The sequence below is a fragment of the Suncus etruscus genome, chromosome 3, assembly GCF_024139225.1.
Source record: "Suncus etruscus isolate mSunEtr1 chromosome 3, mSunEtr1.pri.cur, whole genome shotgun sequence".
Lineage (NCBI taxonomy): Eukaryota > Metazoa > Chordata > Mammalia > Eulipotyphla > Soricidae > Suncus > Suncus etruscus.
This window is the reverse complement of record NC_064850.1, coordinates 144692305-144980662: the sequence shown is the minus strand read 5'-3', so window position 1 is coordinate 144980662 and position 288358 is coordinate 144692305. Positions and strand designations below refer to the sequence as shown.

General features: G+C 38.7%; 1 protein-coding gene, 3 non-coding genes and 1 pseudogene across 4 annotated transcripts; 3 read left to right on the top strand and 2 right to left on the bottom strand.

The window, feature by feature from the left end:
• Window positions 1-20133: 20133 nt before the first annotated feature.
• LOC126005580 (U6 spliceosomal RNA) lies at window positions 20134-20240 on the top strand. The gene has a single exon (XR_007494628.1). It is a non-coding gene; the product is annotated as a U6 spliceosomal RNA (small nuclear RNA).
• A 29258-nt stretch (window positions 20241-49498) lies between these two features.
• Window positions 49499-265384, top strand: COLEC12 (collectin subfamily member 12). Its single transcript, XM_049770044.1, has 10 exons — window positions 49499-49532; window positions 71801-71851; window positions 231393-231515; window positions 239489-239587; window positions 240507-241553; window positions 252925-253413; window positions 254367-254503; window positions 256055-256164; window positions 262226-262371; window positions 264898-265384. The coding sequence occupies exons 1-10, from the start codon at window positions 49526-49528 to the stop codon at window positions 264915-264917; spliced, it is 2229 nt and encodes a 742-aa protein (XP_049626001.1). The 5' UTR covers window positions 49499-49525; the 3' UTR covers window positions 264918-265384.
• LOC126003817 (60S ribosomal protein L37-like) lies at window positions 69787-70163 on the bottom strand (annotated as a pseudogene).
• On the bottom strand, window positions 129726-129939 carry LOC126005451 (small nucleolar RNA U3). Its single transcript, XR_007494531.1, has one exon. It is a non-coding gene; the product is annotated as a small nucleolar RNA U3 (small nucleolar RNA).
• LOC126004694 (U6 spliceosomal RNA) lies at window positions 261541-261647 on the top strand. The gene has a single exon (XR_007493958.1). It is a non-coding gene; the product is annotated as a U6 spliceosomal RNA (small nuclear RNA).
• Window positions 265385-288358: the final 22974 nt, after the last annotated feature.

The window sequence follows — 288358 nt, the reverse complement described above, 5'->3', positions numbered from 1 at the left end:
AGGTGTTGTACATATGCATTTTGCATTCAAAAGTGAGTTTAAAGTCCATTGAGACTCAGGGCTGAAGAGATAATTCAGTAGGAAAGGCACTTGTCTTACATGTGGTTGACCCAAGTTCAATCCCCAGCACCCCTAAGCATCCCTGAGCACTGTAATGAATGATCTCTGACTGCAGAACCAGGAGGAAATCCCAAGTGTAGCTCCCCACCCCACGCACACCAAAAATAAAATCCACTGGAACTTTTAAATTGAGAGTTTTGTTATTTTCCTTAAAGCCAGTAATTGTCTTTGCAAGTTTTAAAAAGTTCCTGATATAAGAATTTTTTTGGGATAAAACATACATTTTTTATGACAGAATTATGAAAGACACCCTTGTAATAATAATTTTCAGACACAAAAGAGAAAAGAGCTGGAAGTTCCAGCTCACCTCAGGAAGCTCACCACAAAGTGTGATGAGTTTAGTTAGGGAAATAACTACATTTTGAACTGTCCTAATAATGAGAATGTATGAGGAAAATGGAGAGCCTGTCTAGAGTACAGGCGGGGGTCGGGTGGGGCGAAGGGAGACTTGGTACATTGGTGATGGGAATGTTGCACTGGTGATGGGTGGTGTTCTTTACATGACTGAAACCCAAACACAATCATGTATGTAATTAAGGTGTTTAAATAAATTAAAAAAAAAAGAACAAAAAAAAATAAGAAGCTATTTCTGGACATCCAGTTTCAGAAAGCTTTTTTGTAGCACAATTTCATTAAGAAAATACGCATTTTCTCACTCAGTGTGGACACATCACCTTAGTCGCAAAGTGACAGAATAAGAATGTATTTTTCTTTACTTATTTTCCTATTTTATTTTTATTTTCTATATTCCTATTTCTTTTTCATTGTAGCAAAACTATGTAATATAAAAGTTTATACTTTTATATCAAGTTTATTACTTGATTCATTTTTAAGTATACACTACACTGGAAGAATTTGAACTTTTGTGGAACTATCACCATCATTTCTCTCTAGAATTTTTCATCTTTCAAACCTGAAGTATCTTTTTTTTAAAACACAAACTTGCCATGCCTCTGCTCCCTATCCCTTAAAACCATCATTATTCTTTTTCTCTATACATTTGACTATGCTCTATGTCTTATAAAAGTAACATTATTGAGTTATTTTTCTTTTTTATGTCAGGTTTGTTTCACTTAGTATAAAATCTGTAAGGTTAAATCATGTTCTTTCATGTGTCACAATATTCTTCTATTCAAGGCAAATGATCTATCACTGTACTATCTGGCCCAGAGGTATATTTTTCTTTCATTCAAGAAATAGTTCATGCCCATCATACAATGGGAGCCATATTCCTGCTTTTATAACACATTGACTAGTGGCGAGTCTAGTGCCATGAAACATCAACAGATAATGGCTAGACAATGTGGTAAGAGAAATTAATCACAGTGCCGTGTGCTGTGAGAAGACTGAACCTGAAAGAGTTCTACATGGACTTCCTGAAATAGAGTTTGCTGGAAGGGACAGTATGGGTTCTTCAGGCACCTGGAACTACTTGAGCCAATGATGAGGTACTAATAGGAGCCAAATAAGGAAATAAAATGGTTTTTTTTTTGTTTGTTTTGTTTTGTTTTTTGTTTTTTTGGGCCACACCCGGCGTTGCTCAGGGGTTACTCCTGGCTGTCTGCTCAGAAATAGCTCCTGGCAGGCACGGGGGACCATATGGGACACCGGGATTCGAACCAACCACCTTTGGTCCTGGATCGGCTGCATGCAAGGCAAACGCCGCTGTGCTATCTCTCCGGGCCCGAGATAAAATGTTTAATGCTTGCTTACCTAACCCTTTCTTTGTGGGCCCAATGTGGAACAGGGTGAGTGAGCATACTTGATAATAACCTATGTGGATCTGTATGCTTCAGTAGCTCAGATCTCCAAAACTATATGTTGCTTCTCTTCTAGGGGAGCAGGAAAGAGAAATAATTCATATTTGTTGAGTTTCTATTAACTGTCAAAAGTATACATTTTTCTATTATAATTAGTAATCCTCATTACAAATATGATGCATTCTAAATTCCAATAAATTTTTTCTGAAGTTAAATGATTAACTTGGTTAAATGGTTTTCCTAGGATGACACAGAGTCTTAAGTGATAGGGCATTGATTTGAATGAGTCATTCTTACTTTTGGAACTTCACTCTACCCCTAGTTTAGTTTGCTTATGTAGATTCAGCTTGTAACTTTGGTTTGAATGAAAAACCACTTGGTATTAATTAAAAGAAGGAGAAATTGGCAAATGCTATTTTAAATGCTTTGAAGAATTCTCTGGAGAGCACATTAAATGCCCAAAAGCAAAGCAAAAATGTATATTAATAAGAAAACAGTATTTCTGAAAAGCAATTGTTCACCATTAGTTCCAAAAAGAATAAAAGGAGAGGAGCTCAATTTCCCTGATATTCCATGCCAAGAACTCAGATTCCAAGTTTCCCTCACTGCTCTTTCTTCACCGCTTCTCCTTACACATTACATGTTACAGCTTCATTCCATAAGATGTAAGTGGTATTTATAGGAAATGCTGACCACTGCCAACAAGTGAATAGTTACATTAAAGACAATTTAAAACAACCTTCTTTTAAGTTGTTATAATAACCTCTTGGAAATTTAAAATTAAAATCTGTATCTCATCCAATTTTTTTCCCCGCCTCTTCTATTACACAAAGCCAAAAACTTGCCCTTGAACATACTTCAACTCTCTGGCCTACCACCCTGACATGCTCTGTAGCTAATTATTTTAATCCCAAAATATTAGTCCTTTATATTGTTTTCTCTGGATTCCTGGACACGATTCTCTCTCTCTCTCTCTCTCTCTCTCTCTCTCTCTCTCTCTCTCTCTCTCTCTCTCTCTCTCTCTCCTCTCTCTCTCTCCTCTCTCTCTCTCTCCCTCCCCTTCTCTTTTTCTCCCTCTCCCCTTCTCTCCTCTTTCTCATCATTGTATTGTTATGTCCATGAAAACCCCTGTCTCTTAAACAGACTTTTCTTTTTCATTGCTCTATCTTCCTTCTACACCGTTCCAAATAGATATGTGTAGAACTTCTCTTCTTTCACAGGAATAGATTCAAAGGTTGAGGTAGTTAAACCTCCTCATTTAAGAGACAAGGTCCCCAACTCCTGGTGAGATGACATAATTTACCTAAACTCTCATAGCATAAAAAGGAGACACCATTAAATGAGAAAGTTTAGATCCTTTGTTTCACTGCTCTGTTGATCACCTTGTACTACCCACTGGACATCTGGTTGGCTACTCTCCAATTAGGTGTCAGATTCTGTCCATCCAAAAGAGAGTGACACAGATCATAGGAGGTCCACCCCTAGAGGTCCAGGGATAAGTGTCTTGAGTGGTTTCTCATGCCCCAACTGTGGCTTATGTGTTCAAAGTATGCAACAAGAGCTCCTAAACCAATGTGTTATTCCAAAGCTTTTCTTTAAAACTAGTCACTGGTATGTGTCACTTCCCTTCTGGGGAATTTTTTAGGCGGCAAAGTTACCCTGGAGACAATTGTAGATACAAAGTCTATGAGGGTGGGTGGGCTGGGTGGGAACTCTAAGACAGGGATCAGAATTATAAACAATTTACTATAGAAAATTGGGGAAGTTAGTTTATTCCCATTGAATTGAGATTTTTTTTTTGTAACTTTTGTCTTCAATTGAACGCTGGGAACTGCTCAAAAAAAAAACTCTATAAAGCTAATTTCTCTTCAACATGCATGTGGTACTTCATGGTTGCTGCTTTTATGCTACTTTGGATCATCTATATCCTAACATTTTCCTGGTGCAAATTTAGTCTTTTATGGGGTGTTTTAAACCATGAGACACTGGGCCAGAGAAACTGTGATAACCCAATGGGCTGAGTACATGCTTTGCATGTGGAAACCCAGATCCAATCCCCAGCACCACCAGGTTCCCTAGAACTGCTGGGACTGATCCCCAAGAACTGAGTGAGGAGTATACCCCACGCACCACTAGCATAGCCCCCAAACCATATATATATATATAATATATGTATGCATATATGAAATAACTGTATGTGCAGGAAAGCAGAGGGTGAATTTCACAACATATAAATAAATGGCACAGGTTTAGAAGAATATACCCTACTGCTAGGGACTGGAGTGATAGGACAATGGACAAGGCACTTACCTTGCACGCACCTGACCTGAGTTTTATCCTCAAAACTCCATATAGTCCCTTGAGCACTACCAGGAATAATTCTTCAGTGCAGACCCAGGAGTAACTCCTGAGCATTGATAAATGTAGCCCCCAAACAAATAAAATACCACTGCCTGTATTTGATGGGTCATGATAATGATTACCTCATCATTCAAGGTTGATTTCATGACTGAAGATTATACTTAACTTAATGCTCTGATCTTGAAATTTATGTCATAAACATTTTAAAAATAAGTCTTTTTTTTTTTTTTGAGTCATACCCAGTGATGCTCAGGGGTTACTCCTGGCTGGCTAGGCACTCAAAAATCACTCCTGGCAGGCCCGGAGAGATAGCACAGCGGCGTTTGCCTTGCAAGCAGCCGATCCAGGACCAAAGGTGGTTGGTTTGAATCCCGGTGTCCCATATGGTCCCCCGTGCCTGCCAGGAGCTATTTCTGAGCAGTCAGCCAGGAGTAACCCCTGAGCACCGCTGGGTGTGGCCCAAAACAAAACAAACAAAACAAAAATCACTCCTGGCTTGGGGGATCAAATCCATGACCACCTGGGTCAGTCGTGTGCAAGGCAAATGCCCTACCGCTGCGCTATCGCTCTGGCCCCTTAAAAATAATTCTTAAATTTTCTATTTTTCTATTTTGGGGGCCATACTTGGTAGTGTTTGGGTCTTATTCCTGGCAGTGTGTTCGGGTATCAGTCCTCTGGCTTAGGGGACCGTATGAGGTGCCAGGGATCAAATCCAAGTCAACTGTACTATCTCTCCAGTCCCATTACATTTCAATTTGTGCTGAATATCACGCATAATGAGCTAGTCCTTCCACTTCCTCAGCCTTCCTTATTAGCTCCCATGTATCTTCCCTCTCTACCCTACATGTAGAAAGACTATGCTCTATCTATTCTTTTCTAATACTTTAGGCACAATTTGTGCCTAGAAAATTGTGTACTTATTATTAGGCCACAACCTTTCCCCCTATTGCTACTCTTTTTTCCCCCTTTTTTTTCTTTATTTAAACATCTTGATTACATATATGACTGTGATTAGGTTTCAGTCATGTAAAGAACACCCCCATCACCAGTGCAACATTCCCACCACCAATGTCCCAAATCTCCCTCCATCCCAACCCACACCCACCTGTACTCCAGACAGGCTTTCCAGTTCCCTCATTCATTCACATGATTATGGTAGTTCTCTGTGTTGTTATTTCTATAACTGCACTCACCACTCTTTGTGGTGAGCTTCATGAAGTGAGCTGGAAGTTCCAGCCCTCCTCTCATTGTCTCTGAGGATTGTTGCAAAAATGACTTTTATTTTTCTTAAAACCCATAGATGAGTGAGACTATTCTGCGTCTCTCTCTCTCCCTCTGACTTATTTCACTCAGCATGATAGATTCCATGTACATCCATGTATAGGAAAATTTCATGACTTCATCTCTCCTGATGGCTGCATAATATTCCATTGTGTATATGTACCACAGTTTCTTTAGCCATTCGTCTGTTGAAGGGCATCTTGGTTGTTTCCAGAGCCTGGCTATTGTGAATAGTGCTGCAATAAATATAGTCGTGAGGAAGGGATTTTCGTTTTGTATTTTTGTGTTTCTCATGTATATCCCTAGGAGTGGAATAGCTGGGTCAAATGGGAGCTCAATTTCCAGATTTTGGAGGAATCTCCATATCGCTTTCCATAGAGGTTGGACTAGACGGCATTCCCACCAGCAGTGGATAAAAGTTCCTTTCTCTCCACATCCCCGCCAGCACTGATTGTTCTCATTCTTTGTGATGTGTGCCAATCTCTGTGGTGTGAGGTGGTATCTCATCATTGTTTTGATTTGCATCTCCCTGATGATTAGTGACGAGGAGCATTTTTCATGTGCCTCATGGCCATTTGTATTTCTTTTTTTATCAAAGTGTCTGTTCATTTCTTCTTTCCATTTTTTGATGGGATTAGATGTTTTTTTTTTTCTTGTAAAGTTCTGTCAGTGCCCTGTATATTTTGGATATTAGCCCCTTATCTGATGGGTGTTGGGTGAATAGTTTCTCCCACTCAGTGGGTGACTCTTGTATCCTGGGCACTATTTCTTTTGAGGGGCAGATGTATTTCCAACTGTTGATCTCTGCTTCCACTTGTTTGGAAAGTGCAGTTTCCTCCTTGAAGATGCTTTTAGTCTCAATGTCATGGAGTGTTTTACCGACGTGATGTTCTATATACCTTATGGTATCATGTCTGATATCAAGGTCTTTAATCCATTTGGATTTTACCTTCGTACTTGATGTTAACTGGGGGTCTATGTTTGCTTTTTTGCAAGTGGCTAACCAGTTCAGCCAGCACCACTTGTTGAAGAGGCTTTCTTTGCTCCATTTAAGATTTCTTGCTCCTTTGTCAAAAATTAGGTAATTGTATGTCCAGGGGACAATGTCTGAGAACTCAAGCCTATTCCACTGATCTGAGGGTCTGTCTTTATTCCAACACCATGCTGTTTTGATAACTATTGCTTTGTAGTACAGTTTAAAGTTGGGGAAAGTAATGCCTCCCATTTTCCTTTTCCCTAGGAGTGCTTTAGCTATTCGAGGGTGCTTATTGTTCCAGATGAACTTCATAAGTGTTTGATCCACTTCTTTGAAGAATGTCATGGGTATTTTTAAGGGGATCGTATTAAATCTGTATAATGCTTTGGGGAGTATTGCCATGTTAATTGTGTTAATCCTGCCAATCCATGAGCAGGGTATGTGTTTCCATTTCTGTGTATTCTCTCTTATTTCTTGGAGCAGGGTTTTATAGTTTTTTTTTTTTTTTTTTGTATAGGTCCTTCACATCTTTGGTCAAGTTGACTCCAAGATATTTGAGTTTGTGTGGCACTATTGTGAATGCGATTGCCTTCTTGACTTCCTTCTCTTCCCTATCATTATTGGTGTATAAAAAGGCCATTGATTTCTGTGTGTTAATTTTGTAGCTTGCCACCTTGCTATATGAGTCTATTGTTTTTAGAAGCTTTTTGGTAGAGTCTTTAGGATTTTCTAAGTAGAGTATCATGTCGTCTGCAAACAATGAGAGCTTGACTTCTTCCTTTTCTATCTGGATTCCCTTGATATCTTTTTCTTGCCTGACTGCTATAGCAAGAACTTCCAGTACTATGTTGAAGAGGAGTGGTGAGAGTGGACAGCCTTGTCTTGTATCAGAATTTAGAGGAAAGGCTTTTAGTTTTTCTCCATTGAGGATAATATTTGCCATTGACCTATTGCTACTCTTATTACTGCTCATAATTTTATTACAAATATAAATTTATAAAAGGGGTGCCTTTATTCTTATTTATAAACCTCTCCTAGCTCTAATATTTCTATTTTTATTTTCTTCTTGGGTGTTAATTAATTTTATAATCATTTTATTTACAGCAACTTCTCAAAATTGCTTTTCAAAAACCTTGTTTCCTTTCACTATTAATAAAAATAAAAATGTCTCATAAGATGACTAAGTGATATAGGTTGTTTAAAATTTTTGAAATGATTGGAAAAAAGCAAGTTGTCCTTTTAATTTCAGTGGACCAATAAATAATAATTTTTTTGTTAATTAGTTTTTATTAAGTCTTCAGGGATAAAAGACAATTGTTAGAAATACTGAAACTATTAGGGTGAAGGATAAACACATTATTCTAGTAGTAACTATATTTGGTTAGCATCTAAATTATCAATCATACTTTTCTCCTTCTATTCCCATGGCTACTGCTGTTGTGATCATTGGTGGTGGCACATCCTGTGCTTTATTGCTTGCTGGGCATTGCAGCCTTTTTAGTTACAGCACTTGCATGTGTATTTGCCCAGGTTACTACCATTTAGTTGGTGTGTCTGTACCATTCTAGTTGTAGTGCCCACCTGAGGTGCCATGTTTATAATGTGCTCACGGGGCCTACTCCCCTGGCACAGTACTTACACTTCTTTAATTGTGCTCACATAAGGCTGCACATTTTTTTAATTTTTATTTTTAATTATGAGAACAAAGATGCAAAGAAAGAGGACAAGGTAAAGTTACAGTGGAAGGACAATCATAAACAGAATTCCCAGTAGTCCCAATGCTAATATCTTAACTTTGAACTTTCAGCCAAAGAACATTAAAAAAATTAAAATAGAGCCCATGTACAATTACTTTGTCCCTCAAGTCCCCAGATTGTAATACATAATATTTCTTAGCAGCACACAAAGCAATATAAAGCCGTAAAACTTACGTAACTCCTTAAACATTGAAGGCAAAGTGCTTTTTTACATTTCCATGCACATGCATATTAGTTTAAGTGAACTTCAAAAGTTTAAGTGGGTTGTTTTTCTTAAGGATTAGAGTCATAGGAGCACAGTAAAAACGGTGTTAGAGTGGCAATTATTGTTTGCATAGGCCCACCAAAATATGAGGGACATGGAAAGGAAAAGCCTTGAAGGCTGCACATTTTTAGCTGCACTGCTTGAACACACCTGGTTGTGCACTAGAGCTCATACTCTATTACAGCTCTGGGTTCCCAGCTAGCACAGTCATTGGGACCGAGCTCTACACAGGAGGGTAGCACTAGGAATGAAGCTCCCAGGTGCACAAGTGCATGTATGTTTTAACATTGAACCAATCCCTGGCCTTTTGTTTAATGTCTATTACTATTTTCTTAGTTTTAAGATATATATTAGTGCAAAATACAAATGTGAGAGAGCACAGAAAAATGAGGAAAAAAATAGCTTAACATTCCAGAATTTAAGCTTTGAACCGAGAGTTCAAACTTCGTCTCTGATACTTAGTAGTCAGATGATGCATGGAGAATATTTGATCTCTTAGCCTTTTTATTTTAATAATTAACAACAGGAGTTATAAATATCCATCTGATTGAATGCCTAGACTGAGACCCATATGGGGATGTACTTTATAAAGTATAGAACTTTATAAATGCCAACAGTGTTACTGTAATCAGATGATGCAAAGAACATGTTTAGAGTTAGGAGATTCTGGTTAAACTTCATTGGAATTGTCTAACAGCTGGGAACAATCGTTTAAAGCCGGCCTATTGACTCATATTCAAACACTGAGTTTTTCTAGGTACTTTCTGAAGACACTTCTGCATAAAAGTTCTATTATGTTAAAAAATTATGTTCTGTTCTTTTTTCAGCTTTTCTCATATAATGAAAGACTGAGTCTTGAATTTGTCTTTACAGGATTTTGTGTGTGTGAGAGAGAATGTGTATATTGCTGGGGATGGAGAGGGAGGAGTTGCCGGAGAACCTAAAATAAAGGGAGAAAGAGATGGAGAAAGGAGAAGAGAACATCAGAAAGGTAAAGAGTGATAAGATAATCAATGAGCTTCTTAGACTGAAAAATAAGACACTCCAGAATTGAATACCCAAGACAATAAGTTTAGAGGAGACAGGAACCTCATAACTAGGATAGATTTTATGTCTTAAAAAGCACAGGTTTGGCTGTGAGAGCAAGTATCAAGATCCCTTTCCTCCCTCCTCAAGACTCCCCAAATCTGCCAAGGACTCTTTAGCCCTGGTTTTATTGAGGTCTTCCCTCCACCTCCACTTTGTTTCTCTGAGAAAAATGTCTATTTTAGATACAATGGCTTTGTTGCAGAACCCCCTTAGGAATAATGATAGAAAAATGCACATTGAACAGTGTACAATTTTCTACTGAAAAAGATTTATTCTACTGTTCCAAATTAAGATGTTGTGTTCCAGGCTTCAACTTCAAAGTCTATGTGTATTATCCTGTGAAACCATGAGTTATGATTAATACCTCTACAATGAAAGACCTGGCTATTTCTAGCTGGATCCTCACAGGCCAAGGACAGCGGGAAAATTAGAGACAGCATTGTTTTTAAAGAAGTCAAACAAACCAATGGTCTTGTTGGCACTTTGTTGTGACCTGAATTATTCTGGATAAGTTTTTATATTGGAAACTTATTAATTCAGTACTTTTTTCTAGTCACACACTCGAAGAAAGAAAATGAAATCAAAATCAAATTAATAAAATATGCTCTTTTTTAAGATTTAGGGTGATGTGTAAGCAATCCTATCTTCTGTAATATCTGCCATTCCTTCCCCCTTTTTATACTAATAGCATTAGTTTAATGCTTGCAGTGCTGTTACACTATGTTCACCACTAGAATAATAGGGTCTCTACATCATTGTCCCTTTACCCTACTATATCACTCCTTAGCACCCTCAGATTCCAATTCTGTTGAACCTTTATCAACTCTCAGTACCTTCTTATTTTTCTATCATAAGACCTATTGTCTTGAAAAGAACTTTCAGCTGAAATCAAAACATCTCATAAGTAAAACTATAGACAGACATGAAGTGGTCAATTTGACCAGCATCTAACCAAGTCTTGTGTTATAAAGTCTGAAGTAAAACATACCTGTTTCAAAAGACTTCAGGGAAAGTCTGGTCGTGATTTCCCTGTAAAAGAACATCTGCTGAAAATACCATGAAGCTGAGTGGACAAAGAGCATGAACTCAGACTTGGAATCAGTTTGGATAAATTACCTAATCCCACAAACTTCAATGCCTGCATCTATAAAATAAGAATAATAAAATTTACTTCATTGTGCTGTTGTGAAGATTCAAAGCAATTGAATACATGTAAAGAGCATAGCACTGTGCTTGATACATCTCAAATGCCTCACAGGTGTTCACTAACATTACAATTTGAGTTATTGATTAATAAAGTGATCAAATTTCTTCACCAATTTTTCAAATAATTTTATCATCTCTTTAGTGCAGTGCTTGTCTATAAAAATAAAAACACTTTTTTTTTTTACAAAGCAGCAAAAGGATTAAGAGTCCCAAGGCACAGCACTTGGTATGTTCTGGGTGAGTTTAAGGATTTCTTAACTAAAGAAGGTAAGGACGAATAAGTAGTGGTTAACTAGTTAGCATTGGGAGGGAAGAAGCAGAATGAAAATAAATAAGTTTAAAATGGTGAAATGTTGAACATCCTTGCATTCCTGGAATGAAACCTACTTGATCATGGTGTATGACCTTATTCATGAGGCATTGGATCCTATTTGCAAGAAATTTTGATGAGGATATTTGCATCTGTGTTCATCAGGGATATTGGTCTGCAGGTTTTTTGTTTGTTTGTTTGTTTTTGTTTTTGTTTTTTTGGTTTTGTTTTTGGGCCACACCCGGCAGTGCTCAGGGGTTACTCCTGGCTGTCTGCTCAGAAATAGCTCCTGGCAGGCACGGGGGACCATATGGGACACCAGGATTCGAACCAACCACCTTTGGTCCTGGATCGGCTGCTTGCAAGGCAAACGCCGCTGTGCTATCTCTCCGGGCCCTTTTTGTTTGTTTTGTTTTGTTTTATTTTGCAGCATCTCTGTCTGGTTTGGGAATCAGGGTGATGTTAGCACATAAAAACTATTCTGCACACCTATATTCATTGTAGCACTATTTACAATAGTCATAATCTGGAAACAATCCAGATGCTCGACAACAGATGAGTGGCTAAAGAAATTGTGGTACATATACACAATGGAATACTATGCTGCTGTCAGAAAAAATAAAGTCATAAAATTTTTCTATGCATGAATTGACATGGAAACTATTATGCTGAGTGAAATAAGTCAGAGGGAGAGAGATAGAAACAGAATAGTCTCACTCACCTGTGGAATTTAAGGATAAAAAGACATTATTGTAATAATACCCAGAGAAAATAGAGATGAGGGCTGGAAGAATCAGGCCATGATATGAAGCTTACCTCAAAGAATGATGAGTACAGTTAGAGAAATAAGTACACTAAGAAGTATCATGACAATGGTAATGGTAATGGGTGATATAAGTAGAATGCCTGTCTTGAATATAGGCAGGAGGTGGGGAAGGAGGGAAATGGGGGCATTGGAGATGGGAAGGTTGCATTGGTGAAAGGAGATATTCTTTTTTTTAATTTAATTTTTATTTTGATCATAGTGGCTTACATATTGTTGACAATAATATTTTAGGTACATATTTACATAAAATCAGGGGGGTTTCCATCACCGATTTGTCCTCCCTACACCTCCGTTCTCGTCCTACCTCCCATATCCTCCTCCCTCACCCCCGGGGCTGCTAGAATATGTGGTCCCCTCTGTACCTAGCTTACTTCTTAGTAGTCTTACACCTGTTTGGTCTTGGTGCCTCCCTTATTTCCCCCTCTAACTGGGAGGCAGGACTAGATAGTTCAAGTTATGTGGTTTTGTTTGAAGAGGAGAAAAGTAATAAACTGGGGTAAAAATCAAATACGCCGAAAATGGGCGGAATTCTTCTAGAGGCTCTCATCATCAGTTTAAGAGATGAAGGGGAAAAAGGTGTAATACCCCAACAGTACAAAAAGAAGTGTCAAATAAAATATCCAGCAATAAAGATAAGCAACACAAAAAAGCCATGGTCTTGAGATAAAAAACATGGCAGAGCACATAAAGAAAGAAAAGAAAAGAAGAAAAAATATAAATGGAGACAACAACTTCAATAACCACAGCAAAAAAAAAAAAAAAAAAAAAAAAAAGAAATCGACAAAAAGTAGATAGGTAAATAAATAAATAAATAAAAATAAAAATAAAAAATGTTTTGTGCTTTTTGCCTTTTTTTCCCCTCCTGCACAGGCACAGTAAATATTGGGGTCATTCGAAAAGGAATTCTCTTGGCCTAAGAGACACGGGGTTTCTCCACCCTTGGAGTATATTGTCATGGGATTAACTATAGACTCCATTCAGGTTCATTTACTCTCCCCTTGGTGCTTTCGTTGTGTTTGGAAGACTTCTGCTCCTTCCTGGGTGATAAAATCAGACCTCTGTATCTAGAGATCTCTGTGAGATATTCTTTTTTAAAACTAAAATCTAACTACAAACATATTTGTAATCATTGTGCTTAAATAAAATTGTTTAAAGAAATAAAAATCACAAAATAAATAAATAAAAAATAGTGAAATGGGTCAATTTTGGAGTGAGCAAAGTAAATGTGAAAGATCGTAGGCTGGAGATAAGTCTTGAACCCCTCACTTTAATTATAGTACTTTCAAGCTGTGTTTTTAAAAATTAAGTTTTAAATTATGCTTGATTGCTTGAGCAAATGTGTTAATGAAAGGCAGTTGTCAATTTAAAATGTGTTCCATAAAATGTGCTCAGATATTTGGATTGACAATGAATGTGGTTGAATGGTGAGCCACATAGAAAGAAAAGAAAAGAAAAGAAAGAAAGAAGGAAGGAAAGAAAGATAGAAAGAAGGAAAGAAAGGAAGAAAGAAAGAAGAAAGAAAGAAAGAAAGAAAAGAGAAAGAAGAGAAAGAAAGAAAGAAAAGAAAGAAAGAAAGAAAGAAAGAAAGAAAGAAAGAAAGAAAGAAAGAAAGAAAGAAAGAAAGAAAGAAAGAAAGAAAGAAAGAAAAAGAAAGAAAGAAGGAAGGAAAGAAAGATAGAAAGAAGGAAAGAAAGGAAGGAAGGAAAGAAAGGAAGGAAGGATGGAAGAAAGGAAGGAAGAAAGAAAAGAAGAAAGAAAGAAAAAAGAAAGAACAAAAGGAGGGAGGGAGGGAGGAATGAAAGAAGTGAGAGAGGGAAGGAATGAAAGGAAGGGAGAGAATAGGAGAGAAGGTAAGAGTAGGGAAGTGTAGAGCAAAAGGGAACAAAAGAGTGGAGAAGAGAGATTTGAAAAAGAAAGGTCATTCTTTTTAAATGAGTCATAGAAATTGTTTTCTGCATTATTTGAATTGAGCATATTTCATTGTTTAAGACTGACTTTGAGAACTGGCAAAATAGTACAGTGGATAAGGCACTTACTTTGCACTCAGCCAAATGGGTTCAATCCCTGATACCATATATGGCCCTCCAGTCCTGCTTGGAGTGTTGATCCAGGAATTAGCCCTGAGCATAGTCAGCTATAACCCTCACATTTAAAAACAAATTTACTTCATTTTAATTTTGTAATGAATTTTGCATAGTCAGTATTCAAAATATTATTAGTGCTTTTAGTTGTGGAATGGTGGAATGTGACTGCCATCTTATAAGTATCTGATTCTCTTTAAAAGCTCTGAGGAACAGAAGAAACAAACTCCTGTTTAAGGAGATCTAATCTCTCTCTCTCTCTCTCTCTCTCTCTCTCTCTCTCTCTCTCAGTTCTGAAGTTTTGAATATTTTTCAAGTATCTCCAAATGACTTTAATTTTGGATTCAGTAACCATTACCTGAGATAAACAGATTTTTTTTTTAATTAAAAATGACTTTCTTTCAGAGAGTGTCAAGATTATTTGGAAAGACCCTACAATTTAGTGATGTTAACATTATTTAAGAGTTTATATAATTATCTAAAGGAGAATTTCCAGATGGCAAAGGCGAAAGAATTCTGCATATGAAAGACACAAAATGAACATAATAGAACATTCCCACCTCTTCAGAGACTTCTGGGCTCTCCAGAGTCTGCTTCCCTTCTTCCTTCCTTTATCTAACAGCATTTCTTAGAGTTTTATTCACTGTATTGAGACTACTTGTTCCTGTCTGCCTCTACACTAGACAGTCAAATCCCTGGGGTGCTGTTTGTCATTGCCTTCAGCATTTAAAACATAGTCCATTGCAAAATGGATAGTTCAAGAAAAAAATGTGTTAGTGTGTAGAATAAATGAACTGCTTTTCTCTCATTCTATTATAAAATTTTCTTACCAGCCTTTTTCCTATATCTACCTGATCTAAAACTAATGAATAAAATAATGACATCATTTCAACTCATATTTAGACACACCTGTTACCTGATGGCCAATATTCTATCCTGATGTGAGATTAATACATGTTATTACTTATCTTCTATCTCTTTTTATTAACCTAAAATTCATGGATTGAAACTTTCTCTCTCTTTCTTTTTTTTTTTGTTTTTTTTTTGGGGCACACCATTTGATGCTCAGGGGTTACTCCTGGCTAAGCGCTCAGAAATTGCCCCTGGCTTGGGGGGACCATATGGGACGCCGGGGGATCGAACCGCCGTCCTTCCTTGACTAGCGCTTGCAAGGCAGACACCTTACCTCTAACGCCACCTTGCCAGCCCTGAAACTTTCTCAATTCATAAAGTTGACATTTGTATTTATTGCTGATTTTCAGGTATTTTCACACCGTGATGTTTTTGGGATCTGAAGATTTATACTGCCAAATAAAAACATTGGTGCAACAAAGCAGGAAGTATTCTAGAAAAGTGGCAGAGGACGTTGCTATCAAGTAAGGAACTCACCTGAGTCTGCTAACAATTTGATGAAATTTGACTTGGAGACTCTAAGCAGTTGGTAGAAACAAGTAACAGTTAACTGTTAGTCGAAGCAGCAGATAGTAAAACCAAGGTAGGTCTAGGCTCGAGTACTGAAAAGGATTACAAAGTCCACTGACATGTGTACTGCTCCCTAATATCCCTGTTAGAGTCAGTGATAAAACAGTTGATGGGGCTGTGAGGGGAGCTAGGAATGTGTGGGCTAGTGTGCCTGGACTTAAAGGATAGAAATTAGAACTTATCAGAAATCAGAACTTTCAAACAAAGACCTAGTTTTTTTTTTTTTTTTTTTTTTTTTTGGTTTTTGGGCCACACCCAGTAACGCTCAGGGGTTACTCCTGGCTATGTGCTCAGAAGTTGCTCCTGGCTTGGGGGACCATATGGGACACCGGGGGATCGAACCGCGGTCCGTCCAAGGTTAGCGCAGGCAAGGCAGGCACCTTACCTTTAGCGCCACCGCCCGGCCCCAAGACCTAGTTTTTTAAACAAACTCTAGTCCTAAACTGAAACCTAAACTGAAAGTTTTTTCATTTGAAGAGAAACTAAGGATAGGGCTTGATTTACCCTGAGACTTCAGCAATGAAGAAAGTGGTAGCCCCGAGTTAGACAAGTGTGGGAAGCAAAAACCAGACATGATCATTCTGGATAATCACTGGCTTTTACTCTCTGAGCCAGAGAATGAGGAAAAGCCAATATCATTGCCTAATCACAGACAATACTTATTAGAGTACACTCATTTTTCAAGATAGTTTATTTTATGTTTATAAAATGTTATTAAAAAGCATATTATTGTCCCCCATGTCTTTCTTCTTCTGTGAAAACCTGGCAACTGTAACCACACCTACAACTGCAGTTGCCATGTTCGAACCAGGACATCTTCCAGGAGGGCTCGAGCTGAGTATTTGTAGTAAAATTTGTAGTATCATAGCTTTGAAATTCTTGGCAACTTCATGTGTTTAATGCTGTCATCCCAATTTAACAGACTGGCCAACAGCAAGAGCTTACTAAACTTTCTGCCATTGTATTAATGACTTCATTGGTGATACGGTAATTTTTACAAGTGAACTTGCTATTGTAATTTTTACTTTTTCTCTTCTATTTTATTTTTTCTTTCATTTTTTGTTTATTTTTGGGCCACAGCCGGTGATGCTCAGGGGTTATTCCTTGCTATGTGCTCAGAAGTCAGTTCTGACTAGGGGACCATATGGGACATTGGGGATGGAATCCAGGTTCTTTCTGGGCAGTGCGTGCAAGGCAAATGTCCTACCGCTGTGCTATCATTCCGGCCCCTTTTTCTTTCATTTTTTAAAATAACTTTGCTTTTACTTATCTGGAAACAAATATTTATGGTCAAGTATGTGATGCATTTTCTTTAAATAAATTAATTAAAGGGGCCGAAGAGGTGGCGCTAGAGGGAAGGTGTCTGCCTTGCAAGCACTAGCCAAGGAAGGACCACAGTTCGATCCCATATGGTCCCCCCAAGCCAGGAGCTATTTCTGAGCGCATAGCCAGGAGTAACCCCTGAGCATCAAACGGGTGTGGCCCAAAAACAAAATAAAACAAACAAACAAAAAAACAAACCCAGGACGAAGCAGAAGTTTTCCAAACACCACGAAAGCACCACCGGTAGAGTAAATGAACCTGAACGGAGTCTATAGCTAATCCCGTGACAATATACCCCAAGGGTGGAGAAACCCCATAGCGCTTAGGCCAAGTGAATTCTTTTTCGAATGACCCCAATATTTACTGTGCCAGTGCAGGAGGGAAAAAAAAGACAAAAAGCACAAAACATTTTTTTATCTTTTATATATTATTTTTTCTTCATTTATTATTATTATTATTATTTTTATTTTTATTTGCCTATCTACTTTTTGTCGATTTCTTTGTTTTGGTGTGGTTATTGAAGTTGTTGTCCCCATTTATATTTATATATATTTTTTTCTTCTTTTCTTTTCTTTCTTTAGGTGCTCCGCCATGTTTTTTAACTCAAGACCATGGCTTTTTTTGTGGTGCCTATCGTTATCACTGGAGTGCTCACTGGATATTTGACAATTCTTTTTGTACTGTTGGGATGTTTCACCTTATTTTTCTCCTTCATCTCTCAAACTGACGATGAGAGCCTCTAGAAGGATTCCGCCCATTTTCAGCATATTAGACTTTTACCCCAGTTTACTACTTTTCTCTTCTTCAAATAAAACAACATAACTTGAACTATGTAGTTCTTCCTCCCAGTTAGAGGGGGAAATAAGGGAGGCACCAAGACCAAAACTTCTAAGTAGTAAGCTAGGTACAGAGGGGACCACATATTCTCGCAGCCCTGGGGGTGAGGGAGGAGGATATGGGAGGTAGGACGAACACGGAGGGGTAGGGAAGACAAATCGGTGATGGGAACCCCCCTGATTTTATGTAAATATGTACCCATAATATTATTGTCAACAATATGTAAACTACTATGATCAAAATTAAAATCATATTAAAAATAAATTAAATAAAAAATTAAAAAATGCATACCTTGACCTATGGTTATAATATAAAAATATATATTTATATATATTATAGTGAAGGGACTGTGTCTGAAATAGTGTTGACATTTATGGTCTTAGTGTATACTGTTACCTCACCACCACCAAAGTATACAGAACCCCCACTCCCTGCTATGCCCCTATATCACATTATGTCCATCAACACAACCACCCCCAAATCTGGGGTTCAATAATATACTCTCACACAAGAATTAAAACATTCAGTAAATAGAATACAGTTGAATCAGCCAGATTTGTAGACACAGGTAGTTGAATTGATCACAAAAATGAGGAACATTTTAAACATCAAAAGGACTGAATATTAATAATAGCTATTATTTATTTATTTTATTTGAAGAAGCCTCCCAAGCAGTGTTTAGGTGGAAATTCCAAGGGTTCACTGCAAAGCTCCAAGGATGAAAAGTAGCTTAAGCCTTGCTTTGAGGAAGTAAACACCACACTATCCCTGGTGCTAGAGTTGCTTTTTGAGATCTAATTGTTTTAAGAACTTTACATTTATCATCTTAGTTAATTTTTATGACAGTTCTGAATTATAGCCTAAATTTATGATTGAGGAATGTGGCATTCCAAGAGGTTAAATAATTTGTTTATATCACTCAGCTTCCATATTTAGAATGAAAATACAGGTGTACAATGATCCAAAGTTCATGCTCTGACCCCTGAGCTAGTGATGTTAAGGAATTGGGCTCTGACATAGTAATGACAAAAACTCTGCCCGAGAAGCCATCAAATTTGGATCGAAGTTTACTATTCATTATTTTTTATATCTTAAGATCTATAATGTAATATAAGTAATATGTCACATAAGTACAAAATGCATATTGTGTTATTGATCTAATTCCAAAGAAGGAAATGTTTCTAAATGAAGGATTTGTTTGCTGACTGTGTTGAAAGGCATGATAAAGGCAATGGTTTCATCTAAGAAATAACTGTTTTGAAAGATAGTTACAGCCACATAATTTTTTTTAAATGATTCAAGGTAGTTTTTATTAAATAAAGTTTACTTAGAAAGATGTGAAAGGAGAGCAGAATACATGTTCAAGAGAGAATGCAGGCTTCTCCTAAGGGGAAAAAAACTAAATAAACAAAGCAAGAAACATGTTAAAAAGAGCCTGAACTCTGGCTGGCTCAGGGGACCATTTGGGAAGCCAGGGATGAAACCCAGATCAGCAAGGTGCAAGGCAAACACCACAACTGCTGAAGCATCATTCTGGCTCATATAGACCTCTTTTTTTTTTTTTTTTTTTTTTTTTGGTTTTTGGGCCACACCCGTTTGACGCTCAGGGGTTACTCCTGGCTATGTGCTCAGAAATCGCCCTGGCTTGGGGGGACCATATGGGACGCCGGGGGATCGAACCGCGGTCCTTCCTTGGCTAGCGCTTGCAAGGCAGACACCTTACCTCCAGCGCCACCTACCCGGCCCCTCATATAGACCTCTTTTTAAAAAAATCAAATTCCAAAATAATTTACACAGAGAAATAATACAGGATTAAGATGCTAACTTTGCATACAGCTGACCCCAGTTTGATATGTATTTTATTTTATTTTTGTTTTTTGTTTTTTGGGCCACACCCGGCGGTGCTCAGGGGTTACTCCTGGCTGTCTGCTCAGAAATAGCTCCTTGCACGCACGGGGGACCATATGGGACACCGGGATTCCAACCAACCACCTTTGGTCCTTGGATTGGCTGCTTGCAATAGGCCCATGTATCAATAGGCCCGCTGAGTTTTCTCCTCAGTGTGGATAATTGAATGAGATGTCTGTTAATGGAACTGACACTCTGCATGCTTTATAACAAACATGTAATTTGCCTATACATGATTCTTCCTTCTGCTCCCTGTATAGAGTAAATCATTTACTTCCCAACATAAGGATTTTTTTTTGTGGTTTTTGGGTCACACCCGGCAGTGCTCAGGGGTTATTCCTGGCTTCAGGCTCAGAAATTGCTCCTGGCAGGCACGGGGGACCACATGGGACGTCGGGATTCGAACCGATGACCTCCTGCATGAAAGGCAAATGCCTTACCTCCATGCTATCTCTCTGGCCCCCAACATAAGGATTTTTACAGGCAAATATAGCCTTGATTAATAGTTTCTGTTTACCTAGAAAAACTCAGTACTAAAATAAAGACACTTAGTGCTTGCTTCGGCAGCACATATACTAAAATTGGAACGATACAGAGAAGATTAGCATGGCCCCTGCGCAAGGATGACACGCAAATTCGTGAAGCGTTCTATATTTAAAAAATAAATAAATAAATAAAATAAAGACACTTAGAAACAACTCTTTTCCCTCTTTATTTAAGGTGCCTTTGCAGCTGCTGTTTTTGGGGACATCTCTCAAAAGGACCTTGAATACTTGTTAACTTTTATCTCAGAGTTAACATCAAGAAGGTTTGGCCTGGGATGTTGCTTTGGGCTGTTGAACTTTTACCAGGAAAAGAATAACATCTTTTTTAGATGTAGTTCAAACCCTAGACTAGGGCTTTTTTATTGGTCTCAAGATATATACATTCTGGTCATGGTTCTAGCAGCCCTCAGTGTAGTTATTTTTTTATAACTGCACTCACCACTCTTTGTGGTAAGCTTCATGAAGTGAGCTGGAAGTTCCAGCCTTCCTCTCATTGTCTCTGAGGATTGTTGCAAAAATGACTTTTGTTTTTCTTAAAACCCATAGATGAGTGAGACTATTATGCGTCTCTCTCTCTCTCTCTCCCTCTGACTTATTTCACTCAGCATAATAGACTCCATGTACATCCATGTATAGGAAAATTTCATGACTTCATCTCTCCTGACGGCTGCATAATATTCCATTGTGTATATGTACCACAGTTTCTTTAGCCATTCGTCTGTTGAAGGGCATCTTGGTTGTTTCCAGAGTCTGGCTATTGTGAATATTGCTACAATAAACATTGGTGTGAAGAAGTGTTTTTTTTTTTTATTGTATTCTTGTGTTCCTAGGGTATTTTCCTAGGAGTGGTATAGCTGGATTGTATGGGAGCTCAATTTCTAGTTTTTGGAGGAATCTCCATATCGCTTTCCAAAGAAGTTGGTCTAGACAGCATTTCCACCAGCAGTGGATAAGAGTTCCTTTCTCTCCACATCTCCGCCAGCACTGATTGTTCTCATACTTTGTGATGTGTTCCAGTCTCTGTGGTGTGAGATGGTATCTCATCATTGTTTTGATTTGCATCTCCCTGATGATCAGTGATGAGGAGCATTTTTTATGTGCCTTTTGGCCATTTGTATTTCTTTTTTATCAAAGTGCCTGTTCATTTCTTCTCCCATTTTTGATGGGATTAGATGTTTCTTTCTTGTAAAGTTCTGTCAGTGCCCTGTATATTTTGGATATTAGCCCTTTATCTGATGGGTATTGGGTGAATAGTTTCTCCCACACGGTGGGTGGCTCTTGTACCCTGGGCACTATTTCTTTTCAGGTGCAGAAGCTTCTCAGCTTAATGTATTCCCATCTGTTTATCTCTGCTTTCACTTGTTTGGAAAGTGCAGTTTCCTCCTTGAAGATGCCTTTAGTCTCAATGTCATAAAGTGTTTTACCTACGTGTTGTTCTATATACCTTATGGTATCAGGTCTGATATCAAGGTCTTTAATTCATTTGGATTTTACCTTCATACATGATGTTAACTGGGGGTCTATGTTTGCTTTTTTGCAAGGGGCTAACCAGTTCTGCCAGCACCACTTGTTGAAGAGGTTTTCCCTGCTCCACTTAGGATTTCTTGCTCCCTTGTCAAAAATTAGGTGATTGTATGTCTGGGGAACATTGTCTGAGACTCAAGCCTATTACACTGATCTGAGGGTCTGTTTTTATTCCAATACCATGCTGTTTTGATAACTATTGCTTTGTAGTACAGTTTAAAGTTGGGAAAAGTAATGCCCCCCATTTTCCTTTTCCCTAGGAGTGCTTTAGCTATTCGAGGGTGTTTATTGTTCCAGATAAACTTCATAAGTGTTTGATCCACTTCTTTGAAGAATGTCATGGGTATTTTTAAGGGGATCGCATTAAATCTGTACAATGCTTTGGGGAGTATTGCCATTTTAATGATGTTAATCCTACCAATCCATGAGCAGGGTATGTGTTTCCATTTCCGTGTGTCCTCTCTTATTTTTGGAGCAGGGCTTTATAATTTTCTTTGTATAGGTCCTTCATGTCTTTGGTCAAGTTGACTCCAAGATATTTGAGTTTGTGTGGCACTAATGTGAATGGGATTTCCTTCTTGACATCCATATCTTCCCTATCATTATTGTTGTATAAAAAGGCCATTGATTTTTGTGTGTTAATTTTGTAGCCTGCCACCTTGCTATATGAGTCTATTGTTTCTAGAAGCTTTTTTGTAGAGACTTTAGGGTTTTCTAAGTAGAGTATCATGTCATCTGCAAACAGTGAGAGCTTGACTTCTTCCTTTCCTATCTGGATTCCCTTGATATCTTTTTCTTGCCTGATCACTATAGCAAAAACTTCTAGTACTATGTTGAAGAGGAGTGGTGAGAGCGGACAGCCCTGTCTTATACCAGAATTTAGAGGAAAGGCTTTTAGTTTTTCTCCATTGAGGATGATATTTGCCATTGGCTTGTGGTAGATGGCTTTAACTAGATTGAGAAAAGTTCCTTCCATTCCCATCTTGCTGAGAGTTTTGATCAAGAATGCGTGTTGGATCTTATCAAATGCTTTCTCTGCATCTATTGATATGATCATGAGATTTCTACTTTTCTTGTTGTTTATGTTGTGTATGATATTGATAGATTTATAGATGTTAAACCATCATTGCATTTCTGGGATGAAACCTACTTGGTCGTAGTGTATGATCTTCTTGATGATGCATTGGATTCTATTTGCCAGGATTTTGTTGAAGATCTTTGCATCTGCATTCATCAGGGATATTGGTCTGTAATTTTCTTTTTTGGCAGCATCTTTGTCTGGTTTTGGTATCAAGGTGATGTTGGCTTCATAAAAGCTGTTTGGGAGTGTTCCCGTTTTTTTCAATTTCATGGAAGAGCCTGGCTAGGATTGGTAGTAGCTCCTCTTGGAAGGTTTGAAAGAATTTATTAGTAAATCCATCTGGGCCTGGGCTTTTCTTTTTAGGCAGATGTTTGATTACAGCTTCAATTTCCTCAATAATGATGTGGGTATTTAGATAGGCTATATCTTCCTTACTTAATTGTGTAAGGCTATGTGTCCAAGAATTTATCCATTTCTTCTAGGTTCTCATGTTTAGTAGCATAAAGTTTCTCAAAGTTGTCTCTGATTACTCTTTGAATCTCTGCAGTATCTGTCGTGATCTCCGCCTTCTCATTTCTAATATGGGTTATCAGATCTCTCTCTCTCTCTCTCTCTCTCTCTCTGTGAGTTTTGCCAATGGTCTATCAATCTTGTTTATTTTTTCAAAGAACCAACTTCTGCTTTTGTTGATCTTTTGGATTGTTTTTTGGTTTTCCACTTCATTGAGTTCTGCTTTCAGTTTTGTTATTTCCTTCTGTCTCCCTATTTTTGGTTCCTTTCATTGGTCATTTTCCAATTTTATGAGCTGCGTCATTACGTTATTCAGGTATGCCCTTCTTCCTTCCTGATGTGTGCTTGCAAAGCTATAAATTTTCCTCTCAGGACCGCTTTTGCTGTGTCCCATAGATTCTGGCAGTTTGTGCCTTCATTATCATTTGTTTCCAGGAAAGTTTTGATTTCCTCTTTGATTTCATCTCGGACCCACTGGTTGTTCAGTAGCAGGGTGTTTAAATTCCAATTGTTAAAGTTTTTCTTCTGTGTGGCTTTATAGTTCACAACTAATTTCAGAGCCTTGTGGTCAGCAAAGGTAGCCTGCAAGATTTCTATCCTCTTGATTTTATAAAGGTATGTTTTATGTGTCAGCATGTGGTCTATCCTGGAGAAGAATATGTATCCAGGTTTTTTTGGGTGGAGTGCCCTATATATCTACTAGTCCTCTTTCTCCCATTACTCTTTTCAGGGCTAGTATGTTTTTGTTGGGTTTCAGTCTGGTTGACCTATCAAGTGTTGACATGGCCGTGTTGAGGTCTCCCACAATTATTGTGTTATTATTGATGCCTTTTTTTAGATTTGTCAGTAATTGTATTAGATAATTTGCTGGTCTCTCATTGGGTGCATATATGTTTAATAGTCTGATTTCTTCCTGTTGCACATATCCCTTGATTAGTACATAGTGTCCATCTTTGTCCCTTACAACTTTTCTGAGTATAAAGTTGCTGTCATCAGATATTAATATTGCCACCCCAGCTTTTTTTTCCTGGTTTTTGGGTCACACCCAGCAGTGCTCAGGGATTATTCCTGGCTCCAGGCTCAGAAATTGCTCCTGGCAGGCACGGGGGACCATATGGGATGCCGAGATTTGAACTGATGACCTTCTGCATGAAAGGCAAACACCTGACCTTCATGCTATCTCTCCAGCCCCAAACCACCCCAGCTTTTTTAAGTGTGTTGTTTGATTGGATGATTTTCCTCCAGCCTTTGATTTGAGTCTATGTTTTTTCTGACTATTCAGGTGTGTTTCTTGTAGGCAGCAGAATTTTGGATTCATCTTTTTTACCTATTTTGCTACTCTGTGTCTTTTAATTGGTGAATTTAGTCCATTGACATTGAGGGAGATGATTGTCATAGGATTTAATATCATCTTTATAGATAAGTTTGCTGTGTTTGTTGGTCTCTCTTGTCTTAAAGTAGACCTTTCAGTTTTTCCTTTAAGGCTGGTTTTTCATCTGTGAAGTTTCTGAGCTGTTGTTTAGCCATGAAGCTATGTATGCTTTCTTCAAACCTGAACGTGAGTCAGGCTGAGTGCAGTATTCTCGGTGAGGCATTCATTTCATTCAGTCTTGTCACAATATCCCACCACTGTCTTCTGACCCTGAGAGTTTCTTGTGACATGTCTGCTGTAAGTCTTAGGGATGCTCCTTTGAATGTAATTTCCCTTTTTGATCTTGCTGCTTTCAGTATTCTATCTCTATCTGTGGGATTTGTCATTGTAATGAGGATGTGTCTTGGGGTGTTTTTCTTTGGGTCTCTTTTAGCTGGTACTCTTTGGGCATGCAGGATTTGATTGCATGTAGTCTTTAACTCTGGCAGTATCTCTTTGATGATGTCTTTGACAGTTGATTCTTCCTGGAGATCTCTTACCTGGGCCTCTAGGACTCCGATGATTTTTATGTTGTTTCTGTTGAGTTTATCAAAGACTTCTGTTTTCATCTGTTTGCATTCCTTGAGTACTTTTTCATTGCCTGATCGTTTGTCCTAAGGTTCTTTTCCAGTTTCTTCTGCTGTATTGAGTTTTTCTGCATCTCATCTTCCAGTACTCTGATTCTCTCCTCAGCTGCTGTTACCCTGCTGTCGAGGCCATCCACTGAGGTTTTCAGTTGAGCTACCGTGTTTTTCAGATCTGCTCTTTCAGTTTGGAGTTTTCTGATTTCTGTCTTTGTGTTCTGTTCAGATTGATCTATGCTTTCTTTGAGGTCTACAAACATCTTCCATATTTCTATTTTAAGTTCCTTATCCGAGAGGTTAATCAGATGGTTGGAATTTTTTTAGGTCATCCAAGCTATCGTCTTCATTCTCTGCATGGTGTTTGCCTGCGAGTTTTCCCCATTATCACGCTAGTAGTGTGGTTTCACCTGCGTGTTGTGGTGGGGTTTATTGATTAGAAAGAGTGCGCGACCGGAGGGGCCGCACTCTTCCGGGCCTCTAGGTGACAATTTTTGGGGGTTCGCTTCCCAGGGCTCTGAGGAGAGCTTCAAGAATTCAGAAAAGACAGAGAAGCACAGGACAGGGCTCCCTTCAGGTACTCAGTTTCCTCAGAAGAACACAATATTAAATTTTAATAAAATTTTAGTATTGAAGGAGTCTCCATTTAAATATTTTTTAAAATAATTTTTCAGTTCTTTTGAAAAATAGACTTTACTGTTTAATAATTGGGATTTTTGTTTGATTCTTTAGATCACTTTAAAATATTTATAATTTTACTTATTTTATTATTGTTATTATTATTGTTGTTTTGGAGGCTACACTCAGTGGTGCTTAAGGTTTATCTCAGTTCTGCACTCAGGGTTTACTGCTGGTAGGACTTGGGGGATAATATTGGTGCTGGGGATGGAATCCAGGTCATCCATAAGCAAGGCAAATGCTCTACCCTCTGTACTATCACTCTAGACCCTGACTTGATTTTTCTTTTTTTTAAGAAATTTTAATTATTTTTTTTTGTTTTGTCATCTGACCATACCCAGTGCTGTTCAGGGATCATCTTGATACCTAAGCCAGACAGAGATGCTACCAAAAAAGAAAATTACAGACCAATATCGCTGATGAATACAGATGCAAAAATTCTCAACAAAATCCTGGCATATAGGAGTCAATGCCTCATTAAGAAGATCATCCACTATGATCAAGTAGGTTTCATCCCAGGAATGCAAGGCTGGTTTAACATCCGTAAATCTATCAACATAATTCACAACATCAACAACAAGAAAAATAGAAATCACATGATCATATCAACAGACGCAGAGAAAGCATTTGATAAGGTCCAACACCCATTCTTGATCAAAACTCTCAGCAAGATGGGAATGGAAGGAACCTTTCTCAATATAGTTAAGGCCATCTACCACAAGCAAATATGTTCTCAATGGAGAAAAACTGAAAGCCTTTCCTGTAAATTCTGGCACAAGACAAGGCTGTCCTCTCTCACCACTCTTATTCAACATATCACTGGAAGTACTTGCTATAGCAATTAGGCAGGAAAAAGATATCAAGGGAATCCAGATAGGAAAGGAAGAAGTTAAGCTCTCACTGTTTGCAGATGACATGATACTCTACCTAGAAAACCATAAAGTCTCTACGAAAAAGCTTCTAGAAACAATAGACTCATATAGCAAGGTGGCAGGCTACAAAATTAACACACAAAAATCAATGGCCTTTCTATACACCAATAGTAATAAGGAAGAAATGGACATTAAGTAAAGAACCCCATTCACAATAGTGCCACACAAACTCAAGTATCTTGGAATCAACTTGACTAAAAATGTGAAGGACCTATACAAAGAAAACTATAAAACTCTGCTCCAAGAAATAAGAGAGGACACGAGGAAATGGAAGCACATACCCTTCTCATGGATTGGCAGGATTAACATCATTAAAATGGCAATACTCCCCAAAGCACTGTACAGATTTAATGCAATTCCTCTAAAGATACCCATGACATTCTTCAAAGAAGTGGATCAGGCACTTTTGAAATTCATTTGGAACAATAAACATCCTAGAATAGCTAAAGCAATCATTGGGAAAAAGAATATGGGAGGAATTACTTTCCCCAACTTTAAACTGTACTACAAAGCAATAGTTATTAAAACTGCATGGTGTTGGAATAAAGACAGGCCCTCAGATCAGTGGAATAGGCTTGAATACTCAGAGAATGTTCCCCAGACATACAATCACCTAATTTTTGATTAAAGAGCAAGAAATCCTAAATGGAGCAAAGAAAGCCTCTTCAACAAGTGGTGTTGGCACAACTGGCTAGCCACTTGCAAAAAAATTAAACTTAGACCCCCAGCTAACATCATGTACGAAGGTTAAATTCAAATGGATGAAAAACCTCAATATCAGACCCGATACCATAAGATATATAGAACAACACGTAGGTAAAACACTCCAGGACATTGAGACTAAAGGCATCTTCAAAGAGGAAAAAGCACTCTTCAAGCAAGTGAAAGCAGAAATTAACAGATGGGAATATATTAAACTGAGAAGCTTCTGCACCTCAAAAGAAATAGCACTCAGGATACAAGAGCCCCCCACTGAGTGGGAGAAACTATTCACCCAATATCCATCAGACAAGGGGCTAATATCCAAAATATACAAGGCACTGACAGAAATTTACAAGAAAAATACATCTAATCCCATCAAACAATGGGGAGAAGAAATGGACAGACACTTTGACAAAGAAGAAATAGAAATGGCCAAAAGACACATGAAAAAGTGCTCCACATCACTAATCATCAGGGAGATGCAAATCAAAACAACTATAAGGTACCACCTCACACCCCAGAATTTGGCATACATCACAAAGAATGAGAACAAGCAGTGTTGGCGGGGATGTGGAGAGAAAGGAACTCTTATCCACTGCTGGTGGGAATGCCGTCTAGTTCAGCCTTTATGGAAAGCAATATGGAGATTCCTCCAAAAACTGGAAATCGTGCTCCCATACGACCCAGCTAAATCATTCCTAGGAATATACCCTAGGAACACAAAAATACAATACAAAAATCTCTTCCTTACACCTATATTCATTAAAGCACTATTACCATAGCAAGACTCTGGAAACAGCCAAGATACCTTTCAACAGACGAATGGCTAAAGAAACTGTGGTACATATACACAATGGAATATTATACAGCTGTCAGGAGAGATGAAGTCATGAAATTTTCCTATATATGGATGTACATGGAATTTATTATGCTGAGTGAAATAAGTCAGAGAGAGAGAAAGACGCAGAATGGTCTCACTCATCTATGGGTTTTAAGAAAAATGAAAGACATTTTTGCAATAATAACTTTCAGACACAAAAGAGAAAAGAGCTGGAAGTTCCAGCTCACCTCAGGAAGCTCACCACAAAGAGTGATGAGTTTAGTTAGAGAAATAACTACGTTTCAAACTATCCTAATAATGAGAATGTATGAGGGAAATAGAAAGCCTGTTAGAGTACAGGCGGGGGTTGGTTGGGGAGAAGGGAGATTTGGGACATTGGTGATTGGAATGTTGCACTGGTGATGGGTGGTGTTCTTTACATGACTGAAACACAAACACAATCATGTATGTAATAAATTTGTTTAAATAAAAAATTTTTTAAAAAAGAAATTTAAATCTTTTTTTTTTTTTTTTTTTGTCATCTGACCATACCCAGTGCTGTTCAGGGATTATTCCTGACTCTGCAAGCATAATCACTCCTGGTGGTGCTCAGGCGACCATAAAGTATGTCAGGGATTGAACCCTGGTCAACCAAGTGAAAGGCGAGTGTCCTACCTGTTGTGTTATTGCTCTATCTCCAGACTTGTTTATTTTATTTATTTTTTAATCTTTATTTATTGATCAATTGATTGATTGGTTGTTGGGCCATACACAGCAGTGCTAAGGGGTTACTCCTGGCTCTGCACTCAGAAATCACCCTGGTAGGCTGGGGGACCATATGGGTGCTGGGAATCGAACCAGGTCCCTCCCTTGTCAGCCGCATGCATGCAAGGCAAATGCCCTACAGCTGTGCTACCTCTCTGGCCCAGACTTGTTTATTTTTGAAACTAAAAATTGAACCTATTAACTGGAGTCTAGCCTAGAAATTTGTATTAGAAAGAAAAAAATTATGTACTGTAAAGTAGGAATTATGAAAAGTTATTTTCTAAAGATAATGGTGTAATGCAATATCTTTCAAAATACCTAATTTTGAAATTAGAAGTTATGGTTTTAAGGGTTATGCTTTCTAAGAATTCTATGAAATCAGTACTATTGGCAATGGGTATAAAACTGAATATAAGACAACACTAGTTTGTTTTAAGTAAAAAAATGTATATAGAATAGAGATATTTTTTATTGAGGGAACAAGTGAAATTGTGTTTTAAAGTAAAACTGATAGGAACTAGAATTCTTCCTGAATTTTTCTAATATTTAACTATGATTTTCCAAGTTAACATTTCAAGTTTTTCTTGTTGGCTTGTGTTAAGAACTGAGATTTGTCTTTTTTCTAAAAAAAAAAAAAAAAAAAAGAAATTCAATCTTTTAGAGATGAAGAGTTTCAGAAAATCTAGAGAAAGATTGCCCTAGTGATTGCACCCACCTGGACAAACCCTGTGTGTTTTCCTTTGTATCTGAGGACACTGATAACACTGCAATCCAAGACAACTGTCATTTGAAGATTCTCTGTCCAATATTAGCAATAGTTTTTCACTGGCAATTCTCAGAGCTCTTAACTCTCTTAGCTGAATCTGGTTTGCTTAACTTCCCTATCCCTTTTTTCTCTACAGACACAACTCTTTAATTGGATGATCTAGTCTGGTTCTATAAAATACGTTCTAGTCTGGACCAATCAACTTGTTAACTGTGAAATTTCTGTAGAAGAACAAAGATCTGCCACCGCCTCTTCCTTCAATTTGTCTTGGGTAAAAAGTTAATTTTATGAATGTGGCCCAAAGGCACAATGAAGATTATTTTAGAAGAGGTATTTTCCCCCAACAGTTCAGTTTCTTTACTCCCCTCTCCACTACAATCTGGCTCAGTAGGAAGTAGCCAGATCTGAGTTTATGCCTCACTTTGTACCAGTTTGTGAAAACAGCTAACAGAAGGATTTGAATCAGGTCCAAAAGGAATTAAGAGCTTGATTCAAGAATTAAACCCAGAAAACTCCCCTGAGTTTGGATAGTTGAGAATGCAAAGAATGTTTCTCTTATCTTATCCTCTCCACCCCCAAGACCTGTACAGGATGTTCAAATGCTGAAATCTTTATCATAAATGCCTCAGAGGATCAGCCAATAATAGAATTTATTGATCACACTAGCACTCACCAATTTGCAACTTGCCCTTACTAAAAACATACTTCTTTTTTTCTCACATAAACTGCTTCTTATGAGTATGTAGAAGATACAGTTCTCTAAAATTTGAGCCTGTCATTTTGAATTGAACTTCATGTTGCTAAGGAATCTTCTGTGCCTCACTTACCCTCACTTGCTTAGTCTCCTTTAATAGCAATGGGACTGGATTTACACAATTACTGTGGAAAAAAGTCTTTGCCTTCCTTCAATACTCACATGATAAGAAATAAGTTAAACATAGTACTGGAAAGAATAGAAATATCTATCACCATCCTTAACACCATCATTAAAAAAATTAGAATATAGGGGCCGGTGAGATAGCATGAGGTAAAGCGTTTGCCTTTCATGCAGAAGGATGGTGGTGCCTGCCAGGGGTGATTTCTGAGTGTAGAGCCAGGAGTAACCACTGAGCGCTGCCGGGTGTGACCCAAAAAGCAAAAACAAACAAACAAACAAACAAAAATAAATAAATAAAAAATAAAAAATTAGGGGCCAGAGAGATAGCACAGTGGTGTTTGCCTTGCAAGCAGCTGATCCAGGACCTAAGGTGGTTGGTTCGAATCTCGGCATCCCATATGGTCCCCCGTGCCTGCCAGGAGCTATTTCTGAGCAGATAGCCAGGAGTAACCCCTGAGCATCACCAGGTGTGGTCCAAAAACAAACAAACAAACAAGAAACAAAAACAAAAAAAATAAAAAAAATAAAAATTAGAATATAGGAGCTGGAGTGGTGGTGCAAGAGGTAAGGCATTTGCCTTGCTGGTGCTAGCCTAGGATGGACCGAGGTTTGATCCCCTGGCATCCCATATGGTCTCCCAAGCCAGGAGTGATTTCTGAATGCATAGCTAGGAGTAACCCCTTAGTGTCACCAGGTGTGGCCCAAACCCTCCCCCCCAAATAGAAAATGAAGATGAGTCAGTACTGAATTCAATATAATAGGAAGAGAAAAAAGCTGAGTAAATCTGGAGAAAGAAAATACAAAATAATTAATATGGGACTAGAAAGATAGGACAGTGGGACAAGTGCTTACCTTGCTTGCAGCTGACCAGAATTTGATCCCCAGCACCAGATGTAATTCTCTGAGCATAGAGTCAGGAATAAACCTAAGTATAGCCTGGGTGACCCAAATTAAAACAAAAATTAAGAGCACAAACAAAATATATATAGTAAAACTATACAGAGATAACCATTGCCACAGCTCTTTCTTTGAAATAAATGGACTTCTAGTAGATAGCCACTACAAATATTGAGTTCAGAATACATAATTGGTATTTTTTTTGTTTGTTTTTTTCGGGCCACACCCGTTTGATGCTCAGGGCTTACTCCTGGCTAAGCGCTCAGAAATTGCCCCAGGCTTGGGAGGACCATATGGGACGCTGGGGGATCAAACCGTGGTCGTGGTCGCAGTCTTTCCTTGGCTAGCGCTTGCAAGGCAGACACCTTACCTCTAGCACCACCTCGCCCGCCCCATAATTGGTATTTTTGAAAGTTCATAAGGATCTTCTATGCACTTCCTACTAGGAAATTTGAATATCTACATGAAAGGAAATCTTTTAAGATACCTAGAACCACTACCAATCCTTTTCAGGCTCTTTCATGAAATTGAAGAAACAGGAACACTTCCAAATAGTTTTAGTGAAACCAACATCACCTTGGTACCAAAACCAGATAGAGAAGCAGCCAAAAAAAAAAGAAGAAGAAGAAGAAGAAGAAAAGAAAAGAAAATTACACACCAATATCCCTGATGAACACAGATGCAAAGATCCTCAACAATATTCTGGCAAATAGGATCCGATGCCTCATCATCATTCACCACGACCAAGTAGGTTTCATTCCAGGAATGCAAGGATGGTTTAACACTGGCAAATCAATCAACATAATACACTATATCAACAAAAACAGAAATAAAAATCATATGATTAGATCAATAGATGCAGAGAAAGCATTTGATAAGGTTCAACACCCATTCTTGATAAAAACTCTCATCAAGAAGGAAATGGACGGAACTTTTCTCAATATAGTTAAGACTACCTACCACAAGCCAATGGCAAATATTCTCAATAGAGATAAACATACAAGACAAGGCTGCCCTCTCTCACCACTCTATTCAACATAGTACTGGAAGTACTTGTCAGAGAGATTAGGCAAGAAAAAAATAAAAGGACATATATATAGAAAAGGAAGAAGTTAAGCTCTCACTATTTGCAGATGACATGATACTATATTTAGAAAACCCTAAAGACGCTACCAAAAAGCTTCTAGAAACAATAGATTCATATAGCAAAGTGGCAGGCTACAAAATTAGCACACAAAAATCAATGGCCTTCTTGTAAACCAAAACGATAGAGAAGAAATGGACATTAAAAATAATCCCATTCACATTAGTGTCACACAAACTCAAATACCTTAGAATCAACTTAACTAAAGAGGTAAAGAACCTATATAAAGAAAACTACAAAAGCCTGCTTCAAGAAATAAAAGAGGACACAGGAAATGGAGACTCATACTCTACTCATGGATTGGCAGGATTAACATAATTAAAATGACAATACTCCCCAAAGCATTGTACAGATTTAATGAAATACCTCTAAAGATAACCATGACATTCTTCAAAGAAGATGATCAAACATTTCTGAAATTCATTTGGAACAATAAACACCCATGAATAGCTAGAGTAATCATTAGGAAAAGGAATATGGAAGGCATTACTTTCCCAAATTTAAATTGTATTACAAAGCAATAGTTATTAAAACAACATGGTATTCGAATAAAGACAGATCCTCATATCACTGGAATAGACTTGAGTATTCAGAGAATGTTCCCCAGAGATACAATCAATTAATTTTAAATAAAGGAGCAAGAAATCCAAAATAGAGCAAGGAAAGAATCTTCAACAAGTGGTGTTGGCACAACTGGTTATGCACTTGCAAAAGAGCGAACTCAGACCCCCCTCTAACACCATGCACAAAGGTCAAATACAAATGGATTAAAGACCTTGATATTAGGCCTAAAACCATAAGGTAATAGAACAATACGTAGGTAAAATACTCCATGACATTGAGACTAAAGGCATCTTCAAGGAGAAAATAGCACTGTCCAAACAAGTGCAAGCGAAGATTTACAGATGGGACTATATTAAGCTGAGAAACTTCTGTACCTCAAAGGAAATAGTGAGTAGGATACAAAGGCCACCTACAGAATAGGAGAAACTATTCACCCAGTACCCAATTATATAAGATATACAAGGTACTGACAGAATTTAACAAGAAAAAAAAATCTAACCCCATCAAAAAATGGGGAGAAGAAATGAACAGACACTTCCTCAAGAAGAAATACAGATAGCCAAAAGGCACATAAAAATGCTCCACATCACTAATCATCAGGGAGATGCAAATCAAAACAACTATGAGGTACCATCTCAAGCCACAGAGACTGGCACACATCACAAAGAACAAGAACAATCAGTGCTGGTGGGGATGTGGAGAGAAAGGAACTCTCATTCACTGTTGGTGGGAATGCCATTTCATCTAACCCTTATGGAAAATAATATGGAGATTCCTCCAAACCTATAAATTGAGCTCCCATACGATCCAGCTATACAACTCCTAGGGATATACCCTAGAAGCACAAAAGTACAATTTAAAAATCCCTTCCTCATACCTATATTCATTGCAGTGCTATTTACAATAGCCAGACTCTGGAAACAACCAAGATGCCCTTCAACATATGAATGGCTAAAGAAACTGTGGCACACATCACAATGGAATATTATGCAGCCATCAGGAGAGATGAAGTCATGAAATTTTCCTATACATGGATGGATGTACATGGAAACCATTATGCTGAGTGAAATAAGTCAGAGGGAGAGAGATAGATACAGAATAGTATCACTCATCTATGGGGTTTAAGAAAACTTAAAAACATTATACATATATGTGTATATATATACATATATATATTTATATACACCCAGAGACAATAGAGATGAGGGCCGGAAGGACCGGCTCACAGTATGAAGCTCACCATAAAGAGTGGTAAGTGCAGTTAGGGAAATAACTACACTAACAACTAGCATGACAATGTTAATGAGTGAGAGAAGTAGAATGCCTGTCTCGAATACAGGCAGAGGTGGGGGAGGAGGGTGGGAAGCATTGGTGATGGTAATGTTGCACTGGTAAAGGTGTTCTATTTATGACTGAAACCCAACTACAATCATAATTGTAATCATGGTGCTTAAATAAAGATTTTATATAGTAAAAATGATATCTGAAAATATTGAAATATCTAGAAAATAATTTAAAATATCTAGTAAGGATAATTGTATCTGGAACTCAAAAATGATCAGGCAAGAAAAGAGGTGACCAGAAAGAGGTCATTTTTAAGGGTTTGTAAACAGAATTTATAAGTTTTCTTGAGAGCATCATTATTAAGAAAGATAGATAAAGAGCTATACCCAAGACATATAGTGATACAATAAAGACGGTAGTGCGAGAATCAGGAAGAAATGCAGAAAGACATGTCAAAGGGATGTCTTAGGGGAAAGAGAGAAGTCCAAGGAGCATCAACAGAAGAGACCAAGATGTTTCAAGGATGAAGTGTAATTTCCCATTGGAGTTGAATGGCTTGAAATGACTTTTCTTACAGCTCAGCTAGTGCCACCATGTGGCAACTGACATGTGGCTGATGTTAATGAAGAAACGGGTAGAAGTACAAATTTTAAGTGTAGATGGTTTTGGAGCTTGACCTATGGAAAGAACAGTCTAGTAAGTAAAAGGAGGAAAAAGGAGGATTGAAATAGTTGGAGGCAGGAAGAGAGAAAAGCAAAAGCATCAGAAGAGGGAAAAGTGTAGTTTGAGGACACATGGAAGGAAAGGGAAGCTTGAAAGGCAGATAAGATGCTGCTTCTTGTGATAATATGGGAAATTGATGATACCAGGTGCTGCAGAGAGATAAGCTGTAACAGAGAGAGTGCAGGAGTTGAGGGATTCCTGCTAGAAAATCCGATTTCCTGAAGAGGGATGAGTTAATTCATTGAAAGATGGGCAGCAAGCAGGATCCTAGAATAGAGAGCCTCAAGTAAATAGCTGAGAAAATTAGAAAATAGGATACTTCAAGCACAGGCAAGGAGGTTGAGAAACATTTTTTTTATATAAAATCTTTATTTAAGCACCATGATTGCAAGCATAACATAAACAGAACACTCCCCTTCACCAGTGCAACATTCCCACCACCAATTTACCCCCACCCCCCCGCGCCTGTATTCAAGATAGGCATTCTACTTCTCTCACTCATTAAGATTGTCAGGATAGTTTTTAGTGTAGTTTTTTCCTAACTGCACTCACCACTCTTTGTGGTGAGCTTCATATTGTGAGTTGGACCATATGGGACACCGGGGGATCGAACCGCGGTCTGTCCTACGCTTGCAAGGCAGCTTCTGGCCCTCATGAGAAGCTTGTTTAACTACAGCAGAACTAGCTATGATGTGTTGCCACCAGGACCCTGGGATTTGATTGTGAACATTTTTCTTACTGTACCTTAAAATCTAGCCGTCTAATCTTTTATCATGATCTGTAAAACTTTCTCATAAATGATAACAAATATAATATAAAAGTGATTTTTCAGTTATCCACATTCATAAATTACTTATGACACTCCTATTTTTTCTTTTCAGTCCAACATTTTCATTCAGCTAAACAGTAATTATTAGAAAATATATTCAGTTTAAGATACAATTGTTTCGGGCCAGGAGAGATAGCACAGTGGCGTTTGCCTTGCAAGCAGCTGATCCAGGACCTAAGGTGGTTGGTTGAATCCCCGTGTCCCATATGGTCCCCCATGCCTGGCAGGAACTATTTCTGAGCAGACAGCCAGGAGTAACCCCGGAGCACTGCCGGGTGTGGCCCAAAAACCAAAAAAAAAAAAAAAAAAAAAAAAAAAAAGATACAATTGTTTCTAACACATTCCTATTCAATTTCCCTTCCCCATCCCCTCTGGAAATCTCAGTTTTGTGGTCAAGTTTGTTTTTGTTTGTCTTTGTTAGTTTACATTGTTATTTATATCCTACATATGAAATTTAACTTTTTCTCCTTTGACTTGTTTTTCTTAGCATTACAGCTTACAATTTCACCCATGTTGTTGCAAAAGGTGTTTTTTGTTTATTTTATCTTTGCTTACATCTGAGCCATATTCCATTCTGTAAATTCATAGTCATTATCCACTCATCTTTTAGTGGACATTTGGATAGTTTTTATATATTGACTATTACAAAGAACTTTGCAGTGAATATTGGTGTGCAATTATGAATTTTGAATTATTATTTTAGTGTTTTTTATAGATATATAGAGATAAAATTGTTGGGTTATATGATATACATTTTTAATATTTTGAGAAATCTCCATACTATTTTCCATCAGGGTAGGATCAGTTTATAGTCTCACCAACAGTAAACAAGAATGCCAAGTATCCTTTCTTCCCCAAATCCCTACTAGTGCATATTTCTTCTAGACTTTTGTTTCTGGCACACTTTATTTATTTTATTTATTTTAATTTTAATTTTTTATATCTTTATTTGAACACTTTGATTACAAACATGATTATGGTTGGGTTTCAGTGCAACATTCCCATCACCAATGTCCCGAATCTCCCTCCTCCCCACCCCACTCCTGCCTGTACTGTAGACAGGCTTTCTACTTCCCTCATTCATTCTCATTGTTAGGATAGTTCTCAATGTAGTTATGTTTCTAACTACACTCATCACTGTTTGTGGTGAGCTTCATGAAGTGAGCTGGAACTTCCAGCCCTCCTCTCTTTTGTCTCTGAAAATAATTGCATGAATGTCATTTTTCTTAAAACCCATAGATGGGTGAGACTATTCTGCGTCTTTCTCCCTTGACTTATTTCACTCAGCATAATAGATCCCATGTACATCCATGTATAGGAAAATTTCATGACTTCATCTCTCCTGACAGCTGCATAATATTCCATTAGCCATTCATCTGTTAAGAGCATCTTGGTTGCTTCCAGAGTCTGGCTATGGTAAATAGTGCTGCAATGAATATAGATGTAAGGAAGGGGTTTTGTATTTTGTATTTTTGTGTTCCTAGGGTATATCCCTAGGAGTGGTATAGCTGGATCATATGGGAGCTCAATTTCCAGTTTTTGTAGGAATCTCCATATTGCTTTCCATAAAGGTTGGACTAGTCGGCATTCCCACCAGCAGTGAATAAGAGTTCCTTTCTCTCCACATCCTCACCAGCACTGCTTGTTCTCTTTCTTTGTGATGTGTGCCAATCTCTGTGGTGTAAGGTGGTACCTCATAGTTGTTTTGATTTGCACCTTCCTGATGATTAGTGATGTGGAGCATTTTTTCATGTGCCTTTTACCATTTGTATTTATTTTCTTGTCAAATTGCCTGTCCATTTCTTCTCCCCATTTTTTGATGGGATTAGATGTTTTTTCTTGTAAAGTTCTGTCAGTGGCACACTTTATTTTTTTTATTATTATTTTTTTTTTGGTTTTTGGGTCACACCCGGCAGTGCTCAGGGGTTATTCCTGGCTCCAGGCTCAGAAATTGCTCCTGGCAGGCACGGGGGACCATATGGGACACCGGGATTCGAACCGATGACCTCCTGCATGAAAGGCAAATGCCTTACTTCCATGCTATCTCTCCGGCCCCCGGCACACTTTATTTTTAAGCAAATATTTAGAATACTAGCATTTACTATATGTGCTAAAAAAAAAGTACTTTCTGGGTAAGGAAAAACTTAAGCTAAAAGTATAATGTATTTTTTCAATGAAATATGTAAATAAAATGAGAAAATTTTTGTATCTTAAACTTGAATAAAAAATAGTGCAAGTTATTTATAGGAATCAAAAATCCAGTGAAAATAATTAGTTACTTATAAGAAGTAAGAAGTAAAATAAAACTTTGTTAATCTCAAAATACTATAATATCAACAGATAATACTATATAGATATAAATGAAACTTCACTAAACTTTAGAATTTGTAACAGTTCTGACAAAAGCTTAGCAAAAGCTTACCTTTTCACCATTATTAATCAAATGATAACATAAACAATATTCATAAAGTTCATGTTTAAAGTACTTTAGAGAACAAATTAATTCATCATACCATACTTAGTAACATTTTACATGTGAATTGTAAACATTTTAATCTATTTCTAAAGATAGTTTCCCTTAGAAACTCTACTTTTTCTGTACTTGCTTGATGTTAAATAAAACTCTCTAAATATATTTTACCTTTCAAATTTTAAATTAATTTTACAAACTTTCCTCTATCCAATTTATTATTTTATATAACATAATTAAACATAGTTAGCTTCCTTTGTTAAATTCCTTTGTTAAACTCCTGAGTAACAGGTAATATGTGTATGAGTTAAAAATATCTTTTTTTTTTTGGTTTTTGGGTTACACCCGGCAGTTCTCAGGGGTTACTCCTGGCTCTATGCTCAGAAATCGCTCCTGGCAGGCTCGGGGGACCATATGGGATGCCGGGATTCGAACCACCGACCTTCTGCATGCAAGGCAAAGGCTTTGCCTCCATGCTATCTCTTCAGCCCCAGTTAAAATATCTTTACTCTTTGTGGTAAGCTTCATATCATGGGCTGGTCCTTTCAAACCTCATCTCTATTATTTCTTGGTATTATTACCATACTATCTTACAATTTTCTTAAATTTTTTTCCTTCCCCACCCTCCCCAACCATTTTCCTTAAATCTTATAGATGAGTGAGACTCTTCTATCTCTCTTCCTCTGACTCATTTCATTCAGCATAATAGTTTCTATGTCCATTTATGTATAGGAAAATTTCATGGCTTCATTTTTTCCTAACAGTTGCATAGTATTCCATTGTGTATATTTCTTTAGCCACTCATTTGTTGTTGGGCATCTGGATTATTTCCAGGTGACATGAAGCTTACCATAAAGATTGATGAGTGAAGTTAGAGAAATAACTACATCAACAACTATCATGACAATGGTAGTGAGTGATAGAAATAGAATACCTGTCTCAAAGACAGGCTGGGGGGGATGGTGGGGAAAAAGAGGGGGCATTCATTGGTGGTGGGAAGGTTGCACTGGTGAAGGGGGGTATACTACAACTACAAATATGTTTGTAATCATAGTGCTTAAGTAAATATATTAATAAAAATACCTACTCATATTTTCCCATATATTACAAGAGCTATTATGCTTATTTTTCAGATGAATAAATTGGGGGGTTAGGGATTGTATTTTTTCTTTTTATTATTATATTTTGGTAACCTTGTTGCAATAGTGTTTGAGTTATAAAGTTTCTGCACCTCTTATATTAAAGTGCCTAAAGCCCTCCACCACTTTCCCTATTTCACCTCTAATTCACCTTTTTATCTCTCCTCCTGCTTTCTGTCCTTCTGCATACTGCTAAGTGATCTGAGTTTTGTAATCTGAGGCCAAGAGTTTGTCATTGTTCAAATACTATTTTCTTGCTTATTTCTCTATCATGGTCCTTTTCCTTCTGGCTTACTTTAACATGATACTCTGCAATTTCACTCATACTGCAACAGGACTTGGGAAAGTTTCATACTTTTATTTTTTAATTTTCCTCCTTTACTTTTAAGTTCTAAGATGCAAAATCTATCTGAATTCTAACTTTCATATATTCTATATATTTATTTTTTACTATATCTGTTTATATTTTATATTAAGAGCTTTCTATTCAAAAGAGACATGTTTCAAGAGAAACATTACACGTGCTTGCTTTGCATTAAGCTAAATAAGTATTCGATCCCTGGCATCCCATATGGACCCCTGAACACTGTCAGCAATAACGCTTGAGTGTAAAATAAAGAGTAACCCCTGAACATCAGATGTGGCACAAAAACCAAATAAATAAAATCTTTATTTTACAGCAAGAATAATTAAGCCTAGGGAGGTTAGAAATCACCCTAAATTGTCCATTATGACATCAAAATTATTTTTTAAAAGGAGAACATAATACTTTAGTAAACTTGATCAGTTTAAATGGTTACTCAGGCAAACAAGATTATTCTTCTTCATATGTGGAAGATAATAGGGAGTGATTCAAATGACAGAACTATAAAGTCAAGATCCTTCTCCAAAAGCAAGGTCATGCTCTTGGCATACTCAAAGGCTTGATTTTTAGAATTAGGGACTCTGAGGGATATTTCCATGCATTCCTCTGCTTCATTTGTGTGCCTTTTTATTTATTGATAATGTCCTTTCCTCTAATTTAGTGTTATTAACTGTTAGTTGCTAAGATGTTGTTACAAATATGAAGACAAAGATGGTAAGAAACTCATAGTCAATGAAAATCAAATAGAGATATGAAATGAAGAACTGAAAAAATCTCTCCCTGGAAGATTTTGATTCAAAGTTTTGAGGTGAAGCCCAGTCATCATTATCCTGCAAAAATATCTCAGGTGATTCTGATATAAGAACTCACTATTATTGAAGGGATAGTAGATTTCTCCCATTTATTAAAATTTTTTTTTTTTTGGTTTTTGGGTCACACCCGGCGGTGCTCAGGGGTTACTCCTGGCTATCTGCTCAGAAATAGCTCCTGGCAGGCATGGGGGACCATATGGGACACCGGGATTCGAACCAACCACCTTTGGTCCTGGATCGGCTGCTTGCAAGGCAAACACCGCTGTGCTATCTCTCCAAGCCCCCATTTATTAATTTTTTTTTATTTTTATTTTTTTAATTTTTTTATTTTGAATTATGAGAACAAAAGATGCAAAGAAAGAGGACAAGGTAAAGTTACAGTGGAAGGACAATCACCCATAACATAATTCTCAGAAGAAGTCCCCTTGCTGATATCTTAGCTTTGAACTTTCAGCCAAAGAACGTTAAGATAAAATAAAACAGAATCCATGTGCAATTATTTTGTCCCTCGAGTCCCCATTTTACGCCACTTCATTTGTATCTTTTATTATACTGTTCATGTTAAACATTCTATTTACTGTAGAAATCTCTCTGGGATGCCATGCCTCACTTTTTAGACACCTGGCTAAAGGAGTGTCTAACCTGAGGGTATTTTCTGCAGTATTGACACAGTACTTAATAAAGACTAACCAGGGGCTGGAGCGGTGGCGCAAGCAGAAAAGCGTCTGCCTTACAAGCACTAGCCTTGGACAGACCGTGGTTTGATCCTCAGTGTCCCATATGGTCCCCCAAGCCAGGGGCAATTTCTGAGCGCATAGCCAGGAGTAACCCCTGAGTGTCAGCGGGTGTGACCGAAAAAACCAAAAACAAACAAAAAGAATAATCATGTAAGTCTTGATTATTAGATAAAGAGGTTCATTCCTAAAACAATATGGGTATTCCCCAAAAAGCTAGAAATTGAACTTCCATATGATCCAGCAATATCACTCCTAGGAGCCCAAAAAACACAATGCAGAAAACCCCTCTGCACTCCTATGTTTATTGCAGCGCTATTCACAATTGTCAGAATCTGGAAACAACCCGAATACCAGAGAACAGCTGAGTGGCTAAAGAAACCATGGCACACAATAGAATACTATGAAGCTATTAGAAAGAAAAGTGAAGTCATGAAATTTGTTTTTTACATGCATATATATGGAGAGTATTATGCTGAGTGAAATGAGTCAGAAGGAGAGGAATAGACATAAAATGATTGCACTCATTTTGGAAATGAAAAGTAAGATAGTATGGTAATAATATCCAGAGATAATAAAGATGAGAGCCAGGACCAGTCTATGGTAGGAAATTTGCCACAAGTAGTGGAGGAGTGTATTTAGGACAAAGAAGGGACCACTATAAAATGACCACTATGAAATGGTTATTAGTAACCATGTGGTGCCAGGGATCAAAACTGGGTTAGCTGTATGCAAGGCAAGTGCCGTAACCTCTGTCTCTCCAACTCATTTTCAGAGTTTTTGACCAGAGAAATCCTACTCATCAATGATCTACTTATGACCAAAACCCTTTGCTTCATTTCTTCTCCTTATTTTTTGATGGTATTAGGCAATTTTTTCTTGTAAAGTTCTGTCAGTGCCTTGCATATTTTGGATATTAGCCCCTTATCTGATGGGTATTGGGTGAATAGTTTCTCCCACATGGTGGGTGGCTCTTGTACCCTGGGCACTATTTTTTTTTTTTGAGGTGTAGACGCTTCTCAGTTTAATGTATTCCCATCTGTTTATCTCTGCTTCCACTTGTTTGGAAAGTGCAGTTTCCTCCTTGAAGATGCCTTTAGTCTCAATGTCATGGAGTGTTTTACCTACGTGTTGTTCTATATACCTTATGGTATCAGGTCTGATATCAAGGTCTTTAATCCATTTGGATTTTACCTTCGTACATGATGTTAACTGGGGGTCTATGTTTGCTTTTTTGCAAGTGGCCAACCAGTTGTGCCAACACCACTTGGTGAAGAGGCTTTCCTTGCTCCATTTAGGATTTCTTGCTCCTTTGTCAAAAATTAGGTGATACCCTCTACAATATCCCCAATAATTACTGTGCCTATGCAGGGGGAAAACAGGAAAAAAAGCACAAAATAATCATTTTTCCACATATATATTTATTTATTGATTGTTTTTTTGACGTCTTTATTTTGGTATAGATATTGAAGTTGATGTCTCCTTTTTATTTTATATTATTTTATCTTATCTTTCTCTTTCTTTTTGCTTTCCAGCATGATTTGAATTCAGAACCGAGACTATTGTGTGGTGCTTCTCTTTATTGCTGTAGGGCTCACTAGATATTTAATTTGACATTTATTTTTGTATTGTTATGGTGTTTCAATTACCTTTTTCATGTCCTCTCTCAAACTGAGGCTGATAGCCACTAGAAGGACTCCGCCCATTTTCAGCATATTTTTATTATTTTATTATATTTTTTTGCTTACTCTTTACCCCATTCTATTGCTTTTTTCCCCTCAAACAAAACCACATAACTCGATTTATCTAGCTTAGCCTCTCAAATAGAGGGAGAAACAAGGAAGGGCACCAGGACCAAACAGATGTATGATCACTGATAGTAAGCTAGACAAAGAGGGGACCACCTACTCTAGCAGCCCGGGGTGGTGGTGGGGGATATGGGTTGCAGGAAGGGAATGGGAATGGGGGAGGACAAACTTGATGGTGGGTATTTCCCTGATTCAAAGTCAATATGTACCTAAAATACTAATGTGAAAGATATGTAAGCCACTATGATCAAAATAAAAATTAAAAAAAATTAAGTGATTGTTATGTCTGGGGAACATTCTCTGAGTACTCAAGCCTATTCCACTGATTTGAGGTTCTGTCTTTATTCCAATACCATGCTGTTTTGATAACCATTGCTTTATAATACAGTTTAAAGTTGGGGAAAGTAATGCCTCCCATCTTCCTTTTCCCAAGGATTGCTTTAGCTATTTGGAGGTGTTTATTGTTTCAAATAAATTTCAGAAGTGTTTGATCCTCTTCTTTGAAGAATGTCATGAGTATCTTTAGAGGTATTTCATTAAATTTGGGGAGTATTGGGAGTTTGGGGAGCATTGCCATTTTAATGATGTTAATCCTGCCAATCCATGAGCAGGATATGTGTTTCCATATCCGCATGTCCTCTCTTATTTCTTGGAGCAGAGTTTTGTAGTTTTCTTTGTATAGGTCCTTCATGTCTTTGGTCAAGTTGACTCCAAGATATTTGAATTTATGTAACACTAATGTGAATAAGGTTATTTTCTTTCTTTTTTCTTTTTTTTGGGGGGGGCCACACCCAGCCGTGCTCAGGGGTTACTCCTGGCTGTCTGCTCAGAATAGCTCCTGGCAGGCACGGGGGACCATATGGAACATTGAGATTTGAACCAACCACCTTAGGTCCTGGATAGGCTGCTTGCAAGGCAAATGCCGCTGTGCTATCTCTCCGGGCCCAGACGTTATTTTCTTAATGTTCATTTTTTCCCTATTATTATTGGTGTATAAAAAGGCCATTGAGTTTGTGTGTTAATTTTGTAGCCTGCCACATTGCTAAATGAATCTATTGTTTCTAGATGCTTTCTGGTAAAGTCTTTAGACACTTTGTCAAAGAAGAAACACAAATGGCCAAAAGGCAAATGAAAAAAAAATGCTTCACATCACTAATCACCAGGGAAATGCAAATCAAAACAACTATGGGTACCATCTCACACCACAGAGATTGGTGCACATCACAAAGAATGAGGACAAGCAGTGCTGGCGGGGATGTGGAGAAAAGGAACTCTTATTCACTGCTGGTGGGAATGCCATCTAGTTCAACCTTTATGGAAAGCAATATGGAGATTCCAAAAACTGGAAATTGAGCCCCCATATGATCCAACTATACCACTACTAGGGATATACCCTAGGAACACAAAAATACAATACAAAAATCCCTTCCTCACACCTATATTCATTGCAGAGCTATTTACAATAGCCAGACTCCGGAAACAACCAAGATGCCCTTCAACAGATGAATGGCTAAAGAAACTGTGGTACATATACACAATGGAATATTACACAGCCATCAGGAGAGATGAAGTCATGACATTTTCCTATACATGGATGTACATGGAATCTGTTATGCTAAGTGAAATATGTCAGAGGGAGAGAGATAGATGCAGAATGGTCTCCCTCATCTAAGGGTTTAAGAAAAATAAAAGAAATTTTTGCAATAATTCTCAAAGACAAAGGAGAGGAGGGCTGGCAGGTCCAGCTCATGACATGAAGCTCACCACAGAGAGTGGTGAGTGCAGAGGAGTCTCAAAGTCAATTTACCTGGGGGCTGCAGGAGGCAAAGTCGGGGTGATCCTTGAGTGCAAAGTCAGTAGTAAGCCTTGAACATTGGGGTGTGTGACCCAAACAACTAAAACAAAACTAGAGCAGGGCCACAAAATGTTGTACAGAGGGCCGTGAGTTTGAGACCCCTGATTAGAGAATTAACTACACTGAGAACTATCCTAACAATGTGAATGAATGAGGGAAGTAGAAAGCCTGTCTAGAGTATAGGTGGGGTTGTCGTGGAAAGGAGGGAAATTTAGGACATTGGTGATGGGAATGTTGCACTGGTGGAGGGAGGTGCTCTTTTCATGACTGAAACCCAACTATAATCATATTTGTAATCAAGTTATTTAAATAAAGTATTAATAAAAATAAGTAAGACCAAACAAAATAAACAAGAACAATGAAAAAACTTTTTTGGCCTCAAAAAAATAAAAACAGGGGCCGGTGAGGTGGCGCTAGAGATAAGGTATCTGCCTTGCAAGTGCTAGCCAAGGAAGGACCACGGTTCGATCCCCTGGCGTCCCATATGGTTCCCCCAAGCCAGGTACAATTTCTGAGTGCTTAGCCAGGAGTAACCCCTGAGCATCTAAAGGGTGTGGCCTGAAAAACCAAAAGAATTAAAAAAATCCTTTGCTTTTGTATTCTCACAAATGGGTACTAGAGAAGTTTCCAGAAAGGGACAGGGCCATTTGGTAGAATCCTACAGGGGCTCAGTCTGAGCTGAAGAGGATGGAGCTAGGAGAAGTTGATCCTTCAGGATTTCTCCTTAAAGGTACTCTAAGAAATTACAGACCTAAGTTTCTCACCAGTAAGTCTTTGGCTTTGCTGCATTATAGTTATCATTATAAATTGAGGTTTTGTGGGGCCAGAGCAGTGGCGCAACGGTAGGGTGTTTGCCTTGTACTCGGCTGACCTTGGACAGACTGTGGTTCGATCCCGATGTCCCGTATGGTGCCCCAAGCCAGGAGCAATTTCTGAATGCAGCCCTGGAGTAAACCCTGAATGTCACTGGGTGTGACCCCACTTAAATAATTTTGAGGTTTTGTGATTTTATTTCCACTTCATAATACTGACCGCGATTAGATCCCCCAGCATTCCATATGGTCCCCCCAAGCCAGGAGCAATCTCTGAGCGCATAGCCAGGAGTAACCCCTGAGCGTCAACGGGTGTGGGCCAAAAACAAAAACAAAAATGCTTGAGATGAAATGACATAAAATTTACTATCCTAATCAATTTTAAGTACATAATTTGGTATCACTCAGTAAATGCATATTATTATGCAACCATCAGCTTTACCCATCTCTAGAATGCTTCTCCTGCAGCCATTAGACACTAACTATACATTCTCTTCCAACCAAACCAAGCCAACCCTATTCCGTCAACCCTGGATTCCCCCATTCTGCATTCTTTTCTGTGATTTTGAGTACACTAGGTAACTCATAGAAGTAAATTTATCCTTTGTGATTGGCTTATTTCATTTAGTATAATGCTCTTAGAATTTATTCAGAGTTTAGTATGTGTCACAATTTACTTCCTTTTGAGGGCTATTATATGCTCTGCTTTGTTTATACATTCATCTATTTTTGTTTATGTTTTGAGGTTTATACCCAGTAGTGCTCAAGAATTACTCTTGGCTTTGTACTCAGAAATCACTCCTGGCAAGCTCAAGAGAAGTATGGGATTTCGGGGATTGGCCATGTGCAAGGCAAACTCTATACCTGTACCCCTTATCACTTCAACCTTTATGCATTCATTCATCTATTAATGAATATTTGGGTTAGTTTCATTGTGTATTGTAAATATACTGCTATGAACAAAGGTGTGCAGATATCTATTCAAGCTCCTCCTTTAAATTATTTTGGCTATATATCCAGAAACAGAATTGCTAGGTAACATTGTTTTTTGTTTTTTTTTTTTTTGCTTATTTTTGAGCCACACCTGGTGGTGCTCAGGATTTATTCCTGACTCTGTTCTCAGGAATCACTCCTAATAGGCCTCAGGAGACCATATGAGGTGTTGGGAATTGAATCTAGGTCAGCTATGTATAAGGCAAGTGTCCGCTGTAGTTTCTGGCTTCATTAGTTTCTATTTTTTACTGAAATTTTGTAATAGCCATTCTAATGGGCATAAAGAAGCCTGTGATTGTTGATTTGCATTTCCTTAGTGAGTGACAATGGGGAACGTTTTCCATATTGTTTATTCTATTTTTGAAGTAGATTGTTTATTGTTAGTCTTTATTGTTTTTATAGTTCTTTATATACTCCATTATATATATTAAGAATTTATGTTTTATTAGATACATAGTTTGCAAAATATTCTTTTTCATCCCTGAGCTCCCTGTTTACTCTATTGATAGTGTTCTTTGATGCACAGTTAGCAATTCTTATGAGGGATAGGAAAGAGATTTCACATGGTTTAGCATGTATCTGTGACTTCTTCAAATCCCAAAACTACATGTGGCCCCTGGAGCACTGTAAACCTTGTGTACTATTAGATATGCTCTCTCCCAAACAAAACAAACAAAAAACTATGAGTTGTTTTTTATTTTATTTTATTTTGTGGCCATTTCTGGCATTGCTTAGGACTTACTCTGGGCTCTGCACTCAGGGATCATTTCTGGTGTGGCTCAAAGGATTATATGGAGCACCAGGGACCAAACTGATCTCAGCCATATTCAAAGCAAACACCCTATCATCTGGCCCCCAAACAAGAAACTTTGATATAATCTAATTTATATGTTTTCTTTCATTTACTATATTTTTGATGTTATATTTGCAACTAAAAAGGTATCTTAAATATCAAATACAGGAGCCAAATCTCCTCCCTTTGGGGTGAAGAAACGATTGCACAAAGAAATTGATGGGCTTTACTTCATTCCAATACTGGTTAGTAAGATCTTGCTTGAACTCTTTTCAAGGAGTCTCTTACTTGCAAGACTTTGAGGAATTTTCAGGAAGACTACTGTGTTAGTTTGTTTTTGGAGGCCTCATCCGGTGGTGTTCAGGAATTACTCCTGACTCTGCAATCAAGAATGATGCCTGGAAGGCCAGGGGACCATCATATGGGATGCCGGGGATAGAACCCGGGTCAGCTTCGTGCAAGGCAAACGCCCTCCCTACTGTGCTTTCGCTCAGGTCCTCCGTTTGCATTTTAAAGCGAGAAAACAAGGAGGTTTTTCTAAAAGAAAAGATAAACGCGGTTTGCCCCCCCCCCCCCAAAAAAAAGGCCAGAATAAAAGGAACTTAAACTTCCTCTTAGCTCCTCATTGTCTCCCACTGCTACAGGAACCGGGGTTTGGACTCTCCTGCAAGGGTCCGCGAGTGCTGATTTTGCCCAAACTTTTGCCTGGAGAACGTGACTTCAGATTAAGCGACAGGCAAGAACACTGAGAAAGTTTGTGCATGAGCGCGCTTTTAAATGGACATTTTCTTTTCTTTTTTTCTTTTTCTTTTTTATAATAATTTTATTGTGACCAAAGTGAATCACAAATCTTTCACTGTAATATTTTAGGTACATGGTGACATGGAATCAGGCGGGATTCTCACCACCAGTGTTGTTGCTACATGGACGTTTTCGCCCCCTTTCCACACCCTAACAACCCTACTCCAGGCCTCTTGGGACAGAGAGCATCTCACCCCTTCGCCTGCACCATTGCGCCCAAACCCTCTCCTGCCACGCAAAGCCATCTGAAGTCTAGAATAGCGGTCCCCCGATTCTGCACACCTTCTCGAGGGCAGCCTGGTGAACGCGTGACAGCTCGGATGACACTTTGCTGTGACTCGGTGGTGCGGCGGGGAGAGCAAGAGAAGAGAGGGAGAGAGGGGGCAAGAAGCGGGAGAGCGAGCGCTGCGCGAGAAAGTGGCCGGACAGGGGCCAGCGGGGCGCGAGGGCGGGGCGCGCGGAGGGCGCGAGGGGGCGTGGGCGCGGGGGGCCCGCGCGCCCCGAGGCCCAGGGGGAGGGGCGCTGGCCACGGCGGCGCCTCCAGCCCCGCGGCAGAGGCAGAGGCAGAGGCACAGGCACAGAGCGCCGAGCGCGGGCCGGCGGAGGCGGCGGCGAGGGCTGGAGCGCAGACGGCCGACGCGCGGCGCGGCTGCCATGGGCGCACAGTGACCGGCAGCTGCTGGAGCGCAAACTTCTCCGGCTGGCGCGCGGCGCGTCTCCTCCATCACCATGAAAGGTAGGGCGGTACCGGGCCGGCTGCAGTTAAGCCGGGCCAGAACTTTAGCAGAGTTGAGCGCTGGTCCTCATTGGAACGGGGGGACGCGAGTGCGCGCTTGGGGCGCTCCCGGGCTCCGCAATTGGGAACCGCAGGAGAACTAGTGGTTCGGGGACTTGGATGCGTGCAAGGAGTCTGTCCTCCCAGCGTTTCTCTGAAAAGTAGTCTGAAGGTCTCAGTCGTTGTTTACGGATTCCACTTTCCAACTTTTTAATTGAAAAAAGCTGCGGAGGAGAGTTTGGAGACATCATCACCTCCCCTTTCCCATCACCCAATTTTTTCCCCCTCTTCTGCTGCTCTCCCCCGCACCCCAGGGTCCTGTTTTTAAATTTTATTTTTCTCCCGGTTGGCATGCTTTCCCCGACGGAGATGTTGACGTGCTTTGCCGGTCGGGTGTTTTCTCCCGGAGTCGGGATGTTCTCGGTGCGCTCTCCCCACATCTGGCATTGATTAGGTGCCCGCGGAGTTCAGCTGGCTCGAGGCGCGCGTTTGGCATCTTTCTCCATCAGATCCACCGACTGGAAAATTACCGCTCTGGGTTTCGCGTCCCTTGCTTGTGCTTGCCTGTGGAGTTGCTGTGCCCCTCTCGTGCGCCCCGGGAGTGACACCGACCACCCCATTAAACGTCCCTGGGGCGCTGCCCTCTGTAGGTGGGTTGCCGCAAGTGTGCAAAGTGCTCTGCACTTTGGAGCTCTCCTCCACCAAAAAGTACTTGGCAGGACCGTGCTTCTCTTTAGTAAAAGTCTTAAGGATGGTGGTCATCGGAGTGTTCTGGTGTGTGTGTGTGTGTGTGTGTGTGTGTGTGTGTGTGTGTGTGTGTGTGTGTGTGTGTGTGAGACAGAGAGAGACAGAGAAAGAGACCGAGAGAAAGAAAGAGAGACAAAGAGAGACAGAGAGAGACAGAGAGAGAATTACAACTGAGGCGTCAAAGACTTGGTTCATCGGAGTGTTCGTGTGTGTGTGTGTGTGTGTGTGTGTGTGTGTGCGCGCGGGGGGGGGGGGAGAGAGAGAGAGAGAGAGAGAGAGAGAGAGAGAGAGAGAGAGAGAGAGAGAGAGAGAGAGAGAGAGAGGAGAGAGACTTGAGTGGGCTGGATGCGGGAGTGCCACCCCCATTCTCTGATAGCGGTTTCCTACCGCAGGCCACTGTGCAGATGTGATTGCTTTTACTTGGTAAGAGTTGCTGACCCAAGGAGGTGCGCAGGAAGCTCTGCACACTAGTGACTTTTCCGGAAAGCAAGTTGTCTTAAAGGATCTTGAGAATTGAGTCCTCATGAAGTTTTCCCCCCCCCCCCCCAAGGACACAAAACTGTGTCCACATCAGGAGATCCTGGGAAGAGAGGATATTTGATTACCTGGGAAAAAGCACCCTGCAATCCTGCTCCCCCCGACCCTCAGAAGAGAAACCTAAGACTTAAATACAACTGTGGCTAGAGAATTCCAAATGCTGTGCTGTGTTCCTTCTTGCTGCTTCTCTAGTCCTCTTCTTTCCTTTACATACTAGGACACATGCAGAAATGAAAGAATCCACTCTAGAGAGAGAAGAGTGCACATGCCTAAAAGTGATTTTCAGTGTGTCTCAGTTACCACGATTTTTGCCAGACTTCGTGGTCTTATTGCTGGCCATTGAGGACAGTTGGAAAGCCAAGCCAGCTACTCGCTAAGTTCCCACGTGGGTGCCCCAGCTTTGAAAAATCTTGTTATGCTTTCGACTGGGTAAATGACTGTTGTTGCTGTCTGGGTACTTTTCAGTGCTAATTAGAATTTGTAAAACAGGAAAACACACCTAAACGTTCCCAACATTTTTGTGATATTTGTGCACTGAGTTCTGGACTCACTTGCATGTTTTCTGAAGAAGGTTCCTTGCTTAGCCTTGTGGTCTGGGCCGTGCCTAAAAGATCTTACCAGACTTCTGCCCCAATGGGGAATGGCAGAGTGGGGACTGTGTGGACAAGCATACATTAGTCATATTGAAGGTCTCTTTCTTAATGAAGTATTCTGGGGCCAGAGTGATAGTACATTCCATAGTAATTGCTTCCTTCATGCAGCTGACCTGAATTCAATCCCTGACACCCATATATAGTTTCCCAGCTTTGTCAAGAGTGATCCCTGAGCATAAAAGCACAAAGCCAATAGAAAGCCCTGAGCATGCCAGTATGGCCAGAAATAACAATAACAACAAACAAAAAATAGAAGAAGAAAAGAAATATTCTTTTTCAGTTAGGAGTTTGCCACTTGCCAATAACCATGTGATTTGCAATCATTTGTCTGGTACGTGAGGTAGGTGATAGAGGAAACAATAATAAGTTTGACCTACTAAGGTACTATGCCCTCTCCAGGCACTATCTCAATCTATCTTAACACTATAAAGTACTGTGGAAACTGAGTCTAGAAGATGTTGGGGGGCCAGAGAGATAGCATGGAGGTAAGGCATTTGCTTTGCATGGAGAAGGACGGTGGTTCAAATCCTGGCATTCCATATAGTACCCCGAGCCTGCCAGGAGCGATTTCTGAGCATAGAGCCAGGAGTAACCCCAGAGCGCTGCTGGGTGTGACCCAAAAACAAACAAAAAAAAATAATGTTGGAACTGGGAATAGTTAGGACAGACATCTAAAGACAAGCTTTGCCAGTTGTTATAAGCTTTTCTCCTTGTTACTTGGAGAACCCTAGCATATCAGATATGATAACCTTTGGCACAGCCTAGAAGAAAAGTGAATCTTAGGCAAATACATAGCCAAGTTACCGTGGTTAGTAGTAGCAGCCAGGAAGAAGTGGAAGCCAAGGAATTGAACACAAGTCTTCTGAGACCCAGTGCATGCAGAAAGGAAAGCCTCCTTCACCAAGTGGATTTATTTGACAGTATGCCATAGGTATTCAACTCAATTTTCCTTGAGCTTGTGGTTATAGCCCATAGTTATTTACCCACTGTACTCTAGAAAACAAGTGCATTTCATTTAACAAGTCTCACAAGTGTTCAAAAATGAGTGGTCTCTTAGAATTAAATAAATGGAAAATTAGTGGGCTCCTTGGAAGTTGCAGAGGTTTATTTGGCAAAGCAAAACTTTGATTCCTGTAAGAATCAAATGCCTTTTTAAGGTACTTGTTTGATTTTCTAGTTCTAATTATTTTTGTTTGTTTTTGGGCCACACCAGGCAGCTCTCAGGGGTTACTCCTGGCCTGGCTCTGGCTCAGAAATCGCTGTTGGCTCGGGGATCATATGGGATGTCGGGGATCAAACTCTGGCCCATCCTGGGTCAGCCACGTGCAAGGCAAATGACCTATCGCAGTGTAACCACTCAGGCCTCTAGTTCTGCTGTTTAAGCCTGGAGCTTGGAAAGCAACAATCCCCGTTTTCAGTGTGGTCTGCCCCTGTTGAGAGCCACAGTGCCACCTATTTGTTGTATTTAACAAATCTCTGCCTGTGTTTTATTTCTATCCTTGAAGTCTTGAGAACCAACAAAATGACATCATCATATAAATTTTCCGGAGAAAAACTGCTTGCCCTGTTATTACAAGACTTAAGGACTTCTAAACCTATTCAAACATAAAGTTTTAATTTATATTCCAGTTTTATATTCAGTTAGCTGTACTGTACCATAAATATCAGTATTTTGGATAAATGCTCACTTTTTTTTTTTAATGAAGGAATCTGACTTCTTTAGACTTAGTGTCATTACTAAATCACATTTCTGGTTTTGGAAGTTGGAAAATTGTGTGAGTCTATGTAGAAGCACATGTTGCCTAGGAAACATCTGAAAACCACCAGTGGTGGTGAGTTGGATCACAGAGTCTCAGCCACTCTTCTGGTTTAACACGGGGAGGAGGTTGGTGCCATCAAAACATAGGGTTCAGTAACTTGTTAGTGTGTTTTTTTATATAAGCATTTCTGAAAGGCTATTTGGCAGGAATACTTTTAAACTGTGCTTGTAAGCAGTTCATGTTTACCGCCTAATTTTCTGCACTCATGATCTCTCCGTCTCGCAGTGCTGCCCTAAGATTGTTTGTCCTTCACAAACAAGTTAGAGGAGGCCAACTGCATTTCACATGGAAGGAATCATGTTTTCCATAAGGAAAAGAAAACAAACTAAAATATTTCCCCTTTTCCTGATCTGGAATTGGGCAGCTCTTCTTTTGGGAGGTGATTTCACAATCCAGTTATACTTTGGACTTTTCATTAGTTTGGGGATGCTTGACATTCTTAGTCTAAGGTTCAATTATTGCTAAGTATAGATCTTTTCTGTGGTCTCCAAGAGGTGTAGTTTTCTGTGGTGTAGTTTTCCAAGACTATTCCCCCCCCCCCCTTGCCTGCCTTCACTGTGTGATTCAACCACTACTGGGAGAGAGAGAGTGTGTGTGTGTGTGTGGGGGGGGTGAAGCAGACAGGTGAGAGCTCTCAAGCTTTGTCCTAACTCGATGTTTAATTTCCTAAATGAATGCTTAGACTCATTAAAATATTTCAAAACATTTGATGCAGCCTCTGCCAAAATAAGCTAAAAAGCTCCTGGAAGCATGAGTTTCCAAAGGACAGACTAGATATTTAAATGTTTTGATAGAAAAGTGTGTTTTACCTTGGGTAACCCTCTCCCAGGGCAGGATGGGGCAGTCTGCCACTCACATCTCTCCAGGGCGGTATGAAGGGTGGAGTGGCAGGAGAGGGAGCCTCTAGTGGCAGCAGAACCTACTTCCAGCTAGCCTGGGGAAGTATGGTCCCTGACTGGTGAAGGAGACAGAAAATAAGCAGTCGTGAAGGGGTGAGCAGACAGCATGTTAGTTCTCCCATCCATTAGAGGCCTTTTTTTTTAATCATAAGTCAATCCATCTTTGCTATTCTTGCTCCCTGAAGACACATGTTCTCTCAGTTGTCAGTGACCTTGAGAATGGAACACTGTCATGTAGAAGAGAAATAAATGCCAGGCACAAGGTAGAACTGTACCATGATTTTAGCTCATGACTTCTACCAGATAACTGATGAGGAACTCACTATCTCACTTATTATTTTTCTTTTAATAATAAGAGACACTTACTGAATATCTGACTACATGAAAAGTCATCTTATTTCCTCCATTTTACAGATAAGAAACTTAAGCTCAGAAAGGCTGATCACTTTTCTAAGGGCACCTACCTAGACAAGAGGAAATTTGTGTTCAAACTCTGACCGTCTAACTCTACAACTAACACATGTCACCACCTCCAGGCTATACTACCACTTATCAATACACCAATAATTCACTTAACCAATGCATCAATTTTTGTTTTGTTTTGTTTTGGGGCCACACCCAGCGGCACTCAGGGATTATTTCTGGCTCTCTGCTCAGAAATAGCTCTTGACAGGCACAGGGGACCATATAGGATGCTGGGATTCGAACCACCTTTGGTCCTGAGTTGGCTGCTTGCGAGGCAAACGTTCTATCGCTGTGCTATCTCTCCGGCCCCGAATGCATCTTTTTTTTTTTTTTAAAGTGGCTACTGTGGAGCACAGAGTGAACAAAATAAATGGGTTCCTTATGATCTGGAATTAGAATTAAAATAACCTTGTATCAAAGTTCTAAAGAATTCGATATGCTCTTCCGCTAGTTACTAGAGGAGTTTTCAGATGGGAACTTTTATAAAGAGGAAGCGAATTCCAGGGCTAGTGCTATGTGTAGATTGGAAAATGTTACAATGGGAGATATATTGAATATTGATAACTCATTATTGCTGTCAACTAGAAAACAGCCCGTTACAATCTTGCTGACAATTTTGCCATGATAGAATAAAACTTTGTCAGATGTCCCTTTTTTTTTTTTGGTTTTTGGGCCACACCCGGTGACGCTCAGGGGTTACTCCTGGCTATGCGCTCAGAAGTCGCTCCAGGCTTGGGGGACCATATGGGACACCGGGGGATCGAACCACGGTCCGTCCTAGGCTAGCGCAGGCAAGGCAGGCACCTTACCTCTAGCGCCACCGCCCGGCCCAGATGTCCCATTTTTAAGAACAGACTATAATCAGCAGTAGATGAAATATATTTCACTTTAATTGTGATTATGGTAGGGAGTGGGATCACACCTGGCAATATGTAGGAGCTACTCTTACCTCTTTGTTTAAGAAACACTTCTGGTGGTGCATGGAATTATTTGTAATGTCAAGGATCTAACCAGGGTGGGCGACATGTAAGGCTGCTTCTCTCCATCCCCACATATAAACTTTTTATTCTTTACTGCTAACAGTTTCTAAGCATAGCAAACATATAAAGATTGAGAGAAGTAACTTTTCAATTAAGTAGAAATTTTATTTCAGTTAAGAATTGAAATAGAAGATCCCATACCAATATATATCTTGAAAAGGGTCTGTTGATTTCTTCCGGGACTTTTGGAATACTTGTGTATGCAGAAATTAGAAATAACAAAGTAAGATTTCTAAGAAATCCTAGATGTTCTCTTAACCCCAAATTTATTATGAATCAATCCTATTTTTCATGACTGATCCCTCCAGTGACATCTCTCCATTCCTCAGGATTGGCAGACAGAGAATTCTAAAGTAAATGTGGAAGAATCCTGCTACCTGGGGACTATGTTTTGGGGAGAAACAAATACCTTTGTAGATTTAAAACAAAAACCCTATTATAAAACAAATGTATTTTTAAATATGGGGCACTTATAAATGAAATACATTTATGTAAATAACATGGATATGTTAATTATGATTTTTTATGCTTCTTCAATGACAGTTTATAGTTCAGTATTACATGAGATTGTGTTCACTAACATAAAAGTGAAAAAACATTAAAACATAACATAAAATAAAGGGAAAAACATAACAAATAAAGTCATGCCAATCTCATCTCGGTCTACAGTTTTGTATAAAGGGCATGATGCGCAGTCCCTCAGCCTAAAAGCATTTGTGGTGCACAATGAATGAGCCCGACTCATTTTACTTCTGCTTGCTGATCCACATCTGCTGGAAGGTGGACAGCAAGGCCAGGCTGGAGCCCCTCGATCCACACTGAGTATTCGCGCTCAGGGGGGCGATGATCTTGATCTTTATATTTGCTATTCTGTGTGAAAGATAAAGTTACTATTGGTTCTGTGAAAGAAATAAAACTTTTTGAACCTTTATCACTTTGATATGGAAATGTTAGGAAGCTAATTGATATTTACACAGAAATTTATTTTTCAAAAGTAATTTTGCAGTTGGTAAAATATACTTTTAGATATAACCATTTCATACTATGGGAGCACTTTAATGGGAGCACTGTTGTTCAGGTGCCTATAGATGACATAATATTTTAAAATATTTGTATCTTTTTTTTTTGTTTGTTTTTTGGGCCACACCCGTTTGATGCTCAGGGGCTACTCCTGGCTATGCGCTCAGAAGTCGCTCCTGGCTTGGGGGGACCATATGGGACACCGGGGGATCGAACCGTGGTCCGTCCTACGCTAGCGCTTGCAAGGCAGACACCTTACCTCTAGCACCACATTCCCGGCCCCAAAAATATTTGTATCTTGAATACAGTTTTATCCAATAAGAATATGACATCAAGAAATCAAAATATAAAGCTAATTTGCCTCTAGTTAATTATTAAGACCATTGTATATGCATTTTTTCATATGATGTGTCTGTTTCACTGATGAGGACCATTTCCATTAATCTATCATATTTCTATTTTGTTTATTGTTTATAGTTGGGTTACCAAGCCCTAACTAGATTTCATTAATCTTTGTTTAGCTTATTAATTAAATATATTCAAATACTTAGTTCATATTTAGCTTTTGTCTTCAACAAGCTTACATTTGGCAAGGTGGGTTGTCTGGTAGGCAGGACTAGATGTAGGACACCAGAGCAAAGTGAAGAGGTGTCCTGTTTGAGCTTCTGATAAACTCTGCTAGAAGACCCAAGTGGAGAAGTGAAATCTGAATGATTAATTAACTAAATTGTATTCCAGATTTTAGATTACACCACACAGTCAGCTCTCAGCATCTGTGGCAGATTAGTTCCAGAACCCACATCCATTTCCCAAGTCCCAATACATAATCTGGTATTATTTGCATATTACCTCCACTAAAAACTAAATACCAATTTTGTATTGCTCACAATACTAAATACAATCTGATGCAGATAGTTCTTTTATGATTTACTCAGAGAATTACTGTATGCAAGAAAAATCTATTCACATGACCATCATAGACATCATTACTTAGGCAGAATTCTGTAGGCAGAATTTGTGTAAGGAGGACCAACTCTGCTCTAACAGGAATAAATAATTGAAGAGAAAAGTGGTGCATTAGGGCAATCCTAAAATTTTTAAGCATAAATATTTCAGGTGAGAGAACAATAAATTTAGAGTTTTCTCAAACTTTGTTTCCTTAGCTCAATTTTGTCCATCATCTGTAATGAATTATAGTATATTGCTTTGGCATTAGTTGTTTGAATAACACAAACATGACGATTTCAAAACAAAGCAGATGTATACATTTAATTGATTAATTTTAACTAGCACACAGATTGTTTTATGTGGGGGTATTTTTCTCCAGAGACATAGGAATTAATTTAGATTCATTATAAAATCCGAGACAGATATTCAAATCTTCATCTGGATTTCCTTAGTTTTAACATGACTACATGAATGTCTTTCACAGAGGAAAGGGAAGAGCACCTGTTTTCTGGAGTTAGGCCTGGATGAAAGAATGTTGGGCACAGTGTTTGAGTGTGATATTTGTTTCTTCTATTTCAAGCTAATATTGGTTGCTTGCTGGAGAAAAATTGTTTATCGTTCTCTACCAATCATGGGGTGCAACTAAACAATATTCTCTTTAATTTTCTTGGAATATATTCTTTGTTCTGAAAGCAATTATCTAGTTTATTTTTTGTAAAAAAAAATAATAGCACCAGAAGCACAAGTTGTATCAGGAATGTCTTTATAATTTTTACTTAAAACAAAAAACAACCTCAGAGAGAACTGAACTTTTAGTTGTAAACAATGTATTAGATGTAGCTGTGAAATTGTATGGTGTTCTGCTGAAACAGGGTTAAGTCAAGGTTAAGTAATGTCTTAAATTTTTATAGCTTCAAATACATTGAGATGAATATTAGTAGCAGATAGGTAACTGGTTGCCGATCAAATTGAACTCACCTCATATGACTGAAACAAACCTCCCACCCTTGAATTTTTATTTGGACTATGATTTGTTGTCTTTGGAAACAAGGTGATTACAATAGTCCCAATGCAGACAAAGTGGTTGTATATTTCACAAACATTCACATCTTGGGATATTTATTTTGAACTTCAAAACTTCTATTTCTACTTCTGTCCCCATGCTTACATAAATCTTTCTATTTATTCAGTTCCTGGAATGTGTTGACTGATAACCATTTATCACTCTTGAGAGGGGGCTCCCCAAATGGTGCTCAGGAGGCCTAGAGGTCTCACCTGTGATTCTCAGCCAATGGGACAGGTTCAGTATATGTGCCTGAATGTAGAGACATCAGCCTCTGTTCCTCCAGGGTTTGCCCATCCAATGGTGCTCTTGGGCTTCCAGGGTTGCACTTGGTGAGGTTGGCAAAATGAGAGGAATGCGTTTTAACCCATATCCTATTTCTCCTGCCCTATGCCTGAGTCTTTTCATTCCAAAGTCTAAGCTGACCATTTCTTTGGTTTCTAACTGTGGGGAAAAAATTCTTCAAAATATCACAAAAGTTAAGGGGATTTCCAGGAATTTCACAACCTGAGTGGCACATTGGAGAGGCACAGATCCCATAGATTACCACATGGGAACAACACCTCGGCCCTCTGGCCAGTGATGGGTGGCAGGAGACTTGGACCTAGATATCCTTGAACATTTGGCCATAGGAATACAGGGGCAGCATTTTATCTCTTTTTTCTCTTTTATTTAAGCACTGTGGTTACAAAGTTGTTCATGATTGAATTTCAGTCTTACAATATACACCACTCTTCACCCGTGAATATTTCCTGCTACCAATGTCCCCAGTTTCTCTTCTATCCTCCCCCTGCCTTCCTCTGGGCAGGCATTTTATTCTCTCTTCTTTTCTCTTCTCTCTCTCTCTCTTTCTCCTTTTAGAGATTGTGGTTTGCATTATTGTTAATGAAGGAGTACTGTGTACGTCCCTTTATCTCCATTCAATACCAACTTACTGTCCAGACTTATCTTTTTCAACTATCATCATCACAGTGGGCCCTTCTCTACACTAACTACACTGCTACACTATTTTTCGAAAGCTTCCTACAATGGACTGGTCCTCCTGGCCCTCATCTCTAGATAGATACCATACTCTCTCTTTTTTTCCTTATATCCCATATAATAAGTGAGATTATTCTGTCTGTCTCTCTCCCTCTGGTTCATTTTACTCCGCATACTACTCTCCATATACATCCTTAAGAAAAATCCATGACTTCATTTTTTTTTCTAGCAGCTGCATAGTATTTCATTATGTAGATGCACCACATTTTCTTTATCTACTCATCTATTCTTAGGTCCTTGGGTTGTTTCCAGATTCTGGCTATTGTAAATAGTACTGCAATGAACATAGGAGTGAGTATAGAGGGCATTTTTGTATTGTGCTTTTTTTGTGTTCCTATGGTATATCTCTGGGAGTGATATTGCTGGATCATATGGGAGCTCAGTTTCTAGGTTTTTGAAGAATATCCATATTGTTTTCCGAAAAGGCTTGAACTAGTTAGCATTCCCACCAGCAGTGAATGAGAGTCCCTTTCTTCTCACATCTGTACCAGCACTGGTTGTTCTTTTTTTTCTTTTTTTGGTTTTTGGGCCACACCCGGCGGTGCTCAGGGGTCACTCCTGGTTGTCTGCTCAGAAATAGCTCCTGGCAGGCACGGGGGACCATATGGGACACCGGGATTCGAACCAACCACCTTTGGTCTTGGATCGGCTGCTTGCAAGGCAAACACTGCTGTGCTATCTCTCCGGACCCCAGCACTGGTTGTTCTTGCGCTTTGTGATGTGTATCAGTCTCTGTGGTGTGAGATGATACTTTATTGTTGTTTTTATTTGCATCTCCCTGATGATTTGTGATATGGAGCATTATTTCATGTGCCTTTTGGACATTTGTATTTATTCTTTGAGGAAATGTTTATTCATTTCTTCTCCCCATTTTTGGCTGGAGTTAGATTTTTTTTCTTGCTAAATTCTACTGGTGAAGGGCAACCTTTTCTGATCCTTGCCATTCAGGACAGTGTCAGTAAGGTAGTGGTGATGGGAACAAGTCAGGACAACTTACAGGATTGCTCAGAGCATAAGGTATTTCCCAGCCCTTTTATTAAATATTTAAAGAGCTATTATTTATACAGTTATTGACAGATCATTCTTAGGCATACAATATTTCAACACCAATCTCACTACCAGTGTCATCTTCTTCCATCAGAGTTTCTATGCTTTTTCCCCATCTCCCCACCTCCATGCCCCCTTGCCACCTTGACAAATACATTTCAAAAGTTGGTGATTGTAGTTTAGGTCTCATGATTTCAGTGCTTTGTTGAGTCTGTGCTTAGGAAATATAGTAATACCACTCTCACACCACTGGTATACTTGAGACACCTGGCCTCTGTTTCCCCATTATTTCTCTTTCTCCTCTATTTGCTTCTTGCCTCAATTTCTTTCCCTGGTTCTTTTGGTAGCAGTGATACACTTTGTATTTTGCTTTAACAGTGATAACCATTCAAAAGCAAGTCAGCATCAGGTTAGATGCTGGATGGAGTAGCTTATGGCAGCACTTGGAAGAAAGGTTGAAATTCAGCTTAGTCTCTGTCCACGGTCCTTCAGCCAGACTCTTAAAAGTTCAAATTGCTCTGTTCAATTTGGCATTTTTCAGTGTCAGTGCCAGTATTAAAAGTTCCAAGTCCAAATATCTTTTATTTTCTTGCTTTAGACTGAACTTAAAATGCACCTGGGTCCTTTAGAGAATGGAGCCTTTTTTTTATAGAAGGATCTCTTGTTCTTAAGTGTTAAAATATGCTCAGTTATTTATCCTTCTGCTCTTTTCCCTGAAACACCTGGGAAAATATTTATTTAAATATCAGACTCTCTAAATCTGGTTCCTAATTATTAGGAGTATTGATTTTCTAATTATTCAATTCTCTAATTTTGTCTGTTTATTTTAATTTCCTCCTTGATTTCCTGAATAGTTCAATTTCAACTTCCAATTTCTGCGAAACTAATAATTCTCTAATCATATTTTTAATTTCTAAGAGTTATTTGCATTTTTCCCATATGGTTTCCCATTTTTATAGTAGTCATCTTATTTATTAAATAATAGTATTTTCTTTCAGAGATGGTTTTATCTTGATAAAGCATATTTTCTTCAAATTGCATTTTCTGATTTCTTTTATTTTCATCTTGGTCTTTTCATGGTAGAGGCTGCACCAGATGGGGTTGATGCTAGCACTCTCCATTAGATGTAAGGACTATTGAAGGTTTCACTAGAACCCTCTAGTGTGGGGTGGGGGGATTTTGTGAACTGTGTCACTCTAGTTGGGCAGTTCTTTTGGAAACCTCCCTGCATAATAAATTTTTTTTAACTACTTGGATTTTCTAGAAAGAAACTTTCAATCCTTAGCCTAACAGGTACAGTATTGAGTGGAAGATCAAGTGTCTGAACACTAAGTGCCAAAATTTTCACTTCTTTTCTAGATGACAACTTCTTATATCAGTTCTTTCTGGTATCTGCTAGACAAGAGGCCCTCTGTTTGAATTTCTCTGAATAATAAACATTCCACCTTCTGCTTTGTCAGGAAGGGCAGTCATCCCATTATTATCCAACCTCTTCTGTTTTCCACATGCTACACAAATCAAGTATTTATAATATACAAATTATTTAAGTTTTTGATGGTGAGGGGAGAGGAAGGTCAAGTTTTTCAGCTGTCATTACAGTCAGTTTTAGAACATTTTCATTCATCACCCCGAAAAGAAACCACCATATTCAATAGTTGTCATTTTTCTTTTTCCCTTAGTGTCTCCTGGCACTAATAGCTTTTAATCTTTCTGAATATTACTTGCCTACTGGAGACATTTTATATAATTGGAATCATGTAATATATGATCTTTTGTGACTGAAAATTTTCATTTAGTTTAATGTTTTGGAATACAATATTATAGCATGTACCAGCTCTATTACTGATCTGCATTTTGTTTTCACTTTGTTACAATTATGAATAAAGATTTTACATTTATTCCTTTTATATAAGTTTTTGTATGGACATATGTTTACACCTCTTGGGTATTTTTCTAGAGTGAAATTGCTGGAATATATTGGTAATTATATGTCTAACTATTTGAGGCTCTTCCAAGCTCTTTTCCAAAGTGGAAAAAGTGGCTACATCATTTTGATTTCCTACTAGCAGTATATGAGAGTTCTAATTTTTCAATATTCTCACCAGTACTGACCTGCCTTTTTGACAACTGCCTTCTTGATTTTGGGGAGGCATGCCCAGCAGTGTTTGGATGTCTATTGCCATTTTGGTGCTTGGGGGAAAGGCAGTATTTTCAGAGGTCCTTGGAGTTCCATGCTATGCTGACAGGCAGACCCAGGGAATCAGCAAGCAGAGCATATGCTCCAGCCCTTCTAACTCTCCCTGGCCTCTACAACTGCTTCTTAAATATTTAGTCAACCAATATTCCTCTAGCCTATCTGTGTTCTCTTTCCAAAGAACCTGTTGCAAATTCATGAGCCTTTTCAGGTTGCCTTTTCTTGTGGTAAATCATTGCTTCCCAACTTTCTTGCTGGTACAGGTTTCATTTTCTTGGGTATGTGGGATCAAAGACCATTGTATGATGAAACTTGGACTTCACAGGCCTGGTCTGTGATACTCACCTGGTTACTCACAGGCTGTGAGATCGTGGGTCAAATAATATAACTTTACTGAGCTTCAGTTTTCTCATCTGTGAAACAGGGAAATTCAAGAATGGGAAGCACTTGATATTGAATACATGTTGAGTATTGTGGATATTTAAAAACAGAAAAATTTGGATTGGTGCAATTGTACATTGGGTAGGGAACTTGCCTTGATGCATCCAAACCGGGTTTGATCTTTGGCAACCCAGATGGTATTGTACTCTAAGCCTGCCAAGAATGATCCATGAGTTTTTTTGGCCCCACCCAAAGGTGCTCAGGGCTTATCCTGGTTCGGTGCTCAGGGCTTATCCTAGTTCTGTGCTCAGGGATCACTCCTGGCAATGCTTGGGATGGCTGTGTGCGAGAAAAGTGCCTAATCTGTTGCACTTGCTCTCAGCCTTGACTGAAAAATTTTAATATGTATGACTCTTGACTCTCTAAGTCAAGTAAACTAAACTTCCCTTGAACTCATGGTTCTCTGAAATAACTCAAAGCCTAAATCAGCAGAAAAGTTCTATTCAACCTTCTCTATCACAACAATCTCTGGCCAATGTGGCATTGTGCCAGTTATCAAGGAAAGTAAAATAAAAAATAGAAACCACATTTTAAAAAAAGGAAAAGCAAATGTGCAACTCAGGTATTAGAAGGGGACTGCTAAAGCAGGGCTGTGGAAGCCAAGAAAGTACATGTTGTAGATAGAATTCTCAAATTAAACACATTTTGTTATTTAGTAGATTAAAGTTACTGCTTGCTTGAATATAAAGTGCTGTCTGAGTCAGGATCAAGTATGAGCACCCCAGAATTTAGAGACCTTAAATCTTAATCAAATCTTTGCTCGTGGAAGACTTGTGCAGCTTCCCTTTTCAGAGACAGATTTTTGAAAAGTGGCAAATTGCTAAGGAGACAGGATATTTTCTAGTGACAAAATCCTTATTTGAGTGTTTCATCTTTGCTGGTATCATTTTTGTGCACTATTTTAGGATTAGTTGCTATCTCCACTGTTTGGAGATGGTTAAAGTGTATATGACATGGCACATGTCATCTAGGAATTGTGTTCATCAAACTTGTCTTTAAAGTCTTTGTGGCCTCATCATAGTCTTAGTCTTAGTGTCTCAAGCATTAGGCACATCAAACCTCTCAGCCACTCTTCTGTCTGCAGTATCCTCACAAGGGTTGCCTATATTAGGCATGCTAAAGCTTTTTCTATTTGCATTCCCTTTTTGCCCCAGAAATACAATTTGAATGAGTGTTGCCAGAAACACTTTGGATTTATTATGCAGTTGACCTTGAACTAATTTCTGGTTATCTTGTATTTAGAAACATTTTTCTGTTGTCAATTTTTTGTGCCCCCCACATTCAGTGGTGTGACCCCAGGTTAAGGAAGCTGGGATATGGGGCCAGAGCAATAGTTTAGTGGATAAGGTGTTTGCCTTGTACACTATCAACCCAGGTTCACTCTCTATCAACCCATATAGTCCTCTGAGCCCACCGGAAGTGATCCTTAAGCCCAGAGCCAGAAGTAAGACCAATGTACCATCAGGTGTGACCCAACATCCTCCTTTCCCAAATAAAGAAGATGGGGCCCATACCAATGAGTTTTAAACCTGTTTTTTTTACATCAATAGTCCATCAATTGAGACCTGTGCTCTAAACTGAATGAGAAGGACTAGTGGATTTTTGTATGCTTGCTGACTAACACCAGTTCTTAGACTGGCAGTTGAATCTTTTTAAACATTGAAAATTTATTTTTATTCTTATTTTTAAATAAATATCATTTTAAGCACATGATTACAAACATGTTTGTAGTTAGGTTTCAGTTATAAAAAAAAGAATACCTCCCTTCAACATTCCCACCACCAATGCCCCCCAACTACCTCCTCCTCCACCCCCTACCTGTTTTTGGGACAGGCACTCTATTTCTCTCACTAACTGCCATTGTCATGATAGATGTCACTGTGTTATTTCTTTAATTGGACTCACCACTCTTTGTGTAAGCTTCAAATCATGGGCGGATCCTTCCAGCCCTCATCTCTATTGTATCTGGGTATTATTACAATAATGTCTTATTTTTCTTAAAACCAATAGATGAGTAAGACTGTTCTGTGTCTATCTCTCTACCTCTGACTTATTTCACTCAGCATAATAGATTCAATGTATATCCATATATAGGAAAATTTCATAACTTCATCTCTCTTGATGGCTGCATAATACTTCATTGTGTATATGTACCGCAGTTTCTTTAGCCATTCATCATTCACTTCCTTCTGGCCTTGAGGGTTTCTTATGATAGGTCTGCTGTAAATTTTAAGGACACTCCTTTGAATGTAATTTCCCTTTTATATCTTGTTACTTTCGGTATTCTATCCCTATATATGGGATTCGGAATTGTGACTACATCTGGGGTGCTTTCTGGGGAGTCTCTTTTAGCTGGTACTCTTTGTGTTTGCAGGGTTTGGTTGCATGCACTCTTTAGCTCTGGAAGTTTCTCTTCAATGATGTCCTTGACTATTCTTCCTGGAGATTTTCTTCCTGGCTCTCTGGGGGCTCCAATGATTCTTATGTTGTTCCTGTTGAGTTTATCAAAGACTTCGATTTTTGTCTATTCACATCCTTTGAGTAACTTTTCCATTGTCTGATCATTTCTTTTAAGGTTCTTTTCAATTCTCTTTTGTTTTATTGAGCTGTTATGTATCTTATCTTCCAGCTCATTGATTCTGCTATTACTCTGTTGGAGAGCCCTCCAGTGAGGTTTTCATTTAGCCTACCATGTTTTCTGTCCTGTTATTTCAGTTTGGAGTTTTTGATTTCTATTTTTATATCCTCTTGATTCTTATTTGTGTTCTGTTCAGCTCAATCTATGCTTTCTTTGAATTCTATGAACATTCTCCATATTTTTTCTGTAAACTCCTTATCTTAGAGGCTAAATAGGTTATTGGCACTTTTCGGGTCATCAGAGCTGCCATCTTCATTCTCTGCATGGTGATGGCCCGTGTTGTTCCCCTATTGTCACATCTGTAGTATAATGTTTTATGCATTATTTTATGGGGTTCATTGACTAGGAGATGTGCACAGTCATGGAGCGAAGCAAATCCCCAAAACCTCCCCAAAAAGTCCCCCAAATAAGTTGGCCCCAGAAGCCTTGGCCATGAATTCAGGAGCATCAGCTTGAGAGGCAGTCAGCTGGCTGTTGAATTTTGACAGAAACCTGATCATGACCCTCTTTATCTACAGACTGAGATGGCCATATGTTTTATTGCATAGTAGGGAACTTTGATATTAGACTCTGTGGTACACCAATATTTAAAAGAATTATATATTAAGCATCACCTGCCCTAACTTTACCCAGCTTTTAAAACTATAAAAAAATGATTCTACAGTCAATTTTTAAAAATATTGAGTAAAATAAAGTGAAACAGGTTTTGTTTTTCTTCTCTCAGCCTTTCTCAGATTTTATAATAGTTTAAAAGACAACATTATGAATTTCAGGAATGGGATAGAGTATGCAATGTTTTCCAAATTCTTCTTCCCTCCAAAGAGAAATTATTAAGAAAGACTGGAGCTAGAGAGAGAGAGAGAGAGAGAGAGAGAGAGAGAGAGAGAGAGAGAGAGAGAGAGAGAGAGAGAGAGAGAGCTCAAAAGGCTGAAGTCTCATGCCTGCCATGCAGGAGGCCCTGAGCTCAGTTCCCTGCATTGCATAGTTCTAAGCACCCATGGGTGAGGCTCTGGTGACCCCCAGTAAAAATGGGCCCAAATAGCACTGCACCACTGGGCTCTAGTTTTGACCTATTTGGCCTAAATAACTGGGCCAAGAATTGCTGTGAGTAACCCATATGCTCCTGAGGACTGCTTGGGAGGATGTCACCCCTCAAACAATATCAAAATTCTTTTCGGATATAAGGATTAAGATGAGAAACTGTTCTAGTAGGGAGTCATAAGTAGTGCCTTTGTTTTCCTAAACTTCAGTATTCTAATTTGGAGACAGAGTTGAATTGCTTTAATAACAAAAATATGAGACAGTTGATGTTCCCAGGGAAACTTCAGGAAGGAGAGAGGAGTTAGTTAGACTAAATGTTGCATGGAAAAAAGATCAGAGGAAAGAAAACACAAACAAATAAACAAACAAACTAATAGTAGGCCTGCTGTTAAGAAAAAGCTTAAGGAAGGGGACCAGAAAGTTTAAGGGGGAAATTTTGAGCTGTTTTCTGTCAAAGGTGCTCATTTGTTTCCAGTGTGAAATTTCAATGATGCCTTTTTGACTTTCAAAGTTTGTGTGTGAGCAGATTCTTTTGCAGAGGTGACCCATGATTGGAGGGTCTAAACTTGGCAGAGAAACTGATATCTGATGACTTTGTTACTTTCATTCACAGCTGCTGCTGTATCAATACCACTAAGCTAAAGTAGATTTTTATTTGGCAAGGGGGAGGGTAGGAGTTTGTTGTTGTCCTTTCCTCCTCTCCTCTCCTCTCCTCTCCCCTCCCCTCCCCTCCCCTCCCCTCCCCTCCCCTCCCCTCCCCTCTCCTCTCCTCTCCTCTCCTCTCCTCTCCTCCTCCCCTCCTCTCCTCTCCTCCTCCCCTCCCCTCCCCTTCCCTTCTTTCCTTTTTATTTTATTTTTTTTTAAATTTTTTATTTGTAATTATGAGAACAAGGATGCAAAGAAAGAGGACAAGGTAAAGTTACAGTGGAAGGACAATACATAACATAATTCTCAGAAGTCCCCTTGCTGATATCCCAACTTTGAAATTTCATCCAAAGAACATTAAGATTGTAACACACTATAATATTTCTTAACAGCGCACAAGGCAATCTAAAGCCATAAAACTTACATAACTCCTTAAACATTACAGGCATAGCATTTTTTTTTACATTTCCATATTCATGCATATTAGCTTAAGTTGACCTCAAATCTTAACTGGGTTCTTTTTAAGGATTAGAGTCAAAGGAGCACAGCAAAAATGGTGTTAGAGTGGCAATTGTTGTTTGCATAGGCCCACCAAAATATGAGGGACATGGAAAGAAATAACCTTGGCCTAAATACAAAAAGACCCGACCCCTGAAGGTTCCTGGCACAAGACCAACTCTAGGCTCCAGGCAAGCTAGATCGTCCAATCCAAGACATTGTCTGTAGTGCCAACACACTTATATTTTTCACACAGTCTCTGTTGTTGGTATCAAGCTTCTGTATTTAAGATCCTGGAATCTGTATATCCAACATTGAAGTCAGGATGTGGAGCGTCCTCTGGTTTCACCTTACAATCAAAGGGCAATGCAGGGAGCCCTGTCCTGTAAGCAAATCGTTGTTGTTGTTAAGTCTTCTCAGTGTTAATGGAAGTCTCTTTTGAGCAGGACAATGTCTGAGCAGTGTAGAGTCTTCCTTGGTAGAGGATTGCTTCCAGGTGATGCTATAGACCAGCCTGGATGTTTTGTGGATGGCTTCCCTGGTTCAGGGGAATGCCCTTTCTTCTGAGGTCTGTGCCAGGTCGTTATGTCAATGTTCAGGGTGTAAGGTCCCTTTGCACTATAAGATTAGTCTGTACCAATCTCTATTAGATAGGATCTTATTTATATGTATAGTATTTTCCCATTTTAATGTGCCTATGCAAAAAAGGAGCAATGCCACGTGGTGTTCTTGGCCCATAAGGGGGTGATAAGAACAATTATGGTTCAATCATAAGCATTAATCTGGGGGACTCTTTCTCTAAGATTCCTTGTTAAACAGCTCAAAAAGAGAAGAAGAAAAGCGGTTAGAATCGTCACTATATAAGACAACATTTAGTAAGAATTATAGCTGTCAGAGAAAAAAAACCAAAATATTCTAAAGAAATACGTGTCCATTTTATGTATCTTGAAACAGTTTGGGGTTGTTACACACAATGCACGGCTTTGGTCTGTGATAACGCTTGTACACTACTGATTAAAAAGAGTAATGTAGATTAGAGATGTTTGGGGGGGGATAGAGAGTAAAGGAATAAAAAAGAGCTTTGTAGGGATGTGGGAAAGGGCACGATACATAATAAAGATTCTGGATACGTAAAAAGTAACATAACAGTAGGAATACACTTAATATATGAAGTACAGTTTTGGGATGCAAAGGGCAGGATTTCTCCCCCGCCTCCCCCTAGGGCCCGATTAACCAGGCGTGGCCCTGAAGACCCACCAGGTTTGGGGGGATCTTGGCCCCCTGGACTAGGAGTTCAGCCCAGGGGACCTGTGGCTAGCTGTCCTGCCCAGAGCCCCCCACATACCAGTCAAACACCCAGAAATCCTGGCATGTGGAGTGGTCTGAGCCCAGCCGTGCCTCTGCAGTTTTGGGATGCAAAGGGCGGGATTTCTCCCCCGCCTCCCCCCAGGGCCCGATTAACCAGGCGTGGCCCTGCCTTTTTATTTTTTAAAACCAGGACATTTATTCACAAGACTAGTTGTTGAATTCCTTAAGATGAACTGGATGCTGCAACAGCTGCACTCTTAGGTTTAGGTGTTGTTCCCTCACGGAACATGGAACAGATTCATGTCTGAATCTGCGGTACACAATTTTCAGGTGCCTCATGCGACCGGTCCCGGTGGTGTTCCTCCTCTTGGCCTTGGCGCTCCAGTTGTACTTTCTCTTGCGCTTGGCGGGGTAGCCACACTTGCCGCAGGTGGACTTCTGCAGGTGGTAGGCCTTGGAGCCGCAGCGGCGGCACAGCGTGTGCGTCTTGTTGCGACGCTTCCCGAAGGATGACGTCCCCTTCGTCATCTTGCTTCTATGGCGAGGACCAAAGAGCTTTTTATCCTTTTTTTGAGAGCGGGCTACCCCAGTGATATTCAGGGATTCTGCACTCAGGGTATGGGATGCTGAAATTGAACCTAGGTTGGCCACGTGCAAGGCAAGCATCCTACCTGCAGCTATACTATAGCTCCAACCATAGATATTTGTTGAATGAATGAATGAATATTTAAACAGATGAGGGTTTTTCTTTAACCAGAATTAAACCTAGTCTTTCAGATATTCCAAAGCACTCCCTAACAAACTAAGGTTCACTGATACATATTATAAATTTTATCCACCTCAGATACATTTCAGAAATCAGCTCTTGTTGTTGAAAATTGATCACAATCCCCCCAAATCCCCTGCCTGTATATACTTCTCTTTCACAAAAGCCTATCAACTTTTTTAAAATTAAATCACCATGAGTGACAATTAAAAGTTTGTTGATAGTTGAGTTTTGATCATATAATGTTACAACACCCATCTTGCACCAGTGTTCATTTGCCACCACCAGTTTCCTCAGCTGCCCTCCCATGGTCCTAGTCAACCCCAACCCCCCATACTTTCTTCTTCTTCTTCTTCTTCTTCTTCTTCTTCTTCTTCTTCTTCTTCTTCTTCTTCTTCTTCTTCTTCTTCCTCCTCCTCCTCCTCCTCCTCTCTCTCTTCATCCCCCTCCCTCCCTCTCTCCTTTTATCCTTTTAGGCACCATAGTTGGCAATACGGTTACTGAAGAAGTATCATGTATATCACTTTACTGCCTTCTGAGTCCCAATTCTTGTTTAGAGTGATAATTTCCAACTATTATTGTTATAGTATCTTTTCTCTATCTTTTTTTGGGGGGGCACACCTGGTGACACTCAGGGATTACTTCTGGCTATGCACTCAGAAATTGCTCCTGCCTAGGGGGACCATATGGAACATGGGGTATCAAACCAGGTCTGTCCTGGATCTGCTGCATGTTAGGCAAATGCCCTACCACTGTGCTATCACTCTGGTCTCTCTTTTCTCTATCTTAACTGCACTTCCCCACCCAACATTTCTATTGTCTTTGGGTATTATTCTCATACTCTGGGTTTTATTTTTGTTGTTATTTTTAAGGGATGATATCTCACCCATTTCTGAAACTCTGGGCAGTTTGTAGTAAAGCCAAAAAAAATAGTTTTTTTTTCTTTTGGTGGGGGGACACAGCTCACAGCTCACTCCTGTTCTGTGCTCAGGGATCACTCCTGGTAGTGTGCAGGGATCCATATGTGGTGCTGGAGATTTGATTTAGGATTTGTCATATGCAAATAAGCAATATAACATCTGTACTATTTATCTGATCCTTCTCAAATCTTTTAAACTGCTTGGAATAGGAAAATTTGGGGTTGATGCAATAATGCTAACCACCTCAACAACTGGTCAGAGGTCCCTGGAAAAGTCTGATTTAGACATATTTATTTGTCATCTAAAATATTCCTTAGTTGCACCATATGTTGCTAAAATCATACCTGCAAGAACTGTGAAATGAGAAGTTCTTTAGCAACATGATAAAGAATTGCATCATGTTCCTTGTAGGAAACAGTAGTTGATTCCTATTCTGACCCCACATTTCTGACCCTTTCAGGGTTAACATGTGTTGTTTTTTTTTCCTTTCTCCTGTAGACGACTTCGCAGAGGAGGAGGAGGTGCAATCCTTCGGTTATAAGAGGTTTGGTGAGTTCTAACAAAACTCTTTCCCTTTTTCATGCCCCATCTGGGAACGAACAACAAGACTATTGTTGGACCTTTGATAAACATGAACATTTGTGGTTCTGAGTTTCAATGGTGATAAACATTGAGTTTTTGTAAAACAGATGGGTGATTTCTTATCCTGTGGAAGGAATTGGAATAGAACCATGTCAAAAAAATGGGGAAGTAATAGAGTTTTGTGAGGTTTTCTGAATTTAGTCTAGGTGGCTAAATTGGCAAATATGGTGGGGAAGGAAAATGAAGAGCTAAAGTACCTGGAATTTCTGGAATATTTTTGATTGATATTCAGAAAACAACATTTTTTCTGTAGACCTTTTGCTTACAATGGTGGATTACTGAGAAGATTTTCTCAGGATCCATGGAAACACAAGCTCTCCATGGCAGGCAAATGATGGTCCTACAGATGTTCATGTCCTCATCTCCCAAACCTGGATGTTACATTTTAAAGTAAGATGTGTTTGTGAATCTCATTAAGATAAAGAGAGATTGAGATTGGGAAATTTCAAGTTTCAGGTTGTCCAGTTGGGTTCTAAGTACAGTCATGGGTGTCCTTATAAAATGGAGGGAGAGGGAAGTTTGACTACTAAGAGGAGACAGTGTTGTGATAATGGAAGCCAATGAGGGAGGAATGGATTCTGGAGGTGGAGGAAGGCCACAGGTCAAGGATTACTGGTGACCACTAAGTTGGAAATGGCAAAGAAATGGGTTTTCACTCAGAGCTTCCTAAGGGAGATACAGCCCTGCCAATATTTCCACTGACTGAGGTTCATTTCAGACTCCGGCCTGTAAAATAGGGAAAGAAGACATTTTTGTTGTTTTAAGCTATCCTGTTTATGGTGATCTGTTATAGCAGACACAAGAAACTAATATATGTGCCTCTGTCACCTCCCTTGCAGCATGGGCATTCTTCTCTTTTGGATTGTGCTTCTTATATACTGTACTTTTAACTTTGAACTGCCAGTTGAACATTCCAAGTTTCCAAAGATAGTTCAAGGGAAAGAGGACAAAGAAGAGAGAGAGGGAATGAAAATGAGAATAAGTCTATTTCCTGTTGCTTAAGAAAAAAATTCCTGGCTGGACTTTGATTAAAGTTAACAACCCTCAGCTGCTCTGGCTCCCTCATTGCTTTAGCATTTTTCCTTCTGGATACACACTTCTGCATTACTTTCTTGGGGCTCAAATAGGGCTTTGAAATGGAATACAATAGCACCATGTCTTCCCATATATGTGTGGGAGTGGCTGGTTTTCTGTACTTACTTCCCACCTTTATACTTCTGTTCTTTCATTTTCACAAGATATGTTTCTGGATTGTTTACTGAGTAGTACCAATTTCCCATGGTGGGTTTCCTGACAGTGATAGTAATGAAGATGATCAAAATTACAAAAGGAAAATAAAATTAACTATGAAATGTAGAAATGAAGAAGAAAATTAAACTTGTGATTAATATGAAATAAATGTTGAGATGCCTACATATTGTTGAAATTATTAGATTTAAAAGTTATATTTGAACTGGTCATTTCAAAGAGAGTTCTTGGACAAGACCAGGAGCTCTTCACGCTGTGACCAAAGAGTAACAGACCTCAGGACGCGGCAGCTGCTCAGGGAGCAGCTGTTTGTTCTGCGGGGCTACATGCTGCCCTCCCCACATCTCCACCCCTGCCTGAAAACCTGCTCTGCTCTCTCTAGGCATCCCAGAGTGAAGGATGATGAAAACTGCACGCAGGGTGGCGACTTAAATAAAACTTTATTTATAAAAAAAAAAAAAAAAAAAAAAAAAAAGTTATATTTGATAACCAGTGTACAATACTACTTTGGAAACAATAAAAATGTGGATAACGAAGAGTTTTCTTTTTAAAATATGACTTTGAAAGAATTTGATCATGTGACTAGCTAGATGAATGGAAATTTTGTGAAAAATACACAAATGTAGTAAGTTGCCACAGAGATAAAATATATGATGGTTAAATTATATGTAGAAATCGCAAACTGATGGCAGAGGAGGCATGATAAATTTCAAATGCTGGCAAGTATAAACAGGCATGAAGAGGATGATACTGTCTCGTACTGATAAACAGAGGATGAAATTAATGAAGAATCTCAGAATAGACTATCAAAGAATTATTTTAATGTTGAAAATTTTGTATCCAACTTTAAAAAAAGTGATAGATTTCCAACATAGGGTAGAATTTTGGCAATGCAAAATGACTTAAATAAGCCTTTGATTTTATAGACAGACAAGGGGTGGCCCAGACAGATTGTATTCTGGCTTAAGCAAACTAGCTAATGCTACAGTTGAAAGCTCGGTCTTCTAATGTCCAGTCTGTATAATTTGGGGGAAGAGCCTAGCAGTGAGTCTGATGCAAAATCTCAACATTTGATCTGAGAGGGATCCCCTGTAGCTCTGGAATCCCAAAGTAGTCTAGACAAGAATTTGAACCCACAAGGAATCCTTATCATTTTATAGCACTTTGGATCTGGATTTATAGATGGTAAATAGATTTTTAGTTTCTATAAAGTGGTCAAAACTCTTCAGAACCCAGGAACTGATTCCTTAGGTATGGTCATACTTGAACCATTCAAGAAAGACAAAATGGGTTAGAGTGATAGTACCAGGCAGGTGCCTTCCTTGCATGTGACTGATCCAAGTTTTATTCCTGGCATCCCATATAGTTTCCTTAGCCCCACTATCAGTGATTCTGAGCACAGTGCCAGGAATAAGCACTTGACACATAACTTCAGAATTGCATGAATTTTTTAAAAGCAGTTTAACCTGTGTTGATCATGTTGAAATTGCCAGCCCAGTTGGTTGAGAGCCTCCTGTGGGAATCTCTGGGCCTCCCGAGAATTGCTCAGAAGCCCCTATTTCTAATAAATTAAAATGTAGAGGATTACTTGTTCATCTGAAAAACAGCCACAGCTATGAGTACTTTTCCCAGTAACCCACAAAAGAAAGATTTTCTCTGAGATACATGGTGAGTTTCTGCTTTCTGTGAATTGAAGCAAGGATCAAAGAGCTTATCTAGGAAGAGGAGATGTCTTGGGGAAGCTGTTCATTGGAACACTCTGCTTCTGGTATCTTGGACCTTGGGGACCAGGTTCCCTGTCTCTCCTGCCCTGGGATTCTTCTCAGAGTCTTGTTTTATCTTTAGATTTAGAGAAGATGCCACTTTGAAGTCGCCTGTTTCCAAGAGGGCAGCCTACATTCTCCCCACACTTCTTCAGATTTGGCAGTGGCGAGAGTTTACCCCTTTCTCTGATAAGAATGCTAGGAATTCCCATCATTTCCTGTGGGGAATGGCTAAATAAGCCCAGCATGAGGTTTTTCTTTCAGTAGCACCTCTTCCAAAATTTTCTAAATGACCCTGGCCAGAAAGATAAGTTAAGGGCAGGGAATAAGATTCTGGTTTGGTAACCCTGTGGGATTTCTATGGAATGTTCAAAATAATTTACATCATGTAGTGTCGCGGGTCTCAAACTTATTTGACCTACTGCCCCTGATTTAAAAAAATCATTCAGTGACCCCCTGGAAATTGACCTTTAAATAGCCAAACAGAAAGCTCTTTCCTAGTTGCACTTGAGGCTGCCATAGCTCATCTGGATCATTTCAGCACCCCCAGGGGGCGGTATCATTCACTTTGGGAAACACTGAATTGAAGAATTGAAGGGTTTTATTTATATGATGTTGCAAATTCTAACAGAGTTGGTATTTTTAATTGTATATAATTTTGGCGTAGGCAGGAGATTTTTTTTTTGTAAATAGCAGAATCACTTTGTGGGGCTTCACACAGCATGTCGCCCTCTGTTTCCAGTCAGGCAGGCAGGCTCTTGGGAAAGGAATTTACCAGCCATCATGAACTTCTATTATGCTCTCTTGCTAACAATATTCGTCTAATTTCACTTCTTTTCTCATCAAAAACGTCTTAATTATTAGGCCAGATCATCAGCGGAAATTGTTCACCACCTTGTTCCCATATGATTATGTTATAATCTGGGAGTAGGATACCCAAGCAGTGCTTGGAGTCTCAGGACCCCACTTCTGATGAAATAGTTGGCCTATCTGTGCAGGTCTGGTAGTTCAATGCTCTGGCCCAGCATATGGCCCACAAGGCTCCAACAGTAGTACTTGGGTATGTTGGACATATGTGGTGTTGGGGATTGAATAAACCCTTTGAGTGAGCTCCCTGGTCCTCATAATGATGATGAGTATTATTATTAGAAGCATTTTATTAGAAAGAAATTATTAGACATCCTTTCTTGAATCTCTGCTATGTATTAAGTGGCTTCCCACTATTAATTTATTTAATTATTCTAGAAAGCTTCTGAGAAAAATAATTGCCTGCAGTTTCCAAATGAGAAAACTGAAGTCCAAGGATGAGTGATGACTTGACTTATGTCCCTGCTATTTTTTTTCCTCTGTGAGGCTGATGAACACATGGCTGTCCATTCTCAGACTATCCCAAGATTTTGATGAAAATATAAATGATTACTGATGTGCATAAAATCCATAGAATTTTATAGCCTCATATTTTATCATTTCATAATATGCACAGATGAACACTTGAGCTCTGAATTTTTCAACCACTTAAAGTAGAATTCCTTCTCTCCTCCCCTTTCCTGGTTTTCATTCACTTATGAATCCTGGTAAGGGTGTGGGGAGGGAGAAGAGGAGAAATATTTTGTTTTTTCTACAGTTGGGTTAAAGCAGAATGTGTTTTGTTTTTATTTTTGGAAAAATTAAAGAACATAAAGTCTATGCAGCCATTTTTTTTACTGTTTAAGACAGCATGAAGACATTAGATTGTTTCCAATGTTTGGTTATGGGGGTAGGGTGGGAAAGAATTATTCCTTTTAGTGGCAACTCCAAGCAACTTAAAACAGATGAACTCTGAAGCTTTGCTTGGAAGATCTAGGTCATTCATTTGGAGGACTTTTTGGAAAAGGGAAAGATGCCATGGTCCTCAGCAGCATCATGAGGAAAAAGGGTTTTTTTTTCTTATTTCCTGTTGGTGTCTTGAATGCTCAGGGAAGTTAGGAACAAGAGGCTTTAGTTTTAGGAAGCCCTAGTTTATATGCTGCTTTTGCATTTTACCAGTAAAGGCTCACTTTATTATTCTATGAAATGAGAATGGCAAGAAACCCTTCATTTCTGGGTAGATATAACCTAAAATAATAGATCTGAGAAACTAGATGTCTTATAGGTCTGCACTAATCTGTCACTAATGGGCTGACTTTAAACTTCTGAATACCTGAGACCTTCTTGCTCTCTTCTCTTCCCAGACTTTTTTTGGTGAACACTGATTCTTTGACCTTATATTCTCTGATTCTTTCCACTTTTTCCTCTGCCCTCCATGAAAATTATTCTCATTCACTCCAATGTTTTCTGTCTGCCAGTGACTGTATCAGTGACCATGATTTCAAAAATGTTTATTTTCTAAATGGATCACAATTATCTTTTTGTTTTTGTTTTTGTTTTTGGGTCACACCAGCATCGCTCAGGGGTTACACCTGGCTCTGTGCTCAGAAATCACTCCTGGCAGGCATGGGAGACTATATGGGATGCCGGGATTCAAACCACTATCAGTTCTAGGTCGGCTGCATGCAAGGCAAACACCTTACTGCTTTGCTATCTCTCCGACCCCCATCTTTTAAGTTTTGATGACTACCAGAAATAATACACTAACTTTATTGTTGTAAAATATATGCAACATAAAATTAATTAAGTTTGGGGTCAGAGTGATAGTTAGGAGGTCGAGCTCTTGCTTTGCCCTCGGCTTCTTCAGACAGAGCTCTGGTTCACTTCCAGCACCTGCATATGGTGCCACCAGGGGTCACTCCTGAATACAGAGATAGAAATAGCCCCTGATACCCTCAGGTGTGGCCCCAAAAACTAGAAAAAATTTTTTTTGTTTTTTTGGGCCACACCTGTTTGATGCTCAGGGGTTACTCCTAGCTAAGTGCTCAGAAATTGCCCCTGGCTTGGGGGGATCATATGGGATGCCAGGGGATCGAACCATGGTCCTTCCTTGGCTAGCACTTGCAAGGCAGATACCTTACCTCTAGCACCACCTCACCAGCCCCTAGAAAAAAATTTTTTAATTGCTTTGATTGTTTAGCATTGAAATTCTAGAAATATGTGGCATGCGTACATTATTGTGCAACACTCACAACTATCCTAAATGAAATACACAAAGATATTAATAACATTATTGACTATTATTCTAGGTTGTGTTTTGTTGACTTGATTCAAAATGGGAAGTTTGTACCTCTTGATCCCTAGCCCCCATTTTATCCACTCCTGAGTCCCTCACTCTCAGTCACATTGGTTCTATCTATAGTCTTTTTGGATCTTTTTTGTTCATTTCTTTTATAGATTCCATATATTAGTATCATCATAAGTTAACTTAATTTTCTGATAACCCTTTTTTTCTTAACATGCCAGCATCAGTGTTCCTCCCTGACATTAAAATGGAAATATTTTAATTGATTTTCATGACTGAGTAATATTCCATTGTGTGTGCGCACACACACGTGTGTGTATGTGTGTGTATGTATATAAAAACACCACATCTGCATCTGTTCATCTATTGACAGAGGAAATAATACATTTTAAAGAAGATAGCACATACTGATGATAGCTAAGAGCAGCTTTCACAGAGAGGTGGTACAACTTTATGCCTATGAGAATAAGTGCTCAAACTGGACTTTGGGGTTCATTTTCAACTTTGTCTATTACACATTAGATATCTTGAACATCTTGGATAGCCTTTGAATGCTTTACCATTCTTGTATAAAAATCAGAGGTCCTTGTATAAAAGTCTGTAGCAGTGGTCCTCAAACTCTGGTCCGCGGGCTACATATTGTATTTGTTCCCGTTTTGTTTTCTTCACTTCAAAATTAAATATATTCAGTGTGAATAGGATTTGTTCATAATTTTTATTTTTACTATAGTCCAGCCCTCCAACGGTCTGAGCGACAGTGAACTGACCCCCTGTTTAAAAAGTTTGAGGACCACTGGTCTGCAGGTATGTTGCGACAACCAAATGACAAACTGCTTAAGTGTACGCTTTATGAATCATGGTGTGAGTGGTCATAGGTGGCTGTGACAGTTCCATTTGGATGAGAGAAAATCTCACAGTTTTAGTACCTTCTTTTTGGGAGCAAGGGCACTTTCTCAGAAAGCCTCAGAAGGCTTGTCCTCAGGTATCATTATCATTGGCCAGCGTTTACTCACAGGTCTTTTCCCAAATAATTATGGAAAAAGAGAACAGATTGGTTCTGGTTGGCTTAGACTAATTGTTTGAATTGAATTTATGGTGAGTAGTTAAGGACTTTCAACACTATTATAAACAATAATACCATGACTTACATAAATTGTTGTTCACAAAAGAATTAAAGCTTTTCTTTCATTTATTATTTTTTTCTTGGTTTTTGGGCCACACCCAGTGATGCTCAGGGGTTACTCCTGGCTGGCTCTGCACTTAGAAATCACTCCTGGGGCCCAGAGAGATAGCACAGCGGTGTTTGCCTTGCAAGCAGCCGATCCAGGACCAAAGGTGGTTGGTTCGAATCCCGGTGTCCCATATGGTCCCCCGTGCCTGCCAGGAGCTATTTCTGAGCAGACAGCCAGGAGTAACCCCTGAGCATTTCCGGGTGTGGCCCCCCCCCAAAAAAAATAGAAATCGCTCCTGGCTTGGAGCACCATAATGGATGCCAGAATTGAATCCAGGTCCATCCTGGGCAGCCACTTGCAAAGCAAATGCCCTACTGCTGTGCTATCGCTCCAAGCCACTTTTATTTATTTTCTATTTTAATATTTTCAAACATTTTATTTAGATACTGGGATTATAATATTGTTATTACTTTTCATAGATAAATCATTCCAGCACAATGTGGTGCTACCATCACAGAGCCCACTTCCTTCTCCCAGTGACCCAAGTACCCTTCCCTACATTTTTTTCTATAGAAAAAATTAATTCTGACTAACTTGTCCAAGTTGTTGTCCCCTTACTATGCTTTTTCTTGCCTTACTTTTGGAATAGATCTCTCCCTCCCTCTATATCTTTTTTTAAATTGTGGAGAGGTAGTGACACCTGTACACATAGGTGAATAGAGTTAAAGTCCTGGAATTTCAAAAAATTATAAATTAATGATGAATAAAATTTTTTCAAAAACATTTTACAGTATATAAGTTAAAATTAATATGATGAAAAGTTCTGTGCTAGAACATTTTAAGATTTATAAGAAATAGATAACTCCTACAAATGTAGAGTTTAATAGGAGTGAAGAGAGTTAAAAAATATATGAGGAGAATCTGAATAGGACTATAAAGTGTAAAAGTGTGTTTTAGCCTAAGAAAAGAAATATTGGCTTTATGTTAGAAAATATTATAGATGCTGCTTAAGTGCCTGCATTAATAAGTCATGAATTGTAATAAAAATCCCTTCGGTTGTAAAAAAAATTGATTGGAAATGTAGAAGTGTTAATTCATTGTTGCATAAATGTCATGAATGACTGAATGCCTAGTTAGTCCTGCCTTTTAAAGAAAGCCCTTTAATGCTTCTTTCAAGACTAGTTTCAGTGCTATGAAATCCTTTAGATGTTGCCTCATACTGAAGTTCTGTGTCAGTCTCTGAAATATGAATGATAATCTATCTTGATTATTCTTGGCGTTGTGTCCAGGTCATTGAGTTTTTGTACTAAAAGCCTCTCATTCTCTTCTGGTGTATAGAGTCTCATTTGATAGTCTCCTGTGAATCTTTTGGACTTTCCTTTTCTGTAAATTTCTTTTTAGATTTTACAGTTGTTAATATCCTATTTCTATCTTTGGATTTTGTCATTTTGAGTACAACATGGAGGTTTCGTAGTTGAGTTTATTTTCATTGGCACCCTTCAAGCCTCTTGATCTCAGTCCCTGTATTCTTGACTCTTGACTCTGGGAAATTCTTTTTATTTATTTTTTGCGGGAAATTTTTTTTTTACTTTTTTTATTTTTTAAAATATTATCTTTATTTAAGCATCTTGATTACAAACATGATTATGGGTCTCAGTCATAAAAAGAACACCCGTCCTTCACCAGTGCATCATTCCCCTCACCAATGTTCCCAATCCCTTCTACTCCTATCCCTGCCTGTATTCAAGACAGGCATTCTACTTCGCTCACTCATTGACATCGTCATCATAGTTGTCAGTGATGCTCAGATGTTACTGCTGGCTCTAATACTAGTAGGAATCCCTCCTCACAGTTCTTGGGGGACCATAAGGAATGCCAGGGATTCAACTTTGGTTGTCACATACAAAGCAAATACCCTACCTACTGCACTATCTCTCTGGCCCCTGATTTTTTTTTTAACAAATAGAGCAGTAAGATATAGAACTCTGGTGGTTTTGATAGTTCATAAAAAAAAAGAGGAAACTTAGGAGGGGGTGGAGAGATAGCACAACGGTAGAGCATTTGCCTTGCTCATGGCTGTCCTAGGACAAGTCTAGGTTCGATCCCTGGCATCCCTGAGCCTGCCAGGAGCAATTTCTGAGCACAGAGCCAGGAGTAACCCCTGAGCGCCACTGGGTGTGACCCAGAAAGAAAAGAAAGAGAAATTAATTGTTAGAGAAGAGACTAAATGAACAATCAAAAGTTATTCTTGCTTTCTGAAACTTGCTATTATCAATAGTGTTGAGCAGATTTTGAAGAAACAGTTATTTTCCTTCAGAAGAGGAACTAAAAAAAGAAAAAGGAAAAAAAAAAAGGAGAAAGTTCCAATTCTCAGTAGTATAACTCTTGCCATAGGAAACATTGTGCAGTTGTTCTCCTGGTCTGAGTATAACAAATAAAAACACTTTCTGTTTCTTCCAATATTTCATTTTTATCCTTTAAAGAGATTTAAAAAACGGATATTTTGTCCTGATTGAAGAAAGTTTCACTTTGTATGCACTAGGGTAGTTTTTTTTTAAATAGTATTGAATAGTCTCACAGAGCAGTATTTTTCACATGCTGCAGATGAGTTTATAATTGTCAGGATAACAGTACAATTGAGCCAAAAGTTAGCAAACTTTGGACCAAACTCTACACTAAAATTCTATTCCAAATGAATAAAATAAAGATGTCCTGTATTCTCTATTTGAAATAACCTTTCTAACCCATTTAAAATTTTGTCTTTAAGTTATAGTATTCAGAGCAACACAAGTGAAAAGTTACGATAATCCTCCCTCCCTGTGGGTTTTAATTTTGTATGTGCAGAAGGAAAATCCTCTTAAAATAATCACTGTGATTATTTGATAAGCAACGTCAAGATGTAGTAGTCATTCTCCAGCCTCATATTTTACATAGAAGTCTTATTGTTGAATCACCTTTGGAAATAATTAAGGAAAATAGAAATATTTTAAAAATATTTATTATTTTTAGACACAGAAATATTTTTTAGTTAAAATATCATGTATTGTGGGACCGGAGAGATAGCATGGAGGTAAGGCGTTTGCCTTCCATGCAGAAGGACTGTGGTTCGAATCCCGGAATCCCATATGGTCCTCTGAGCCTGCCAGGAGCGATTTCTGAGCGTAGAGCCAGGAGTAATTCCTGAGCACTGCTGGGTGTGACCCAAAAAATCAAACCAAACCAAAACAAACAAAAAAATATTATGTATTGTAACTAATTAATTGGACTCCATCTTGAGTATTAAAACTCATTTTTCAGCTAGAGTGATAGTACAGTGGAAAGGATGTTTTCCTTGCACATGGCAATCCTTGTTCAGTTCCCAGCATTCCAGGAGTCATTCTGCAGATGCAGAAGACCCCTGAGCATTGCCAGGTGTGGACCAAAAATCAACAACAACAACAACAACAACATGTCTTCTTATAGAATGGAACTGTGTGTAAAAAATAGGTTTTTGAAATAAAATTTGGCATTGCCACTTACAAAATTTATTAGGATTTTGTACATAAGCATTCTAGTACTACACTCTTCACCAGAATGTCTGCTTCCCTCAACCATTGTCCCAATGTCCTGTATCGCCTTTGTGGTAAGCTTCTAACCAACGACTAATTCTCAATTTCTGTTGCTTTTGGACATTTGTTATTTCCCTACTATGTTTCTTTATAGTCCACATATGAGAGAGATTATTTTGGCTATCCTCCTTCTGACTAACTTCACTCAGCAAAATAATAGCTCCCAATCCATCCATGTGTTAGCAAATTGCATGATTTTATCTTATAGCCTGTTAGTATTCCATCCTATACTATAGTTTATCGCGTCATCTCTTGGATATTTGGGTTGCTTCTAGGTTTTGTCCTGTAAAAATGCAAGTGGGCACATCATTTTTCTGAGTAGAGTTTGGATCAATAGGATAGATATATGCATTATTTTTGACAAAAATCCATCATTGTTATCATATATTCAAAACATATCAACAAAAATGTTAAGTATTATTATCATACCCAGTTTGATATGAAGAACTTGACTTCTCTCAAAAAGTACTGATAATTCTGACAAGCATTTACAGATTGCTCTCCATGTACCATGAACTGACATTCAGAGAGAATAAAAAATGGTCCATAATTTTGATATTTTGTCAATCATCAATATCTATAACTCTTTAAGTTTTCATTTTCTTAAAAGAAACCAAGTTATAAAATCTTCATGAAAATAATTACTTCTTTCTAAAAATGTTCCAACTTGGCATAACTAATAATAAGCCTCATCAATGATTCCCTCAAAAGTCAGAAAGTATATGTAGAGCAGAGAACTGCCATTTTGTTATAGAAGTTATTAACTTGATTATCAGGGGCTTGCATATATAAGAAGAGAGCAGAACCAATGGGAGAAAAGGTGAGTGGAACATTAATGAAAATTTGGAGAAGCGATTCAAGCATGGAAAATTGACCTTAAACTGTGGTTTTCTTAAGTAATGTGTGCACTTTATGAGATGTGCTGAAAAATTGAAGCAACCAAGATTCATGGGAAAAATGTCACTCCTAGTCAGTACGATGTGAAAATGATGAGACATTTATTAACCATCCATAATGTGTTGGGCATCATGCACAATAAAGAAGGGAAGACATGGCCTTTTGCTTTGGGGAATTTCAGCTTTAATGAAAAGCAGACAGTTTTCCATCAGTGGGCATTTGCATAAGAGAAAAATATTAGCCAGCCCTACAAATTGCTTCCCTCCCACCCACAGAATTTTTAAAGGCACAATATAGGGCACCACATGCTGAATGGAATGCAAGCCGCCTCCTCTGTCTCCAGGGTTGTAAATTCAGTATTGTCAAAATGTCAATGGTTTCCAGATAAGACCCCTTTGTACCAGCTACTCCTGTCTGTGCAGTGAAGAGGGCATATTTGGAATCCCTTGCCTTTGCCTCAAAGACAAGGCTCAGGATGAAGTGTGAAAATCTGTTTGATATAAGCTTGTGAAAGAAGGTTGGAAGGTAATTTCTGTTACCATATGCCATACAAACCATTGACCACATCTGTTACTAACTGCTGACATATGAATCCACTCTGCTTATTAGCAGCAGCTATGATATTTAAACAGAATTCAAAGAGTGTAATAAAATAATTTGGTTTGGGAGACTTCACTCTTTGTTCCCACTTGTGATAGGCCAAAATGAACCTTTTATAAAACAGATGAATAAGGAATCCAGAGGGTCTCAGTCAGTAACCTTGAACATGAACATTTATACTACTAAGCCTTCATTTTTTTGTTATGGAAAAAGGGAAAAGACAATTTGTATTTCATGTGCATTGTAAGGATTAATTAATGTGACTGCATAGCCCAATGCTAAGGAAGTACTCTACTATTGCTCATTATTCATCAGAATATTGAGAGAAAAAGAAGTAGATTTTTAAAAATTGAGAATTTCATTTGAGTTCTCTTTTGTCTATACATATACACATCCTGATATGTGTGCAAGGATATAATCACATAATCAATTATATATATTATCCCTGGATATTTGAATAATTTGAAGTTGGAAGAATGGAAATCAGAATTATAATCTCTTTTGCTATTCATTCACTAAAAGGCAATGTGAATTTTGCAAAATGATAAAACTTTGTATTTCACCTGGGCTCTTTGCAAAATAAAAGAATTGGACTATATGATTTGGAGTCTTTATATCTGTATTATGGTTTGTGTCTATTTGATATATTATTCCATTGCATTTAATTTTAAAGTATATATTATTTTTTTACTTTTATTTTACTTCACCAATTTATAATTGGTAATTATTCTAGATACATTTTCCCCATGTATGATACAAAATTAACTTGCCCAAAATTAACATGGAAAAGTTAATTAGAAAAGTTCTTCCATTAATCTTGCTCAAAATATTAATGCCTCCATTTTATCGATATTCCATTTGCTTATATGCATTTTCACATAACTTTAAAGATACTGAAACACATTCTAGGTTTAAGTGTTTTATTTTTGAGTTTGGGGGCTACAACCAGCAGTGCTTAGGGCTTACTACTGGCTCTATGCTCAGGGATCACTCTTGGCAGTATTGGAATTGGATCAGGGTTGGCCATATGTAGTCAAGGGACCTTTTGTTTTACTATCTTTCCAGCCTTTATAAACAGGATTTAGATTTTTTTCCCTCTTTTTGTATATTTCTACACTCAAACATGGAGGATTCTGTCTGGCCAAGCTTCAAACAAATAAGTGGTAATAATTCACAAAGTACCTGCAAATTTATTAAAATTATGTTTCCATTAATAATCATAAAAATATGGCAGTTTCTCTTAATTAGTGATCTATTTATGTTTATCATATTTTTTTTTTGTTTTTGGGCCACACCCGGTAACGCTCAGGGGTTACTCCTGGCTATGTGCTCAGAAGTTGCTCCTGGCTTGGGGGACCATATGGGACACCGGGGGATCGAACCGCGGTCCGTCCAAGGCTAGCGCAGGCAAGGCAGGCACCTTACTTTTAGCGCCACCGCCCGGCCCCATGTTTATCATATTATGAATTTTTCTTTGTGCTTTTGTTTTAATGAAAGTCATATTAAATTAAAGCAGAAATCCACTAATTATTAACAAAGAAAAAATAAATTTAGTCCCTCATTGAGATGAGGCCTTTGAGGACAATGATTTTCTCACCTTTGGGGAATTTATTGATCAGAATTCAAGTATTAAAATTTTCCAAAAAGATTACAAAAAAATGTACCAGCTAATCTTTTATGTTTAGTAGCTTTTTATCTTCCTCTAAGATTGCATTTGTGGATCTACTCAAAATTTAAGAGTTTTTGAGTTAGTCTTTGTTCCAGCTGGGAAGTTATTGTCAGTTATTTCTCTCATTGCCCTTTTGTAAATCATTAAACTCACTTTGAAAATTGTGAATGAGTCAGCATTTGAATGAAAGAAAGAGGGAAGAAATAAAGGTTGGGTTTTGTTTTTTTTTTTGAATCTTGTTTATTGTTCTCAACACCTAGAAAAAGTGGTTTTAAAGGAGAAGAAAATCTTTTTCCCCATGCTTGACAATTTGAATGGACTTAATATACCAGAATGGGAAAGAGAAGGAATTTCCAGAGGTGCTAAAAGAAGGAAGAGAAAGGAAAGAAATAGGAGAAGGAAAGAGAAATTTAGAGATAGTAGAAAGTTCTTTAAGCTTTGGAATGGGAGGTATGAATATGAAGCAATTTTACTTTTTCCTTAAAGAGTAGGAAAAAGAGAAACACTTATATATAACAATTGTTCTTTTTCTTAAAACCTATTCCCTCGTCTTAAAGTAGTTCAGTGAAGAAAGAAAGGTGACTGTTTTATTCATAAGGGAAGGATATGTTTTAAGCACTTATAACGTGAGCTATATACAATGCATTTTATTTAATCCCACCAACCTCAAGAACTGGAGTAGATCTCTTTTGGAAGGCACCTGTGTGCAGAACATTTTCCAAAGTTGAATTTTTCAGAGGCCTAGACTTCCCAGTCACAGTACATAGGTTCAAATACAGGAAAAGTGAACTTCCCTGGGGCTCCCTGTAAGCAGGAAGAACATCACTTAGTGTGCAGACATGGGGAGGGAAATTTTAAGAGAGTTTCTGTCTAAGGGAGAAAACGGTGAGAAGCCTAGGTGGAAGTAACAGAATGAAGGTGGATTAGCAGTGTTGAAGTACACCCACTGTTTTAGGGAGGCTTCTCCCAAAAAGTGTTTAGGAGGCCCAGAGACCTCACCAAGAAATTCCTGGTCAACCAGGCTAGTAGTTCAATATGAGGGCCCAAGGATGACGTGTTGCTTGGGCTCTGTGGTGTTGGGCATTATCTGGATCAACCCCTGCCAAGCTCAGGGACCTTCAGGGCTGAACCCATTGATACATACTCCAAGTATGATGTGGTGCTGGAGATTGAACTGAGTTTGGCTGCATGCAAGGCAAATGCCTTAACCCCAATGCCATTAAGTAATGTTCTTTATGGAGAAATAACCTGGATCCTGCATGTAGGAGTGAAATACATACACATTCAGATACAGGGACAGCACCCTACTACTGTATTCAAATTTCCAGTGGTAATCATGAAGTGCATGACCCATGTTGAAAATTGGTTGCATTAATGTTACTCACATTAACCAGTAGCAATTAATCCAAGATAGTAAATCAGAGAAAATTCAGAAATGGAATAAAATGGAGATCTGGGTGAAGAAAGGCAGAAATTAGCTTGGTGTATATGTAGGAATGGGGAGAGAAGACCCTCAGAGACAGAAACAGTGAGAAAGCATTCCTAGATCTGGGGGCTATATTGGAGGCAGGGAAGATGGGGCCATGTTCAGAAACTGAAAACCAGGCAAAAGAATTTAGTCTTGAGTGGCTGAAAGATAGTACAAGGGTTAAGCTGAATTTTTTTTACTTGCAGCTGATACTTATTTAATCCCAGACACTCTGTGACACCCCAAGCATAATTATGTATAGGTCTGGAGACTTCTGAGTACTGCTGGGATGGTCTGGGCAATCTCTGTCACTGTAGTATCCAAGACTTATGCATCTTTGGGACTTTGCATTGTTCCCCAGAATGTATTGCTGAATGTAATACTGAATGTAATACTGAGAGAAGGAGGTCTGGATTTCCTGGCACTATTTGGAATCTTGTCCCTGTCACTCAAGAAACAATTCAATCTGGGGCCTGAAGCGATAGTACAGAGGGTAGGACTTTTGCCTTCAATGAAACTAACACAAGTTCAATAAATCCCTGGCATTCTATAGTCTTTCAGGCAATGCCAGGAGTGATCCCTGAGCATAGAGCCAGGAGTAAACTCGGAGAACAGTAAACCCAGGAGAAAATCCAGGCCCCAAAACAAAGATTCTAAAGGGGCTGGAGAGATAGTACAGCAGGTAGGGAGCTTGCTTTTTATGTACTTAATCCAGATTCAATCTCCAGCACCACTGATGGTCCTTGAACACCACCAGAAGTGATCCGTGGGTGCAGGTCAAGAGTAACCCCTGAGCATCACTGAGTGTGACCCCAAAACAACTATAACAAAAAGTGACCTGATTGATGTGATGTTAAAGCATAGTATTAAACACAGCCAGCACAGTCTGACCCAGGTTTGATCCCCAGAATCCCATATGGTCCTCCGAGCCTGCTGGAAGTGATTTCTGAGCACAGAACCAGGAGTAACCCTTGAGTGCTGCCAGTTGTGGCCCAAAAACAAAAAAATAAAACCACACATACTGTCAGGTAGCTAAGAAATGACAGCTGTTGTTTGAGGGGCATGCTAAGTGGTGGCGGAAACACTTCTTATTTGGAAGGCAGGGCATACAAAACAACAATAAACAAACCAAATACAAAACATAGTAAAAGCAGGATGAAATTTGAAATCAAATCCCATGAAGAACTGAGAGCTGAATTAACTAACACACAGACTCACTGTGGGGTTGCAGGAGCAAGCAGTGCATTTCAGTTGGGTCTGTGTTCCTGCAAAACATGCCATCTTGTCGAAAAAGCACAGCCATCAAATAACTATTTCTTCCACTGTGGCTGGAGAGGACCTAAAACTAGGCTGGCATATTAGACTTAATACACTTGGACTAAAGAATCATTAAACTAGTGCTTGTCTCCTTTCTCTTTGGCAAATAAGAACAACATACAGGCTTCAGGTGTCAACCAAATATTGTAGAGTGCTTGTACATGTGGTCATAGGCTCAGTTGGATGAACTCCTAATGCAGTGTGTGGTATGTGCAGGGGCCTCAGGGTTCAAATAGCAGAACTCCTTCACTATTACACATTTAATAATAATTTCATTGAGATATGGTTCACAAATTATGTATTTTTTCACTGAAGTATATAGTTTAGTATTTTGTGTATTCTGAGATACATATTAATTATCACAATAAGTTTTAGGATATTTTATCACCCTAGAAAGACAGGTACCCTTTAGCAGTTCTGAATCTATGAATTTTGCTCTTCTGGACATTTTGTTTAAGTGAAATCTTATATTACGTAGTCATTTGTTTCTGGTTTATTTTATTTACCAGGATGTCCTGAAGATTCATCTACATCACAGTATGTATTAATTTCCACTTCTTTTTTATTACAGAATATTATTCCATTATATGGATAGTTCACATTTATTTACCCATTCGTTGATAGGCATTTAGATTTTTTTCTACTTTATGACTGTTTTGAATAGTGCTGCTGTATACCTAATTTTTGTGTGAAAATATATTTTCACTTCTCTTAAATGAACCAGTGGTATTGCTGAGTCATGGGAAATTCTGTTTAAGCTTTAGAAGAACTTCCTGACACAATTACAAAGCAACTCCACCCCTCCTTTATTTACTTAAAAAAAAAAAACTGGAAAAAAATCCTTCCCCTTTTTTTCTACTCAAAAGGGAAAAAATGAACTTAAATTATTTTACTATTCTGAGGAGATAATGTATGTTAAATGAAAAAATTTAAATGACCTGAAAATAGCTATCGTTAGAGTTTAATGTCTTTACATCCAAATGAGACTAAATTTGCTTCATTTGGTTACTATGTAGAAAAGGTTAACATTCTTGTTCTTTTTTCCTAATTTTTTCCTAATTTTTCATTTTAAGCCAGTGAAAATTGAGCTTGCCAGAATGACATGCAGGAACTCATTGTGATTAGTTCAAGTCAAGATATGAAAATTCAATACGAAATAATATAATTATATGTGACATTTTTATATGGTTATATGTGAAGATGATAGATTTGTAATCTGGGGTTAAACAAAATACACTGGTAAGTAGGGCTGAAGTGGTAGCGCAGTGGAAGGGCATTTGCTTTGTACGTGGAGAACCCGGGATGGACCCGGGTCCAAACCCTGATATTCCATCTGGTCCCCAGAGCCTGCCAGGAGCCACCAGATGTGGCCCCAAAACAAACAAAAAATAACACTACTAAAAATAAATTCACTTGCTCCTTTTTACTTTTTCTAATGTGGATAGAAGAAAATTTTCAATTACTTGTGTGGCTTGCATTGTATTTCTGTTAAATGCTATTTCCAAGTCTGAACTACTACAAGAGAAAAAAATTTAAATATCCTTTGGGTAAACTTAGATGTTTAATTGCACATCTTTGTATCATTGAAGAAAGACCAACAATTCATTCGCTCCTTAAGTGAGAACAGCAAGTCAAATGAGTCAGTCAATTATTTTCAACACTTAAGATCTTTTTTTCATTTTTTTTTTAATCCTGAAATACTGTGCTCAGGACTCACTCTTGACTCTGCTCTCAAGGATCACTTTTGGAAGTCTCCGGGGATCTTATGGGGGATTAGAGATCAAACCCAGGCCCACCGAGTGTAAGACAAGCACCTTACACACAGAACTATCTCTCTGGCCTCATCTGCAGCATTAGGATCTTGACTAACCAACTAACCTTCCTACAAAATTAATCCATTACCTCTCCAAGAAAATAACACAAAGTCTTAATGAATATAAATATGACCAAAAATACTTTCAAACAACATCCTGCTATTATCGAAGATAGCTCTTTTATTGACCCTCTAGTAATGGACCTTCACAGTAGTGAGACAAAGCCAGGAGATGACCAATGGGCATGTCAGGCTAAAGAAAACTATGGGACATATGTGTCTAAATCTTAGGGAGAAGTCAGGGAAGGGTAGTCACTGATCATCTTTCAACGAATGTTTCAGTTCTACTTACAAATAAACAGAAAGAGTTGAACCTAGGCATCTCACCTGTTTTTTTAGTTAAATGTCAATATTCAGTTACCAGGAAAGCTTTGATGAAAGTGTAACATACTTGGCAACCCTTTTAATAAAATTCACATTATGTACTGGTATTTTTCATCTCAAATATTTAGACATAAGGTTACAACTAGTGATTTCATGATTCAAAACAGAACAGACCTGTATTTTGGCAACATCCCCAGGTAACATAATTTAGCTTGACTCCAGACCTTAAGAAAGATAAATTCCCATATTTCTTTCCAATAGGAAGGAAATGTACCCACTGGCTGAAGCTTTTTGCTGATGTGTAAAATGAGATTGGAGGCAGCAGTGGTTGTGGGTGGGGGGTGAGGGTGGATTCAAAGGTCAGGAAAAAAATCCATAAAACCATAGGCTTATAGTAAATAGTCTGGATCATTCTTATGGTCAAGTAGACTTGAAGAAAAAATAATTAAAGTAGGTAGGCACTCACCAGAATTTTATTCTTGGAAGACTACAGAGAGATTCCATGTGTGTTGAAATGTGACTCCTATCAGCAACATTCTTACTATTTTACTGATGTTGCTTACTTGAGCTCATTGCCAACTCAACATAGCTGAGAATTTGTTTTCTTCATTCTCTTGAGATTTTAAGTCTAATCTGTCCTCACTTATCACTTGCCCATTTTAAGAGAAGAACATGGGACATACCCCCAAGAAAGAATTGAGGTCATTATGGTTTACTTTAAAAATAAAAGGGTGGGGCCAGAGAAATAGCATGGAGGTAAGGCATTTGCCTTTCATGCAGAAGGACCCTGGTTCGAATCCTGGCATCCCATATGGTCCCCCGAGCCTGCCAGGAGTGATTTCTGAGCGTAGAGAGCCAGGAGTAACCCCTGAGCACTACCGGGTGTGACCCCCCCCCAAAAAAAACAAAATAAAATAAAATAAAATAAAAGTATAATTAAGAGATTTGATGCAAGGTTCAATAAACTAAGTTGTGTTTTGAACACATTAGTTTTGTGGGATGCCCTGACTGATTTCAGAGTCAGCCATAGAAATGTGATCCTCCTTTGAGAAGATTCTTTATCATTTTTTAAGTTTTTATATGCTTGACTGAGAGGCATGAAAAATCTGGAGATTGTATCCAGGCCTCACCTACATTTTCACCGTGAAGCTTTGGGAAAGTGGAGAAAGGAATAAACAAAAACATTACACTATTTGGAGGATACATGCTGTCCTTGGCATGCAGCAAACATTCATCTCCTAGCCTTAGCAGAATTGTAAATAGTTAGTATCATTTTAAATCATTTATCCAATCTGTGTCTTCTAGGCTTTTCTTCTTTTTATCACTGGAACATCTGTCTCCATGAGCAAATTATATGATTTATAATTTCACTTGTAAATTCACTTAGAACTTACATACCAAGCACTATGCATACTCCCTCTTCAAGTGTTAATCTAAATATCACTTGGAGAGAGTCCAGCAGATAAGGTGTTTGCCTTGCACATAGCTGACATGGGTTTGATTCTTGGTACCGTATATGGTCCCCCACATCTTACACCTGGAGTGACATTTAAGTACAGAGCCAGGGATAAGCCATGGAAACAGTAGGATATAACCTTCTAATTTTCCCAGTCAAAAGAGACTTTCCAGACTAAGAGCAGGTTAACAGGAGAGGGCTAGTTTTGGTATCCTCAAGTCTGAAGAAGAAATTCCTACAGAAGAAATTCCTACAGAACCACCCTTGCTATTACTAGTCCAAACTCCTTACTAGAGTCTGGATGATGCAGTTCTTTTCACCAGTTAATCATATGGCAAGTAGAAACATGCAAAGTGAGAATTTACATGCAAAGTGAGAATTTCAGCAGGTGCAGTAGAGGGAGAGAGGACACTGGGAGTAACAACTTGATTTGGTAAAGAAGTCTTGAGAAGCAGTCAGTTGAGGGCAGAACAGGGGCTTATAAATCTAGGCTGAGCAATAGTTTAATATCTAAAATAAGGCAAAACTTAAAATTTGGTGTGTATGCCTGTGGAAAGAGTTTTGGCTCATTTGCTCAGGAGTCATTTCTGATGATGCTTATGGGGGTCATGTGCAGTGCCAGGGACTGAAATGGGACCAACCACATGAAGACAAGCACCTTAACCCCTGTACTATCTCTCTAACCCTAACATTTTTTTGCAGTAGCTTTAGATTAAAACATCCCAAAAGTTTCAGGTGTATAATATTATAAGGCAACATCTGTAGCATTAGAAATTTATATTTTTAAATTCTTCTGACTGAGTTAAATAAATATGACGAAGGCTGCATAAAGATGTGGTTTGTCAGAGGTACCACATTTTCTCTTTGGCAAACAGGGTGATTGCTCCTCTAGGAAGAATTCAATCCAGGGGGTGGAAAGGACTCTCCATGCAGATAAACCTCAAGTCCCAGTTGAAAAAGGAGAAAAAGTTCAGCTTGCTAGTGATCTTCTTAGTTTTGGGCACATTTGCAGTAATCTTGCTGTTCAAACTTTCCTTAAGTATAAAGAATATTATTTTAAGGAATGATCTAAAACATAGTTTTTTATATTCAACTGCAAAAGCCTATTGTTTATCCTTCATAGTAAAATTGACCCTTAAAACCTAATTTATCCGACACCCTTTCTACCCAGTTTGTACTCTAATCACAATTTTGTTCTTGTCATCTACGAGTTTTTGTTTTGTCTTATTTCTACTATGTTTTTGTTTGTTTTGTTTTGTGGCCACATCCGGTGACACTTGGGGTTACTCATGGCTCTGCTCTCAGAAATCGCTCCTGGCTTGGGGGACAATATTGGATGCCGGGATCAAACCCAGGTCCATCCTGGGTCAGCCATGAGCAAGGCAAATGCCCTATCACTGTGCTATCGCTCTGGCCCCGTTTGTGTGTGTGTGTGTGTGTGTGTGTGTGTGTGTGTGTGTGTGTTTGATCTCCACCTCTGAGTCAAACATGCAATGTTTGTCTGATTTATTTTACTAAGCTTCAAACCCCTTGAGGTCTATTCATTTTGTTTCAAATGTCAGACTTTCTTAATTTTTATACATAGCTGATAGTCTCCTATATATGTGAATATATATAGGAATGAAATAAGATGCAGTATATATTTAATATATATCTTCTTTATCCAGTTATCTGCTAGTGAGCACTTAGTTGTTTTTAGTACTAGGCCAATGTAAATAATGCTGCAAAGAACATAGGTATATATATGCTATATGAAAATATATATACAATGATCATATATATTTAAAGATAAATATTTTAAATTCATATTTTTATATTCTGTGAAATAACTGGCTTATATAAAATGTTTATTTTTAACCTTTTAATTAAAAGTAAATAATGGAGGCTTGGATGCATCTCTAGTGTTTGGAAGCCTGGGGAGCCACTCCTGGTATTACTTTTCCCAGTCATGCCTGATCTGAGGACTTTTGTCCTCAGACCAATGATGCACATCTGGGGGCCCCAGGGCCACACTAGCAGTGCTGAGGGAGGAGGGGAAGGGAGAATCTATGGCAGAAATGTAACCAAGATCTTATTCCTGTCAATCAGGTACTCAAAACCTTGAAATATCTTTCCAGGCATTTTATTATTGTTATTAACCATTTTTTAAAAGGAACTACACTCCAACATTCTGAGATATCTTTCTAGCCATTTTTATTTTTTGAGGAAAAGAAGGGGCATTTTAACAGATGGAACTTTCGACAGTGATTGCAGCTGCTGCATAAATTATCACTAGACTTCATTGCCATCCTGCATTGCCATCCATGCACAGAAATGAAAGCTCGCAGTCAAAAGATGGGTCTGCATAGCTAGTAAGGCCCTGTGTGGAATACTATAGCTGGAGGAGAGGGCCAGCAACATTTCAGGCAGCGTTTCTTCCTCCCTCTGGCCGTGACTCATTTTCTTACCTTTTCACTGATTTGGGAAAGTCTGTAAGCTCAGATGGAGAAAGCAGAATTACTCTAAATTTCCAGAAACCTGTATCTATTTAAACAGATACAGTCTACTCGATAGCAGTTAGAAAATGGTCATTGCTTTCTTAATCTGGAAAGCAAAAATGTGTTCCAATTGGGATGCTGCAAGGGGAAGTAAAAAACAAATGATATCATTTTTGTTCCTGGTAGGATCCCCTTAGAGCATTCTTTAAAATAATTTATTTTATATGTAAGGAAAGTTTGAACAGCAAGATTATTACAAATGTGACCCCAAACTAAGATCACAAACAAGCTGAACCTTTTTCTCCTTTTTCAACTTGGGCTTGAGGTTTGTCTGCATGCAGAGTCCCCCTCCACCCCCTGGACTGAACTCTTTTCCTGGAGGGGCAGTCATCCCTTTTGCCACAGAGAAAATGTGATGTCTCTGACAAACCACATCTTAGTCATATTTATGTAACTCAGTCAGAAGAATTTAAAAATATAAATTTCCATTGCTACAAACTTACTGTAACTCTTGAAAATAAGATAGGCCTTCCCCTTAATCATAAACTCTCAGTGGTCAAAGATCCCATTTTTGTTGCCAGTGATGTTTATAAATGCTGAATGAAGATGCCTTGTTTTCATTTTCTCCACTTGGGCCACAGTGACTGAGTGGAGGAACAAGCAGAGAACAAATGAGAAACTCCACAACTCTCAGGACTGATAAATCTGCATGAAAGAATCTAGCGGACTTCACTCTATTTTAATTAAATACTTTTGGCTTTATGAGTGTTCATTTTCCAACTGCTCAGCATACTCCATCGAAGGATTTTATGTATTTTCCCAGTTTCCTGGCCTTGACTTTAGAGAAGAGGAGCTGCAATCAACATAATTGGGAGCCACCTTCTGCATATGCGTGCCTTGCTTAACTACTGCCCTTGCTCCATCAGCTGGAGCATGTGACATGGACCTTCTTCAAGGCAGGGTTAAAAACATCTGCAGCCTAGAACTCAGCAAGAGTTCCCCAGGGAGGGTGTCAAATCCAGAGTGTGCTGATCTGTTTCCTGTCTTTGTTATGATTTCTTCACTGTAACTGAATCTCCTTTGGTGCTCCAGTAACTGGGTACTTGGGCGCAGCTGTGTCAGCAGGCCAAGGTCCGCTGGCTTCAGGGGCTCCGTGAGCGTTTGCACAGCTAGCTTCCATCCTCTCAACCAGGCCTGTTCATTTACAAGGCAAGCCACTCCTCATCTGCAGAGCTATCAGCCTCACCATGCAATCCATGCTGTTAAACATAATCTAATTAAGATGCATTATTAAGAGGAAGAACAAATCACCTCACTCTTGATTGTTACCAAAAGAAAACTGGAGGGAATGCAAATGAAATGTGTTTTTGCTTCTCATGAATTGCCCAGGAAAATGCTATGGCAAAACAATGAAATATTTCAGAATGTAAAAGTTTTTTTCAGGTTCATCCTTAGAGAGGTGGCATGAGCCAGCCTCAGGGATATGCAGTATATAAGCGTTGTCTGTGTGCTCCTTCTCTACCACCTGTATTTTATTTTGACTTTCTAGCTTGAAAGCTGATCTTGCTGTCCACAGAGCCTTTGATCCTCATGTGCATTCTCTCCAGAATCAAAATAGCCAGCAGCCAAGGGGGGCTACCATTGCCCACAGCCCACAGTTCAGATGCTGCTCTTTTTTGAAAGAGAAAATGTGTCTTTTTGGGAATCTTGAAGATGACAGAGTTTATTCTCAAAACACCACATCAACTTTTCCAGTAAGCCATAAGAATTTAACCAAAGTGGGTTTGTGACCTTGGTTAGTGGAGGTGTGGGAAGGCTCCCTTGAAGTGTGCGGAAGACATCATTGGGAACTAAAAAAGGGAATTGCTGTTCTAACTAGCACAAGGGGTGAGCCTGACTCATAGTGAATGTTTCTTCACATGGAGTTGGTTTCTGGGCAGCCTAGTTATTCTGTGCAGTTTCCTTTCTGTGAACCTGACTAACTAGTACAAGTTGTTCTCAACACACTGTTATTCCAAGTTAGCCACTACTTTCTGTTACTCAATCTAATGAAAGGTTTTATTTGAAAGTTGTAGAACAAAAAAGTGTGCAAGACAAAATTAAGAATATTATTGTTGGGGGCTGGAGAGATAGCATGGAGGTAGGGCATTTGCCTTGCATGCAGAAGGATGGTGGTTCAAATCCCACCATCCCATATGGTCCCCTGAGTCTGCCAAGAGTGATTTCTGAGCGTAGAGCCAGGAGTAACCCCTGAGCGCTGCCAGGTGTGATCCCAAAACAAAACAAAACAAAAAGAATATTATTTGTATTACTTTCTTCAAGGTCTTAGAGTAGACAATTCTAAAGTTTGTGTGGAATCATAAAAGACCCCAGATTGCCAAATCATACTGAAAAATAAGAAAGGAGGCATCCATTACCTAACTTGAAGCTGCACTACAAAGCCATAATGATAAAAACAGCATGGAATTGGAACAAAGACTTTCAGGTCAGAATAGAATATACAATGACAACCCACAGGTATTTGGCCAACTAATTATTGACAAAAGAGATGAGAAAGAACATGAAATGAAATAAAGATAGCCTCTTTGATATTTGGCATTGGAACAATTAAATTACCATATATGGGCCCGGAGAGATAGCACAGAGGCGTTTGCCTTGCAAGCAGCCGATCCAGGACCGAAGGTGGTTAGTTCAAATCCCGGTGTCCCATATGGTCCCCCGTGCCTGCCAGGAGCTATTTCTGAGCAGACAGCCAGGAGTAACCCCTGAGCACCGACAGATGTGACCCAAAAACAAAACAAAAAAAATGACCATATATAAGAATTAAAGCTGGATCCATATCTCAAACCTTACACAAAAGTCAACTCAAAGTGGATCAAAATTTGAGGTCCAAACTAAATCTATAAAGTGCATTGAGTAAAACATAGGCAGAATGCTTTAAACCCTAGACTTCAAAGACGTCTTTCAACAATCTTGATTCCAATCACAAAGGCTACAGAATCCAAACAGAACAAATGGGACTACATCAAACTAAAAGGTTTCTGTATGGCAAAAAAGGCAGGATAAAACTAAAAGACAGCTGAGAGAAAAAACACCTTTGGACTAACACCACAGATAATATATACTATATAAAGTACTATCTAGTATTTTAATATCTAGTATATATATAAAATACTCACAAAGATTAACCCCCAAAATTAAGAAAACTCAATAAAATTGGGAAGAAGATATGAACAGACATTTCTCTGAGGAAGACCAACAGATGGCCAACAGACACTTGAAAAAAATGTTCATCATTAGGTAATCCAAATCAAGATGAAGAGATATAGTCAACAAGATGAGATAGCATCTTACACCAGTGAGAATGAGACATATCAAAAATACTGAAAACAATTTGTATTAGTAGGAATATAGTGAAAAAGGAACTCTGATCCACTGCTCTTGGGAATGTTGTCTGGTTCAACTCCTGTGGAAAATAATAAAAAAGGTTCTTAGTAAATTCAGAATTGAGCTGCTGTATGACCCAGAAATCCCACTTTTGGATATCTGTCCCAGTACATAAAAACATTCATTCAAAGAAATGTATGTACACCACTATTTATTGCACTCAATGCAATAGCTAAGAGTTGCAATCAACCTAGATGTCCAACAACAAATGTTGTACATATGTATAGTGGATTATGTATATGATATATATCATGAAGATGTGGTACATATATACAATGGAATACTACATAATTGTAAGGAATTATACAGTCAGGCAATTTGCTGTAACATGGATGGAACTGGCAGTTCCATCTTTCATGTGTGGTATTTATGTGTGGTATATTATGTGTGAATATCTTTTATGTGTGGTATTTAGAATAACTGTATGAGGAAATGCAATGGTTTAAATGGAAGTTGTCTAGAACACTTCTGGCCACACAATATAGTGAAAGAACTAGAGTGGAGGAAAGACAGATGTGAGATAGTGGTGTATAGGAGTCAAGGTAATTCAAACCATGGAGTCAACAACAATGAAATCCTGAGGCACAAACTTTAACACCCAAACTTAAAAAGGTGCCTGTTTGTACTACAAAGGTTACTTTATAGTACAGCTTCAAGTTAGGTAAGGTGGGGTGGGGTGGGGTAGGGTGGGACTTATGAGATAGACTCTGGGAACATTGGTGAAGGAAAGCTGACACTGGTAGTGGGATTGGTGTTAGAATGTTGTATATCTAAAACTCAATTTTTGTAACTTTGTAAATCATAAGGTTTTAAATATTTTTAAAAGAATGTAGTTATTAACACTTAAACACAATATAATATCACAATTGTAGTTCTGTATTGACAATTTGGACTGAGCATAACTATGATATGTATGTTTGGGTTCAGAAGAGGGAGGATATGGAAGGATTTCCCAAGTGTTGCTCAGGAGTCCACAGGTGCTCTATTGTTGGCTGACCAGCTAAACTGAAGGTTCGGTGTGAAGTCCCAAGGATGTGCTGCTACACAGGCCTTTTGGCACTTGGAACTACTTGGTCCATCCCTTCACTGCTCATGTGCTTCTAGGACTGCATCTGACAGTGCCCAGGGGACCATAATGGTCTCCAGGATCTGACAGCCACATAGGGGCATGCTCCTTAACCTCTGTACTATCTCTTGGCCCTGTGCCTATTGGATTTTAACACTGCCCCCCCCCCCACCTCAATGGGTTAATGAGGACGTCATATGGTTTTCCCCAATTCTGTGACTAACTTCAATTAAGGAAAGTTGTAAAATGGTTCATTTATTATATTGCAAGACCCTCTTAAACCAGTCAGCCTTTAGCCACGTGCTTTGTAACCCCACCAGAAAGCTAACATATGGTTTAATTTCACACCCTGCTGATGGTGCCCAATACTATTTAGATATTGTGTCATTTAAAATGTGCTATTTTTATAACTTTAAAGCATGATGGTGCCTTTTATTTTTGTCTATCTCCCAATGTAGCATTCTCTTCAGCTAACACACAGTAATAAAATGAGAAACATTTTTTTGTTTTGGTTTGGCTTTTGGTTTTTGGGTCACACCTGGCAGTGCTCAGGGGTTACTCCTGGCTCTATGCTCAGAAATTGCTCCTGGCAGGCTTGGGGGACCATATGGGATGTCGGGATTCAAACCACCATCCTTCTGCATGCAAGGCAAACTTTCATGCTATCTCTCTGGCCCCAATAAACATTTTTTAAAACTTATTTATGATTGGTTTGCAGGCAACATCTGAAGGAGTTATGGTCTCTGATCATAAAAGGTGACCTTAAGAAAAGATAGGTGATCTTGCTGATAGAAATTTGGGAATGGGGCCGGCGAGGTGGCGCTAGAGGTAAGGTGTCTGCCTTGCAAGCGCTAGCCAAGGATCAGGACCGCGGTTCGATCCCCGGGCATCCCATATGGTCCCCCCAAGCCAGGGGCAACTTCTGAGTGCTTAGCCAGGAGAAACCCCTGAGCATCAAACGGGTGTGGACTGAAAAACCAAAAAAAAAAAAAAAAAAAAAAAAGAAAGAAATTTGGGAATGGTTGGATATCAGTAGGACTTGAAACATGTGGATCTTAAATTATTTTAGAAAATATGTATTCTTGGGGCCGGAGAGATAGCATGGAGGTAAGGCGTTTGCCTTTCATGCAGGAGGTCATCGGTTCGAATCCCGGGGCCCCATATGGTCCCCTGTGCCTGCCAGGAGCAATTTCTGAGCCTGGAGCCAGGAATAACCCCTGAGCACTGCCAGGTGTGACCCCCAAAAAAAAAAAAAAAAAAAAGAAAATATGTATTCTTTGACTTTTGAGAATAACCTAAATTTTTTGTTTATAGAAATCTCTTTCTCACCAGTTTATATGTCTAAACATTTATTTATTCAGACATGTATTGAATATCAGCTATAAGACAAACTGTTTTAGATTCTAGAATGGGGATGCGTTCAGGCCTACCCATCCCACACCCCACCCTATACGTATCGCACTACTGGAAAACCCACCAACTTCCACCCAAAACTGCCATCACACTGGCAGAAAAAAGCAGCTCAGATTGTTTACCAAATTCCAGATGAAAATAATGGCCTCTGACTTCCCTAGTAGTCTGGTCTGGGGTGATACCTCTGGGGCATTCTCAGAAATGAGTAGGGGCAAATTCCCTTTTCTGCCTGAAGCCACAGTAAGTAGCCCAGTGCCACACCCAAAACCCTCTGACATAAATGGCACAGCTCTACAACTTAACCTTACCAAACTGCCAAGTCACAAAATTTGCTTTAGACCTGAATATCCTGTACTTCACAGCCTCAAGTGGCCTCATAACACCTTAGAATTGCATAGTATACACATGTGCTCTTTGGATCCATGCTGCCAGCCCATGCACTTGGTACCCGAGCACATGGTACCCACATCTCCACTCAATATGTGTACTTATCTACTATCATGTTGAGTGTGTTCTGGGGCTCTTTCCACTCATGAGCATGTTACTTTCTCCCTTTCTTAACCTTTCCCTCCTCTGCCCAGTACTTTCTAATAATGTCTATTTTAACTTTAAAAAAATTTATAACAGTGTCAGTCCAGTAGTATCACAGGAAATCTGATGGTAAAATTATATAGAAATCTACTAAAATGTTCTTTGTGATGTGTGCCAGTCTCTGTGGCATGAGATGGTACCTCATTGTTATTTTGATTTGCATCTCCCTGATGATTAGTGGTTCGGAGCATTTTTTTTATGTGCCTTTTGGCCATTTGTATTTCTGGTGAAGGGAGGTGTGCTATTTATGACTGAAACCAACTACAATCATGTTTGTAATCACGGTGTTTAAATAAAGATATTATTTTTTTTAGAAAGAAATCAACTAAACTTAGCAAACTTAAACAGTAACATACAAGGCTCAATCATCATCAGCTACATCCCAGTAAATATTTAGAGTCAGACACTGGCTTTATTAACACCATGGAAAGATATAATAGCTACTTCAACTTGACCCTTGTTGATCTAAGTTTGGTAATTCTATTTATCAAATAGATGTGATTTGTGTTATAATAAGCAATATGAAGGTAATGTGTGCCTGTATATTCAGATAGGCTAGGTTAGTGGGTAGGAAATTGGGGACACTGGGGAAGGGATGATCACACTGATGATGGGATTGGTGTTTGAACATTTAATGCCTGAAATGACTACCTATGAACAATTGGTAAGTCAGTGTTCTAATAAAAAAGGCAAGAAGAAAGGAAATAGCCTTGAGCCTTGAGTGTCTTAGGAACACAACTAACATAAATATTGCTAAAATAAGGTCAAGGAAAAATGGAGGAATGAGGCCAAGAAATGGAGCACAGCAGTGCTGTAAATCTTCAGATTTGTGGACCTCGTGACTGCTTACATGGCCACATGACATCTCAAAATCTAATTCTGATTTTCCAATAATTATCCAAATTATTAAGTAAATTATTTCTATTTGTCAAGGCAAGTTGGGAAACTGACGATCAAAGTGGAGAGAATGTTACATTGATGGTGGGATGGGTGTTGAAATATTGAATGGAGAAATATCTCTTATGAATAACTCTGTAAGCTAGTGTCTAAAATAAAAGAAATTTAATTTTAAAGAAAAATAAAAATAAGGCAGTCCACAGAGATCACTCAATGGGTTGTAGAGCATGCTTTTATTGCAGGAGTCCCAGGTTTAGTTTCCAGTACAATGTGGTCCTCTGAGCATTGTCACAAGTAATCCTGTATTATGAGTTTGGAGTAGTCTTTGAGCACTGTGAGAGAAGAAGGAAGGGAAGGAGGGAGGGAAAGAGAGATTACTATAGGAGTGGAGAGTCACAAGTCCTATTGTGGTCAGTAGATTAGATGGAAAACAATGGTATCTCTGACTGGAAAATAGTAATCCTGGGAATGATGAGAAGTAATAAGACAAGGGGTATGTTTAGGACAGAGTTTAATGGACTTACTGATGCTGGTTCAAGAAAAAGAGTGAGGCAAAAGCTCATTGGTGAGTGATGATTCATTTATTTCTAATGGGAGAGAGAACATTTGGAATTTTTCTTAATCTTACCAGTCTTGAGGTGCTTATTATATTTCCAGTTGAATATACTTACCAGATACAGAATGTGAATATCAGTGAGTTCTAACTAAACAGAAATTGGGAACCTTCAACATAAAGTCCAGGGATCAAAGTAGGAAACAGAAATGATGTTTCTTATTAGAAAAACAAAGCAAATGTTCCAAAGGCAAAATCTGGTAACAGAATGAATGACAAATTTTTTCTTAAAAAAAATCATAAAACAGAGGCCGGTGAGGTGGTGCTACAGGTAAGGTGTCCACCTTGCAAGCGTTAGCCAAGGAAAGACCGCACGGTTCGATCCCCAGGCGTCCCATATGGTCCCCCCAAGCCAGGGGCGATTTCTGAGCGCTTAGCCAGGAGTAACCCCTGAGCATCAAATGGGTGTGCCCCCCAAAAAACAAAACAAAAAAGACCATAAAACAGAAATGAAGACTCTTAGCAGTAAATTTAAAATAATCCTGGACCCCAGAGTATAGCAAGGAGAAGGAAAGAAAGGAGAGGAGGAGAAACACAAATATAAAAGGATAGGAGGCGGGGGCCAAACAGTCTGAGCTGTATTGATGGAGATATGAAAAAAAAAAAAAGACAGAATTAAATATCCAAGCCAAGTCAACAAAATGGAATCAAAAGACCCAAACTCTAACAATCTAAACTTTAAATGAATCTGTTATATTGGCACCGTGGGGGGCAAAAGGCGCTAATTGGGATACACTCTGGGAACATGGTGGATGGAGATCGACACCAGTGATGGGATTGGCCCCGATTCATTGTATGTCTGGAAACCAACTAGGAAAGACTTTGTAAATAACAATGGTTTCAATAAAATAAAAATAATAAAAAACTACAAAAATAAAATAGTAAAATAACTAATAAAATGTTATAGAAGAAAACCTATGATATATATCAAATTTACAGTAATACAGAAACAAAAATTAATGAAAAAAGAAAAGGAAATGTAGGAGTAAAGGAATTTTTTTTTTTTTTTGCAAAAGAGATGAAAGCTATTTAAAAAAATCCAAATAGAGATGTTGGATTTGTGCAAGTATGGAAGATCGGCTTAATCTCTGAGGAAAGAAAAATTGAAATTGACTATAAATTCTGTAAAATTTTATAAAAAATTCTATAAAGCTTAAATTGTTCTATAAAATGATTTAAAATGGAAGAGTGGAGCACCACGTCCCACAGGTACTGCAATGTCAGCTTAAGAGCCAGCTTCATAGACTCCTTTTATTCTTGAAAAGGATGTATGCCAAGCCATAAGAATTCATGGGTACACTGATCTCAAAGCTGAAAACTCTGGGGCACCTTCAGGAAGAAGGATGAGCCAAGTCCCATCCCACTGAAACCCTGGCAGCTGCACCCCCACCCCACAATTGCCACTATACCAATGGCCCAACTTCATCACTTTACAGAGATACCCAATTGACAAAAGCTTAAGATAGATTGTTTTGGGGACTGAAAATTATGGTTATTTTTAGGAGTAGGAACAGGCAACATTGCCCTACCCCTCTTACTGCCAAGAAGCCCTGGCAGCCACAATCACATTCTAGATACTCCATGTCAACTCCTTGTCCCAGATCCAAATTTTAGGATTCCTGAAGATTACAGACACACATGCTGCAATGTGACACCTCCAAATGTTTCAGTACTGACACCCCAGATGCAATACACAAAATTAGATGTTAAAGTAGCATAGAAGTCACATAAACTTAACAAAATCAATAACATAGACTGCTCAACTAACAACAAACAGCCTAGTAAATCTTCGGATAAAATTTAATTATTCCATTGTAAGATATAGCAATTGACACAAAATTTCTTTTAGTGAGGATTTTTTTTTCAATAATTTCATTACCATTTAGTTTTAGCAAGCAATAGAAAGTAAATTATTTTGTGTCTGTCAAGGGGGTAGGCTTGGAAGTGGGTAGGAAACTGGAGACAATGGTGGAGGAATGTTACATTGATGGTGGGATTAATGTTAGAACATTGAATACAAGAAACAATTGATTATGAACAACTTTATAAACTATGATGTTTAAACAAAGTAATACAAAATTTAAATATAAAACAAAATGGAAAGTGGGATAAATAATATTTAGGAAAAACATGACTACTTTAGAAAAAGAAACAAGAAAATAGCCATGTCAGAAATTGAAGGTAGGAGGGAGCAAAGTGCCTGTTCAAAGCTGAGGACTTCCCAAGCCTAAGGAAATAACTAATCATAGAAATAACAGGGGGCTGGAGAGGTGGCACTAGAGGTAAGGTGTCTGCCTTGCAAGCGCTAGCCAAGGAAGGACCGTGGTTCGATCCCCCAGCATCCTATATGGTCCCCCCCAAGCCAGGGGTGATTTCTGAACGCTTAGCCAGGAGTAACCCTTGAGCATCAAACGAATGTGGCCCCCCCCCCAAAAAAAAAACAAAAAAAAGAAAAGAAAAGAAAAGAAATACAGGATGTTGCTAGAATATTCACAGTTCAGAGTGCAAAGAGACATAGGAAAAGTATACATATAATTATTAATTTATCAAAAAGTCAATTATAAAATGTATTAAAGACTCAAAGAGAATCTATGTATATATAAAAACCATACAAAGACATCAAAGTATACCTATTAATAAGATTTCTCAGCAGAAACTCCACAAGGTAAGAATGTATAGAATGACATAGTCCTATTTCTAAAAAACTTCTGGCCAAGACTGGACATGTTTCTCAGTCAGTGGTAGTGTATAAGCTTTGCAGTCACAAAAAATACAAATACTTCAAAGTATCCTGCAAAATTATCAAACATATATAATGAAGAAATAAAGGGTTTCCATCTAAATCTCTAAACAAAAATTAATGGATCTGACTACCATCAGATTGTGCTGCACAGAATGTTGAAATGAGCTTTCATATAGGAAAAGAAACACTAAAATAACATAAAACCTTGAGTTTGGTGAAATAGTAGTACAAAATAATCACAAACATAAAAATAAAATTAGACAACAAAATATCAACGGGGATGGAGGATAAGAAAGAATCTCCTTAAAGGTATTGAATTGATTCCTATTTTAGAGATAGGAAAACTGATTGAAGCCTCATGTAAATACAAAACAAAAATCTTGACTGAATAATTAGAAGGAAAAATGAAGTCAAGAGAATTACCAGATAATCCTATTCAAAGAAAAAGGCATATAAAACTCTTGGAAAAAAGATAAATAGTATGAAACTACCAAAACACAAAAGATAAAATACCAATACTTAAGTCCTAAATAACCCTAAATGTGATAATTACCCTAAGTAATAATAACCATAAATGTGAGTGGGCAGAAATCTAAAGGAATATAGTGGCTATGTGGATTTTTTATTTTTTTTTAAATGAAGAATTTTATTTATTGGTTTTTGGACCAAACCCGGCAACGCTCAGGGGTTACTCCTGGCTCCTGGCAGGCTCGGGGGATCATATGGGATGCAAGGGACCAAAACTGGATTCGTCTCAGGTCAGCTGTGTTTAAGATAAATGCCTTACTGCTGTACTATCATTCCAGTCCCTATATGGATTTTTTTTTAAAATCAGGACCCATCTGCATTGTATATATAAGAAACGCAGAGGTATTTTTAGTAGGTAAAGAGATTTGGGACACATATGGCAATGCTCAGGACTAATTCTTGCCTCTGAAAAGAGGGAGCACTCCTTGTGGGATTCTGGGGACCATATGGGGTGCTAAGTAACAAATTTGGTCAGCTATATGTAAGGCAAGCCTCCTGTCTCTTGTCTCCTGTCTACTATCTCTTTGACCTCAGAGGATTAGACAAAAATATTTTCAGTGAAAGGGTGGAGTAAAGTATTGCAAAGCATTAAAACAGAAAGAGGCAGAGTCTGATCTACTGGAAAAGAAAGTTGTATGTGGAATATTAAAAAGGATGAAGCCCTGCCTCTCTAGACAGTATGGATGGAACTTGAAGTAATCATGACAAGCTAACTAAATCAGGAAGTGAAAGATAGTTGTCAATGATAGTTGGAAATGATCACTCTAAACAAGAACTGGGTGCTGAAAGAGAAAAAGTGATATGCATGATACCACTTCTGTGAAAGTTCTGTAAACCACAGTATCTAAAAAAGAAGAAAGAGAGAGAAAAAGAGAGAGGGGAAAGAGATGAAAATTCTTTCCACATAGATAGGCAGTGGGGGAGAAGAGCAGGGGGAAGTGTGGGAGGAAACTAGAATGGAGGGATATGTGCACTGGTGAAGGATTTTGGACATTGTATACTGAAATTCAATTATGAACAAGTTTGTGACTGAATCATTGTGATTCAATTAAATTAAAATTTTAGTTTTTAAAAAAGAAATATAGTTGTCAGATGATATCACTCAAATGTAAAATATAAATTATCAGAAGACTGGAAAAACTATTGTAAATTCTGAAAATCATGGTGGTTATCAGAATTAAAAGTGACAGGGGAGGAGGGAATGGGTAAAGTGGATCACTTTGATAATGTGATTTAGAATATGGAATATTGTTGCTGGGTACAGTGAGAGCTAGCCACATACAGAGGGAAGCTATGCCCTCCAAATCTTACAGTGTTTAAATTAAGAGCAAAACAAAACTTTTTTTAAGAATAAGTATTGATTACCAGAATTTCATTTTTAAAAATCACTAATCACTGGGGCTGATGAGAGTGTACAGCTGATTAGGCACTTGCCTTGCTTACGGCTGCCCCAGGTTCAATTTCTGGCATCAAATCTTGGTACCCCTGAGCACTGTCAGGAGTAATGCTTAAATACAAAGCAGAAGTAAGCCCTGATCACCTTGTGTGTGACCCATAAGTGGAAAAATAAAATAAAACAACAAGACCCCAAGGCTTCTGAACAAAATTGGTGTCACCACTAATGTCATTTTACAAAAGAGATACTTGAAGATCAATTTTTTCTTCTGAGAGAAGTTAAATGATATATATGTACTTGTTAAATTTGAGGTACTTGTCTTGGGGTTAACTTTATGCACCCCAAAGATATTGAGGCCAACCTCTCCATTATCTGTTGAATGTGGCCTTATTTGAAAATAAGTTCTCAACAAATTAAGATGAAGTCATTCGGGTGGGTCCTAATTCAGTGTGGCTAGATTACTTTAAAAGATGAGAATTTGAATACAGAAAGGTACCAGGGAGAATACCATGTGAAGATGAAGGCAGAAATCATGACACAACACTAAATACCAAGGAATGTCACAGATTGTCAGAAAAGGGAAGGGAGGAAGATGGAATACAAGAGGTTCTCCCTCACAGCTCTCAGAAGGAGCCAACCTTGAAGACTCTTTGAACTTGACCTTCTGACCCCCAGAACTAGGAGGATATACATTTCTGTTGTTTAACAGATTTTGGTACTTTTTATAGCCGACTTGGGACATTAACAGTGTTTTGTCAGTTTCCTTCAGTATTTAGCAAATTACCCTAAACTTCCTAACTTACTTCCTAGCTTAAAACAACAATAATGCTTTCATTTATGAGTTCTCGAGGCCAGAAATCCAGGACCAGCTTAGCTTCACTGAACTTATATTTCATTTTTTTAAACTTTTTTCTTTATTTAAACATCTTGATTAAAAATATGATTGTGATTAGGTTTCAGTCACGTAAAGAACACCCCCCTTGACCAGTGCAACATTCCCACCACCAATGTCTCAAATCTCCTTCCATTCCACCCCACCCCCACCTGCACTCTAGACAGGCTTCCCAGTTCCCTCATTCATTCACATGATTATGGTAGTTCTCAGTGTAGTTATTTCTATAACTGCACTCACTACTCTTTGTGGTGAACTTCATGAAGTGAGCTGGAAGTTCTAGCCCTCCTCTCATTGTCTCAGAGGATTGTTGCAAAAATGACTTTTACTTTTCTTAAAACCCATAGATGAGTGAGACTATTCTGTGTCTCTCTCCCTCCCTCTGACTTATTTCACTAAGCATGATAGATTCAATTTACATCCATGTATAGGAAAATTTTCATGCCTTCATCTCTCCTGACAGCTGCATAATATTCCATTGTGTATATGTACCATAGTTTCTTTAGCCATTCGTCTGTTGAAGGACATCTTGGTTATTTCCAGAGCCTGGCTATTGTGAATAGTGCTGCAATAAATATAGGTGTGAGAAAGGGGTTTTTGTATTGTATTCTTGTATTCCTAGGGTATTTCCCTAGGAGTGGAATAGCTGGGTCAAATGGGAGCTCAATTTCCAGTTCTTGGAGGAATCTCCATATCGACTTCCATAGAGGTTGGACTAGTTGGCATTCCCACCAGCAGTGGATAAGAGTTCCTTTCTCTCCACATCCCCGCCAGCACTGATTGTTCTCATTCTTTGTGATGTGTGCCAATTTCTGTGGTGTGAGATAGTATTTCATCGTTGTTTTGATTTGCATTTCCCTGATGATTAGGGATGAGGAGCATTTTTCCACGTGCCTTTTGGCCATTTGTATTTCTTTTTTATCAAAGTGTCTGTTCATTTTTCTCCACATTTTTTGATGGGATTAGATGTTTTTTTCTTGTAAAGTTCTGTCAGTGCCCTGTATATTTTGGATATTAGCCCCTTATCTGATGGGTATTGGGTGAATAGTTTCTCCCACACGGTGGGTGGCTCTTGTATTCTGGGCACTATTTCTTTTGAGGTGCAGAAGCTTCTCAACTTAATGTATTCCCATCTGTTTATCTCTGCTTCCACTTGTTTGGAAAGTGCAGTTTCCTCCTTGAAGATGCCTTTAGTCTCAATGTCATGGAGTGTTTTACCGACGTGTTGTTCTATATACCTTATGGTATCCGGTCTGATATCAAGGTCTTTAATCCATTTGGATTTTACCTTCGTACATGATGTTAACTGGGGGTCTATGTTCGCTTTTTTGTAAGTGGCTAACCAGTTCTGTCAGCACCACTTGTTGAAGAGGTTTTCCCTGCTCCACTTAGGATTTCTTGCTCCCTTGTCAAAAATTAGGTGATTGTATGTCTGGGGAACATTGTCTGAGAACTCAAGCCTATTCCACTGATCTGAGAGTCTGTCTTTATTCTAATACCATGCTGTTTTGATAACTATTGATTTGTAGTACAGTTTAAAGTTGAAGAAAGTAATGCCTCCCATTTTCCTTTTCCCTAAGATTTCTTTAGCTATTCGAGGTTGTTCCAGATGAACTTCATAAGTATTTGATCCACTTCTTTGAAGAATGTCATAGGTATCTTTAGAGGGATCGCATTAAATGTACAATGCTTTGGGGAGTATTGCCATTTTAATGATGTTAATCCTGCCAAACCATTATCAGTGTATGTGTTTCCATTTCCCTGTGTCCTTCTTATTTCTTGGAGCAGGGCTTTATAGTTTTCTTTGTATAGGTCCTTCATGTCTTTGGTCAAGTTGACTCCCAAGATATTTGAGTTTGTGTGGCAGTAATGTGAATGGGATTGCCTTCTTTTTTTTTTTTTTTTTTTTTTTTTTTTTGGTTTTTAGGTCACACCCGGCGGTGCTCAGGGGTTACTCCTGCTCAGAAATAGCTCCTGGCAGGCACGGGGGACCATATGGGACACCGGGATTCGAACCAACCACCTTTGGTCCTGGATCGGCTGCTTGCAAGGCAACCGCCGCTGTGCTATCTCTCCGGGCCGGGATTGCCTTCTTGACATCCATCTCTTCCCTATCGTTATTGGTGTATAGAAAGGCCATTGATTTCTGTGTGTTGATTTTGTAGCCTGCCACCTTGCTATATGAGTCTATTGTTTCTAGAAGCTTTTTGGTAGAGTCTTTTGGGTTTTCTAAGTAGAGTATCATGTCATCTGCAAACAGTGAGAGCTTGAGTTCTTTCTTTCCTATCTGGATTCCCTTGATATATTTTTCTTGCCTGATCACTATAGCAAGAACTTCCAGTGCTATGTTGAAGAGGAGTGGTGAGAGAGGACAGCCTTGTCTTGTACCAGAATTTAGAGGAAAGGCTTTTAGTTTTTCTACATTGAGGATAATATTTGTGATTGGCTTGTGGTAGATGGCTTTAACTAGAATGAGAAAGGTTTCTTCCATTCCCATCTTGCTGAGAGTTTTGATCAAGAATGGGTGTTGGACTTTATCAAATGCTTTCTCTGCGTCTATTGATATGATCATGTGATTTATATTTTTCTTGTTGTTGATAGATTTACGGATGTTAAACCATCCTTGCATTCCTGGGATAAAACCTATTTGGTCATAGTGTATGATCTTCTTGATGATGCATTGGATCCTATTTGCCAGGATTTTGTTGAAGATCTTTGCATCTGCATTCATCAGGGATATTGGTCTGTAATTTTCTTTTTTGGCAGCATCTCTGTCTGGTTTTGGTATTAAGGTGATGTTGACTTCATAAAAGCTGTTTGGGAGTGTTCCCATGTTTTCAATTTCATGGAAGAGCCAGGCTAGCATTGGTAGTAGTTCCTCTTGAAAGGTTTGAAAGAATTCATTAGTAAATCCATCTGGGCCTGGGCTTTTATTTTTGGGTAGATGTTTGATTACAGTTTCAATTTCCTCAATAGTGATGGGGGTGTTTAGATATGCTACATCCTCTTCACTTAACTGTGGAAGGTTATAAATGTCCAAGGATTTTTCCATTTCTTCTAGGTTCTCATGTTTAGTAGCATAAAGTTTTTCAAAATAGTCTCTGATTACCCTTTGGATCTCTGCAATATCTGTCATGATCTCCCCCTTTTCATTTCTAATACGGGTTATCAAATTTCTCTCTCTCTTTCTTTGTGAGTTTTGCCAATGGTCTATCAATCTTGTTTATTTTTTTAAAGAACCAACTTCTGCTTTCATTGATCTTTCAAAAAGATTGTTTTTTAGTTTTCCACTTCATTGATCTCTGCTTTCAGTTTTGTTATTTCTTTCTGTCTCCCTATTTTTGGTTCCTTTTTTTGGTTATTTTCTAATTTTTTGAGCTGCATCATTAAGTTATTCAGGTATGCCCTTTCTTCCTTCCTGATGTGTGCTTGTAAAGCTATAAATTTTCCGCTCAGGACCGCTTTTGCTGTGTCCCATAGATTCTGGCAGTTTGTGCCTTCATTATCATTTGTTTCCAGGAACGTTTTGATTTCCTTTTTGATTTTATCTCGGACCCACTGGTTGTTCAGTAGCAGGGTGTTTAATTTCCAATTGTTAAAGTGTTTCTTCTTTGTCCCTTTGTAGTTCACATATAATTTCAGGGCCTTGTGGTCAGCAAAGGTAGCCTGCAGATTTCTATCCTCATGATTTTATGGAGGTATCTTTTAGTTGTCAGCATGTAGTCTATCCTGGAGAATGAACCATGTACATTGGAGAAGAATGTGTATTCAGGTTCTTTGGAGTGGAGTGTCCTATATATATATATATCTACTAGTCCTCTTTCTCCATTACTCTTTTCAGGGCTAGTATGTTTTTGTTGAGTTTCAGTCTGGTTGACCTATCAAGTGTTGATAGGTCTCCCACAATTATTGTGTTATTATTGATGTCTTCTTTCAGATTTGTCAGTAATTGTTAGATAATTTGCTGGTCTCTCATTGGGTGCATATATGTTTAATAGTCTGATTTCTTCCTGTTGCACATATCCCTTGATTAGTACATAGTGTCCATCTGTGTCCCTTACAACTTTTCTGAGTATAAAGTTGGTGTCATCAGATATTAATATGGCCACCGCAGCTTTTTTAAGTGTGTTGTTTGCTTGGATGATTTTGATTTTGAGTCTGTGTTTGTCCTGACTATTCAGGTGTGTTTCTTGTAGGCAGCAGAAGGTTGGATTTATCTTTTTGACCCATTTTGCCACTCTGTGTCTTTTATTTGGTGAATTTAGTCCATTGACATTGAGGGAGATGATTGTCATAGAATTTAATGTCATCTTTGTAGATAAGTTTGCTGTGTTTGTTGGTCTCTCTTGTCTTAAAGTAGACCTTTCAGTTTTTCCTTTAAGGCTGGTTTTTCATCTGTGAAGTTTCTGAGCTGTTTTTTAGCCATGAAGCTATGTATCTTTCCTTCAAACCTGATCGTGAGTCGGCTGGGTGCAGTATTCTTGGTGAGGCATTCATTTCATTCAGTCTTGTCACAATATCCCACCACTGTCTTCTGGCCTTGAGAGTTTCTTGTGACATGTCTGCTGTAAGTCTTAGGGAAGCTCCTTTGAATGTAATTTCCCTTTTTTATCTTGCTGCTTTCAGTATTCTATCTCTATCTGTGGGATTTTTCATTGTAACGAGGATGTGACTTAGGGTGTGTTTCTTTGGGTCTCTTTTAGCTGGTACTCTTTGGGCATGCAAGACTTGATTGCATGTAGTCTTTAACTCTGGGAGTATCTCTTTGATGATGTCTTTGACAGTTGATTCTTCCTGGAGATCTCCTACCTGGGCCTCTGGGACTCCAATGATACTTATGTTGTTTCTGTTGAGTTTATCAAAGACTTCTGTTTTCATCTGTTTGCATTCCTTGAGTACTTTTCCCATTGCCTGATCGTTTGTCTTAAGGTTTTTTTTTTTTTCCAATTTCTTCTGCTGTGTTGAGTTTTTCTACATCTCATCTTCCAGCATGCCGATTCTGTCCTCAGCTGCTTTTACCCTGCTGGAGAGGCCATCCATTGAGTTTTTCAGTTGAGCTACTGTGTTTTTCAGATCTGTTATTTCAGTTTGGAGTTTTCTGATTTCTGTCTTGGTGTTCTGTTCAGATCGATCTATGCTTTCTTTGCGTTCTACAAACATCTTCCATATATCTATTCTAAACTCCTTATTCGAGAGGTTAATTAGATGGTTGTAATTTTTTTTTTGTTTGTTTTTTTTTTGGGTCACACCTGGCAGTGCTCAGGGGTTATTCCTGGCTCCAGGCTCAGAAATTGCTCCTGGCAGGCACAGGGGACCATATGGGGCCCCGGGATTCAAACCGATGACCTCCTGCATGAAAGGCAAACGCCTTACCTCCATGCTATCTCTCCGGCCCCGGTTGTAATTTTTTTAGGTCATCAGAGCTATCGTCTTCATTCTTTGTGCATGGTGTTGCCTGTGAGGTTTCCCCCATTGTCACGCTTGTAGTGTGATTTTTTTTCTGCATGTTGTGGTGGGGTTCATTGATTAGAAAGAATGCACAGCCACGAAGTGAAGCAGAATGTCCATGCTCTTCTGGAGCCTCTGGGAGAGCTATTTTTCTGGGCCCTTTTTGGCCCACTCCCAAGAGGTTCAGGAGACACGATAGTGGAAAAACACGCTCAGGCAACACTCACAGTTTCTCACCTGAACTTATATTTCACTGTTTGCTTCTTTCAACTTCTGATCTCTTTATTTTGTGACTTTTGAGCACTTCACTCCATTCTCTAGGATCCTATTGTCTTCTATGTGTAATTAGATATAGAGATCATCCTAATAATTAAAGATAATCCCCTCTCTTCAAATCCTCAATTTAATTTGGGGGTTTTCTTTCTTTCTTTTTTTTAATTTGTTTTTTTTTTTTTTTACTACATCTGGCTGTGCTTGGGGCTTACTCCCAACTTTGAACTCAAGGATCTTTCATGACAGTGCTTAAGGGAAACAAATGTGTGTGCCAGGGATCAAACCTGGGCTTCTGCATGCAGGGCAGGTGCCTTGCTGCTCTATTATTTGTCTGACCCTTTTTAAAGTTTATTTTAAAATATTTTGGTGTTTGCAGCCCACTCAGTGGTGCTCAGGTTCTTACTCCTGGGACTGTGCTTGGGGACCATATGCAGTGCCAAGAATTAAAGAAGGTTATTTTTAAATTAGCATCCTCAGATGCTCACATACTGACTGAGTTGACTCAGGACAGCAAGTCTCAACAAGAACATTGGTATGAATTCCTAAGACAGAGAAGTGAGAGTTCACAGCTGTTTTTATCTCAAAGGGAGAGCTGATTGTTGTACTTTTCTGTACATACAGATTGTGTACAACCTGCATAGTAAGTTTTCCTCAAGCTCTATAAAGGTGTCTATGGGAATCCTTCTAAGAACTTATTAAAGAAGCTTCAATTTTGCAGCTTGTGACACAGTGAGCAGCATCTCAGAGTATGACATTGCAGTAAGCCTTCAAAAATGCTGGTATATTTGATGTATGCCTCTAGAGTATAAACAGAAAAAATATATTTTTTCCTTCAACCCATTCTCAAAGAAATCACTCGTTCTGGAGCTGCTTTTTAATTAACATCTTTTTCTTATGACTAAAATAATGTATAGTTGCTAACAGTTTGGTTATATGCATTATAAAATGCTATCCCCCAAATATAATGGTTCTGAAAATGTATGGACATATTTTACATTTGAATTTTTTAACTTTAATTGAGGTATTTATTACAATATTTTGTTATGGTATATAGTCAAACATCAGCAAAATAAGTGAATCCAAGTAAATTGCAATTTTCCCCTTCCTTTTAATTGTCATTTATTTGGGAGCAAAAATTACCTCTTTTTAAAAGTATCTGACCATTAATTATTTTGTTGTTTGAGAATGCTCTGAATATGCATTATTTCTTAGTAACAACAACTTTCTTTTTTATTATTATTAAATATATTTTTAGTTAAGTAACATGATCATATTTGGGTTACAGTTATAACCAGAACACCCCCCTTCACCAGTGCAACATTACCCCCTCCCCCTCCCATCCCCTGCCTGTTTTTGAGACAGGCATTTACTACAGTAATTTGTTTTTAAGTTCAGTAAGTTGTATTATTTTCCTTAGAGTAAAAAAATATAGTAAAGGTGTGATAGTGGCAATCGCCAATGTTTGCATAGGTCCAGAAAAATGGAGAAAATGGGAAAAAAAATCCTTGACCTGATTACAAAAACGCCTCACCCCAGAAGTTTATTGGCATAAGACAGACTCTGGGTTCCAGGCATACCAGTCTATCCAACTCCAGTCATTCTCATGGTCCCGATGAAACTTTTTCACACTTTAGCTATAGTTGGTATCAGACTTTTATATTTAAAGACTCTGGATTCTGTGCATTTCTTTCGTTGATGTCGGGCTGATGTGGAGCATCCTCTAGTTTCAGCATATCATTAAATGTAGAGCGATCTGCTCTGCATGCAGACTGTTGCTGAGTCACCTGGGTGTTGGGAGTACTCTTTGGAGTCAGTCAATGCCAAAGCAGTGGTAGGTCTTCTCTGGTAGAGGCTTGGATCCTGGGAATGTTAAAGACAAATGTGGTTGTTTCCATAGTTCAGGTGTGTGTGGGCGATGCCCATTCTTCTGAGGCCTGAGCCAAATCATTATGCCAAAGTTCAGGATAAAAGGTCTAATTACATTACCAAATTTGAGTTCCCATCTCTATTAGATACGCACTTGTTTGTATACATATTATTTTCCCATTTTAATGTGCCTATGCAAAGGAGAAGCAATGCCACAAGATATTGTTGGTGCATCTGGGGGCCAACGAATAAATTCCAACATTTCCCGTAACTTGGTATAAATTTCTCTGCACAAAGGCATTTCCTTTTTTTTGAGATTAGGTATAGATTAGAAATTTAAAAAATCTTTCAACTCATTGAAAATGGCATTTGTACTGGTATAATGGAATTTGCTTTTAAAATTCTCCCCATAACTTTATTTTTATTAATTTTTAATTTTTGTTTACTGAATAGTTTTAATTTATGCTTAAGGGGTCGTGGGCATGAACAGTCTAATTGACATCATAGACTTGTCATTTATTACAGGCCCACTAGTAGTTGAATATTATCTTTCCTTTGAATACTACCAGGATTTGGACAATTAATGTGATGTTTGGCAATGGGATGGGGCTTTTTCTGTTCATGAGTGATGAAATTCAAAAAGAAAATAGAAAAAAATCACATATCAGATTAATTTAACGTTTCATGGCAGAGTCTGTGACTCAACTTTCATTCATCACTATCTGTTGAGGGTTTTAGGAAGTTAGTCTGTTTACACTATATCTTAAGTCAAGAGTGTCCTGTTTAAATACAAGGTTTGCCAAACAGCGTTATACTACAGTTATATTCTGCCAACACAAAGATTAGAGGATCAGGTCCTTTATGAGCACACATTTGTCAAGCATAGTCAATCATGTTTTATCTAGACAAACTCTACAGTTCATTTTGAGAGTTATTGTGTTTATCCCATGATGATGACAACTGGAAATTGAGTTCCCATATGATCCAGCCATACCACTCCTAGGTATATACCCTAAGAAGACAAAAACACAATACAAAAATGCCCTCTGCACACCTATAGTCATTGCAGCACTATTTACAATAGCCAGAATTTGGAAACAACCCAGATGCCCGACAACAAAAACTGTGGTACATATACACAATGGAATACTCTGCAGCCATCAGGAAAATGAAGTCATGAAATTTTTCTATAAATGAATGGACATAGGAACTATTATTTGAGTGAAATAAGTCAGAGGAAGAGACATAGTCACAGAATAATCTCACTCATCTGTGGGATTTAAAAAATATTATTGTAATAATGCCCAGAGACAATAGAAATGAAGGCTGGAAGGACTGGTCCATGATATGAAAATTACCATAAACAGTGGTGAGTGTAGTTAGAGAAATAACTACATTAACAACTACCATGACAATGTTAATGAGTGAGAGAAATAGAATGCCTGTCTCAAAGACAGGGGATGAGGGAGGAAGGAAATGGAGGACATTGGTGGTGGGGAGGTTATATTGGTGAAGGGGGTGGTGCTTTTCTATAAGTGAAACTCAACTACAAACATATTTATAATAATGGTGCTTAAATAATTATATTATTAAAAAAAGGAAGATAAGTACTAAACAAGCAATATTTTCAAAAGATAGATATATTGATACAGACAGGCTTTAAAGAAAGACAAACTTTGTGGCCAGCACTTTGATATTTGAAAGCAACATCATTATTGTTTATAGTCTTATCAGGGATTCATTCTATATTGAATTTTTCAGTTATATGTTTTTTATGCTCTTATTTTCAGAGTCAGATTCCCCCAGTACTTTATCAAATTACAACTTACCTTGATTACTGTCTAATTAAAAAATTATAAATTATTGGAGTTGGAACAATAGTATAGGCAGGGCATTTGCCTTGCATGCCATAAACCTGAGTTCAATCCTCTGCTTCTCATATGGTCCTCTTACACTGCCAGCAGTGACATCTGAGTACATAACCAGGAGTAAGCCCTGGGCACCACCGGTATAACCCCCAAACCAAAAAAAAAATAGAAATTATCTAAAAACATTTGATAAATATCAAACATAAAGTTGTTTATTTTTCTTCTCATATGTTTAAATTATTTACATATTTTGCTGCATGAAGGGAAAAAGGTGACCTGTGACTTTATTCTTAGTAAAATTAGCTGTAATAGTACTTACAGTTAATAGTTTTGCCTGTTTAACATATAATGACAAAAGATCCAAGTATAAGAAATAACTTCCTCTTTTGTGGATGTGTAAGTTTTGGAAAAGAAAAAAATGGATTCATCCGCTCCTGCTTTGGACAATGGCTCATGAAGAGTAATGTTCCTGATTCTCAGCATGAAGTTAACTCTGTTGTTTTCTTAGTTTCCCTGTGGTAAATCTATTTATTTCACTTGGTCTGGAGAAATCGTAAAAATCTAGTCATGAAGCCAGACTGGTGGCCTCCATTTAGCATGAACTGTGGATGAATTTTTAAAATGAAGTAGGTTGATTTGTCTCTGCTTCTAGGAGAAAATGAGAAGGTTTATTTTCCCCAGGGGAAGTAAAATAGCTTCTGATGAAGTTAGATCCTGTTTAGAGGAGCAGTTTCTCCTTAAATAGTAAGGAACCACTGATTCTAGTATTAATTGGTACAATCATGGCTTAACTATGTGTAACTAAACTATGTGTAAAAACAAAAATTTTTTGTTTTGTTTTTGGGCCACACCCAGTGGTGCTGAGGGGTTACACCTGCCACCTGTATTCTGAAGATAAGTAAAATAGTTTTTAGTGATTATGAAGAAGTTTTATGGAAAACATGGCTGAAATAAGGAATTTTGTTTTGATTTGTTTGGGGCCACAAAACAAAAAAAATGTTTGTGCTGTAGTTAGAACTTAACTTCAGTTCTGTGGTCTGGTAATACTTCTGGCAGTGCAGTGCTCAGAGGGCCATATGTGGTTCTAGGGATCGAATTAGTGTTGGCCACATGTAAGGCAAGCACCTTCATTCCTGTACTATCTCTCCAGCACCTTGCTCAAAGAAATTTTATTATTTTAAGAAGAACTTTAATAGAGGGCTGGAGCAGTGGCATAAGTGGTAGGGTATTTGCCTTGGATGTGCTAATCTAGGAAAGACCACGGTTCTGTTCTCCGTATGAAATGACAGTATATATCCATGTAAATTTTTTACAAAACTCTCTGAATATGTGGCTCTAAATGCAGAAACAACACAAATTTTATTAACTGTTGAATGAATATATAAAGTGCAGCATAATCATAAATGTTATATTCAGACATAAGAAGCAAGTATTGTTATATACTACAATATGAATGGACCTTGAAAGTATTGTGCTAAATAAAGGAAGATAGACACAAGTTGAGTCTATTTATATAAAATGTCAGATTTGATGTATTTTGAGAGATGGGAAGTAGATTAACATTTTCCACGGGCTGGAAGATAGTGTCAAAGTTTGAAGATTACTGATGGGTACTTGGTTTCTTTCTGAGGTGATGAAATGTTTTTAAACTTATCAAAGTAATGAGTGCACGAGTCTATAAATATATTAAAAAACCATTAGAATGAAGCATTGGAAATTAATGAATAAATTGAAACAATATTGTGAGTCTGTCTCAATAAACAATATCTAGGGGCCGGAGCAGTGGCACAGCGGTAGGGCGTTTGCCTTGCACACTGCTGACCCATGATGGACCTCAGTTTGATCCCCCAGTGTCCCATCTGGTCCCCCAAACCAGGAGCGATTTCTGATCACATAGCCAGGAGTAACCCCTTAGAATCACTGGGTGTGACCCAAAAACCAAAAATTAAAAAAATTAAAAAACAAAACAGAATAATATCTAAAGTGCTCTGTTTAAAAAGAATAGAAAACTGGGACTGAGAAATAGTATAACAGGTAGGGCACTTGCATTGCAAGCAACTGACCCAGGTTTAATTTCTACTGTGAGTTTGAGAACCATTAATATACATCAATTTCTGTTTCTGACAACTCTAAGTATCTTAGTTTATAGAAGAAAACATCTAGAATTATCAGGTCTATTTTGTTTACATATATTTTTAAGTAAAAGCTGTTTATATATAAGGAAAGACAGTTTTCTTGGTTTTATACCTCTAGTTTAATTTCCATGAAGTTTAACTTTATAATCTTTCTACCAATTTATTCCCATCAAAAATTATATTTCTTCCAAAAAGTTGAGTCTGAAAGCCACTTCTAGAATATTATATCTCACAAAATTAATTTCATGTCATAACTGCTGCTGGATTTTCAAACTAAAATATATATATTGGCTCTTTTTTCTACCTATATGACTTTATTAACTGTACAGATGACATATGTAGATTTAGCTTAAAATATGTCAGCATTTTTAGCAGCTTAGGTATTCATTGGCCTAACTCATAGCTACAACTTTGGTCTCTTCCCCAGGAATCTTTTAACATTTTTTTACTTAAAATAGAAAAATCATTTAAGATTAAAATATTATTTAATGTATATAGTACATAATAAGTATATGGAATTTATAAATAAAGTACCTATACTGAAAGATATTTTCTTATTACTTTTTTTTTTTTTTTTTGGTTTTTGGGCCACACCCGGCGGTGCTCAGGGGTTACTCCTGGCTGTCTGCTCAGAAATAGCTCCTGGCAGGCACGGGAGACCATATGGGACACCAGGATTCGAACCAACCACCTTTGGTCCTGGATTGGCTGCCTGCAAGGCAAATGCCGCTGTGCTATCTCTCCGGGCCCTCATTACTTTTTTTAAAAGAATATTTGATTATAAGAGTTTGGAGAACATGCTACCTTTTCCTTTGCCACTTCTTTCTCATCATAATAGTAATCTCTATACCCAGCCCCTAATCCATTTGCACTCGGCCCCATTTTCTTCACCAAGCACTAATAGGCTAAGAAAACATTGACACATGTCTGGAACCAGAAGTACCTGAGGGTTCATGAACATGCACACATCCTGAAAAAGCCTGAGAAGAGAGCCCAAGTTCCAGAACAAATATCACTAAGTGCCATTGGAATAGGAGACACAGGAGGATATTAAATAAATGTTAGAAGGTTTCTCTTTACTAACCAAAAGACAGAAAATGTGTTGCAAGCAGAAAAGGCAGGATTTCATCTTACCTTATTTGTCACTGGACATTGGCTCCATTATTTGATTATTATACTCAGTTTATTGAATGACAACGTTTGTTACATTTTTGTTTTATATTGGCTCTGTACAACTTGAGGGGACAATTTTGTATCATTCATCATTATCTCCAGAACCTGAACAAAATAGATATTTAATATAAGTTTGTTGAATAAGTAATTGCCCTTCAGTTCCATAATACAGTTTCTGTTTTGTGAAAATCATGGGAAAGAACATCATTATTTTTTCAAAACAATTGTCAGTAATAAAATTACTATTTTGAACATAATGCTGGTGACTTTTCTTCCTGGTTTGTGTATGTGTTGTTTGTTTGCTTTGGGACAGCACATGACTATGCGTAGAACTTATTCTTGGCTCTGCACTCAGGGAATCACACCTGGCAGGATATATGGAACCATATGTGGTGCTAGGATCAAACCCAGAGCAGCTGTGTGAAAGGCAAATGCCCACTATACTATCTCTTGGGCCCAATAGTTTCTCAAGCATTTGACTAATTGAATTAGACTAAGACATTATTGGTACACAGACTTCTATTCAGTTGGGTATGATTATTAAAAATAAGAAAATATTTTTATTAGTAATAAAGATAATTTGGGGAACCATTCCTGATGGGTTTGGGGGGGTTATTAATGGCTCTGCACTCAGAAATCACTCCTGGAAGGCTCAAGAACCATATAGGATGCCGGGAATTGAACCTGGATTGCCTGTGTACAAGGCAAATGCCCTACTTGCTGTACTTATTTCTCCAGCCCTCATAAAGGGAAATATTATTGGATCAGACTCATTGGCAAAGAAAATATGAGCACACAGTATAAAAGGTATCTTTTACTGGGAATAGCTATTTGGATGCTGACCATTGGATGTCCATTACCACAAATACCCTTACACCAATCTATACATTATAAAGGTCAAGGATAAGTCTTCTTTGCTCATCATTTTTAACCCACCATGATTATACCATAGAAAACATGTCCAAATAAATAATATTGATTAATTTTAGTAATTCCAAAGTTATTATCTTTGAAAAAATCTCTAGAATTGATCCTTCTAAATTGCCCCTTATTATGTTAGTTAAAAAGTTTATTTATTCTTTACAATAGCCAAAAACTGGAAATAGCCCAAGTGTTCAAAATGGTTAAGGAAATGATAGTGGAATACTAATCATGTATTTTAATGATAGTTATTTATTTTATTAAAAATTAATATCTTTGGGCCCGGAGAGATAGCACAGCGGCGTTTGCCTTGCAAGCAGCCAATCCAGGATCAAAGGTGGTTGGTTCGAATCCCGGTGTCCCATATGGTCCCCCGTGCCTGCCAGGAGCTTTTTCTGAGCAGACAGCCAAGAGTAACCCCTGAGCACCGCCGGGTGTGTCCCAAAAACAAAAAAAGAATTAATATCTTTATTTAAACACCTTGATTACAAATATGATTGTAGGTAATCATGTATTTTTTTTTAAAAAGATGAAACCATGCAATTCATGTGGTTGTATCTGGAGAATATCTGTTGTTTAAAGTTTGAAGAAAGGGACAGATTTAGAATGATCTCTCATATGTGGGATATAAAGAAAGATAGTAAGGAAATAACAAATGAACTAAGCAAAAGGGAAAATTAGTACTGGTCTATAGAACTGAGCTTTACCACAGGGGATGGTGGAAGCAGATACTTTAGGGATGGTGTGTTGGAATGTTGTATGCATGAAACCCTGTCATTAAGTGTTCTAAATCATGGTGCTTCAAATACAGTTGTTTTTTTTTTTAATTTTAAGCTACTTACCACAACCTTCTACAGAAGATGTACTTTCTGTATAGCATATCACAGTGTGCATAACACTATAAAGTGAATACCTCTTTCACTTTATAAACTGTAGGGAGCCTGTTTAACTCTGTTTTACTCAGTATCTTCCAGGATCATTTGTGATTATGAGTAGTTTAGTTTTCCCAAAACTCATAAATCTGGTTGTACAATACAGATAATAAAATATGTACCTTAAAACTTAAATATTGGAAGTATACAATATATTAATGGATGTGAAACAATGAAAAAAAGGCATGCTTTTTTTGAGTGGAGGGTTTGGGCTTTACCCAGGAGTACACAGATTTACTCTGCCAAGATTACAGAATCACTTCTTTATTTTGGGGGGGCTCACACCCAGCAGTGCTCGGGGGTCACTCCTGGCTCTGCACTCAGAAATCATTCCTGGCAGGCACCAGGGACCATACGGAATGCCGACATTCAAACCACCGTCATCCTGGATCAGCCGCGTACAAGGCAAGTGCCCTACTGCTGTGCCTTCTCTCTGGCCCCAAACAGAATCACTTGTGACAGTACTTCAGGGTCCATCCCTGGCAAAGCAAGTGCCTTAACCTCTGTACTATCTCTTAGACAGAACTCATAATTTTGGAGAATTCTTTGAATGTTTGGGTATGAATCTCTTCCTTTTGTATTCCAAGCTTTTCTTTGTCTAGATACATTTTTCCTTTCCCATTCATTCCTTCAGCAAAAACATATTAACACTATACCATTTGGGCTGGTCAGGACCATGAATATGAAGGACCATGAATATGAATATTCATTGGTAAGTACCATAAATATGAACAACAACCAAGCTGCCCTTCAATAGATAAATGGCTAAAGAAACTGTGGTACATATACACAATGGAATATTATGCAGCTGTCAGGAGAGATGAAGTCATGAAATTGCCCTATACATGGCTGAACACAGAATCTATTATGCTGAGTGAAATAAGTCAGAGGGAGAGAGATAGACACAGAATAGTCTCACTCATCTGACTTTTAAGAAAAAAAAAGACATTTTTGCAATAATTCTCAGAGAAAAAAGAGATGAGGGCTAGAAGGTCCAGCTCATGACATAAAGCTCACCACAAAGAGTGATGAGTGCAGTTAGAGAAATAACTACGCTGACAACTATCAAAACTATTTTAATGAGTGAGGGAAGTAGAAAGCCTGTCTCAAATACAGGCAGGGTGGGATGGGGAGGAGGGAAATTTGGGACATTGGTGATGGAAATGTTGCACTGGTGAAGGTAGGTGTTTTTATATGACTGAAACCCAACTACAATCGTATTTGTAATCAAGGTGTTTAAATAAAGACATTAAAAATCTTTGGGGGGGGCTTTTGGGGCCACACCTGGTGGTGCTCAGAGCTTACTCCTGGCTCTGCACTCTGTAAATAAATTACAGCTTACTCCTGGCATTGCTCAGGGGACCATATCTGCGATTCAGTAAAAACATTTAAGGGTTTGGAGTGATAACACAGTGGGTAGGACATTTACCTTGCACGCAGTTGACCTAGGTTCAATCTCCAGTATTCCATATGGTCCTCTAAGCTTGCCAGGAGTAACATCTGAGTGCCACTGGGTGTGACTCAAAATAAAACATACAAAATGTATTAAAAAACAGAAAACAATTAGCAAGAAAATAGTAGAAAATGTGTCATTCTGGAAGTACATAACAAAGCATACTGGGTTGTAGTTCTCAGAGCAAAGGTATGGCCAGTAGAAGGTGGGAAATTTGAGTTATATTTTCAAAAATTTATAAGATAGATGAGGCATGTTAAGGGTAGATATACCTATCTAAAATAAATGTTTTTTTTATTTGTTATTACTTTAATTTTTTATAATCATGGCCTTATCTTTTCTTCAGGTCTTGTATTCTTTAGCTATTCAAAGAAATTCTGTTTTTAAAATTACACACAAAATTGGGGTTCCATATATAAAACTGAATGATTGTGACATTTTGGAATTGTGACATTTTGATATTTCATTATATACAAAAATTTTTGATCTTCCATTGCATAATTAAACAAAGCAAAATTTTATATATCTTATGTGGCTATTCAGAGATTCAAAGAAAAATTGTAGATAAGAAGTGACTTGAGGGCTCGGAGAGATAGCCCAACGGTGTTTGCCTTGCAAGCAGCCGATCCAGGACCTAAGGTGGTTGGTTCGAATCCCGGTGTCCCATATGGTCCCCCGTGCCTGCCAGGAGCTATTTCTGAGCAGACAGCCAGGAGTAACTCCTGAGCACTGCCGGGTGTGGCCCAAAAACCAAAAAAAAAAAAAAAAAAAAAAAAAAAAAGAAGTGACTTGAACTTTTGAAATAAGATATATTTTTAAACTTGCTATATGGTTTCTTTTTTATAAAGTACAACTAAGGTGGATGTATAAATCTTAAAATATTAAACATAAAATGACAAATGTTTAGTTAAAATTTTAATATGCTTAAAATAAGTTGGTAGAAATATATTAAAATATGTTTTAATATATTTTGTTGGCAGAGCATATTAAAAATTTTAGTGAATTTGCTCTCTATATATACCACTTTGTTTTTCTGGATAAACTATCAACTTAGGAGAAAAAGGATAAATTAATTACTTAGTTTCTTATGAGTCTAGTTTGCAATAATATGAGGTTTATTCTGGCTTCCTACTTTACAACGTCTAAAATTACTTAAAACATGACTGTTTTATGTTTAGCGATATCTCTATGAACAAATTAATTCTTTCTTTAATATATGTTTAAGAACATGTTTTTCCCCCCTATGGCTATCACACTTGTCATCTTATCCTTTTTTTTCATTTTGACAAATCACAAATCTTTCACAGTAATTTTTAAGGTACATAGTGACATTGAATCAGGGGCATTCCCACCACCAATACTGTTCTTTTTAATACATATTTTAAAGATAAATTTGAAAATATATTGAGTTTAGAGATAAACTATAACTGATTGTGTGCATGCTGCATGAAATATATATTTGTAAACTATAAATTTCTAATATTTTTTCAAAAGTATAGTACAGAGGGGTGACAAACAAAAATCTTTAAGTTCTACTTTCTTTAATCTATTTTTTAGTTGTCAGAGATTAGGGATTTTCCCCCACCCCAATTCCCACCTGAAGTATGTAACTCAAGCAGTCTTATTTTATGAATCAGAAGATGTGGAAGAGTTAGAAAATTTTGGGGCATTTGGCAAGAGTTCAGTAAATAGAAACTATTGTCATTACTGCTATTTCTCTCAAGACTTATTTTTAAATTTAAATTCTGGTTCATGAAGTATCAGCATCTGGGTTGACTCAAGCTATTTATTCTAAATAGAATAAAACTACTAGCCCTGGAGTCATTTCCTGTCCTGTTTAATTGTACTTAGGAATATACTAGAGAGAGATAACTTAACCCAACTATCAACTAAGCAGATAATTGCAGGTTTCTCATTATGTGTGTTTATGTCTGCATTCGCGTATATCACCAACACAGTGAAGACAAATTTTAGAATATGAGAGGAAGAGACTATAGAAATATACTTGAAAAAATATAGTTTAAGTGGAGAGTCATGCTACAGGTCAAAGTGGGCAGGGGAAGGAATTTTAGAGAATGAAAATGCTGTGCAGGTGGTCACCCTGAAGCTAATTTAACTTGGGTCATCTATGATCTCTTCCAGCTGTGAACATGTGCATTGTGGCCCAGTGGCACAGATGTTCTTCCTTGGTATTTATGTTGCACAGCCTATAAAGTTAAAACAGTATTGGAATTTTATTCTAGACTTACCATCAACAGCCTCATCATCAATATTTGATGGAGCTGTTTTCCCAAAATGTTGCATCCTTAGAAGAGAGAACTGATTGGGGGTCAAGATAACCTATAGCTAAGGCCCTATAATTTCTTCTTGGTGATGGCTGCATTTCTTCCTCCTCCCCTCACTCCATTTCCAATATTATTTTCCTAGAAAATTACTTCTCACCTTAAAAGGTGCTAAGTCATTTGATTTATGGTTATTTCTACTTAAGTATTAAAGATCTCTGAAAAAACAAGTATTGTGCTAGTTACCTTTTATAGCAAAATAAGTTAATTGAAAATATGTATTGAGAATATGCTGGATATTTCAATATTGATGATTCTATTACTCATATGAGAATATATATAAAAATAGAACATGGAATTTGACCCTCAAAACTTGTAGCCTAGTTATAATACATGTAAAAATTGTTACCTTTTCATAGTTTTTTGGATGGAAAGTTCATGTTTTCTTCTGTTTTCCTCTGGTTGTGACTTTGGTCCAGGTGATTCTCAAAGGGCTAGAAATAAGACTGGAAAACTCATATGAACACAAGAGAACTACATAGTGGGTAAAACAAAATAAGATTTATAGTTTTGGACCCCCTAAACTAAATTCCTAAAAGTCACTTTTTTTTCCTGCTATGACTACAAAATAAATATTTCAGACTAGGAAAGGAGCTATTTTTCTCTACCTTGTTCCTCTAGCTGGCTGAGTGATTTCATTCCAATCACTAAGAAGAGCCATTGTATACAGCCAAAAAAACTTACTAAGATGCAGTATTATGACAAAAGTTGATGGTTGACTGGAGGTTACTTATTTTGTACCAATAGTCTGGCTGACATACTATGCACATTAGTCACAGATTCTGACTTAAATTCTCTCCAGAGACAACACAGACACTTGGAAGACCAAAGGGTAAAGGTGAACAGTTACAAAGAATATTTGGCTCCCAGGAAGTCTTTTGTGAACATATGCTGGGAGTAAGATATTAAGGTTAGATTTCAATTTAAATTGCAGGACATTCTTCAGGATTACTCATTAAAATAGTAGTAATTATATTTTAACACTTGTTGCATTTTGAAAAAAATTAATTATATCACTTATTGTGGTATTTAGAATAACTGAATAAGGAAATGCAATGGTTTAAAGCGGTATAGGCAGCCTAGATTACCCTTGACCCCAGAGTGTTGGCAGCAAAAAAAAAAAGAAATTGAGTAGAGGAGGGAAAAATAGACAAATGAAAAGGAACTTAAAGCAAAGTTTAAGAATATTCAAGTACATTGGTGCTAAGAAGTGATAGAGCTAAATGTCCAAATCACAGAATAAACATTGAAACCATATGACCCGAACTTTAAAATCCAAACTGTCGAGATGGCAGGCAGAGGGGATAGGCATGGGGGTGTTGGAAGGGAATCTGGAGATACTGATGGGGGAAAGTTGACACTGGTGGTACAATTGGTGCTGTAACGTGTGTCTAAAACCCAACTACAGATAACTTTGTAAACTGCAGTGTTTTAATAAAATACAAACTTTTTTTTTGGTTTTTGGGTCACACATTCAGGGGTTACTCCTGGCTCTGCACTCAGAAATCACTCCTGGTAGGCATATGGGACCATATAGGATGCCGGGATTTGAACTACCATCTCACCTAAATTGGCTGACTGCTGGGGAAAAAAGGATTAAGCCAGTGCAGTTGAAGTTGGAATGATATATGCGTTTAAAACCATCTTGAAGGAGTCAGGAGAATAAAGATTGGCTTTTGTGATTCTGGGGGACAGAGAGCTTCAAAGGCACAGTTGGGAAAACAATTTTAATGAATAGAGAAGTGCTTAGAGAGAGGAAGTATCTGAGTTAAGTATTTGAGTTTGACAATTTATTGTACCATGCTTGACGAGATGTGATGGTATATGGTGAGAGACAGTGCTATACATGAAACCCTATCATTGGTTGGTTGGTTATAGTTTGGTTTGGGACCACACCCAGCAGTGTTCAGGGCTACTTCTAGCTCTGTATCAGCTATCACTCCTAGTAGGTTCAGGAAACATAAGAGATGCTGGGGATAAAAGCCAAGACAGCCACATGCAAGGAAAGCACTGAGCCTGCTATATTATTGCCCTGCTACTATTCTGTTGGTTTGTTTTTGTAATATTGTATTTTTTTTTACTCTAGCTTATTTTTAAAGAGCTACATAAAGTAAAAAGTTTAGCTGGGAAGGACATAGTAAAGTTATGCTGAATACTAATTTGAAAATTATGTGAATACTGTCAGATCTGCTATCAAACACAACACTGACTTCAAAAAGAAAATAATCCCATCAGGGAAAATCAGGTAGAAAAACTCATAGGTTATGGGAAAAGTGAAAGAAGAGAAATAAGATTTGATAATGTCATCAGTGGCATATATGTGTGTTTGAAAGAAACCAAAGAAGACCCTAAGAAAAATGTTAGCACAATTTCACAAAGGCTAAAATTATAAGGAACAGGAAAATACACCAGATGTGATGCTTTACTTGACATTTATACTTAAGAGGATAGGTACCAGAATGGATATAGCTTGTAAATTTTTATATTACATTTTACAATATTTTAAAGGTGTTAAAAGTAGAATAACGATTATTAAAAAATAAGATGAAAATTTATTTTATTGTTTGTTTTTTGAGGGCCACACCCAATAGCGTTCAGGTGTTATTCCTGGCTCTGTGCTCAGAAATAACTCCTGGCAGGCTCAGTGGACCATATGGGATGCCAGGATTGAAACCAGGGTCCATCCCAAGTCGGCCACATGCAAAACAAACACTGTGCTATCACTTTGGCCCCAAGATGGGAATTTCTTTTTTTTTTTAATATCACTCAAACTGCATCCTCTCCCTCTACCCTTTCCAGGGGAAAGGGAGAACAATCATCAAAGGCCAAAAGCAGTGGCAGAAGCAACACCTAGAGCCGGGTTCATGTTCAGGAGAAGATGCTCTGGCTCCTTCTCGTGGGTTCGAGTGCTCTACACGATCAGAGAAACTTCTCTAGTCATATACTATAGAAATGATCCCTGAAAGTATAGTCTTAAGATGGGAATTTCTAATATCACATGTGGATAGATGTGACTCACAGTACATTTTATATACTTAACCTCAGCTAGGATCCAGTTAAACTACAAGACATTTTTATTGTCACTTCTCACAGAAGAAATTTTTTTGATATCTTTATTTAAACACCTTGATTACAAACATAATTGTAGTTGGGTTTCAGTCATGTAAAGAACACCCCCTTCACCAATGCAACATTCCCATCACCAATGTCTCAAATCTCCCTCCTCCCCTCCCCTCCCCCACCTGTACTCTATACAGGCTTTCTACTTCCCTCATTCATTCACATTGTTATGATAGTTCTCAATGTAGTTATTTCTCTATCTGCACTCATCACTCTGTGGTGAGCTTCATGTAGTGAGCTGGAACTTCCAGATCTCCTCTCTTTTGTCTCTGAAAATTATTGCAAGAATGTCTTTTATTTTTCTTTAAACCCATAAATGAGTGAGACTATTCTGCATCTATCTCTCTCTTCTTCTGACTTATTTCACTCAGCACAATAGATTCCAGGGGTACAGCCATGTACAGCCATCTCTCCTGATGGCTGCATAATATTTCATTGTGTATATGTACTACAGTTTCTTTAGCCATTCATCTGTTGAAGGGCAATTTGGTTGTTTCCAGAGTCTGGCTATTGTAAATAGCACTGCAATGAATATAGGTGTGAGGAAGGGATTTTTTTTGTATTGTATTTTTGTGTTCCTAGAGTATATCCCTAGGAGTGGTATAGTTGGATCGTATGGAAGCTCAATTTTCAGTTTTTGGAGGAATCTCCATATCACTTTCCATCTCACAGAAGAAATTTAAAAACATAAGCAAAAGAGCAAATTTTATGTTATGTTCACAACTTTTCCTAATGTATAAAATGGATTGAAAAGAATTTATATATTCAAAATAAAGGCTATAACTATGGACTATAATTTTCCCTTTTGTTTTTTAATATAAGGAAGGACATTGAAATCAGGTTAAATAAGGCTGCTGACTGAATTGAGCATAGATTCCTGGACACCAGGCTTCTTTTGCAGATATATCTACCATAGTCTTACAGCTTTGGCTGTATATTATAAGTTCTATCTATTTTTATTATTGATTATAATGTTAGTTTAGTAACTAATTGCTTTGATGTAGATATCAGAAGTAGCTCTTTAATATAGATGCCAAGAGTTGAGTGCTATCTAGAGTTAATCACACATTTGTTAATGAAGTTGGTGAATAGACCTAAATAATCAAGCCTAGATTATTATGGACTTGTGACCTGAGTGGAATGGAAGTACAGAGAAGGTATTGAAAATTAAGTCTGGAAGTTCTTTCTTCATATACTTCTCAATTCTTCTTTAGCTGGTTTGGATTTTATTAAAATTATTGAGTATATACTTATAACAGTTCACAGTAAAATTACTTAACTTCATAGATAATTCTGATGTATAGCTCATTGAGTTTTTTAAGAGTTAGATGAGGTCACATATTAAAAAATTCTTAGCACAGTACCTAGCATATGCCAATGGTTCAGTATTAGCACTTGTTATCATAATATTTGTTATCATCTATCATTGCCATTACAACTAATGCTATTGTTGGTGCTTTTCCAATATTGTCTTTTTATATTAGAAGGAGCCAAGTGAATGTGAGAGGAGACTTGCAACATTTCTTTCTTGGTTTTGAGGTCACATCCGGCAGTGCTTAGGAGTTAATCCTGGCTCTGCACTCAGAAATTACTCCTGGCAGTGCTTGAAGGAGAACATATGGGATGCCAGTGATTAAACTGCCAAGTACAAGGCAAGTGTCCCACTTGCTGTATTATCTCTGTCTGTCCCTGAGTCCTGATACTTCTGAGCTCAGTCAGTGTTCTGAAGTACTTACTGAATATTATAGATACATAATAGGACTACAAACTCAGCATGTCCAAAATCAGGCTCATTATATTGATTCCATTATGCTTCTTCTTATGAATTTCTGCTGTCAGAATATCCAAGATAGAAACCAAAATGTCCTTTACTTTCTCTTTCCTCCTCTACATTCTATAGATCTTTAATTAATTCAACTATGGTTTTATTGCAATCTGTGTGCTTTGAGCTAAATTTATCATTTTAGCTAAGCCTGTACTCTTAGCAATTGTATCTCTACAAATAAAACCCTTTTCCACTATAAAATTTAAGTTTAGGAGCCAGAGTGGTGGCACAGTGGTAGGGCATTTGCCTTGCATGCAGCTGACCTAGGACGAACCGCTGTTCGATCCCCGGCGTCCCATATGGTCTCCCAAGCCAGGAGTGATTTCTGAGTGCATAGCCAGAAGTAACCCCTGAGTGTCATCGGTTGTGGCCCAAAAAACCAAAACAAAAAAAATTTTAAGTTTATCAAATAGTTGAATGGGAAGATAACTTTTTAAAATATTGCATTACTAAGTATTTAAGAGTCAGGGAAAATTAACATTCAAAATAAGGTTAAAGGATAAATTTATCTAAGAACAGAGTCAAAAATGTATTCATTCTTTCACCAAATATTTATTATCAAGCACTTTCCACTGCTAGACTCTGTTCTAGGAACAGGAGAGGTAGCCAGGAGTAAAATATAGTCCTGTCCTGAGGCAGCATATGTTCTCCTGGGAGGAAGAAAAATAAACAATTAGGTTGCAGCAATAAGATAGGCAGCAATAAGAGCTTGAAGATTAAAATCAATACAAGTTTGAAGAATTAAAACCAGGGCAATAAAGATGAGAGTAAAGGATGTGACTTTAGAAAGATAGGGTGGTGGAGATTTTTCCATTTTAGGGAGCTCTTCAATGAGATTTTATTACTTCTCATAGGTCTGGAGTCAGACATTTGAGTCCACATCTCTTGTTATGCACCCAACCTTCCCTTAAACTCTGCAGCACACTGATTACTAGGATGTGCTCATAATGGACTAGAAGAGAAAATAGCTTGCATGATTTACTATCAAGTCAGCCAAGTGTGGAAATTATCTAGTGTGGTACGCATTGTTCCAACAATAGTTTAAATACTTTGTGATCTGCATCATTACCACAGGGAAGACAAAATGCTTTCCTTCAAAAAGAAACTCAAGCACACACAAAGCACATGGTTGTTTAACTCTTAGCATCTCTAAGTGAGCAAATTTTACTCTTAAATTCCGTGATTTCATGATCTCAGATGTATTCTCCTTATTGTTTAGGGGAAAAATAATCTCTCAATTCCATTTTTAAAAATTAAAAATCTCACTTGTATGTTAAGAATATTTACTTTGGCCTATTAAATATTTATGATTCCCTTCCCCCACCAAAGGCAGTTTTTATAACCTTTTGCATTTTTAAAGTAAAACCTTCCATCTGGTTTAAAAAAAATCTCTTTAAAATTTTTTTCTTACAGTGTTTATATTCCCTAGTAAATGCAATATTTATGCCTTAAATAATTTGCTCTAGGGTGAATTCATTTTGACCTAATATAATACAATCCAAAGGGAACTCCAAGAACCTAAGTTAATGGAAACGTAATAGAAAGCCATTATATTCATATGTAGTTTAATGTCTTAATATTCTCTCAAGTTGTATGACTTATAATGTTAAATGTGTCTCCTAAAGATAAGTTTTTAATTACCTAATTCTATGAATGCTGCTTTATTTGAGAAAAGTACTTTATTTAATTCAACTCGTTTATAATTAACTCCCACAGGCATGTGTCTCTACATATCAGTTGAATTTGATTTCTAATAAGTTTATTTTTTAACTATTATATGAGGTTGTCTATGTTCCATGGTGTGTGTTCCAATAAACTTAATTCAGTGTTGATATGCAGTGAGTAATTTGAGGTAGCCAATTACTTGGTATTTTAAGAAAATCATTTTAATTTCTGGGGTCAGAGAGATAGAATTCCTAGTGCATATGCCCTGTATGCTCCAGGACTCCAGTTCTACCCCTGTAACCACATTACCTGCCCCTACCACTGCTAAGGAGGACTTGTGTGTCACGTTGCCCTGTGTAAGCCCTCACAGCCCATGGGTCTTGCATGAAGTGGTCCCGAGACTTCTTCCTGAGCATGCTTGGGAAGCCCATCAAATCTGACTCTTTCTAGTTTTTGAAAATGGAAGATACCTCAGAATTATAAAGAAACTTTTTCTCTCATTTGACTTATTTGACTTATTCTGATGTGATTTCCATTGCTTACAGGAGGGGAGGGGGGCCTACTGTCTAAGCCAGTGGTCGGCAACCTGCGGCTCGAGAGCCACATGCAGCTCTTTACACTTTTTTTGGTAAAAAAAATTTTTTTTGTTTGGTTTTTCGGCCACACCCGTTTGATGCTCAGGGGTTACTCCTAGCTAAGCACTCAGAAAATACCCCTTAATTTGGCTCTTCTGTTTGCCGGGCGGCCACTCCAGGAGTCAGGACTCTGCTCCTAGCCTCTGTCAGTGCGCGCCCTGTGTGGCTCTCAAAATAAATTTCAATCGTGGTTTTGGCGAGATTTGGCTCAGTTGAAAAAAAGGTTGCTGACCCCTCTAAGCAATTATTTTTCTAGAAAAATTTAATTGCACAGTAAGGAACTATCACTTGCACTCACCATGTTATGCATTAGATTCTCAGAACTTACTCTTTTTTTTTTTTTTGGTTTTTGGGTCACATCCGGCAGCGCTCAAGGGTTACTCCTGGCTCTATGCTCAGAAATCACTCCTGGCAGGCTCGGGGACCATATGGGACGCCGGGATTTGAACCACTGTCCTTCTGCATGAAAGGCAAATGCCTTAGCTTCATGCTATCTCTCCGGCCCCTCAGACCTTATTCTAATAACTAAAAGTTTGTGTACTCCTAACCAATCTCTCCTATTTACTCCATTTCCTGACATCTTTTGGATGGGCACACTTGTCAGTGCTCAAGGGTTATAATAGGGGTGCTAGAAATTGAACCCATGTTCAACCTTATGCAAGGTACATTAGCTACCAATGTACTATCACCCTAGCTCTTATTCCCTGGCATATTGCAACTATATTTCTATTCTTTTCCTATGGAAGAGAAAATTGGGGTTTTTTTGTAGGGCTTTTTTTGGGGGTTTGGTTTTTGGGTCATACCTGCCAGCACTCAGGGATTATTCCTGGCTCTGTGCTCAGAAATTGCCCCTGGCAGGCACAGGGGTGGCATATGGGATGCTGGGATTTGAAACACCATTTGTCCTAGGTCAGCTGCATGCAAGGCAAAAGCCCTACCACTGTGCTATCTCTCTGGCCCCAAGAGAAAGTTTTTTTTTTAATATACTTATTTTCTGGATAATTTCTCTTTGGGTGGCATATTTTTCATTTTTTTATTAAATTGACTAGTTTTCTAAATGCAACAGAGAAAAGTTTTTAATTAGCCCTGACTAGATACTGAACTAGCAGAATCATAATAGTCACAGGTAAAAGAGTGTAGAAGTACATGACACATTATTGAATAGTACATTGTCATCTACATATAATAAAAAGGTACTCTATATTAATAAAGTAGCCACAAAGCCATTTAGTTTATACAAATGAAGGATCTGCATAGAAAAGTGTAGTTGAAAAAAACATTTTTAATATAATACCAGCATTTTAAGATGACAGATAAAAGCATTTAATAAAACACATGTCTGCAAATTCCAGACCAGAATCATTTGAGATGAAATAGTTTTATCTAACAGTCTATAAACGATTCATGAAACCTTCAATGTAAAGCATTAATGAAGCTGGCTGCATCTGACATTCCCTAACACTGTTTTAGGATTTTGGCAATTTTGAATAAGAATAGCTATATTCAAGAAGGCTTCTTTTCCTTACAAAATTTGCTCACATTTAAGGAAATGTAGATATATGGGCTTTTCCCTTAACATATAGTGCTATTATCATCCATATATAATTGTCCATAAAACCACTGGAAAAATCCTATTAATCTCATCAGTGTCTGTGAACTTGAATTGATATCGATCCTATTGTCCTTGGCTTTGGATTTGGTGTTTAAGACTGATCTTTTTTTTTTTTCTACTCAATGTTCATACAACTGGTTGGTCTTGGTACCATTCATTTTTTTCCCTTCAATTTATGAGGCAGAACAAAATGATTCAAGTTATGTGGTTCTATTTGAAGGGAAAGGAAAAGAAAAACAAAACAAACAGCAAGCAAACAAATAAGAAAAACCCAAAAAGAACAAAAATCAAACAAAAAAAATCCAGGAGGGGTCCATATAGAGGATTATAAATATCAATTTAAGAGAAGAGAGGGAATAAGGAAGAAAAATATCACAAAAAGGCAAAAAAATTAACAAAAAAAAAAGAACAAACAAGGAAAAAAACTACAGACAAAAAAAATCCAATTAACACCACCACAATACAGACAACAACCAAGGAATAATCACAAGCCCAAAATAAAACGAAAAAAGAAAAAAAAAGAAAAAGAAAAAAATTGTGCTGCCTTTTTCCCCCATCTTTTGCAAAGGCACAGTAAATATTGGGGAGATTATAAAGGGAATTCCCTTGGCCTAAGAGATACAGGGTTTTTCCAACCTTGAAGCATACTGTCATGGGAATAACTACAGGCTCTGTACATGCTCTTTTACTCTTTCCTAGGTCTTTTTGTGGTGTCTGGAAACTTTCTCTCAGTCGTGGATGATAAAATCAGCCTGTTAACTAGAGATCTTGGTATTTGCACAGGTCATAGGATGGAACCTAGAATTGAGTCTTTTTTTTTAAATATAGTTTTAGAAGTTTTGTTTCAACACTGTTATTTTAATTAGTCTTCTGTAATTGGTGGTCTTAGTCTTTATTCTAGGATGAAGCCTAGGATAGAGTCTTTTATTATGTTTCCAGAACTTCTTCTCAGTTGCAGTTGTCCCAAGAGAAAGTTTTTTTAAACTCTATATATACTATGCAGTATTTGTGTTTATTTGTCTAGTATGTCTCTGACAAAAACTGACTTCCAGTTAATCAATATTGTTACAAATGCAAGAATTTCTGTAAGAAGAATGAATAATATTTATGTATGCTTGTGTCTCCATTTATTCATTTGTGTACACCAAACTGTGAGGAATGCTATAATAAACATGGGAGAACAGATATGTCTCCTCAAGAGTATTGTTTCACAATATGAACTTTTCTCAAAAAACTAGAAAAAGAACTTCTATTTAACCCAGCAGTACTGTTCCTGGGAATGTACCCTTGGGTACAATGCCAAAAAAAGGCACCTGTACACCTATGTTCACTGCAACACTATTCACTGGTAGTCAGAGTCTGGAAACAATCCAAGTATCTGAGAATGAATGAAGAAATTGTGGTACATCTACACAATGGAATACAATGCAGTTGTTAGGAAAAATAAAGTCATGAAATTTGCTTATACATAGATAGATGTGTAGAGTATCATGCTGAGTGAAGTGAGTCAAAGGGAGAGGAACAGACATAAAATGATCACATTCATCTGTAGGATATCAAAAAACAACAGCCCATAGTATGAGAATAATACCCAAAGACAATAGAAATGATAGGAAGTGCGGTTAAGGCAGAAAAGGGATCACAATGATAATAATAGTTGGAAATGATCACTCTGACAATAAGTGGGAATTGAAAGTAATATGAATTGAAAGTAATATGCATAATACCTCTTCGATATTGAAAACCATAGTACCTGAAAGAAAAAAAGGATGGGGGGGGGAGAGAGAGAGACAGAGAGACAGAGAGAGAAGAAAAGTATCTGCCATAGAGGCAGGTTGGGGTGGGGATGAAGTAAGAATAACTGGGGAAATTGGTGGTGGGAATTGAACACTGGTGAAGGGATGGTTGTTGGAACATTGTAGGACTGAAACACAACTACCAACAACTTTTTAACTGTATCTCTTTCTTTTTCTTTTCTTTTTTTTTATTTTAACTGTATCTCACAGTGATTTGATTAATGATTATTGTTTCAGGAGCCAAACAATAAATAGTACGGGGTGGTGCATTTGCCTTGCACCTCATATGATCTGCTTATAGCGCCATGAATGCCCTAGCATGGAGCCAGAAAAAGCCCCGAGGCTACTAGATGTGGCAAGCTGCCCTAATAATAATAATAATAATAATAATAAAGATTATTGTTTAATCTCCTTTAGATATATACTCAGATATCACAGAATCTAAAGGACAATCAAGAACCATTACCTCAAAGAGAAAGAAGAGGCCTTTTCCCTCACTACAAACTTTGAGACCTTGAGCTAGTTCTTCAATTTTTGGTATAATGATATTCTTTGTTTTGTTTTGTTTTGTTTTTGGGCCACACCCTGCGGTGCTCAGGGGTTACTCCTGGCTGTCTGCTCAGAAATAGCTCCTGGCAGGCACAGGGGACCATATGGGACACCAGGATTCGAACCAACCACCTTTGGTCCTGGATTGGCTGCTTGCAAGGCAAATGCCTCTGTGCTATCTCTCCGGACCCACTGATATTCTTTAATATTTCTAAAATTTAGTCTTCTTAAAAAGTAGATAATGAAGAATACTTTCCTTTGGTTATTGTGAGAATAGATGTGTATAAAATCCTTAATGGGATTTTAAAAAGCTAATTATTTAATCATAATTACAATTATTTAATCATGACTCTTTACAAATACCATCAGAACAGAACATGTGTCAAGGGGCTGGAGAGATAGCCCAAAGGGTTAGTGTGCATATTTTGCATGCTTGGGGGCTGTCATACTACATACTGAGGAAGCTGGAGAGTAATCCTAAGCACTGAGCCTGAGCTTTTTGGTGTGACAAAACAAAATTAAACAAGAATATATGTCAGGACTTCCTTAACTCATTAATGAGAGTCAGTAAGGGATAAGGTTGAAGGAAATTCCAGAGCAGATACATGCATTGGCAGTTGGAAATTATCTAGTGAATTTTCTCAGTAGATGTAAAACTACTTTCTTTCACAGGAAAAGGGAAATTCATCTGCTCTCCAAGTTGGCAAAGTTCATTTGCAATTCTATGGACAAAGTCATTTACATTGCTCCCACAACAAGTTGTAAAATAGCTCAAAAAATGCACAGACTGTATAGCATCAATTAATCTGGAAAGGTGAACTAGGCAACACCTAGTTTTTCATTAAAAATATTTCTGGGGGCCGGTGAGGTAGCGCTAGAGGCAAGGTGTCTGCCTTGCAAGCACTAGCCAAGGAAGGACCACAGTTTGATCCCCTGGCATCCCAAATGGTCCCCCCAAGCCAGGGGCAATTTCTGAGCACTTAGCCAGTAGTAACCCCTGAGCATCAAATGGGAGTGGCCCCCAAAACAAACAAAAAATATTTCTGGGAGCCAGAGTGATGTAAAATGGTAAGGGCATTTGCCTTGCATGTCCCATATGGTCTCCCAATACCACCAGGCATAATTCTTGAGAATAATCCTTGGGCACCTCAGGGTATGACTTGAAAACAAATATTTCTGATCAGGGCCAAGGAAATAACTAAGTGGTTAGGGTTAGAGATCTGATTTCTAGTCTACACCATTGGGTGTAGACTTGAGACTCCTGAACAGCTCTAAAGCAGCTCTGTGGTCCCAGCACCAAAGGACTCAAACAGCATTCTATTCCCAGACTTCTTGGATAGTCAAACAAATATCACTAGGAATGACCCCTGTGTCCTCTAAGCACTAATTGGGAGATTTCTCCTCTCATTTCTGAATGATTTCAATTTTCTTTACAATTATCTCCTACATGATTTTTATTGCTGGAGGTTTCTTAATTAGATTGTAGGGATGTTTTGTATATCAATAAAATAATGATTGGAAACTGTTGATATATAAGATATAAACTCATTTTATAAATAACAGTTATGGCACAAGAGAGGTAAAGTAGACCTGTCTTTGATTCCTACATCAAATACTTTCTCTGTACCTTTGGGCATGTCCTATGCTTCTGTTCTTAGTTGTTAGTGTATTTAAGATCCACAGGCCAGAGTGATAGCACAGTGGATAGGGCATTTGCTTTATATGCAGCTTGATCCCTGGCATCCCATATGGTCCCCTGCCTGCCAGGAATGACTTCTGAGTGCAGAGCCAGGAGTAAAGCTGAACACTGCTGGATGTGGCCCAAAAAAACAAAAGAGAAGGAAGGAAGGAAGGAAGGAAGGAAGGAAGGAAGGAAGGAAGGAAGGAAGGAAGGAAGGAAGGAAGGAAGGAAGGAAGGAAGGAAGGAAGGAAGGAAGGAAGGAAAGAAGGAAGGAAGGAGAGAGGAAAAGAAGGAAGAAAGGAAGGGGGAAGGAAAGAAGGGAGGAAGAAGGGAGGGTGGGAGGAAGGGAGGAAGGAGGGAGGGTGGAAGGAAGGGAGGAAGGAGGGAGGGTGGAAGGAAGGGAGGAAGGAGGGAGGGTGGAAGGAAGGGAGAGAGAGGGAGGGAAAAGAAGAAAAGGAGGAAGGGGAAGGAAGGAAGGGAGGGAGGAAGGGGAAGGAAGGAAGGGAGGGAGGAAGGGGAAGGAAAGGAGGGAGGGGGAGAGAAGAGAGGAAGGAAGAGAGGGGAGGGAAGGGAGGAAGGAAGGAAAGAAGAAAGAAAAAAGGAAGGAAGGAAGGAAGGAAGGAAGGAAGGAAGGAAGGAAGGAAGGAAGGAAGGAAGGAAGGAAGGAAGGAAGGGGTGATATGTGGAAAATTACTTTGGAAAAAAAACCTTGGTCTATAAGGATGAGATATGATTTTAGTATGGCTTTCAGCTTGGATTTTGTGGTCATTTTTCTTTATAGAGAGACTATAAACCAGGAGATAGAGTGCTGAGTTCTTAAACTCACCTGGTCATTATTACTCCAAGTTATAAATCACATGGAAAGGTCTTTAACTCAAAACCAGTGATTTATGGTTCTACTGCTAACACAAAAACACTTCTTCAATATTCATCCACATATCTTCATAGCTCCATAGAGAAGTCAGTGGTGCCAGGACTGGTAATGATGACTGTGGAGGCCATGTGTCATTAATTAAACCTGTTAAGGATTGTGTTTTACTCTCCTCATATGCTTCCCTAGACTGTCATCCTAGGCTTCTCTGGTTATTATGTTTAAAGGAAGACCAAAAAGAAAAAAAAAGGGAAAAGAAAAGAAAAACCCACCATTTAGCCAGCCTGTGGAGACTCCAAGGAATTTTCAGGAATTGGGAAAAAAACCATTGACCCAGATCACTCCCTGGTCCAGTTCTGGTTTTGTAATTGACAAGGGATGAAGAGGGTTTGGCTTGAGTACAGGACACAACATTAAAATCATTGGAAGATGACCTTGAGAAATTGTGAGTGCTGCCTGTGTCTGTCTGTCTCCTGTACTGTTGCCTGAACCTCTTGGGAGTAAGCCAAAAAGAGGCTCCAGAAAACTCGCTCTCCCAGAGGCTTATTCAAGGGCTGGAACACCAAGGAACTGCTTCATAAAGTGAAAACCAGCTATAAGCAGTACTTTGCAGAAGTCAGGTCCCCTGTTTGTGACGTCAGGCTGGGAAAATCTACGAAAATACGCTTGCCCAGTTGGGCTCGACCATGAGAAATTGTGAGTGCTGCCTGTGTGTGTCTGTCTCCTGTCCTGTCACCTGAACCTCTTGGGAGTGAGCCGAAAAAAGGCTCCAGCAGAGCACGGCCGCTCCTGCACTCTTTCTAAGGAAAGAACGCCATTGAAACAAGAAGAAAAAAATCACACTAAGAACTGTGCTGGATTACTGAAGCCCAGCATTTCTCCCCAGACTGTCTTCTCTGCTGTATGCTTGGGCCTAAGATTTGATACTGTGTGAGGCTTCATCCACGGAGGACACCCTTCCTTGGAGGCAAGTCAACCCACCCATAAAGGGCGAGAAAGGGAACGTGCCCGCATATATCATTTAGCCAATGAATAACACCACAACAAATAGAAAAACCCACAATACAAGTGTGACAATGGGGAAACAACACAGGCCAGCATCAGACATAGAGAATGAAGATGACAGTTCTGATGACCAGAAAACGACCAACCAACTAATTAATCTCTCAGATAAGGAGTTTAGACAAACAATATAGAAGATGCTCAAAGAACTCAAAGAAACCATGGATCGAGGTGAACAGAACACTAATAAGAACCAAGAAAATATGAAGACAGAAATCACAAAACTCCAAACTGAAATAACAGGTCAAATAACAAGCCTGCAAAAATCAGTAAATGAATTGAATGACAAAATGGATAAGCTCTGGGACAGGGTATCAGAAGTTGAGAATAGACTTGGTGCTGTGGAAGATGAGATAAATAACAACTCCATACAGCGGGAGAGATTGGAAAAAAAAAACTTAAAGCAAATGAACAGACAATGGAATAATTAGTCAAAGAATGGGAACAGATGAAAATAGAAGTTTATGATAAGCTCAACAGAAACAACTTAAGAATCATTGGAGTTCCAGAAACCAGGAAGAAAATTACCAGGAAGAATCAACGGTCAAGAACATCATTAAAGAGAAACTTCCAGAGCTAAAGAATATATGTGATCAAATCCTGCATCCTCGAAGAGTACCAACCAAAAGAGACCCCAGAAAAAATACCCCAAGATACATCCTAGTCACAATGACGAATCCCACAGATAGAGACAGAATTCTGAAAACAGCAAGATCAAAAAGGGAAATTACATTCAAGGGAGCATCCTTGAGATTTACAGCAGACCTGTCACCAGAAACACTCAAGGCCAGAAAGCAGTGGTGGGACATAGTGACAAAACTCAATGAAATGAATGCTTCATCTAGAATCCTGTACCCAGCAAAACTCACTTTTCAGTTTGATGGAAGAATACATGGTTTCAAGGACAAAAAACAGCTCAGAAACTTTACAGACTCAAATCCAGTCTTAAGAGAAAAACTGAAAGACCTAATTTAAGACAAGACTGACCAAAAGACTCACCAAATTTCTATATAAAGATGGCATTAAATCCCAGGACAATTCTTTCAATGCAGTGGACTAAATGCACCAGTTAAGAGACACAGAGTGGCTAAATGGATCAAAAAACTCAATCCAACCTTCTTCTGCCTACAAGAAATGCACCTGAATAATCAGAACAAACAGACTCAAAATAAAAGGCTGGAGAAAAATTATTGAAGCAAACAACACCCATAAAAAAGCTGGAGTGGCCATACTAATATCAGATAATGCAAACTTTATACTCAGGAATGTTGTAAGGGACAAGATGGACATTTTATTAATTTTATTAATCAAGGGGTATGTAGAGCAGGAAGAAATCACTCTCCTAAACATATATGCACTGAATGAGGGTCCAGCAAAATATTTAATACAATCATTGACAATATGAAAAATAATATCATTAACACAATAACTGTGCGGGACCTCAACACTGCTTTGTCAACATTGGATAGGTCAACCAGACTGAAACCCAACAAGAATATACTTGACCTGAGAAGAGAAATGGAAGAAAGAGGCCTAGTGGATATATATAGGACACTCCAGCCCCAGAAACCTGGATACACATTCTTCTCAAATGTACATGGGACATTCTCCAGGATAGACTACATGCTGGCACATAAAACATACCTTCATAATAACAAGAGGATAGAAATCATGCAGACGACCTTTGCTGACCACAAAGCTCTGAAAATATATGTGAATTCTAAAGGGACACAGAAGAAAAACTTTAACACCTGGAAGTTAAACAGCCTCATACTCAATAACCAGAGGGTCCGAGATGAAATCAAAGAGGAAAACAAAACTTTCCTGGAAACAAATGATAATAAAGACACAAACTATCAGAACTTATGGGACACAGCAAAAGCGGTACTGAGAGGAAAATTTATAGCTTTGCAAGCACACATCAGGAAGGAAGAAGGGGCTTACCTGAGTAGCTTAATAACGCAGCTCATAGAACTAGAAAGTGCTCAACAAAAGGATCCAAAAATAGGGAGACAGAAGGAAATAACAAAGCTGAGAGCAGATATCAACAAAGTGGAAACCCAAAAAACAATCCGAAAGATCAACGAAAGCAGAAGTTGGTTCTTTGAAAAAATAAACAAGATTGATAGACCACTGGCAAAACTAACAAAGAAAGAGAGAGAGAGAGAGAGAGAGAGAGAGAGAGAGAGAGAGAAATTTGATAACTCGTATTAGGAATGAAAAAGGAGAGATCACTACTGATATGGCAGAGATTCAAAGGGTAATCAGAAACTACTTTGAGAAACTCTATGCCACTAACAATGAGAACCTGGAAGAAATGGATAAATTCTTGGACTCATAATCTTCCACGGTTGAATGAAGAGGATGTAGCATATCTAAACACCCCCATAACTATTGATGAAATTAAAATAGTAATCAAATGTCTGCCCAAAAACAAAAGCCCAGGCCCAGATGGATTCACTAATGAATTCTTTCAAACTTTCCAAGAGGAACTACTACCAATCCTGGCAAGACTCTTTCATGAAATCGAAAAAATAGAAACACTTCCAAATAGCTTTTATGAAGCCAACATCACCTTGATACCTAAACCAGACAGAGATGCTACGAAAAAAGAAAATTACAGACCAATATTGCTGATGAATGCAGATGCAAAGATCCTCAACAAAATCCTCAACAAATAGGATTCAATGCCTCATTAAGAAGATCATACACTATGATCAAGTAGGTTTCATCCCAGGAATGCAAGGATGGTTTAACATCCGTAAATCTATCAACATAATACACAACATCAACAACAAGAAAAATAAAGTCACATGATCATAACAATAGATGCAGAGAAAGCATTTGATAAGGTCCAACACCCATTCTTGATCAAAACTCTCAGCAAGATGGGAATGGAAGGAACCTTTCTCAATATAGTTAAAGGCCATCTACCACAAGCCAGTGGCAAATATTATCCTCAAAGGAGAAAAACTAAAAGCCTTCCCTTTAAATTCTGGCACAAGACAAGGCTATCCTCTCTCACAACTCCTCTTCAACATAGCACTGGAAGTACTTGCTGTAGCGATTAGTTAAGAAAAAAATATCAAGAGAATCCAGATAGGAAAGAAAGAATTCAAGCTCTCGCTGTCTGCAGATGACATGATACTCTACTTAGAAAACCCTTAGGAATCTACCAAAACACTTCTAGAAACAATAGACTCATATAGCAAGGTGGCAGGCTACAAAATTAACACACAAAAATCAATGGCCTTTCTATACACCATAGTACTAAGGAAGAAATGAACATTAAAAAAATAACCCCATTCACAATAGTGCCACACAAACTCAAATATCTTGGAATCAACTTGACTAAAAATATGAAGGACCTATACAAAGAAAACTATAAAACTTTGCTCCAAGAAATAAGAGAGGACACGCGGAAATGGAAACGCTTATCCTGCTCATGGATTGGCAGGATTAACATCATCAAAATGGCAATACTCCCCAATTCATTTTGCAGATTTAATGCAATCCCTCTAAAGATACCCATGACATTCTTCAAAGAAGTGGATCAGGAACTTTTGAAATTCATTTGGAACAATAAACACCCTAGAATAGCTAAATCAATCATTGGGAAAAAGAATATGGGAGGAATTACTTTCCCCAACTTTAAAATTTACTACAAAACAATAGTTATCAAAACAGCATGGTATTTGAATAAAGATAGGCCCTCAGATCAGTGAAATAGGCTTGAATACTCAGAGAATGTTCTCCAGACATACAATCACCTAATTTTTGATAAAGGAGCAAGAAATCCTAAATGGAACAAAGAAAGCCTCTTCAACAAGTGGTGTTGGCACAACTGGCTAGCCACTTGCAAAAAAATGAACTTAGACCCCCAGCTAACATCATGTACGATGGTAAAATCCAAATGGATTTTACCCGAAATCATAAGATATATAGATATAAGATATATAGAACAACACGTAGGCAAAACATTCCAGGACATTGAGACTACAGGCATATTTAAGAAGGAAACTGCACTCTCCAAGCAAGTGAAAGCAGAGATTAACAGATAGGAATATATTAAGCTGAGAAGCTTCTGCACCTCAAAGGAAATAGCGCCTAGGATACAAGACCCACCCACTTAGTGGTAGAAGCTATTCATCTAATACCCATCAGATAAGGGCTAATCTCCAAAATATACAAGGCACTGACAGAAATTTACAAGAAAAAAACATCTAATCCCATCAAAAAATAGGGAGAAGAAATGGACAGACACTTTGACAAAGAAGAAATACAAATGGCCAAAAGACAGATGAAAAAATGATCCACATCACTAATCATCAGGGAGATGCAAATCAAAACAACTATGAGGTGCCACCTCACACAACAGTATTGGCACACATCACAAAGAATGAGAACAAACAGTGTTGGCGGGGATGTAGAGAGAAAGGAACTCTTATCCACTGCTGGTGGGAATGCCATCTAGTTCAACCTTTATGAAAAGCGATATGGAGATTCCTCCAAAAACTGGAAATCGAGCTCCCATACGATCCAGCTATACCACTCCTAGGAATATACCCTAGGAACACAAAAATACAATACAAAAATCCCTTCCTAACACCTATATTCATCGCAGCACTATTTACCATAGCAAGACTCTGGAAACAACCAAGATGCCCTTCAGCAGACGAATGGCTAAAGAAACTGTGGTACATATACACAATGGAATATTATGCAGCTGTCAGGAGAGGTGAAGTCATGAAATTTTCCTATACATGGATGTACATGGAATCTATTATGCTGAGTGAAATATGTCAGAGAGAGAGAGAAAGACACAGAATGGTCTCACTCATCTATGGGTTTTTAAGAAAAATGAAAGACATTCTTGCAATAATAATTTTCAGACTCAAAAGAGAAAAGAGCTGGAAGTTATAGCTCACCTCAGGAAGCTCACCACAAAGAATGATGAGTTTAGTTAGAGAAATAACTACATTTTGAACTGTCCTAATAATGAGAATGTATGAGGGAAATGGAAAGCCTGTCTAGAGTACAGGCGGGGGTTGGGTGGGGAGGCGGGAGATTTGGGACATTGGTGATGGGAACATTGCACTGGTGATGGGTGGTGTTCTTTACATGACTGAAACCCAAACACAATCATATATGTAATCAAGGTGTTTAAATAAAATAAAATATATTAAAAAATTTAAAAAATCATTGGAAGATGAGGGAGCCTTGAGAGGGAGAAGCTGAGACTTTATAGCCTGGAAGAGGAGGGCTGGGTGCTCTAACTTCCCATTGGGCCTCCTCATTTGTCAGCTTTTCAGCAAGACTAGAGCAAGAAAATGTAACTTTAATAACAGGACAAGGATGTGGATCATAGAACAGAGGATCTCTCTCCTTTAGTTGATAAAATTCTTATCACATTCAAATAGTTTGCATTACTCTCTTCTCTAGAGACTTTGAAGATAAGAATTAAAGAATTACAATTGTACAAGAAAGAGATTTTGTTCCCCTAAGAGCTAATGTCAAGTTCATATTTGAAGAGGAAATATAAAGAACAGAGTATTACATTTTCTGTGTCGTTCTTATTGTTACGTGCTAAGTTGAGAAGTGAAGGTAGAATTTGAGCATCTGGACTGGCCTTCCTGTCCACCTCTTTCTTTCCTTGTTCCCTTTGAGGTAGCCCCCAGAATACCACACTAGCTCTCATGACACCTGCCCCTCCATATTCATTGTCAGTTGACTTAGTGTCATTCTGTACACAAAGCTTCTGAATGGCAGACCCTTGGTTTTCAATTCAGTTAGTCCCTGGCGCAAATCTTAACACATAGTAGGACCCTAAAAATATTAGTTGAATAAATGCATTAGTAAATGTTTCCTTGAGGGGCTGAAGTCAGCTCAGGGAAGACCTCACCACTGGAGACACAGGCAGAAATCTCATTTAAAAGACAGTTTAGTTCACCAACCTTTGGACTCCAACTCTGTTGAACTGTTCATCATAAAAGTTAGGGAAGCTGGAGTCCAAATTTCAGCATTCATAGTGAGACTATTTTCAGCTTTTTTAGAGACAGCATCTGTAAATAATCAGGCAGAAGCCTTTTATAAAACAACATAGAAAAACCTCAAAGACTATTCTAAGGCTGCAACATTTAAACAAGATTTTTGACCCATGGGGCCGCCAAAATCAACATGGAGCTTCCTGCACATAAAAGCCTGGAATTTCATAGCAGTGTGGGGGCAAAAGCTATGATCACATTTCCCCCTTTCTAAATTATATGCTGCTTAGTGTTAATGTGAGCAGAGGGCTGGGATGGAGACGGGCCTGTGGGTTATGTAAGTCCCACTACAACCTCATTCCTTCTGTAATGCAGCATCCATGGTGACAGTGATTGGAGAGCCACCAGGCTGGCTGGGTTTATGGAAAGCAAAAGGTCACTTGCAGGTTATGCTTTGATTTAAGTATCTCCCTGTAATTTATAATTGTACTTTTATTCTACATAGAAAAATGATCAAGGACATTTGTTGTATGTTTTTTTATTCTCATACTAGATGTTGTCCTTAAAAGTAAGTTTAGTAATAACTATAAAACCCATCTGTAGTACATTCCAGAGTAATTTTCTTTTTCTTCCTTGTTGGAGTGGCTTGTTCTGAGAATAAATGGGTGGAATTATTGCTTGAAATTAAATAACCACTTCTTCTCTCTCAATATGCTTAACTATGACCCAGGGAGGAGAGATGGGTCTGAGAGCATTCCCCTGTCTCTGAGTCAGGACCATATAGCACATTCTGACCAAGCCAATTTCAGTCATAACCAAGTGAAACTGGAGTGCTCCAGGCATGTCAACCCTATGTCTGTGGCTAGTATGATGTGAATCTACCAAAAGGTTCTCAAATTATCTGAAAATCATTCCAAGGTTCTTCTAGGGTGACTTGCATGGCTACAAAATGTAAGTTTTGTACCTTGGAAAGCTAAAATTTGAAAAACTATCATTGAAGTCCCTATGGGTTATATTCTTTAGAAAAAACTATCATAATCAAAAATATTTTCAGGTTACATATTTTAATAATCTCATTTGGAAAAGGAATACGTTTATTTTAATCCTATGTATTTTCAACTTGAAGGTAAGATTACATGTTTGCTTTTTTTGTTTTGTTTTGTTTTTTTTTGGTTTTTGTTTTTGTTTTTTTGGGTCACACCTGGCAGCACTCAGGGATTACTCCTGGCTCTACACTCAGAAATCTCTCCCGGCAGGCTCGGGGGACCAAATGGGATGCCGGGATTTGAACCACCATCCTTCTGCATGCAAGGCCTTACCTCCATGCTATCTCTCCGGCCCCATGTTTGCTTTTTATAATTGTAGTTAGCAGAGTATCTGGAAAATGGTCTAATCCTAACTTTTTGGAAGTATGAATGAGAAGAATATTTAAAAAGCAAAAGTCTCTGGAATGTCTTTCTATGAGTCTAGTGTTTTTTTTTTCAGCAAACTATCATATATGGAGATCAGATTGAAGATTTTAAAGGAATGTTTTGTATATAATTTCAATAATTTACACTTTTTAAAATACTCTATCTAAATTTGTACATGAACAGACAATACATATCCCAACATTTGTTGTGATTAGGTTTAGTATGTTGTGACATGGGCTTAATATGGCTATGTATAATTGTGTTTATATATTAAGCTGTGGAAAATATAGGTTGTGAATAAGTAGTTCTCCTTAGAGAATGGAGCAAAATGGGAATAAGAAAAGGAACTTTCACTCTTTATCTTTTATATTTTTCATTTAAAAAATCTTGAAAATGAATATGCACTTGTATACTTCTAATTCACTTGGCCTGACATTTAGCAAACCAGTCAGTGTTAAATAGGCATATGAGTCAGTCGGTTGAGTGGCATAAAAAGTAGACTCAAACAATTGAACAAGAATTAGGAGCAAGATGATTATGAATAAATTGAATTAAAATTTTAGGAAAAAAGAAAACTTTACTGGATCACTCAGTTAGAAATAAAAAATTTGTACCAGAGAGATAGTATAGGTATTAAGGTCCCTACCTTGTACATGGCTCATCCCTAGTTCACTTCCCAGCACCACATATAGTCCCCTGAGCAATACCAATAGTGATCCCTGAGCACAGAGTTAGGAATAAACCCTGAGTGCAGGCAAGTGTGTCCCAAACCAAAAAAAAAGGAAAAGAAAAGAAAAGGAAAAGAAAGGAAAAAATAACAAGGAATTCATTTGGAATTGCCACTACTTTATTGCTTATTTTCCACCTTTAAAAACAAATCTGCTCTCAAATTAGCTACCTACTTGCTATTGGCAAATGACATGGGTTTAATCACAAGTGTTCCTGTGAGTTAATTTCCCAACAAGGCCAGTGTCTTTTCCTAAAAGAAGATCATTAACTTTAATAATTAGGTCACCTAATATTGCACAGGTTTATTATGTTGTGAAGTTTTAGAACTCAAAAAGATGTTTGTGCTCTCTGCCACATTCAGGTAGTAACTGAACTAAATCATTAGCTAAGTTATCTTGAGAAGAAACAGCAAGTCAATTGGCTTATTCACTAGTAATTTTTCTGGGTTGGCAAGATAGCTTGATGTCCAAAAATCGACAAGATAAGTCAAAACTCAGTCCAGCTAGTATAACCAAAATACACAAAACCCTTTCTTGGTCTCTTGTCTCAGAAGTAAGTTGGCAGTATTTAAAAATGCTTCCGTGGCTGTTTGGTCTATTTGAAGAAGCTGATAGAAAGATCCTAAAAGCAAAAATGTATAAATAAGACTTCCATCAGTGGTCATTCATCAGAATCTTCAAATATTTTCAACATGTTAAAGAATGTACCACTCAGTTTCAGTCTGGGTGGCAATCTTTTTAAATGTAGCTACAGAACAGACTTTCTGCACATTACTTATGCTGTTAAGCAGATTATTTAAGCAACTGACCACCCAAATTAAAAGCACAAAAAGACAGACATGTAATTCTTTTAATTGCACCTCCAGATTCTTCGTACATTCCTTGGATTTTATTCATGTGTGCTCCTTGCTTCATTAGCCTACCAGCAAAGGTGAGCAGTGGTTGATTGTAGAGGTCTATAAAGAAATTAAAGACCTCAATTCATTTGTTACATCATAGTTTTTCTTAGGGAACAAAAAAGACCCCTCACTTAAAACTTGAGAAGATATGAAATTTTGATCAGTTTTAGAGAATAGTAAAAGCCTTTCAAAAGTGATTCTTACTTTTGCACATTTTGACACTCTTAATGGTTCTTTTTTTGTTTTGTTTTGTGTTTAGGTCATACTCAGCGAAGGTCAGGGCTTACTCTTGGGGTCTGTACTCAGAAATCAATCCAGGAGGTGCTCAGGGAACTATATGTAATAAGGCAAGCTTCCTACCACTGTAGGATCCTGTAGCATTGTACCCACTGTACTCTTGCTCTGGCCCCTCTCTCTCTTTTTTTTCCCTTATTTTAAGTTGTCATATATTACTTTTTTATTTTATTTTTTATAATTTTTATTTTTGCCATATGGCTTACATATCTTTCACAGTAGTATTTTAGGTACATATTAACATTGAATCAGGGGAATTCCCATCACCAAATTTGCCCTCCCTCCACCCCCATTCCCATCCTGCAACCTGTATTCCCCCACCCTCACCCTCCGGGCTGCTAAAATAAGTGGTCCCCTCTGTATCTAGCTTACCACTTAGTGTTCATATATCTGGTTGGTCCTGGTACCCTCCCTTATTTCCCCCTCTGTTTGAGAGGCAGAACTAGATAGTTCAAGTTATGTGGTTTTGTTTGAAGAAAGAAAAGGCAATAAAGTGGGGTAAAAATCAAATAACCCAAAAATGGGTGTAGTCCTTCTAGACTCCTAAAGGCTCTCAACCTTGGTTCTTTAGAAAATATATTTAGTTTATAACAACAGAGAAGATGATTAAACTTTTTTTTTCTTTTTTGTGGTTTTTGGGTCACTCCCGGCAGTGCTCAGGGATTATTCCTGGCTCCATGCTCAGAAATTGCCCCTGGCAGGCACGGGGGATTATATGGGACGCCGGGATTCGAACCGATGACCTCCTGCATGAAAGGCAAATGCCTTCCCTCCATGCTATCTCTCCGGCCCCCGAAGATGATTAAACTTAATCTTCTATTTTTATTAAGTTACATTCTTATAACCTTAATGTGTAACTTTTGTAATTCAGTAATACAAACAAGTGCTGTTTTCAGAAGATAAGTAGATCTCCATCTTTTTTGTATCTTTTTGATTTGGGGGCCACATGCAGTGGTGCTCAGGACTTACTCTTACATCTGTACTTAGTAATCACTAATCGGTGGGAATAGGAGACCAAGGTTCCTGGGATCAAACACCCTTCCCACTGTACTATCTCCAGCCCCAAGACTGTATCTTTTAAAGTTAGGCTCTTGTTTTAAAATTATAAGATCATTTTTATATTTTATTTGTTAAAAACTAGTTCAATTGAAATGGACATTTTAAACTATATACATTACTTTTCACTAGACTACATGAAACTGGATATTGGAAGTAAGTCACTCAGGTTACCCTGCTCTTTCTCCTCTGTTCTTTATAAGGAAGGTGACATGGTTTATCTTTCCTTCAGTGTACAGGTCTTTGGGTTGGTTTCCTTATCACATTGGTAGATAAGTACTCCTGAACAGAAATCAGTGCATGGAAATCAGTACACTAGTCAGAATATTGGTTGCTAGGACTTGGAGCACAGCATTGCCCTCTGCTCTCCTGAGCAAGACCTCACAGAAATCAATGTACTTGACAGGTTGCTAGGTTTAGAAGTAGAGAAATGACTTTCTAGAATTCCTAAGCCATTAAATTGTTTTAATTTTAACTGCATCAAATTTTCATGGCTACATTTTTTCCATCTAAGTCTTAAGTCTGTAACCCTGGTGAAAGGGAGAATCTAAGAACATGCATTTTGCATATGGTATGATAAAATAGGGTCACAGCCTTTAGCATTGCATCTCCATGGGAAGGCAAGACAGGGTAAAATAGGATTTGCTAGTTTGGGTAGTTTCAACAGATGTGTTGGCCTCTGGGAGTGGTCTCAAGTTGTTTTGTACCTTGAAGGATTAAAGTAAAGGAATTTTGCCACCTCTATATTTGGAATAACGTAAAGAGAAGGTGTGGCTCAGTGGATAGTTCGTAACTCTAAGGCATACTCTGGATGACCCTTTTCTCCAATCCAAAAAAGTGTGTGTGTGTGTGTGTGTGTGTGTGTGTGTGTGTGTGTGTGTGTGTGTGTGAAAAGTGTGTGTGTGTGTGTGTGAAAAGTGTGTGTGTGTTCCTTTGTTCTTTTTTTGTTTGTCTTTCTTCTTTTGTTTGTTTGTTTTGCTAGCTTTGGTACTAGGGATCCAAAGCAGGCTCTTCACTTGCATGACAACTATTCTACTATGAAGCTGCATTTCTAGCCCTGAGTCTTTTCTATCTCTAAGAATTGACATCTCTCCTCAGTGAGACTGTTTAAGATGTCAAAATATTATACATAAAAAATAAAAAATACACACTGTAAAAAGAATTTGTTTTTCTCCATCTTTCTTAGTTGCTATAGTGATTCTGTGAGATTTTGCTATCATTTGCCAAATATGTGCCAAAAGTAATTTATCTCTAGAGCTTCACTAAATTTTGGATGCATGGTAAGGTATTTACATAGAACTTAAGTTATTTCCAATAAGGAGTTTAACCTTGACCTTAGAGGGAGATCCTTCCCCACGAATGAAAACTTTTTGAGGGCTTTGTGTAGATTTCAATTTTTTCTATTATATTTTTGCAGAGGGATTTACCCTATGCAGGTTCTGTTACTTCACAAAACTTAAGGCTTTCCCCCTTTTCAGTGTACTTGGAAATATTTTTTTGTCTTTATTTAAGCACCATGATTACATACATGATTGTAGTTGGGTTTCAGTCACAAAAAGAACACCCCCTTCACCAGTGCAACCTTCCCATCACCAGTGCCTCCACACTCCCTTCGTCCCCACCCCTGTCTATATTCAAGACAGGCATTCTTCTTCTCTCACCAATTAACATTGTCATGTTAGTTAGTATAGTCATCTCTCTAGCTTAACACATCACTCTATGTGGTGAACTTCACATCAAGAGCCAGTCCTTCCAGCCTTCGTCTCTGTTGTCTCTAGGCATTATTACAATAATGTCTTTTGTTTTTCTTAAAACCTCTAGATGAGTGAAACTATTTTATGTCTATCTCTCTCCCTCTGTCTTATTTCACTCAGCATAATAGATTCCATATAAAGGATAGGGATAAAATACTGAAAGCAGTAAGATCAAAAAAGGAAATTACATTCAAAGGAGCATCCTTAAGATTTACAGCAGATCTGTCACAAGAAACCTCAAGGTCAGAAGGCAGTGGTAGGATATAGTGACAGAACTCAATGAAATGAATGCTTTACCTAGAATGAAAATAGAAGTATTCCATAAACTCAACAGAAACAACATAAGAATCATTGTAGCCCAGAGATACTGGAAGAAAATCCTGAGGAAGAATCAATAGTCAAAGACATCATTGCACAGAAATTCCTAGAGCTAAATACTGCATGCAAACAAATTCTGCATGCCCAAAGAATACCAGCCACCTGGTATCCCATGTAAAGGAAAATTTCAAGACTTCATCTCTCCTGATGGCTGCATAATATTCCATTGTGTATAGGTACCACTGTTTCTTTAGTCATTCATCTGTTGAAGGGCATCTTGGCTGTTTCCAAAGTCTGGCTATTGTAAATAGCACCACAATGAATATAGGCGTAAGGAAGACATTTTTGTATTGTGTTTTTGTGTTCTTAGAGTATATTCTTAGGAGTGGTACAGCTGGATTATATGGGAGCACAATTTCCAGTTTTTTGAGGAATCTCCATATTATTTCCCATAAAGGCTGGATGAGACAGCATTCCTACCAATAGTTAAAGAGAGATCCTTTCTTTCCACATCCCTGCCAGAACAGATTGTTCTTGTTCTTTGTGATATGTGCCAATCTCTGTGGTGTGAGATGGGCCAATCTCTGTGGTGTGAGATGGCACCACATTGTTGTTTTGATTTGCATCTCCCTGATGATTAGTGAATGTAGCATTTTTCAAGAGTCTTTTGAACATTTGTATTTCTTCTTTGAGGAAGTGTCTATTCTTCTTTTAAGGCTGGTTTTGAGTCTGTAAAGTTTCTGAGCTGTTGTTTATCTGTGAAGCTATGTATACTTCCTTCAAACCTGAAAGTGAATCTGGCTGGGTGCAGTATTCTAGGTAAAGCATTCATTTAATTGAGTTCTGTCACTATATCCTACCACTGCCTTCTGGCCTTGAGGGTTTCTTGTGACAGATCTGCTGTGAATCTTAAGGATGCTCTTTTGAATGTAATTTCCTTTTTGATATTACTGCTTTCAGTATTTTATCCCAATCTGTTGTATTCATCATTGTGACTAGAATGTGTCTTAGGGTACTTTTCTTTGGGTCACTTCAAGCTGGTATTCTTTGAGCATGCAGAATTTGTTTGCATGCTGTATTTAGCTCTAGGAATTTCTGTGCAATGATGTCTTTGACTATTGATTCTAACTGGGGATTTTCTTCCAGTGTCTCTGGGCTCCAATGATTCTTATGTTGTTTCTGTTGGGTTTATGGAAGACTTCTATTTTCATCTGCTCGCATTCTTTGAGTATTTTTTCCATTGTCTGATCATTTGCTTTTACAATCTCTTCTGTTGTATAGAGTTGTTTTGCATCTCATCTTCCAGCTCACTGATTCTTTCCTCAGCTGCTGTTACTCTGTTGGAGACGCTTTCCATTGAGGTGTTCATTTAGTCTACTGCATTTTTCAGACCTTTTATTTCAGTTTGGAGTTTTCTGATTTCTATCTTTATGTCCTCTCAGTTCTTATTTGTGTTCTGTTATACTCGATCTATGCTTTCTTTGAATTCTAGGAATATCCTCCATATTTCTTCTCTAACCTCCTTATCTGAGAGGCTAACTAGGTGATTGGCTATTCTCAGGTCATCAGATCTGCTATCTTCTTTCTCTATACATCGACTTGCCCTGCATTGTTTTACCATTGTCTCGCTTGTAGTGTGCGTTTTTTCTACACAGTAATGGTAGAGTTCATTGATTAGAAAATGAGCATGGGTCCTTTCCCACGGCTGGGCTGCAGAAAAAAAAAAAAGAAAGAAAATGAGCATGGCCATGCTCCTCTGGCACTTATTTTTGTGGGCGTGGACAGTCCACCTTGCTGGGATCAAGTTCATTCGGGTCTTCCTCTGCAGCCTCAAGTTGGAAATCAGGAAGCCAAGTATAGAGGAATGCAGAGAATCTTTATAAGCCTATTGCAGGAGACTGGCGCCACCCTTGTGGGTAGGAACAGCCTACCTTGATGGGATTAAGTTCGCTGGGGTCTTCCTCTGAAGCCTCATTTGAAAATCAGGAAGCCAAGTATGGAGAAATCTGTACTTGTAAATATTAATGAATAATACTAATTGGCTGAAATTTCTCAGATATCTCTGGCAATGAGTGAAAAGAAAATTTCACTATTCTAAGTTTAAAGAAACTTTGGAATTGAATTTTAATTTAATAATACATGTTTTCATAAATTTTCAGAAAATATTTTATCAGTTTATGTTTATATGATTCTCCAGTTACCTGTTGCTCTGAAACAACTTAGTCTAAAAACGTATAGCCAAAGTCAACTTACATCTTTACTCCTATGCATTAAGTTTTCAGAATTTCAGCAGATATAGCTCAATCTCTCCATCACCATCTGGCATGACACCAGTGTTTCAGACAACCTGATGATTTGTCACAACCAAGTTACCTTTCCTTCCTCACAGAGTGCAGAATGGCAGCTGTAACATAGTTTTTATACTTTTATACTTGGTGGCTTCAAACTTCAATAACAAGTCTTGGACAAAATGTTGAATCTGGCAGTACCTTAAGACTTAGATCGGGGCCCGGAGAGATAGCACAGCAGCGTTTGCCTTGCAAGCAGCCGATCCAGGACCAAAGGTGGTTGGTTCGAATCCCGGTGTCCCATATGGTTCCCCGTGCCTGCCAGGAGCTATTTCTGAGCAGACAGCCAGGAGTAACCCCTGAGCACCACCGGGTGTGGCCCAAAAACCAAAAAAAAAAAAAAAAAAACCGAAAAAAAAAGACTTAGATCGGAAATTATCATGGTACAGTTTCCTTTCTGTCATATTTTAATGGTTATATTTCCACAAAGACATTTCCAATCTACCTAGAAGATGTAATAGGAATAAAAACCATCAATGGGGGTGGAGTGTAGGCCGAAGTGGTAGGGCATTTGCCCTGCATGCGGCTGACCTAGGATGATTTCATCCTCTGGCATCCCATATGGTTCCCCAAGCCAGGAGTAACCCCTGAGCGTTCCTGGGTGTGCCCTCTCAAAAATAATAAAAATAAACAAACCTTAATGAAAGGAATAACATAGAATAGAGATTTGTTTTTGTTTTTGTTTTGGGGCCATACCCAGCAGCACTCACTCCTGGTGGGAATGCCATCTAGTTCAGTCTTTATGGAAAACAATATGGAGATTCCTCAAAAAAACCGAAAATTGAGCTCCCATATGATCTAGCTGTACCACACCTAGGGATATAGCCTAGGAACATAAAAACACAATACAAAAAAAATACCTTCTGCATGCCTATATTCATTGAAGTGCTATTTACAATAGTCAGAATCTGGAAAATAACCCAGATTCCTGACAATAGATGAGTGGCTAAAGAAACTATGGTACGGGCCTGGAGAGATAGCACAGCGGCATTTGCCTTGCAAGCAGCTGATCCAGGACTAAAGGTGGTTGGTTCGAATCCCAGTGTCCCATATGGTCCCCTGTGCCTGCCAGGAGCTATTTCTGAGCAGACAGCCAGGAGTAACCCCTGAGCACCGCCGGGTGTGGTCCAAAAACCAAAAACCAAAAAAAAAGAAAAAAGAAACTGTGGTACATCTACACAATGAAATACTATGCTGCTTCCAGGAAAAGTAAAGTCATGAAATTTTCCTATACTTAGATGGACATGGAAACAATTATGCTGAGTGAAATAAGTCAGAGACAGACAGACAGACGACAGACAGACAGAATAGTCTCATTCATCTGTGGTATTTAAGAAAAATAAAAGACATTGTAATAATACCAAGAGACAATAGAGATGAGGTCTGGAAGGACCAGCCCATGAAAGGAAGCTTACCACAAAGAGTGGTGATTTCAGTTAGAGAATTAACTATACTAACAACTATCATGACAATGGTAGTGAGTGAGAGAAATTGCATGCCTATCTCAAATATATGCAGGGGGTGGGAGAGGAGGAGGAGGATTGGCATTGGTAATGGGAAGGATACACTAGTGAAGGGAGTTTTCTTTTTTTTACAACTGAAACACAACTACAAACATGTTTGTAATCATGGTGCTTGACTACAGGTTTTTTTTTTTGAATCTTGCTGTGGTCAGGTAAAGTGACCATAAGTTAATAAACTGTACATCTCTACAAATATTTGCTGTCCTCACCTCAGTTTGAATGCATAGAATTCTAGAAAAATCTTCATAGCTAATAGCTTCAGTCCAGAGTTTGCAACAAAACTACAGCTACCATTCTCTTTGTAACAGTTTTATTAAATACAGTATTGCAATGAAACAATGCAAGCAGTGGTCGGATAAGGAAATAGTTCCTGTGTTCCATCCTAGGGAGTCAAAATAATTAATATGGCCTACAGATTAGGGTGTCTGGAACCATATAGTCTAAGAGTTCTTGGTCTGTCCTTGAATTAGTCTCTCTATTTTTCCATTTCCCAATGTCAAATTAAAAAGCCAAAAAAAAAAAAAATAAAGACTAAGGATTTTCCACATGTAAAGTCTATGTTACTGTAAGAGTCTGTTTTAAGTGTGCATGGTTTGTTTTCCTTTTGCTTCTTTACTGGATTGCTAGTCACATCTGGAGCATTAAAATTCTTAATTTTTATTTTTAAATCATTACAAATTCACATCCTGTGTACACTTTTTCCAGTTCACCCCAAGAGTAACATCTTGCAACTTTAAACTACAAAATCACAGAAAGGATATTAGTGTTGGTTGAGTCAAGATACAAAAAATGTCCATTATTTCAAAGAACCATTCCCATATATAAATAGCTATATTTTCTTATATTTCCTTTGTTCTTTAATCCCTGGCCACCACATATTTGATGTCCACTCTATAATTTTATTTTAGGAATGTTTTATAAATTGAATTTTTACATTATATGAATATACATTATATATCCTTTGGTGTTGCCTACCCATCCGCCACCATACTTTCATTTAGCATAAATTCTTTAGAAATTTCACTGAGATTGTTGAAGTAGGTGTTGGGGAGATACTCAAAGAACTGAAAAGGATTAGAATGCCTGCCTGCTATGTGGAGTCCTGGAGTTTAATCTAATGCCACATGATCCCTTGAACAACACTTGGTGTGGTGGTACCCTGATAACTCTCAGCACTGTTGGGCCCAGGCAGCACTACATCACTAAACCCAAGCATTGAACTATCTGACCCATATAGCCAGGACTAGTACTAGTGGGAATGGCACCTGGAGCTTCCTGAACATTGCTTTGGAGGCCAAAAAATAAAAAAGTTATCTTTAACAGTACTTCATTCACTTTTATTGGTGAATAATATTCAATAATCCATTGAAGGATATCTAGTTATTTTCAGTGTCATATTATTATGAATAAAGCAGCTACAAATATTTGTGTACTGATTTTTGCATGCATTAAATTTATTCTTTATCTGGAATAATCAGCAGTGTAGTTACTGAGTAATAGTTGCATAATTAATTGCTTAAGAAATTGTCAGAATGGGCCCAGAGAGATAGCACAGCGGTGTTTGCCTTGCAAGCAGCCGATCCAGGACCAAAGGTGGTTGGTTCGAATCCTGGTGTCCCATATGGTCCCCCGTGCCTGCCAGGAGCGATTTCTGAGCAGACAGCCAGGAGTAATGTGGCCCAAAAACCAAAAAAAAAAAAAAAAGGAAATTGTCAGAATGTTTCCAGTAATTACACTTCCCACCAGCAGTACATGTGTTTTTGTTCTCCACATATTCATCCCTATTTTGATGATGTCACTTTTTATATATATTTGATAGGTATTTAGTGCTATTATCATTGTGATGTTACTTTACAGTACTCCTACTTTGTATCAAGTCTAAGAACTCTTACAAAGCCTGAATGATAGTAGTAAAATGAGTAAAGCGCTAGCCTTGCATAATGATATGGTTTTTAGCATAAACGTTTTTATAAATTTTATGTTAGATTTATACCAAAGTGATTTATTGAAGCCATTCAAAATTAGTTTTGCTTTAAATTTTGCAAGTCTGTAGACATATAATTGATCTGCCTTTATCTTGATGAACTCTCATTGACATAGGCATATCATATACAAATAAGAGAATTTTATTTTTCCTTTCTAAATTATATAATTTCTATTTCCTCTTTGTGTCTTAGTGCACAGAAACTTTAGTTTTATGTTGAATAAGGATGGTAAAAAGGAACATTCTTATCTTTTTCCTTATAGAAAAAACGCTTGGATTTTTTTTTAGCACAACATATAATGTTTTTCATAACTGCTGCTTATCAAATTGAAGAAGTTTCCTTCTATATTTATTTTGGGAGGTTCTTAAATTATAATAATGGTCAATTTTGAAATTTATTTTTAGTTGATAATGTCATATATTTTGCTTTTTCAGCCTATTAATATGGTGAATTGCGTTAATTTTCAAAGATGAAACCAACCTTCCCAGAGTTTGGCTTGCTTAGTCATAGCATATAATTATCTTTGTATATTTTGGAATTGTATTTGCTAATATTTTATTGTGTGTCTACTTTTATTGAACATATTGATTCATTGTTTTATTTCTTTTTTGTACTGTGTTTGTTTTGAAATCAGTTTCTTAAATGGAAATTTCCTTTGTCAGAGATTTTTTTTGGGGGGTGGCTCACACCCAGCAGCGCTCAGAGGTTACTTCTGGCTCTATGCTCAGGAATTGCTCCTGGCAGGCTCAGGGGACTTTATGGGATGCCGGGACTCAAGTCACCATCCTTCTGCATGCAAGGCAAACACACTACCTCCATGCTACCTCTCCGCCCTTTGTCAGAGATTTTTTTTCTTTTTTTTTATTGTTTTTTTTTTTATTTTTTATTTAAGTAACATGATCATAGTTGGGTTACAGTCATAACCAGAACACCCCCCGCCCTTCACCAATGTAACATTACCCCCTCCCCCCTTCTCATCCCCTACCTGTATTCGAGACAGGCATTCTACTACAGTTATTTGGTTTTTTTTTTTTTGGTTTTTGGGCCACACCCGGTAACGCTCAGGGGTTACTCCTGGCTATGCGCTCAGAAGTCGCTCCTGGCTTGGGGGACCATATGGGACGCCGGGGGATCGAACCGCGGTCCGTCTCCTAGGCTAGCGCAGGTAAGGCAGGCACCTTACCTCCAGCGCCACCGCCCGGCCCCCAGTTATTTGTTTTTAAGTTCAGTAAGTTGTATTTTTTTTCCTTAAAGAATAAAAAAATATAGTAAAGGTGTGATAGTGGCAATCGCCATTGTTTGCATAGATCCAGAAAAATGGGGAAAATGGAAAAAAATCCTTGGCCTGATTACTAAAAGGCCTCACCCCAGAAGTTATTTGGCATAAGACCGACTCTGGGTTCCAGGCATACCAGTCCATCAAACCCAAGTCATTCTCCGTGGTCCCGGTGAAACTTTTTCACACTTTAGCTATTGTTGGTATCAGATTCTTATATTTAAAGACTCTGGATTCTGTGCATTTCTTTCATTGATGTCAGGCTGATGTGGTGCATCCTCTAGTTTCAGCATACCATTAAATGCAGAGGGATCTGCCCTGCATGCAGACTCTTGCTGAGTCGTCTGGGTGTTGGGATCACTCTTTGGAGTAAGTCAATGCCAAAGCAGTGGTAGGTCTTCCCTGGTAGAGGCTTGGATCCTGGTAATGTTATAGACAATTGTGGTTGTTTCTATAGATGGTATCCATTGTTCAGGTGTGTGTGGGTGATGCCCATTCTTCTGAGGCTTAAGCAAAATCATATGCCAGTGTTCAGGGTAAAAGGCCTAATTACATTACCAAATTTGTGTTCCCATCTCTATTAGATAAGAACTTGTTTGCATATGTATTTTTTCCCATTTTAATGTGCCTATGCAAAAGAGAAGCAATGCCACAAGATATTGTTGGTGCATCTGGGAGCTGATGAATAAAGTCCAACATTCCCCGTAACTTGGTTCAAACTTGAAATCTATACAGAGATACTCTTCTACCAGTATTGCTTATAAGACAGATCTCAAATGGGAAAATCAAAAATCAAATAACAAATCCAGTGGGCAAAATTGTCACCGTATGAGGATGTTCGAAAAGAGTTATAGATGTTAAGGGAATACATCTGAGATATACAAAGGAGATACACGTGTCCCTTTTATGTTTTAGAAATAGTCAAAAGGGAGGGGGGTGTTTCCAAGACACCACTTTGGTCTGTGATTTGGACAAGTGAAGAGCAAATGGAGCCATGTCCTCCCCTTGTTGCCTGCTAAAGCTTCCGACTCCCCAAGAGGCGTTTGCTTCCTAATTGCTGGAAGTTGAAAGTTCACCAGTTTCTTCCCAGCCCCTTGCAGGAACAAGGAAGCCTGGGGTCTCTTTTAAATTGCACCTCGCTGGAACCTACTTGCTGGGACCCTGAGCAGGTGTCCAGGAATAACCCTGGGGACGAGGAGGAAGGAGAGAGAAGGCTGTGGGGGGCAGCCGAGGCTGCATCTTCACCTTATCTTGGCCAAAAAGCCTACAGCATGGAACCTTGCCGTGATGTGTTGCTTGCTGAAGCTTCAGACTCCACCCAAAAAATTACTGTGAAAGATATGTACAGAAAAAAATGGTTAAATGTGTTAAGAGATGGGAGTGAGGGAGTAAAGGAATAAAACGAGCTCCTGGACGGCTTTCAGATTATGACAAGCAGATGACACACAATGATATCCAAATATTTGTCATTGTGTTCCTGTGGGGGCGATAGCCCCCGTGCAGTTTCCCAATAGACAGGTTTAATAAGGAAGTAAGTCCTAAAACCAGAACCTATTGTCCCGCACCCCTTCCTAGGCTTGGTTAAAGAGGCCTTTGGAATGGCGGAGGGCTGCCAAACGCCATGCTGGCAGAACCTCCCAGCCTCAGGAAGGAAGGAGATCCTTCCCTAGCTAGACGGCCTGAAGGTCAGAGCCCCCACCCCAGACCCTCCCTCAAAGATTTTTCAATTATAAATACACTTTCCTTAAAATGTATAGAGCACTCAAATTATTTTTTATTGGGTGAGTTGAGGTAGGTTGAGGAGCATTTTAATTTATTTCTCTCATAAAAGTTGAGAAATATGTTTACATAGACTTTTTAATGTTCTTTTAGTGCTTTTTCGATTTCTGAAGTCTATAAATATATTTCCTGTTTAATTCCTAATGTTGGTAATTTGGTCTTTTATCTTTTTGTTGTTGTTGTTCTTTTTGAAGGTTTTTTGCAAATAACTAGCTGTTTATTTCACCATTTTCTCTACTGTTTTTCTAATTTAGTTTTCATTAGTTTCTGTTCTTATATTTATTATTCCCTCCTATCTGCTTGTTTTGAGTTTATTTTCTCTGTTATTTTGTTGTTTGTTTGTTTTTGTATTCTTGAACATTTTTATTCTTCTCTGGGCTTTTATGAGAAGACTAGATCATTGATTTGAGATATTTTTCTTAATGTGTTTATTTAGTACTGTAAATTTTCTTCATTACCCTGAACTTTATTTAATTTTGTTCTGTTTTCTTTTCATTCAATGAATTTTATTGAAATCTTTTATTTATTTATTTTTGTGGTTTTGGGACAACACCCAATGACACTCAGGAGTTACTCCTGGCTATGCACTCAGAAATCACTCCTGGCTTGGGGCACCATATAACAGGATACTGGGGGATCAAACCACAGTCTGTCCTAGGTTAGCACTAAAAGGCAAACACCTTACTGCTTGTACCACTACTCTGGCCCCTGAAATATTTTGTTTTAATAACAGGAATTTGGTACAGAAAGGATGGGAACCATCTTAGAAGTGCTTAAGTGGAGAAATAGCTTGAATCTCTGAACTCAGTCTCCACTGACACATGAGAGGTATCATTTTTTTTCTGCCCTCCTCCCCCACATAATTTTTTTTTACAAACAATCTGCTCACTATTAAACATTATTTCTGGAAGAGTGGAAGTCCTAGAATATAAATCTCTTGACATGACAATCTAAGTAGCTTATTGTGAGTCCTGATTTTGACTCTTATCTAGATGGTCTCTAGCACCACCCCAGGATGATTTGAGAACCTCTTTATATCTCACGAGGATGGAAGTCTAGGCTCTCTACTTGGTTTTTTGCTGGCATAGATAGAATTTGGACAAAAGTTTTGTTTTGCTTTGAAGAGGGAGGCTAGAGCACAGTGCTTGTTATTTAAGTTAACTCTCCTGCTAGACTGCTCTATTCCTTGAAAGCAAGCTTTTGTTGGGAGTTTGGAGGAATAGTGTTCTTTGGAGGCCTGTGTTCTTTCATCTGCACCCAAATTGTTGATTGCTTCAACAAAGTAGTGATAAGTTAGATAAAATGAAAAGGGAACCATTCACCACTGTTTGTTTTATAAGTCCTAACAACTCACACAAGTCATTCTTTTCCATCCTTCAAAATCTTTAGGTTGTTTTATCTTCTGTGCCCCGAGTTTTCATGATATTTGGCAGGGGAAAGAGGGGAAAGTGTGTTCATTTTATCTTCCCAGTAGTAGAAGTCCTGGAGCTCTGATTGTTAGTGTGGTTTTACAACTTAAATATTTTATGCACATGTGGCATCACTTAACAAACTAAAGGATACCAAACCACCTGCAGAAAACATTTGTTTCTAAGATTTTAAAAAGGAAAGTGTTTGCCATGTGCTTGGTACTTAATATATAATTTCACTTAATCCTCAGATAATGCTATGGGAGAAGGGTATTATTAACCTTGATTTATAGAGGTGAGAACTGAAGTTCAAAGAAATTAGGAATTTGTCCCATATCAAACAGCCAGTCATTGACAGAGCCAGGATTCGAAGTCAGTTTTGCCCACATTTCATTCCACCACAAGCTCAACTTGTGAGCTCAGCTAAGACAGAGGTGATCTTCCCTGACTTCTTTTTATGCCCATTCCTGTTACATACCATGCAACTGTAGATAAGTTCAGGAAGATGGAACACACACACATTATATATATATATATATAAATATTTTTGTATTATATTATATGCTTATATAATTATATAGAGAGGATTAGAGAGAATATATTAGAGAGGATTCCAATATTTACTATAGGATATTATAAATAGTTATTGGATCAAACTAGCGTCATGGTCACATATTGCAGCAGTATTCTAAAACTACTTCCCAAAGATATATGGACTACATAAGATAGACATAAATATTTAAAATGCCTATAAAATATAATAGTATGGAACACAATAATTTCCTGAGTGAAGTATTTTAACTTCTTTTTACCATGAAATAAGTTATGTCAACATTGCTTTCTAAGTTTCTATATACATATTCATGAGTTTAGACCCATTTCCTCCAGCTGAAATGTGTTTTAGAGGAATAACCTTTATTATTTTTTCTTCTTTTCTTGTACTTTTCCTTTTATTTTTTCAATATTTAGCAATGTTTCAATAGTTTACATTTTTAGAAAAATATGAATAATTCAAGATTAGATGTACATTCATTTTTTTCCAAGTTCAAAAATCTGGCATTGTTTTTTTCTTTTTATGAACTACAGGAGTCGTTGATACAGATAGTAATAGAACAGAGAGACTATTAAAGGAAGTATAATATTAAAACAGAGACAGATTTTATGGTTCAATAAGAATGTTTTTGATTCTCAAATTTTACTACTACTTTAAACTTCACTGAGAGGGTGAGACTAACATTTGCTCATATCCTGTCAGGAGCCAAACAATATTGGTGTAGATATAATTATTATTAGTTTGTCAATTCAGAAATTGGTTTTGAGAGGTTAAATAACTGTGTGATGATAGACTAGGAATTAAAGCTAAATCAGACCTTTAAGTCTGTGATCTTTTCAGCACACCAAGCTGCAAACCAAATAAATTGTTTATGTTGAAACCAAATAAATTGACTTGACCTCTTGCATTATGAAGATTTATTAAAAATATATTACCTAGGTTAACACCAGTAACTGGTTTCTTTTTCTTTATCAGCCATATGTCTAGCACTTTTTTATATTCTTACTTTGTAGTCCAGAGCTTCTCTAAACTTATATATGATGGTTAATTTCATTTGTCATCTTGGCTGGGTCTTGAACTGCCCAGATATTTGCTCAAGCATTCTGAATGTGTCTATGAAATGTTTCAGATTAATATTTAAATTAGTAAATTATATAAAGAAGATTGCTGTTCTTAATGTGGTTAGACACATACAATCAGCTGAAATCCCTAACAGAGCAAAAATACTGAACCTGCTGCAAATATGAAGGTTCTGTTTGATTGCATTGAACTGAGACTTTGTTCTCTGTCTTCAGCTTCAATGGAAATATGGCTCTTTGGGAGTCTGAAGCCCACTATCCTTCAGATATTAATTCCACTATCAATACTGCCAGTTTTCATGCTTTCCTAATACGGAAGTGATTGCCCAAAGAGAAAAGAGAAAGATGAATCAAAAATGCTTGCAAGCCAGCATAATAAAACATGGAGTTCCAGATGAGTCCAGAGGGAAAGCAGAGGATCAGAGAGGAGAGGAGGCCAACTTCAAAGGAGCTCAGCAATGTAACCAGAAGAGATTAAAGAGAGATAGGGTAAAAGGAAGATAGGAAGAAAAAGTAGAAGTTCATGTTGCTTATCTGTGATATACCATTCATACAATATGAATGAATCAAGCTGGTTGAAAGGCCTATGGGACTACTTTTTCATTCAACTTATAAAACCCATCCTTTGTATTCATATATATTAATCCTATAAATATTTTGTTTCATTTAGTAACAAAAAGTTAATACTTGCTCAGAAAAATATTACTTTACAATATTTACAATCAATTTTACTTATTTACTTTACAATATTTACAATCAATATTTACAATCAATTCCCCATAAATTTCTATCAAGTGATAGCATTTTAAATATATGAAAATAAATTCAATGCTGTATTGTTGGAATAAAAATTAATTAATTTTGTAGAATGTAAATAGCATAGAAATAATATTCTCATTTGATCACTTGCTTTTTTCCATACATTTTTCACAAATTTGAAAAATACTTTCTAAGGGGCCGGCTTGGTGCTAGAGATAAGGTGTCTGCCTTGCGAGCGCTAGCCAAGGAAGGACCTCGGTTCGATCCCCCGGTGTCCCATATGGTCCCCCCAAGCCAGGGGCAATTTCTGAGCGCTTAGCCAGGAGTAACCCCTGAGCATCAAATGGGTGTGGCCCGAAAAAAAAACAAACAAACGAAAAATACTTTCTAATAAATCAACAAAGTCACAAGAATTTCCTTTGTTAAAAGAAAAACAATAGTTTTTAAGATTATCAAAGTTTGTATACTGATGTTTTTGTTGTTATGTATTATATTAGCAGTTTAAATTTAATGCTTTTCACATGATTTTGCAATATTATTTTATCTAAAATCAGTCAATTAAAAATTCAACCAGGAATACATTTGGGAAAATAAGACAAAGAGCAACAAGGAAAAGGGAAATAACTCAGAGAGCTAGAGTACGTTGATTGCTTGTACAAGACCCCAGAGTTCAACCCTTAACACCACATTATTCCTCCCTCATCTACCCCACTAACACTGCTAAAAATAGTTGGGCCAGAGTGGTGGCACTAGAGATAAGGCATCTGCCTTTCAAGTGCTAGCCTAGGACGGGCCACGGTTCGATTCCCTGGCGTCCCATATGGTCCCCCCTCAAGCCAGGAGCGATTTCTGAGCACATAGCCAGGAGTAACCCCTTAACATCACCAGGTGTGGCCCAAAAACAAACAAACAAAAAGAAATGGTTGCCTGTCGTTAGGTATAGTCTCTATTATTAGCATTGTGAGGGAAGCCCTCAAAAAACTAATAAGGGGCCAAAGTGATAGTACAGTAGGTAGGGTGTTTACCTTGCATGCAAACCAACCTAGTTTTGATTCCTGGCACCACATATGTTCCCATGCCTAAGAGGATAATCCCTGAGCACAGAATTAGGAGTAAGCTATGAGTACCACTGCATGTAACACAAAAATGAAGACAAAAACCAAGTCACCATCTTACCCAGAGCATTGTCAGAGAAAATTCAATCCTTATCAAAATTTCTACAAAATTCTTCAAGGAAGAAACATTACTTGTTTGTATGGAATCACAAAAGGATCCAAAGAGGAAACACAATTCTGAGAAAAGAAAACAAGAATGGTGACAGCATACTTCCCAGTTCTATACCTAAAAGCTATAGTAAAGAAAATAGTGTGGTATTATAATAATAGTAGCACAGAGATTAATGTAATAGTAACAGTATTGAGAAATTATGAAATCAGTCTTCAAATACGTGTATGAACAGTTTAGAAAACAATGGATTCAAGAGCATAGAATGGAAAAAGGAAATTTTTTTAAACCATGTTGAGAAAACTGTATAGCCACTTTTAATGATTGAAATTGGGAACCATAGAGATAGTACCAGGGTTAAAGTTCATCATGACTTGCACACAACCAACTTCAGTTTGATGTCCAGTACCATAGGATCTCTTGAGGTCATCAGGAAGTGACCCAATGAATCACAGAGCTAGGAGTTGCTCCTGAGCACCACCAGGTGTGACCCAAGAAAAAATGAAGCAAAGCAAGAGAACAAAGTTAAAGAGAAACAAACCCTTTGGTTCTGACCACAGAACTTAGTTTTCTAGAAAGAAAAAATAGTTGTAAGGATAGAGGCATCCAACGGACTGGTAGAAGAATGTTGTTGTTTTGGTGGTGGGTGTTGTGTATAACATAGTCTCCCTAAAATATAGATGAGCTTGTAATCCATTGTTATCTCAACAAAAATATAAATAAATAAAAATAAACACATCCCCAAATCCATTAACTAATCTAGCCTGATTTTACTGAGGATCAAGAATGCGTCTTAGCAAAATAAGAAAGAGAAGTTTATTTTTCAGAAAGCTAGAACCATATGTTCCCAGATGCTGCTTGATTCAAAACTTAGGGAAAGAATGGTAAGGCGGGGGGGGGGGGGGAAAGAATGGTAAGGCTACTTGTTTGAGGAAAAAAAATCTCAAATTGTTATTTCTTAAAACAGAACAAGCAGCCCTCCAAAATAGTAAATGTTACCAGAACAATAATTAATAGAGGTAAAATGCCCATCATCGGAAACACAGCCAGTCACATCTCCTTGTTGCACATCCAACACTTCATACTCAAGCGTTTTTTTAGATGATTGAAGTTACATTCCAAGAGTTATAAACATCCACCATAAATTCAAGTATGTGTCTCAACCACAGTCAGCCAGTGGTTGAGATCACTGCAAGTTCTCTGGGTTAGCACTAGACAGCTGAAATACTGCTTAGTAAAGGAAAATACCTGGGGTGAAATAACCCATCAGGAAACCTAATAACGAAGAAAGGAAATGTGCCATTTAAAGTCAAAATTGCTTTCCTGAAGCATGGTCAAATCATACATGAAATACAATGGCCTTTCCATGCCAGAGGAATAATAGCTCATTTCCCCTGCATGCCCACTGCACCCTCTTTTTCCCTTAAGTTTTATTACATGTTTAAATGTACTTATTGGTCATTACAAGTGTGCAAATTTCTGAGAGACTAAAAGGGTTATTTACTCTAGAAATTATTGAATACACAATTGGCACTGGTAGGAATAATTGTTTCTTCACTGTTTAGACTCCATTGCTCAGGAACCAAAGATCATCTGGATAGGAATTTGTCTGGGTCCTTTCCATCTTCAGATACTCATGTGTGTCATTTTACAGCCTCATCCCTTCCTAGCAAAACTAACAGATTGGAAATGAAAGAGGTTAACCACTTATATATTTTCTCATATATATGTATATATAAGAGAAATCTGAAAGACCTCGCAAAACCTAAAATGGGATTGTCTATAGACTGAATAGCTTCTTAGCATCCTGCTCCCCTATTAGAAGTATTGCTTGAAGGGTGAGTCAGGAACAGGGATATGTTACATGTTGGTCTAGTTCCAAGCAAACTGTGAAACAGATAAAAAATTAATTTCCCCAGTATTTCACCACAGCCTTCCTTATATATCTGCCCTAACTAGAGTGGAGCCCTACTCTTTCCAATTATCCAGCATTAGCCTACATTTTCAACATTTTTTTAACTGACAGATGGTCGTCTCACCAAGTTTGGTTCTACCCCCCAGAGTACCTTCATTTCATTTATGAGTATGGGGTATGGACCACACCTAGTGGTGCTTATGGCTTACTCCTGGCTCTGCACTCAATAATCACCCCTGGAGTTATTAAGGGGGAACATATGGAATGCCAGGGACTGAACAGAGGTTGGCAGCATGCAAAGCAAGAGCCCTAATCTTGCTGTTTTATCTCAGTTGTCAGTATTTGCATTTTAAACGGGATGAAAACTGGAGAACAAACTTGCTGGAGATACTTAAAACAAGCCTCAAATGACAGTAGCAGCTTTATGTGTTCCATTTATGTATGTAGCCCCAGGGCTTGACCCTGGGAGGAGTTCAGAAAAAACACTTATGAATGAATTAGTGAATCTGTGGGTAGGAGCAGCTTTGCAAAGCTCACACTTTGCTGACTAAACAGAAAAGTTTGCAGAGCAGTGGGAAGTTGGAGAATGCAAAGAGCAACTGTACACCATGACTGGCACCCTTTTGAGTGAGTCACTCTTCTATTCCACTTTCCATCACACATACCGCCTATTACTCTAGTGGTCCCGCCCAGTGGGCTAAAGTTCAGTCTAACTGTAGAATCTTACATTTGACATGAGATCAGCAAGAGGGAGTAGGTCCTCCATCTTACTCTTGAATTATGTGCATTTTCTGGGATGGTATTTCAGATGAGGATATTGGGTGAGTTTCATTAGTTTTTTGGGTTGATTGTTTTATAGACAGTGCCTTAAGCTACTGATAAAGTAGCTTGGTAGACATAAATGGTTCTCAAGTGTTTGTTTCTTTGTATCTGCTCTTCTGTCTATTTTAATAACTATTTAAGCACCATGATTATGAACATGTTTGTAGTTGGATTTCAATCATAAAAAGAACAACCTCCCTCACTAGTGCAACATTCCAACCACCAATGCCCCCATCTCTCTCCTACCACCCCTCTCCAGCCTGTTTTCATGACAGACATTCTACTTATTCCACTCATTGACATTGTCACCATAGTTGTCAGTGTAGTTATTTCTCTAATTGTACTCACCCCTCTTTGTGGTGAGCATCATATTGTGAGCTGATCCTTCCAGCTCTCATCTCTATTGTCTCTGGGCATTATTACAATAATGTCTTTAATTTTTCTTAAAACCCATAGATGAGTGAGACTATTCTGTGTCTATCTCTTCTCTCTGACTTATATCACTCAGCATAATGGATTCCATATATCCATGCATAGGAAAATTTCATGACTTCATCTCTCCTGAGGCTGCTTAATATTCCATTGTGTATATGTATCATATTTTCTTTAGCCATTCATTTGTTGAAGGGCAACTTGGTTGTTTCCAGAGTATGGCTATTGTAAATAGCACAACAATGAATATAGGTGTGAGGAAGGCATTCTTGTATTGTGTTTTTGTGTTCCTAGGGTATATCCCTAGGATCAAATGGGAGCTCAATTTCTAGTTTTATAAGGAATCTTCATATTGTTTTCCATAAAGGCTAGATGAGATAGCATTCCTACCAACAGTGAATGAGAGTTCCTTTTTCTTCATATCCCACCAGCACTGATTGTTCTTGCTCTTTGTGATGTGTGCCAGTCTCTGTGGTGTGAGATGCTACCTTATTGTTGTTTTGATTTGCATTTCCCTTATGGATAGTGATGTGGAGTAATTTTCCATGTATCTTTTGGCCATTTGTATGTTTTCTTTGAGGAAGTATCCATTTCTTCTCCCTATTTTTTGAAAGAGTTAGATGTTTTTTTCTTGTTAAGTTCTATCAGTACCTTGTATATCTTAGATATTAAATCCTTATCTCATGGGTATTGGGTGAATAGTTTCACCCATTCTGTGGATGGCTTTTGTAACCTAGATATTTTCTTTGAGGTGCAGAAGCTTTTCAGCTTAATATAGTCCCATCTATTTATCTCTGCTCCACTTGTTTGGCGAGTGATGTTTTCTCCTTGAAGAAAACATGTTTTCTCCTTTAGTCTCAATGTCATGGAGTGTTTTACCTACATGTTGTTCTATATACCTTATGGTTTTGGGCCTGATATCAAGGTATGTAGTCCATTTGACCTTTGTGCATGGTGTTATATGGAGGTCTGAGTTAGCACTTATGCATGCTGACCAATTGTCCTAACACCACTTATTGAAGAGCCTTTTCTTGATCTATTTTGCATTTCTTGCTCCTTTAACAAATAATTGATTGTATATCTGGAATATATTCTCTGAATACTCAAGTCTATTCTACTGATCTGAGGTCTGTCTTTATTCCAATACCATTCTGGGTTTTTTGTTTGTTTTTGTTTTGGGGCCATACCCATTGACACTCAGGGGTTACTCCTGCCTATGCGCTCAGAAATTGCTCCTGGCTCAGGGGGACCATATGGGACACCCTGGGATGGCACTTGCAAGGCAGAAGCCTTACCTCTAGCAGCACCACTCAGCCCCTGTCATGCTGTTTTAATAACTATTGCTTTGTAATACAATTTTAAAAATGGAGAAAGTGATGCCGCTCATATTCCTTTTCCCAAGGGTTGCTCTAGACATTCATGGGTTTTTATTATTCCAAATGAATTTCAGGAGTGTTTTATCCACTTCTTTGAAGAATGTCATGGGTATCCTTAAAGGGATTGCACATTTTCATTCTAATAAAATTAGTTGTTTCAGTTTAATAAAATTTGTTATTTTAATTTTTGAAGTTCTGGGACCTCACACATGTAAGAAATGGTTATTTTCTCTGAGCCACAGCAAGGGCTACTATTTTAATATTTTTAAGGCTATTTTGTGCCATTTGTTGGACAAATCAAATTAAATTATTACACATTACCACTGTTTCTACTTTGTAATGCTATAACTTTGAAGTGTAGTTGACAGTTTATAGTAGAAGCAGTAAAAGCACAATTTCTTCTATTTTTGTTTGGTTTTCTTGGAACTTATAGTGTCAAGAGTGCTCTTTTTTTAAAAGTGCTTTTTTTTATCCTTTATAGTAACTTTATAAAGTCACTGTTCCATTTTGTGAAGGTTAAAACAAGATACTACAACTGTCAAATCTATTTCCTCAAGTACAAGTCACCAGGCAGGGAATATACTCTGATTTTAAATTTAAGAAAATAAAGACAAAGTATTAGAGACTGTTCCATTAATTAGATTAGGGTTATACAGACAGGAAAATGAGGGTTTGGGGATTTCCAGAAAGATGACAGCTTCACAGTTCATTCATATCAACATTATTTCTAGTTTGCGACCTATCTTTTTTTTATTTTAAATACCTTGATTACATACATGATTGTGTTTGGGTTTCAGTCATGTCAAGAACACCCCCATCACCAGTGCAACATTCCCATCACCAATGTCCCAAGTCTCCCTCCTCCCCACCCGACCCCCGCCTGTATTCTAAACAGGCTCTCCATTTCCCTCATACATTCTCATTATTAGAACAGTTCAAAATGTAGTTATTTCTCTAACTAAACTCATCACTCTTTGTGGTGAGTTTCCTGAGGTGAGCTGGAACTTCCAGATCTTTTCTCTTTTGTGTCTGAAAATTATTATTGCAAGAATGTCTTTCATTTTTCTTAAAACCCATAGATGAGTGAGACCATTCTGCGTTTTTCTCTCTCTCTGACTTATTTCACTCAGCATAACAGATTCTGTGTACATCCATGTATAGAAAAATTTCATGACTTCATCTCTCCTGACAGCTGCATAGTATTCCATTGTGTATATGCACCACAGTTTCTTTAGCCATTCGTCTGTTGAAGGGCATCTTGGTTGTTTCCAAAGTCTTGCTATGGTAAATAGTGTTGATTTTGATTTGCATCTCCCTGATGATTAGTGATGTGGAGCATTTTTTCATGTGTCTTTTGGCCATTTGTATTTCTTCTTTGTCAAAGTGTCTGTTCATTTCTTCTCCCCATTTTTTGATGGGATTAGATGTTTTTTTCTTGTAAATTTCTGTCAGTGCCTTGTATATTTTGGAGATTAGCCCCTTATCTGATGGGTATTGGGTGAATAGTTTCTCCCACTCAGTGAGTGGCTCTTGTATCCTGGGCACTATTTCCTTTGAGGTGCAGAAGCTTCTCAACTTAATAAATTCCCATCTGTTAATCTCTGCTTTCACTTGCTTGGAGAGTGCAGTTTCCTCCTTGAAGATGCCTGTAGTCTCAATGTCCTGGAGTATTTTGCCTATGTGTTGTTCAATATATCTTATGGTTTTGGGTCTGATATCGAGGTCTTTCATCCATTTGGATTTTATCTTCGTACATGATGTTAGCTGGGGGTCTAAATTCAATTTTTTGCAAGTGGCTATCCAGTTGTGCCAACACCACTTGTTGAAGAGGCTTTCCCTGCTCCATTTAGGATTTCCTGCTCCTTTATCAAAAATTAGGTGATTGTATGTCTGGGGAACTTTTGGCGGGTTTTTGGTACTGACATTTCTTTGTCTGTAGGAAAGCTGAGGCTGGATTTCTATAGTGTCCAAATAAAGAGAAAATGTAATGTTACAGCCATGTTGAAATTACCACCAATAATACACGCAAAGGGTCAAATGATTGACTTCAGTAAGCGGGCCTTTTGGCAAATAATTCTTTTGGAGGAAGGCACTGCATCAGGGAAGGGAAAAAACCACATCTGGTGCATGCTTTTTTTAAATGGGAGGATCCACCTGAACCCACTTCTGGCCATCTGAGCCGGCACCCAGGGAGGGCCTGGAGTCCAGGGGAAAAAGAAGGGCATGGCTGGGGGCCTGCCAACCCTCCCAGCACTCCCCAGGCTAGGGAGAAGGCCTCTGGCATGGGGCCTCCCCAAACCCCATACCTGGCAAGAGCTGGCCTCAAGAATCAAAGAGGAAACCGGAAGCCAGATGTCTGCCCACCCTCCTCCCCAGGCACCTCCCCCCCTGGAGTACGGAAGGAGGAGGGAAACCTGAGGACCACCTGAACCCACTTCTGGCCATCTGAGTCGGCAACCAGGGAGGGCCTGGATTCCAGGGGGAAAAGAGGGGGGTGGCTGGGGGCCTGTCAAGCCTCCCAGCTCTTCCCAGGCTAGGGAGAGGGCATCCGGCATGGGGCCTCCCCAAATCCCATACCTTGCAAGAGCTGGTCTCCAGAATCAAAGAGGAAACTGGAAGCCAGATATCTGGCCGCCCTTCTCCCCATGTACCTCCCCCCCTGGAGAACAGAGGGAGGGGGAAGCCTGAGAACCCCTAAGAGTACACCTGAACACACTCTGGCCATCTGAGCTGGCACCCAGGGAAGGCCTGGAGTCAGAGGAAAAAGACAGGGATGACTGGGGGCCTGCCAAGCCTCCCAGCACTCCCCAGGCTAGGGAGAAGGCCTCCGGCATGGGGATTCCCCAAGCCCCATACCTGGCAAGAGCTGGCCTCCAAAATCAAAGAGGAAACAGGAAGCCAGATATCTGCCCGCCCTCCTCTTCATACACCCCCTCTGGACTATGGAGGGAGGGGGGAAGCTTGAGGACCCCTAAGAATCCACATGAACCCACTTCTATCAATCTGAGCCAGCACCAGGGAGGGCCTGGAGTCCAGGGGAGGAAGAGGGGTACAGCTGTGGGGCCTGCCAAGCCTCCCAGCACTCCACAGGCTAGGGAGAAAGCCTCCGGCATGGGGTCTCCTCAAACCCCATGCCTGCATAAGCTCAGTTTTTTTAGACCTGTTATTTCAGTGTGAAAGTTTCTAATTTCAGTCGTCAAATCCTCTTGATGCTTAATTTGCTTCAGTCAAGTCTATCGATGCTCTTTTTAAGCTCCCTGAACATCTTCCATAATTTTTTTTATAAGGTACACTTTTATTCCACTGAACCTTCTTTTTTTTTTCTTTTTTTTAATTTAAACACCTTGATTACATACATGATTCTGTTTGGGTTTCAGTCATAAAAGGAACACCACCCATCACCAGTGCAACATTCCCATCACCCATGTCCCAAATCTCCCTCCTCCCCACCCAACCCCTGCCTGTACTCTAAGCAGGCTCTGCATTTCCCTCATACATTCTCAATATTAGGACAGTTCAAAATGTAGTTATTTCTCTAACTAAACTCATCACTCTTTGTGGTGAGCTTCCTGAGGTGAGCTGGAACTTCCAGCTCTTTTCTCTTTTGTGTCTGAAATTTATTATTGCAAGAATGTCTTTCATTTTTCTTAAAACCCATAGATGAGTGAGACCATTCTGCGTTTTTCTCTCTCTCTCTCTCTCTCTCTGACTTATTTCACTCAGCATAATAGATTCTGTGTACATCCATGTATAGGAAAATTTCATGACTTCATCTCTCCTGACAGCTGCATAATATTCCATTGTGTATATGTACCACAGTTTCTTTAGCCATTCGTCTGTTGAAGGGCATCTTGGTTGTTTCCAGAGTCTTGCTATGGTAAATAGTGCTGCAATGAATATAGGTGTAAGGAAGGGATTTTTGTATTGTATTTTTGTGTTCTTAGGGTATATTCCTAGGAGTGGTATAGCTGGATCGTATGGGAGCTTGATTTCCAGTTTTTGGAGGAATCTCCATATTGCTTTCCATAAAGGTTGAACTAGACGGCATTCCCACCAGCAGTGGATAAGAGTTCCTTTCTCTCCACATCCCCGCCAGCACTGTTTGTTCTCATTCTTTGTGATGTGTGCCATTCTCTGTGGTGTGAGGTGGTATCTCATCGTTGTTTTGATTTGCATCTCCCTGATGATTAGTGATGTGGAGCATTTCTTCATGTGTCTTTTGGCCATTTGTATTTCTTCTTTGTCAAAGTGTCTGTTCATTTCTTCTTCCCATTTTTTGATGGGATTAGATGTTTTTTTCTTGTAAATTTCTGTCAGTGCCTTGTATATTTTAGAGATTAGCCCCTTATCTGATGGGTATTGGGTGAATAGTTTCTCCCACTCAGTGGGTGGCTCTTGTATCCTGGGCACTATTTCCTTTGAGGTGCAGAAGCTTCTCAACTTAATATATTCCCATCTGTTAATCTCTGCTTTCACTTGCTTGGAGAGTGCAGTTTCCTCCTTGAAGATGCCTGTAGTCTCAATGTCCTGAAGAGTTTTGCCTATGTGTTGTTCTATATATCTTATGGTTTGGGGTCTGATATCAAGGTCTTTAATCCATTTGGATTTTACCTTCGTACATGATGTTAGCTGGGGGTCTAAGTTCAATTTTTTGCAAGTGGCTAGCCAGTTGTGCCAACACCACTTGTTGAAGAGGCTTTCCCTGCTCCATTTAGGATTTCCTGCTCCTTTATCAAAAATTAGGTGATTGTATGTCTGGGGAACATTTTCTGAGTATTCAAGCCTATTCCACTGATCTGAGGGTCTGTCCTTATTCCAATACCATGCGGTTTTGATAACTATTGCTTTGTAGTAAAGTTTAAAGTTGGGGAAAGTAATTCCTCCCATATTCTTTTTCCCAATGACTGCTTTAGCTATTCGAGGGTGTTTATTGTTCCAAACAAATTTCAAAAGTGCCTGATCCACTTCTTTGAAGAATGTCATGGGTATCTTTAGAGGGATAGCGTTGAATCTGTATAATGCCTTGGGGAGTATTGCCATTTTGATGATGTTAATCCTGCCAATCCATGAGCAGGGTATGTGTTTCCATTTTCGCGTGTCCTCTCTTATTTCTTGGAGCAGAGTTTTATAGTTTTCTTTGTATAGGTCCTTCACATTTTTACTCAAGTTGATTCCAAGATATTTGAGTTTGTGTGGCACTATTGTGAATGGGGTTGTTTTCTTTCTTTCTTTTTTTTTTTTTTTTTTTTTTTTTTTTTTTTTTTTTTTTTTTTTTTTGGTTTTTGGGTCATACCCGGCAGTGCTCAGGGGTTACTCCTGGCTGTCTGCTCAGAAATAGCTCCTGGCAGGCACGGGGGACCATATGGGACACCGGGAATCGAACCAACCACCTTTGGTCCTGGATCGGCTGCTTGCTAGGCAAACGCTGCTGTGCTATCTCTCCGGGCCCTGGGGTTGTTTTCTTAATGTCCATTTCTTCCTTATTACTATTGGTGTATAGAAAGGCCATTGATTTTTGTGTTTTGATTTTCTAGCCTGCCACCTTGCTATATGAGTCTATTGTTTCTAGGAGCTTTTTGGTAGAGTCTTTAGGGTTTTCTAAGTAGAGCATCATGTCATCTGCAAACAGTGAGAGCTTGACTTCTTCCTTTCCTATCTGGATTCCCTTGATATCTTTTTCTAGCCTAATCGCTATAGCAAGTACTTCCAGTGCTATGTTGAATAGGAGTGGTGAGAGAGGACAGCTTTGTCTTGTGCCAGAATTTAGAGGGAAGGCTTTTAGTTTTTCTCCATTGAGGATAATATTTGCCACTGGCTTGTGGTAGATGGCCTTAACTATATTGAGAAAGGTTCCTTCCATTCCCATCTTGCTGAGAGTTTTGATCAAGAATGGGTGTTGGACCTTATCAAATGCTTTCTCTGCATCTATTGATATGATCATGTGGTTTTTATTTTTCTTGTTGTTGATGTTGTGTATTATGTTGATAGACTTACGGATGTTAAACCATCCTTGCATTCCTGGGATGAAACCTACTTGATCATAGTGGATGATCTTCTTAACGAGGCATTGAATCCTATTTGCCAGGATTTTGTTGAGGATCTTTGCATCTGCATTCATCAGCAATATTGGTCTGTAATTTTCTTTTTTCGTAGCATCTCTGTCTCGTTTAGGTATCAAGGTGATGTTGGCTTCGTAAAAGCTATTTGGGAGTGTTTCCACTTGTTCAATTTCATGAAAGAGTCTTGCCAGGATTGGTAGTAGTTCCTCTTGGAAAGTTTGATAGAATTCATTAGTGAATCCATCTGGGCCTGGGCTTTTGTTTTTGGGCAGACTTTTGATTACCATTTTTATTTCATCAATGGTGATGGGGGTGTTTAGATATGCTACATCCTCTTCTTTCAACCGTGGAAGATTATAAGAGTCCAAGAATTTATCCATTTCTTCCAAGTTCTCATTTTTAGTGGCATAGAGTTTTTCAAAGTAGTTTCTGATTACCCATAAGTTCTGATAGTTTGTGTCTTTATTGTCATTTGTTTCCAGGAACCTTTTGATTTCCTCCTTGATTTCATCTCGGACCCACTGGTTATTGAGTATGAGGTTGTTTAACTTCCAGGTGTTAAAGTTTTTCTTCTGAGTCCCTTTGGAATTCACAAATAATTTCAGAGCCTTGTGGTCAGCGAAGGTAGTCTGCAAAATTTCTATCCTCTTGATCTTATGGAGGTATGTTTTATGTGCCAGCATGTAGTCTATCCTGGAGAATGTCCCATGTACATTGGAGAAGAATGTGTATCCAGGTTTCTGGGGCTGGAGTGTCCCATATATATCCACTAGGCCTCTTTCTTCCATTTCTCTCCTCAGGTCTAGTATATTCTTGTTGGGTTTCAGTCTGGTTGACCTATCCAATGTTGACAAAGCAGTGTTGAGATCCCCCACAATTATTGTGTTGTTATTGATATTGTTTTTCAGATTTGTCAAAAGTTGTTTTAAATATTTTGCTGGCCCCTCATTTGGTGCATATATGTTTAGGAGAGTGATTTCTTCCTGCTCTATATACCCCTTGATTAATATAAAATGTCCATCTTTGTCCCTTACAACCTTCCGGAGTATAAAGTTTGCATTATCTGATATTAGTATGGCCACTCCAGCTTTTTTATGGGTGTTGTTTGCTTGGATAATTTTTCTCCAGCCTTTTATTTTGAGTCTATGTTTGTTCTGACTATTCAGGTGCGTTTCTTGTAGGCAGCAGAAGGTTGCATTGAGTTTTTTGATCCATTTAGCCACTCTGTGTCTCTTAACTGGTGCATTTAGTCCATTGACGTTGAGAGAAAGAATTGTCCTGGGATTTAATGCCATCTTTATATCGAAATTTGGTGTGTCTTTTGGTTAGTCTTGTTTTAAATTAGGTCTTTCAGTTTTTCTCTTAAGACTGGTTTTGAGTCTATAAAGTTTCTGAGCTGTTTTTCTGTCTGTGAAACCATGTATTCTTCCGTCAAACCGGAAAGTGAGTTTTGCTGGGTACAGTATTCTAGGTGAAGCATTCATTTCATTCAGTCTTGTCACAATATCCCACCACTGCTTTCTGGCCTTGAGTGTTTCTGGTGACAGGTCTGCTGTAAATCTCAAGGATGCTTGCTTGAATGTAATTTCCCCTTTTGATCTTGCTGTTTTCAGAATTCTGTCTCTATCTGTGAGATTTGTCATTGTGACTAGGATGTGTCTTGGGGTGGTTTATCTTGGGTCTCTTTTGGTTGGTACTCTTCGATCATGCAGGATTTGATCACATATATTCTTTAGCTCTGGAAGTTTCTCTTTAATGATGTTCTTGACCGTTGATTCTTCCTGGAAATTTTCTTCCTGGGTCTCTGGGACTCCAATGATTCTTAAGTTGTTTCTGTTGATCTTATCATAGACTTCTATTTTCATCTTTTCCCATTCTTTGACTAATTTTTCCATTGTCTGTTCATTTGCTTTAAGTTTTTTTTCCAATCTCTCCTGCTGTATGGAATTGTTATGTATCTCATCTTCCACAGCACCAAGTCTATTCTCAGCTTCTGATACCCTGTCCCAGAGCTTATCCATTTTGTCATTCACTTCGTTTACTGATTTTTTCAGGCCTGTTAGTTGACATGTTATTTCAGTTTGGAGTTTTGTGATTTCTGTCTTCATATTTTCTTGATTATTATTAGTGTTCTGTTCCACTCTATCCATGGCTTTTTTGAGGTTTTTGAGCATCTTCCATATTGCTACTCTAAAGTCCTTATCTGAGAGGTTGATTAGTTGATTGGTCATTAACTGGTCATCAGAATTGTCATCTTCATTCTCTATGTCTGATGCTGGCCTGCGTTGTTTCCCCATTGTCACACTTGTATTGTGGGTTTTTCTACGTGTTGTGGTGGTATTCATTGGTTATATGATGCAGGCAGCACACTTCTCTGGCTCCGCCCTTTCTGGATGGGCCTGCTTGCCTCCAAGGTAGGGGAGTCCTCCGTGGATGAAGCCTCACACAGGATCAAATCTTAGGCCCGAGCACGCAGCAGAGAATACAGTCTGGAGAGAAGTTCTTGCTTCTGTGATCCAACACAGTTCTTAGTGTGTTTTTTTTTTCTTCTTATGATGGTGTTATTTTTTTTGAAAGAGCGCACGGCTGCGTAGCGAAGTGGAGCTAAGTGCCTTCTGGAGCCTCTTTTCAGCCCACTCTCAAGAGGTTCACGCCGCAGGATAGTAGAGAGACACACACAGGCAGCACTCACAGTTTTTCACAGTCGGGCCCCACTGGACAGGCGTAGTTTTCACTCGCTTGCTTGGCAGCTTCAGAATGCTGTATTTTTGGGGTCGCTTCCCAAGACTCTGAGGAGAGTTGCTGGGTAGCTTCAGTTTTGGGGGGGTTTGCTTCCCAGGGCTCTGAAGTGAGCTTCCAGAGTTCAGGAAAGACAGAGAAGAGTAGGACAGGGCTCCCTTCAGGTCCTCAGTTTCCTCAGAAGGAGCACAGCCGGGTGGAGACTCTGCAGGTAGAGCAATCAGCACTCTGCCCGGAAACTCCCACATCCAGCCATTTCTTACTCACTCACTGGCTCGCTGGGTAGCTTCCGAATGTAGTTTCTTTGGGGTTCGCTTCCCAGGGCTCTGAGGAGAGCTTCCAGAGTTCAGGAAAGACAGAGAAGAGTAGGACAGGGCTCCCTTCAGGTCCTCAGTTTCCTCAGAAGAAGCACAGCCGGGTGGAGACTCTGCAGGTAGAGCAATCAGCACTCTGCCTGGAAACCCCCACATCCAGCCATTTCTTACTCACTCTCTGGCTCGCTGGCTAGCTTCCGAAAGTAGTTTTTTTTGGAGTTTGCTTCCCAGGGCTCTGAGGAGAGCTTCCAGAGTTCAGGAAAGACAGAGAAGAGTAGGACAGGGCTCCCTTCAGGTCCTCAGTTTCCTCAGAAGAAGCACAGCCGGGTGGAGACTCTGCCGGTAGAGCAATCAGCACTCTGCCTGGAAACCCCCACATACAGCCATTTCTTACTCACTCCACATCTTCCATAATTTAACTCTAAACTTATTTGAGATGATACCTAGCTGTATCCTACTTTTTAGATTATCAGAGCATCCTTCTTGATTTCTTTAAACAAGGGGTGTTCTGCAAAATTTCTCCATTGGTAAGGCTGTAGATTGCTTCTTACAATGTGGAGAAATGGAATTCAGGGGTTAAAATATAAGCGTGTCTGTGGAGCAGAGAGGCTGTGCTTCTCGGGTGTGGGTCCTGGAGAGATTATGGTCTTAGGTTTTTCTAGGCTGGTTCAGCAGTACAAAGGCAGAGAGCATGGCCGCCATCCTTTTTAAGTTTCTGGGTGCCCAATCACACAGCAGGAATCGTCCCCACATTCGTTGGGTGAGGACATCTTACCGGGTGTGGGTCCTGGAGGGATTATGGTCCTTGCTATCTGTAGGCTGGCTCAGCAGGAAAGAGGCAGAGAGCATGGCCACTGTCCTTTTTAAGTCTCTGGGTGCCCAATCACACGGCAGGAATTGGCCCCACATTCGTTGGGTGGGGACATCTTACCGGGTGTGAGTCCTGGAGGGATTATGGTCCTTGGTGTCTCTAGGCTGGCTCAGCAGGAAAAAGGCAGAGCATGGCCACCATCCTTTTTAAGTCTCTGGGTGCCCAATCACACGGCAGGAATCGGCCCCACATTTGTTGGGTGGGAACATCTTACCAGGTGTGAGTCCTGGAGAGATTATGGTCCTTGGTGTCTCTAGGCTGGCTCAGCAGGAAAGAGCAACCTTGTTCTTTTCATTTAAAAATAAATTAGTTTTGTTCCACCATAAACTTCCTATTTTATTCTAAAATTAATAAAAATAAAATTAATATTCAAAGGTCGATGGGCTCAGACAATAGACCTGCCTGCCAATAAATTTGAGAGATTATAAAATCTATTTTATAAAGGACTTGAAGGACTTAAGAGGATGGGAATCTCCTGTCTTGCATTAAGGAATTATGTAGACTAAGAAAGGACTTAGGGAAAGTCAACTCAACACAAACTCGCCAAAGCAACAATATCAGACCAGGAGCTGATTCTGGAGCAAATAATATTGCAAGCTCAGCTAGCCAGATGGAAGTTCATCTGGTATACATATCTCATGCCAGGCGCTCTCTCTGCGGCTTAACTGTTAAAAAAAAAAAAACATGAGCAGGTGTATGGTAGGTTTTGATTTGAACCTTTGACTTCTTACTTTTAATCATCCTACTATGGCCCTTTCCAGTTAAAGCAAACAAACTTAGTTTTCATTTCTTTTAAAGGTTCCTAGAAAAACAAGGGCTCTCTTGCCAGGACCACTGCACACAATTATGCATGTTTTGTTCTGCAAAAACTCTCTCCAGAAGATTGGTCCACCTTTTTCTAATGCATGCAAGAGCATCTATGTTTAATACCTTGGTCACAATCATGTCCAAAACTTTGCCATGAATTTGGCATAATGACATCAATATAAGAAGGAAAAAAATCAAGGAACAAAAATTTTACATCAGAAAGCCCTCCAAAAATGCATTGCAATTATCAATGTCCATCAGTAGGAATTAAGAAAAATAAAGAGCACTTCGAGTCTTGTTTTGTGACAGATTTTCTGTTTTTCACAGCAAAGTCATTTGTTTCCAGAAATGAATGAACTGTGTGGGTTTTATTCATTCATTACTGCTGACACTACAAAATACACAGGCTTTGAATTCATCATCCATCTGACTTACTGAAAAAGAAAAGGGTTAGCTGTGATTTAGTTTTCAAGGTGACAAGATTGCTCACTGGAGGATGAAATGGGTGTCATCTCTGTTTACAAAGTTGATAGCAAATTAACCAAACCAAGTAGCACAAGACCCCAAACCAACTTCTTGGCAGTTGCCTCCATCCTTGTATGTATGGGTTGCAGAGATCCCCTAAATTGCACTGTAATGGCTGGTTCTTCAGCAGAAATAAACATGTGCTTTGAGTTTTCCAAATGAGTCAGACACACGCTGCGAGATAAATGCTGATAGCAAGCAGATGTGACATGTGCTTTTTCAGGAGGGACCTGGAGGACCATGAATTGGCATCTCTCAGATCCTTTAAGATGATGATCCAACACAAGGAACCTGGTTTCTTTAAAAAAAAAAAAAACCACTAGTGGTGTGTGATTCTCCACCCTTAACACTCCCCCATCCCCACTACCTGCCTCTTCTTTCTTTCCTTAAGAGGAATCTATATTTTAAGTCTTAAATGTAAACGTGTTCTGGCTCCAATTTGTCGGCTGCCTCTAATCGCCTTGAACTTATATAAACTCTAGGTGAGTAATTTCCCCAAAGTACAGTGCCCCCTTGGAATGTGTGTGCTATGAACTCGATTAAACTTTTAACCTCACATTTTTCTAGAAAGGATTATTATTCATGTTTTTTATTGTTTAAAAAGGCGAAACTCAAAAATGCATCCAGTGATCTTTTGGTCATTGAATTGGGACACTCTCTCGTGAGCTTTTCCTTGTGCTGTGTATGCCTAGGGATTGTTCACATATTGGGCCAGAATTCAAACAAGGCACTGACTTATCTCAGAATCCAGTGACGATATATACGGCCCTGGGCCCACCCAAACCCATTGTAGAAATCCTAAGTATCTTTTTGATGGTAGAGGGAAGTTCCTGTTGTCAAGTGACATATATAAACCAGTCTCATAAAGTATAACTCCCTTTGTCAGCAGAGCACAAGGTCCAGTCCTACATTTCTGCTGCATTCTTCCTTACTTGTCTCTTATTCACCTCATCTTTCAACTCTTGGACTCAGTGCTATTAGGTTCACTCAGAATGTTTCACAGAAGTAGTTCAGGATACAAAGGAAGATTTAAGATTTCCTTCCAAACTCCTTCCCTGTCCTCTTTGACCAGTTCCTCAAACACTCAAGTGAATGTGTTAGTCCTTAATTTCAAGGTTTTTTTTTTTTAACCTATCGTGATATCAAGCAAGCAGATTAGACTGACTTATTTTTTCCCAGGAATTCCTGGTTATTTGTACTCAGTTTTTTGTTTGACTACTAAGGATAACTGGCATGAAAAAGAGAAGAATGGGGAAAAGAGTGGGCTGAGACTCAGGCATTGGAGCTTCTGCTAACTCATTGCAGAGGCTTGTTGGGCAAGTCAAGAAAAGGTTTCAACTTTTCCCTTTGTAAAATGGAAGTTTTGTACTCAATTGTCTTCCTATTAAAACAGTAATCCCATAAGTTATTATAAACTAAACACTTTACCTTCCCTGGGCCAAAGAAAGCCTGATTTCTATATATCTGATTTCCCTTTCAGACTGACAACTCTGAAACCTAGTAAATCATTGCCTGGGTCCCATTAATACTAAGTCAGCATCAGATGTAACTTTTTTACATATGCAGAGCCACGCCCTATGCCAGAATGAAACAGTTCTGAAGGGTAGACTTTCAGCCATATAACTTCCTCTTATGGACTAAAAGGGAAGTTCTCAGCACAAAATTCTAGTAGAAGAGTCTTACTTAGAATAAAAGCTCAGGTCAAAACCAGGGCACAGGAATTTTATAGCTTGTTGTTTTTACCCCCAAACACACCAACAATAAATATGGCATCTTTCCTTTTTGCATAGACACATTAAAATGGGGGAAATCTTTTGTTGTTGTTGTTGTTGTTGTTGGTTTTGTTTTTTGTCCACACCCAGCGATGCTCAGGAGTTACTCCTGGGTGTCTGCTCAGAAATAGCTCCTGGCAGGCATGGGGGACCAGATGGGACACCGGGATTCGAACCAACCACCTTTGGTCCTGGATCAGCTGCTTGCAAGGCAAACGCTGCTGTGCTATCTCTCTGGGCCCAAATGGGGGAAATCTTATGTATACAAACAAGTTCTTATCTACGAGGGATAAGAACCCATAACTTTTATAATTCGGGGGGTGCCTTCTACCCGAACATATGTCATTGGGACTCTACTTTGACCTCAAGTGATCAAACATCAACTGTACAACCCAGAACCCTAGATCCCAACTTTAGAACTGGCACAGTTTCCTGCAGCAACAGCACCAGGAAGCAAATTCCCTCTTGAGGGAGTTCTAATACCCTCCAGGACTAACTTGCCCAGGGTAGGTTCATACAACAGTTTATGGATAAGGAAACAGCAACAACTTGATCTAAAAGCACAGTGCCCTACCTCATCATCTAATGGTGAGATGAAATCAGATCCTATGATATGTGCAAAAACCAAGATCACTAATGCAGAAGACTGAGTACAACAGCTGTGACTAAGCAGAACTTTTCCCGGGACCATAAAGAATGATTCTGTTCTAGACTTTGTCCTAGGATCTGTGCAAAAACCACAATCTCCAATTACAAAGGACTGACTTTGACAGCCACGACCTAGCAGAACATTTTCTGGCACCATAAAGAAAGACTTTGGGATTCAACAAGGAACAGGTCTGAAGCCTGTAGAAAGGGTCGTGACAGTATGCTTCAATGGTGGGGAAATCCTGTATCTCTTAGGCCAAGGGAATTTCCTTTCCAATTTCCCCAATACTTGATGTGCCTATGCAAAAATAAACAAAACCTTGCCATACCAGCCCCCTCTTTTTTTAAATTCATATTTATAGCTTCTAGACAGGGACTCCTGCCTGCTTTCCCTTTTTTTTTTTTTTAAATAATCAGGACCATAGAACATGAATCATCATGTTCTCTCTCATATTTCTATGTCTTCCTACAAACTGAGAAAAGGGGTAAAAAGTGGATGGTACCAGGGGCAAAGCAGTCTCATGAGTATTGAGTGGAAATAAAAAATTATCAGACTTAAATACCCAATTCAAAGTTAATGACAATAGAATCAAGAGACCCAAACCACAACTAGCTATACACAAAAGGGAAACGTTACACTAGTAGTCCAGTGGGCTAAGCATGGAGGTATGGGACGTATGCTGGTATCAGTGGCAGATGGAAGTCATCACTGGTGATGGGAATTGCCCTCATTTACTCTCACTATGTACCTTAAATATAACTGTGAAAGACTTGTAATTCACATTGATCTCGATTTAAAAAAGGGGGGGAGAGTAAATCTCTAGTGGGGAATGTTACAGATAGATATGGGGACCAGGTAATGATGTTTGAAAAATAATAAAACTAAGGGAAAAAATGCCTAGACCCGAGTAGTCAAAAAGCATGAGAAATGCATAATTTTGAAATGCAAATTCTGAACTCTTTGAAGATGCTGAAAGAGGCATCACTCAGAGGGGAACTGCTAGAAGGAGACCCTATTGGAGAATCTAAAAGTCATGATCAGAATCTAAAAGGACCATCCAAAGCTTTCACTGTGAAAACAACCAGATTGACTTTATGTACATTGAGAACTTTTGTATACAACCTCCTAAAAGTCATTCTTTGCTTTTTCCACTCAATGAAGAGTATTTTATTATATTATTTTGTGTTTTTATCTCTCTCCTCATATTTCTTTAAGTAAAATTCTTTAAATAAAAGTATTTGACACTTGTATGGATGTGGGGATATTATGCCCAGTGAAATGAGTCAGAGGGAGAGAGACTCAATGATCACACTCATTTGTGGAATACAAAAATGAAAATAGTATGGTAATAATATCCAAAGACAATAGAGACAAGGGCCAAGAGGACTACTCCATGGTATGAAGCTTACCACAAGAGCAGAGAAGTGAAGTTATGACAGAGAAGATTCCACTGTGACAATGATAGTTGAAAATTATCACTCTGGACAAGAACTGGGTGCTGAAAGGAGTAAAGTAATATATGCATGATAATCCTTCAGTAACAGTATTGAACTACAGTGCTTAAAAGGAAGAGGGAAGAAATATGTGTGCCATAGAGACGTGGCAAGGTGGGGAGCAGGAGGGAAACTGGGGACACTAATAGTAAATATGCACTGGTGAAGGGATGATGTTGGAACATTGTATGACTGAAATTCAACCATGAACAACTTTGTAAATGAAAAATCAAACCAGCTTTTTCCACTCACATTAAAAATTACTATTTCACTTCACTAATGCTTAGCATGTTTTGTGTTGCTTTCAGTGCTTGATTAGCATGTTATGCTGCAACATTCTGCTGTAAACACTGTGATGCTAGGTTCATGTTCTGTTTCATCATCCAGTGGACATTTTATATTCTTTGTTTGTTTGTTTTGGAGCCACATTGGCAATCTTTAGGGGTTACTCTTAGCTCTGCACTCAGAAATTACTTTTGACAGGCTCAGGGGACCCTATGGGATGCCAGGGATCGAAACTGGATTAGCCTCGTGTAAGGCAAACACTCTACCTGCTGTGCTATTGCTCTGTCCCTGATATTTTATATTCTTGAACAAATGAAAAACTTAACTATCTGGAATAAAACCAAAAAACAAAAGAAGTTCTAGTACTATCATTTTCACTCCATTGTTTGGAAAAATGATGGAATAATTGCTTACTGGTGTTAACTTTCCTTAGTACTCCTAATGCATGCTTATTTGCTTCATGTCCCCGATATAATCCATGTTCTTTCCACTTCACCCTCTTTCTGGGACTCTCTAGTCTGGCATTATATGAGATCAGTGCACCTTTTAGATTAGATGGAATCAGTGCACCTCGTGGTATTTGCCCAACCTATGGCAAACGGCTAGATTTACTCTGTGTCCGAAGATTTAGACACACATTGCAGAGGAAAAGGCATTCAATTTCCAGTCTATAGAAAATGTTTAAGAAATAAGATATGCTTTGAGGAAGTAAACCAAGTATACTGACTCTGCAAGGCAATCTTCCTATACCTCTGCCTCCAGCCATCACTACCACAAAGCCCATACAAATACTGGCATTGGTTGTTTGTTAATCAAGGTTGATAACAAAAGGCAAGGTGTCTTCTTTCACTTGTAGAGTTGCAAACATTTGTTGAACACCTGCTTGCTATCTAGAACTGTAATTGGGCACTAGAAATAGAAAGATAAATTCTAAAGTAGGGGTCTCAAACTCGTGGCCCGCAAACAGCCCTCTGTACAACATTTTGTGGCTCTGCCCTAGAGGAATCTTTTTTTGTTTTGTTTTGTTTTAGTTGTTTGGGTCACACCCCCCAATGTTCAAGGCTTACTACTGACTTTGCCTCCTGCGGCCCCCAGGTAAATTGAGTTTGAGAGCCCTGTAGATATCGCCTTTTAGAAGATTATAACCTGGTAAAAAGGCATTTATATGTTCTTTAGAAAGGCAGGTTGGATCTGGAAGAAATAGTTAATATACTTTTGTTCTCAAAGATTTAAAGGGGTCTATAGAAACACTACATAAAGAAGAAAATAAAATGTAGGTTATTAAGGGAAAAATTTAAGTAAGATCATGGATAATTGTTTATATACCATTTAAAAACAGTTGTTAGCAGTAGAAAAATGGCTCTGAGCTTCCTATATGTCAATGTAAATGGGGAAATATGAACTTTGCTATGTCCACATATTTTTAAAAGTCCAGAGTATCAGGAGAAATGTACTTTTGTAGATCTAAGACAGGGAGCCTCTCCACTGATTCTTTTTTCCTATATCACTGTTGGTCTTCCCCACTGCCAGGAAGGTCTCAGGGGAGTTTATGTGGGTGAGAGATTATTTTGCAGCTGAATAAGTAGCTGCCTGCCCAGGAGGCCATGCGTCCCTGGGTGTGGCATCTACTTAGGGGCCCCAAAACACAAAAGCATCTACATTCTATGTTTATACAGCACTATTCAAAATAGCCAGAATCTGAAAACAACCCAAGTGTCTGAGAACAGATGAGTCAGTAGAGAAAGGTGGTACATCTACACAATGAATACCACACAGCTGTTAGAAAAAATGAAGTCTTTGAAAAGTCATGTTTTCTCCTAGATTGGTCAAGTCTTGATCCCCTAAGAGCTCCCAGAACGGGGAAGCTATTCTGGTAGTATCTATCCACAGCAAATAATCCACACAGACAGGAGGGTAAAAAAATAGGTGAGAAGGTTGGGCACAGAATCCTTTGTCAGTCTACCAGCAGCTCAAAAAAAAACAAAAAACAAAAAACTAAGAGCCCTCTAGCCAACTGCAGAAAGGACTGACTTCCCAGTTCATCCCCCATTTATTCAGATCTGAAGAGTGCCCCCCCACCTCGAAGATCATAGATGGGAAAGCAGGCAGGGAAACAAATATCGAAGAGAAATACTATGAAAACCTCTATATACTTAACAGTCATGGAATTTGCTTAAATATTCTTGGATATGGAGAGTATTGTGTTGAGTGAAATTAGTCAGAGGGAGAAGAATAGACATAGAATGAATGGACTCATTTGTGTGATATAAAAAAATAAAGGAGATAGGATAGTAATTATACTAAAAGACAGTATAGTCTAGGGCCAGGAGGGCTGGTTCATGGTAGGAAGCTTGCCACAAAGAACAGGGGAGTGCACTTACAGCAGAGAAGAGACAATTATGACTATGATAAGTGGCAATGATCACACTAGACAAAAATTGGGTGCTGAAAGTAGGTAAAGTGGTATGTATGATAATCCTTCAGTAACAGTATTGTACTACAGTGCATAAAAGGAAGAGAGAGAGGGTAAGAGAAGAAAAATGTTTGCCATAGAGACAGGTGGGGAGGGTTGTGGTGAAGTAGGACAGGAAGAAAACAGGACACTGAGGGAGAGGAATGTGCACTGGTGAAGGAATAAGTATTGGAACATTATATGACTGAAACTCAATGACGAACAACTATGTAACTGTATCTCATGGTGATTCAATTAAAAGAATTATTTAGAAAAAACTCTGTGGAGATACAGTGGAAATGTCTTCAATGAAATCCCTACACTAGCAATATTTTTAGGGCTGTTTCTTGTAATATCTCTTCAGTGCAAGCCAATGGCATGCTGCCAAAGTGTAATTCAGGAAAAGAAGCTCTACTCAAGGCCAAACCGATTTAGTCTAAGTCTGGTGCTTTTTGATGGTTTGGCTTGATGTGCGGATATAATTTAGGGCATCTTGTGGAATAGAAGTTCTTCATATCTTTTAGGCAATCATCAACTAATATTTTATCTTCCAACAGCCTCTTAAGATGTATTAAGTAAGGAGTGTACTTGAGCTTCTATTTATTGGCGTAAGACAAAGGAGTTTAAGCTCTGGATTATGTAGCAAAGAAAAGTCTTGTCCCAAGATGTTTAATCAGGGAATAAAAATAATTGGTTATCCTACACAAATAGCCCAGTCCTAGGCTAGTCCCAGGTACACACCAACTACAGACAATCCAAGGGTTAGCTTTTTCAGCTTCTGTTTACTATACAGAGCATCTCCACATCTAAGTGGGTAGATGTGAATATACCCATATGATGCAAAATTTCACAATATAGAAATTTCAAATAGTTGCACCTGTTAATATTTAATATTGATTTTCCATTTCTTTCAACGGCACTTACTGGAATTAGAAAGAAGAAGTTGACCTCCATATGTGGCAAGAATTGCTTTCCTGAGTACTCAGGTGAAAATTATTGCCATACTTTTTACTGATGTTATAACTCATATGTACTTATTTTTCTGTGCAATGGAGAAATTGCAGGTATAGACTGGTTTCTCTTAATGCATTTCTCTAAAATGCAATGATAAGGAATAAAATCAGCCCATCACCATTGGCACAGTGCACTAAGTTGTGAACTAGCATTCCAATTCCACTGTTCTCCCAGCCAAGATGAGTACTTACAACTTGAGAATTACAGACTTTCAAACAGATTATCTCAGTATAGCACCCCAAAGCCCCTATTTATAGAAGAAAGGATTCCAGATCTCAGAAGTCAGCAGTGCTGGTGACTCAGTACAAGTTGTGTTTATGCTGAAAAACTAGGACATTATTTGCCAAAGTTTCCAAAAAGTAGTCCACCCCCAAATGGAATAGGGTAAGCTGTTCCAGAATGTTCTTTCCTGCTCTCTTCTCTGTTTGGCTCACACATTATTACCCTTTCTAGCTGGTGGCATCTTCACACATGCTGAACATGAGACTGTCTTATCTTCTAAGTCTTTTTCAATTAAAAACATTGGTAGAAACTGGTTACAAAATGAAAGTAGCTACACATTTTATGACCACACATCTAAGAGCCTTTTTTGCTCCACCTTCCAGATTGTTAGAGATAGATTTATGGCAAGTCACAGAATAAAACTGCCTTACAACCAAAATTGAAATTGGTTTGGAAAATCTATTTAAAAACAGATCCTCAATAAAACTAGAAAATTTTGTGTTAAAAAAAGAAACAGGGAAACTGGAATAATAATACAGTGGGTAGGGCACTTGCCACACACAAGTCTGACCCAGTTCGATTCACGACATCCCATGTGGTCCCTTGAGCCCACCAAGAGTGATTCATGAGTGTAGAGCCAGAAGTAACCTGTAAGCACTTCTGGGTTCCCCCAAAACAAAACAAAACAAAAAATAAAACCAGTTGCCTGCTAACACACTAGTGCTTAGGGATATTGACATTTTTTTCTGACAAGCATTGGTTTGCTGATTAGGAAACAAAACTGTTCCACAAGCAAAGAATCCCTGGGGTATCCCAGAGTCTGTGTGTCTATAGCTAAACAGTAACATTAGGAAAGCAAGGCCTTCTTAATTCTTGGGGATTACAAACACCTACTGGAAAAGTCATCATCACTTCTACTGTCTTTTAATCTTTAGCAAAAAAAGAATTTTCTACTGAATGATCTAAAGTTTTGATCCCTAGTGTCATAAGAACTCCCCATTCCCACTCCGAAATCTGAATTTCACAGTAATTTCTGCTTTGAAAGTTTCTAATCCAAGTTTCTTGTCTTGTCTCTCTGTCTTCCAAACTAAACCAGCATTAGAGCAGCAAAACTGAATTCTCTTCCCAAATTTTGGGCATACCTGAAGCCTGCTCTTAGGAAATGTGGATGTGATTGGGAACTAATTTGGGGAGGGGGGAAGCAACCTTGAGTCTTTGGAACAATCTCAGGTTAAAGCTGCATCTTATAAATTCTCACAGTGCATTTGATCACTTTTGCTCTTAATGTGGAAGAAAAAGTTCTGCAAAGATCTTATCTTCAGCCTTCCAATTAGAACACAAGTAAGCCATCAGAAAGCTGTAAATGAGGTTTGTGAATACCACAGCGGAAAATAAATTTGCATTTGTGGCCTGATCTCTGAGTGTGATTTTGACCACGAATGAGATTTCCACACCCATTGGTCAGGCTCAGGGATTAACAATTTTTCAGAGTACTACGCCAAGTTTCCAGCTCCCCTGTTCTTTAGACTCAAGTCTGTGGGTGGTACTGAGTAAAATTGTTTCTTTCAGGAAACAGAGGAGGAGTATGAATTGTCGAAACTAGTGGAGAAAAATCAGGGATGACCCAATAGTTAGATTTAAGGAGCTCCTAAGAGACTTACTTGTACAGTATCTGGGAGAATTTCCATTTTAGTACAGCAGATCTTCCAATAACAAATGCATAGAGTCATTTAATGTATCATTATATAACTGTTAAGAAGAGATGTGAATTAAATGGTAGAGTACATGCCTTGGATGCATGAGGCCCAGGGTTCAATTCTTGGCAAAGGATTGAAGGCATTTAAGGTGTGTAACCCCATAGCTATTCAAGGCAGGCATTCAAGTTGTGTAACCCCATAGCTATCAACAATCAAAACCAAAAATAAATCCATTGAATATTTCCAGCCTATATTGAAAAAAACAATTTTATTTTAGAGCTTGCTCTCATTGTACAGTATTTTGTTTTAAGAGATTATTTATAATAACCCATCACCAGTGACAATAATCATGACAGTAAGTAGAAACTATTGCCATCTTACTTGATTACAAATTCAATTTTATCAGAAGTGCATCTTTTCAATTGTATGATTTGTGGTAAATGACTTCATCTTCACATCAGAGTGAAGATAGAATACAGTTCTTAAAAGCATTGGCTTAAACAATATTTTAAAGGGAGTTTTTGTTTGTTTTTGGTTTGGGGGGGCCACACCCATTTGATGCTCAGGAGTTACTCCTGGCTAAGCGCTCAGAAATTGCCCCTGGCTTGGGGGACCATATGGGATGCCGGGGGATCAAACCGCGGTCCTTCCTTGGCTAGCGCTTGCAAGGCAGACACCTTATCTCTAGCGCCACCTCGCTGGCCCCTAAAGGGAGTTTTTGTTGCAAAAGGAAAAGGTACTTGGAACCAAGGAGAATTGAGAAAGAGGATACCAAATGAAGGATTTCTGTTAAGTGAAAGAAAGTATGTCAAAAGTGTAGAATAAAACAATGCAGAGGGTGAGATAGGAGGACACCAAATATAAATGAGTCAGCTCATTCTATTTGGAGAATGAAGTTATGTGCTTTCCCAGAGGTTCTTAAGCCAAAAAGAAATGTAGCAACGATAGATAAGAACTGTACAAAGGCTTTGCAAATTACTGATCTACCTACTGCTCTTTAGATTTCTCTGGAACACTAGATTTTGTGCTCTAAACTGAGCTTTAAAGCAACATTAATTCCTTGGTGTTCCATCATTGCCAGACATACTTTCAGTTGTTCCCCTAATGACTTTAGATCATACCTTGGACATGGGTGATCACAGGTGGTCAATGAAATGTCTTCAGATAATTAAAACTGGGTCTTATAATTTCATTGGGTATGTGATTGGCATTTGGGAAAATTGATATATTTTCAAAATCTCTCGGGAAATTACTTTCAAAAGAAGCAGTGGGTGTGAACAGGCACAGTAATAATGCTGTCACACTAATTAAGACTAATGACTAAAAAGAGCCACTGTAGATTATATAAACTGGACAGATGTAGAGATAATATCACTTTTTGAAATACCAATCTTGTTTAATTTTACAAGCTACTTAAATAAGATGCTATTTGTCTATGCTAAAGTAATATAGGGGCCAGAACGATAGTATAGTAGATTGATTGTTTGGCATACCGTCAGCCTGGGTTTGATCCCCGCATCCCATATGGTTCCCCAAGCTGCACTTCTAGGAATAAATTCTGAGAGAAGAGCCAGGAGTAGCCTCTGAGCACTACCAGGTGTGGCCTAAAAAAAAGATAAAATAATATAAAAGTTTAAAAGTAGCTTATCTGGCTTGCCATTTTGGAAGCTGAGAGTTACTACAGCCTTAAAATAAATTATAATTTAAGCATGCATTTTATAAAGATCAATTATATAGATGCTTATTACTAAGTAACTTTTGTTCTTTATGCCTCTGCTGTCTCCTTGAGACTTTTACAGATCATTAATCCCTTGATTAGAAGATACAAATGAAAGTTTTGCCCCCCACGCCTTCTCTCCTTCCTCCCAGACCCCAGGGCTATCCCTGAACGCCTGCCCAGGGTGCCAGCAAGGTGGGTGTCGGGAAGGAGGCCTCCCTCAGCCCCTATCCTGCACCAGAGGGGTGAAGTGGGAGAGGGGACTGGTGAACTTCCTGCTTCCAGCAAAATTAAGGACCCAAACTCCTCTCTGGGAGCCAGAGCTTCAGCAGGCAACATGAAGACAGCAGCTGGGAACAACCCGCCTGTGAGGCCAAAGTAATATTTACAATATGGCGGTCCACAGCTGCGACCACCCAAACCTGCCCACAGGGACGGGAGTCACCAGTTATTCGTGGGTCACGAAGAGGACTTAACCTGTAAAAGAATTGGGGAGGGGAACAGACAGGACTCAAAACAAGATTCTGATCAAGAGTCGTTTATTGCAAAATTCACAGAGCTTATATACCAAGCCACAAAGAGACAGGGGGTGGGCCTACAGAAAGAAATGTGTAACATGAAGGCATTTACCATGAAAACATTTACAATTACCCAATGTTTTTACTAAACATAAAGTTAAACCTAGCTCTTAACTCATGCTTGAAAGGTCAGCAGGAACAAGGCTGGCAACATAGTTTAGCAAACCTCCTCAGGCACCCTGTTAGGTAGCACAATTTGTGCTAACTTTTTCTTGATTCACTCATTTCCTAAGCCCCGGGGTGCGGGGCCTCGAGGGCAGCTATACCAGGAAGTTCTGCAAAGCAGCAGCAGAAGCAGACCAAGGGTGTGGGGCTGTCAGGTCCCTGACACACAGCTTGTTAAACACTTTTACAAAACTCTTTTTTTTTTTTTACATCAGAAAATTTAAAAAAGAGGCTGGAGAGATAGCACAGCAGTAGGGTGTTTTCCTTGCACACAGCTGATCCAGGACAGACCATGGTTTGAATCCCGGCATCCATATGGTTTTGTGCCTGCCAGGAGTGATTTCTGAGCACAGAGCCAGGAATAACCCCTAAGTGCTGCTGGGTGTGACCCCAAAACGAAAAAAAAAATTTAAATACTTTTTTTATTAAAATAAAAAAATAAAAGTCACAGTAGCAATCAAATAGTCTTAAAAGAAAGCTCTCTTTGTAACAGTGAAAATGCATTAAACTGATTGTCGTACTATGTGGTTTGTCTACACAATAAAGGGAGCGTAACACTGCGATGTCAAGTGGTTAGTATATGCTCTTGTCTCCTGTATCCAGGCTTCAGTTCCAGGCGGCATTTGTTCCATAAGATGCACAGACATTTTCCCCCATCTTTTGGTGTAGGGGGTGCGTCTTAATGTGTAAAAAAAAAAAAAAAAAAAAAACAGTAATTTTTTTCTTGGCGGTTTACTGGTGAAAATTTATCATGGAATATAGACTAGAAGATAATGTGCCATTTGCCATTGCCCTTTAGGCTTGTTTCTACTGGGAGAGAAGCAATAAAGAGGAGATGAGAAGATTAAGGAGAACAAGTGAGAAAGGCCTCTGTCAAGTTTTTGCTTTTTATCAGACTTTTCTACTAGTCCCTGCCATGTGATTCATTCTTCAGGGAATACTTCAGTTTATTGTTCTGATATAAGAGAACACCATATTAAAGCAGGATATACTTGATCCCGCATGGAAAGAGTTATAACAAACAATTAAGATCACCACTCACAGGGATCAGGTATATTGGCAATAAAAGGCAGCTGTGCTGACAGTACAACCAATTAATCTGCCAAAAGAAAACTTGTTCTAGAAAAAAGAAAACACTGTTCTAGAAAACAGGGATGAAACATTCAGGGGTTGGTAGTTGTCATATAAACAACGGTCTAGTTTTTGTTTGTTTTTGTTTGGGGGCCATAACTGGCCATACTCAGGAATTATTCCTGCCTCTGTTCTCAGGAATCAATTCTAACAGGTTCAGGGACCAGATGGGCTGTCAGGGATCAAACCCGGGTCAGCTACATGTTATAAAATATAGCACTCATCACCTGCTGGTTGCTCCAGTCCCAATAGACAACAGTTTTAGAGAACTTGGGGCAGAAGTACAGTGCCCAAAGAGGAACCGTGCATCCTCTTTGGATGCAGCTGAGCCCTGCTTTTTTTGCCCAACAAAACTCACCACTTGGAAAAATACCTTAGGTGTGAGTCAAGTGATCTAGCACTGAACTTCCTTTGGGGGCTCACCAAAGGTTCCTAAGAGGTGCCTGTAGCATGGGGGTCAGAGCAATAGCACAGCAGTAGGGCGTTTGCTCGATTCAGGACCGACGGTGGTTCGAATCTGGCATCCCCTATGATGCCCGTACCTGTCAGGAGCAGTTTCTGAGTGCAGAGCCAGGTATAACCCCTGACCACTGCCACCAGGTGTGGCCCCAAAACCCCCCAAGAAAGTGCCTGTAGCAATAGAAAGTTGAGGCATTTTGAGATTTAATATTCCACTGAATCTTTTTTATTGGGGGGGGGCCACACCTCAGGGGTTACTCCTGGCTATGTGTTCATAAATCATTCCTGGCTCAGGAAACCATATGGGACCATATGGGGATCGAACCAAGGTCCATCCTGGATCGGCTACGTGCAAGATAAATGCCCTACCACTGTGTTATTACTCTGGCCCCATATTCCACTAAATCTTTATTATTTTACATGGAAAGGACATGAGGAGCCCAAGACACAAATTCAGGTCTCTTGGTTCCCCTATCCATACTTTTCCCATAACAATATATGTTGTCGGATATTGCATCTGGGCATCTTTGCCCTAGGTTTGGCAACCATGAATTTATTGTCTAACTTTGGGTATTTTAGTTTACAGGATTTTAGCTTTGTATCTGATAAATTATAATTTTAAAAATTGGGGCTGGAGAGATAGTAAAGTGGATAGGTCCCTTGCCTTGCTGTGCCCTAATCTGGGTTTGATCCCCAGCATCCCCTATAATGCCCTGCATATCACCAAGAGTAATTCTTGAGTGTAGAACCAGGACTTACCCCTGAACATTGCTGGATGTGGCTCCCCTCAAAAAATTATATTTAAATACAGAATGATCTCTCTCATATGTGGGGCTTAAAGGTACATAGCAGGGTAGCAACAAAGGGCCAAAACCAGCACAGCAGGAGAACTGATCGACACAATTGAGATGGTGGCAGGGAGATTGAAAGGTAAAGACACTGGGTCTGGCAAGGAGAGATATGGGCATACTGATGATAGATGCGTTGTTGGAATTATGTACAAAAGAGAACATCATTAACAGTCTTATAAAACACAGAATTTAGGGGCCGGAGAGATAGCATAAAGGTAAAGCATTTGCCTTTCATGCAGAAAGATGGTGGTTTGAATCCCGGCAACCCATATGGTCCCCCGAGTCTGCCAGGAGCGATTTCTGAGCATAGAGCCATGAGTAACTCCTGAGGGCTGCCGAGTGTGATCCAAAAACCAAAAACCAAACCAAAACAAAACAAAAACAAAATTTATGTTAATAAAAATAATTTTTGATTTTTAATTATTGTATAGATTTTTAAAAATCACTGCATGCATGTGTAGTGTGGCATGGTTTTGAGGGTTGAGCCCAGGTACTCAATCATAGCACTTGGTTTAGATAATAAATACCAGCATTTTGTTCTCCTCTGGAGTGGCTACATGCTTTTTCCCTTACAAAGTGATAGCTACTATTAGGAATGCCTGCAGAGACCAAAAGTCAGATTTCTTTATCTCTAGAGGGAAAGTATTCCAATTTAAGTCAAAAATATGGATTGAATTAAAATTTCTTTCCTTTCTATCTTTATAAAAATGCCACTTTAAACCACTTGCTTAAAGTTGGGTTTAATTAGAATACTTTAAAAATAAGGGCTTACTGTGTTAAACCTATTAAAAAATGAATTCTATTTTTTTAACCTGATCTTTTCTTATAATGCCCAAAAGAACAGCATTGTGTAATTTCATATGACTGTCAAGGGACACAAATAGTTCCAACTATTTGACCTAGATAAACAGATTGCCATTCACTTCATCTGAAAATATAGGGATAATTAACTTCGACAACCATATAAACAACAGGGGTCTTCCCCAGGGTGTTGGCCTTCTGAAATCAGCACAGCACAGAACCTCCCCAAGAGCTGCTGTTTAGTATAGCTGCCTTTATGGCTGTGTTTTGAATTGTTCTAATGAACTGTATGGTATTGTAAAAAATTATTTTGGGACTATTTGGCTCATCCTGGGTTTATTCCAATGTTCCCCTCATAGTTATTTATTTGGTAAGGTTTATAATGGATTTGTTCTAATTTAAAAAAAAGCTTCATTGTACAAAGCTGATCATTTAGTCCTTTACTAGCCACTGAGATCCTGAAATCACAAAAGACTTGACAGGTCATCCAACCTAATTCCTTATCTGACACTTAATTTCCTTCTATAGGCTCTGCTTAAGGGAACCTCATGTTGGTGGTATGCTTACAGGTATAAGCCAAAGGTTGTATGTGCCCTCAAAACCTCCTGTTCTTTGAAGAATTCGTGTGTGTGTGTGTGTGTGTGTGTGTGTGTGTGTGTGTGTGTGTGACACCCGGTAGCGCTCAGGGGGGCTACTCCTGGCTCTGTGCCCATAAACTGCTCCTGGCTGGCTCAGAAGACCATATGGGGCACCGGGATTCGAACCACCATCTGTCCTGTTTGGCTACATACAAGGCAACACCCTACCACTGTGCTATCTCTCTGACTCCTGAAGAATTCATCTTAATTAAAGCTCTTAAGAATGAGCTGACATTGAGCCAAAGTAATGGTACAGTGTATAGAGCACTTGCCTGGCATGCAGCTGACCCAGGTTCAATCCCTGGGATCATATATGGTCCTCTGAGCCTATCAGAAGTGATCTTTGATCACAAAGCCAGGAGTTGTTGTTAATCTTGACTGCATATCAGAATCACCTTGATATGCTTGATAAAACTTGTTAATTATAATCACCTTGATAAGTCCCACAATCCAATATCCTGATTTCGTTGACCCTAGAGTGTTATCTAAACATCAAGATGTGTATATTTTTTTAATTCCTGGGAGGCTGGTGCAATAGTATAGTGGGTAATGCATCTGCATTGTATGCAGCAGCCACTGGATCAATCTCCAGCATCCCATATGTTCTCCTCAAGACTATTAGGAGTAATCCCTGAGTGTAGAGAGAGCCAGGAGTAAGCTCTGAGCACAGATGTGTGTGGCCCAAAGCCAATCTTAAACTAAAATTTAATAACTTTTAAAAATAACTCTCTGAGGGCCCGGAGAGATAGCACAGCGGCGTTTGCCTTGCAAGCAGCCCATCCAGGACCAAAGGTGGTTGGTTCGAATCCCGGTGTCCCATATGGTCCCCCGTGCCTGCCAGGAGCAATTTCTGAGCAGACAGCCAGGAGTCACCCCTGAGCACCGCCGGGTGTGGCCCAAAAACCAAAAAAGAAAAAAAAAAAACTCTCTGAGATATAGCGAATGCCTACAAGACTGGGAATCACTGTTTTGGAGTGTTTACTGAGACAAAACATTTCTGGCTGCCTAGGTTGCATGTGGGAGCATAGGTGGAGTTGAAGTCAGAGCATAGGTCGGAGTAGGTTGCAGCAACAGTCTGCTATTAAATTGTTAAGTCTCTACAGAAGCTGGAACTCATACTTATTTTATTGTTTAGTACTTAACCTTAGACTGTTTTACCTTGGTATAAAGCCAATTAAATTGTAATAAGTTTTTAAACTGACATCGTAGAACTCATGGTTTTACTTTTAAGGTTTATCATTTTTCTGGCAGATAGCATTTTTATTTACTCTTTGGAATCGTGGGAATAGAGATGTGGAGATAGATTTCTCCCAACTGCTCTCATCCTTCAGGTTGTCCATTGAACTGCACCCAGATCACCAAGTGTTTGCTGGTCATATAACTTCCTAGATCTCTTTGTCCAGTGCTACTACTAAACTTTTATCATTATCTTTTACCTCAGCAATTTCATTGGGGAGGGGTTGTGTTGTTGTTATTGTTGTTGTTGTTTTTAGGGAAAACTTCACCTGATGCAATCACAAAGACTAGGTGAGAAAAATGGTTCCAGTAAATCACAGTCGTGACCTTCTCAATCCTGACTTTTCCACAAGGCTCTGGGAAACCAGAGCAAAGAACCAAAACATATGCCCCCTACCTGCATATAGATGCCTCGGCAAAGGATTTGCCTTTTAAAAGGTGGTAAAAGAGAGCTCTTACACACTGGTTCATTGGTCACTTTGTGCCACCTTCAGTGCACAATCTCATTTACTCTGTTTAGTAACCATTTACCATGGTGTGAACTCACCAGGCCCATTTTACAGACAAGGAAATGAAGCTGCCTGGGATTAAATCTGGTTCAGGCACATTAAAAGCAAATGTCCTACTTGCTGTGCTATATCACTCTGGACCCCAGATGTTTGATCATTTTAAGACACATTTTTTCCTGGAAATAATTCTCTTCTGCCCATCTGTAATGATCCACTTTGTACCTGGCATGTTGTTATGAAAATGAAAATAACTATTCCAGCACTATCAAGAGTGTGTTTCTGATTTCTAGTATTGCTAATTCCTAGTAAAGGTCCCTATTGTCCTCCTTGGACAGCAGTAGTTTTTGTCATTGTTCATTAAAAGACCGTATACCTGGTATGCTTGTTTCACATTAGTCAATGTAGCAATTATTTTTGCAGGTAAATTGTTTTAATAAAACCAGAACAATAAAAAGTTCCTGAACTGCAGAACCATCATGTCTTAGAATTCTCTTTTCTGTCATTCTAATAAAAATAGATAATGACAGAAAAATTATATCTCATGCAATACTTATCTTAAAAACCCTTCATGCATAAATATTTCTTTATTTTTTACACATGTTTTGTAGTATACTGCATTTCTCCTTGCACTTAACCTTCTCTGATTTGAATTCTGCTGGCTTTGCCATTTGTAAAAGTCTCAACTTCTTTTCCTCAATACTTTTGACATTCTGTGGCTCTTGGGAAATGGGGCAGATAAAAAGTGGAATTAAAATGGGCAGAAATAGGGGCCGGCGTGGTGGCGCTAGAGGTAAGGTGCCTGCCTTACCAGTGCTAGCCTAGGACGGACTGCAGTTCGATCCCCCGGCGTCCCATATGGTTCCAAGCTAGGAGCGACTTCTGAGTGCATAGCCAGGAGTAACCCCTGAGCGTCACCGGGTGTGGCCCAAAAACCAAAAAAAAAAGGGGGGGGGCAGAAATAATATATTATTTTATATAGAATTAGGTGTCAGCCATTTTCCCAGGGGCTGAAAGGAGGCTGGATGTTCCTATATCTCTTTCTCTCTATTCTCACTCTTACTTCCTCTTCTCTCCTCTCATACACATATATTCTTCCTGAGATGAAAGCTGAGACCTGGTGCATATATGGCCTTTAAGCACTTTCATTTCTATTCTTTAAATTTGATTTCTGATACATCATTCACTTTGTTTCAATCTCTTCATCCCAACTCTAGAGCACTACCTTGGATTCTAATTTGAATTCATAGATTCAGAGATGCAAGAGGTGATTACAGTAAGAAAAAGTTTGCGTGTGTGTGTGTGTGTATGTGTTTGTGTGTGTGTGTGTGTGAGAGAGAGAGAGAGAGAAAGAGGGAGAGAGAGAGACTGTGTATATGTAGAACTAAATGAATGCAACATGAACAGTTAGCATACATTTGGAACACTTTCTTTGTGCCAACCAGGCAATGATAACAAAGAAAAGGTACAATTCTTCTCTATATACAGTGGAGTATCAATTCAAGGGATTGGAATGGCATTTGGTACAAACAGAAGTCTAGGAGAGGAAAACTCTTAGAAGTCAGGCTTCACAGGAGAAGCTGTAGTTTTGAGATGGATAATAGAGGATAAATAAAGTCTGCAAATAAGCATGCAGAAGTGTTCCAGACCAAATGGCAAGTCTCTGCTAGATAAGTCTGGGAACAGTATACTACACTCTTGAAAACTCTGAACTAAGGAATGCAGAAAAAAGACAAGGGGAGAAATAAATGGTTTCCTCTAATAAAGCTGCAAAGTATGGGTTTGTTTGGCACCCTCAAAAGGAAGAAGTTACTATAAACTTTCAGGCTAGGAAGAAGATACGGCCAAACATATTAGGCATGAAAGCTGAGGCATGCCTCTAAAAATATTCTAAATCAGAAGGAAGTAGGATTCTTTCTTCATCACTGGAAAAAAAATCAAATAAAACTCTTACCTCAGCTTTGGGTAGGAATCTTCACTTTTTCTTCCGGAAATACAGCTTGGTCTTCTCCGTTGTGGTTTCTGTGCTAGTGCTTTCTTAATCTACTCTTGCAAGCAAAGCTCCCAGATGGCTCAAGTCCTGTCCACTGTCCCACATACTCAGATGTCTGAGTTGATGAATGAACTCCTCCCTTGTACTTCTGACCTTTGTATCACCACCTTCCCAACTGTGCAACTCTGGCCTGCCTCAGTCAAACCATCATGCATGGGGATTCATGAGGCCTCTTGGGAGCAGACCACTTCTCTTAAATCACTTGTCAAAGAAGCTGAGGGGCTGCTACTTAATGGAACATTAAAAACAGTTTTAGTGTTTTGAACTTTGATCCTGAACAAGTTGTGATGACTCTGAAATTGAGTCTCTCTTCTGCTCCTTGTCTCTTTCTTTCTCACCTTTTCCCTCCATATTTTCTTCACTTATTCAAACATTTTGCATAGCATGAATCTACATAGTATGGAGTGAAGAAAGCTTTCCTCTTCATCAATTATTTTTCTTCCAAGGAAAATCAAGCAATGTGATTTTATAAAATAGGGTTGAACAATTTTTTTCATTCTTGTTCTATAAATGGGGTAAATCCTGTAAAAGGAAAGGAGAATGGTTCTTGGAGACCAACCTATACATGTGTGCTATATCACTTTCTATCCTTTCCCAAGGGAGTTTAGGAAAGGTGTTACTGGCAGTTATAATGTAGGTCCTTGAAGTGGAAAGAAAGAACTATAGCTGCTAAGAATGAAAAGGAGAGAGAATTGGAATGTGGAAGAAGAGGAAAATTGAGGGTGTCAATCTAGAAGAGAAAAGGAATGAACAAACTGAATTGTGAAGAATTATACAGTGTCAGAAGGCTCTCAAAAGGATAAAACAAAGTATGATTCTCTTAGGCTATTCTTTGGAAATCAGTGTCCAACGAAGAGAAGAATAAATTGTCCTGTGTAAGGCGCTAGCTGTTGTCCATTGTGTATTTGGCCAGGAAGTCAGCTGCAAAGATCTCAATGGGAAGTTCCTGGCAGATAGAACTTGTATGTTGTTTGTCTCATTCTCTCCTTCTCTAGTCACACTGTAGAACTTGATGTTGATCATCCTGCTGAAGAACCTGTGACAAATGCATCTCTGTGTGTGATTCACAGAGTAATACACTTGGGATTTTTCAACACCATATCACAGGAATGGAAGGACTTTCTCCAAATTCTGGCACCATACTTACAGCTACTTTCCATAAGCTGTGGAGCAGCTTAATTACTTGTCTGTCTACTTTTACAAAAGTTGCCACTTTCATTTACCATGGGCATTGAGTTCATCTTCTGGTGGCCCCACAGCACAGTGTGGCAAGGCTACCCTGGAGCAGGATGCTTTCCAGGGAAAATGCCAAGCAGGAAAAGTCAACACTGAATGTCTACAATGGAAAGTGTGTTGACTGCTCCAGATTATACTACCCACAAGTAATTGCTATGGTATTCGTTAATGTCTCTATTAGGATATAGACAGTGCTGATATTCAACTGGGAAGTGCTGGGATGTATCCCTCCCTACTGATCAGTGCCCCTGCCAGAGCTTATTTAGTCCTAATACTCGGATTATCCCCCACTCCCTACCTATGAACTCAGGCTGAACATGTGTGCAACCATAAATGTACTTTTCTGTTAAGTGAGTCTTGAGAATATGGGATGCTGTAGAAATTACAGTTCTCTTAGTAGGAAGTTGTGGGAAGTAGGATACACCCACCCAGTTTCCCCAGCCCCACTGCTTACCTGGCTGAAGTCCAGGAGTGAAGACTTGAAAGTACCCCATGGGCAGTGACACTTTGAATCCATCCTAGCCCCTGGTGCTTTCTTTGGAAAACAGGTGCTCTGAAGTCAGGCTCTGAATAAACAGAGGGATATAAAGTTTTTGGAACACAAAAATAGGTCTTCAAACACTGTTAGCCAAGGCTAAGGATTCCCTCGACTACAACATAGGTCTAAAATTCAGCTCATAAATGGGTACTGGTGAAAGGATTGGTGTTGAAACAGTGTATGCCTGATCATGAAAAACTTTGTAATTTCATGGTGACTAAATTTCAAAAAAAATTTTTAATTAAAAAAAATCCAGCTCATGCCTTCCAGATGCTTCGAGAAGCTCATTTCTTTATTGCTTTATTTGTGCTAACTATGGATCTCAGATTAGGCTACTGAGGAGCAACTATTGCTGAAGAAGAAAAAGGGGTGTCCTATGTGTCTACTGAGAAACTGCTAGATAGAGGGGAATAGACCTTACCAAAATACCCTTCCAGGAATTCAGCTCAGGGTCCCAACCTTGCTGGGGGTCTGGTTCTAGTTACTTATATTCCATAGCTTCTTTATGACTTTGTCCCCTCAACTCAACCTATGGGCAACAGAGCCCTCTGACTTACATGTGCCAAATACTGACCACTCACTGGCCATCTGGAAGTCATTAGTGTTTAGCTGCTGGCTGTGTGCTTAGGGCTGAGGAGGCCTAGCCTAGCCCAGTGCAAAGCCAGGAACTTTTTGCTTCCGGTGAAATTTCCAGTTTAAAACCCACTGAAGACCTATCCCTAGGCCACACTGAAGTTGTGTCATCACTTCTTTCCTTTGCCTCTACTTCTGGCCCCAGTGAGCAATGACACTTCCAGAGGAAACTGGAAACTCCAACTCTTTTCATTTCTTGCCTGGCTTGCAGGTTTGAAGAGAAAGAGGGAAATTCAGTCTTTTTTTTAAGCCCCTTATTGGGGCCAGAGAGATAGTACAGTGGGTAGTACAGTTGGCCAACCTGAGTTCAGTCCCCAACATCCCATGTGATTCCTGGAACCTACCAGGAGTGATTCTTGAGAGCAGAACCAGCCAGGAGTAATCCCTGAATATTGTTGGGTGAGCTCCCCACCCTCCAAAAAAATCTGGGGAAGGATTTGTTCTTTACCTCTCTGCTGATGTGTTTTGTAAAATAGACAGAAGGAAGCAGGGCTCAAGTCTCTAGCCATCAAAAGTTACCATGATTATTCCACCCTAAAAATAGCTGCCAGTGGAGGCCAGAAACGTGCTAGAAGCTGTGTTTGTCTTTCTCTAATCTGCATAATAGCCCTTCAGACAAGGACACTGAGTCTCAATGAGTTAAGCAGCTAATAAAGGAAAGGTTGGATTCTAATCAAGGTCTTTGTGATTTTAAGACCCAGAGTCTTTCTCTGCTCTCCTTGCTCATGACCCTCTACCTCCACAGCAGCCTGCCTCCCTCCAAATTTAGGCCCAAATTTAGTCTTCTGAAGGGTAGAAGCCTCAGGAAAACAGAGGAGCAAAGGAGAAACAAACATCTGCAGTTCACACTAGATAGTCCATGGGTTTTTCTAAGGAAGCAAAATGATCTTTTGAAAGGAAACTCACGCAGTCTGTCAGCTTCTTGCCAACTCTACTACAGTACAATCTGCCAAAAACAGCCAAACCTTGTTTTGGGTATGAAAGCAGCTGTTATAATAAACTCCTCTGTTCTACCTCTTTTTCCTGTTATGGTGGAATGACTGTTTAAAGTAAATGTCTCCAATACATGGATTTTCTGGGGTCATAAAAACATATTTTTAATTGGCAGACTCTCTCACATTTTTTGGTGAAGTTAGGATGTAAACAGAATGCCACATGCCATTTCAGATTCATGTAGTATAAAAGTTTCTGAATTCTGGAGACTTGATTCAGGTCACCCCTTTGGACCTGAGCTTTGTGAGTTTTTAACTTTGTTCCAAAATGAATGGATTTCTGACTTTCTTCCATCTTGGAATTTCCAAATCAGAGAAAGGGGTAACTGCATGAATCTGGGTTTGATCTGAGTCAGATCTGGATTTATATCTTGATTCTGCCTACAACTGATGTGTAATTGCAAGTTAATTACTCTGAGCTTCAATTGTCTGAATCTCTAAAATGAGAGCAATAATAACAACAGGGTGAATTTGTAATAAAAGTTCAGATTAAAAATAATAGCAAAAAAGTATATGATTGTTATTAAAGGACCCTGTTCTCTGCATACTCTTTTCTCTTTTTTTCCCCTCTCTGCATACTTCTTTATATGCATGAACTCATTTAACTATCTCAACAATGCTGCAGGGTACGTAAAGTCTTGTCATAGTCAAACCTCTTGGGAAATTGCATTAATAAAATAAAAAAAAAGTTTCTGCCTCAGTGAAATTTATATTCTTATAATTAGGGGAAATAAAAAATAATATCTTCATAAGTTTTAAGTTCTGTGTGACAAAAAGAAAACAAGAGGAAGATGGAGAATGAGAGAATAGTTTGCAGTCCTCTTTCTTATGGAGAAGGCATTTTAGCAGTGCTTGGGCCTAGCTCAAGGATGCTACCAGTCCTATATCTGGTCGTGCTCAAGGGCCCATGCAGTGCCAGAATCCAATGCATAATTTGCTCTATAATTTTGAGCCATATCTCAAGTTCCAGAGATTATAGTTTTAAATAACAAATAAAAAATTGTAAGTAAGGCAAGAGCAATGGGAATAGACAGGGAACAACCATAGGCTAAGAATTCACAGGTATAAAAAAGGTCCATCACTACAAGGCGGGTATCTCAGCCAAAGGCCACAGCACCCAGATGAGGAGGATTGAGGATGACAGTAGATGGGGTCAGCAGGTGGAGGAAGAGAGGTAGAGGCATAGTGCACCTTAGTTCTTTGGTGAAATGAGAAGTTACCAGAAAGCTTGAGCAGAAGAGGGATCTGATGTGCAGCCGGATGTGCAGAAAGGACTCTTCTGATTGGTTCCCCAAAGTGATTGTTCATGCTGTTGGTTCTCACAAGGACAACTGCCAACTCTTTAGACGTACTTATGTAAATCAGACATTTCTTAACAGGACATCTGGGCCTCCACTGTCAACGTGTTACATGTGGATATTAATAGAAGGGCTTTCCCCAATTCCTTCTGTAACTACATCCACCTCCTGTCAATAAAATTAGCCACTCAGTGGAGGTAGGAAATGGGCCCATCTCACAGACCACCAGAGTTACTCCTCCGTAACAACTCTGTCAGAAAGGATGATTATGTCCTCATGCACCCTAGGAGAAGCATCTCAGGTTCTGATCCTTGGGTTTATGAAGGGCCTCTGAGATACCTGGCTCTCACAAAATCATGTTGAAATATTTGTATACATTCTTCTGGAGAAATCCTAGCTTTTTTTTATTGTAAGAATTTATTCAAGAGACAAAATTGCTTAACATATTTAAGTGAACTAGCAAAACATAATATAGTAACATAACATAAAACATATAGTGTAATTAATATAATATAATAATACATGTAAGTCAAAGAACATTTCTGATTAAAACACAATGGTTTTTTATCATAATGGCTTACATATCTTTCACAGTAGTATTTTAGGTACATATTAACATTGAGTCAGGGAAATACCCATCACCAAATATGTCCTCCCCCCATCCCAGTTCCCTTTCTGCAGCCCATATCCCCCACCATCACCCCCCCCCCGGGCTGCTAGTGTAGGTGGTCCCCTCTTTGTCTAGCTTACTACTAGTGATCATATATCTGTTTGGTCCTGTTACTCTCCCTTGTTTCCCCCTCTATTTTAGAGGCGGAGCTAGATAAATCGAGTTATGTGGTTTTGTTTGAAGGAAAGAAAAGCAATAGATTAGGGTACAAAATAAGAAAAAAAAGAAGTCAAATACGCTGAAAATGGGCGGAGTCCTCTAGAGGCTTTCAACCTCAGTTTGAGAGAGGATGTGAAAAAGGTAATTGAAACACCACAACAATACAGAAAGAAATACCAAATTAAATATCCAGTGAACACTACAGCAATAAAGACAAGCACCACTCAATAGTCTCGGTTCTGAAATCGAATCATGCTGGAGTGCAAAAAAAGAGAAAGAGAAGATAAAATAAAATAAAATAATATTGGAGACATCAACTTCAATCTCTACACCAAAATAAAGACGTCAGAAAAAAAATCGATCTATCGATAAATAAATATGTGGAAAAATGATTGTTTTGTGCTTTTTTTACCCTTTTCTTTTTCCCCCTGCATAGGCACAGTAACTATAGGGGATATTGTAGAGGAAATTCCCTTGGCCTAGGAGATACAGGGTTTCTCCACCCCTGAAGTATACTGTCATGGGATTAACTATAGACTCCTTGCATGATCGTTTACTCTCCCCTTGGTGCTTTTGTGATGTATGGAAGACTTCTGCTTTGTCTTGGATGGTAACATCAGACCTCTATATCTAGAGATCTTGGTGACTGTGCAGCTCAAGTAATGGAGCTTATGATGAAGTCTTTCTTTGTGGTTCTAGCAGTTATGCTTCTTCAGTGTCGTTTTAATCCATCTTCTGTAGTTGGTGGTCTTGGTCATTATGTTGCTCCTGGGATAAGGTCTTTCGTTATGTTTCCGGAAGACCCGTTCAGTTGCGGTTGTTTCAGACCTCTGGAATTGGAGATCTTGTTTGTTGAACAAATCGTAGACCAAAAGCTAGGCTAGAGCTTTTTGTTGCTGTTGTTGTTGTTAGTCCCTGGATGCCTACTGTCCAGTCCTGGTTGTAACAACCTGTCGTCTGTATATAGCAATCTTGGCTTTTGCACAGATCAAAGGGTGACATGTTTTCTGATTTTGTCTTATCATTAGCTGATGAGGAAGGACAACTTGCTCTTAGATCAATTTGTTCCCATTTCCTCGAAATCCTACCTTTTATGTTGCTTGTCCCTTGAGTAACTTTATCACAATTCAGAAGCCATATTTACAGCATTTGCTGTGCAAACACATTAACTCAACTGCAAGCAATTGAGTCAGGAAAATGTTTACATCTCTAAAAGAGGTGTTTAAAGGGAACAATGTTTCCTAATATGAACCTGAAATACATATATTAAACAGGTATCAAAATAGCATTCCCAGGATAAAAAAAATTAAAGTGTACATGTATTTTTTGAGAACTTCAAGGCGCATTCTCAGTCAAGGTCTGTTTGTTGCCTTGCTCAGTAACTAAATCACCAGGAATTTGTCTGTAGTATTAGATCATTTATTCTCATCTGCTCCTCATTGCCTTTGAAATGCCTCCAATTCTTGCAGTGCTTTACAGACATGCACATGAGCCAAGCAGTTTAAAACAACAACCTGGGTCTTAGGTATCTGGAAGCTCCTCCCCATCTGTTCCCTTAGGTCCTTCCTGGAACTGGGCCCACATTTGAGAAGTCCAAGCTCAGAAGGGTAACAAGGAGATGAGCCCAAATAGGGAAATGTGACAATTTCTTAAAGTACAGTGAAAGAAAGACACATTCCTAAAGTCATTCTGGCACATCCTGCATCTTCTGGCACTAGAGATGGTGTGTGTCTGCTGGTTGCTGCTTATTTGTGGGTATATATAGTCTACAATGAAGCACACCAAACAGATTTCAGTTTAGGATGCTGCTTCCCCTGGCAGTAAATTTCTTCATAACAGCCAGTTCCACCCAGCTCAGAGAATTCCTTGAGAGTTTCTTATCTTAGATTGAGATTTGTCTGCAAAAGAATTTGTTGAGAATCATTGCTCCCATGCCCAGGAATGCAAACCCCAAACCATATATATATATATATATATATATATATATATATATATATATATATATATATATATATTATATACAATAAACTATAAAGGACACAGTTTTGATGTCAGGTTTCAGTTCGTCTACTCTAAGGTTCTGCAAAACACCCTTCCTCTTCATGACAAAAGACACAGTTCAGGTCTTATCTGGATCCATTTTTATATATCCACACTGCACTGTTGTTCACTCTCACCAGAGATGTCTTGGAGACAGAAAGATAGGACACCGTAGAGCACTTGCCTTGCACGAAGTCAATCCTAGTTCAGTCTCCTGTCCCCACCACAGAGCCAGGAATAAGCCCTGAACACAGTTGGGTGTGATACAAAAACAAACAAACATGAAAAAAAAAAAAAAAAAAAAGCAAGATGCCTTTTGCTCAAGTCAAAGTCAGACAGCCTGTCTTCTGATTTAGAGCTGTGGAGGGGAAAGTGTGGCTAAGTAGAAATATGACCAAATATAGTTCATACTTGATAGACGATATTAACAATATATTGACACAAGTCTATTTTTTTCTTGAATTGCATTGAAATTACATATGTTTCACCAAGAGGGAAGTTTAAAAGAGAAAAATTATGAAGTGTCCTTGGTGCAGATTCATTCCTTTTTCCTATATATCACCACAATTTTAATTTTGCCCCCGTCACAGAAGATCTGTAGTACGTGCTCCTCTTCAATATGAATATATAGGATTTTTAATTGACATATATAAAAAATTTAAGAGTTTGTATATGAATTGCTTGGATTCAGTCAGCACCAAACCAGAAATACCTAAGAGTAGTCCTCCCACATGGTCAAGGCTTGCACAAAGATAGAACAAAAGCAAGGAATTCTTTGATTATAGTTTAAACCTTGTTAACTTTTGTGATTTGGTCTAGTGTTTTTTTTGTTTTGTTTTGTTTCTGTTTTGGTTTTTGGGCCACACCAGTGATGCTCAGAGGTTACTCCTGGCTTTGCACTCAGAAATCGCTCCTGGCTTGGGGACCATATGGGATGCCAGGGCATCGAACCATGGTCTGTCCTAGGTCATCTGCATGCAAGGTAAATGCCATACCACTGCACCACCGCTCCAGCCCCTGGCCTAGAGTTTTGATCTACCTAACATTGAGGCATTTACACATTCAGGCTTGTGTTTGCTTAGAAAGGATGTCCAATGTGTGAGTTGTCATGGTCAAATAAACTTCTTGTCTAATTCACTTAACAAATTAATTTCAGTGATTCTGTGACAAGCATCATTCTTTGCTACAGCACTGTAATCTGGTTCCTTTAATATGCTGACTTTGATGTGTACCATCAGTAACTCGAACTTGCATGTAGTTTGATTCCACAAATTGCCATACCAGCTTTAAGGTGTTAAAGGTTTAACTTGTTGCCTTATCCTAAGGCATCATAACACTTCCTAACGACATAACATGAAATATCTCCATGGCTAAAGGCAATTTGATATACTCTGAAATCTCTAAAATCTCATTTTTGAATGAACTATGCCCTTCCCCCATTGGTAAATAACATTCTTTTATGTGTTTTACAACCTAGGCCTCTTAAACTGTGGGTTGTAACCAAATATGGGATTGTTTAACTTCTAAAAATGTGTTTTAAAACAAATTTATTTATGGTTCGTATATTTATTTTATACAAAGAGGCACATTTTATGCCAAAGGGCACATAAAATTTCTCAGGCAAAAACAAGTCTCAAGTGGAAAAAGTTTCAGAAAGCTTTCTCTCTAAATAATATAAATAGGAAATGCTATTTTGCACCTGCCTCCATACTGACTTCAAGGGTTTGAAAGTCTGCTCTGCTGTAGCTTAGGACTTAACTTGTCATAAAGAATAGATAGTGTAATTAAAATCAACAGAGCTAGTTCTCTGGAACATTTACCTATTTTGTATCTTTTTTTTTTTGGTTTTTGGGCCACACCCGTTTGACGCTCAGGGGTTACTCCTGGCTATGCGCTCAGAAATCGCCCCTGGCTTGGGGGGACCATATGGGACACCGGGGGATCGAACCGCGATCCTGATCCTTGGCTAGCGCTTGCAAAGCAGACACCTTACCCCTATTTTGTATCTTGTGAAGGCAAATGAAGGGAGAGAAGTTGAGATTGTGGAGGAATTCCAAATTAAGCCAGAGAAAAGTTCTATCATTGTTGCATAGTTGCTGGCATTAATGTTGGGAGGTCAGACAGATGGGCCCAGCCTGTATTTGGTTCCCAGGTTAGGTGTCATAGAAAGGCTTTCAGTTTAGGGAGTTTTGATTAGGAGATGAAAATAGGATATGAGGACCAGGGAAGCAGATATAAAACCTTAGTATGGGGAACATTTGGAAAGTAAGAGTCACCACATTTTAATATGGAGGCCAATTTGGTATTCATTGATATACATGGCACACATACTCAATTTTAACCAACTAGTCACGGTAATTTTTCATGGCTTTTTTGCAAATACTAGTTTTAGGCTTTCATTTGTTTTCCTTTTGCTCTCTAGAAGTTGCTCTTTATTACTAATTGAAATAATCCCTATCATCTTTATGTCCCAGTAAGCAAAGCACAGACTCAACTTCAGGATCACCTGACTGTTAGGACATAAAGGCCCAATAGTAAGAATCTTTCTTGGAGTTGGCTTTACGTAGACAGCTGGTGTTTTTAATTTTCCTGTTGCTATAGCTCTTACTTCTTCTTATTCTGTTCAAATAATCACAACTCTTTGCTCTGTTCTTTAAAAAACTTTTTGTTTCAATCTCCTACTCTGTGACCTTTTCCATCCTACCCTCAGCCTGTACAGCAGAAGTCTCTTAAAGAAAGCATCCTCTTTCCAGAGCCCATAATGTTCCCAGCTTCACTTGCATAATTACTTCTTTATATGATTTGTGCCCAGTTGTGATGTATGACTGGGAAGTAAGATGGAGTGGAAACAGGTGGATCTTCCACCAGGCTCAAAACCAAGAAAATTTGTTTGTATGCAATAGTCCTCTAGATAAAAATTTTTGAATAATTGATCACACTGTCATTTGGGGTTCTAGAAGCCATAATAAATTACTGCTTCTAATTTTATAAGCACTGTCATAACCACAGTTGTAAGTGGGATTTTTCTTTTCACTGCAATATATGTTCTTTTGCTCTACTAGATGTTGTTTATTAGGTGATGTTTCCCTAAGTGCTGTATAAAGAGACAGACTGTTTCAGAGAAACCAGTAGGTTGTATTTACAAGTGGTTGGTTGTCTTTACTAGCTTTGCTACTACAACACAACTGCTTTCAAACAGGAAAAAACATTGCATAGTAGCTGGAGCTATTAAGTTCAGACTTCATTTTATTCCTCATTTAGGAATGGGTGTTTTATGAATTACTGAGTTCTTCTTTTTCAGTTCCTCTTCAAGGTCACGGAAATGTCAAGGGAATGAAACAGGATTGTCCCAGTGCTTGCATGATGATAATACTGTTGCCCACCAGCATTAGAACCTAATCATGATCAGACTCCAGCGGGAGGGTTGGGAGAGGTTTTGCTGTCCCAAAATTTAAAGCCTCCCTGCTCAGGCCTTATGCTGGGAGTGTTTGCATAATTGGTTTGCTAAACCAACTCATCCCTGCCATCTATTCCACTGTGTAGTGGCCACGTAAGACAAGTGTCTCTTTCTATCTAAGGGACCACAGAATTAACAATCAATTCACACTGTGTTCCAAGATATGTACAGATTACTAGAAATTTAAGTAAATAAATTAATGTTGCAAGTTAGAAAGAGAAATATGAATGATTCCTAGTCAATGATTCTGTTTGTAATTCCAACTACCACATGAGATAGTGAAAAAAATCCTGAGCTAGGTCTGGATTAGACATTGTTTAAATCTCTTCTTATATCCAATGTAACCAATTTACATATTGGGAACTGTTTGGACATTTCAGAAATAAAATTCATTTCTTTGAGCATTAAATATAAGTGATTTATATCTTAAGAATGTCTTATCTCATGAAGTTTGTGTATATTTTTAGAGCTGGTACAGCCCTGACCAAATTTTGCAATTCTTTACTGTAAGATATCAATTTCAAAAGGTATTTATTCTGCTTTCATTCCAGGCTGCTCCACTAGTATGGAGTGTATATATTAGTGTATATCTAATATTTTTATGTTTCTCTTTCTGGATCTGATGGTTGCTGTCACTAATATTTATGCATTTCATGAATACTTAGATACTTCATATATTTTTAGATTTAGATTATATTTTTCTGCATGACTGATGAAATTTTTATTCATGCTGATTTTAAGAGACAAAGAAAATATCTTTCATAATTGTTTTTTCTCTGGTGATTCCTTTAACTCAATTCAAGTCTTTCATCCACACTGTTAATAGAAGCTATCACCAGAATGCCACCTCTGAATGTTGCCATGTTCACTTCAGGTGGATAACTTATAAAGAATCTTTATTTGCCTCATCTGCTTGTGAGAAGGGAATTTGCTTTCAAGACGGTTGATGAAAGTTAAGTCAAACATATATATATATATATATATATATATATATATATATATATATATATATATATGCAGTGAAGGTAGTAGATGTAGGGATTGGATTCTAAATATTAGCAACTTCACTGGGTATCTAAAATTTACTTCACCTCACAACAAATTTGAATCTGATTTTTTTGGGGGGAGCCACACCCGGTGACGCTCAGGGGTACTCCTGGCTATGCGCTCAGGAGTCGCTCCTGGCTAACAGACACCTTACCTCTAGTGCCACTGTGCTGGCCCTTGAATCTGATTTTTTTAAACTTCCACATACATTTTGAATTCTAAACACCTAATGTGTAAAATATCACTGATAAGATTGCAGATAAAATCTCAATAACCTGAGACCAGAAATATAGTATAATGGGTAATGCATTTACTTTTCTTGACTGCAGCTGACAAGAGTTTGATCCTTGGTACCTCATATGGTCTCCCAAGCACATCCAGAATGATCCTAGAATAAAACCAATAGTAAATCCAAATACATAAATAAAAACCAAATAAATAAACCAAATAAACAAAACAAAACAAATACTCAATAACTTGGATGAGGAGAGAAGAAATAGTGCTCCAATTTAATCTTTACTTTGTCTAAGCTGGACTGAGTCAGTTACCTTGAACTTCTCAAGCATAGGGACAGAGCACCTGTTTAATTTGTTCAAATGTAACAGACTATTAGCACCAGGTTAAATTGTGTTCTGGCTAAATTGAGCTGCCCTATAATCCAACTATACCACTCCTAGATATATGCCCTAGGAACCCAAAAACACAATACAAAAATGCCTTCAACACACCTATATTCATTGCAGCACTATTCACAATAGCCAGAATCTGGAAACAACCCAGATACCTGACAACAGATGAGTGGCTGAAGAAACTGTGGCACATATACACAAGAGAATACTATGCAGCTATCAGAAAAAATTGAAGTCATGACATTTTTTTTATACATGGATGAATGTGGAAACTATTAGGCTAAGTGAAATAAGTCAGAGGGAGAAAGATGGAGACAGAATAGTTTCACTCATCTATGGGATTTAAGAAAAATAAAAGGCATTATTGTAATAACACCCAGAGATAATAGAGATAAGGGCTGGAAGGTCCAGCCCATAATATGAAACTTTTACAAAGAGTGGTGAGTGCAGTTAGAGAAATAACTACACTGACAACTATCTTGACAATGATAATGAGTGAGAGAAATAGAATGCCTGTCTCGAAGACAGGAAGAGTGTGGGGGGAAAAGGAGATATGGGGGGGATTGGTGGTAGAAAGGTTGCACTGGTGAAGGAGAGGTGTTCTTTTTTATAACTGAAATGTAACTACAAACATGTTTGTAGTCATGGTGCTTAAATAAAGATATTATTTTAAAAATAATAAAATAAATTGTGTGCTGGCTAATGTTTAACTATCAGCTCTTCAGGTAGTAAAGTTCTGATGTGTAGTGTTAAATGATTTCCATAGAGTCAATACTGCCAGAATGACCAGTTTCAAGTCACCAATGTAAAGTTACAACATAGAGTTGTGAAGATATATGAATAATATAAATAACTGATTTTCATCCAGTTTATGTAGGCTGTCATCAGCAAAACCAGAAAATCTATAGGATATTGTGGCTTTAAATTCTACCTTAGAAGTTTTTGTTTACTGGGGGAAAAATGAGAGAGGGGGCAACAGTGTCTGGAGGTCTGGAAATTCATCCGGGTAGTACTCAACTGCTCAAACCCAGTGATAATGCCACCAAGGCTACAGCAGCGCTCAGGGAGGCAAGTAGTGGGATCAAATACAGGCCTTGTGTTTATAAAGCATGGACTCTAGCCCCTGGTGTTGTCTGTTGCCTCTTAACCCCAGAAATCTTTCAGAGAAATATCTTTACTGTCTAAGGAAATCTTGTGTGTGTGTTTGTGTGTGTATGTCTATAAATAAACCATCTTTTTATCTATGTTATTGCACTTTAAACCATTTTCTGTTTTCAACAATTTAATTCATTTGTGACCTCTTAACAAAGACTTGGAAAGTTGTCTAAGCATGCATTTTTCCCACTTACTATACATTGTTATCATTTCTTGTATGTCTTCTGAGTTTTTGTTTATTTTATTTTTTGATACTAGCAATTAAATTCAGATCTCAAGCAGGTGAGGTCCATGTTTCACCTTTATGGGGCCCTCTTCCCAAACCATTCATTTCATTTCTTACATCCAATGATATATATATATATATATATTAAATATACAAATACATATATATACATATATATGTATTTGTGTATTTGGCTTTTAGTCACATCTAGTGGTGTTCAGAGCTTATTTCTGGCTCTGTGCTCAGAAATAACTCTTGACAGTCTCAGGGAACCATCTGGGATGCCAGGGACCTAACCCCTGTTGGCTGTGTACAAAGCAAATGTTCTACCCACTGTGCTCCAGCCCCCAGAATGTTTTTTTTGTAGCGTGTTTTTTTTTTCAATTTTATTCTTTTGACCTAGGCAACCATTTCTGCCTGCTGAAAAGATTTCTTTCTCTCTAGTCTTATTCCATTTCAATAGTGAGTATGAATGACAAGTGGTGACTGACTTAGTCCTCACTAAATCTGGAGCCACCCACCCCTCAGGCTTTGTGGGCAGGTGGTCTGTCACTTTCCTTGTGAATTGTTTGCCAATTTCATTCATCTGGGTCATTTCAAGTCGACTGACTCATTTTCCATCCAGGTTCAGAACTGAGGTTCTTTTTAGTGCAGAATAGACCTTTTAAAGCACCGACAGTGGCATTGGTTGCTCTGTCTTGGCTCACTTTCATTTCATTTCAGTATCCTCAACTCTATTCTTCACTTAAAGACACTACAAAGCTTGTATTCATAAAGGAATTCACTGTGGAGTGTCATGGGGCTGGGAAATATTTTAATTTACATTAATACTCCCCTTTTCTCATCAAAATACTAGCTATATTATACTTAAAAATTATTAAGTATATGAGAGATAATGGGCCAGCCACTTTTTCTTGACCATCACTACTCCCCAGCATAATTTCCACATTAAATAAAAAAAGAAAAGAAATAGTTATAAAAAGACATACACACACACACCCTCCTAACCAATGAGGCCATGATCTTTAGCTAATCATGTTGGCTCCTTAGATGGCAGTTCTTAAAGTTGCCTTATTTAAACACATAAGTAGGACAGTGGGTTTATTCCTTAGTTTTGTCTAATGAGTTTGAGTTTGGTGAGTACTGAGGGGCACAAACATGACACCATGCTGCTTTAGAATGTTGATATTTGTTCATCCCAGGAGAGGTCTACAGTAATGATCTGTGTTCCTTTGATTAAGAAATTGCACTGGCAGATGACTGGACATCAGCCACTCACCCCAAACCTTGGATCTATGGAACCAACAAGGTTTTCTGCATCAGCACCAGGAATCGGACTTCTACTGGGGAGGGCCCTAATGCTACCCTGGCACTGACTTGCTCCAGAATGGGTTCATATGATATCATGACAACTTGGAAACAGCAACAACTTGCTTTCTAGGCAGGATTGCCTGCTCTGCCACCCAACACTGAGGCGAAACCAGAAAACGCTCCATGACACTTTAACTTCAACACAGAATCTGTGCAAAAACTAGGATCTCTAACTACAGAAACCTGACTACAAAAAACATGATTGAGAAAAACTTTTACTAGGGCCACTGAAAAAAACTTTGAGTTTAGACAACTTAGTATGCCCAGAGCCTGTAGTTGGTCTTATAGCAGGATGCTTCATGGTAGGGTCTCCCTGTATTTAGGCCAAAGGTCTATCTGAAATTCAACTATGAAGGACTTTATAGATCACAATGGTTTCAATAAAACAATTTTTTTAAAAAGGAAAACAGAAATCACACTGAGCTCCCCAACTCTGCGACAGTAAAAAGAAACTCTGAGTTCCTGGTTGTTTGGAAAGAAGAGCTTCAGGTGTCTGAGACTTGATTGTCAGGCCTCTGAGCTGAAAACCCCTCCCAGAATGTCTATACTCTGGCCCACAGGACAATTAAATCAGCAAGTCACTCATCAGCTAGCAAGCTAGTCACAAAATTGGAGGCAAAATGTTAGTAAGCCCTTAACACTGCCAGGTGTGGCCCAAAAACAAAGCAAAAAAAAAGGCAAAGTTGGGAGGGAAGGTTATGAAACATCCTCATTCCCTTTCCCCCCACCACCTGAAAGCCAGAGAAAGTAAAGTGAGGGGAAATTACTGAAGGGGTGATGAGCCTAACTTTTTCCATAGCCAGCTAAGCACCTGCAGTGGTGCATGTGCTTAGCTATAGTACTCTTCCAGAGTACTATACAATACTAGTTTTCTTAGAGAAACTGAAGAAATACTAAAGGAAGCTCTCATTGTCAAGTCATATGGAATGGTAAAGATCTAGAAATAATATCAGTAGTTGGATCTAGACTAACAAACCTGCTTCTAACAAACCTCCTGAGAAATCTATGGGAAAATATGTAATTTAAATTTTGCTTTAAAAATCCTATTTTAAAGAAATTATTTTTGTTTTGGGGCCACATCTGGCAGCACACAGAGATTACTCCTGGCTCTGAGCTCAGAATTTGCCCCTGTTAGGCTCAGGGGACCATGTGGGATGTCAGGAATTGAACCCAGGTTCATCCCAGGTCAGCTGTGTGTAGGCAAATATACTACCACTGTGCTATTGCTCTGGCTCTTAAATAATAATAATAATAATATATAATAATATCTTAAATAAATATCTTGATATCGCATAAAGAAGATGGTAGGCCTGATATTAGCAATAACATTATATGGGAAAAGAAAAAAAACATACACATATGGATATAGACTTTTGCAAAATGAATTACATATGATGGAGCTGAAAGAACAAGATCCATCAAACCCAGTTAGGAAACTGATTCACTGAGGAGAAAGTTTTTGGTGTTAAAAAGTCATTGGGGGGACCCGGAGAGATAGCACAGCGGTGTTTGCCTTGCAAGCAGCCGATCCAGGACCAAAGGTAGTTGGTTCGAATCCCGGTGTCCCATATGGTCCCCCGTGCCTGCCAGGAGCTATTTCTGAGCAGACAGCCAGGAGTAACTCCTGAGCACTGCCGGGTGTGGCCCAAAAAACAAAACAAAACAAAACAAAACAAAAAAGAAGTCATTGGGGGAGAGTGTGTTATAGAAAAGGGTAAATTTTCAGAACCTTAGAGGGGCAAAGAGCAACCCTGCAGGAGAGAGCAGTGAGCTCAAGTACCTGGTGTTTCTCTCATACTCATTCAAGTTTGAACATTACTGTCTGAATTCCTGTTTGAAATTGCCATCACCTTACCTCTCACATTTTCTTGGCCCCATACCTTGCTTTATTTTTCTAAATAGCAATTTGGGTGATATTTGGGTTTCACCCAGCAATGTTCAGGGGCTATTCCCAATTCTATGCTTGGGGATCACTCAGTGTTGCTAAAAGAATCATGTGTGGTGCTGGGGATCAAACTACTACTGATCACATGCAAGGCAAGTACTTTACCTGCTGTACTATCTCTTTATCTACTCTTCATAGAATTTATCACCTTCTAATGTCCTACTGGCTACATTTTCTAGCTGGCAATTTTCCCACATCTCATTTCTCTAAATAAAACTTTTTTTTTTTAAATCCTTCCACTAGAGACTAAATTCCATATGCATGCTTTGTTTAGCCTTATATCTTATACCGGTATGGTGCCTCATATTTATCTTTTGAATAAATGGGATGTGGCCAGAAAAGAAGCGTCATGAAGTAGGCAATGTTTTGGGGTTTTTTTAATTTTAATAAATTTTTATTGTGACCAAAGTGCATTACAAATCTTTCACAGAATTATTTACAGTTCATAATGACAATGAATGAGGGGCATTCCCACCACCAGTGTTGTCCTCCCTCCACCCCTGTTCCCAGCATGCATCTCATATCTCCCTCCTTTACCCCACAGTATACTAGAGTAACTGGTCTCCACTTTACAACTTGTTGTAGATTGGGTATCTATTCTGTTGTCATTGACTTTGGGTTTGGTGTTCAAGTCTGATAATTTTTTATTTCCACTACATGTTCATATGACGTCGGTCCTGGTATTATCCTTTTTCCCCCTCAATTTATGAGGCTGAATGATTCAAGTTATGTGTTTCTGTTGGAGATAAAAAGGATAAGAAAAAGAGAAGAAAAAATTTGGTAGCAACTACCAAAAAAAAAAAAAAAGAAAAAAAAATTCACCCAGCAAAAAATATCCCCAAATAACAACCACAAGAGTGAAAAAGAAAGAAAAAAGTGGAAGAAAAAAGAGAAGGAAAATAATATCAAAAACAAACAAAACAAAACAAAGTAAAACAAGAAAAAGAGGGAGTACTGGAGTGGCAGGGTTTGGTATTTCCCTCACTTTTTTTTTTTTTTTTGCATAGGCACAGTAAGTATTGGGGAAGAAAGGGAATTCCCGTGGCCAAAAAGATTCAGGGTTTCTCCACCCGAAGTAGGTGTTTTGGGTAAAGAAATTTTAATCTGAAAATCTGTGTGCAATACCACAGCCACCTCTGAATGATGGAGTGGAAAATGGAACTCAGTGGGTGCATTGCTGTGCTGGTGGCTGGATGTTGATTGAAATGTAAGTTAATGTTCCTTATGACTGTGTGCTCTTGAGAACTTGCATAGTCAGAGGATATCATCTGCTGAGCCTCTTGAAATCATTTCTTGAGGCATTTGGAGTGTTTCTATATTATTGGAAAAGTCTGTGGATTCATGAACTATGGGGTCAAATTGGTTTTTGTTTGTTTGGGTCACACCCAGCAGTGCTCAGAGGTTACCTTGGCTCTGCACTCAGGAATTACTCCTAATGAGCTCAGGGACCCATATGGGATACTGAGGCTTGAACCCAAGGTCAGTAGCATGTAGGGCAAATGCTGTCCTGCTGTACTATGGCTCTGGACCCATGCTTTGTTTTGTTTTTCTTTGCTCATATTTTTTAAAGAGGAGAATTAATCTACTATAAAACAAATTAATTTTGTATCTCCATGTGATAAACCCTCATTTACTTCCTTTTTTCTAACCTGTGCCACCAGCAACTGCATACTAGTAAATGCTGCCAGTTGTTTGGGTCCAGGAGCCACTGAAGACCCGCTTTTGAGGCTTCTATTTCAAAATAACTTCTTTTGGATTCAAGCTTAAACTGATCAAGGCCTTTGTATATCCCATAGTTTGACTTAAAATTGTAGAGCAACATCTCTTCTTGGCTCACTCCATTCCAAAAATTTCTCACCTTTGAGGGATAATTCCCCTGCAAGCTAACAAAACTCACTAGTGGGGCTGGCGCGGTGCCGCTAGAGGTAAGGTGTCTGCTTGCCAGTGCTAGCCTAGGATGGCCGCGGTTCGATCTCCTGGCGTCCGATATGGTCCCCCAAGCCAGGAGCGACTTCTGAGCACATAGCCAGGAGTAACCCCTGAGCATCACAGGGTGTGGCCCAAAAACCAAAAAAAAAAAAAAAAACAAAACAAAACACCTCACTAGCCAAACCTCCTGACCTCTGAAAGAGAAAATGGGCATTTATTAAGGGTGAAATTAAGTATGCCACCACAGAATGGTAAGAGAAACTATAGCCTGTCCAAGTATTAGACCTGTAATAGTTAGCTGATTGGTTCCTAACTTCTACTGCTCGTTTTTGAGAAAGGTGTGTTCAGCATTTTAAGTATGTTTCAGCACCCCTTTATTTTGACAAAACAGTTTTACAGTCAACTTACTACAGTTTATCTTGACTTGTTTTATTTTCCACTACTGGGAGTCAAAAGGCTTGGGGAAGCGAAGACAAATCTGGGCTCAGCTCCCCAGCTTTGTTGCTCACTGGCTTGGCTATATAACATCTCTAGGTATTTCCACTCTAACCCTCATATACATACTTTCCTAAAATTGATGAAGTTAAAATTAGACTTTCTGCTTTACAGGACTTTGATCGTATGTAATGAGGAAGGGATTTCTGGCACCTATCAGACACCCCTACCCCAGAATGGCACTGCTATCCTTAGCACTCGTATGTTCCCCCCAGCTTCATCAAGAGTGATTCCTGAGCTGAGAGACAGGAGTAAGTGATTTCTGAGCATTGCTGAATATGGCCTCAAAACCAAATAAACAATGTTCTCTATTGATATATTAAAACAAAGCTAAAACTCCCTACTATTTTTAATTACATGAAAAATTTAATTAAAAACATACCATCAGGGCAATAGTAGAGTGGGTAGGGTGTTTGCCTTGCATGTTGCTGACCCAGGTCCAATCCCCATCATTCCATATAGTGTCCCGAGCCTGCCAGGAGGAATTTCTGAGTATAGAGCCAGGAGTAACCCCTGAGTGCCATTGAGTGTAGCCTCCCAAAGATATATATATATATTTATATGTATACATATGTATATATACTTGCACATACATATATATGTATATATACCCTTAGTAAATTGCAGAATTTAATATAAATTTAAAATTAATGCTGAATTATTAACTAAAAAGCTCTCTTGTAAATAATTTTTGAATTGGGATAGTACACTATTTTTGGATTGGGATAGGATAGTACACTATCCCATCTCTCAAGGTAGGGAACTTGTCTTGCATTCAGTTAACCTGAGTTTGATCCTGGTACTCCATATGGTCCCCTGAGCCCATCAGGCATGATTCTTCCCACCAAATATATTTGTTTGAATACACCAGGATGAATACAAAGATTCTGTGAGTCTCATTTATTTTTCACAGAACACCATTTTTCTCAAAGTGCTTTCATTACTGATTCTTGTTCTGGTTTTTTTTGTTTGTTTGTTTGGTTGGTTGGTTGGTTGTTTGTTTTTTGTTTTTTATGGTTCTCCACATCATTTAGGAAATTTGGCATAATAAGGTATTCAGGATTGAGATTAAATTTAGAGAATTAGTCATTTTAAATTTTTTTTACTAAGGGCCAGAGCAGTGGCACAAGCAATAAGGCATCTGCCTTGCCTGCGCTAGCCTAGGACAATCTCCAGCATCCCATATGGTCCCCCAAGCCAGGAGCAATTTCTGAGTGCCATAGCCAGGAGTAACCTCTGAGTGTCACTGGGTGTGGCCGTAAAAACAAACAAAAAAAAATTTACCAACTAAATCCATATCCCATCATTGAGTAAATGTCCTCTATAATAAGAGAAACTAATGTCTTGTATTTTATATATTCAGCTTTTGTGCTAGTATTGTATAACTTCCAAATAACTAGAACGTTAACTTTTACCATTTTGTTGCTTTTGAGGGCATTTTAATGATAGGAATGTGTTTGAATCATCAGTTTTACTGTTAGAGCCAAATCCTTCTCATAGACTTATGGGAATAGATGCCACCAGGCAGTAGATTAATAACTATAAAAAAAACCACATGAAAAGGTCACTGCAAATCTCAGATCAAAACCTGTGGTTTGCTGGGTTTTGCAACCTACCAGCTTCTTCAAGCCTTCCCTGGTAACATGATCTTTACGGAAACACCATTGAGCTATAGACCCTGAGATAATGAAGATAGCTTCAACGTGCTCCTCACTGCTTCCAATGTGCTTCTTGGTTACTTAAAAGTTTTTCCCCAATAAGGAGAAGACAATGGAACAGCATGAATCTGCTTTGACAAATGAGCTCTCCCTCAGTGATATGGCAGAAAATATGATAGCTGCAGAGACTCTTTTGTTCTCCAAAAAACTGGAAAAACAGACTGAATTGTAGCCTAGACCACAGCACTTGGGAGGGCTCTTTATGGAGAACCACAGGAGAAAGGAATTCCCTTTGCTGGTGAATTCTTCTAAGCCTCTGCACTGTCATTCCTGCAGTATTTGAATTATTCTTGCCAACCAGCTAACCACCTCCCATCAGCAACCCCAGCAGACCCCCACACTTCTTAAACATATGTGATTAGAAACGGCAACACAGGAACTTTTGAGTGTGGGCACTGGGGACCCAATTGTCAGTCTATTCTGAACTTCCGTGGTATACTCAAGGAGTTAACAGAGTGATTCAGTTGGCTTTGCTTAGCCCTCAAACTTTTTATATAATAAAAACTTGAGTATTAGAAAAATACATTCAGATCCTGAGCCAAGAATCAAGTTCAACTGGAAAGAGTTCCAAGAAGAATAACCAATGGGAAGGCATGAATCTTTTGGGCACATTCTCTCTGTGGCCTACTGAATTACAAATGTATGATGTGGGCCAAGCTTTTTTGATAAGCTAATTCTTTTGGTGGCAGGAAGTAAAACTGTTTCATTTCTTGCACAAAAATTCTTTATCTACCTCATTCTTTAGATCCATTTGTACTCTCTTTCCCTGAGTCCCCAATTTGTGACCCTCATGGGAACAAAGTCCCTAGCCTCTGAAAGTAATGCTAAGAAAACAGATACTACAAAGACTGGTAACAGGGGGATAGCTGTCTTGAATGTTTTCTGTGACCATCTAGGTTCAAGGGGGAGGGGTACAACAACTACATTTGCCAGCAGGATCTCTTTGTAGTAGGTATTCGTATGTTTGGCCAGATGGCCTCCCAGCGGAGGGCAGAAAGAGAAAGATAAAACAGAATTCTTATTAAAAATAAGTCTCATGGGGGAGAAAAAACAAGGCAGTGAAAGTGTGTCTAGTGAAGAGGAAGGCCAGGCGATGCCATCTGATATTTATTAAATACTGATACACTCAGCAATGAGAAATGCATGTCATGAAAAAAGACACCCTGCTCTTCAGAATGTGAAGCAGTGACAACGGTCTGGGAACAAATCTGCATTAGTGCTTCATGGTATGGTAAACACGGTGCTAGAGCATATGGCAAGAATGGTATGAGCATAGCCCTTTCTCATTAATAGCACAATGACAATTAAGTGACCTTTAAGCAACCTCTAGCTCCAGCCCTCCTATTATCTGTGACATTCCCCAGTCTGAACAAACCTAAGGTTTACCCAATAAAGAGTAAGAAATAGTTTGGAGAGAAATAAAAAGTTCATCCATCACAATCTTTAAAAAAAATTTTTAATGAACCCTTCTTCCACTATCCAAAGTGTCCCTCTATATTTTCATAAGAACTTTTCTGAACTCCAGTGTCTGTCATGTCTGTCTTATATTTGCAACCTAAACAAGCTTATTCTTTCTAAACACAAAATGTGGCATATCTTGGGGATCTACCTATTCTTTTCCTCTAAAATCCAAAAATATTTCTCACAGTAAGTGGATTAAGGGATTTTTGTTTCATTTTAAAGATCCAGATTCTAGAAAAGTGATAGATATATTTGCTTGATTCCTTTAATAAGTCCCTGAAGTGGGCTTTTTTTTTATGAGAATAGCAGTATTTTAATGTAGATAAGGACATTTTAGTGTGGATAGAAAGATGAAAGGCTATAATAATGGTAGGGAAAATGAAAGGCAAGAATAATAGGAGGCATCACGTAGAAGACTGACTAGAACAGGCATTTGTAATTAGATCAACCCAATTTGGTGGAATCCTGACTGCAATATCTCTGAACTGTCATTTTAGTTCTCACTTATAGTAGTTTGTGAATGGTTATTATATAAATTAAAGATGTTGTGTATAAAATCCTAGCTCAGAATCTGGTATAATGAAGGTGGTAAATGAACATCAGTAACTGTACGTGAGAGGATCATGGGAAAAAAATATATGTATATCCCAGAGGATGATTAGTGGGGTCTGGTGAATAAATACAGGACTTAGAAAATAAATATAAGACAAGATTTCAGAGTGCTTTAACCACCGGGGGATTGAGATAATAGTATTTGGGTTGGATAGAAGTTAAGAGTATTAGGTAGAGTTTGGAGATCTGATTTGGCAGTACAGGGACTGAGACACTGACTTGACAATTAAAAAGAAAGGAAAAGAAACTGGAAAATGAATGTAAAAAAAGCAGACTTTTCTCTAGGGCTGGTTGAACGAATCATGACTATGTTCTTTGTTTTTGCTTTTTGGGCACCACTCGGTGAAGCTCAGGGGTTACTCCTGGCACTCAGAAATCACTCCTAGCTTAGGGGACCATATGGGATGCTGGGGTATTGAACCACGGTCCATCTTGGGTCAACTGCATGCAAGGCAAATGCCCTACTGCTGTGCCATTGCTCTGCCCCCAAATATGATTTCAATTTCTCATGGAATTAACTAATTGTAATTTCATCCAGTTTAATTATCTTCTAACTAAACCATAATTTCTCAAAAGGGATTGTTCTATTCAAACATCACTTTCACCTTGTTAGAAATGATAAATCTTAGCTCCTATCTCAGACTGTCTGCTGAATGAGAATCTGTTTTAGCAGTGTGAATTATACGCATGTTATAGTTTGAAAGCACAATTTTTTATTAATTTTTTTATTAAATTATTTATTTAAATGCCGTGATTACAAACATAATTGTAGTTGGGTTTCCGTCATAACAAGAACACTTCCTTCACCCATGCAACCTTCCCATCACCAATGCCCCTATCTCTTCCCTCCTTCACCCCCCACCTGCATTCGAGGCAGATCCTCTACATTCCTTACTCACTGACATTGTTATGATAGTTCTCAGTGTAGTTATTTCTATAACTGCACACACCACTCTTTGTGGTGAGCTTCATATCTTGAGTGGTCCTTCCGGCCTCAACTTTGGGAATCATTTCAATGTCTTTAATTTTTCTTAAAACCCATAGATGTGGGAGACTATTCTGTGTCTCTCTTTCTCCATCTGACTTATTTCACTCAGCATAAAAGACTCCATGTACATCCATGTATAGGAAAATTTCATGGCTTCATCTCTCCTGATAGCTGCATAATATTCCATTGTGCATATGTACCACAGTTTCTTTAGCCATTCATCTGTTGAGGGGCATCTTGGTTGTTTCCAGAGTCTGACTATTGTGAAAAGTGCTGCAATGAATATAGGTGTGAGGAAGGGATTTTTGTATTGTATTTTTGTGTTCCTAGGGTATATCCCTTGGAGTGGTATAGCTGGATCTAATGGGAGCCAATTTCCAGTTTTTGGAGGAATATCCATATTGTTTTCCATAGGGCTGGACTAGACAACATTCCCACCAGCAGTGAATGAGAGTTCCTTTCTCCCCACATCCCCACCAGCACTGATTGTTCTTGTTCTTTGTCATATGTGCCAGTCTCTGTGGTGTAAGATGGTACCTCCTAGTTGTTTTAGTTGTTTAGATTTGTATCTCTCTGATGATTAGTGATGTGGAGCATTTTTTCATGTGCCTTTTGACCATTTGTATTTCTTCTTTGAGAAATCGTTCATTTCTTGTCCCCATTTTTTGATGGGGTTAGATTTTTTTCTTGTTAAGTTCTGTCAGTACATTGTATACCTTAGATATTAGCCCCTTATCTGATGGGTATTGGGTGAATAGCTTCTCCCATTCTGTGGGTGGATGAAAGCACAATTTAAATCGGGGATCTCAAACTCACGGCCCCCGGGCCATTTGCGGCCCTCCGTACAACATTTTGTGGTCCACGGCCAGCCTTCAAATATCACAGTATTCGCAATTATTCGCTTACCGAATAATCGCAATAAAAATCACATTAGTATGAAAAAAATCGCATTAAACATTCGCAGTTCCTTTTGGGGTTTGCAAATGTTTAATGTTTTTTTTACTAATGCGATTTTTATTGCGAATATTCAGTAAGCGAAAATCCCTTATGCGGCCCTGTCTCACCCCGACTTTGCCTCCTGCGGCCCCCAGGTAAATTGAGTTTGAGACCCTGGTTTAAATCAAGGTCTCAAGATAGCAGCATCATATCCCGTGAGAATTTGTTAGAAATCCAAGTTTGGGGTTCCTTCTCCCACCTCCTAGATTGAAAACTGTTTTGTGTGTTTTGTTTTGTTTTGGGTCACACCCAGAGGTGCTCAGGGGTTATCCTGGCTCTGTGCTCAGAAATTGCTCCTGGCAGGCACACGGGACCATACGGGATGCCAGGATTCGAACCGCCGTCCATCCTGGATCAGCTGCGTGCAAGGCAAATGCCCTATAGCTGTGCTATCTCTCTGGCCCCTAAAAATCGTTTTTAATGATATCTTATATCATTATTATCATTATTATGAATCATTATTATCATTATTATGGTATTATTATTATGTTATCACTTATTATCATTACTAAGAATGAACCCCAAAGTTTGAATAGCACTCACTGCTGGAAAGCAGTGAATGGAGTCTCAGTCAGTAGACAGATAACCCACACCAGATGGGAATGATCAAAACCTTAAAGTTAAAATTGAGTCACTGATGCTCTCCCCATCATTGGCGGTGGGAATGTTGCACTGGTGAAGGGGGGTGTTCTTTTTTATAACTGAAACCCAACTACAAATCATGTTTGTGATCATGATGCTTAAATAAAGATATTAATTTTTAAAAAATGAATAAAATAAAATAAATTGAATCACTGTTCTAGACTGTTTCTGTCATCATTTTGCATTAAATACAGCCAAAGAATCCTTTTTTTATTGAAAAGGGCCCATATGTGTAAAACTACAAAGCAAGGGAAAATAACTTCAATTGTGCCTTAATCCTCATGACTTAACCATCAAAAGTCATTAATTATAGTTACAATGATAAGAGATCAGTCTTTTATACACTGTTGCTTTTGGAGGAAGTTACTAGTAAGACACACACACATAGGGAAACAAGTCAGAGAAATATGTGCTTTAAGGATACTTCTTACAATATGATTTTCACATTAAAATGTCCACAGTCTTTGTCTTCTGTGTTTCTAATCATTTGAATAAATGGAAAGTTGCTTTTTTTATGGGTTAGCTCTGGAGTTACTTAGAGAAGTGGTAGTGATTTACCTTAGACTAGGGTGTTTGTTTTTTTTTTTTTAATTTGAACTGTGAGCAGTAAAAATTTATTTCCTTTACTCAAAAATGTCTGGCTTGTCCAGTTATTTCATAGTTGTTTTCCAAATCACTGTGATAACTTCAAGATCAGTGTCTGTTTTCTGTATACAAATATCATGCACAAAAATGGTCACAGGTAATTTAGTAATGGTTATATAATTTTATTATCTTAGTCACACAGTCACCTACATCTTTTGCTAAAGATGAATCCATTACAATTAGTGGCATGTTGGTTAGCCAGTTGTCAGTAAGGGTAATCATCAAGTGTGATGTTTGCAAACTTTCATGGTTTAAGTATTTCTTCCAGGATTGACTTCAGGCTAATAGCAGTTTAGTATCTCCCAGAAATCCTGGAAATTGAATCAACTATAGTAGTTTATAGAACGCACCTAGGATATACCAGTAAAACAAACATTCTATTTTTGGTCATGTTTGAATTGATATAGATAAGTCCAACAATGGTTGAAATAGACTAAATAGATTAAAAAGTTTTAAATCATTTATCACAGAAATGTTTATGAAAAGTCTCATTGTAATTAGCATAATGGGATTTTAATTAAAGTATAAAACAGAGTTATAGGCTATATTTAAATCATATTAAATATAAGTAGAAAATATTTGAATTATATTCAAATTCCTTATTTGTAAAGAAATTGCATTTAATTTTAAAATGTCACTTATCCTGTAGTAAGATGTATGTAAAAATGTTATTCTTAATTATAAAATTCAACTCAAAATATAAAAATTATATATTGGATTTTGGCTCCTTTAGTTAATAAAACTACTTTTTTTTTTACATTTTTCTTATAGGTATTCAAGAAGGAACGCAATGTACCAAATGTAAAAATAACTGGGCACTGAAGTTTTCTATCATATTATTATACATTTTGTGTGCCTTACTGACAATCACAGTAGCCATTTTGGGATACAAAGGTAAGTTTTTTTTTTCTTGTTTCCTTTCAATAGCATACTTCCAGTTTTTAATTTAAACATAAATAAATGCTTGCAAGTATTAAGTGTTTCATTAATACAATGCAAAAAACTCAGCAAGATTGTAAGCTCCATGAGCTATATGAGCTATATGAGGCTCTGGGACCTTAAAGGGGGAAAATGAAAATAATGATCATGGTCCTCCCTGGTTATAAATACTTTTCCTCTTTGTTACTTTTTCCAACTTATTTTCAGCTACTCCTTTTTGCAAGTCTTTTTTTTTTTTTTTTTATCTTAAAGAGATTCCATTGAAAGTCAGGAATCAGCATATAGAAAACTAGATTGACAAAGACAAAACCAAACACAGGATTTCCAGAGTAGCAATTTACTCAGGGATTAGCCAACTAATTCCTTTTTTCCTCTTTCATGCATTTACTATGGCTGCTGTTGTTTATATAGCTCCATAAAAATAGTGCCTTCTAGAAATTAAACAGAGAAGCAGCACCTCAACCATACTTTATGGAACGGTAGACATTCTTTCAGCATGTCTGGTTTAAGGTCAGTCCAGGCTTGCAGACTAATGGGTTCCCTGACACCCACACCCCAGCTTTGTTTTAGACACCACAGGTAGGAGTTTTCATGATTCAGAACCACCAACTATATAAGCCCTTTCATAGAAAACAGCCATGGAAGCCTTTCTGTCAGAGACGAGGGAGACAGACATGTCAACTGTTTTCAGCAAAAGGCAGATACGGGATCTGCTAAGCTTCAAAACCTTCACTCAGCTGCCATCTCAGCTGCCTTCCACAGAACTGACAGATTAACAGCTAAGAATTTCCACACCTCCCTTCTAGGTTCCTTTGCCCATAGACTTGATCTGAGGAGAGAAAGTTTCAAATTGAATTGCCTCCAACTTGTAACTCCTCCCACCTATCTCCCAGTGTTTCCTAGTTTCCTGAGGAAACATAATGTATCAGAATGAGAATGAACATGGAGCCAGATGGTCCATGTTCAACACACTATTCTTCTTTTATTAAGTGCTTGCTGGCATGCCAAGCATCATGCTAAGTTCTTTGAGTGGAACGTAGCCTGGGTATGAATCATTACCTCTTAGAATTTCCATTTTCTTATATGTAAAAAAGCAATAATAATGCCACTTTCTCAGGGTGATTGGAAATAAGCTAAGATGATACCAGTGAACCAGCTGCCTGTTATTGATCCCAAAGGATAGTGGCTGTAATCACTCTGTTCTTTGCTTCTTCATAAATACACTTATACAGCTTTGGCTCTTAGAATGACAACACATGTTAAAAATTCCCAGTATAGGGCCATGTATATCTCAGTGGTAGAGCACTTGCCTTGCAGGTGTGAGGGCCTGCAAGGGAGGGCCAGTCAATCACTGGCAACACACACACACACACACACACACACACACACACACACACACACACACACACACTCACTCACTCTATAGCCAGGTTATGTTTACTCTGGGCTTGTTAAGTACCACTTCTGTGTAGGCGTACATCCTAAAGTATGCTGACTGAAGAATTTAAGTAATGGAAATGTGGGAGATTTTCAGATTATTATTATTATTATTATTAATCCATTTGTAATTATTGCTCTAATATAAAACTAGCACTGGTGATGGTTGTTGTACATTATATGACTGTAACTCAATCATGAACAACTTTATCTGTGGGACAAAAACCTATTTTATGAATAACCTTTGTAACCATGGTGTTTAAATAAAAATAAATAAATATAACACAAAAAAAAAAAAGAATTAGCACAGTATGATGCATTAAGAGGGTGAGGAAAGGAACCTCCCAGGTGGTTCAGCCTAGTTTTTTAACCTTTACTAGGCAATATCAATCTTTGCACATTTATTTATTACTTTTTTTCTAATAAACCCAGATAAAAGGGAATCTTTAAGTTAAATAGCCATTTAATGTGACTCTTTAGGACTTGGTACTGTGCAATATCATGAAATGAATTTTTTACTATGGAAGGGCTTGCTTCTCTGCCTTTTGAACTACTGCCCTCTACAGTATATTTTTATTCCATTTTATTGTTTTACCATATACTTTCTGATATCCTTGAGATAAGTATTCACTTGCTACCCTACTTATCTTCTTTTTATCCTCTTATCTCTGTCCCCAAACTGCCTGTTCTACCTGTAGGGTGGTACTAGGGACAAACCTATGTCGTGCAAAGCAAGCAGATCATACCTACCTCTGAGCCTATTTACATGTTCCAACCCTTTAATAATGCTCCTTTACATCTCTCTTTCTGTCATGGAACTACAAAAATTAGGATATAACCAAGTTCCTTCTAGACAATTTACTGACAAGCCAGAGCACTGTCGAGTCACCCAGACAGTGTTGGAGCAATGACAGTAACCTTGTGGCCTGTTAGTTATGTCTCAGAAAACTTATTTTCTTGGAAAAGTACAACTCAGTGCATCCTTTGCCTAGGCATGTTCAGATTTTTGGAGCTTCCAATGCAAAAGCAATCTCTCTAAATTTTAGTGGGTCATGAATTCTCTAGAATATTTCTTTTTTTTTTTTTTTTTTTTTTTTTTTTTTTTGGTTTTTGGGCCATACCCGGCGGTACTCAGGGATTACTTCTGGCTGTCTGCTCAGAAATAGCTCCTGGCAGGCACGGGGGACCATATGGGACACCGGGATTCGAACCAACCCCCTTTGGTCCTGCATTGGCTGCTTGCAAGGCAGACACCGCTGTGCTATCTCTCCGGGCCCTAGAATATTTCTTGAATAGGAACATCCTACTAATTTATCCTCCATTCCCTCATGCATCCATCTCAAGACAATAAGAATAAAGAAGACAGAAACCTCAATTTTTCTCTATAGGACTCACCTCTGACATAGCATTCCTCCTCACATATGTCTAGCTTACTGCTAAGCTGAGCCAAAATTGAAGTAGCTTGGATAATGACATGAATACAGATTTTCAAAATTTGCATCAGATCATACTCTGCACTAAAACAAGCTGACAGTGATCTGGAAATTTTTTTAGGGGAGGGGCATGGTATTGGTTTTGAAACAATTGGCAGTGCTCTGAACTTACTCTGGATGGGGGGAGAATTTACTCCTAGCTCTGTGCTCAAGGATATTTCCTAGCAGGGCTCAGGTGACCAGTTGGGGTTCTGGGGATCAAACTTGAGTCAGTCATATGCAAGGCAAGCTCCCTACCTGCTGTACTAGATCTCCAACCCCTAGAAATGGCTTTTAGACATAATTAAATAGATCCTAACTCTGAGGGAAAAAAAAACCATACACTGTAGCTCTTGTGAAAATAGCACCCTCTACCTTATATCAGATCTTCTGGGACACTTATTGCAGGAAGGGAATGCCTACCAAACAGTGCTCAGGAAATCCAGAGGAAACTCTAGATGATGTTTGGTCACCCAGTCTGTAGTTCCAAACAGAAAAGAGGGACTACTCCAGGCCTGTAATGCTGTTGACTACCAGAACCTCAATCAGTGATACTAAGTAGGGGGGACCATGCAGTTCAAGGGATTGAACTGGAATTAGACTCAAACCTTGTACATTTTTCCTGTATTAGTTTCCTGGATCATTTCTCTGTTTTTACAATGAAACTGATGTAATGTTAAAGATAAAAATGTTCGTATTACTTTCCAGGAGAATGTTGCTGGTATTTGGGGAAGTTCCCAGAGCCAACAAAGGGCTGTAATTCTCATTCATTGTCATAAACAGTCTGATACACACAGTATTCTGGGCACCAAGCTGAAGCTCCATCCTTTGGCCTTGTCCTCAGTCCTCAAATACTAAAGCTATGTCTTTCATTCCTTTATGTCTAGTATTATGTTGCTTAGATTTTTATTGGAGGAAATTAAATTCAGAAAAAAACTACTAAATGAAAGACAATGTGGACTTACCAAGAGAGTGTGACTTTTGGGTTACATGCGGGGTTCCTCTCAAGCTGTTCTCATGAGGCTCAGAGATCTCAACCTTGATTTTCAGTCAACCAGACCAGAGGCTCAACACAAGGACAAAGATGGAAGGAAATCATGACCTTTGTAGTTAGGAGTTCTTGGCCTGATACCTCACTTTGTCATTATAAGCTGTGTGATTCTAAATTACTGAACATTTTTGCACCTCTCCTTCATTAGTAAAAATAAAGGCCTTCAGGATTAACTGCAGTATCTTGCATAAAATAAGCACTCAGTAGAGACTGTTATAATGGCCCTAGGATAAAGGCTGAGTCAGTGCAGATTGGAAACATCATCAGAGAAAGTTTAGCATGAAGCAACAGTGAGGTTTGGAGTGGCCTTTTAAGATTGAATGAAATCAAGACAAGAAAAGAAGAGGTCACTGAAACAGGCTAAGAAATAATCCCAAAGCATTTCAAGAAAATTTACTATAGTCAGATCAATCTGAAGACTTATATATTTGAAGGATAACTCATCAGGTATAAAACCAAAAGCACTGATCTATGGAAGAAAATCTCTCCATAAAGTTACTGGTGAATGGAAGTCTGTGAAAGCACAACTTGTTAATGTTCTTTTTCCTCATGTGAGAGAGAGCTGAAAACTGAGATCTGTATTTATAGAGATTATGACTTTTTAGAAGTAAGATGGGAGGGTTTTTTCCACTGTTTCCCAAACTGATTTGTGATAATACATTTAGAGTAAAGGCAGTGGAATGCTGTGTAGTGTGGCAGCACATGTTGGTTCTGGGTTCCTATTAGTCCAGCATTTCATGGAGTAGCAGCTCTAAGGGTTGCAACTATCTGCCCGCAACCTATTTTTCCATATAGACACAGGTCCCAATCCAGTGACTAGTTAGCATGGTGGGAAGGACACATAGTCACTTAGATGCAGGGGAAAAAATGTGAACAGGTTATTTGTTTAATAAATACATTTGTTCCTTTTACCTATACCAACCTATAGAAGGTTTTATAACATCCTGTGTGTGTGTGTGTTTTAGAAACTAAAATTAAGGAAAAATTAGAGAGAGTAGAAAATGACTGCCTGTCTGCAGAGTTAAAGGTTTCTTTGGATTCCAGAAAAAGAGTGTGATGTTATATCCTGCATGTGGTTTGAAAACAGAGTGAGGCATGTTTTGATTTGAGGATCAGACCTGAACCTAACTTATAAATATTACATTTTTTAAGTTTTGCTTTACTAAAATGCAGATGAAACATTTTCTTCTTTAGCATTTCCAGGGATTTAGACAGAGGCATGCTTCTCAACCTAACATGCAAATTATTATAATTACACCGCAGTGTTTACATAGTCATTTTTTAAAGCAGCAATTATCAACAAAATGTCATATTCTTTGCTGGTTCTGAGGCTTCCCAGAGTGTGGTAGTCTGTAAGTTTATCTCATGATTCTAGCTCGACCAGTGCTTCACAGGTATCGGCAGCCAACATTTTCAATTATTTAAATGAATAGGATGATAATAAGTATGTATTTGAAATGCCTACTGAGTGTCACATGCTGCACCAGGAGCTAGAGATAAAACTAAATACAAATATTCCAACCCTGAAGAACCAAATAGTAAACAAGTCATGACAACAAAGAATTCAGCCCTATAATTATGAAGTGCTTGCCAAGAAAACTTTGCATGATGCACCTCTGCAAAGATTTCCTACATGGGCCGATGAGCAGAGTCTTGAAGAGCAGAGAGCTTCCTTTGGAGAAAAGGCCAGAGAGTACCTGGCACGAGAGAGAAAAAGCACCTGGGAACATTCGGCTGAAAGAATATTCAGCCCAACACCCACATTTCATTCTAGCCATACTAGAAGCCTCAAGAGAACATGACAAGCTTCTCCAGGGAAGGTGCCAGGAGCCATGGAACTGGTTCACTTTAGGTCAGACAGATACTTTGGGACTTCTGCTTCTTGATTGGAGCTAAGTGAGCTTCATGCAGTCATGCATGAGTAGAATACATGATGAATGAAATGAATTACATGTGTTGAGAATAGAGAAAACATTCATGCTTAAAAAATAAAATCATTATTTTTAAAATCCATTGATACCAACCAAGGACAGTCAACTTTGAAATTAAATCTCACAAGAGTCATTTTTTTTAATAACTACTTTAAGTACCATGGTTACATGATTGAATTTTAGTCAGAGAATGTACACCACCCTTCTTCACTAGTGTACTTTTCCCACCACCAATGTTCCCAGTGTCCCTCCCATCCACCCACCCCATCTGACTCTGAGACAGGCAATTTGCTTCTCTCTCTCTCTCTCTCTCTCTCTCTCTCTCTCTCTCTCTCTCTCTCTCTCTCTCTCTCTCACACACACACACACACACACACACACACACATACACCCCTCTCCTGCGGTTTGTACTATTGTAATGAAGAGATATCACACACACATGTCACTTTATCCCCTTTCATTGTCATAATGATCCCTTCTCTAACCTAACTACACTCCCCACTTTTTGTTTTTTGTTTTTTTCTACCATGGACTGGTCCTCCTGGCCCTCATCTCTGTTATCTCACAAGAGTCACTTTTAGCCTGTTTTTTTGTTTTTGGTTTTGAGCCACACCCAGTGACGCCCAGGGGTTACTCCTGGCTATGCACTTATAAATCCTCCTGGCTTGGGGGACCATATGGGAGTTCTGTCCTAGGTTATTGTGTGCAAGGCAAAATGCCTTACTGCTTGAGCCACCACTCCGGCCCCAAGAGTCACTTTTAGAAAAATTCATTCTCATTGAACATTTCAGAAAAAGCAATTAGCAGTTCTAATTCATAACCATAGAGACTTAGTGCCATCTGATAACAAGAAAGCAGTTACTAGTATTGTGTCATTTACTTGCTTTACCATGTGCCATAAAGTAATGTTAGTTTTATTCTTTAGTTGAGGCAAGAGAAAAGACACAGGAATCAGGCAGTGGCCTTGGTTAGATCCTTAACATCCAATATAGTTCCCTAGGTAATACGGGTATGGCTCAAAAAGAATAAAAAATCTATAGTGAGGGATATTTGCAAAGGTATGTAGGCCTTTTCTTGAGAAATTATACAATGCATTTACTTGTTATTGAGGAAAAGCTGATGACGCTTTGGTGGTGTTCATAGTAAAAAAAAAAGTGATAAACACTCTTTTTTGGGGGGTTGGGTCACACCCAGCAGCGCTCAGGGGTTACTCCTGACTCTACACTCAGAAATCGCTCCTGGTGGGCACAGGGGACCATATGGAATGCTGGGATTCGAAGCACTGTCCTCTGCACACAAGGCAAATTCCTTACCTCCATGGTATCTCTCCAGTCCCATGATCAACACTCTTGATTCTGTTTCATTCTGTAACAATTTTGAACATAGACTTGAATGAGATACTACCATAGAATATTCTTCTGGAGAAGTGAGTTTTCCCTATAGGGAAAATAGGGAATCTGATAGTGACAAATGTTGGAAGTGATCATTGTTATATATCACCTATAGAAATTGAACCTACCGCTTCAATCCCTGGTACATCATATGGTCCCCTAAGTCTGCCAGAGTGATTCCTGAGCCAGGAGTAACCCATGAGTTAACAAGTATCATCATGTGTGGCCTCAAAACAAATATATAAACAAACATTTGTATATAGTTCCCAAGAATTTCTAAAATATCCAAGGCAATTTAGATTCCTAAGAACAATTAAGAACATACAACTCAATCAAATAACTGGTATCACTGGATTTTTTGACATGTTAGTTTTCTACAAGGATAGCTTTTTCCAGGCCTTAAAGATAGTATTGCATTGCACACAGCCCCACCAAGAGTGATCCCTAAGTGCAAAGCCAGGTGTAAACCCTGAGCACTCTGGGTATGGTCACACTCCAAAAAGAATAGCTTTTTACTTATGTACTTAATTTTATTGGTAGGCCTTTTGCATCAATATTTTTTATCCTATATAATTTGATCTCTTACTGAAACTGAAAAATAAAATATATAGTTTTGTATATTAATGTATTCATTTCCAAATCTTAGTTGTAGAGAAAATGGACAATGTTACAGGTGGCATGGAGACATCTCGCCAAACCTATGATGACAAGCTCACAGCGGTGGAAAGTGACCTGAAAAAATTAGGTAACTTACAATGAGAATAAACTATAAAGTTGAATCCCTGGATTCTACTTTGTATGTACATCTGCAGGTTTTTAGAATATTGTTACTTTAAAATTGCTTTCACACAGAAAGACATTAATTTGTGTTGTGGTTAAATCTTTTCTCGTGGTTTAATTTGAAAATATTTTTTTAGGTTAGAAGCACTTTAAGAGCTAAAACTCACCACCATTCCACCCCGTCCTCCACTCCCAAAAAAAGTTACTGTGCACTGGGGCTGGAGAGATAACATGGAGGTAATGCGTTTGCCTTGCATGCAAAAGGACGGTGGTTCGAATCCCGGCATCCCATATGGTCCCCTGAGCCTGCCAGGGGGCGATTTCTGAGCGTAGAGCCAGGAGTAGCCCCTAAGCACTGCCGGGTGTCACCCAAAAAACAAAACAAAACAAAAAAAAAAGTTACTGTGTACCACATAAAAATTAAAGTTATTCCTGATCAAAAACAAATACCCTTGTTACAATTCAGTACTCAGTAAATTCCTATTTGAAATATTTTAAACTGTCTATAATTGTAGATATTTTTAATTAAATAGTTTAGCCTATTTTAGCCTCTGTGTTTTGTTTTGTTTTTAGAAAAGAACTTGGTGAATGTAACAAATAAATTAAATCTTGACACCCTATACAGAGCTCTGAAATCAAGTAAATTTCTCTTCCATAGCTAAGAAAATTTCTTATTCAATAGGTTTAGTACTCATCTTTACAAACTCCTACAGACTTAGATGTTATAGATACCTGGGTTATACTAATACAGTGAGGTCTGCATAAAGCATAGTTTCTTTTATCTAAAATTCAGTGCATTCCAAACATGCTCTTTGGGATTTTAATATTCACCTGAACCCTTCTGACAGTTCAGCAATCTAAATAATAAATGTGTCTAATTCCAGGAGACCAGACTGGGAAGAAAGCTCTAAGCACCAACTCAGAACTCTCTTCCTTCAGATCAGACATTCTGGATCTTCGTCAACAACTTCACGAGATCACAGAAAAGACCAGCAAGAACAAAGATACACTGGAAAAGTTGCAAGCAAGTGGGGATGCACTGGTAGACAGCCAGAGTCAACTGAAAGAAACTTTGGAAAATAACACTTTCCTCATCACCACTGTCAACAAAACTCTCCAGGCCTATAATGGCTATGTCTCCAATCTGCAACAAGATACCAGTGCGCTGCAGGGTAACCTGCAGAGTCAGATGTATTCTCACAATGTGGTCATTATGAACCTCAACAACCTGAATCTAACCCAGGTCCAACAGAGGAACCTCATCTCTAATCTGCAGCGGTCTGTGGATGACACAAGCCAGGCTATTCAGCGAATCAAGAATGACTTCCAAAATCTGCAGCAGGTTTTCCTTCAAGCCAAGAAGGACACCGATTGGCTGAAAGATAAAGTGCAGAACTTGCAGACTTTGGCTGCCAATAATTCCGCCTTGGCCAAAGCCAACAATGACACTCTGGAGGATATGAACAGCCAGCTCAACTCCTTCACAGGTCAGATGGACAACATCACCACAGCCTCACAAGCCAACGAGCAGAACCTGAAAGATCTGCAGGATGTACAAAAGGATGCAGAGAACAGAACAGCTATTAAGTTCAGTCAACTGGAGGAACGCTTCCAGGTCTTTGAGACCGATATTGTGAACATCATCAGCAACATCAGTTACACAGCCCACCACCTGCGGACGCTGACTAGCAACTTGAATGAAGTCAGGACCACTTGCACAGATACCCTGACCAAACACACGGATGACCTGACCTCCTTGAATAACACATTGGCCAATATCCGTTTGGATTCTGTTTCTCTTAGGATGCAACAAGATATGATGAGGTCTAGGTTAGACACCGAAGTGGCCAATTTATCAGTAATTATGGAAGAAATGAAACTGGTGGACTCCAAACATGGTCAACTTATCAAGAATTTTACAATATTACAAGGTAAGTGAAAATTCTGAATTTATCTTTGTAATATTTACCCAATGTTATAACAAATTACCCCCAAGCGCTAAGCAACTTAAGATAAAGAATGTTTGTTATCTTATTCTTTCTGTGGAATATAAATTCAGGAAAGGCTTTGCTGGGTTCAGTACCTCTGGATTCTGGTTCATTACCTCTCATAAGGTTGAAGCTATATGTTTAAAATCCTACTGTGATGATCTGTCATCACCGTGGTTCATTTGTACAGTTCTAAGCAAAGACTTCTCACTTCTTTGTTGGCTGTTGGCAAGAGGCTTCAGTTTCTTACAACAAGAAACTTGTCTGACTGCAGAGGAATTGATGTGAAAGAAAGAACAAGAAGGATGCCTCAAGACCTTTTATGACCTAGCTTCAGAATTCATGTTCCATCATTTTCACCATATTGTTTTTTAAAATAAGTCTCTAAGGGGAAGAAACTATAGTACAGTGGACAGAGCACTTGCCTTGCACACAACTGACCTGGGCTGATCCCCAGTACCATATATGAATCAACCAGGATTGATCCCTGAGTGCAAATCAAAGATTAAATCCTGAGAAACACCAGAAGTGGCCTCAAAACAAAACAAAGTAACAAAAAATAAATCTCTAAGTCCAATTCACACTCAAAGGAAGGAAATTAAGCTTCAAGTATTTTTTAACTGACGTCACATTGCATTATAACATTATCTACTTTTCCAGTGTGCATCATTATAAATCAACATAAAAATCATTGCATTAAGTTCACCAATAAATTCTAGTTATATCAAGTTCAGTTCCATTATACAAATGACCCATATCACCTGATGAACCCATCTCTTCTCTCTAAGCCTTGTCTGTCCTCTTGAAACTACTAGAGTTGGTAGGGCCAATGTTTATTTTGCTTTATTTGATTTATCCATTTCTTTCATTTCTCTGTATATGAAAGTAAAATAATACAATATTTTTCTTTGACTTACTTTCTAAACATAATACCCTCTAGGTTCATCTACATTTTTATATGTGATAGGCTTGTATCTTTATTATAAGTTTCATGTCTTGAAAGAAGATATAACTAAAGATTTGAAGATAGTGTTCCAAGGCTGTGTTCAATGATTATTGAATGAGTGGTTGTTTAATTTGAATATGTTGAATGTCCTATTTTTTCTGAGCTACTTTATAATTCATTGAAAAGAAAAATAATTATTTTAGATCATAAGTTTATAACTAAAATATTCCTATTTTCAGTAGTCATCTCTTCCAAGAAGTGAGTGGCTGACCATCTATCTCAGTTGCAGAGGAGGGAAATGATGTACAAAACTTGATTATATCAAATCTGAGTTTTACTCTCATCTTGGTCCTTCATATAAAAGTCCTTTATTCAGTATATTCAAAATTTTAGAAGCTATACATTAATTATATATCTAGTCATAAATTATTTTCATGGGCTTTAGCTTGAAATTGCTATGTGAAAGATGCTGTGTATTGTCCTCTAACATTTATAAAGAAAACTAAACAGTCTTTTCTCTTAGATCCATTCAAGTCAAGAGAACTTTAGTGTATCAAAAGACCTACTGTAAGCAAAGATAATCCTGATTTTTAAATAGGATCGAATCTTCAACACAATATGTAGAATGGAGAGTTTGTCTTCAAGCCCAAGAAAATTTAAATAAGAGGTCATTAAAAGAATAATGTTTTTTATAGAAAGCAACATTCTCTAATATGAAGGCATTGAACTCAGTCTTGTTTCCTCACACCAAATTAATAAACTCCTGAAACCAGAAGAACAAAAAACAGCCAATCTAGATTTAGTAATGCTTTTGGAAGAGATATCCTTAAGCAAAAGATGGAGAAATCACTGGATTCTACACAGTGAGATAGATTTGTGGATTTTGTGTATTGCATAACAAATTCCTACATCTTTAATAGTAAAAAAACATCTGTTTCTTTTCTCATAGTTTCTATGGATTGGAAGTCTGGGGCCTGTGCTTGGAGCCTCAACTGACTACAGTCTCTGAGGAATGGTGACAGGGGTTAGGTTCCATTTCTTCACTTTCCCAGGTTCTTGATTGAATGCATCTTCTCAAGATGATAATATTAAGGTTCCTGTTTTCTTTTGGTGAGAGACTGCTTTAAGCATTTAGGGTAACCCATAGTTCCTTACATGCCACTCTCTCACAGCCAGAAGGCAAGTCAAAGACTTAGATCATGTGACATTCCGTCACCTTTTATCATATTCTTTGTTTAAGAGCAACAGGGCCCTGTATGGCTTCAGGTCATACTTCAAGTCATGTACTATAAGCTCAAGAGATCATGAGTAATCAGCCAAACCAAATTATTCTTGATCCTGTTTGGTACCAAGGAGCCTGAAATTCCCTACCCAGTTCCAAAGAAATGGACAGTGAATATCTATATGCTGTGGTAGTGTTGGATTGTGTGAATAGAATTTAACAGAAAAGTTGGTCAGGTTAACATGTGTGTCTGGGCAATGCTGATGGATCTGTAATGAGAAGAGGGAGAAAATGATGACACAGATGTCTTCGAAGGTTTAAGCAAGAGTAGTGAGGTGGTTAGTGGTTCAGACTCAGGAGGTATGGAAAAAAAGAGACCTGTGGAAAAATGTTAAGTGGAAGAAATCTGTTAGCATGAGGGTTCTCAGTCACTGTTTCTTTTTAACATAAGCTTCTCTCTCTCTCTCTCTCTCTCTCTCTCTCTCTCTCTCTCTCTCTCTCTCTCTCTCTCTCTCTCTCTCTCTCTCTCTCTCTCTCTTCTATCACACATATCCTTGGCCTTGTTACCTACACTTTCTGTGTGAATTGACCTGAAATTTCTCAAGGCAACCCAGCTAGCCCCTTTCTATTCAGCCTATTCAATGTCTTCTGGAATGCTCACCAATTACTCCCAAAGAAAGGAGACCAGTCAAAGAATTGTACTTATGCAAGCACTTATGCACTTATGCGAACACATTTATCTATAGTATAAACAGTATTCATTCCTGCATATAGAGTAAAGGATGGACAGAGTGGCTTGGAGAAGTAAGTTTTAAAATACTCCAGTGTTCTCCAAAAATTTTTTTGTTTTGTTTTTATTTTTGAGCTAAATCCAATGAGGATCCTGACTCTGCACTCAGAAATTCCTCCTGGCAGATTTGGGGTACCATATGGGATGCTGGGGATTGAACATGGGTTGGCAAATTTGAGTTGACAAATGCTCTACTCACTGTGCTATTGCTCTGGTCCCTCCAGGAAATTCTTTTTTTTTTCCATGATGGTAGATCCCCCATGAGCACTTCAGAAGGACCATCAGTAAAGGCACTTCCATGACTTGTAAAGTCATTTGAATTTATGATGCAGTGACTCTGTGTACAACTATGAGGCAAGAGTAAGCCATCTATGCCTATTGTTCTGTTAGTGTCATGAAGAAGTTGTCTTTTTTGTGTGTTTGATAATTTTTAAATAATATCTTTATTTAAGCACCATGATTACAAACTTGTTTGTAGTTGCATTTCAGTCATAAAAAGAACACTCCCTTCACCAGTGCAATATTCCCACCACCAATGACCTCCATCTCCATCCTTCCCCAACTCCTGTCTATCTTCAAAACAGGCATTCTACTTCTCTCACTCATAATCATTGTCATAATAGTTGATAGTGTAGTTATTTCTCTAACTGCACTAACCACTCTTTGTGGTAAGCTTCATATTGTGGGCCGGTCCTTCCAGCCTTCATCTCTCTTGTCTCTGGGTATTATCACAATAATATCTTTTATTTTTCTTAAAACCCATAGGTGAGTGAGACTATTTTGTGTCTATCTCTCTCCCTCTCATTTATTTCACTCAAAATAATAGTTTCCATGTCCATCCATGTATAGGAACATTTCAAGACTTCATCTCTCCTGATGGCTGCATAATATTCCATTGTGTATATGTACCACAGTTTCTTTAGCCATTCATATGTTGAAGGGCATCTTGGTTGTTTCCAGAGTCTGGCTATTGTAAATAGTGCTGCAAAGAATATAGATGTGAGGAAGGCATTTTTGTATTGTGTTTTTGTGTTCCTAGGGTATATCCCTAGGAATGGTATAGCTGGATTACATGGGAACTCAATTTCCAGTTTTTTGAGGAATCTTCATATTGATTTCCATAAAGGCTGGATAAGACAGCATTCCCACCAGCGGTGAATGAGAGTTCCTTTCTCTCCACATCCCCACCAGCACTGATTGTTCTTGTCCTTTGCAATTTGTGCCAGTCTCTGTGATGTGAGATGTTATCTCGTTGTTTTGATTTGCATTTTCCTTATGGTTAGTGATGTGGAGTATTTTTTTATGTGTCTTTTGGCCATTTGTGTTTCTTCTTTGAGGAAATGTCCATTTCTTCTCCCCATTTTTTGAATGGGTTAGATGTATTTTTCTTATTACATTCTGTCAGTACCTTGTATATTTTGGATATTAGCCCCTTATCTGATGGGTATTGGGTGAATATTTTCTCCCAATCTGTGGGTGGCCTTTGTATCCTAGTCACAATTTACTTTAGGCAGAAGCTTCTCAGCATAATATAGTCTCATCTGTTTATCTCTGCATTCACTTGTTTGGAGAGTGCTATTTTCTCCTTGTAGATGTCTTTAGTCTCAATGTCATGGAGTGTTTTACCTACATGTTTTTCTGTATACCTTATGGTTTCGGGCCTGATATAAAGGTCCTTAATCCATTTGCACTTGACCTTTGTACATGGTGTTAGATGAAAGTTTGAGTTCGTTTTTTTTGCATGTGACTGACCAGTTATCCCAACACCACTTGTGAAGAGGCTTTTCTTGCTCCATTTTGCATTTTTTGCCCCTTTATCAAAGTTGGGGAAAGTGATGCCTCCCATATTTCTTTTCCTAAGGGTTGCTTTAGCTATTTGTGGGTGTCTATTATTCCAAATGAATTTTAGGAGTGTTTGATCTACTTCTTTGAAGAATGTCATAGGTATCCTTAGGGGAATTGCATTAAATATGTACAATACTTTGGGGTGTATTGCCATTAAAATTATTTTAATCTTCCTAATCCATGAGCAGGGTATGTGTCTCCATTTCCTTGTGTCTTCTTTTATTTCTTGAAGCAGGGTTTTTTTTTGTTTGTTTGTTTTGTTTTTATTTCTTTTTGTGTCTTTTTTTTATTTTGTTTTTTGGGTCCCACCCGCAGCACTCAGGGGCTACTCCTGGCTCTATGCTCAGAAATCTTCCCCAGCAGGCTCGAGGGACCATATTGCTGAGATACAAACTATAGTCCTTCTGCATGCAAGGCAAATGCCCTACCGCTGTGCTATCTCTCCGGCCCCGAAGCAGGGTTTTGTAGTTTTCTTTGTATAGGTCCTTCACCTCTTTAGTAAAGTGACTCCTTAATTCCTTAATTTCACCTCTTTAAGATGACTTTAAGATATTTGAGTTTGTGTGGCACTAATGTGAAGGAGATTGTTCTAAAATGTCCATTTCTTCTCTATCATTGGGTGTGCATGAAAAGGCCATTGATTTTTGCATGTTAATTTTGTAGACTGCCACTTTGCTATATATGATTCTATTATTTCTAGAAGCTTTTTGGTAAAGTCTTTAGGGTTTTCTAAATGTAGTATCATGTCATCTGCAAAAAATGAGAGCTTGACTTCTTCCTTTCCTATCTGGATTCATTTGATATCTATTTCTTGCCTTACCGCTGTGCTATCACTTCGGCCCCACCACTAGAATTTATTAAATTGAGTCTCGAAGATTTTAAAAGGCAATAAGAAGTAAAATGGCTTTCTACTTCTCATTAAGCACCAGCAGTTTTGTTGAAAAAAACAAATTGAAAATTTATTTCCTAAGCAGAATACAGGTAGGGACACAAGCTGTAAAGCAGCCGTGACGTAGCAGTATAAACTGTCCTTGCCCAACTGCTTGCTAAGGAGCTAGCATTCTCAAGCCTCTTTCTCAACTCAAATTCTAGAGAACAGAGGATAGGTTTTACAGGCAATGCAGACAGAAGCTGCTCAGAGTTCTATCTCCATTGTATTGGAGCATTTCTCAAGTTTCTGATGACTTTACCAGCAATATTGTATCCTGGCATTATAAAACCAAATAACCACCCACTTGGTTTTGAAATCGAATCTCAAATTAATTTTATGTAGGACATTGCATGTACTTCCATGAGTAATGTAATCATTATTCTCTACTCAGAATTCAGGTTATTACTGCTCAGACTCATAAATATTCCCGTGTTATTTATACCACTGTTTTCAGTTTTAAGGCCACTACAGCTGGGTTTATATTTGTCTTTCACTTCAGTCTTGGAAGATAGTTCAAAGGGTAGGTGTGCATGGTTTTGCATGCTGGAGTTTTGGCTTTGATACTCAGTATTGTAGACTCTCCAGATAGCAATATGAGCAACAACCAACCTGCCTGAACCCCAAGAACCATAGAGAAAATAGTCTATGGGCACTTCTAGGTGTGTTCCAAATTAAAAAATATGTTTTTTCTTTGCACTTCAGTAATCACCCAATGAAAGAGTCAAGTCAGTACAGTTTTAAGATGTTTGCCTTGCATGTGGCCAATCATAGTTCAGTCTCCAAGTACTACATATGGTTCCCTAAGCACCAACAGGAGTAATTCCTGAGCACCATTGGGTGTGCCTCACCCATGCAAAAAACATTCAAATAATACATAACACTTGGGCTCATCCAGATGGTAATATGTGATATTGGTACCCGAGGTCCTAAAGGAAGATATATTTCTGACATTCATAGCCTTTCTTAAATTTATAAATTCAGAAGCCAGAGAGATAGCATGGAGTAGGGCATTTGCCTTGCATGCAGAAGGACAGTGGTTCGAATCCCAGCATCCCATATGGTCCCCTGAGCCCGCCAAGAGCAACTTCTGGGCATAGGGCCAGGAGTAACCCCTGAGTGCCACTGGGTGTGACTCAAAAACAAAAACAAAAAATTATAAATTTAGTGTGGACCTTTAAAATGGTCTTTTTCCTAAAATTAAAAGAATTAGTAAATATCCAAGTTTTAATAAGCAAATTATATGAATGGATGAATGCTTTGTGGAACATACAGACATCAGATCACTTAGCTATCATCAGAGGGTTACTTAGCCCAGCCAGACTTCCTGCCTCTGCCCCACTTAGCAATAGTTTTCCCAAGGCTGAGGCTTAAAAATGAAGACATAGACAATAGTGTGCTATCCATGAGTTTATCTACAACCATAAATAGTTCTCATTCCTTTATTTAAATAGAGATGTATATGCAGAAAATTCATTGTTTACAATATGGAGATTCCTCAAAAGACTGGAAATTGAGCTCCCATATGATCCAGCTATACCGTAGGAACACAAAAACACAATACAATACACAATACAAAAATGTCTTTCTCACACCTATATTCATTGCTGTACTATTTACAATAGCCAGACTCTCGAAATAACCAAGTTGTCCTTCAACAGATGAATGACTAAAAACCTGTGGTGCAAATACACAATGGAATACTATGCAACCGCCAGGAGAGATGAAGTCATGAAATTTTCCTATACATGGATGGACATGGAAACTATTATGCTGAGTGAAATAAGTCAGAGGGAGAGACACACACACAGAATAGTCTCACTCACCTATGGGTTTTAAGAAAAATAAAAGACATTATTGTAATAATGCCCAGAGGCAACAAAGATGAGGGCGCAAGGACTGGCTCTAGATGTGAAGCTCACAACTAAGAGTGGTGAATGTAGTTAAAGAGATGACTACACTAACTATCATAACAATGTTAATAAGTGAGAGGAGAATACCTGTCTCGAATACAGACAGGGGGTGGAGAAGGAGGAAGATGGGGGGAATTGGTGGTGGGAAGGTTGCACTGGTGAATGGGGCAATGTTCTTTTTATGATGGAAATTCAACTATAATCATGTATGTAATCATGGTGCTTAAATAAATAAAAAATAAAAAACTCATTGTTTATGCTAACTAGCTGGGCAAGCAAGCTATTACCAGAAAGTAGCTTTTAGAACTTTATCAATGACAGAACTCTTAGATATCCTCTTAAGATATTCCCTTCCATTAAAAGAGCTAGTGAGTGGCTGTGTTTTTAGGGGTTGGTTTTTTGTTTTGGTTTCTGGGCCACACTCAGTGATGCTCAGGGTTTACTCCTGGCTATGCACTCAGAAATCACTCCTGGCTTGGGGACCATATGGGATGTAGAGGATCGAACTGCAGTCCATCCATCCTAGGTCAGCCTTGTGCAAAGCAAACGCCTTACCACTGCACCACTGTTCCAGCACCATGGCTGTGTTATTTTGTGCTATGAAATCCACTTTGCTGTTATTCTTAAAAATGAGCCATAGTGAATGGAAACAATCAGGAATCACTTACAGCCAAGAGGGAAATAACTGAACATATCATCCCACGTGACTCCATAAAGCAATATTACTATGACACTGACAGCCACACTAAAAAACGAAATTATTTTTTTAATTTCCCTTTTATTACTATTGATGTTATTACTAGAGACCACACATAGGTTGCAATACTCAGTTGCAGTAGTCATTGGAAGCCACACACTTTTTAGTCTTGGTGCTTGTACACATCAGGTTGTAGAATGCTGGAGAGTGAGCTTCCATAGTGAAGACCTCCCAAACAGCGGTATCACCAGGATTGTACTCAGAAAGTGATATCTAACGTGTGGTCTCATGCTTGAGTTCTAACTTTTTTTTAAGAGATTTTATTAAACATCCACTATCTTTACTAAAATTTAATGAGCCAAATCAAGTTATGGAGAAGTAACTCAGCTTGTAGATGAGACCATTGGATATTAAATAAGCCAGGAAAGACTTCTCCCCTGATCACAGTGTTCACCAATGCTAACCTGATGCACAGACTGAGTTAGAGAGGTACTCACAGAAGAAGGGAAAGGACACAACACAGTTCACTTTTTTCTAGTAAACCCTCTCTTTTATTATATCCTGGGCCCAAAATTGTTAACAGTAGTGCACTCTGTTTGTTGACTTATGATACACATTGATCTGATAAACTCAGTAAATAATGACTCAGAACCAGATGAAGAAGGGTCCCCAAAGAACAAACAAGGACTAAAAGATTAGAGGAAGGAAAAACTTCCATCTGGAGTGACTTTGGAGGATTACATGCTAAGGGAATGGGGATATTCCAGATGTATGTGGAAAGAGGGGATTCTAAGTAAAGAAATGTGCAGAAGTGCAAGGTATGATAGAATAAACATGGGTGAGACCAGGTCACGTATGACTTGATACCAGATAAACAAGTAGGGGTTGAGTATCCAAGAGCAAGTGGAAACCATAGTTGTGTGTTAGGAAAAATGTGAGAGAGATGCACAGTAGAATGAATAGAGCCATCTAGAAGAAGTGCAGCTGAGCAGATATGTAATGATATGCAAAAATGACAGAGAGGAATAAGTGGGAAGACAAGAACATACACACTAGGATTGTCACAGTGTGGTGGGGGGTGGAATGAGAGGAAACTACAAAGATGATAAGGTCAGTCTTAGGCAGTGGGTTGGGGATTCTTATAGACCTTTCCAGAAAAAAAATGGAAAAGTTTCCCTCCCCCCCCCACAAGAAAACAGGTGGAAAACCTCTTCATGTCCCCAACACTTCCTGCCTTAAAGATGTCTTGCTTCTGTAGAGAGAAGAAAAAGAGTCTCTTTTATTCATTCATGTAGTGATAGTTCAGAAATAGAGGTTCTGGTAAGCTAACTAATTGAGAACAGAATGAGAGACATTGACCTCTTTGACATCAGCATAAGAAACTAAATTCCCATTCCAGTGCCATTCTGAGATTTGTGGCAGCCTGTGTCTTTTTTCTTCAAGATCTTACTGTCCTGAGCTGCTAGATAACCTCAAACAAGCTTAGCATCTTTTCTCCCACCTGTCCTCTGCAGTGCTGGATATAGAAATAACTCCAAAATGAATCATACAGATCCTGAGGTGGATGTAGAAATAGCTAGCAAAAAAATCCCATAAAAATCAGGAGTGATTCTCTATGTTGGGTTTTTGTTTTAATTTCTTCACATTGATTTTCTTTTTTTTTATCTTGGGGTCAACCCAATAGTGCTCAGAGGTTACTCCTACCTCTGTGCCCAGGAATTACTCCTGGCAGGCTCAGGAAACCATATGGGATAGCAGGGATAAAACCTGGGCCAGCTACATGCAAGGCAAGTGTCTGCTGCACTATTGCTCCGGCCCCTGAGTTTTTTGTTTGTTTTTATTTAGCCACTGTGAAATTACAAAGTTATTCATGATTGGGTTTCAGGCAATGATGTTTCAACACCAATTCTTTTACCAGTGTTCACTCCCTATTTGAGAGCTTCCCTTCACTGGTATTGCCCTCTCCATGTCCTTTTCCCCAGTCCCCTTAACGGGAATAGAATTCTCCTATTCCATTATCCCCTATTTCATTCTCCTGTTTCGATTATCTTTAGTATTCATTATTCCAAATGAGTGGTGTAAGACTCACAAAGAACGTGAACTTTGGGCAAGGGGGGATTTGAAGGGATGAGCAGATATTTTCTGCCTTTGCCATCCCTTCCCATATAACCACTTTTAATTTTGTTTTTGGAAGTGGACAAGTTACTATTATAGGATGCCAATGATTGAACCCTGGTTAGCCATGTGTAAGGCAAGCACCCTACCCACTGTACCATCTCTCCAGCCTTTATTATAGCACCATGATTATAGTACTGTTGATGATAGATTTTGTGCAGAGTGTTTCATCACCCCACCCTCCACCAGAGTATAGTATCCTCCACTCAGATGCCCCCTCCTATAGTTCTGTAGACTGATTCATAAGCTCTACTGCCTTTGGCCATTTGCAATTCCCCTCCTATGCTTATTTTTTCCTGTGTTTCTTTATATCTCACATATGAGGAAGATCATTCTGTCTATTCTCCTCCTTCTGACCTCAATCAGTATGTTACTCTCCAGATCTCTCCACATAGCAGCCAATTCTATGATTTCATTTTTTTCTTAACAGATGAATGTGGGTACTACAGTTTCTTTATTCAGTCATCTGTTCCTGGACACTCAGTTGTTTCCAGATCTTGGCTAAATGTGAAAAGTTATCCACTACTACTATATTACTAAGGGGATGGCCACCTTCCCACAGACACCACGTCACTAAAGAATTGGTTGTCTTTTCTCTATATTCTATATATTGGTGCTGAAAGGGCCAGCTTATCAAATAAGACTTTGCATTAGGAATTCTGTCAATCGCAGTGTGGCAGACCATTGTGCACTCCTACTTATTTCTGCACATCTGCAGGATTTGCTAACATAATTTATTTACTCTCTTTGCAGTGAAAGCTCTGTTAATTGTCATTTCCGTTTTGTTGTTACTACTAGGTCCTCCTGGTCCCAGGGGTCCCAAAGGTGACAGAGGACAGCAGGGACCCCCTGGTCCCACTGGCAATAAGGGACAAAAAGGCGAGAAAGGGGAGCCAGGACCACCAGGCCCCGCTGGTGAGAGGGGTCCAATCGGGCCCATTGGCCCACCTGGAGAGCGCGGAGGCAAAGGCTCAAAAGGTCTACAGGGCCCCAAAGGCTCCCGAGGATCCCCGGGGAAACCTGGTCCTCAGGGACCGAGTGGGGACCCAGGCCCTGCAGGCCCACCAGGCAAGGATGGACTTCCAGGCCCACAAGGCCCTCCTGGCTTCCAGGGACTGCAAGGGACTGTGGGGGAACCTGGTGTGCCTGGACCAAGAGGGCTACCAGGCTTGCCTGGGGTGCCAGGAATGCCAGGTCCCAAGGGCCCCCCAGGCCCACCAGGCCCATCAGGAGCAGCAGTACCCTTGGCCCTGCAGAATGAGCCAACCACAGCACCTGAAGCCAATGGTAAGTCTGAGCCATCACTTGGTCTGAGGATGGGGCGGAACAGGGGAGGGGTGAAGAGGGGTGTATTAGGGTTGGGTCAGCCCCAGAATGCATCCTATGTATAGCCCATGCCCCCCCTTGTTCAGAAGAATTATGGGTAGGCCCTGCACATAGCACCTGGCCCTGTCATTCATCTCAGTGCCTCTCATTGATGTCTCCAGGTTTCCAGCCCTGGCTTATTTAACTAAATTAAGCCTTAGGGACAAATTCATCCCAAAATTTTTCCAAGATTGGCCATCCCTCATTCCCTACCCTTCCACCTGGGCTACAGGCCCCTCAGGTGACATGCAGTGGAACTTTTTATTACTGATGCCAAAATTCACTGGACTTTTGTGGGGAATGTGGTGGTGGGGAGGGGGTAGAGACCTTTTGAGCAACATTCAGCTATACTCAGGTGCTCCTCTTGGCTTGGTGCTCAGGGCTCTCTCTTTACCAGTACTTAGACCACCATATGATGTTAGGGATCAAACCCAAAAGTCCACATGCAAAGCCCACATCCCAGTCCACCAAGTGCAGCCCCAAGTTCATTTTATTTTGAAATGTTCAGGCACCTTTGAGTCCTTTGATAATCGGTCTTCTCATTTTTTTTCTTTCCTTTGATCCAAACCAAATGACTTGTTTAGTATGACTTTTCTCTATAATAAAGAGATATCTCTCCGTAAAGCCATCTTGGGTTCTGAGTTCTCATATCTGGTGGTATGGTATATAGCTCAATTTAATTCCAGACTGTGTTTGAAAATCTGTGCCTGTGCTGCCCTTTGCAATTGTGTTGTTTCTGTTATTGTAAAGACTAATCCAGGCTCAGAAGACCAAAGATCCAAGCACATATCATTTCTAGATTGTGTAACTTTGACTACTATGTACTCCTGCTGTCTACCTTTTTTAAAAAAAAGTTTTAACCTTTGTATCTTTAGGCTGCCCACCCCACTGGAAGAATTTCACAGACAAATGTTACTACTTTTCGGTGGAGAGAGACATTTTTGATGATGCAAAACTTTTCTGTGAAGACAAATCTTCACATCTCGTCTTCATAAACACAAGAGAGGAGCAGGTATGTTTTGGCACAGTTGGTAAAAAAAACTATAATTTAAGGATAGTTTACATCCGGAAATTGCATGCTTGCTGAAGATTCAAAGATATCAAGAATTCACAGTCATAATAACAAAGGCTGCATTTGGAGATTTGGGCTTTATCCAGTAGCTAGAAGTATTCCTGACATGGGAATTATGTGGTCCTGATTTCATCTAGAAGATAATGCTTATGTCTGGGTCTGTATGGCTCCCCCAGGAGCTAATGAGAGTTGGAAAGACAAATGAGAAGCAAGGAGATATTGCTCTAGTAGCGTATGGGGTACAAAGTACCAGACTTCTGTTCTCTACAAGATCTGGGCTGGAGAGAGAGCATAGGAGTAAGGAGTTTGCCTTGCATGCAGAAGGACAGTGGCTTGAATCCCAGAATCCCATATGGTCCCCCAAGCCTGCCAGGAGTAACCCCTGAGTGAAAAAAAAAAAAGATCTGGAAAATGATTGGGAAAGATCCAATGTGATAATAATGGTGAGCATTTATTGCACCTTTAAAGATCAAAACACCCTAGCATTTTATGGTATTGTTACCCTTGTTTTAGAGAGAAGCTGCAAGGTTAAATTGTTTATTCAACAAATAAATGCAGGGTAGAAACTAAAACTAAGATCCAGACCTTCTATCTTGTGAAAGATACAGATGGTTTTTCCTGGTTTGGGGCCATATCTTGGCAATGATCAGAGTTTTCTTCTGACTCTGTGCTCAGAGCTTGGAGGACCATATGGGTGCCTGAGATTGAAACTAGAATTGCTGCATGCAAGGCAAATGCCTACCCTCTGTATTCTGTTCCAGCCCCTACAAATATTCTTTTTTGCCAAAGGCACACCACTTATGTACCACTTAACTGGTACCAACATATTTCATGCAGAGAATTGTGGTTAAGAACTGATCTATTTCTGGGGTTGAATTTTCCTTTTTACAAAACAGTGCTCAGGGCTTAGTCCTGGTTCTGTGCTCAATGATCACTCCTGTGGGTTTGGGGGACCAAGTGGGGTCCCAGGGATTGAACTTGGAGGGCCATGTACAATGCTAACACCCTACCCAATGTAAGGTCACTGCAGCACTTACAAGTGCTTTTAGATGCAGGGTCTTCTTCCTTTCTCCATTTTTTTCCATAGACTCAATCCTGAAAACAGATGCTGTTTATAATAACCGATTGGATTGAATTTAACAGGTCTGAATATTCTAAAGCTCAGGAGACTCAGAGTAATCCCAATTTAACCATACATTATCCTAGTTGCATAGAGGCCTGGTTTTGATCCCTGGCTACCATCCAACACTCAAAAGTGACTCTTTGGACAGAGAAGGACTAGATAAAGCCATAATAGCTAATTCCTGTTTCTAGAAATTAGGGAAGGAGGAGTGGTATAAGAGGCGAAACCTGGTGAATTTCTTTGAGTTGGCTGAAAGCATCAGAGAAGGAAGAGTCACTGAAATATCATTTGTACATTTACAAGTAGAAAAGTGTCAACCTTAGGCATCTTCTATGAAAGATAGTAACTCACTCATACTGATTTTTCAGCAATGGATAAAAAGGCAAATCAATGGACAAGATAGTCACTGGATCGGCCTCACAGACTCTGAACATGAAAATGAATGGAAATGGCTGGATGGAACATCTCCAGAGTTTAAGTGAGTGCTTAGAAACTTCCAACTTGGTGGACACAATCTCACTGTTGTTTTTCACTTCTTTTTCTCTTTCTACCATTTCTTCCTTAGCAATCTAGACACTTCTCTAACTGAGGATCCTGGTACCACTTACATAATTTTTTTTCTTTTCTTTTTTTTTTTTTTTTTGGGCCACACCCGGTAACGCTCAGGGGTTACTCCTGGCTATGCGCTCAGAAGTTGCTCCTGGCTTGGGGGACCATATGGGACACCAGGGGATCGAACCGCGGTCCGTCCAAGGCAGCGCTGGCAAGGCAGACACCTTACCTTTAGCGCCACCGCCCGGCCCCCACTTACATATTTTTATGTAGGGAATTGTGGTTAAGGATTGATCTGTTTCTGGAGTTGAATTTTCCTTTTCACAAAAAGAACTTTTTTCATTTCTGTTGGAGGAAAAAATAACATGTATAAAACCACAGAGTGACTATCTTATAATCAAAGAGTTTCCTTTAAATGCTACTATGAAGGCTAAGGAAGCCAAGATGACTTCCTGCACATTCAGACTTACTTTGATGCTGGTGGGGTGTTGGGGGAGCCACAGAGCAGGCAGAGGTAGCCACACAGAGAGAATGGTAGCCATACTTGGGTTGGCCTGCCATGACTTTCTAGTGAAGTACCTAGGGAGATCAGGACTTGTAAAATTCTGTAGAAGCCCCTGCACAATTGGGCATTCAAGTCCCAACACCCTCATTATGGCAATCATCCAGCTGTATTTGAAACCCACTTGATCTCCTCAGGGTGTCACTACCATTGAATTTTCAGGGTGTTCTGGTTCTCGGTCTGAGGTGAAGTTATACTGTTTGCATAAGTTAGTTCTGACCTCCATTTAGTTCCCTGGGTTCATTGTCAATTATAGCAAAAAGGAATTTCAAGAGAATGCAAACAGTGGAACAAAATATTTTAATTAGGAAATATAAGAGGAATAGTGATTGCTGAATAAAATTAATTATGCACCCCAAGTTGAACTGTCTGAGCAACTCCTAGGAGAAGTGTTCCAAGTAAAAAAAAAGAAAAAAAAAGGAATTATATGTCCTAAATTGGCATGCAGATAATTTAAGAATGGACATGCCTTTTTTAAACTTTCCTATCTTGGATACAAATAAGAGTCCTTTGCTAGGGTGGTATCCATTCATTCTCATCAAGGCTTTTGTTCCTGCTTAATCAGTTCCTGAAGGCTTCTAGCCTTCTAGCCTTGAGATTTGGAAAGATTTGGGGCTAGCAGTTCATTGACATTTCTTGGCCAAAGGTGTTTTGTTTGTTTGTTTGTTTGTTTGTTTGTTTTTTTGGGTCACACCCGGCGGTGCTCAGGGGTTACTCCTGGCTGTCTGCTCAGAAATAGCTCCTGGCAGGCACGGGGGACCATATGGGACACCAGGATTCGAACCAACCACCTTTGGTCCTGGATTGGCAGCTTGCAAGGCAAACACCGCTGTGCTATCTCTCCGGACCCGCCAAAGGTTGTTTTATGTGACCAGTATCAGCTCTAACCATGTTTCTTCTGAAGGCTGAGGAGTTTCCTTCTGAATACCACTGTAAATAATGGGTCCAAGTCCTGAGAGGGCTTTTGACCAGAGCGTGATTGAACCACAAGTTTATGACTTTCCTACACATAGGAAAGTCAAGAGTAACCTGAATAAAGGTGATTGTATGTTAACCACCTCCTAAAAGTTTGAAATCTGATGTGTAAGTCCTTTAAGTCCTGTGTGTCTTAAGGTCTATAATAATAACCACAGAGAAGGGGAGCATATACATTTTTATTTTTCTCATTTCACCCCAAACCTGTGAAAACTGCCTTTTTAAGCAGCACCAGCCCAATAACATGTTCTTGAGATGCATGGCACACATTGGCATGATAACTTTTATTGTTTTTTTTTGTTTGTTTTTGGGCCACACCCGGTAACGCTCAGGGGTTACTCCTGGCTATGCGCTCAGAAGTTGCTCCTGGCTTGGGGAACCATATGGGACACCGGGGGATCGAACTGTGGTCCGTCCAAGGCTAGTGCAGGCAAGGCAGGCACCTTACCTCTAGCGCCACTGCCCGGCCCCTTTTAATGAATTATCTTAGAGCCCCGTGCTGTCCCTAAAAAATCTTTTCTTCCATGCATTGTAGGAACAATAAAAGAGGTGATCTTATTTTAATATATTTTAAAGATTTGATTTCTAGAACTATGACACAATCCAAGAAGACTGACATACCACGCCTAAGATACAATGAAGAGCAGTACTTCAAAAAAGTACTTCAACATTCTCCCCTCATAAATTGATCAAACATGAAGATAAAACTTACCAACTAACTTGGTTTCTTTGATGTTCATGGGACATTTTAACCAAACACTACAAATACATATTCTTTTAAAATACATACCATTCGTTTACCAAAATTAAGGAAGCTAGCCTAAAACATTTCAATTTAGAGAACCGGAGAATATACCAGGTAGGGAACTAAGTGCCTTCCATGCACGCGACCTGGGTTCAATATTCACCATCCTGAGCATCAGAAGTGATCTGAGCAGATCCAGTAGTAATTCTTTTTTTTTTTTTTTTTTTTTTTTTTTTTTTTTGTGGTTTTTGGGTCACACCCGGCAGTGCTCAGGGTTACTCCTGGCTCCATGCTCAGAAATTGCTCCTGGCAGGCACGGGGGACCATATGGGACGCTGGGATTCGAACCGATGACCTCTTGCATGAAAGGCAAACGCCTTACCTCCATGCTATCTCTCCAGCCCCCAGTAGTAATTCTTGAGCACTGCTGAATGGGGCTCTAAAACAAAATTTAAAAGTTTCAATGTAAAAGAACTGAGATAATGTATATGTTCTCTGACAAAACAAAATTAAAAACAGGTAACAGAAAGGAAAATTTAGAAAGCTGTCTCCTCTTGTCTAGTCCTGAGCCTCTGCACTGGGCGCCCGTTTTGTGAAAATATGCTGCCAATTTATAAATAACAGTTTTTAATCTCTATGTTGCAAAGGTAAAATATGAACTTCCTTTCTATCCTTTCAGACTACTCCACGTAATGATACATATTATATCTATACAGCATAGACCCATAGAATGGTAGAAACCTGAAGGGAATGTTCAGTATCTTCTAAAGCAGTAGTAACTTACTCTGATACATGATTCATATTTCTCAAAGTGACACTGACATAGGCCATTAGGGAGAAAGCTTCACTATGCAGACTTTGCAGAGGAGAAAATTCTACAGGGAGGAAACACCTCTCTACTAAGTTTTTCCTGTCTTGAGGCCAAGCTCTTACTAGCAGAAGTTTCTTGGCTGTGAATCCTCATCCCATTTTGTGATGGATGAGAAAGACCAAATTGTAAGGCTAGAGAGGGTCATTCCCCAGCCTGAGCATTTGTTCTCTGTCTCCATTAGAGCAAATCCTGTGGGAAGTTCACCCCACTAACTGGTGTGCTTGTGTGTTTCCAGATCACAAAAACAGTGAGTCAAATTCTTCCCAGGGTCCCTGGAGTACCCATAACATGCAGTCCAAGTGCAAACATGTGTTTCTCTCCAATACTTCTGTGACATATGTGTGTTTCAATATGGAATTTAAGGGTTCTATACCCAAGCTTCTGCTATTTTTGCCACACTCTACCTGTGAATGAAGTTAAAATGCTATTTAGGCTTAAATTTTTCTCTTAAAAATATAGTTTATTTGCTGTGTTTTGTCCCTTTTTAGTACAAGCATGCATGGTAAAAAGCAGTGGTACAAATCCTAAATTCCATGGAGTTTTTAGCTTTTCCAAAGAAATTCTTTGAGACTTTGGATGCTCAGACTAAAAGACAAATTGCTTCTGAAGCCTGACTTTGGGCTACCCCACCACTCATTTACCACCACTGCTCCAACTCAGTCACTTTGCTCATGGCCACAGAGCATTCTGCTTCTCTTCCCAGAAATTGAACACTTCATGTGAAGATGTCCAATGACCTACAAAAAATTATGGAGAATGGTGGTAAATGGTAGTAAGAAAGGTGGTAATCTTTATTTACCCTTGCTGTTTAACTGCAAGTCTCATCTTTCTACTTACCTTAAAACAACAGGGGAAAATATTAAGCAGGTCTTCCTCAGAAGTTAGATCTACACAATGTCTCAATGGACAGAATGGAATATCACATGTTTTGTTATTAAACATTCAAGAATGTCGGATTCTGAATTGAACTCAGCCCCTCTCTTGTTACTGTCAAAAACAAGCTGTATACATCAAAGTCACACTGCTTATCATTGATAAAAGTTCCTGCAAAGGGAACAGAAATATACATAAAAGAAATATATCCCCCAACTTATCTCTCTATGCCATCACTCTGACAGCCTAAGATTTTTCATTCATTTCCTTCTTAGTAATGTAAGGAACTCATGAGATTGAGACTTAGGTGGGCTGTGTTGTCTAGAATTATCCATGGCACCAAGTAAGTGTTCTCTGGACACATGTTGCATGAATAAGTAAACAAATGACTATTTCTGATTCTCCTAAGTAGCGTCCTATTTATACTCTGAGAAGTTGAGGATCACATCTAAATTATCACTAGATTTTATGTAAGTGAGATCACTTTCACTCATTTAAAAAAATCAGAAAATAAATCCTGGTGTAGAAGAATCTGTTCTACCCTGTTTCCCTGCTCTTTGTCTGTACACATCAGTCGTCTTTTTTCACTAGTGTTGCTAGTGAAACTCTAGTGTTGCGCTGTTCTTATCATCACAAGATGAAGAGCAATATGGACTCTGTCCTTGAGTGACCCTGGGACATCCTATGGCTGATGAGATGATGAGTCAACATTTGCGTGGAAGTGACTCCTACTCAGATGTTTTTTCAGCCCCTCCACTGAAAGGAAGCTTATTCTCTTAGGCTCCTGTGTTGTAAGACCTACTCCTTAGAGAAAATTGAGCTTTCAAGTTTGGAATCTTGGAAACATGTCTCATTTACTGCATGGAAACAGAGTCAGAATAGTGAACCCTGGCAGAGAGCTGTTTGAGCAGCAGTATCCAAGTTAACAAGCCCCAAGTGAACTCATCCTAAAGAAAACTTGTTTTTAAGAATCTTGATCCCAGTAAAAAGCAGTTAAATGTCTGAGTCATTTTCAGTATAATAAAATCACTATTTATAAAGCAACCAACTCTCTACTACTAAGCCAGATAGCAAAAACAAAGTACTTAGTACAGATAGCAAAAACAAAGAACCTTAGGTTCTTATTAATGTTTATCAGGTATCTCTCACTCTCTTGACCTGACATGACAAGAGACAGGTTGTTGAAATGGACAAGTATCTCCCTGGAAATCAAAGGTAGTGAGGGAAAGAGAGATAATTTTGGCGTTCCACTACACACTTGAAAGTTGTCCATTTTGTACTCGCTTTGGCAGCACATATACTAAAATTGGAACAATACAGAGAAGATTAGCATTGCCCCTGTGCAAGGATAACATGCAAATTCGTGAAGCACTTCATATTAAAAATAAAAAAGGAAGAAAGGAAGGAAGGAGTGAAGAAAGAAAGAAAGAGAGAGAGAAAGAAAGAAAGAAAGAAAGAAAGAAAGAAAGAAAGAAAGAAAGAAAGAAAGAAAGAAAGAGAGAGAGAGAGAGAGAGAGAGAAGAGAGGAGAGAGAGAGAAGAGGAAAGAAAGAAAGAAAGAAAGAAAGAAAGAAAGAAAGAAAGAAAGAAAGAAAGAAAGAAAGAAAGAAAGAAAGAAAGAAAGAAAGAAAGAAAGAAAGAAAGAAAGAAAGAAAGAAAGAAAGAAAGTAAGTAAGTTAGTTGTCCATCTAAAGGTTAGATAGTGACAGCTCTCTGAGTTGGTTTCTCTGTAGTAAAGTACAAGTGCAAGAAAATGTTCCATTGTACATTCTACACTGCTCTGTGAAACAGCTGCTGTTTATTCTGAATGTTAGCAACTAGCTTTTTAACCCATGCATTTTCATTCCAAGACAAGTTGACATGCTGCAGTCTTGTTTTGCTTTCTTTGCATTCTCTGCTGATCTTTGGTAAAGAAAATTGAAGGACTATACAAGTAACTCTCATTGTACTTTTCGTTTAAAGAAACTGGAAAACAGGACAGCCAGATAACTGGGGTCATGGCCACGGGCCTGGAGAAGACTGTGCTGGACTGATTAGTGCTGGGCAATGGAATGATTTCCAGTGTGAAGATGTCAATAAATTCATTTGTGAAAAAGATAGGGAGACAGGTAAGTGGCGAGCTGTAACTTTGAACATGGAGCCACAGAGCTTTCAACATGTGAGAGGTCTCACAATGCAGGCCTTGCAGCAGGATTCCAGATCCAGTTTCTTCGTATTTTAGCTGGGCCCACTATTAACCTCAGGAGAGTAATAATAAAATTCTAATTCATGGATTGTCAGGATTTAAGTACATTAATAAATGTGAGCAGTTGTGATACTGTTAAACTGGCCAAGACAGTCATTATAGAATATTATTAGTTGTTTATTTTTTGTAGTTTATTTATTCCTAAGATTATTGGGGGGGGTGTCTCCTCAGTAGAACAGGGGATGACCAAGGAGCCTTCCTAGCATATTCATTCAATAGAGTTATTTGGTTTGGTACTAAGGCTGGCAGATGAAAAGCTGCTCAGACCCTACAATGCCAAGAAGCACCAAAGCCACATCTAGTAGTACTTGGGGGCCTCTGGGCTACACCTAGCAGTGCTGTAGGTGGAAGGTGTTTGTAATGCTGGGGTTCTAACTTGGACCTTAGAACCCCTAAATGCTAAACAATCTCCCTGGCCCCCATTGATTGTTTCTTAATGTATTCCCTGATTTCACGTCTTTTAATAGCATTTATGATGCAAACAATGCAGGTAGCCAGTAATTAAATTTTGTATGTATATTTTATGTATATTATATATGGTCCATATTATATATAAAATAATCATACATAAAAAAAAAGAAAGGGGCGGGGCAAAAAAAATAATCATACATATTGTGTGATTATTAGAACATTTTTGTAACATATACAACAGAAGGATAATAAGCTTGTAAATCAAAGATAATTTTGGGGATCTTATTTTAGTTCAAACGATACTTATTATATGACATTCTTCAGAATGCATCTAGTTAGTTCTCTTCATTAGAACCAGACTTTAAAGTTTATGGTGGAGGAAAGAGAAAATGCAGAATAATGCTAATAAGTGGGTATGACAGTTTTTAACATTTTTCTGACCATTGCACCCTTCTGATCTTCCTGTGGTCCACTCTGTCCTAACAATTGGACCCTACTTCTCATGTTGTAGCCACCCACATTTAAGAAATTCTGTGACCCCTGAAAATATTGAAGGGCAGGGATCAGCAATGAAGCCATATGGTATCAGTTGAGAAACCCTGAAATAAGGGACTAATTTGGGGGGGGTGATTTAAAGTATTATAAAATTATAGTTAGAGAGCTCTAGAGAAAAAGGACAGTGTGTAAAATGCTTGCCTTACACATGGTTGGCCTGGGTTCAGTGAATAGCCTGATCATCAGTCCTCAGGCATTGCCAAGTATCAGAATGAATCCCACAGGCCGGAGCAATAGCACAGTGATAGGGCATTTGGCTTGCACACAGCCAACCTAGAGTGAGCGTGGGTTCAATTCCCAGTATCCCACTGACTGCACTTAGGAATTATTCCTGACAGGCTGAAGGGTCCATATAGGATGCCAAGGATCAAACCTAGGATTGCTGCATACAAGGCAAATCCCCTACCCTCTATGTTACCACTCTAGTCCCATCAGGAATCACTTTTGTTGGTGGTTGGGGGATTATGTGGGATCCTGTAGTGGTTAAGGAACCATATGGAATACTGAGGATTGAACTTTAGTCAGCCACATGCAAGCAGCACGCTCCCCTCTGTACTATCATTTCATCCATAAACTGTTTAAGTGAAATTATGTAAAGTGATTTGAATTTCAGAGCCTTTATTTTAAACATTGGTGGTAAATATATTTTATATATTTATCAAATATATTTCTCAAATATATTTTTGTCATTATTTTTGGTAGTTTTATGGAATACCTTTGGTATTTCAGACACTGGTCAAGTGCTAGAGAGGTCTTGAAACACATAAGGAACTCGCAGTCTAGTCAGTTGCAGGGGCTGGTCATAAATATCTAAATAACAGATTGCAAGTAATCCAGGTTTGTCACTTGTCTTGTTTTGCCATTTGAGCTTAAATTGAGGTGGGTCTTTCCCAGAGTAGACTCCTTCAAAATGAAACTTACTAGGACTCAAGAAATAGTATCATGACCAGGGCACTTGCCTTGTATGCTACTGACCCAGATTCAATTCCCAACACCTCAGTATGGTCCTCCGAGCCTCACTAGAAGTAAGCTTTGAGTTCAGAGCCAAGTGTAAGCTCTGAGCAGCTTTGGGTATGGTCCAAATACCAAAAAAAATGTTTTAAATTTTACATGAAGCTTACCTTTTAGTTTAAATAAAAACTTACACAAGGCTAAAGAGATAATTTAAGAATTAAGGCTCTTGTCTTGCACATGGCTGTTTCCAGTTCCATCTCTTGACACTGAATATCACACTTTATATCCCCTATGAGTAATCCTTGAGCAAAAAGCCAGGAATAATCCCTGAGCACTATTAGATGTGTCCCCTAAAACAAAGAAGTAAAAAAAACACAAACATCTTTGAAAAAATTAAATAGTTGAGATGTACATTAACATTATTTTCTAAATAAAAGAACTAATGCCCAGCCTTTTTCTTCTCTTTTAGTGCTATCGTCTGCCTTATAATGGACTGTGGGAATATCATGAACAAATTTCTGGACAGTTCACCAGGACAAAGGATGCTTCTTTCTGATTGCATTATGTTTTCACCAGATTGGGAGGGGGAGATAAAAGCACTGGAAGCCAATTACTGAAAAAATTGTCAGATATGTTCTTTACCATCCACCATTATTCAAGGACTTGGGAACTAAAATGTCTCTCAACATGATGATGCATTGATTTTCAGTATGCACATGAACTGAATTGCAAGATTTCTTTCAGCCAGTAACTACATAATTATAAAAATATTATCTTCCAAAATATAAAATGCTCTGATCAGAAAAAGACTCACTGGTTGTTGAGCAATTGAAGGAACTTAAAAATATACACTGTGTAAACAGTACCTTACATTTCTAAAATCCCAAATGTAGGAAGAATATGAGACACACAGATATATAAGCCAATTCTTAGTAATAATATTAAATATACTTAAAGAGCTTTTAAAACTTTTGTATTTTTGTACAAAATATTTGTCTTTTACAATTTTTCTTTTGTTCTTTTTTTGTTACTGTCATTTTACAAATATTATACATGGAGCCAAAGAAAACAGTAATAATACTAATAAAACCTCTGTCACATTTAATTCTACCTAAAGAAGTATTTTTGGTTGTGGATAAAAAAAATTTATATGTGAAAATATATTTTAATGTATCCTTTTCTCAGAGAAATCAATCACTTGAAATGTCTAGAAACATCCTTATTGTTTTTGCCAGTTTAGATCAATGACTCATTTAAATGGGTTATGCTATTTAAATGGTATCACTAACCAGCACTCTTGCTGTGTGAGTGGCTGTGCCCATAGGAGGTAACCAACTTGAAATGTGCTTTTTATATTATTTCGGTGGAATCGAGGGTGGTAGAGAGGTTTCTGCTGGGAGGAGCTCTAGAGCACTTAAATCTGACTATGTAGAAAGTGATTCAAGTTGGAATGAATCTATTTGGCATCAGACACCTAACACAGCTGAAATAAACTATCAAGAAATTATGGTGCCATAACAGCCAAAGGTAGAGATGATAAAATGGAAAAAATCTATGTGCTACCTATAAAGTTTATGTTTCTTAAGTCAGGCTCCCAAAAGCATAATTCCAAAGCATGCATTGTGATAAGATACAAGAATAAATTTTTGGGAGCGGAGAGGTGGCATGGAGGTAGGGCATTTGCCTTGCTTGTAGAAGGTCAGTGGTTCGAATCCAGGCATCCTATATTGTCACCAAGCTTGCGAGGAGCGATGTCTGAGTGTAGAGCCAGGAGGAACCCCTGAGCACTGCCGGGTGTGAACCAAAAAATTAATTTTTGGTCTTTACATTGGAAATTTTGCAAGGAAAGGATTTTTCCTCTGAGTCCATCTTCCTTCTACTCTGACCTGTCATTGGAAAGTCTAGCTAGCATGAACGGTGCTAATAAGAGGCACTAAATAGAACTGATGCTGAAATATTATATTTCCAGCCAACAAATTTCTTTTTCTCCACCCATAAAGCTTTCCATGTAGTGCTGCTACCTATCCCAAATAAAATGGTAAACTAATAAAGACCGTTTGACTTTCATACTTGCAGCTGTGTGGACTGTGTTGTTTATTCCTGATCCCATTCACACCATCTCTGCAGCCATAAATAGCCATCAAATCAGCACCTTTATAGCCCACTGTCCTATCCAAATGAAGTATCCACCAGGCTGGTCGTCCCCACTGTCCTCTGAATTGTTAAGACTTATTTTTAAATTTTTTATTTTTAATTCTGAGAACAAAGATGCAAAGAAAGAGGACAAGGTAAAGTTACAGTGGAAGGACCCATAACATAATTCTCAGAAGAAGTCCCCTTGCTGATATCTTAACTTTGAACTTTCAGCCAAAGAACATTTAGATAAATAAAACAGAATCCATGTACAATTACTTTGTCCCTCAAGCCCCCAGATTGTAACACATTATAATATTTCTTAACAGCACACAAGGCAATCTAAAGCCATAAAACTTACATAACTCCTTAAACATTAGAGGCATAGTATTTTTTTACATTTCCATGTACATGCATATTAGCTTAAGTTAACCTCAAATTTTAAGTGGGTTTTTTTTTAAAGATTAGAGTCAAAGGAGCACAGTAAAAACGGTGTTAGAGTGGCAATTGTTGTTTGCATAGGCCCACCAAAATATGAGAGGCATGGAAAGGAATAAACCTTGGCCTTTTAACTCAAGTCAGGAACTAACCTCTGTTTTTTCTTTAGGTTCAAGAACCTTTGATTCATCTTTTGGCATTCCAAGCAGTGCTTTTGGAGGCCAGAGGCCCTCCAGCTAGCTTACAAACCATGTGGTGCTGGAGAATTTGAACTAGGTTTAAGGGAATGTTCCATAACCATTGCACTCAATCTCCAACCACTCAAGGGTTTTTGTAAACTGAACTCATCCTCGTTTTCTTCCTCCTCATGTTTAAGTGTCAATTAAGAATCATATCCCAAAAAAATCTGATTCCATCATCAGAATAGTGCCAGCTTCCTTAGCTAAGATGTTCCTCTTATAGCAACTTATAATTCGAAGGCTCATGATTTATGGGGTACTTCAGTCCACCTCATGTCATACCCCAGTAGCCTTCAAGATAGGTAATCTGTTTAACTCACCATTTCTAAAAAGTAATGGCTAAGGGAAGTGAAATTATTACAGGACAACACCATCACGCAGGAGGATTATGATTCAAACTTTGAAAATACTTGAGTTTGGGGGCAGGAGTGATATCAAATAGGGCACTTACCTTGCACAAAGAAAACCTAAATTCAATTCTGGCATTCCATATCATCCCTTTAGCCACCAGAATAAGCCCTTGGCACCACCAGGTGACCCTAAAACATAAAACTCCCCTTTTTTGTTGTTTTTTTTGTTTTGTTTGTTTTTGGGTCACTCCCGTGGATACTCAGGAGTTACTCCTGGCTCTGCACTCAGAAGTCGCTCCTGGCAGGCTTGGAGGACCACATGGAATGTTGGGATTTGAACTGGGGTCCGTCCTGTTTTGGCCATGTGCAAGGCAAACACCTTACTGCTGTGCTATCGCACCAGCTTCCATTTTCTTTGGGAATCAGGACCTTTCTAAATAACACACTGAATAAAGTCAGTGAATATCACACAGTGTAAGATGTCTCGTACTCTTCTATATGCTTAGTTACTTAGACACCAAATTTCACCTGCTCATAATTTATGATTCTTTGGAATTAGAGTTTCAGCAAGATAAGATCTTTAGGCTCCTGATTTGAGAAGGTAGGAAACATTTCTATCTAAATAGCTCTTTTGAGGGCGGGGGTCACACCCAACAGCGCTCAGGGGTTATCTTGGCTCTGCACACAGAAATCGCTCCTGGCAGTTTCCGGGGACCACATGGGATGCCAGGAATTGAATCACCATCTTCCTGGGTCGGCTGCATGCAAGGCAAATGCCCTATTGCTGTGCTCTCTGGCCCCTCTAAAGAGCTCTATAAAAAAGAACAGAACGCTAAATTGGTGGGAGGCCAAAGTCATTCTTTTCCTCTTTTGTAATCCATGTTGACCAACTCCCTGCCACCTATTCTTCTGTAACAGATGAAGATTTAAAGAAGAAATAAAATGTATTATCCTCTCCCATTAAATAAAATGGAGGGCAGAGAGATAGCACAGTGCCTTGATTGTGTGACAAACCCAGATTCAATCCCTGGGACTCATATGGTCCCCTGAGCCTGCCAGGAGTGACCCTTAAACTCAGAACTATGAGTATTTCTTGAGAATCGCTTGGGATGTCATGAAAGCAATAGTAACTGAACAAATAAAACAAGATCAAGAGGTGATAGCTCAACCGACTCGAGCACATGCTTTGCATGCAGACGCCCTGAATTTAGTCTTTGGCATCGCACAGTCCCCTGAGAATCACTAAGAGCCATCTACTCACTCCCACCCAGTATTAAGCCATAAGTAGACCTTATGTACCACCAGTGTGGTTCCAAAGCCAAAATAAATAATAAAAACAGTGAACTCTGATTGAGATAACAAGATCACCTGCCTTATAAGCATGAGGGCAATGAGACCCAGGTTCGCACCTCTCATTACCCTAGCTTTCAAAATATAGCCTGGCAGCTCTGCTACTGGGGGCTCCCAGCAGCAAACAAAGTCAGCAAACAAAGACCACAACAAAGTCTGTAGTCTGAGACACCACAACTGTGTGTGGTGCAGCAATCAATTCTTAGCAAACAGTACAGCCAAAAATGTGCACAAGTACACAATGAAAGTATGTCATATCTCCAAAGCTATAAGCAACTATAGCAATTTTAAGATGTGAAACCAACAGGAAATAAAGAACAGATTTTTAATTTTCATTAAAAAGGAATATGCAACTCACATAACAACTGCTACCACACTGCTTTTCCACTGATCTCTGCAGAGATACCTAGCAACCAAAAATTCTAGGTGCCAGTTTGGGGGCTGAGATTTCTGAGGCCTTTCTGGAGTCAGGCAGGCAGCATCCTCCACTCCCATTCCAGAAGCCCCTGTAGCCACACCCATGACCCACAACCACTGGCCATATCTGCTCAACAGGAAGCACCATAGACTCATTTAACTCTTTTAAAAGGGGCAAGCCAAGCTTTGAAAACTCATGGATATACCATGAGTGGATAGCTCTGGCATGCCTTGGGAGAGAGGGTAAGTCCCCCACCCAGCTGAAGCCTCAGTAACTGCACACACACCCGGCTGATGCAGCCATGTCAATAGCCCATCAACATCACTTTTCCACTAATCTCTGCAGAGACACCTAACCACCAAAAATTCCAGATATGCCAGTTTGAAGGCTGGGATTTCTGAGGCTGGGGAGTCAGGGCAGCAGCCTCCCTTTGCTTCCCCGCATGCCTCCACACTTTCAAAAGCCCCAATATCAACACCCAGGACCCAGGTCCAACCACCATATCAAATTATCAGCCCATCTCCACAGATTCTTGAAGTTCTGAAGTATGTGCTACATATGCAACCACTGTTGCTGTTGCTCCATATTTTTCAATACTGACATTCCTGTAGGAATGCACCAAATTAGACATGAAATTATAATAGAAGCTTAACAAACAAAACCAACAATAGAATGCAACAACAAACTACTTAGTAAACTACCAAGCAATGACTTAATGACCCCATTGTGTGAAGTGACAATTTTCATAAATTTTCCTTAAATAAGGCTTTTTATTGACAATTCATTAGAATTTAGTTGTAAGCAATATTAAGTAAATTATTCATACCTACCAAAGAGCAGTCTTGGGGAAGGGTAGGAAACGAAGGACAATGGTGGAAGAAATATTACATTAGTGGTGGGATTTGTTTTTTTGTTTGTTTGTTTGTTTTTAGTGGTGAGATTTGTGTTGTAACATTGAATACCAGAAATTGTCAGGAGCTCACTTCTACCTGAGGCGGAGCAGAAATGACTCTGAGTGGTGCAGAGATGCAGTATATGTCTATATCCAAATCACGCTGCCAAACAGGGGTCTCATACAACATTATGTGGCCCTGCCCTAGAGGAATCTTTTTTTGTTTTATTTTGTTTTAGTTGTTTGAGTCACACCCCCCAATGTTCAAGGCTTACTACTGACTTTGCACTCAAGGATCACCCTGACTTTGCCTCCTACAGCCCCCAGGTAAATTGAGTTTGAGATCCCTGCAAGCAGAAAGGAAATCCAAACTACTATAAGCAAATTTAAAAAGTGTGCCTCTCTGTTAAGGAGGCAAGCAAGAGGTAGAAGGTAACAGGGGCACTGGTGGAGGGAAATTGGTACTAGTGACTAGATTAGTGTCAAAATATTGTATTCTTTTTTGAATGGGAGTCGCACCCAGCAGCACTCAGTGGTTATTTCTGACTCTATGCTCAGAAATCGCTCCTGGCAGGCTCAGGGGGACCATATGTGATACTGGGATTCGAACCACCATCCTTCTGCGTCTAAGGCAAAAGCCTTACTGCTGTGCTATCTCTTCGACCCCCAAAACATTCTATTCTTGAGAGTATTGTGAACAACTTTGTAAATCATGATGCCTTAATTAAAAAATTTTTTCTTGGGCCGGAGTGATGGCACAATGATAGGAAGTTTGCCTTGCATGGGATCGGCCCAGGACAGACCTGGGTTCAATCCCTAGCATCCCATATGGTCCCCCGAGCCTGCCAGGAGTGACTTCTAAGCACAGAGCCAAGAATAACTCCTGAAAGTCACCAGAACCCAAAAACAAAAAAAATTTTTTTCTCAAAAGCATTAATGAATGGAAGAATGAGAAACCAAACAGAAGAAATGAGCTCCATGTTACTAATGGTAGATTACTATACATTCATATACAAATAGGCATAGATTTATATGAAAATCAATGGAAAGTTAAAGGAGATAGGATAGAAATAGATTAATTCAACTAAGCAAAGTACTTCCCTTACAGAAAGGGAAAAGATTTAGAAAATCATTATACCATAAAGCAACTAGCAACAATGGAAACAACGGTTTAGAATGAACAGGTAGGTCATCAGCCTTTTACTACAAAGGCCAATAATAATGTCTTAGAGAGCTTATACACAGATACAGGGTAAGAATATGATTGAAAGCCAGAGACTCCAGCGGCAGCATTTCCTAACAATGTGTTTTAATGCCTTAATCTTAGTAGGTATAAAATCACCTCTCAGCTTCTCTATCCACAGGGAATCCTGGATACAAAGGGTGGACACCCTATTCTGAGACCTTGGTGCTCAGTCATACTAGCCACTATATTCACTATGTACAAAGAAAATATCTTGATAAAATGCTCTTTTTCTCTGGTTTATGTCCTTTATTAGAACCTGAAGCATATGATCATTCAGACCACTGAAACAGTTAACTGCAAACCACAGATTTATGTTACAGGACCTACTCATCGAACATGCTTGCACAAATTATCATTCCCTTTTTCTCTCTCTTTTCTTCTCTTTTCTCCCCTTCTCCCCCTTCTTCTTCTTCCTCCTCCTCATCAACTCAATCTATGTCAAATAAAACCCACACAGTCAGGTTCTCAATAGGAAAGGAACTTCAATACATAAGATGCAGCGGACACACACTACACAGGGTAGCTACATACATAAGTAGGCCTCATTAACACATTGTTTAGTACTCAAGACACAAAACCTATGTGTATCCTAAAGTGCTCCAGCCATTATCTAACCCTGAAACCTTCATTTAGCAAGGCCCAACCCCATCACAGACAAAATGTCCAGAAACTGGGAAAACCTCCCAACTTTGACGCACTGAACCAATCTTTTTTATTTGATTTATTGATTCTTTGTACTTTATTTTTACTCTATTTACCTATTTTTCTGCTCTCCTCTCTATCTTTTGCTCTCCCTTTCTCTTTACTTAAGCTATACCTAAGCTAATTATTTATCTCAACTCAACTGGTCCTTAAGAGCTCAGACCCATTGTATTAGGGTCAGACCTCTAACAACATCTTAAGAATTGATCACTAATATATGTCTTTATGTGGCATGAGTACATAGAGAGAGGACTCTTCTATGAGAGCTAAACCTAAATTTAAAACGATCCATCCCTATAGTGTATATAGTCCCTCCTATATACTATCCCTCCTCCCCCTTCAGAAATTCTACTATCCCTTCACCCCCCCATTTCCTATCCGATATCTCACCTTATTAATGCTCTTTACCCTCAGTTCTTAACCCATTAGGCACCAAGACCGACCTCCTTCCTGCCCCAATAAGCCATCACCCAGCTCCCAAGTGAAGGGACACCCACTCAGCCCAACATCTCATCCCCCAAGAAACAAGAAAACTACAACCAACACCTCTACTGACTCATGCTCTGTGGCTCTCCTCACCCCACCCCCCCAAATGTGGACTGTTCCTTGATACTGGGCTCAGCTCCAGAAGGATCCCCAATGCAAGAACTTTACCTGAGCCCTTTCTGCCACAAATCATTTCTCAAACTCAAGAAGAACAGAATGTATGACGAAAATGAGCCCTGGATTCCATTCCCCATAAGAATATCTCAAAAGACAATGGGGAAGCCTAGATTTTCTTTATAAGTTTAAGACCTATATAATACTACCTCTTAACCTGTTTATCCCAAAATGTAAGGTGGTCTCCTGCATCACTTTGTTCCCTTAATTATATTTTAACTCGTTTAAAAAATTTTTTCTTTATATATGTGAGTATATATATTTATATTTTTTGTCTTGTTTCTGTTTCTTCTCTTCCTTAATTTCACCTCTTTTGGTTCTACTTGGTACAAAAACCTACAATAAAAAGTCTTGCCTGGGGTAGTAGTTCAGGTCAAAACCAGGGCACAGAGATGATGGAGTCTGACACTCCCACCCCCAAATGCACCAGCAATATAACATAGTTTTTCTTCCTACAAAGGCATATAAAAAAGGGAAAATTTTACGTATAGAAACAAGCTCTTATCTACCAGGGATAAGAACTCATACTTTTTTAAAATATAGGGGCATCTCCCACCTTGAACATATGTCATGTGGACCTAACTTAGACGCCAGGTGATTAGACAGTGACCATCCAACCCAAACCCTAGATCCCAGACATAGAAATGACACAGTTCTCCACAACAGCTCCAGGAACCAAACCCCCTATGGAACATTCTTAATACTGCTCTGATACCAACATGTGCCAGTTTTAATATGACATCCTGACAATGAGGAAATGGCAACAACTTGATCTAAGAGTAGGTTGCGTTACCTCACCATCTAATGATGATGAAATCAAAACACTTGTCATCCTTTGATCTGTGAAATGCAAAGATCGCTATCTACAGAAGACTGACTGTGACAACCATGACTGGGTAGAACCTATCCTGGGACTAATAAAAAAGACCCTAGTCTAGGCTTTGGTCTAGGCTTTTTGTACAACAAACAAGATCTCTAATTCCAGAGGTCTGACTGAGACAACTGCAACTGAGTAGGTCTTCTGCAAACATAATGAAAGACTATCCTAGGCTTCATCCTAGGATCAGTGCAAAAACCAAGACCAAGACAAAAGACTGATTAAAACAACAATGATAGAACAGAACTTCTAGAACAGTAAAGAAAGACTCCATCCTAGGGTCCATCCTTTGACCTGTGCAGATATCAAGATCTCTAGATACAAAGATCTGATTTTATCATTCATGACAGAGCAGAAGGTTTCCATACACCACAAAAGGACCTAGGGGAGAGTAAATGAACATGTATGGAGTCTGTAGTTATTCCCATATGACAGTATACTTCAAGGGTGAAGAAACCCTGTATCTCTTAGGCCAAGGGAATTCCCTTTCTAATTTCCCCAATATTTACTGTGCCTATGCAGAAAAAGAAGCAGCACAAAATAAATTTTTGTGGTTTTATTATTGGTTTTGTTGTTTTCATTTTTTTGCTTTGTTTTGTTTTTATTTCAGGACTGTGGTGGTTGTAAAGACAATTGCTGTAGTGCTTTTTGGATTTTTGTTTGATTTTTATTTTTGTATTGTTGTTGTGTTTCTCTTCCTTTTCCCCTTTCTTCTCTCAAATTGATATTTATAGTCTTTAGAAGGACTCTGTCCATTTTTTGCTTGTTTGATTTTTACCCCATTTTATTTATTTTTCTTTTCTTCAAACAGAACCACATAACATATCTTTTTTCACCTCTCAAATTGAGGGGTAAATAATGGAGGGTACCAAGACCAAATAGTTGTATGATCACTAAGTAGTAATAAAAATGAGCAGACTTAAACACCAAATCCAAAGCAAACAACAACAGAATAGATACTAAATCTACAACAAGCTAGACACAGAGGGGACCACTTATACTGGGGAGTAAGGGAGGGAGATATGGGATGCATGCTGGGAACAGGAGTGGATGGAGGACAACTTTGGTGGTGGAAATTCCCCTAATTCAATGTCAATATGTACCTAAAATATTACTGTGAAAGATCTGTAATCCACTTTGGTCAAAATAAAAATTATTACAAAAAGAAAAAAAGATTTAGAAAACCTTACTAACCAGTTAGTGTGTTGGAGAACTTTTTATTACTGATATATCCAGTTTTAAGCCAGATTTTTAGTCTTAGAAGGTGTTTTTCTGTAGAAAACTCTGTTTTTCTGGGAAGAATCCCTTGGATATGGCATCATATTTATTTTATGAAGCACACAGATGTTGAAAAGACTTTGTTCCACTTACTCTTATTCCTTTCTTCCAAGATATCCTGTTCAAATAAGTATATTGCATGCCCAGGTTATACAATATGGGCTAAAGTCCAGAGAAAAACAGTCTTATGAAAGCCAACTTCAATTCTCTACAGGCAGAGCACCTGGGTTTCAATTTTTCAGTGAATGAGTCTGTGAATGAAATATCTCAGCCCATTGCTATTATTGTATTACAGTCCTTAGCTTCTTCCAAAGACTTTCTGGCCCTGGCCATGAATCTGTAAAGTGTGGATGTAGCCTGGACAGAATAAGCTACCTGTGAAAACTCCTGCAAGCATCTCATCCAGACAGGTTATTATGTGGGCTTAACCACAGGGTATCCATTTAGTGTTGACCAGGGATGGAGAATTGGCCTTGGGCCAGAGTTTGCTGTATTCTGTAAGTTTTATTCATTGCTCATATCCACTAACTCATGCCTGGAAGCAGGAAATTATAAGATTGTTAAAGGACCTAGATCAGGCACAACATAAACAAGTATAAAGAATTGACTCTCTAGTAGCTATAGTCATATCTACTATGGGTTAGGAATTTGACACATATTATCTCCAGGTTTAGATCATAATCCTAAAAGCCATAAATCCTTATACATAAATATATATACATATATATTTCTGGCTGTGCTCAGTGGTTACTCTTTTTTTTTTTTTTGGTCACACCTGGCATTGTTCAGGGGTTACTCCTGGCTCAGAAATTGCTCCTGGCAGGCTTGGGGGACCATATGGGATGCTGGGATTTGAACCACCATCCTTCTGCATGCAAGGCAAATGCCTTACCTCCATGCTCTCTCTCCAGCCCCTCAGTGGTTACTCTTGTTTCTGTACTCAGGAATCACTACTGGCGATCTCGGGGAACCATATGGGATGCCAGAGATAGAACCTGGGTTGGCCTCTACAAGGCAAGAACCCTACCTGCTATGCTTTCGCTCCATCCCCAAATCCTAATATTTAAACTTTGAGTATAAAGGTACTGACAGAACTTAACAAGAAAAATCATCTAACTCCATCAAAAAATGGGGAGAAGAAATGAACAATTTCTCAAATAAGAAATACAAATTGCCAAAAGGCACATGAAGAAATGCTTCACATCACTAATCATCAGGGAGATGCAAATTAAAACAACAATGAGGTACTATTTCACGCCACAAAGATTGGCACATATAGCCAGTAACCCCTGAGCATCACCGGATGTGGCCCTAAAAAAAAATGAAACAAAAAAAACCTGCTGGAAATTGATCTCCCATATGATCCAGCTATACCACTCCTAGGAATATACCCTAGGAACACACACACACACACACACACACACACACACAAATACAAAAAATGCCTTCCTTACAGCTATATTCATTGCAGCACTATTTACAATAGCCAGGCTTTGGAAACAACGCAGATGCCCTTCTACAAATGAATGGCTAAAGAAACTCTGGTACATATACACAATGAAATATTATGCAGTCATCAGGAGAGATGAATGCGACCACCCAAACCTGCCCGCAGGGACGGGGGTCGCCAGTTATTCGTGGGTCACGAAGAGGACTTAACCTGTAAAAGAATTGGGGAGGGGGACAAACAGGACTCAAGTCAAGAATCTGATCAAGAGTCGTTTATTGCAAAATTCACAGAGCATGTATATACCAAGCCACAAAGAGACAGGGGGTGGGCCTACAGAAAGAAATGTGTAACATAAAGGCATTTACCATTAAAACATTTACAATTACCCAATGTTTTTACTAAACATAAAGTTAAACCTAGCTCTTAACTCATGCTTGAAAGGTCAGCAGGAACAAGGCCGGAAACATAGTTTAGTAAACCTCCTCAGGCATCCTGTTAGGTAGCACAATTTGTGCTAACTTTTTCTTGATTCACTCATTTCCTAAGCCCCGGGTGCCGGCCCTTGAGGGCAGCTATACCAGGAAGTTCTTCAAAGCAGCAGCAGAAGCAGACCAAGGGTGTGGGGCTGTCAGGTCCCTGACAGATGAAGTCATGAAATTTTCATGTACATGGATATACATGAATCTATTATGTTGAGTGAAATAAGTCAGAGGGAGAGAGATAGACACAGAATAGTCTCACTCATCTATGGGTTTTAAGAAAAATAAAAGACATTATTGTAATAATACCCAGAGACAATAGAGATGAGAGCTGGAAGGACTGGCTCTCTATGAAGCTCACCACAAAGAGTGAGAGATAACTACACTGACAACTATCATAACAATGCCAATGGGGGAGCAAACTAGAAAGCCTGTCTTGAATACAGTTGTGGGGGGGGGAGGAAAAGGGGGCTTTGGTGATGGAAATGTTGCTCTGATGAAGGGGGGTGTTCTTTATATGATTGAAATCCAACTACAATCATGTCTGTAATCAAGTGCTTAAATAAAGATATTAAAAAAATAAACCTTGAGTATAAAATCTTGAAAGTCACAATCCTGAATGCTCCCCAAAATAAAATTTTTAGAGATAAAAAATGTTCCAGACATTAAAAAATTAATAAAGGGGATTTATTTGCCAAGAATGAAAACACTACGAAACATATGATACGATAGATCACTTCACACAGTATTATGCATGACAGGAGAAAGTTTGTCCTTCACAAAAGGGAATGTTCAAAAATGACACCTTGGCCAGAGAGACATTCAACAAGCTAAGCAAGTGCTTTGCAAGAGGCCTATATCTGATCCCTGACACAGCATGCAAAATAGTACCTTAAACACCACCAGGAGCAAATCCCAAGCACACAGCCAGGAAAAAGACCTTGAGTGTTGTCAGATATGTTTCTCTCACACACACACACACACACACACACACACACACACACACACACACACACTCAAAAGGAGCACATTTCTCTATCTTAGAGATTCACCCACATCTTGACCTGAAATGCATGCTCTTAGCACACATTCTCCCTCTCTTTACCCCCATCTTTTCTCTAAATAAAGCTACAATTTTAGTTCACTATTTCACCTCTCCTGGAAGGCAACAGTTCTGAAAAACCTGGGCAAAGAGTTAACTGAATTTCTAAAATTCCTTGCTTCAGCCTGAGCCCAAAGACAGGAGTCCAAAACTCCGAAAGAATTTACATGGTGGTGACCAATATCAGCATCACACAGACCAAGTCAATTGCAAGCACAGCTTGACAGCTGTCTCCTGGGGCTGTTTGGATGCTAGCACCACATAGGGGTTAATAACAGACAGTACCAGGGCTAGAGCTATAATAGCACAGCGGTAGGGCATTTGCCTTACATGCTGCTGATCTGTGATGGACTCGGGTTCGATCCCCAGCATCCCCTATGGTTCCCCCGAGGCTGTCAGGAATAATTTCTAAGCCCAGAGCCAGGAATAACCCCTGAGTGCCACCGGGTGTGCCCAAAACAAACAAACAAACAAAAAATAGCAGACTACCAATCCTAGCCCAACCCAGAAATTTAGAGAGATCACTGAGGTTGGTTTAGCCCAGTGCTTCTCAATTATTTTCTGCATGCCACCCTAGGAAGAAGAAAACATTTTTCACTCCTCCCCCCGCACGACTGTAAATAGTATCTTTATTTAAAAAAAAAAAAACTTTAACCTGCAAAACAAAAATATACAAAACAATTTGAGCTGAGTTTTTAATCAGAGGTGATGTCTGGATGAATGGCTACAATGAGCACGTTTTGCAATGAATAGCTTTTCGAAGCGGGGTTTGAAGCAGGGCACAGCGACTCTTAGCTCCAGAGACATACAGAGTCATAAATACGGGGCTAAGCTTGTGATGACAGTGTTTGCGGAGGTCAAACGTGTCCCCCTTTACGGAGCCTTGCACCCCCTCTGGGGGCGCGCCCCACTATTTGAGAACCACTGGTTTAGCCGAAAGTGGAAACATTCTTCTCAAGCTACCTTTCTAGCGCCCTCTTCAGTGAAGGGGCCTGCAAACTTGGAGAGAGACCAGGAGTCAGATGAATAGCAACAAAGTGTGCGAGTCATCCAGGGAACCCTTTTTTTTTTTTTTCCCTGAGACTCACTACACAAACCAGCTGCAATATTTGGTAAGCCATGGCCAGAGAGAGAGTACAGTAGGTAAGGTCTTCCATGTAGCCTATCGGCTGTTTCATCCCCAAGATCCTATGTGGTTCCTTATCCTGCCAAGATTGATTACTGAGTGTACTGTAGAGCATAAGTAAATTGAGCATTGCTGGGTGTGACCCCCAAAACAAGCACTACCAAAAATATTTTGCAGGCTATTCAAGAGAAAAGTGAAGACTGATAGGATAAGGGAGGTAAGATCATGAAAATCTACCCTACAGATTGCTGATGCTCCTAAAGACCCCAAAACAATGGGAAATTCAGCTTCTATTCCTGAAGACTTCTCTCTAGAGCACTTATTAAACACTGGAAAAGTGGATCTGAAAAGATAGAGGTACTCGCCTTGCATACAGCCAACCCAAGTATGATCTCTGACAGACTATATGTTCCCCTGAGTCTGCCTGGAGTCATCCCTGAGTGCAGAACCAGAGTAACCCTGAGCACTACCAACTGTGGCCTAAAAACAAAAAGGTAAAACAAAAACACTGGAAGGCTTACAATTAAAAGACTGAATGAGGGGCTTCATTTTTGGAAGACATTTTAACATTTTATACACATGTACAATGCTTCCATACAAGCAGAATCTATTTTACAAACACAAATTAGAACTCTCAAAAAGACTTCACATAATTTATATCTTTAGTATTGAAAGTGATGCAATTGAAATACATAGCATAAACCACTGTAAAAATATTACTGATGATTTAAAATAATGAAAATACTAAAAAGAGTGAAATAAAATGATACCCTCTCCCCAAAAAACAGTTTAAGTGATGAAAATGTGTATTACTGGGATAATTTATGGGCAATTCTATGGAGGTAATAATTCATCTGAACTGGCCAGCTCTCCTGATCATTAACTATATTTTGAAGACTTGCATCATGAAGAATCACTGCTTTTTCTCTTTTAAGACATGGCTGTCCTCCGAGAATACATTCACATTCATTTTCTATGTGGCACTGCTCTTTCTCAAATTCTTCCATAATTCAATATATACCACATTGTGCATACCCTATTAAATTTTCCCATCTTCTGTGTCATGCTTCTATGTTGTTTTTGGATATGCAGAAATTAATTCCACATGCACTCATACAGACTACAAATTTGGCAGAAACAATCCTGGTGATCAAACAATACCACCACTGCATATGCATCTTCTATTCTACCAGACACATAGTGCATTTCAAACTAGTCAGTAGCTTGGCTGGCTTTTTCAGGACAATGTAGCTCTATTTCATTCAAAGTTCCTGAAATTTGGGACTAGTGATATGGCCCAGTGGTAGAAGGCATACCTTGTATGCCTGAGTTCTTGGGTTTGAGAAGGAGGAGGAAAAGAAGGAAGAAGAGGAATGAGGAGGATTGATGAGTAAAAGGAAAAGAAGTTCTCAAGAAGGAGAAGGAAGAGGAGAAGTCATTTCCTGAGATTTCATCAATTGAAAAGAATGCTAATGCATTCAAATGACACTTTTACAGAAAATCATGCTGAGTATGATAAATCTACTAATCTGAAGCATCTGTTAACAAAAAAAAAAGAAGAACTTTATTAGTAAAACCTGGAAATTTACTTGGAGAAGTCTTGAAGACACCTAGTTCCAAATTTGTTATTATGGTTTAAGGATTCAATGGAAATATTTTCTTCTGTAAAAGTTAAAAATAAGCTTTTGTAAAATGCTTCGTTTTTCCAGTTACTAGTAAATAGGTGAGCAGATACATTCTGGAATTTTGGGATGTAGCAGGGGCATGAATTGTACACAGTTGTTTTTTCTTTTTATTGTTTTGGGGGTTTTTTGGGGGGGTCACACTCCTGGCTCTGCACTCAGAAATTGCTCCTGGCAGACATGGGGAACAATATGGAATGCCAGGGTTCAAACCACTATTTGTTCTGGATCAGCTATGTGCAAGGCAGCACAGTTGACTTTAAAAACAAAAGTAAATAAGTGGTACCAGTTTTGAAGCCACCATCCACTATCCAAAGTGAAATGTGCAGTTTCTCTAAGTTATGATGTATGTAAGAAATTTATCTTGACAGTCAAATCCCAAGCCAAGAATATTTTACCATTTAATGTTTTGTAATATATTGCAAACACATTATAAACATGTAAGAGCCTCTATGTCAGCATGTGTCTTTGGTTCAAAAGGTTACTGAGCTGGCTGAATATTTTTTTAATTTTCTAATAGTAATATATTATAGTTTTGTTGTTGTTGTTTGAATATTGGTCATACTGGCAATGGTTGTAAGCGCCCAGCTCTGAGCTCAGTCATTCCCAGGATGCTTTGGGGACCACGTAGAGCTGGGATCAAACCTGGGACTTCTTTCATGCCAAGCATATACTAAGTTCAGTGATCCATTTCTTTTGCCGAGAAAGGGTTTAGCTTGAAGACAAGAATAATACTAAGTGTGAGGAAACAGAAGTGGTACATAACTGAATAATTTGACATGGAAGATTTTACTCTTTTTCAGCTTTCAAGATCTCAAAATTCAGGATTTTGCTCTTTCAGGATTATAAGGAGAAATTTTTAGACTTTCCAGATTTTGATTTTTTTTCAGGACTTTGGCCTTCAAGATAATAACATTCAGGACTGGAAGTTTTGGGATTATAATCAACAATTATCTTCTGGGGCCTGAATAATAACACAGCTGGTAGGACATTTGCGTTGCATGTGGCCTACCCAGGACCAACCGGATTTGATCCTGGCTTCCCATATGATCCCCCAAGCCTGCCAGGAGCAATTTCTAAGTGCAAAGCCATGAGTAACCCCTGAGCGCCACCAGGTATGGAGCAAAAACAAAACACAATAATTATCTTTAGTCCCCATGTAAAGAAACTGAAGAGCATATAGATTCATTTTCCTAATAACATAGATTTAATCTCATAATCAACCACCATTCACCTATCCATCCTGTCTTCTATGTTCAACAACAAGCTTCTTGTAAACTTGGGTGTTTGCATTGTACTTACTTTTCTGCTACAATAAATCAGAGTACAAAGATTACTGAGGAGATAATGGAATTCCAATTTGCACACCTTGATAAAAGAACTAGAACATATTTCTTCATTGTTTAAGAGCCAAAAGCAAGAGTTGATTTAGTAACCAATGTAATGAATAGCCAGAGGTTTGTCTTGAAGAAATTACCTGAAATTCTAGAGTAGCTGGATTTTGCACAGATTTCTGATCATTTGTATTGAATGAAAGATAAGCTCTGGAGCTAAAAAGGCCTGCATTTGATTCTTGCTCTATACCTCCTACTTGTGACATGTATCCAAACATGTTGCTCTCTCCCCTCTTCTCCCTCCATTTCCATTAGGCCTCTATTCATAAATAGCCAGTCCTGTCTTACTTATCCCAATAGCATTATGGAGATTTTTGCCTTGACAATTAATTGATGTTATAATGCTCTCTTTCAAAATAGTGCACAGTTGCCAGAGCAATAGTATAGTTAGGGTACTTTTTGTCTTTTATGCAGTTAACCCAAGTTAGATCCCTTGCACACTATATGGTTCCTCAGCATGCTAGGAGTGATCCTGAGTATAGAATAAGAAGTAATCCCTGAGCACAAACAAATGTAGAATCCGCCTCCCAAAAATCAAATATATAGTTCACAGAGATGACAAGAGATAAGTTAATAATCATACTAATTCTCCCTTAGCAAATATTAAGTAAAAGAGTAATGGTTCCCTCTTTCTATGTTATCCCTTCCATCAGAGAGCAGAGGAAATCTCTATTAATTTGTATTCATTGTAAATTTGACTACACAAATCCATTTCCCAAAGAAGGGGTGGGAACAATGCTCAGTAGCAGAGTACATATTTCAGGGCCCTGAGTTTGAGCCAATGTCTGAGAAAAGAAAGAGTGTGTGTTCCTCACAGACATGATAAGAAATGATGATCTACGACAGACAAACATCTCAGGAGAAAGCAACAAGCACAGAGTCTAGTGTCCACTTCTTCCCATGGGATGGCATATAAGATAGAGACCCCAGAAATTCAGCTTACCCCCAGAGTCAAACGGTGAAGAAACGGAGTCTTGCATGAATAGAATTTAAAACTATACTGCTCTATTTAAATCTAGAAGTGACAGTTACTTTGAGGTGACAATATTACATTTCTTTTTGTTTTGTTTTTTTTGGGCCACACCCGATGACGCTCAGGGGTCATTCCTGACTATGCGCTCAGAAATCGTTTCTGGCTTGGGGGACCATATGGGACACTGGGGGAATCGAACTGCAGTCTGTCCTAGGTCAGAGTGTGCAAGGCAAATACCCTACCACTTGTGCCACTGCTCCAGCCCCACAATATTAAATTTCTACTTTTTGAAGTGTCATGATTTGAGTGGGGAAATGCACATATGTAGAAAACTAAATTACTAACTATAAAATTTGAACTTGGCATATTTCAAGTAAGTATACTAATATCAATGTCTCAGAATTATGACAAATATTAAAGGACTCAAGTATAAAAACATTTAACATAACATCTGGCTCCTAAAATACATAAAGGTCTTAGGGCCTTTTCCTTTCTTGTGTGTCTCACTATTCCTGAGTTCAGCTAAGGAAATCGGAGGGTTTTAGTCATCCCAGACACCTAATAATACAGCCTGGATGGGCAAGGAAGCAATTTTATGGATACTAAGAGTGGTGGTTGTTCTAAGAGTAGTGTCAGCTCCATTCAAAGAGATGATGAATCCCAGGAGAAAAGCAAAGAGGTGGCTGTGTTTTTTAAAGAGCTGAGAAGAGACTGAGAGTCAAGACTCAGAACATTATTAATGCCCTCCCCAGTGCTATATTTGGAAGAGAATTCATGAGGAGAGGAGTGAAGAATAGTTTGCATCTTTCTGTGCTTATTCTAGACAAGGAGTCAGCATACTATGCCTGACTGTCCTTTTATATATCTATATATATATAGATATATAGATATATATAATTAGAACACAGCTGTGTGTTTTCATTTTATGTGCTCTCTCTTGCTCGCTTTGAACTAAAATAGCAGAATTGGGTAGTTTCTAGGAACTGTTTGACCTGAAAAGCTGAAATCTTTACTATCAATCCTTTTTTTTTAGTAAAGTTTGCCAGGCCTGTAGAAGAGAAATAGCTTTCCCTGTAGTTCCTTAAAAAATGTTATTTACAGGTCCAGAGTGGTAGCACAGCAGCAGGGGGTTTACCTTGCAAACTGCTGACCCAGGACAGATGCAGGTTTGATCCCCAGAATCCCATATGGTTGCCTGAGCCAGGAGCAATTTCTGAGTGCAGAGCCAGGAGTAACCCTTAACACCACCTGGCGTGGCCCAAGCAACCAAAAAAAAAAAGTTATTTCATTTATTTCACACAAAGATCCCTATGGTTTATGCTCTTTTATCAATATTAGTAACATTGTATTGTTATATATACTATTTTGATCACTAACATAGAAAAATAAAACTACAGTTCACTCTGAGGACTTCAAGGGAAACTTCTGTGCTTGTCTGCCTGTGTTTCTGAATCCCTGAAGGTCTCCTCAGAGGCCTAAGGAGGGCACCCCCAAAAAACTGCATTTTGAAGCTTCGCGGCTGCGCACTCTTTCTAACCAATGAACCCCACAACACACAGAAAAAAACACACTACAAGCGTGACAATGGGGAAACCTCGCAGGCAAACACCATGCACAGAGAATAAAGATGAAAGCTCCGATGACCTAATAAATTCCAACCACCTGATTAACCTCTCGAATAAGGAAATTAAAATAGCAATATGGGGGGCCAGAGAAATAGCATGGAGGTAAGGCATTTGCCTTTAATGCAGAAGGTCTGTGGTTCAAATCCCGGCGTCCCATATGGTCCCCCGTGCCTGCCAGGAGCGATTTCTGAGCATAGAGCCAGGAGTAACCCCTGAGTGCTGCCGGGTGTGACCCAAAAACAAAACAAAACAAAATAGCAATATGGAAGATGTTTGAAGAACTCAAAGAAAGCATAGATTGAGCTGAACAGAACACAAAAACAGAAATCAGAAAACTCCAAACTGAAATAACAGATCTGAAAAACACGGTAGCTCAACTGAAAACCTCAATGATGGCCTCGCCAGCAGGGTATCAGCAGCTGAGGAGAGAATTGGAGTACTGGAAGATGTGATGCAGAAAAACTCAACACAACAGAAGAAATTGGAAAAGAACCTTAAGACAAACAAACAGGCAATGGAAAAAGTACTCAAGGAATGCGAACAGATAAAAATAGAAGTCTTTGATAAACTCAACAGAAACAACATAAGAATCATTGGAGTCCCAGAAACCCAGGTAGGAGATCTCCAGGAAGAATCAACTGTCAAAGACATCATCAAAGAGATACTCCCAGAGTTAAAGACTACATGCAATCAAATCCTGCATGCCTGAAGAGTACCAGCTAAAAGAGACCCAAAGAAAAACACCCCAAGACACATCCTCGTTACAATGACAAATCCCGCAGATAGAGATAGAATACTGAAAGCAAGATCAAAAAGGGAAATTACATTCAAAGGAGCATCCCTAAGGCTTACAGCAGACATGTCACAAGAAACTCTCAAGGCCAGAAGACAGTGGTGGGATATTGTGACAAAACTGAATGAAATGAATGCCTCACCAAGAATACTGCACCCAGCCCGACTCATGTTCAGGTTTGAAGGAAGAATACATAGCTTCATGAATAAACAACAACTCAGAAACTTCACAGAAGATAAACCAGCCTTAAAGAAAAAACTGACAGGTCTACTCTAAGACAAGAGAGACCAACAAACACAGCAAACTTATCTACAAAGATGACATTAAATCCTATGACAATCATCTCCCTCAATGTCATTGGACTAAATTCACCAATTAAAAGAAAGAGTGGCAAAATGGGTCAAAAAGATGAATCTAACCTTCTGTTGCCTACAAGAAACATACCTGAATAGTCAGAACAAACATAGACTCAAAATCAAAGGCTGGAGGAAAATCATCCAAGCAAACAGCACCCTCAAAAAAGCTGGGGTGGCCATATTAATATCTGATGACACCAACTTTATACTCAGAAAAGTGGTAAGGGACAAAGATGGACACTATGTACTAATCAAGGGATATGTGCAACAGGAAGAAATCAGACTATTAAACATATATGCACCCAATGAGAGACCAGCAAATTATCTAATACAGTTACTGACAAATCTGAAAGAAGAAATCAATAATAACACAATAATTATGGGAGACCTCAACACTGCCCTATCAACACTTGATAGGTCAACAGACTGAAACTCAACAAAAACATATAGCCCTGAAAAGATTAATGGAAGAAAGAGGACTAGTAGATATATATAGGACGCTCCATCCCAAAAACCTGGATACACATTCTTCTACAATGTACATGGGTCATTCTCCAGGATAGACTACATGCTGACACATAAAACATACCTCCATAAAATCATGAGGATAGAAATCTTGCAGGCTACCTTTGCTGACCACAAGGCTCTGAAATTAGATGTGAATTACAAAGCCACACAGAAGAAAAACTTTAACAATTGGAAATTAAACACCCTGCTACTGAACAACCAGTGGGTCCGAGATAAAATGAAAAAGGAAATCAAAACTTTCCTGGAAGCAAATGATAATGAATACACAAACTTCCAGAATCTATGGGACACAGCAAAAGCGGTCCTGAGAGGAAAATTTATAGATCTACAAGCACACATCAGGAAGGAAGCATACCTGAATAACTTAATGACGCAGCTCAAAAAATTAGAAAATGACCAACAAAAGGAACCAAAAATAGGGAGACAGAAATAACAAAGCTGAAAGCAGTACTCGATAAAGTGGAAAACAAAAAAACAATCCGAAAGATCAAAAAAAGCAGAAGTTGGTTCTTTGAAAAAATAAACAAGATTGATAGACCATTGGCAAAACTCACAAAGAGAGAGAGAGAAATCTGATAACCCATATTAGAAATGAAAAGGGGGAGATCACGACAGATATTGCAGAGATCCAAAGGGTAATCAGAGACTACTTTGAGAAACTTTATGCTACTAAACATGAGAACCTAGAAGAAATGGAAAAATTCTTGGACACTTATAACCTTCCACATTTAAGTAAGGAGAATGTAGCATATTTAACACCCCCATCACTACTGAGGAAATTGAAACTGTAATCAAACATCAGCCCAAAAATAAAAGCCCAGGCCCAGATGGATTTCCTAATGAATTTTTTCAGATCTTTCAAGAGGAGCTACTACCAATCCTAGCCATGCTCTTCCATGAAATTGAAAAAACGGGAACACTCCCAAACAGCTTTTATGAAGATAACATCACCTCGATACCAAAACCAAACAGAGATGCTGCCAAAAAAGAAAATTACAGACCAATATCCCTGATGAATGCTGATGCAAAGATCTTCAACAAAATCCTGGAAAATAGGATCCAATGCATCATCAAGAAGATCATACACTACGGCGAAGTAGGTTTCATCTCAGGAATGCAAGGATGGTTTAACATTCGTAAATCTATCAACATCATTCACAACATCAACAAGAAGAAAAATAAAAATCACATGATCATATCAACAGACGCAGAGAAAGCATTTGATAAGGTCCAACACCCATACTTGATCAAAACTCTCAGCGAGATGGGAATAAAAGGAACCTTTCTCGATCTAGTTGAAGCCATTTACCACAAGCCAATGGCAAATATTATCCTCAATGGAGAAAAACTAAAAGCCTTTCTTCTAAATTCTGGTAAAAGACAAGGCTGTCCGCTCTCACCACTCCTCTTCAACATAGTACTGGAAATGCTTGCTATAGCAATCAGGCAAGAAAAAGATATCAAGGGAATTCAGATAGGAAAAGAAGAAGTCAAGCTCTCATTGTTTGCAGAAGACATGATACTCTACTTAGAAAACCCTAAAGACTCTACCAAAAAACTTTTAGAAACAATAAACTCATATAGCAAGGTGGAAGGCTACAAAATTAACACACAGAAATCAATGGCCTTTTTATACACCAATAATGATAGGGAAGAGAAGGAAGTCAAGAAGGCAATCCCATTCACAATAGTGCCACACAAATTCAAATATCTTGGAGTCAACTTGACCAAAGACGTGAAGGACCTATATAAAGAAAACTATAAAGCCCTGCTCCAAGAAATAAGAGAGGACACACGGAAATGGAAACACATACCTTCCTCATGGATTGGCAGGATTAA

What these genes read in the sequence shown, in the direction of transcription:
- COLEC12 (XM_049770044.1), top strand. An exon ending in CACAGCACCTGAAGCCAATG is followed by an intron (nt 253,414 to 254,366) that starts GTAAGTCTGAGC and finishes TTGTATCTTTAG; the next exon opens with GCTGCCCACCCCACTGGAAG. An exon ending in TAAACACAAGAGAGGAGCAG is followed by an intron (nt 254,504 to 256,054) that starts GTATGTTTTGGC and finishes CTGATTTTTCAG; the next exon opens with CAATGGATAAAAAGGCAAAT.